Source organism: Hypanus sabinus, chromosome 1 (assembly GCF_030144855.1).
Source record: "Hypanus sabinus isolate sHypSab1 chromosome 1, sHypSab1.hap1, whole genome shotgun sequence".
Taxonomy (NCBI): domain Eukaryota; kingdom Metazoa; phylum Chordata; class Chondrichthyes; order Myliobatiformes; family Dasyatidae; genus Hypanus; species Hypanus sabinus.
The window spans coordinates 132,689,473-132,914,995 of NC_082706.1; the positions used below are offsets into that span (position 1 = coordinate 132,689,473).

General features: G+C 39.8%; 2 protein-coding genes across 8 annotated transcripts; both read right to left on the reverse strand.

Moving 5' to 3' along the window:
* Nucleotides 1-639: 639 nt before the first annotated feature.
* On the reverse strand, nucleotides 640-188,627 carry cep192 (centrosomal protein 192). 7 transcript variants are annotated; one of them, XM_059976688.1, is made up of 48 exons: nucleotides 188,492-188,627; nucleotides 175,961-176,149; nucleotides 171,915-172,037; nucleotides 164,336-164,502; nucleotides 157,062-157,117; nucleotides 152,028-152,175; nucleotides 150,448-150,578; nucleotides 142,726-142,797; nucleotides 141,494-141,643; nucleotides 137,812-137,959; nucleotides 136,609-136,883; nucleotides 133,748-134,132; nucleotides 131,607-131,756; nucleotides 131,460-131,524; nucleotides 123,175-123,375; nucleotides 122,436-122,562; nucleotides 120,822-120,940; nucleotides 119,309-120,452; nucleotides 116,221-116,302; nucleotides 113,294-113,402; nucleotides 110,729-111,605; nucleotides 109,467-109,496; nucleotides 107,915-108,069; nucleotides 87,721-87,951; nucleotides 85,987-86,112; nucleotides 84,192-84,329; nucleotides 82,792-82,855; nucleotides 73,738-73,877; nucleotides 72,270-72,362; nucleotides 71,435-71,550; nucleotides 68,866-69,048; nucleotides 68,331-68,421; nucleotides 62,929-63,108; nucleotides 54,548-54,808; nucleotides 51,746-51,867; nucleotides 48,239-48,348; nucleotides 47,383-47,545; nucleotides 46,990-47,168; nucleotides 42,205-42,328; nucleotides 38,969-39,074; nucleotides 37,581-37,779; nucleotides 34,798-34,877; nucleotides 31,584-31,679; nucleotides 25,272-25,391; nucleotides 17,026-17,138; nucleotides 7,370-7,493; nucleotides 3,088-3,146; nucleotides 640-1,164 (listed from the first exon to the last, which is right to left on the reverse strand). In XM_059976688.1, exons 2-48 carry the CDS (start codon nucleotides 176,122-176,124, stop codon nucleotides 1,026-1,028), a joined length of 8,235 nt encoding a protein of 2,744 aa, XP_059832671.1. In that variant the 5' UTR covers nucleotides 176,125-176,149; nucleotides 188,492-188,627; the 3' UTR covers nucleotides 640-1,025. The 7 variants fall into 7 exon arrangements, with proteins under 7 accessions (XP_059832671.1, XP_059832666.1, XP_059832656.1 ...); XM_059976683.1 differs by having other exon boundaries at nucleotides 113,294-113,405; XM_059976673.1 differs by having other exon boundaries at nucleotides 116,221-116,320.
* A 3,223-nt stretch (nucleotides 188,628-191,850) lies between these two features.
* seh1l (SEH1-like (S. cerevisiae)) lies at nucleotides 191,851-208,903 on the reverse strand. Its single transcript, XM_059976727.1, has 9 exons — nucleotides 208,676-208,903; nucleotides 204,253-204,303; nucleotides 201,493-201,639; nucleotides 200,697-200,908; nucleotides 199,379-199,477; nucleotides 197,905-198,045; nucleotides 197,536-197,693; nucleotides 196,294-196,456; nucleotides 191,851-194,370 (listed from the first exon to the last, which is right to left on the reverse strand). Exons 1-9 carry the CDS (start codon nucleotides 208,784-208,786, stop codon nucleotides 194,361-194,363), a joined length of 1,092 nt encoding a protein of 363 aa, XP_059832710.1. The 5' UTR covers nucleotides 208,787-208,903; the 3' UTR covers nucleotides 191,851-194,360.
* Between the last annotated feature and the right edge of the window lie 16,620 nt (nucleotides 208,904-225,523).

Consider the following 225,523-nt stretch of genomic DNA (forward strand, 5'->3'; position numbering starts at 1 on the left):
TAATTTGCAGAACAGCTAGTTTTGTAAATTATATCAAATATAGGGGCAACCACATGGACCCAGGTTGGTGGTTACCCTTCACGGAAGGAACTGAGCTTGTGTGCCCACTCTCCTCATATGTTGATGGAGAGATGTTCTCAATATTCTGAGATTTATGTGATTATTGGATTGTACTTTATATTGGTCTCCTTCAGCTTTTTGGTGTTTTCTTTCTTGTGGCTGATTGGTGGGTGGGTGATATGTTAATCTTTTGTATGTGAGAATTGGGTTGGGGGTTTTGATGCTACTATTTCTGTTCTTTTCTGCAAGTGAGGGGGTCATGGATTGTTATTGTTTTTTTTTCCTGCAGGGAAATGTTGGGGATTTATTGCTATTGTTACTTTTTTCTGTGGGGGTGGTGGGGAATTTTGGGGTTTGCAAGTTTTGTTTCTTTTTCTTTTTCATGCAGAGGGAAGGAGTTAATGCCTTTCCTTTCAACACTCCCATGGTCTTTCTGTATTTCCTGGCTATCTGGAGAAGACAAATATCAGAGTTGCATTGTACATGCACATTTTGACAATAAAATGAACCTTTGAAATATCAGTTCTATTGGATTTATGCTCTACTCAGTTTGAAACAAAAAAATCTCAAAAACCAAAATAAATATACATTAACTTTATTTCAAATATACATCAAAATATAAAAACAGCCAAAAAAAAAAAAGTTTGTGCAAATTAATTTGTTATGCAACACTGAAGGAAAGAGCAGAAACCTGCAGAATCCTGCCACACAATGCTGGGGTTTTTAATTTAGTATGGTATAAATATTTCCAAAATACTTTTGAAAAGTCACAGTGATGGTTTTAAATCAAAATAGCACCAGTGTATAAATAGCTTAAATTTACAAATTACAGTTTTATATTTTGTATACAAAAGGTGCTTTTTTTAATATTGTTACAAGATTTCTACACTATGTTAGAGTGTCAAATATTATCTCCAGGTTAGTTCTTCAGTCAGGTACTTCAAGTTGATAATGTAGTTCTATGTTCATTCTTTTGTAACAGATTCACCAACAAGTCGGATAGGGATACTTCCACATGTATCTGTTTGTACCACGAGCAGTGCTTCGAATTTTCCTTCTGACTGTGGTTTGAATTGGACAGGCAGATTGATGTAGTGTTGAGCACTAGACAAAATAGCACAGATGTTAAATGAAAACAACAAGAAGCAAAGTTTTCTTCCCCCAAAACTTTATGACTAATAAAATTTTCTTAAAAATTGGCTGGTCTGTGTATGTATTATCTATCCAACAGTGAAAAGCAGGAGAATAGTAACATACAAACTGTTAATTAACACCAAAACCCACTCTATGCCCCCTCAAATACTACAAGTCTTGAAATAGGGGCGAACATTTGGTTGAGAAGTACTATGTAATACTACTGTAAGAAATCCATTTTGTCTTGTTGTGGAGAGACACTAAACTGAGGTCCAAGCCTGGAAACAACTTAAAAAAGATGTGACACCACGAGTGAATCTGCAGATGCTGGAAATAAATAAAAACACAAAATGCTGGCAGAACTCAGCAGGCCCGACAGCATCTATGGGAGGAGATAGTGACAACGTTTCGGGTCGAAACCCTTCGTCAGGAGTCTTGGCCCGAAACGTCGTCACTACCTCCTCCCATAGATGCTGTCTGGCCTGCAGAGTTCTGCCAGCATTTTGTGTTTTTAAAAAAGATGTGAATGGAATTTTGACTTTAATTTCAATAAGCACTGAAATAAAGGGATAGATGAAGTTTGTTATACAAAGTTCAGGTTACACCCCATTCAGTTCAAGTATCTTTGCAGATTCACAATGTAAGTGAAGCTGGATGAATTAAATTAAATAGGTCTTGCATTTAACTTAAGTGTAGAAGATTAAGGGAAAATCAAATTGAAATGTTTATGAGGACCTATGTTCTGAGGGGATAGTTTACAAAAATGTGGGCAACAATCTTATTTTCTAGTTAAGAACCCAAGAAAATTGAACTTTAAAAGTATCTTGAGATTAGGCTAATTGAAAATTATCAGTTTTATTCTTCCAATTTCTCATCAATTGATAAATTTTATTTACAGATAAAGAATTATAGGGAGGAAATGCAGGGCAACATGATAGTCCGGTGGTTAGCCCTGTGTCTTCATAGCCCAGGGATCAGGCTTGACTCTGACCTTGAGTACTATTTGTGGGAGTTTGTAAAATTGCCCTGTGACTACATGGGCTTCTGGGTACTCCAGTTTCTACCCACATCCGAAGATGTACTGGCCAGTAGATCAAATAGATACTGTAAATTGTCACTAAAGTAGGCAAGAGAAATAATGGAAAGGCAGTTGAGGGGTATATTATTGAGAATGAGCTCCAAAGGAATGACAGGATAGCTCTGCTGGAAACTAGCATGTAGCTGATGGACAGAATCACTTCCACCTATTTTGTAATAAGGAGGAGAAAGGAATACGTTAGAATGTTTTTAGATCACAAAGGCCATATTAGGAAGTTAGTGAGAAACAAAAAAGGGAAAGACTGAAAGAAATCTACATGCTGGCACACTATAATAGAGAGCCTACTGAAGACCCAAATTTATCTTGCATTGACTTTCTGCAACTTCTGGGACATGGAGAGATCAAGAAGCAAACATGCTTTACAAATCCACTAGGTGTTCCAAATTACTTTGCAATTAAAGCCTTTGCGAGTGTAAAACTCATGGCAAACTCTCCTATCAGGAAGATAATAAATTCATCAATAAGTTATTTGGAAATCTCAGTCAGGGATTTGGTAAAACATGTTACTTCAGTAACCACATCCCAGGGAAGGGTAAAAGAAAATGTTTTATTTAATCAATTTCATTTTGGACTTTTTTTTTAAATTAAGGGTGCAGTCAAATTTGAAATACTATACACACACATGTTCTATCTTTTGTCCAACACACAGAAAGATGTATTCCCTTCTGCAATGAAAGCATGAAGCAAATAACTTAATATAAACACAAAGGTCAAGAAGAGAACCCAAATCTTCTGCGAAGCTTCGAGGTTCATACGAGGTTTGAAATTTAATCTGCTTCTTATCGGTCACTCACCGCAATGAATAATTGGAATGCTTGATATAAAATGGTTCTCTGGGATTTACAAACTTCAGCTGCAAGTCAATATCAAAAGCATTAGCATAGCCACAAGCAAATACAAACATGCTCATTCCAAACATTCGTTTTAAAATTACTGTTTCACCTAATAGCTTAAGTTATCAGCAATGGTGTCAAACTTCATATCTGAAAAGCTTTTGAACACCATTTTAGTTATTGGCATGAAGTAAGACTGCAAATCCAATTCACATGCATCACTCTATTACCAGCATTATCAGTTTTTCAGCTCATTTATTCCTCTTTCTTAGAAAACTTATGTGCAAATAAAAACTGGGCTAAATTAAAGATTTCACTGCCATTTGTAATTATTCCCAGTAGTAATTTGCACAATGCAAACTGATTAAGAATAGGACCAATAAACAACTTGCAAATAAAACCAGAAGTTTACATAATGGAATCAACCAATTAAGGGCCAAGAACCCTTGACCCCAGCACTTTTCCCAATGAAGCTACTGACAAGCTTCAGGTACACTGAATCTTATCTTTAAAAACTTGTTATTTCCTTTTTGCCTGAAATCATAAACACTTGCTTATCATCTTCCGTCAAACACTTATCTTTTTCCTCAAACTGACATGGTTCTTTCTAATTGCTGATTTAGAACATACAGTTCTTGTTTTTAAAAAACAGAGTTTGATTAGAATGAATGTTATAGCAAAAGCAGCTGGTGCTATCATCTGAGAAATAAATTAGACCATATTTCTTTAACAATCTTTTATTGCATGAAAACAAAACTTACTTGATCTATCAAAGTGTCGATTTAATACAAAATGTAATTTTCTCTCACGATTTAAAACATCATGGCACCTTTATCTTTTGGATATGTATAGTCAGTTAAGATTTCCTTTTTCCTGGCCTGTCTAGAATCACAGAAATGGTCTTCAATCTGAAATTCAGTTTCTCCAGAGACTGATGCTGCCTGAAAGTGTGAAGTGATAAATGCTGGACCGTTGAAGTTCATGACAGAGGACAAAGTTAATGGCAGGATTCTCAACAGCATGGAGCAACAGAGCGATCCTGGGATTGGAGTGTATTTCTATGTTACATTAACTGTTCTATTTATCATAAATTACTATGCTTGCACATTGCACATTTGGACTGAGACAAAACAAAGATTTTTACTCATGTATGTGAAGGATGTATAAAATGAAGTCAATTAATTTCAATTCCAAGTCCTCAGATCCTTCAAAGTTGCCATGCAAGTTGATAGGATGGTTAAGGCAGCATATGCTATGTTGGCTTTTATTAATTGCGGATTAAGTTCAAGAGCCATGAGCAAAAGTTCCAGCACTATAATACTCTGGCTAGACCACACTTGGGAGTATCCTGTTCAGTTCTAGTGGCCTCTTACATAAGTATGTGGAAAATTTCAAAAAGGTGCAGATGAGATTTCTAGGCTGGGGCCTGAGTTAAAGAGTATATTGGATGAAGAGAGCTAAGGCTAAGGATTTTCTCATTGGAACAAAGGAGAATGAGAGTAAATGTGATGGAGGCATAGATATAGTGGGTAGACATCTCCTTTTTCCCAGCATGGCATTGGCTAGTACAAGAAGACACAGTTTAAGGTGATGGCAGCAAAGTATAGGGGATGTCAGAGGTAGATTTTTAAAAAAAGAGCACGGTAAGGCACTTCGGGGATATAGTAGATGCTGATAAATTGAGGACATTAAGAGATTCTTTGATAATTACATGGATGAAAGCAAATGGAAGGCTATGTGGGAGGGAAGTGTTAGATTGATTTGGAGTAGGTTAAAAAGTCAGCACTACACTGTGGGCTGAAGAGCAGGTACTTGTGCTGTACTATACTATGCTTATTCTATAGCACAGGGTTATCTATTTATTACTGACTTGAGAAGTTATTTCTTTGCACAGAAAGTTAAAAGGAAGTTACAAATATCATGCCACTCTTCAAGAAGGGAGGAAGGCAGAAGAAAGGAAAAATATATGCCAGTTAGCCTGACCTCAGTAGTAGGAAAAATGTTACAGTCAATTGTTAAGGATGTTATTTCAGGGTACTCGGAGACACGTACTAAAATAAGCCTAGGTCAGCATGATTTCCTGAAGGAAAAACCTTGCCTGACAAATCTGTTGCATTATTTGAGGATATACTAGGCAGGATAGACAAAGGAGATTCAGAGGACGTTGTTCATTTGGATTTTCAGAAGGCCTTTGTCAAGATGCTGCATACACAAGACTGCTTAACAAGATAACAGCCCAGTATTACAGGCAAGATACTAATTTGGGTAGAAGATTGGCTGACTCGCAGGAGGCAAAGTGTGGTATATAGGAGGCCTTTTCTGGTTGTTGCCAGTGACTAGTGGTGTTCCACAGGGTTCAGTGTTGGGATTGCTTCTTTTTATGCTATATGTCAATGATTTGAATGGCCAAGTTTGCAGACATACAAAGACAGGTGGAGGGTAGGTAGTGCTGAGGAAGTAGGGAGTCTGCAGAAGGAGTTGGGTCAGATTGGAAGAATGGATAAAGAAACAGCAGATGGAATATAGTGCAGGGAAGTGTATGGTCATGCAGTTTGGTAGAAGGAATAAAGGCATAGATTGCTTTCTAAGTGGGGAGAAAATTAAAAAAAAAATCAGAGGTACAAAAGGGACTTGGGCAAGATACCCCAAAGGTTAACTTGCAGGTTGAATCGGTGGTAAGGAAGACAAATGCAATGTTAGCATTAATTTTGAGAGAACTTGAATACAAATGCAAGGGTGTAATGCTGAGGCTTTATAAGGTATTGGTTAGACCATACTTGGGAGTATTGTGAGCAGTTTTGGACCTCTTATCCAAGAAAAGATATGCTGGCATAGAAGGTTCAGAGGTGGTTAATGAAAATGATAGTGGCAATGACAGGGTTAATGTACACAGGGCATTCGAAAGCTCTGGGCTTGTATTGCTAGAATTTAGAAGAATTAAGGTGATCTCAGTGAAACCTAGTGAATATTGAAAGGCTAGATAGAGTGGATTTGGAGAGGATGTTTCCTATAGTGGTGAATCTAGGACCAGAGGGCACAGGCCCAGAATGGAGGGAACATCCAGTTAACGACAAGATGAAAAGTAATTTCTTTAGCCAGAGGTTAGTGAATCTGTGGAATTCATTGCCACAGAGAGCTGTGGAGGCCAGGTCATTGGGTATATTTAAAGTAGAGGCTGATAAGATTCTTGCTTGGTCAGGGTGTCAATGGTTACAGGGAAAAGGCAGGAGAATGTGGTTGAGAGGGATAATAAATCAAGCTTGTTGGAATGGCGGAGCAGCCTTGTTGATCTGAGTGGCCTAACTCAATGTCTTATGGTCTGATGGTCTTCGGAATTTTCTAAAGGTTTGAAACAGTTGAGTATGGTGAAGATCATCTTAATATCTAAATATTTAAAAAAACTAGTCAACGTTTAAAATTAATGAAGTCTGGTAACATTCTGGGTTAGCAATCCACTTGATTGTCACCTTACATCCTAAATGTAAATCCTTTCTACCACTTGGGTACTATGGTTGCAATGCAGTGCATTCCAAACCAATAACGTCTTCAACAATAATCCCAACCATTATGATCTTGATGAACAAAGGCTGCAGATGACTGGGAATGGTATCATCTACAAGACCCTCCAAGTTATCCACTAACTTAAATTAGAAATACAACATTGTCCCTTCAATGTGCCCAAGTTAAAATCTCAGATCTCCCCATTTATTATTTGGCAGACAGCACTAATTCAAAAGTTAAGATTTCCTTTCTAAGGGCAATTAGAAATTAGCTTTGCTAACAATAGTGATATTACATTAATTAATAATTTAAGCTGATCTACATCAGTAATTTCTGCATCAACAATACTATCTATACCTAGGATCCGCCGACAGATTCCAAATAAGCAGATGAGTAAATATTTGAAACTTTAAAACCAGTTTTATAAACACAACTTAAAAACAAAGCTCTCCATTCAACGATACAAACACAAATGGTATTGGACCTACAAAGTGTAGCAGGTCAACACAATCCACTGCCTGCGGGAAAATATCTGCGTGAGAAGAGTGGGAACTTCCAGGACTTTTTCTGTTCAGAGGATCATGTAATGAGTTTGTCATTCAATTGAAGAAACACATTTGCCTTTGTATATTGCAATACTATTGTTAAATAATTTAGCACAAGTATGCTGTTGACACAACTTAAAAATAATATCCTCATTTTAGACTATGCTTAAACTTACTTACAGGAAAGAGAAACTCACCGAATGTGCAACGGAGGAACTATTACGTAAATGAACCTTTAATGTGCTTGACTCCCGAACAGGTGTTATAGGGAATGAGTACGAATCATCTGGAGCATAGACACCTTTGAATGACACCTCTCGCCTACAAATACCAAAATTTAAATTATACTCACAAACTTTTGCAATACTTTCATGCCACAGAAACAGAACTTTCAAAGCAACAATCGAACAAAATAAACAATTCTGAACAAGCAACGCATTTTCTCCCTATTAAGTTTCAAAACAAAAGGATAATTTTGTTAGAATGAAAGCCAAGGATATATTTGGAAAATGATTAACTGCACAGGTATGCTATATATGGATTTCCACAGAAATGGATGATTTGCTAAACAGAAATTCAAGGAATAAAAACAGCACTGGTAAAGAAAAAACTGGCTCAGAAAAGCAGTGGGGGGGGGGGGGTGTTCAATGTCTAAATTATCAAAGAACATGTATATCACCATATACTACCCAGAGGTTCATTCACAATAGATGCAAAGAAACAATTAATGAAAAACTCAACACAAAGATGGACAAACAACCAAAGTACAAAAGACAAACTCTAAATACAAACATAATAATAATAATAATAATAATAATAATAATTAATAAGGAATAAGTAATATTGAGAACATAAATTGCAGAGAACTTGAAAGTGAGCCCATAGGTTGTGGAATTGGGTCAGTACCGAAGCTGGCTCAGGAGCGTGATGGTTGAAGAGTAATAACTGTTCCTTAACATGGTGGTGTGGGACCCAAGACACCTGTACCTCCTTCCTGATGGTAGTAGTAAGAAGAGCATGGCCTGGATGGTGGCGGTCCTTGATGCGATTTTTTTCCCCCAGCAGCTCTCTTTGTAGATGTGCTCAATGGTAGAGAAAGGTTTTTTCCCCCAATGATAGACTGGGCTGTACCCTCTGCATTTTGTAGACTTTTTCTTTTATGGACATTGGTGTTTCGAAACCAGGCTATGATGCAACGAGTCAGGATCACAAGAGGGTTGTGATTAACAGTAGCCTTTCCAGTTGGAATGAAGTAGGCATTGGCATTCTTCACTGTTTTGTACTGGGGCAAATGTTATTTTTGAAGTTAGACATGCGCCTGCAGGGCAAAGTTTCAACCTTCAATGATGGCACAAAGAATGAAAGTAAGTTAAAGTCCAAGGAGGGAAGGCAAATTCAAGAAGCTGATGGCAAGAGCAAATATTCAACAACTAGGAAACAATGCAGAAGTGCAAAATTATAACACTTTGACATAAATAATGCAAATTATACAGCATATAGTACTGTTCTAAAGGGGGAGCGTTAATAAACATCTGCATAAGAAAGCAATTACTTAAGTAAAGGAACTTTCAGCTGTGAGGTCAGACTACAGAAACTAATATTCTTCTTGGAGCAGAGAAGACTAAACTAATTGACAGAAGTGCACCAAATCCAGACCTAGTTAGATAACGTAAATAGCAAACTGTTCCCATTATAGCATGGTTTAAGGACTAAAGGATGCAGAATCAAATTAGAATAACTTCTAGAGGTTATGCAAGGGAAACCTTTGTGCAGTATATAGTTATGAGTTAAAATGTACTGCTTGAAAGTATGAATAATATAATTTTAATTTTGGCTTTTAAAAAACTTGATAAATATTTAAAATTTGAAAAGATTGATGGGAGAAACAGCATGGAAATGAACATAATTGAGAAATAACACACTTCTGTAGACATATTGTTAAAAGTATCCTGTTTGGCTGTATTATAGTCTTTTAAGGCAATCCGAACGTGTAGGAACACAAGGTGTTGCAGAATAGTGGACCCAGCCTAATGTATCCCCCCCACTACAAAAAGGCAAAGATCCCCACCAGCTATGCCATGCCATTTTATTGCAACTACTATTGGATCGGTGATACAGAACCTGAAGTCCAACACAGCCATGTTCAAGAACAACTATTTATCTTCAATCATTTGGCTCTTGAACCAACTGGCATAACTCTAAATGCTGCAGTATAGCAACACCATAACCACTTTGCATTAAAATTTGTGCAGTTTTGGGATTCTTTGAGCAGTTTGGACTAGACAACGGGGTGACCCTTTGAGAGAAGGGTAGTGCAATCTAATGTGACCAGAACGAACATTACATGTTCCTGACTTCTATTGGTATCGCTTTGCTTTGGAAATTGAAGAAAACCTCAGTTTTGTTAAAGAGTGACGTATAGCAAGGCAAATATAGCTCCACCTCGTTTAACTAATGACTCTTTGATGGTATCATTTCTGGTTGATCTGCCACCTTTGTGCATCTTGTTGTCATTCTGGAGACATGCAGTCCTTTCATCCGCCATCTCTTTCACTGTTTATTCATTGTCCCTGATCTTGGAGACGTGCATTTCTCCGCTCCTTTGACTCTTCCTCTCTCCTCCTCCTGTGTCTGTTTTTGTCATTCTGGAGTCGTGCAGCCCTATCTTTTCATCTCTTCTGCTGTTTGTTCCTTGTCTCTGATCTTGGAGACGTGCATTTCTCAGCTTTGTCTCTTCCTCTCTCCTCCTTCTGTGCCAGCTGTTGTCATTCTGGAGATGTGCATGCCTCTCCTCTTTGGTCTCTTCTTCTCTCATCTTTTTTGTCCTGACCCTTTGATCATGGAGTCGTGCGGCCTTGGCCTCATCCAATTCTTGTTCTCTCCCTCTCCTTGCCACTTCCTGACAACGTTTGGCGTCATCCCTTGACCATAATGTTCCCCTTCTCTTTCCACGCGGCATAATTAGGCTGACCATTTTTTTTTTACCCTAATGCTGGATAGAAGATATGAAGCAGTAATACCAAAGCCTCCAGGATGCTTATTATTCTTGATGATGTGATAGGTGCTCTCCTAAATGGACGTGATATAGTCACTGCTGTCCTTTGTCTGCAGCAAAGGGTTTGATGGGTGTTTCAAAGTATGTCATTACAATAAGATTTAATTTTCTCTTATTGATGGGTCGCAGCTTGATCTGTCCCAATCCTGCACATGCTGATGGAGATTAACAGAATGTGACCACTTGAAATAGAGGTGCCCTGCCCATTTGCTATGGTTGGTGTTGCTGCTGTGAACATCGTGAATCACTTCTAAGGCTGGCCATGCGCATGAACCTTGGTGTCAGGTCGTGGTTCCATCATGGCTGACATCGGTTCTCAGGTGAAAGCGGGGCTGTTGATTTTGGTGAGTGAGCAATTTTATACGAATATATATCCCTGAACTTTGCCTGCATTCTGTATGTTAGCACATTCAAGTTGATTTAGCCAAAAATAGTGCCGGTGTATTGCACCATTTGCGCTAATTGGAGGTCAGACAGACAACAGAGCATAAGAGTTTTAGTAGTATATAGATATACTGGCATTGGAGAGGATTCAGAGAAGATTCACAAGAATGATTCTAGGAATGAAAGGGAATGTCTAGCAGCTCTTGGGCTGTAACCCCTGGAGTTCAGGAGAATGGGGGTGGGGGGATCTCATAGAAACATTCCGAATGTTAGAAGGCCTGAACAGATTAGATATGGCAAAGTTATTTCCCATAGTAGGGGAGTCCAGGACAAGAGGGCACGACTTCAGGATTGAAGGACGTCCATTTAAAACAGAGATGTGGAAAATTACTTTAGTCAGTGGTAAATCTGTGGAATTTGTTGCCACAAGCGGCTGTGGAGGCCAAATCAGTGGATGGATTTAAGGCAGAGATAGGTAGGTTCTTGATTAGCCAGAGCATCAAAGGGTAAGGGGAGAAGGCAGGGGAGTGGGGATGACTGGAAGAATTGGATCAGCGCATGAGTGGCGGAGGAGACTTGATGGACCAAATGGCCTACTTCTGCTCCTGGATCTTATGGTCTTAAAACTGACTTTTTGTTGGGATTGTATTTTTCCTTGTAAAAATATTCTGCAAATATTTGATTACATCTGTATAAGCGTGAACTTATGCACTTGAAAATAAATTCAACTTTGAAAAAGTCAAGTTGCAACTACATAAAACTTTGGTTAGGCAGCACTTGGAGTTTTGTGAGTCACTCTATCACAGGAAGGATGTTGGAATTCTTTGAGGACGTGACATGCAGGGTAGTCAAAGGAGTCAGTGGATGTTGTTTACTTGGATTTTTAGAAACCCTTTGACAAATTGCTGCACTTCAGGTTGCTTAACAAGATAAGAGTCCATGGTATTACTACAGGTCATGGTGCGACTGTACAGGGTGCTGCTGAGTCCGCACTTTGAGTATTGTCTTTGGTTTCAGTTGCCCTATGAGAAAAATGTTATTAAACTGGAATCAGAGCAGAAAAGATTACAAGGATACTGTCAAGGCTTGAGGGACAGATGAAGGGTCTCAGCCTGAAACGTCGACTGTTTATTTCTTTCCATAGAGAGTGCCTGGCTTGCTGAGTTCCTCCAGCATTTTGTGTGTTGCCTTGAAGAAATGAGTTGTAGGAGGAGGTGATCTTACAGAGGTGTATAAAATCACGAGGGACATAGAGTTAAGGTAAGAGAAGAAAGATTTAAAAGGAACTTGTGGGGCAACTAAGTGGTTGAGGCAGGTACAATAACAATTTCAAAAAGACAGTTGGACAGTTGCATAGATTGTAAAGTTTTAGAAGATTATGAGCCAAATGCAAGCAAAAGGGACCAGCTTGGAAGAAGTATTGTGGACAAGTTGAGCCAAAAGTCATACATTTATGACTCTGACCATCAACAGCATCTCCATTGCAGGGTAGGTTAAAAAAAGGAGATATACTGCAAATACATTCAGGATAATAGGACTAAACAAAAGCAGAGAGAATAAGTGCAAAGTACTTGTGGTGAAACTTAATAAAACATTCATATAACTATTACAGCACGAAACAAGCCATCTCAGCCCTTCTAGTCCGTGCCAAACACTAACTCTCACCTAGTCCCACTGACCTGCACTCAGCCCATAACCCTCCATTCCTTTCCTGTCCATATACCTATAATACAATTTTACTTAAATGACAATATCCAACCTGCCTCTACCACTTCTACTGGAAACTCATTCCATACAGCTACCCCTCTCTGAGTAAAGAAATTCCCCCTCGTGTTACCCTTAAACTTTTGCCCCCTAACTCTCAACTCACGTCCTCTTGTTTGAATCTCCCCTACTCTCAATGGAAAAAGTCTATCCACGTCAACTCTATCTATCCCCCTCATAATTTTAAATACCTCTATCGAGTCCCCCCTCAACCTTCTATGCTCCAAAGAATAAAGACCTAACTTGTTCAACATTTCTCTGTAACTTAGATGCTGAAACCCAGGTAACTTTCTAGTAAATCTTCTCTGTACTCTCTCTATTTTGCTGATATCTTTCCTATAATTCGGTGACCAGAACTATACACAATACTCCAAATTCAGCCTTACCAATGCCTTGTACAATTTTAACATTACATCCCAACTCCTGAACTCAATGCTCTGATTTATAAAGGCCAACATACCTATCCACATGAGATTCCACCTTCAGGGAACTATGCACCATTATTCCTAAATCACTCTGTTCTACTGCATTCTTCAATGGCCTAAGAGAGAATTAGATAGAGCTCTTATAGATAGCAGGGACAAGGGATATGGGGAGAGGGCAGGAACAGGGTACTGATTGTGTATGATCAGCCATGATCACAGTGAATGGCGGTGCTGGCTAGAAGGGCCAAATGGCCTATTCCTGCACCTACTGTCTATTGTCTATTTATTCATTTGGCCAGAACTAGCAGAGTTTTGGTTTTAAGTGTTGAATGCTACAACAGAGAAAGAAGGTTTTAAGAAGGTTTGCAGATTTATCAGAATGATTCTAAGGATGAGGGACTTGAGTTGAACAGGTAACTGAAATTCAGTGGGAACTGGGCATATATGTACTATTCTTGCAAAAAGTGGTCATTCTGGCTTTCTTCAATATTAACCTGTGATTCATGAAACCTAAATACTCATGATTAGGAGATGGAGACTATGGTAAAGAGAAATGAATAATTAATTCATTTCAGGTTATGACAAAACCAAACAAACAGCAATGTTCACAATAAACAGGTGTTTAACATAGTGTCAACTACACTTAGGTGGCTTCTGCTATTAAAGATAACAAGTCGTCACTTTTTATTGTCATTTCGACCATAACTGCTGGTACAGTACACAGTAAAAACGAGACGTTTTTCAGGACCATGGTGCTACACTGAACTATGTAAACCAACACAAAAACTACACTAGACTACAGACCTACCCAGGACTGCATAAAGTACACAGAACAGTGCAGGCATTACAATAAATAATAAACAAGACAATAGGCACAGCAGAGGGCAGTAAGCTTTTAGTCCGATGGCTTGGGGGGGGGACCTGTTACATAAATAAACAGCTGAATGGAGGTCTCTGGGATTCCGTCCGTTTCTGTACTCCCGCTGAGTACTTTGTTGCCACAGATGTAGTCCAATTTAATGTCCATTGGAGAGCAGAATGGATGGGAGAGCCGGCCCGCTAGGGCTTGCTCTTTTCTTGGCACTGACTCCTGCCCACTCGCCTCGCTTCCGCTTCCTCACACATCGCTTATGATGTCCCCACCTCTGGCCACCGGCATCAGGCGACTCCAAGGACTGCAGGCCCGATTCCCTCAGCAAATCAAGGTCGCGCAATCTAACCAGCAGATTTTCATGAAGATTTGTTTTTGGGTGATCTCTGTATTATAGCAGTATCTGGCAATGGTAGATAGTTGTTCTGTTATCCATTGCCCTAAACCAGGGGTCGGCAACCTTTACCACTGAAAGAGCCATTTGGACCCATTTCCCACAGAAAACACTGGGAGCCACAAAACCCGTTTGACATTTAAAATGAAATAACACTGCATGCAACGTTTTTTTTTGCCTTTATGCTATGTATAAACAAACTATAATGTGTTGCATTTATGAAATCGATGAACTCCTGCAGAGAAAACGAAATTACATTTCTGCATGCAACAAAAACTTTCTGAACTCCGAGAAAAAGACGTTGGGTTGAAGGTTACTTTTAGGTACTCAATGTCTATCTGAGTCCTTCTTGTATTTATGAAAAACGCCGAACTTAAATTGTCCGCCAGCAGCAAACCAAAAATAACGTCAGCCAGCTGTCAACCTGAAAAATAAAAGGACTATTTCACTGAACAATGAAAAAATATGAATATACGTAAAATAATAGGCAATTAAAATATTTATCATACTTGGTTAATGGGATTTCTGCTGCTGGACCTCAGTGCACAGCATCTGCACATCAGGGCTGTATGACGTCACCTTCATCTCTACACAGGATCGCAAGCTGTCATCTGTGAGGCATGCGCGATGTTTGTTTTTAATAAAGTTCATGTTGGAGAACACCTGCTCACATACATATGTGGATCCAAAGATCGACAGGACTCCAAGCGCATACTTTTTAATGTTTACATAAATGTCGGGGATAGCATTCCATGTTTCGAACACAAGTTTGTCCAGTTTGGGGAGGTTTTCAATATCACTTCATTTGTGATTCTGAGCAAGAACGGCCTTCTGACGGGCAACATCTTCAGGGTCTGCTGTCAAGCGTCTAAACTTGGACATCCATATGTCTTTGTCGGCTATGTCGGCCAGTTCCATCTCAAGATCAGGTTGACTCACACCTGCCAATGCAGTCGTATTCAGTAGGGATGGATCGATGCTTAGGGGAGTGACCGGGAAGGATAATGCGTTTTTTTCCTCTCTGAACTCACAGAAGCGTTTCCCAAAGGATGTTTGCATTGCGATGATTGCAGAATGTAAATACTCCGAATTTATCATGTCGTGAGCTTGTTTGAACTCTCTCAAATTGGGGAAGTGAGACAATGTGCCTTTCTGTAAATCTCTGGCAAGCACTGTCAACTTGCGCTCGAATGCCAAAACATCCTCCAACATGTGCAGGGCTGTGAGTCCTTTCCCCTGAAGAGCTGTGATCAGTGTGTTCAGGTGCACTGTCATGTCTACCATGAAGTGTAGCTTTTCCAGCCACTCTGGCTGTTCCAGCTCAGGAAAGGTGAGCCCTTTGCTGCCCAGGAAAGTTTTCACTTCTTCCAGACACGCGACAAAGCGTTTCAGCACCTCCCCTCTTGACAGCCACCGGACTTTGTTGTGCAGCAGGAGATCAGAATATGCGCTTTCCAGCTCGTCCAGTAACAAACGGAATTGATGGCGATTTAAATTTTTTGCCATTATTTTATTGACAATCTGAATGAAAACATCCATTACTTCTGTGCATTCCGGAGGAAATGTTTGAGCGCACAGTGCCTCTTGGTGCAAGATGCAGTGAAAAGTCAGCAATTTTCTGTCCAGCGACTTCTGCAGTAAAGCCACAAATCCCTTGTGCGCTCCTGTCATACTTGGTGCCCCATCAGTAGCTACTGACAACAGGTGGGTGGTCTTTATTCCTTTGGCTCTTAAACAATTCAAGACAGCCTCACAGATGTCCTCCCCCCCGTGTTTGGCCTTTGAGAGGTATCAACTCAATCATTTCTTCCTGTGGCCCGGCAGAGTTTACATACTGGCAGAACAGCACTATTTGTTCAATATTACCTTTGTCTTTAGACTCGTCACAGGCAATCGAGTAGGCCACAGCTGAATTGATGTCTTTAATTTGCTGTCTTGTGATGTCTTCTACCATTTTTATGGTTCTGTCTTTGACAGTCTTTGCAGAGAGGGGCATATCCCTGATTTTCTGCACAATTTCACTCTTGTTTTTAAAGTCCGTGAATAGATGTTCTGAAATCTTAATGAAAGATTCTTTTATATATTCACCATCTGTAAACTGCTTCCCGTGCCTGACTATTTCCTGAGCGGCAACAAAACAAGCATATGAAGTTGATTTTCCAGACTTCATCCACTTCTTGAAATGATTTTTGCTCAGATCAACCTTCCGCATCAGTTCCGAAACGGCTTTTTTTCTCTCATCTCCATCCGGATATTTTTGAGCAAAGGCTGCGTGTTTATTCTGGAAATGTCTTGCGACTTTTGACTTTTTGTTGTTTGCTAGTTTCTCATTGCATATTAAGCATACCGGTAAACCAGTCTCGTCAGCAGTGAAAGCAAATGAATCTGCCCACGTATCATTAAACGTTCTGTTTTCTTCAGTCACTTTTCTTTTTTTTAGAATTCTCCATAGTTAGCCTACCTTGGATCAAAAAATTAAAGAAATCGCGCACTGGTGGGTGTCCGGCATTGGCGATGTATATTAATAGCGACAAAAAACACGTTTTATTTAGATTGTACAAGATCACCATAATCTTCAAATTTAGAATTACATTTCAAAAACTAACAAACTAACATAAAATACATTTTAATTAAATACTCATCATTTATCTTCCAAAACCACAGGGAGCCGCAGCACAAAGATGAAAGAGTCGCATGCAGCTCCAGAGCCACGGGTTGCCGACCCCTGCCCTAAACCCTAATTGTGCCTTAAAATTAAATTAAAAAAAACTAAATTAAAGTAGCACCAGATCCGAAAAGCCGCTGCTGCCGTGTGCCACGGTGCCTATCAAGTAAAATGCAAACAAAAATTGCAGCTAAGAATGCAAAACTTGTTATACTTCACTAGAGAAACGATAGATTGAATGAGACCAATATTGTACTCTAATTTAATGACTTGTAGCAAATATTTTCTTACTGACCCAGTTTTGGTTAATTTTTCTGACAAAGACTTCCTTGTTTTCACTGCCATTTCTGTTTTTACTAGTTGCGTGGCTGAATTGGTTTCCTTGGAGTTCATTTTGGGTTTTGTTCCCTGGAAAAGAAATTAGTTTATTGCACCATTTCTTTGCTACTAAATGGGAAAAAATGCATTCACAATTATATCAATATTTGAATTTGTGTAAATAAAAATAATTGCTGCATCCAAACAGCTTTTCCAACATTGTCTACAGAGATTTTAACAAGGATTTTCAGCAAATTTTCATGAGAGGCTAGTCGAGACGGTTAAGTTGCTTAACATTCAGGATGAAATAGTCAATTGAATTTAGCATTGGCTCAGTGGGAGAAGACAGAGTGGTAGTAGATGCTTCTCTCTCACTGGGAGTTTGTGACTAGTAGCATGCTGCAGGGATCTGTGCTGGGTTTGTTGTTATCATATTAATGATTTCAATGATAATATGATTAAAATGGATCAGCAAATTTGCAGATGACATCAAGATCGAAGGGATAGTGGACAGCGAGGAAGGCTATCAAAGCTTGTACTGGGATCTGGACCAGCTGGAAAATGGGAGATGGAATTAAATGCAGGTGAGGTATTGCACTTTGGGAAGACAAACCAGGTTACAACTTACATGGTGAGTGGTAAGGTGCTGAGGTATGTGGTAGAACAAGGGGATCTGGGAATACAGACATAATTCCTTGAAAGTGATATCACGGGTAGATAGGGTTGTACAGAGAGCATTTGGTACATTGGCCTCCCTGGAGCATGGGGAATGAGAGGAGATTTGATAGAGGTATACAAAATTATCAGGGGTATAGATAGGGTAAATACATGCAGTCTTTTCCCCCTTGAAGTTGGGTGAGTCTAGAACCAGAGGTCATAGATTTAAGGTAAAAGGTGAAATGTTTAGGGGGAACCTGAGGGGAAACCTCTTCACTCAGATGGTGGTGCAAGTAAGCAACTGCCAGCTGAAGTGGTGGATGCTGGCTGGCACATACTAGAGGGGCTGAAGGGCCTGTTTGCGCTGTAGTGATCTATGGCCCTTAAACACTCATAAATGTCACCCATCAGCCTCCTACATTACAGTGAAAATAAACATCAGTCTATCCAATCTCTCCTCATAACTTCAATCCTTCATTCCAGATATTAGCCTGGTGAATCACTTCCACATTCTCTCAATTGTTTTCCAAATCCTTCCAGTGCATGTGGGTACTAATGGCATGGGTAGGACGAGTGACAAGGTTCTGCATAGTGAGTTCAGGGAGTTAGGTGCTACGATAAGAGCAGGACTTCCAGAGTTGTGATCTCAGGATTGCTACCCGTGACACTTGCTGGTGAGGCCAGAACTAGGAAGATTATACAATTTAATATCTGGCTAAGGAGTTGGTGTAGGAGAGAGAACATAAGATTTTTGGATCATCAACTCTCTTCCAAGGAAGGTGAAACCTGCACAGAAGGGACAGTTAGGATATTAGGACTAATATCCTAGCAGGAAGGTTTGTTTGTGCTGCACAGTGCCCTGAGCTGCGATATTTTTCGATGCAAGAAGTATAGTGGAAAGGTGGATGAGCTCAGGGCATGGATCAACATCTGAAATTACGACACTGTAGCCATTGGTGAAACTTAGATGTAGGAATGGCAGCACAATATTCTGTGGTTCCATTCTTTTAGATGTGACAGAGTGGGAGGGATTAAAGTGATTTCATTCGTACGTAAAAGTCCCAATGGGAGAGCGTATGATACTGGGTCTGCTATTAGGGAATGAGACAGGGCAGGTGACAGAAGTTTTGTAGGAGAACACTCTGGATCCAGTGACCACAATACCATTAGTTTCCAAGTAAATATGCAAACAGATTGGTCTAGTCTGCGGGTTGAGATTCTAAATTGGAGAAGACTAATTTTGATGGTACCAGAAGTGATCTGCCAGTTGTGGATTGGGGCAGGCTGTTTTCTGGCAAAGGCGTACTTGGAATGTGAGAGACCTTCAAAAACAAAATTTCGAGAGTACAAAGCTTGTATGTGCCTGTCAGAAGGAAGAGTAAAGATAACAAGTGTAGGGAACTTTCAAGAGATATTGAGGCCCTAGTTCAGTGAAAAACAGGAGATGCATTACAGGTATAGGCAAGTAGGAACATATGACGTGCTCATGGAGTACAAGAAATGCAAGAGAAAGTTATAGGCCGGTGAGTCTGACATTAATTGTGGGAAAGTTATTCCAAGGGACCAGATATATAAGTATTTGAATAGACATGTGCTGATTAAGAATAATCAGTATGACTTTGTTAATGATAGGTCATATCTAACCAATCTTGTAGAGTTTTTCGAGGAAAGTGGATGAAGGCAAGGCAATGGATGCTGTCTACATGCACTTTGGTAAGGCATCTGACAAGGTTCTGCATGGGAGGCTGGTGAAGAAGGTTTAGTCGTTCAACTTTCAGAAAGAGGTAGTAAATTGGATTAAACATTGGCTTTGGGGGAGAAGCTAGAGAGTGGTGCCTCTCTGACTGGAGATCAGTGACTAGTTGTGTGTCGCAAGAATTGGTGCAGGGTCCTTTCTTGTTTGTCACCTATATCAATGATCTGGATGATAATATGGTTAACTGGATCAGCAAATCTGTAGATGACACTAAGATTGGGGGTGTAGTGAACAGAGAGGAAGGCTATCATAGCTTGCAGAGGGATTTGGATCAACTGGAAAAATGGGCTGAAAAATGGCAGATGGAATTTAATGCAGACAAGTGCAAGGTTTTGCACTTCAGTAGGACCAGCCATGGGTAAGGCACTAAGGAGTGTGGTAGAACAAAGTGATCTGGGATTACAGGTACATAATTCATTGAAAGTGGTGTCACAGGTAGATAGGGTTATTAAGAAAAGCTTTTGGCACATTGGCCTTTATAAATCAAAGTATTAAGTACAAAAGATGGGATGTTATGTTGAAGTTGTACAAGATGTTGGTTAGGCCTATTTTGGAGTACTGTATGCAGTTTTGGTCACCTACCGACATGAAAAATGTAAACAAGGTTGAAAATTTACAAGCATGTTACCTGGTCTGGAGGACTCCAGTTATAAGAAAAGATTGAAAAGGTTAGGACTGTATTCTTTAGAACCGAGAAAACCAAGAGGAGATTTGATAGAGGTATACAAAATCATGAGGGGTCCAGACAGGGTAAATGCAAGCAAACTTTTTCCACTGAGTTAAGTGCAACTACAGGTAGAGGTCATGGCTTAAAGGTGAAATGTGAGAAGTTCAAGGGGGATGTGGGGGAAACATCTTCAGTCAGAGGATCATGTGAGTGTGAAATGTACTGTCAACACAAGTGGTCCATGTGAGCTCGATTTCAGCATTTCAGAGAACTTTGGATAGGCACACAGACAATAGGGATATGGAAGGCTATGGCTCCATTGGAGGTTGTTGGGAGTAGACAGTTTAAATGGTTCAGCACAGATTAGATGGGCCAAAGGGCCTGTTTCTGTGATGCATTTTTCCAAGCCTATGACTCCCTCTTGCATGAAAGCTACCCCAGTCAATATTGGGAAAGTTAAAAGTCCTCTACTAGTATAACCATATTGCTTTTGAACCCTTCTGTAATCAGTCTCCATTTTTTCTTCTAATTTATAGGCCATTGAGAGGACTGTAGTATAACCCCATCAAAGTGACTGCCCCTTTCCTGTAGTTCTCCCCACAGAACCTAATTGGGTTGATCCCGACAGGATATATTCCCCAAGTATTTTCATAATGTTCTCCCTAATAGTGCCTCTCTCCTTCCCAGACACACATGGACTTTCTGTGTCTTTGAACATCAAACCACCAGTCCTGCCCTCAACCATGTGTATGTGATTTCAAAAATATCATCATCCCTTTAGCTGATCCATCTCTCAGGTCATCCACTTTACCTGCAGGGCTCTTGAGCCTAGATACACTAACGTGCTCCTTGCTTTTACCTACCCATCCCAGTGGACTTGACTATTTGTTATTCAATAGAAGACAGTGCAGCATGTGGACTGCTGTCATTTTGCATTGCACACCCATACCTCATTAGTTTAAATACTCCCAACCAGCAACAGCAAATATCCCCGTGAATGTACTGGTTCCTCTCCAGTTTAGGAACAACCTTACCTTCTTGTACAGGTCACCCATGACACAGAAGATCCCAACGATCCAAAAGCTGGAAGCGCTGCCTCCTACATTCATTCATCCTATCTTCCTGATTTATACTTACAAGCACATGGCACACAGAATATTTCTGACATTACAATCCTAGAGGTCCTGCCTCTTAATTTTCTACCTAGTAGGCCACACACATTAGTAAAGGTAAATAAAAACAAAGCAGGAACGAGCAGAGCTGCCATTGTATGAGTGTTAGAGTGAAAATAGGCTCTTGACAGGAGAAGGAAGGGAAATAGGTATCTAAATGCAAAGTACCTGTGTTGTGCGCCCATTCTCCTCAATAATAAATATACCTTTTTGGATACTGTGGACGGGGATGATTTTCCAGGGGTGGGGGGGAGCCACACTAACCAGGTCCCTGGCACTGACTCTGGGGCTGTGGCACAGAAGGGAAAGGGGAGAAGAGGACTGCAGAAGTGATAGAGGAGTAGACACGAGATCATGAGATTCTCTGAACTCGATACAGACACCTGGATGGTATGTTGCTTCCCAAGTACCAGGGTCAGGGACATTTTGGATTGCATTCATGACATTCTAAAGGGGGAGGGTGTGTAGCTAAAAGTCTTGATATATTCTGGCGACAATGACATAGGCAGGAAAAGTGAGAAGGTCCTCAAAAAAGAATTTAGTGAGATAGGTAGAAAGCTAAAAAGCAGGACATCTAGTGCCTGTGCCATGTGCCAGAGAGGGCAAGAATAAGGATGACTTGGCAGATTAATGTGTGGCTGAGAAGCTGGTGCAGGGTTTTAGATTCCTGGATCATTAAGACCTCTTCTGGGGATGGTACAACCTGCACAAAAGGGGCGGGTTACACCTGAACCCTTGCAGGCAAATTTGCGAAAGCTATTGTGGATAGTTTCAACTAATTTGGCAGTGGGATAGGAACCAGATTAACAGAGGAAAGGATAGGGCTGTTAGTTTACAAGCAGAGACAGTGTATCGTGAGACTGTCAGGAAGAAGTCAGATGGTAAGGCAAAATTGCCCTCAGTGGGATGAGTTGCAGTGTAGAAGGGGGACAAAATTGAAAAGGGTACTGGATACAGGATTAAAGGTTTTATATTGGAACGCACGCAATATATGGAAAAAAGTAGATGATCTTGTAGCGCAGTTTGAGATTGGCAGATATGACTTTGTGGGCATCACTGAATCATGGCTGAAAGCTGGGAGCTTAATCTCCAAGGATACACGTTGTATCAAAAGGACAGGCATGTTAGCAGAGGGGATGTGTGGCTCTGTTGGTTAAAAAAAAATCCCTAGAAAGGTGACATAAGATTGGAAGTTGTAGAATCCTGATGGGTAGAGTTAAGAAGTGAAATGATAAAAATACCCTGATACGAGTTATGTAAAGGCCTCTGACCAGTAGCCAGAATTACAGCGGGAGATAGAAAAGGCTTGTCAAAAGGGCAATATTACGATCGACATGAGGATTTCAATATGCTGGTAGACTGGGATTATCAGGTTGGTGTTGAAGCCCAAGAGAGAACTTGTAGAATGCCAACAAGATGGCTTTCCAGAGCAGCTTGCAGTTGAGTCCATTAGGGGATCAGCTATTCTGGATTAGGTGTTGTATAATGAACCAGATTTGATTAGGGAGCTTAAGGTAAAGGGACCCTTAGGAGCCAGTGATCATATGATAGAATGTACCCTGAGTTTGAGAGGAGTCAGATGTATCAGTACTACAGTGGATAAACTGAATTACAGAGGCATGGGAAAGGAACTGGCCAAAGTTGACCAGAAGGGGATACTAGCAGTGATGTTAGCAGAGTACCAATGGCTGTAGTTTTTGGGAGCAATTCCGAAGGCGCAGGATAGATACATTCCAAAGAAGAGCATGTGTTCTAAACACAAACAAGAGAAAATCTGGAAACGCTGGAAATCCAAGCAACACACACAAGATGAAGAGTCTCGGCACGAAACGTCAACTGTACACTGTTCTATAGATGGTGTCCGGCCTGCTGCGTTCCTCCAGCATTGTATGTGTGTTGTTAAGTATTCCTAAGACAGGATAATGCAATCATGGCTGACATGGGAAGTCAAAGCCAACATAAAAACAAATGAAAGGGCATATAATAGAGCACAAATTAGTGGGAAGTTAGAGGACTGGGAAAAGTAGAAACCAACAGAAAAAGAAAAAGTCGGGGGGGGGATGGGGATGGAGAGAGATGAAATATAAGCAGTTAAAGAAAGGTAACAGGAGACATTAGATTGATGAAACTTGGCACAGGAGAGGTGGTAATGGGGGGGAACAAAGAAATACAGATAAACTGAATAAGTATTTTTTATCAGTCTTCACTGTGGAAGACACTAGTGGTATGCTGGAGTGCCAGGGTGTAGAAATAAGTGTAATTGCTATTACTAGGGAGAAGGTGCTTTGGAAGCTGAATGGTCTGAAGGTAGATAAGTCACCTGGACCTGATGGAATACAACCCAAGGTTCTGAAGGAGGCAGCTGAAGAGATTATGGAGGCATTAGCAATGATCTTTCAAGAACCACTTGATCCCAGAATGGTTCTGGAAGAATGGAAATTTGCAGATGTTACTCCACTCTTCAAGGAGAGAGGAAGGCAGAAGAAAGGAAAATATATGCCAGTTAGCCTGACCTCAGTGGTTGGAAAGATGTTGGCAGTCAATTAAGGATGTATTTTCAGGATATTTGGAGGCACATGACAAAAAAGGCTAAAGTCAGCATCGTTTCCTTAAGGGAAAATGTTGCCCGACAAATCTGCTGGAACTCTGAGGAAATAACAAACAGGATAGACAAAGGAGAATCTGTCGATGCTGTATACTTGGATTTGCAGAAGGCCTTTAACACGATGGCACACTTAAGTCTGCTTAACAAGATAAGAGCCCATGGTATTAAAGAAAAGATACTAGTACTAGCACAGATAGAATATTGGTTGACTGGCATGAAGCTGAAGTGGGAAAAAAGGGAACCTTTTCTAATTGGCTGCCTCTGACTAACGGTGTTCTAGAGGGTCAGTGTTAGGATCACTTTTTTTTAAAAAATGATTTGGATGATGGATTTGTGGCCATGTTTGCAGACGATAGGAAGATAGGTGGGGGTGTAAGAGGTGTTGAGGGAGAATGGAGGCTGCAGAAGGTCTTGGATGGATTAGGAAAATGGACAAAGTAGTGGCTAATGGAATAGTATCGGAAGGTGCGTGGTCATGCACTTTGGTAGATGGATTAAAAGTGTAGACTATTTTCTTAATAGGGTGAAAATTCAAAAACCCAACATGCAAAATGACTTGGGAGTCATCGTGCAGGATTCCTTAAAGGTTAGTTTGCAGGTTGAGTCGGTGGTGAGGAAGACAAATCCATGTTAGCATTCATTTCAAGAGGATTGGAATGTAAAAGCAAGGATGTAATGCTAAGACTTTAAGGCACTGGTAACGCCTCATTTGGAGTGCTGTGAGCAATTTCTTACTTAAGAAAGGATGTGCTGACATTGGAGGGGTTTCAGAAAAGGACCACAAGAATGATTCTGGGAATGAAAGTCTTATAGTATGAAGAGCGATTGATGGCCTTTACTTACTGGAATTTAGAAGAATGAGGAGTGGGGAGGGCAAGAATCTCATTGAAACCTCTCGAATGGTAAAAGGCATAGATAGAGTGGAGAGGATATTTCCTATATTGCGAGAGTTTAGGACCAAATTATATTGCCTCATCAGAATAGATTATTTAGAATGGAGATAAGAAGGAATTTGTTTAGCCAGGGTGTGGTGAACCATGGAATTCATTGCCACAGGCAGCTGTGGAGGCCAGGTCACTGGGTGTATTTAAGGCCGAGGTTGATAGGTTCTTGATCAGTCAACGTGTGAAAGGTTACGGGGTGAAGGTTGAGAAGGAGGCGGTTGAGGGGAAAAATGGATCAGCCTTGATGGACCAAACAGCACAATTCAACTCCTCTGTCTTATGGTCAAAAACACTAAATTTCTTGTGCAAAACCACATCTCTCTTTTTGCCTAGGTTAAATTGCATGTCATGCAAAGTTATACACTCACATACCCAAATGGATCGCACTCACTTCAAAAACAGAAGCCTTCATTTTTACTTACCACACCACGAAGTTGAAACTGAATCTTGTTCTTTATATGTGGCTCTGCAACCAGACGATATTCCAGATCCCAAAATTGAGCATAATCCCCCTTATCTCGAGGCATGAAAGAGACAGGCAACTAGAAGAGATCACAAAGTAACTTCATTAATCACAATAATTAGTACTGCTTCTTTTGAGTTTGAGCAATTTCAAATTTTAGGAATACAATTAAAGTCCAAATATTTTCTGAATGCAGCTGGTCTCGTGCTCTGACCTTCAGGACCAGACTCTAAAGAGAACTTTGACAGAGGCCTTAAGGAAATCCACAGACGACATTAACCGCAATACCCTTCACTGATGAGAGCAGTGTAGATCTATGTAGAGTTAAGCAAGGCTTTTGACAAGGTCCCAGTGCAATTTGCCAACCATGTCTATCCAAATACTTGTGTATTTGGTCTCTTAGAATACCTTACAATAACTTTTCCACTACTGATGTCAGGCTCACGGGCCAAGAATTTCCTAGTTTATTTTTAGAGCCTTTCTTAAACATATTATTCAAGATGGCAGCACAACACAGCTTACAGTGGCCACTCCGGAACTGATTATTTGTTATTTGTGAAGTGGGGTGCCGTGCGCAATCATAATCGATTGAAAACGGACGTGGAAGCACGGAGAAACATTGAGAAATTCCAGGAAGACCTTCTTCGTTGCTGCTGCTGCGAGATCCGGGACTCTACTGGGAAGAACAGGCCCCCAGTCCTCGGGGTCGTGTTGCCGATGGCCATTGGCGGGGCCGTCTTAATATGCTCGGCAGAGGATGGTGCTCGGAGAAGCTGTGCCAGAGGGGATGGTCGTTGGCTCAGAGTTCTTTCGACGGACTCAGGTCGCTTTCGGTGTGTGCAGCGTCTGTGAGGCTGAGTCGGGCGGCGCCTTGGAAGTCCATAGCAGGGGTACTCCCTTCTGCCGCCGGCGTGGGATGGCGAGTCTGTTGGGACCCTGGGGACTTCTGGAAACTGTGGTGATTTCTTTTTAACTTACAGTCCTTTAACATCTTGGACTATTTTTACTGTACCCATAGTCTGTTTTTTTTATCAATTATGCTATTGTTTGCACTGTTGTAATTATGTGGTTTTGTGCAGGTCTTGTAGCTTCAGTTTTTGGTCTTGTTTTTGTCTGGTGGCTTTGGAGCTCCTTTCCGGGGAACGCGCTAGATGGTAGCGCGATATTAATATGCAGCAGCCTCTCTGGAATCTGGATTGGGGATTGCTAAACATTACGTGGATTTTCTGGTGAGTCTGTTTTGTCATATGCTTTTGTGATATCATTCTGGGGGAAACGTTGTCTCATTTTTTAACTGCATTGCATTTGTGGTTTTTAAATGACGAAAAACTGAATCTGAACATTAAACCTACAGCACAATACAGGCCCTTTGGCCCACAAAGTTGTGCCGAACATGTACTTTAGAAATTACCTAGGGTTACCCATAGCCCTCTATTTTTCTAAGCTCCTTGTACCTATCCAGGAGTCTCTTAAAAGGCCCTATTGTATCCACCTCCACCACCGTCGCTGGTAGACCATTCCATGCACTCTGTGTAAAAAAAAAACTTAACCCTGTCATCTCTTTTGTACCTACTTCCAAGCACCTTAAAACTGTGCCCTCTCATAACAGCCATTTCAGCCCTGGGAAAAAGCTTCTGACTATCCACATGATTAATGCCTTTCATCAAGTTATACACCTCTATCAGGTCACCTCTCATCCTCCGTCACTGCAGGGAGAAAAGGCAAAATTCACTCAACCTATTAGAAACATAGAAAACCTACATCACAATACAGGTCCTTTGGCCCACAAAATTGTCCTGAACACATCCCTACCTTAGAAATTACTAGGCTTACCTATAGCCTTCTATTTTACTGAGCTCCATATAGCTATCTAAAAGCCTCTGAAAGACCCTATCGTATCCGCCTCCACCACAGTTGCTGGCAGCCCATTCCACACACACACCACTGAGTAAAAAAAAACTTACCCAACATCTCCTCTGTACCTACTCCCTAGCACCTTAAACCTGTGTCTTCGTGGCAACCATTTCAGCCCTGGGAAAAATCCTCTGACGATCCACACGATCAATGCCTCTCACATATACACTGCTATCAGGTCACCTCTCATTCTCTGTCGCTCCAAAGAGAAACGGCCGAGTTCACTCAACCTATTCTCGTAAGGCATGCTCCCCAATTCAGGCAACATCCGTGTAAATCTCCTCTGCACCCTTTCTATAGTTTCCAAATCCTTCCTGTAGTGAGAGGACCAGAACTGAGCACTGTATTCCAAGTGTGGTCTGACTAGGGTCCTATATAGCTGTAACATTACCTCTTGGCTCTTAAACTTAATCCCACGGTTGATGAAGCACAATGCACCACATGCTTTCTTAACCAGAGTCAACCTGTGTAGCAGCTCTGAGTGTCCTGTAGACTCAGACCCCAAGATCCCTCTGATCCTCCACACTGCCAAGTGTCTTACCATTAATACTATATTCTGCCATCGTATTTGACATACAAAAATGAACCACCTCACACTTACCTGGGTTGAACTCCATCTGCAACTTCTCAGCCCAGTTTTGCATCCTATGAATGTCCCCGCTGTAACCTCTGGCAGCCCTCCACACTATCCACAACACCCCCAACCTTTGTGTCATCAGCAAATTTACGAACCCATCCCTCCACTTCCTCATCCAGGTCATTTATAAAAATCACAAAGAGAAGGGGTCCCAGAACAGATCTCGAGGCACACCTCCATGCAGAATATGATCCATCTACCACTCTTTGCCTTCTGTGGGCAAGCCAATTCTGGATCCACAAAGCAAGGTTCCCTTGGATCCCATGCCTCGTTACTTTCTCAATAAGCCTTGCATGGGGTACCTTATCAAACGTCTTGTTGAAATCCATATACACTACATCTACTGCTCTACCATCATCAATGTGTTTAGTCACATTCTCAAAAGATTTAATCAGGCTTGTAAGGCACGACCTGCCTTTGACAAAGCCATGCTGGCTATTCCTAATCATATTATGCCTCTCCAAATGTTCATAAATCCTGCCTCTCAGGATCTTCTCCATCAACTTACCAACCACTGAGGAAAGACTCGCTGGTTTATAATTTCCTGGCCTATCTCTACTCCCTTTCTTGAATAAGGGTACAACATCTGCAACCCTCCAATCCTCTGGAACCTCTTCCGTCCTTATTGATGATGCAAAGATCATTGCCAGAGGCTCAGCAATCTCCTCTCTCACCTCCCACTGTAGCCTGCGGTACATCTCATCCGGTCCCAGAGATTTATCTAACTTGATGCTTTCTAAAAGCTCCAGCACATCCTCTTTCTTAATGTCTATATGCTCAAGCTTTTCAATCTGGTGCAAGTCATCCCTACAATTGCCAAGATCCTTTACTGGAGCAAAGTATTCATTAAGTACCTCGGCTATCTCCTCCGGTTCCATATGTATTTTTCCACTATCACATTTGATTGGTCCTGTTCTCTCATGTCTTATCCTCTTGCTCTTCACATACTTGTAGAATGCCTTGGGGTTTTCCTTAATCCTGCTTGCCAAGGCCTTCTCAAGGCCCCTTCTGGCTCTCCTAATTTCATTCTTAAACTCCTTCCTGCTAGCCTTATAATCTTCTAGATCTCTGTCATTACCTAGTTTTTTTGAACATCTTGTAAGCTTTTCTTTTCTCCTTGAATAGATCTTTAACAGTCTTTGTACACCACAGTTCCTGTACCCTACCATCCTTTCCCTGACTCATTGGAACGTACCTATGCAAAATTCCATGCAAATATCCTCTGAACATTTGCCACATTTCTGCCGTACATTTCCCTGAAAACATCTGTTTACAATTTATCCTTTCAAGATCCCGCCTGATAGCTTCATATTTCTCCTTACTCCAGTTAAACGCTTTCCTAACTTATCTGTTCCTATCCCTCTACAATGCTATAGTAAAGGAAATAGAATTGTGATCACTATCTCCAAAATGCTCTCCCACTGAGAGCCCTAACACCTTACTAGGTTTATCTTCCAATACCAGATCAAGTACAGCCTCTCCTCTTGTAGACTTATCTACATAATGTGCCAGGAAAAGTTCCTGAACACACCTAACAAACAACACCTCACCTAAACCCCTCGCTCTAGGGAGATGGCAATCAATATTTGGGAAATTAAAATCTCCCATTACGATAACCCTATTATTATTACACCTTTCCAGAATCTGTCTCCCTATCTGCTCCTTGATGTCCCTGTTACTATTGGGTGGTCTATAAAAAAAACACCCAGTAGAGTTATTGACCCCTTCCTGTTTCTAACTTCCACCCACATAGACTCAGTAGACAATCCCTCCATGACTTCCTCCTTTTCTGCAGCTGTGACGCTATCTCTGATCAGCAATGCCACACCCTCATCTTTTTTGCCTCCCTCCCTGTCCGTTCTGAAACATCTAAAGCCTGGCACACTAAGTAACCATTCCTGCCCTAGCCATCCAAGTCTCTGTAATGGCCACAACATCATAGTTTCAAGTACTGATCCACGCTCTAAGCTTATCTGCTTTATTCATGATGCTTCTTGTGTTAAAATAGACACATCTTGAACTATTGGTCTGAGTGCATCCGTTCTCTATCACCTATCTTCCCTCTCGCACTGTCACCAAGCTTTCTCTATTTGTGAGCCAACCGCTCCTTCCTCTGTCTCTTCAGTTCGGTTCCCACCCCCCAGCAATTCTAGTTTAAACTCTCCCCAAGAGCCTTAACAAACCTCCCTGTCAGGATATTGTCCCCCCTCGGATTCAAGTGCAACCCGTCCTTTTTGTACAGGTCACGTCTGTCCCAAAAGAGATTGCAAAGATCCAGAAATCTGAATCCCTGCCCCCAACCCTCAGCCACAAATTTATCCTCCACCTCACTCTATTCCTATACTCACTGTCACGTGGCACAGGCAGTAATCCAGAGATTACTACCTTTGAGGTCCTGCTTCTCAACTTCCTTCTTAACGCCCTGTAGTCTGTTTTCAGGACCTCCTCCCTTCTCCTATGTCATTTGCACCAATATATACCATGACCTGTGGCTGTTCAACTTCCCATTTAAGGATATCATGGATGTGATCAGAAACAACAGAACAACATTGACTATCCTCCAATTCTGCAGCACCTCACCTGTTGCTAAGTATGATTTAAATATCTCAGCTAGAGCTCCATCAATTTCAGTACTCGCCTTCCGCAGTGTCCAAGGAACACCTTGTCAGGCCCTGGGGATTTATCCACCCTAATTTTCCTCAAGACAGCAAACACCTTCTCCTCTGTAATCGGTATACAGTTCATGAAGTTGACGTCATTTTGCCTTATTTTAATGGACTGTGTCCAGCTCCTGAGTAAATACAGATGTAAAGCAATATATTATGAGATCTTCATCATCTCTTTTGGTTCCAAACATGGATTGCCAGTCTGATCTTTCAGAGGATCAACTTTGTCCCTTGCAATCCCTTTGCTCTTAACATATCTGTAGATTTTCTGAGGATTCTCCTTCACCTTGTCTGCCAAGGCAATCTTGGGTCTTCTTTTAGCCCTCCTGATTTCTTTGTGTTCTCTTACATTTCCATAAACACCTCATTTGTTCCTACCTACCTATAGCTGCAATGCACTTTCTTTTAAATCAGTGCTGCTATCTCTCGAAAACCATGATAGCTGAACCTATTATCTTACCTTCTGACAGGAACATACAAGATATGTAATCTCAAAATTTCACCTTTGAAAGCCTCCCACTTACCAAGTACACCTTTACCAGTAAACAGCCCGTCCCAATCCATACTTGCCAGAGCCTTTCTGATACTATCAAAATTGGCCTTTCTCCAACTTAGAATCTCAACCTGTGGACCAGACCTTGTTTGTTGGGAAAAACCTATGTTTTGTGCCTTTGTCCTGGGAAGCTGGAGGTTGATACTGGGCCATGAGCTTTGACCATTGAACTTGTGTACTGAAAGCCCTCTTGCAATGATGGGAACAGGGACTTACAGAAGAATGGCCCAGCTCAAAGTATTATTAGGCAAAGCAACAATTTAAAGGCAACTTTAGCACTTTCCATTTGATAATAATATTTTTCCTATGAACCAATCACTGCATATTTTGAATTTATCATTGATAAGAGAGATGTTTTGTTTTTCACCTCATCAGCCTGAAATAAATTTTCATACATTATTTGTAAACAAAATTATACTTCTTCACTCATTTCAAAATTGCATGAATGCAATCAAAATCAAGTGTTTAGAGAAAAACTGTTGTATGAAAATGAGTTCTTACCTTTACTGTGCTGTGCCCCTGCAGTGTTCCAGACACTCTGGAGCATCGGAAGGCAGTATAGGTTGCCCTGTATATATCTCCACTGTCATCTACCCACTGTTGAATACAGCAAAAGTTTATACACAAGAAGTAACAAATACCCTACCAATAGAGGTATTAAAACAAGCCACTAACATATACACAAGAGATTCAGCAAATGCTGGAAACCTTGAGCAACACACAAAGTTCCAAAAGAACTCAGCAAGTCAGGCAGTACCTAAGGAGGGGAATAAACAATCAATATTTTGTGTCAAGCCCCTTCATCAGGACACTGATATCTGAGAGGGTCAGAGTAGGAAAATACATGTTTTATTATGCTATCACATACATTTCTATAGAAAAGAGCAAATATACATATTGGATTCAAGCTTGTTTAATGTCATTTCCTGGACACAAGTGCAAAGGAGACCGAAAGAATTGTTACTCCGGATCCAATGCAGCACAAAAACATGAAAGAACAAAATAATTGTAATAAATTTTTTAAATGGTAATAAAACAAAAGGTTGATAATACTCAAGGTATGGAACAAATATTAATGCAAAGTTGCTGAGCTTAAATATTAATGGTGATTCTCTTCACTGATGCTGCCTGATCCAATGAAATTTACAACTATTTGTGCTTTGTTTCATACTTCCAGCATTATTTTGTTTGTCTCTCTTTGAACTTAAGAGCATTTAAAAAGGTAGAATAATATACTTGAAAAAGATTTAACATACAGTAGTTTCCAACCAACGTTCTGTTTGTCTGTTCAAAGTACTGTACACTTCTTTCCTATTATACTTGCCAATTTGAAAATTATCTGGTTATTCCTGTTTTCTGTAAAGCACATTTTTGTTCAAACTGATACATTGTTCACAACTCCCTGCTGAAATGCAGTAACCTTTTTTGTGACATCACAGCAAAAGTTCTTTTAGAAATTCAAAAACCCTACATCCACTACATCCCCTTTGCTTTGCCTGCTAGTTAAATCCTTAGGGAATGTTGATATACACTAGATTCTGTTTAATTGGGCATCAGTTATTTGGGGCAGCTGCGTATTTGGGACAACTCAAAGGAAAAATACTAATCGAGAAAATAGCCGGGAATCCCTTTCTTTGTTTGGGACACTCTGCCACTTAACTGGAATAGGAGACTGTTGCCGAACAGTTTCTAGTTAGCATCAGTTGTGTGCATTTGTGTGGCTGTTTGACACTAAATCATGCTCAGAGTGAATAATTTTTAATCGTTAACTATTAGGAACTGATACATTTTTGTAGTACTATAATAGCATTCTAATTTGTTCTGTACTTTTTAAAAATACACAATTTGTTATTTAAAAAAATTTATTTCCATGAAACCTCGGCTCATTGGGCAGCCACTGAATTGGGCCAAAATGTATTGGTCCCCATGTCCCAATTAACCAGAATCCACTGTATTTGCTAAAATACAAAATTTATTTTTCCAAATTGGGTTCAACACTCCTTCAGGGCCAAGGTGCAAAACACATTGCCAACAGCACACAACACACAGACCAGGAATTCCCTTTAGAACCATACTGTTGAAGATCATCATTAAGGGATGAGAGATAGGAATGAATAAACACAAGGACACGGTTACAAAAAAACAAGGCTTGCAACATGAATCTGTAACAGGCTGTGTAGTTTAAAGCTACAAAACATGGGAAGATGAAGGAGTTTAAGTCCATTGTAGATCGGAAAAAATACATCACAACACTATTTGAATATAAGCACAAACCCTCTGATTGCTCTTTTTGGTTCCTTGGTTGAGACAGATATACATTTGAGTCCGACTAAGTGTCGAACATTATCTTTTGCTTCTCTTCCGGCTAGACATTTAATTCTTCTTAGGTGGAGAGATGTTGCCCCACCCACGCATGCTCAATGATAGTATGTCCTGTTTAGACCTTGAAAAAATTCACTACTCAACTTCTTAATTCGGACATAAATTTTTATAAGGAATTCTAGAATATTTTCGTAACTTTTCCTTAGATTAAGTTTTTTTCTCAGTCCCTTACTTTCAGCTTCTTTTTCTTGGTAGTAGGCATTATCTTTTGTTCTGATTTTCATGTACAGTTTTGGGGGTATGAATGTTCTGATTTATATTTCCTACATTTTGCTGTGGTTGGTCTGGAGTTTTTTTTCTCTTGCGGGGGGGTGGGTACTAACTTTACACGACTTTAGTTTGGGTGCTTTTTTTTAATCATTATTTTGAATCATATTGTCATTGTGTGGTTATCTTGCTCTGTATTAATCTCTTATTTTGGTTTTTTCTGTTGTAGTGCTGTAGAAATGCATGAAAACAATCAATAAAAAGAAATGTAAGCACAGAACCCCTTAGCCAATATTTTCATTATTTCTACCTATAGCTCTACATACAATAATCTACAGGGCTCGAGGCTTGGAAGAGAGATTAATCTGATTATTTATTTAGAGATACAGCATAGTACCAGGCCCTTCTGGCCCAACAAGCCCATGCCACCCAATTATGCCCATATGACAATTAACAAAAACCTAGACGCCATTGGAATATGTGAGGAAACCAAGAACTTGAGGAACACGATGTGATCACAGGAGAATGTACAAATTCCTTACATACAGATACAGAATTAGCCTGGGTCCCTGGCACCACTATTGCTCATCACTATGTTACTGTGCCACCCCAAAGAGCACCCTTTTTCCTAACATTCAAATGCCTTTCTGTATCATTAACAAGACTGCTGCAGTTCAATGGGCTTTCTAACTATCAGCATAAAGTTAATCTTTAATGCAGTGGCTAGTTTTACTTAGTTTGTGAAGGTATATACAATTGGCAATGAATTGGGTAGCAGCTAATCTTTAAATCACAATAGTTGCAAAAATCTTGGTGAACTAAACAAATTTACAAGCCTTATGATCATTAAAATACGATAAGATGAACTCTTGACCTCACAATTTACCATGTTATAGTCTTGTACCTTATTGTCTGGCAGCATTGCACATTCTCTGTAAGTGTTACACTATATTCTGTAATTGCTTTTCCCTTGTTCTAACTCGATGCACTATTGTAACAGAATGGATGATGTGCAAAAGTCTTCAGTGTACCTTGGTACATGTGACAATAACAAACTAATTTACAAATGTTCAACTGCAGAAAATCATAACTGGCAACAAATGTGAACGTTTAAGGGTCAATTTACCTTTACGTATGGAGGCGCAAATGATGATAAAAACCACTGTACAGTTTCTTCTCCATTATTTTCAATTTCCAATAATGATTCTGTTTGAGATTAAAAGATTTTTTTTGTGTAAGTCCTTTTTTAAAAAAATACAAGGACAAATCCTTTGTACTTTTATGCTGCACAACCTTCGATCAAGGGTAACTTTCTTGGGAGAGAAGGTTGCAGATTGAAACGTGACGAGCCTATAGCAAACAATTTAGGCTGACAAAAGTTTAATACTGAAAGAATAATACATTGCTGGAGGTCCTATCCTTTCATTCAGTTAATGGGAGCAATCATCATTCCTCCCAATTTTGGCCCTACTTAAACACAAGTAAGGGTATTCACTTGGCGTGCCTGCTGATATCTATCATTCATCCTGGATTATGACAAGGATACAGGTACAAATGGATATAGGTTTTGCCATTCATCATCAGACCTCAACCACAAAATGTTACTGCGTGTTGCACTCTTCAAATATAAGACACCAGGATTATCATGTATTGCAAAAGTAACCTTACTTCTTTTCTTTGGCACAGGGTTAAATAAGATCAGAGAACTGTATGCATAGTTCAAAGACTGGTCTGGGAGAAATGGGCATCAATAAAAACCAAAACAGAACCAGCGCTAGGAAAAGAGCTGTTTCATTGAGAGCCATCACACTTGCACATGGAATGGGCCAAGTTCATTGTTCCAGTCATGTGATTCCTCAGGGCTACAGTTAAGGCTTTAAATTAAATACTGAGGACAGATGGACATTCTGGAGAGATAAATTTTGAATATTAAGGGAAAAGGCAAAGCAACAGGACAGGGTAACAAAGTGGCTAATGATGAGAGCATGAGGAAGGGACAGTGCATACAAAATCAAGTAAAGCTCCAATTCCAGAGAGAGCAAAAAAAAATGCAGAGGCAGAACTGAAAGCTCTTCTCCGAATGCTGTAGCACTTGTAACAAGACTGAAGTAATAACAAAATACAATACCCAGTAAGGATATGATTGCAAATCTGTAAAGTACCACAGCAAAATTAGTTATTTAAAAATCAGACAAGCAAATTGAAAATAACATTGAAGACTAGGCTAAGGGCAGTAGAAAGAAAGGGTTTGTGCTCAGTAAAACCATATAGAATCTGTGCATGGATGGGAGGGAGGAGAAACAGCAAAGACACAAACATTAATGGGAGTTGTATATTGGGCCACAAGCAGTAATGAAAATTAAGGGCACAGAACATTATCAGTGAAATTAGAGATGTATGTAATAACCATAATAATTACAGCAGACTTAATTTTGCAAATAGACAAAGCAAACTAAATTTAGTTCCCACTCCCTCAGTACATTGGGTGGTAGGTGGCAGGATGAGAGAAAATTTTTTGAAGGGATAGGTATAGTACTTGCAAAAAGAACACAGACCATGCAGTACTAAAATAATTCTATACAGAAGTCAGCCCCTCTACTTGTACTCTACAGATGCTGCTCAACCTATAGAGTTCCTCCAGCAGATTGATTGTTGCTTCAGATTCCAGCAGACACAATACACTTGTACCTCACTATACTTGTACACGTGATAATAAACTTGACTTGGACCAACTATTTCTATTTCTTCCATTGCAAGCCATGACCTTAAATCCATCTCCTGTATCCTCCTTCACTTTCAGTCTGTCAAAAGTGCTCACGATCAAGACTGTAACCATCTAGTCAGCAACCTCTGCCATTCGCTCCCTTTTTCTCATCTTCCAAAGTGCCCACAACTCTTCCCATATTCTTTCCTAGTGAATCTTTTCTCCTCTCACTCTCTTCTGAATTCATGCTGTCCATGAAAGTTGCAGCCTAATCCACCAACATTACTTCTAAACACCTGATCATCCACTTCATGGACATCAGTCTTTCAACAAGTACAAACCCGCTCTCCTTCAAAATTTTCCTCTGTAATCCTACCACCTACAGAACTCAATTGTTGGTCAAAAAACTGGCTTACAACCTTTGCTGCTTTACAAAGCCTTCCAATATTTTAAAGTCTGACACATGCACACTGAACTTGCAAAAAGTTCTTGTTTGAATCTCTTCATTGGGAGAATAGAGGAGAGACTAAATGGACAGAACTTATCAAGTCAAGTCAACTTTTATTGTCATTTCGACCATAACTGCTGGTACTGTGCATAGTAAAAATAAGACAATGCTTTTCAGGACCATGGTGTTACATGACACAGTACAAAAAAACTAGACTGAACTACGTAATAAAAAAAAAGAGAAAGCTACACTAGACTGCATAAAGTGCACAAAAACAGTGCAAGCATTACAATAAATAATAAACAGAACAGTAGGGCAAGGTGTCAGTCCAGGCTTCGGGTATTGAGGAGTCTGATAGCTTGGGGGAAGAAACTGTTACATAGTCTGGTCGTGAGAGCCCGAATGCTTCGGTGCCTTTTCCCAGATGGCAGGAGGGAGAAGAGATTGTATGAGGGGTGCATGGGGTCCTTCATAATGCTGTTTCCTTTGCGGATGTAGCTTGTAGTGTAAATGTCCGTGATGGCAGGAAGAGAGACCCCAATGATCTTCTCAGCTGACCTCACTAACTTAGTTACTTCTAATTGACAGTTCTCATCAGTTGAACAAAATGGATATACACCAAAGTCAATCCTAAAGGATCAGGTGATGGAATAGTAATGGAAGTCTCCGCTAACTTTTTTAAACATGTAGTCTTTCCAATATTTATAAACAGAGTATTGAAAACTGACAAAAGTAATTAAAATGTTCATTAATTTACCTGAACTTGACTCAGCTACAGTATTAGGAAAATGTATAGTTCGATTTTTTATCTTTAACTTGCTCGGCAGAGATTTTGATGGAGTTTTTGATACATGTAGGTTAGGAGCCCAAGGCTCTGTGTCCAATACTACATTTGGACTTTGTGTAGCTGCAGAAGTATCCATTGTGACATCGTCCCGAATTTGTACTTTAATCAACTGAAAAGAAAAACACGTGTTACTTGTGAACACAGAATAAAACAGAAATAAAAGTACATTATAATTGCAAACACGAGGAAATCTGCAGATGCTGGAAATTCAAACAACAACACACACAAAATGCTGGTGGAATACAGCAGGTCAGGCAACATCTATAAGGAGAAGCGTCTCGGCCTGAAATGTCGACAGCGCTTCTCCCTATAGATGCTGCCTGGCCTGCTGTGTTCCACCAGCATTTTGTGTGTGTTGTTGTTTACATTATAATTGGGTGAGTTTGTTAATACTCAAATGGCCTAGCCTATTTTGGCAAGACTTAAGCTTCAATCTTTTAAAATGAGAACACAAATTTTAGTTAAAATAGAAGCGTATTGGTATACACTTAGATATGATGTATTTGTAGTGTCTGTTTAAGTTTCTCTTAAATGAGGTGACTGTGTCTGATACCCCCGCCATGGAAGAGGGTTTATGATAATCTACTCAAGTTATGTCAATTATAATCTTACATAACTCTATCAGGTCACCCTGCAGCCTCTTGTTTGAGAGTAAACAAGGCTTACAATCTAATCTCTTCCCATAACTAAAATATTCAATCCAGGCAACATTTTCTGTACTCTTCGCAGTGTGGTCAAACCAAGTATCTATAAAGTTACAGAACATTACATACCTATGAAGACAAGCACACTAAATCCCTTCTTTACCACCCAATTCATCTATGCTGCCATTTTCAGGGAACTATGGACTTGAACCCTCAAGTCCCTCTGGTTAAGATTCCTTCATGCTCCACTTTCTGCACATAATTGACTCTCATTTGACATTCCAACACGCATCAACTTGCATGTCAAAACTAATTTCAATCTGCCAATGCTCAACATTAATCTCCATCTGATCTATATCCTATTGCAGCCTCAGACCATACATTTTGATATCCCAATTGACTTGGCGGTTGGTCAGTCCATGGAAAACTAATGGTCAAATAACATTTATACCAACAGCAATCTTGTAAACAAATAAAGAAAACTCTTCTCCATGCATGCCAACTCTTCCAGCCCTACTTCATTTTGCTTGTCACATGCAGTAGTCACCAGAGTACAAATGTACTTTGATAATAAATTTACTTTGACTTTACTTTGAATAAAACAGGAAATCCCACATCAAAAAATAACCCAAAATGATATCATTTGTCTCCTACCTGCTGATAATTATCACAGTGCACATAAATCTGTCCACTCCATGGCACAGCAGAAGGTTTAGCAATGAGAGAAGGATTTGGACTCACAAGTATTAGTAAATGGCTCCTGATGGAAAACAGCAAAGCATTATGTAACTATGGATTTATCATTCTTTACCAGAAAAACTTCAATGCACTTGCAATCCTCATTTAGATATTAGAAGCAAATGTGCCCATGTTATGGCCAGTTTATGAAGCTTCCTATTTTGGAATTCAAAATCACTACCAAGAATTTGTGATGTGGAATAAAATATGCTCTAACGGAATTTGGGGGATAAAGTAAATTAAATGAACACAAAATGCAAAAGAAAAAATTCGGTCAAATTTAAAAATTTTAGTTACTCAATACATTGGGCCAATAACATTTGGATACAATGTCTCTTATTGAGTGGGTTTGCAGTCACAGCTGAGCCTCTCTTTTGCCATGCCCTCTCTAATCCAAGGACATGTGAACAGATGTCTAAGAATGCAACCCTACTGCACTCTTCACTTATCCTGCAGTTTTCTGTAATTCCAAATAAAGACATCAAACTCCGAGCCCAAAGCCGATTGCCTTTTTCCCCCAGATCTTCATTATATTACACAATGTAGCTAAAAGTCAGAGTAGGTAAAAGGAAGGGAAAAAGACTACAAAAACAAGTTCATGACCTTGTATTGTGCTAAGTTTTCCAGGCAACACTTTCGGTATTTCAATCCAGTTAGTTGCCTGGAGCTGCTCATGCTTAGATATTTGGTACCTAAAGTCCAGAATTATAAATCATGTGTGTGACTGTTTTAGGGGAAAAAAAAACACATCATGCTCTTCTAGTCAAATACTAATACTAGTCCAAACTTAAAAGGTTAAAAATAAGCAACTAAGTTTTGACTTGGATTTTACAAAAAGCTAATCAGTGTTCACTATTATGCTGAAATAAATTGTAATTTCCTGTATCTGCATATACAATATAAAATTCAAAAATTGGTACTCATGTTGACAAGCTCATAGACAAGCTTTACAACAGTGGTATTTTGTTATGTGATTTTGTATTTTTAAAAATGGCATTATAATAACATGTAAAATAGTAGAATTAATTCATGCATTTCAAACATTTTAGAACCTTTAACTCTGTTAAAGCTAACTAACTGCTGAACATAATTCAGCAAGTACTGAGTCTCTTTCAGTTAATTTTGTAGAAAATAAAAAATATCTGATACGGTTCAAAAATATTTTTATATATTAACATTATGCTTCAGAGGAAAACATTAATTGCCTACCCCTAACGACTAGCAGACAGTGGTAAACTACCTTTTTTCCAACTCTGCTATTCAGAATCAGGCCTATTATCACCAGCATGCATCATGAAATTTGTTAACTTAGCAGCAGTAGTTCGATACAATACATAATATAGAAGAAAAATATATAATAGCAAATCAATTACAGTATACATATATTACATGGATTAAAAATCATGCAAAAACAAGTAATATATATTCAAAAAGTAAGGTAGCATTCAGGGGCTCAATGTCCATTTAGGAATCGGATAGAAGAGGGGAAGAAGCTGTTCCTGAATCACTGAGTGTGTGCCTTCAGGCTTCTGTACCTCCTACCTGATGTAACAGTGAGAAAAGGGCATGCCCTGGGTGCTGGGGGTCCTTAATAATGGACGCTGCCTTTCTGAGACACTGCTCCTTGAAGATGTCCTGAGTACTTTGTAGGCTAGTACCCAAGATGGAGTCAACTAAGTTTACAATCCTCCTCAGCTTCTTTCGGTCCTGTGCAGTAGTACCAACTACCCCCCCAACCCCCAATACCAGACAGTGACGCAGCCTGTCAGAATGCTCTCCACGGTACATCTATAGAAGTTTTGCAGTGTATTTGTTGACATACCAAATCTCTTCAAACTCCAAACAAAGTTTAGTCGTTGTCTTGCCTTGTTTATAATGGCATCGATATGTTGGGACCAGGTTAGGTGTTCAGAGATCTTGACACCCAGGAACTTGAAATTGCTCACTCTCTCCACTTCTGATCCGAGAGGATTGGTAGGTGTTCCTTCGTCTTACCCTTCCTGAAGTCCACAATCGGCTCTTTCATCTTACTGATGTTGAATGCAAGGCTGTTGTTGCATCACCACTCCATTAGTTGGTATATCTTGATCCTGTGCGCCCTCTCATCTCCACTTGAGATTCTACCAACAATGGTTGTATCATCGCCAATTTTATAGATGGTATTTGAGCTATGCCTAGCCACAGTCATGGGTATAGAGAGAGTAGAGCAGTGGGCTCTACACCCCCAAGGTGCAGTGTTGATTATCAGTGAGGAGGAGATCCGCAGATTGTGGTCTTCCGGTTAGGAAGTTGAGGATCTAATTTCAGAGGGAGGTACAGAGGCCCAGGTTCTGTAACTTACCAATCAGGATTGTGGGAATTATAGTGTTAAATGCTGACCTCTAGTTGATAAACAGCATTCTGATATAGGTGTTTGTGTTGTCCAGGTGGTCTAAAGCTGTGTGAAGAGCCATTGAGAATGCATCTGCCGTTGACCTATTGTGGCCATTGGCAAATTGCAATGGGTCCAGGTCCTTGCTGAGGCAGGAGTTCAGTCTAGTCATGACTAACCTCTCAAAGCATTCACCACTGTAGATGTGAGTGCAATTGGGCAATAGTCATTAAGGTAGCTCACATTATTCTTCTCAGGCACTGGTATAATTGTTGCCTTTTTGAAGCAAGTGGAAATGTCCGCTTGTAGCAATGCTCCTGCCATTTGGTTGGCACAAGTTTTCAGAGCTTTCAAGGTTCTACCTAAAGGTTCTCTAATTATATTTGTTGGGAGTTCCAATCTTTTGAACAAGTGATTCTCTTTGTTTTTGCCTGATTTTATATAAAACGCATGATATTCCAATGTATTCTTCCCAGTTTTACATACAGATCTCTGTGGAATCTTTTGAGCTGGTTTGTTGAAGAGATGCATTTAGCATGTGCTGCTCAGAATGATCGCCTGTTAAAGATACAATGCCATGGAGATACCTTGCACTAGAAATGCTTCTTCCAGTTGTGAATGTAATACAATTTAATCACTGTTGGTTCCCAAAATCTTTATCTCAAATTTATTTTCAAACAAATAAAAATGAAAATAGAAGTTGGCAGCAATACAACTTACATTTCAATTTGTAATTTAAAAAATACCCTTGCATTTGAATGCTAAACAAGTTTATACATACTCTGGGTCAACAACTCCATGCTGGGGTGTCACTGTTAAAGTGTGCGCTGGCCAAGACAGCTCAAAAGACAAAGATCTAGTGGAATGGTTTATAATCTGTACCCGTCCAGTTGGTACTAATCCATCTATAAAAGGGGAAACAAATTTGATATATAAAATATATATATATATATATAAAACATGCAAATAGGCCAAGAATTCACCACTACCCTGTGGGACTTCAGTTGGTTTTTATCAAGTGCATAGATATTCAATACAACATGGCGAGCAAATCCACAGTAAAGGATAAATCACAGCTTCAGCAGCCCAGGTTCAATCATGACCTCTGATGCCATCTGTGCAGAGTCTTCACATGTCACCATATTGATTTCCTTTAGTTAAATGGATTCTTCTCACACTCCAAAGATCTGTTTGTAGATTAACTGGCTGTCCTAAAATGACTTCCAATGAAGATAGCAGTCAGAAAAATCATACAAGAGACAAAAAAATGGGCACATGTGGGAAAATATGTTGTACAAAAATAAGAGAAGACTTCTCTAAGAAATGGCATAAACTTGATGGGTCAAATAGATTTCCTTCTATATCATAATATGACGTGTACTATTTTCAATTTCCAACATTAGCCAAAATTCTCTAAAAACAGAAAATGCTGGAAAAACTCAGGAGGTAAGGGAACATATGTGGAAACAAAAAGTTAATAATTATGCCAGGAACTTTTAATACAGTACATGTTATCATAAATCTTAAAGACTATTCTTTTAGCTTCTGTTCAGCTTCATTAGAACAGTGAAAGATACAATGCAAAGAATAGGTGACCAGAAAGGCAGGGTTACAATTATAGACTGCATGAAAATAGTAATTTGGAAAAACAAAGTAATACCATGTCATGAGCACCAAAGTATATTAAATTTATACAATTAACTTGCCGTTCATTTGGAGGGAACGCTTACATGCACTGGTAGACCTAAAGCGAGAAGTAAGTTAATAGCTAAAAGCTATATGGGAGAGGTGACAGAGGTTGAAAAACAATGAAGCTGTTAAACCTTACTTCTAATTATTACCTGTTAACCCGATGCAAGAACACACAGTACTACGGAGGATAAAGCAAAAGCTTTTATTAGTAGCTCGCTAGAGAGAGCCCTCCTTAGGCACACACAGGCGGCCTGTACCAGAGGTCTCTCTCAAAGCACAGAGATACGGAGTTTTTAATACCGTTTTTGTCACATACGCAGGAGACAATTTTTTAGCTACTTCATTGTCACATGCCCAGCAGCAGTGGTACTTTGAGACAAAGATCACTTAATCACCTTAAAAGGCAGTCAAATTCAGACAACCAGGACAATGTGCACAATGAGGTAACTTCTCACTCTTTGACCGTCGTTTCTTATCTTTAGTCTTAGTTCAGTGCCTTCAGAGAGCAAAGTACAAGTAGACTACCACATCCTGACACCTAAAGGTGAGACAAGGATTGCGGGTCTGTATCGAATTGTCTAACTTAGACGTGTTACAATTTATAGAACTAGCTTACGAGACAAAGAGCACTTAGCTCAATTCTTGCAAAACCATGTAGCAGGAGGTGTGAGACAGATAAGTAGAACTCAATCCATAAAACATAATATCTGCAAGGTTGTCAGTCTGAAAGCAGCACAGGCGGATTACTCAGAACAGAACAGAAGTCTGCAGCAATTTTAACCCGTTATTCCCATTTCCCAACCCTTTAACATCTCAAAGCCAGATAGAAATACTGATTACACATTTTAAGTTCAAAGGCTTAAACACTGTTCAGAAGATAAAGAGAAAATGACGTTAAACCTCCTTCACTTTACGATCTTTGCAAGTTAGAAAACACTTTATTTTCTTGACAGTTTGAATTGGACCATTTGAAAGGAGAAACACAAGCTGCTTTGCAGTACCATTCTTGAACTAACTAATGAGAAGTTCTCTATTATACTATTCCTCACCACAAACAAGAGAAAATCTGCAGATGCTGGAAATTCAATCAACACACAAAAAATGCTGGAGGAACTGAGCGGCCAGGCAGCATCTACGAAAAAGAGTGCAGTTGATGTTTTGGGCCAAGACCCTTAATCAGGACTGGAGGAAGAAAAAGATGAGAAGTCAGAGTAAGGTGGTTGGGGGAGTGGGGGGGCAAAACACAAGGTGACAGGAGGGGGAAGGGATGAAATAAAGAGCTGTGAAATTGATAGGTGAATGAGATAATGGACTGGAAAAGGGGGAATTTGATAGGAGAGGACAGAGGGTCATGGAAGAAAACAAAGGGGGAGGAGCACCAGAGAGGGGTGATGGGCAGGTAAGGAGATAAGTTGAGATGGGGAAAATAGGAATGGTAGTAGTGGGGTGTGGGGCATTACCAAAAGTTTGAGATGTCGATGTTCATTTCATCAGGTTGGAGGCTACCCAGACGGAATACAAGCTGTTGCTCCTCCAACCTGAGTGTGACTTCATAGCTTCGCCTACTGTCATGACGGAATGGGAAGTGGAATTAAGATGAGTGGCCACTGGAAGATGCCACTTTTGCTGGCAGACGGAGCATAGATGTTCGGAAAAGCGGTCTCCCAATCTGCGTCAGGTCTCTCTGATATACAGGAGGCCACACTGGATCCAGTAGATGACACCAAAAGACTCACAGGTAAAGTGTTGCATTACCAAGAAGGACTGTTTGGGGCCTTGAATGGTAGTGAGGGAGGATATACAGGGGCAGATGTAGCACTTGTTCTGCTTGCGAGGATCAGTGCCAGGAGAGTGATCAATGGGGAGGGACGTATGGACAAGGGAGTTGCATAGGGGAGGTAATGATGTATGATGATGAGATCCCATGGGAGATGGCAGAAGTAATGGAGAATTACGGTCCGGACGTGGAAGCTGGTAGGGTGGTAGCTGAAGACAAGAGCAACCCTGTCCCTGGTAGGATGAGGGCAGACATGCGCTAAATGGAAGAAATGGGGTTGAGGACAGCATTGATAGGGGAGGAAGGGAAGCCCCTTTTTTGAAGGACATCTCCTTAGTTCTGGAATGAATTGAGAGAAAGGGATAGCGTTTTTACAAGTAACAGGGTGAGAAGAGGAAACTATGAAAGTCAGTTGGTTTATAATAGGCATCAGTAGATAAGATCAGAAATAGAGACAGAGAGGTTGGAAAAGGGGTGGGGGAGCGTCGGAAATGGACGAGGTAAATTTGAGGGCAGGGTGGAAGTTGGAGGCAAAGTTGATGAAGTTGACGAGCTCTGCACAAGTGCAGGAAGCAGCACTGATGCAGTCATCAATTTAGCATAGGAAAACTTGGGGAGTGATACCAGCGTAGGCTTGGAGCATAGACTTCCCACATAGCTGACAAAAAGGCAGGCATAAAGTAGCAGGGACTCATGCGAGCACCCATGGCTACACCTTTTTGTTTGAAGGAAGTGGGAGGAGCCAAAGCAGAAATTATTTAGAGTGAGGACAAGTTCCACCAGATGGAGGAGAGTTGTGGTGGAGGATAACTGGTTGGGTCTGGTGTCCAGAAAGAAACTGAGTTTTGAGGCCTTCTTGGTGGGGGATGGAGGTGTATAGGGACTGGACATCCAGAGTAAAAATAAGATAATCAGGGCCAGGGAACATAAAATAATTAAAAAAGATCAAGAGTGTGTTTAGTGACATGGATATGGGTAGAAATCCATGGGAGGTGGGGGGAAAACCGAGTCGAGTCAAGGTGAGTAGATACAAGTTCAGTGGGGCAGGAAAAAGCAGAAACAGTGAGTCTACCAAGACAGGCAGGTTTGTGGATCTTGAGTAGGAGACAGAAATGGCAGTGGATGGGAGATCTCCAGCATTAATAAGGTCAGTGAAAGTGTGGGGTCCTGTTTAACGGATGGTGTCTGACAGTTGTCACCAGGTCTCAGCAAGGTAGAGGTCAGTCTGCTAGATTACTACAGCATCGTCCTTAACTGCAGGTTTGATGGTGAGGTGAGGATTAGTGCAGAAAATATGGAGAGTAGTGCACTCAAAAGGAGCACCTTCCCTCCTCCAAGGACAGGATGTTCTGTCCCCAGTAAGGGCCTCACCTTTGTCCCCCTGCGCCCATGCCTCAGTGAGTTCTGCCCCCGCCATGATACTGAGCTCTTCTTCCGCTGATGTCTCTGGGCCTACTTCTTTGGCAAGGGCTCTCCACCCCACACCAATGACCCCATTTCCTGTCTTTAACCCTCCTCTTCCTGGTCACACCGCTTTGGTCTTCTGCCTGTTTTGGATCTTATCATTGCTAACTGCTGACAGGACATCAACCGTTTCGAATTCACCACTCCTCTCTCCTATTCCAAACTCACTTCTTCTGAATGCACTGTTCTCCACTCTCTCCATTTCTTGAACTTCCAGTTACCACCCTTCTCTTTCCCCATTCCTATCTCTGTCTCTCACCTTATCTCCTGACCTGCGCATCACCTCCCTCTGGTGCTCCTCTCCCTTTTCTTCCCTCCATGGCCTTCTGTCCTCTCCTAGCAGACCACCCCTCCTTCAGCCCTTTATCTTCTTCACCAATCAACTTACAGCTCTTTACTTCATCCCTCCCCCTCCCAGTTTCACCTTGTGTTTTTTTTCTTCCCCCCACCCCCTCCACCTTCTTACCCTGAATCATCTTTTTTTCTCCAGTCCTGATGAAGGGTCTCAGCCTGAAACGTCAACTGTACCCTTTTCCATTGATGCGGCCTAGCCTACTGAGTTCCTCCAGCATTTTGTGTATGATACTTTTCTTTACCTTAGCTACAAAGTAATTACACTGCCACATCACTTACCAGATGACAGAGTAAGAATTAAATGTTCAGGCCGCAATACCCATGATGATTTGGGCTTGGATGACTGGTTTGGCATTTGATTAGAATCATGTAAAAGCAATGGAGAGCCTTGAGGTCCTCTTACTGGAAGAACATCCAGTGATGCATTAGATGGATTTCTTTCTGAACTTCCAAGTACACTGTAATGAAAATTGCATCAGCATGATTGTCTACTTCTAAGCAGTTTTATTAGAATTACAATAAAAAGAACTTTCAAACTTCAATTTACTTCCAAATAAGCATTTTTTAATTACACACAGCAACAGAACACCGTTTGATCTTAAATATAGTTCAAAGTTAAAATACAAAACCATTAAATAACCCATGTAAAATAACAACTAAAACTTCAAATACCTTTCTGAACCAACACTCATCCCTTGAGAAGATGAAATTGAATCCAAGCCTTCTGAATGATCAGCCTCACGGAATGCAGAACTTGCAATTACAGAAAGCATCACCTTTTTCTGATTTCCATAGAAAATATGGACATCATTTGGTCTCTTTGGTATGTCATAGACTACACAAAAAAAACCCAAACAGTAACTTTAGTATCTCTGTTAGGAGTTACGTACTGTTGTCTAATTACTTTTATTACCTGTGTTTACTATTTTGAAAACTTTGACAAACAAATTTAACTTTCAAATACAGTGCAACCAGTGTAAAAATGAAAATTTGCCTTTGGAGTCTGCTCAACTTTCCAATATAGGAAATGCAATCAGGAGCAGAAACCATCTCTAAAATGCTAAAGCCACCCACAATGCTTACGTTAATAACTGAATGAAGCCCAATTCTGCTTGGTCTACATTGTTCAGGTTCTTGCAACCTTAGGACAAAATATTGTAAATGTAGCTTCAGCTTATCAGAAAATTACAGAAGAAACAAAAAAAGGTTCGATTTTCAGACCCCTGCTTAACTATGTCTGCACATTAACTCTAATAATAATAATTGACATAAAACCTACAACTAAAAGTTTGATGTCAATTTTTCATCACAAATACAAGACCTTGTCTACTTCCAAGTTCAAAACAAAGATTATAAGATAAAATCATTAATGTATTTCTAAATAGATATTAAGTGGCTGGTCAAATAGTTTTGAAAAACTTTGAACCTAATGGGTAGAAATTTAGCATCCAATGTCAGTAACTCAAAAACAATCATGAAAACTACTATGTGTGACTAATTAATCTGGAAAATAAGAAGAAAAAAATACCTTCTGATACCAATTCTTCACCAGGAAAATTCTGAATGAAGTCTATCTTTTGAAGTGGACTGTTTCCACAAATTATCTGCTTAAGTGCCTGATGATTGTGGGCAAGTGCTCTGTGAGAAATGTAAAGGTTAGGAGGCAAGAGAGAGGATAAGATTTATTGTACTCATACTTTAGGCAAAAAATAATCATTTCTCAAAGACAGTACTTATACTTAAAATGAAATTTTAAGATGAGTCTCAAGATAGACAAGTGAAAGGAATTCCCTTTGCTTAAATAAGTCAAATCACATTAAAGATATACAAGTGAGATCAGTTTAGAGTTGCTCTGCCACTGAGTAACGTCAAGGCTGATCATATGACTTCAGTCTATTGCACATTAGTATCTAATGACTAATTCACTCAACATCCTAAATTTCATCAGTATGATTTTGTCTATAGTCTCCTGAAGCAGAGAAAAAAGAATTCACAACATAAATGCAGAAAATTTTCATCTATCCTATACATTCAAGCATTATTCTTTGATTATGTAACCTTTTCACTGGCTCATACACAAACTTCATTCGTTAGCTAACTGTTAACAGCCACATGACTCAGCAGTGAGAAGGCCACCTTTCTTAAGCAATACATGTCTCGGGTCAGTATGATTTAGGATTCAACCAAACAAGAAAGTTGGTCTTCCGGTTGAGGAACACTGATTATAGCGAATGTTGTGTAAATACTGCCTCATACACAATTATTGATCACCAAGAAATGACAGATCTTACACCAGCCTAAAATTATAAAGTACAGTTACCAAATTTTCAACTTTATCAAACAGTTAGCAGGAAAAAATTAGTAAAAGAGCCCACTACAGTTAAACCAGTCCAACATGCGCATAAACGTTAAAGCTCATTTCTGGTGTAGTCAGGGGTAATGCTTTACTCACATGCTGAACCCACATACTACGTGAAAGACACCATGGCTCAAACTTCCCTCAAAGACAATCTTGAACGAATTGGCTAACTCAGGAATATTGGTGCTTCCTCCTTGGAACCATTTATCTGCATAAACAGTTTGTACAACAGTCTCTCCTTCGAATGGTATTTGGCATGCCCTGCACTGTAGCTCCCAACAAAAGAACCCAAACAAGACCACTGTCCTTCAGAAAACTAATCCTGCCCAGCCCTCTCAAATGCTCCATGGCACCCCACTGGGCAGAAAGTTACAACACATTTCAAGATACCCCCGATTGGCTGTCACAACATTGGACAACATGGCTCTTTATCGTTAGCCAAAGCCAAAACACGTTTATGAGCAAGATACACTGCTTTTGCAGAAAACTTTTAAAATAAAAAAAACTCACAACGTAACAGTAGAAATCTTAACCAGGACATTACACATATATACCCCATTTCCAGATTATCCAGGTATAAACTAATCAAGTCCTATCTTGTCAATTTCGCAGCATCAAAAGGTTCAATCAGATCTTAAGCTTTTGAAATAGAGTAGGACAAATTTTCTCAGCAAGTCCTCAAATGTGAAGAGAGTAACCTTTCAATCAAATAACAAATGTTTTATTAGGCAAGTGAACCTGTACAAAATTACTTACACTTAGAATATTTATATTGAACTGTAGTGAAAATTGCTAAATCTGTTAACTTTAACTGACTTTACAGACTGTACATCCAATCTCAATCATTTCACTCTCCAAATACCAGTCTATGACAGAAAAAAGGCATATTGCTCATTTGCTGTAAGCAGCCCTGGCCTTCACAAAATTCTATTCTTCAATCTCCTTTATAGATATAGGAGCAGAATTAGGCCATTTGGCTCATCAAGCCTGCCAGTCCATTTCATCATAGTCAGTGTGCACAGAAATCTTATGTTGTGCAAATTTTTTTCCTGTGACAAAAGTATGTGCGTACTAAATGCACACACGGCACAGTTTAAGTAGGTTTACAAAATATTTGACATAAAACTGCACAGAATAACAACAAAATAGCATACATATTTAACTCACTCAGTTATTTTTTCTCTCTCCTGTCTTTGGCGTTTAACCCATTCTTTGAAAACTCTATCTAGACTAATAGAACTTCCATCCAATTGATAGCTTTTGATTCCAAATGACATTCACCTAAACAGTTTCTCAGCTTGTTTTGAGTTGATTCATTAGGCTAAAACCTCGCTCACAGTCCGCACTAGACGCAAGAAAAGTTCCCCCAATGTCCATCAACTGCGCAAGGTTGCAAAACTGTTCATTTTGAAGTACAAATGCCACCATATGAGCAAAGTTTGAAATCAATTTGGATTTAATTTTTTCTTGCACGGAAAATTTGAAATCATTAAACCGTCTAGCTATTACAGTATTTTCAGCTAGAAAATCATGATATTTTAGGCATAAGGCATTAACTTGTTCATCACCAAAAGTGAAGTCACAATCTGCAATTGCAGAGAAATCAAAATCTGACCATCCTTGTACCTCATCTTCAGGAAACCTTTCTTCTAAATGAACACAACGACTATTTATAAAAGTCAACAATGAACTTGTATCTACTGTGACGTTTTCGGTGTAGCAGTTTCTACTATTTTGTTAAGCCATTCAACTTTAAACAAATTTGCAGTTCTTTAGCGCTTCACACCCTTCGGTTCTTTTGAATTCAACATAGTGAATCAATTTTTTTTCAATAAAAACTTAGTAAGTTATCTACAAGGTTTGAAACAGATCTTTGTAAACTTTTCGATATGAACACTGTCCGCCAAAGATGGCTGCTGCCGTGATGCAGCTGTACAAACCAGAGCAGGAAAGGTAAGGTGACGTAAGTTAGTGACATGCATTGTGGTATTTGAAAAACTGACTAACTAATTAACAGCAACATTTAGCTAAAGATTATTTTCAATTAGTATAATTATTAATTACTACATTATTTTAGGTAACTAACCTTTTGTGTGCACATTAATTTGCTTTGTGCGCTGGCTAAAAAACCTGTGCGCACAGCTTACAGAGAACGTAGAATGTAAGTAATAAAGCCAATTCAATTCACTGTATATCCAGGTATTTAACAATTCTTCATGACTTCTACTCTCTATAACCCAGATGTCCTGATAAACTACTGACATCAGCTATATGAAACTAGTCTCATCCTGTGCATGCCACGTCGGCTGAACAAAGTAGTAATACACTAAGAAAACTGTGCTGCTCCAAAGAGCGCTATATGAGGACATTCTTGCCCTCAGCCATAAGGCTTTATAGTCAATCTCTAGCCTGGAAAGTGATGATCCGCTCCTGTTCGACTGTTTAAGGTAACTTTTTTTCTTTCTTACCTCTTTAATATTTGTATATCTGTGCACTTGTAATACTACTGTGACAGTGTAATTTCCTTTGGGATCAATAAAGTATCTATATAGTCACCAGCATATCATAATGAATTAACAAATGAAACTCAATACCCTGAAGAAATTGCAAAATTACCAGCATTTTTGTAGACTCGTGAACAAAAAGGACAAAGGAAAAACAAGTCAAATCACATGCCTTCTGAGCTGCTGTCGTGCCACCTCATCTCCACAAAAGAAGCAAATAATGCCAAGTAGTGCTGAATCTCTTTCAGACTGAATGCAATCTCTTGGAGTGGCTTGGTAGGTTATTGTGATTGCCTGAGAGGGGGGAGAGGGGGAGAGAGAGCGGGGGGAGAGAGCGGGGAGAGAGAGCGGGGAGAGAGAGCGGGGAGAGAGAGCGGGGAGAGAGAGCGGGGAGAGAGAGCGGGGAGAGAGAGCGGGGAGAGAGAGCGGGGAGAGAGAGCGGGGAGAGAGAGCGGGGAGAGAGAGCGGGGAGAGAGAGCGGGGAGAGAGAGCGGGGAGAGAGAGCGGGGAGAGAGAGCGGGGAGAGAGAGCGGGGAGAGAGAGCGGGGAGAGAGAGCGGGGAGAGAGAGCGGGGAGAGAGAGCGGGGAGAGAGAGCGGGGAGAGAGAGCGGGGAGAGAGAGCGGGGAGAGAGAGCGGGGAGAGAGAGCGGGGAGAGAGAGCGGGGAGAGAGAGCGGGGAGAGAGAGCGGGGAGAGAGAGCGGGGAGAGAGAGCGGGAGAGAGAGCGGGAGAGAGAAAAAGAGGGGAAAGAGAGAAGAGAGATAAACTTTCAGTTAATTGAGACAAACATTATCTTCCATCAGTGATCTGAATTGAACAAAGACAAAAATGCCATTTAAATTTCAGAAAACATTTTGAAAGCATGGAGTAAAATACAAATCCAAATTTCATTCTCATATGTAACATCAGCAGAGTATATTTTTCCTTCCCATAACAGTTGAGTTTTGATATGCAAAATAGCATTTTGTGTTGGAAATCTCAGCATGCATTTTAAATGACCAGCAGCTGATTCAGAAAACTTCTACTCACAATATGGGCTCCCTTTCAGCAAATAGAGAACTCCTGGCTGAAGGTAGAAACAAGAATTCAAAAATAGAAAACTTTTTTTTTGGGGGGGGGGGCGGGAGGGAGAAGAGATTGTTCTAAAATGGAAGCAAATTAAGAGTGGTAGTTATCACAATAAAGTGGCTGATCTGAAAATCAATGGTAGCACTTAAATTCTGTGCTTTTTTTTAAAAATGTGAAAAAATTGCACATAAAGCCCCTACAATAGTCAGGTGACCATTTCTGTTGATCTATAAATTGATATAGAAGATGGAAATGAAGATTAGGAGAACATGTTTCACATCTAATATTGGACTGGGGGGGGGGGGCTTTTAAAAATCAAGGATTCTTAGATAAAGCAGCTTTTTTTTCCAATAACTGAGATCCCATCTAGTTCAAAGATAGGACCTCAGATAATTTAATAATCTGTATATATTCAGAATATCTGCCCCCATTAAGTCAGTAAAAAGGTGTATGATGTAAAATCTACAACACAGAAAGTAGACACTCCATACATTTTCTTGTCAAAAAAAGAGCTGGCCAGCCTAATCACAGTTCTGCAGTGTGTCAGATTACAATTGTCAAATACATATCCATCCACTGCTTAAATATGATGAGCATTCTGCTTCTAACATTACAGGCAGTGAACTTAAGACCTCTACATTCCTCTGGCTGAAGAAAAAAAATCCTCAGCCCTTCTAATTTTTCTACCCATTAGCTCAAAACTAAAACCCAGATTTTTGTTCTTCCTTCTGCTATGGGCCCACAAAATTTAAAACATCTCATTTATGTCTCTCTTTGCAGACAACAGCAGTTGCTGGAAATCTGAAATAAAACACAAATTGGAAAACCTGGTCATCTAATACTGCTGAATTCAGTACCAAAGGACTGCAATGCACCGACACAGAAAAAGGAACTATTGTTCCTTTACGTTAGACTTCATTGAAACAGCTTAGGAGACGAAAGATTAGGACTGCATTGTAAGTAGCTGATAAGTGGTATTGTTCCCTGCCCCCCCCCCCCAATATATTGGCAAGACAAAACAACCACCTCGCAAATGGATGGCCCAACATAGTAGGGCTAACACTTCAGTTCAAGAATCGACTGTATATCCACACCCAAAAGGGACACTGCTTTGATGATAACAATGTGCACAATTTGGACAGGAAGGACAGGTGGTTTGAAAGAGGGGTAAAAGAAGCCAACTTTATCAAACTTGTCCCGCTTGGTGGCGCAATAATATCTGTGCCGGACTCCAGAGTGAAGGTTCCCGAGTTCAAATCCAAGTTGGGTTAAGCGTTGAGCTAGCAACTCAGCCTTGTAAAAATAAGAATAGCTTGCCACGGAAACACAGTCATGACGGTGCCCTGATAACTCCACTGCTGAGTTAAGGGCTATTCTTTGCTTCTGGAAAACTGGAAAGCTGGGGTACGTCACTACTTAGAATGCAGTCCTAACATCTCTACTTGGTGTCTCCACAACAGGCAAAGAGAAAACAAATGACCCTCATTGATTCTATGACTGAATAACTCTCATGTGTTTGCTATATCTTTAAACGACATAGAACTTATAAGCTGGAAAATTACCCACCATGGATTAGAATTAAAGAAGCCCAAGGTGAGTGGTGAAACATTTTCTAGACAACACAGCAAGTCCAGTTGCCTTGATAGATTACTGATCGATATATATAATCTTTATTTGTTTGTTTTTTCAGTGCAGGGAAGACAATATTCTGACCACTATATGCAGTAGACTAAAAGTATCTGTGCTTTACTGTTTCAACTGAAAAAATGTTTAAAAAGGCAACTAAGTTTGCATGAAGAATTGCTCTGAGAAGGGGAGAACAGTATCTGTAAAAAACTGATCAGCAACATTAGAATAGATCCTACTACATCATAAATAAGCTGTGAATGTCAAGAAACCACTCTTACCTGTCGAGTCCGTTCCCTGAGTACAAATTGAGCTGGAGAAATTTGTATAACTTGGGTATTCATAATATTTTTTATCAGTGAATCTTTGAAACAAACTGCCTTGACATAGGCAGCTCGAGAACCTGTATTTCTCATATTGAAACTGATCTTGCTCACTTTGTCTGGTACCATATCATTTAAATTCAGCACATAACTGCCTGAAATTTTTTTGACATCTTCTAGTATAATGTTGCTTGTTCCTCCATAGCCTGAAAGTGGAATCTGGAAGAAAAAAAAGCTTTAACATTCGTGTAATTAAACTTCAATCTTCCTGTACCACACAAACTATCATGTTTTGCATTGATCACATGCTAGTCACCCTAGCCAAAGATCCCCTTACAGCTTCTCATACTTCACGGCCATTATGTGAGTAGGCCAATGTTGAGAGGTCAGGCCTTGGCTTAACAGGCTTCAGTAAATACAAGCACAGGCAAGAACTGAAGATTCAGAAGTTACAAGGACAACAAGTATAGGCAGGATGTTAATTCAGGCAGTAGAAATGCACCTCCTCTGAGATGTAGGAGCCTGAGGTAAAGGAACCCTTCACAGACATGATTATAATATGATAGCATGAATAGCAGCGATGCCTCACTACCAGCTGAACTCAAGGCCTTCTATGCACGCTTTGAAAAGGAGAACACAACTCCAGCTGTGAAGATCCCTGATGACCCTGTAATCACTGTCTCAAAGGCCGGTGTTAGGCTGTCTTTAAAGACAGCGAACCCTTGTAAGGTCCCAATGGAGGACCTGGCAGGGCTCTGAAAACCCGTGCCAACCAACTAGAAGGATTTTTCAAGTACATTTTCAGCCTCTCACTGCTAAGGGTGGAAGTTCCCACTTGCTTCAAAAAGGCAACAATTATATCAGTGCCTAGGAAGAATAATGTGGGCTATCTTAATGACCATTGCCCGGTAACATTCACATCTACAGTGATGAAATGCTTTGAGAGGTTGGTCATGACTAGACTAAACTCCTGCCTCAGCAAGGACCTAGGCCCATTGTAGTTTGCCTATCGCCTTAATAGGTCAACTGCAGATGCAATCTCAGTGGCTCTTCACACAGCTTTAGACCACCTGGACAACACAAACAACCTACGTGTCAGGATGCTGTTCATTGACTATAGGTCAGCATTCAATACCATTGTTCCCACAATCCTGATAGAGAAGTTGCAGAACCTGGGCCTCTGCACCTCCCTCTGCAAATGGATCTTCAACTTCCTAACTGGAAGACCACAATCTGTGTGGATTGGTGATAACATATCCTCCTTGCTGTTGATCAACACTGGGTGTGTGCTGAGCCCACTGCTCTACTTTCTCTTTCCTCATGACCGTATGGCAAGGCATAGCTCAAATACCATCTTATAAATTTGCTGACAATACAACCATTGTTGGTAGAATCCCAGGTGGTGACAAGAGGGTGTACAGGAGTGAGCTATGCCAACTAGTGAAGTGGTCCCACAACAACAACCTGGCACTCAACATCAGTAAGACGAAACAGTTGATTGTGGACTTCAGGAAGGGTAAGATGAAGGAACACATACCAATCCTCAGAGGGATCAGAAGTGGAGAGAGTGAGCAGTTTTAAGTTCCTGGGCGTCAAGATCTCTGAGGATCTAACCTGGTCCCAACATATCGATGTAGTTATAAAAAAGGCAAAACAGCGGCTATTCTTTATTAGGAGTTTGAAAACATTTGGCATGTCAATAAATACACTCAAAAACTTCTACAGTTGTACCGTGGAGAGCATTCTGACAGGCTACATCACTGTCTGGTATGGAGGGGCTACAGCACAGGACTGAAAGAAGCTGTAGAGGGTTGCAAATTTAGTCGGCTCTATCTTGGGCACTAGTCTACAAAGTACCCAGGACATCTTCAAGGAGTGGTGTCTCAGAAAGGCAGCATCCATTATTAAGGACCTCCAGCACCCAGGACATATCCTTTTCTCACTGTTACCATCAGGTAGGTGGTACAGAAGCATGAAGGCACACACTTAGCAATTCAGGAACAGCTTCTTTCCCTCTGCCATCCAATTCCTAAATGGACACTGCATTTTTGGACGCTACCTCACTTTTTAAAAAAAAGTGTATTTTTGTTTTTGCATGTTTTAAAAAAAATCTATTCAATATACATAATTGATTTACTTGCTTATTTATTATTATTTTTAATTTATTATTTTCTCTGCTAGATTGTGCTTTGTATTGAACTGCTGTTGCTAAGTTAACAAATGTCACGTCACATGCCCAAAGCTGCCAGACACTCATACGTTAACTCCTTCATTCCCAGAGTCATCCTTGTGAACCTCCTCTCCAATGACAATACATCTTTTCCGAGATATGGGGCCCAAAACTGTTGTCCAAGTGCAGCCTCACTAGCACCTTAAAGCTTCAGCATTTTCTCCTTTTATATATATACACACACACTATTCCCCTTGAAATAAATGCCAACACTGCATTTGACTTCTTTACTACAGACTTAACCTTCTGGGAGTCTTGCATGGGGACTTGCTGTGTCCCTTTGCAACTTTAATGCTTGAATTTTCTCTCCATTTAGATAATAGTCTACACTTTTGTTTCTTTTACAGAAATGCATTATCATACATTTCCCAACACTGTATTCCAACTGCCACTTCTTTGCCCATTTTTCCAATTTGTCTAAGTCCTGCTGCAATCACATTGCTTCCTCAGCACTGCATACCGCTCCACCTATCTTCGTATCATCCACAAACTTTTTCCACAAAGCCATCAATTTCATTATCCCTTTCATTGACAATGTGAAAAGTAGCAATCCCAATTCTGATCCCCGAGGAACACCTCAAGTCACTGGCAGCCAACCAGTAAAGGCCCCCTTTATTCCCAATCGTTGCCTCCTGTCTGTCAGCCATTCTTCTATCAATGCCAGTATCTTTCCTGTAATGCCATGGGATTTTATCTTGTTAAGCAGACTCATATGTGGCACCTCATTAAATGTCTTCTGAAAATCCAAGTAATGACATCCACTGCCTTTTCTTTGTCTACCCTGCTTGTTACTTCCTGGAAGAATTCTATTAGATTTATCAGGCAAGGTTTCCCTTTAAAGAAACCATGTTGACTTTGACTTATTTTATCATTAGTCTCCAAGTACCCCGAAACCACATCATTAACAATAGACTCCAACATTTTTCCAACCACTGAGTTAGGCTAACTGGCCTATAATTTCCTTTCTTTTGTTGTCCTCCCTTAAAGAGTGTAGGGACATTTCCAATTTTACAGTCCTCTGGGACCTAGCCAGAATCAAGTGATTTTTGAAAGATCACGACCAATGCATCCATTATCTGTTCAGCAACCTCCTTTAAGACTCTGGGATGTAGTCCTTCTGGTCCAGGTGACCATTCACTTTTTCCTTTGTAATAGCAATGGCACTCACTCCTGCTCCCTGTCACTCACTGACCTCTGGCATACAGCTAGCGTCTTCCATATGTTACGAATGTGCCACTGCTCTGAGGGGCCGAAGGGTGCGGGGTAGCCCCCTCCTTTGTGAGAATCACAAGATCACTGTTAAGTCAGTTCAGGAGACCCAGGAAATGAGAGAAAGACATGCAGAATCCACAAAGAGTTTGGAATGTGTCCTGGCCTCCGAAAAGCGGAGCCATTGATACCGGCTATTGTCTCTTGGAGACGGGATTGTGTATTGAATCCTGTACGATGCATCGAAGCCCCAGGCAATGAACCGAGGGGGAGGTTGGTGGAGGGATTGCATCATCCCAACCTGATTGACATCTGAGACCCTGTGAGTCAGGATAAAAAGAGGGTCTGTGGGAACAGCCCCTCAGACGCACCAGAAGAAACGCTAGCGATCCTGTAACAGCAAAAGCCGGTGGGAAGGCCACGTGTGTCCGTTTCCATTTGCCCCGGAATCGGTGAGCCTTTACCACAGAAGAACTGTCTTTAGCTAACAACCGGGAAATCAACTCCCAACGACTCTCGAAGGATTGACATCATAAAAGGAATGGGCGAGTTTTAACCCGTCTTTCTCTCCAACCCAAAAAACTGCAGCTTGAATGAACTAAAGTGACTTTTATATTTCCATCAGACAATATATTAGCCCCTAGACAACGATAGAGCTATTCCTTATCGACTATTATTATACCCGCGCTTTTAGATTTAGTATTGACGACGTATATTATCTGTATGTTTGCATTGACATTATTTTTGTGTATTTTTATCAATAAATACTGTTAAAAATAGTACCATCAGACTTCAACGGACCTCTCTATCTTTGCTGGTAAGTGACCCAGTTACAGGGTACGTAACACGTAGTAAATACTAAAGCAAAGTACTTATTAAGTTCATCTGCTATTTCTTTGTCCTCCATTTTAAAAACATCCCAGTCATTCAATTTCCCTCTCCCTTTTGCTGCCATATATGCCCTTTCTTTGGCTGTTATGCAGTCCTGAACTTTCCTTGTCAGCCAAGGCTGCCTAGTCCTGCCATTTGAAAACTACTACTTCCATAGGACATATGTATCCTGCGCCTTGTGAACTATCCCCAGAAACTTCAGCCACCTTTGTTCTGCCGCCATCACCACCAGTATCCCCCTCCAATCCACTTGGACAAGCTCCTCTCTCATGCCTCTCTAATTTCTGTTATTGTGATGTTGATATATGTGTTTGAGGCTTCTCCCCCTCAAATTGCAGTATGAATTCAATCATATTATGATCACTGCCTCCTTAGGGGTCCTTTATATTAAGCTGACTAATAAAATCTAAGTTATTACACAACACCCAATCTAATATAGCCTTTCCCCGAGTAGGCTCAAGTACAAGCTGATCAAAAAAGCCATCCCACAAGCATTCAACAAACTTTCTCTTGCAATCTAATACCAAGATGATTTTCCCAATCCCCTTGCATATGGAAATCCCCCATTACAAATGTGACATCAGTCTTTCCAGCTCCCTTTGCAATCTGAACCCCACATCTTGGCTACTATTTGGAGGCCTATATATGATTCCCATAATGTTTTTTTACCCTTGCACTTTTTTAACTCTACCCACATTCTCTGATCCTATGTCACCTCTTTCTAAAGATATAATTCCTTCTCTTACCAATAGAGCTATACCACCACCTATGACTTCCTTCCTGCTTGGACCAAATAGGACTAAATCCTAAGGTTCTGAATGAGGAAGCTGAAGAGATGTGGAGGCATTACTAGATTCTGGAATGATTCCAGAGGACTGAAAAATTGCAAATGTTACTCCACTCTTGAAGAAGGGAGGAAAGTAGAAGGAAGGAAATTTTAGGGTAAGTAGCCTGACTTCAGTGGTTGGGTAGAGGTTGGAGTCCACTATTACGGATTTGGTTTCAGATACTTGGAGTTGCATGATAAATGCAGGTTTCTTTCAGAGGAAATCTTGCCTGAAAAATCTGTTGGAATTCTTTGATGAAATAACAGGCAGGATAGACAAAGGAGGTTCAGTGGATGCTATTTACTTGGAATTTCAGAAGGCCTTTGACAAGTTGCTGCACATGAGGCTACTTAACAAGATAAGAACCTATGAAATTACAGGAAAGGTACTAATAGCATGGATAGAAGATTGGCTGACAGGCAAGAGGCAAAGAGTGGGAATAAAGGCAGCCTGTTCTGGTTGGCTGCCAGTGATGAGCGGTATCCTGCAGAGGTCAGGATTGGGATGACTTCTTTTCTCATTATATGTCAATGATTTGAATGACAAGAGTTGATGGCTTTGTGGTCAGATTTGAAGACGATACAAAGATAAGTGGAGGGCAGATAGAGCTGAGAAAGGAGGTCTGCAGAAGGACTTGGACAGATTGGGGGAATGGGCAGATGGAGTATAGAGTAGGGAAGCGAATGGTCAAGCTCTTTGACATAAGAAATAAAGGCCTAGACTATTTTCTGAATAGGGGGAGAAAATTCAAAAATCAGAGGTGCAAAGTGACTTGGGAGTTCTTGTACAGGTTATCTTGCAGATTGAGTCAGTGGTTAAGGAAGGCAAATCCAATGTTAGCATTCATTTGTGAGGACTCAAATATAAGAGCAACAATGTGATGCTGAGTCCTTATAAAACACTATATTGTGAGCAGTTTTGGGGCCCCTTATCTAAAAGATATAAAGGCACTGGAAAGTGTCCAGAGGAGGTCACGAAAATGATTGTGGGAAGGAAAGAGTTAATATATGACGAGCATTTGATGGCTCTGAGCCAGTAAATCCCAGGAGTTTAGTAGAATGAGGAAGGATCTCATTGAAACCGAGAGAATAATGTAAGGTCTTGATAGACTGAATGTGGAGAAGATGTTTCCTTTAGTGGGTGCATATAGGACCGGAGGGCACAGTTTTAGAATAGAGGGATGTCCATTTATAACAGTTAAGAAGGAATTTCTTTAGCCAGAGAGTGGTTAATGTGTGGAATTCATTGTCATGGACAGCTGTGGAAGTCAAGTCATTGAGCATATTTAAAGTGAAGTTTGATAGCTAATTAGTTGGTCAGGGCATGAACGGAGGAGGATGTGGTTGAGGGGGATAACCTATTAGCCATGAAGAAATGGCAGAGCAGACTCAGTGGGTGGAGTGGCCTAATTCCGCTTGTGTGTCTTCTGGTCTTCTCACTTGATTCCTGTCACTTCCTACATATCAAAGGTGCAGCCATGGACACTTGCACGTCCCCCAGCTATAACTGTCTTTTTGTTAGCTGTGTCAAAAACTCTGGCACCACTTCCCAACTTCTTCCCCCATTACACCAATGGCACAACTGGTGCTGCTTACACCCATGTGGAACTCACCTATTTTATCATCCTCATGATCAACCTCCAACCTGCTCTCACATTTACTTGGACCATTTTCAATACCCTCCTTTTTTCTGGATCTCCTTCTTTCTCAGTTCTACTCACTGACATTTACTGTAAACTCACCTACTCTTGCTGCTCTGTGAACTACACTCACTCCTCTCCTATAAAGATGTAACCCCTTGCAGTTTCTGTTTCCACCACATCTCCTCTCAAGATGAGGACTTCCACTCCAGGATACCTAAGTGTTCTCCTTCAGGAAACATGGCTTCCCTTCAACCAATCGAGACCTCTCTTAAGCTTCCTCCTAGATGTAGACTCTCACACCCCCCCCCCCCACCCCCCGGACGGAGAGATATGATTTCCCTTTGCCTTTCAGTGTACCAGCTTCAACATCATCCTTCATTTCCACCAGCTGATACAAGATCCCACAACCAGTACCAGTAAACTCATCCTCCCCAGTTCTTTCTGCTTTCTGTTGGGTCTACTCTCTTTAACACTCTTGTTTGCTCTTCCCTCTCCATTTACCCCACCCCCACCAACAACACTTTCCCCTGCAACTGTAGGAAGTGCAGCACTTGTTTCTACATCAACTCCCTCAGCACCATCCAGGAACCTAAACAGCTCTTCCAGGTGAGGCAAAGATACAATGCTCCTGCTCCAACCTCATCTACTACACCCATGCTCCCAATGTGGCCTACTCTACATTAGTGAGACCAAGTGTTTACAGCACCATGTCTCCAGACAACTAGTTCTAACTTGTAGGTTATCTGCAGAGTTTACCATTCTGGCACAACCACGTTGATTGTTAGGCAAAATTTTATGAGTCACACAATGTAGCTACATATGGATGACCTAATTGAAACCTATCAAATGATGAAAGACTCTGATAGAGTGGATGTGGAGAGTATGTTTCCTATGGTGGGAGAGTCTAAGACCAGAGGACATAGCCTCAAAATAGAGGGGCGTCCTTTTAGAACAGATGAAAAGGAATTTCTTTAGCCAGAGTGGAATTTGTTGCCACAGGCAGCCATGGAGGCCAAGGTTGATAAAATTCTGATTGGTCAGTGCATGAAGGGATACTGGGAGAAGGTAGGAGATTGGGGCTGAGAGGAAAAATGGATCAGCAATAATGAATGGCAGCGCAGACTCGATGGGCCAAATGGCCTAATTTTGCTCCTGCATCTTAATGGTCTTATAATACAGTAACAAGTTACAGGACATTAATTAACAATTTGTGTAAAAGGACATGAACTTAATGAGGCAGCAACTGTGGTTTCAGTCCTGTACATCTCTGAACTTGCTCATTCTCATATTAATTTGATTGGTTCTACATTTTTTCAGTCAGTGCAATCTAGGCATGGCACATTTAGTTTGTCTTTATATGGGGTTATCTTCTACCCTACATCTATCAGCAAAGTCTAGCAGTCTTGAGTTTTAGCACCCAAGGGGAAGCAATTTAGGATTATTAGTACCTTTAAGAAGAGAAAAGAACAAAATTATTAGAACAATCAATTTTCCAGCAATCGTTTCCTTCGTTATGCTTTATGTGGCACCAAATACATACTGTGAATTTTACTCCTGGTTGAGTTGACCGTATTCTCGATTGCTTTATTTCAAGTCTTGCCAACATACAAGCAACCCTTGTTGGTGCAAACAAAAGATGCACACAGACATCTTCTTTGGGACAAACCATCAATTCACAGTTGCCGATCAACCTTTCTTCAGGATCAAATGTGCTCTGTAACTACAAAGACAGACATTGAATCAAAACTCAATCTCATTCAAAAATGTCTTGACAAATATTCCTATAAATTCTTCATGAATATTGAGCAACACAACATAGGGACAGATTCTTTGGCCCACTGTCTGTGCTAACTACATTGTCAAAGAAACTTAATCTAATTTGGCTAAATATGGTTTATATTCCTTCCTTCTACTTGCTCATGTGCCCATCTATATACCTCAAACTTTGTGATTGTATCTGCTTCCACCATCTCCATTGGCTTTACACTTTGTGCTTTAAAAAAATTGTCTTATAAACTTACTTTAAACTTTGCCCTTCTTATCTTAAACCTGAGCCCTCCAGTATGTGGCACTTCTACTCCGGGAAGACTACCCTATTTGGGAAAGTGATCAAGAGCAACATCCTTCAGACGGTACACAATATTACTTCTCTCACTTCTTTTGTGTCATTTTCTTTAAAATATTGTCCTGCTACTGTTGAAGCCAGTGATCTACAGTTTGGTGGTGCTCTTGTGCCAATTGAGAGATCTGGCGCTTTGCTGTCTCAGGGGAGTTCAGAGAGGCTTTGAGCAAAGTGTGTGGCCTCAAGGTCAAGAAGCCTGGAAATGGGGCATGAGTCCATGATCAGCTCCATTTCTCACTGATTAAAGCATCAAGGAAGATTGAAAATTTTGAAGTACAAGAGTGGAAGGCAGGTGGGTGTTCAGCGTTATTAACCTGCGTTCAAATTGTCTCTCTCTCCTTCTCTGTGAGTGAGTACTTGAGTCCTGGGTCTTGGGCAAGGTTTAATCAACACAGATTTGTGGATTGGACTCTATAGATCATGTTATGAGGTGGATCTGCAGCTTGCGTCAATGAACAACACAGTGCTAGATTGAACTGAGCTGAGCTAAACTGAATATGCCTGGACTCTTTTGTTGACTTTGGGAGGTGGGATTCTGTGTTTTTAGCTTGTTTTTTTCCCACTTGCAATTTGTTCTTTTTTGTGCGTTGGGGGTTTGACTTTAAATGAGTTTCATGGTGTTTCTTTGTTTTGTGGCTTTCCATGGAAAGAATCGGACACTGTATAAGCAGAAGGGATTAATTTAGCTGGGCATCTGACGACAACATCATGGGCCAAAGAGCCTGTTCCTGGACTGTATGTCCTATGTTCTATAAATTGCTGGATTATCCCCACTGCCATTTTTAAACACATGAACAACACTGATTATTTTCCAATCCACTGAGAACTTGGCTGCAGTTAATGAGGATACAAAGATCTCCATTAAGGCCCCAGTCTCCTCTTGCCTCCCTCAATAACCTGGGATAGTTCCCATCAAGCTCCAGGGAGTTATCTAACTTCAAGCGACTCAATACCACCACCACCACCTCCTCCATTATATCAACATACCTTAGAATATCAACATACTCCTTCCTGACCTCTTTGGTCAACAGTGATGCGAAGTACTCATTTAGCTCGCTGTTCCCTTTGGCTCCAGGAATAAATTGCCTTGCCTTTGAGTGGAGCTCTACCATTCCCTTGCTCAGTTTTAAAAAAAGAAATAAAATGCATACTTGCCAATGGCAATTCATGGTCCCAGTTAGCCCTCCTGATGTCCCAATTTTTCTCCTGCTTCGTTTATGTTCCTCAAAGTCCCTGTTGATTTCAGCTTCCTAAACCTTACTTAAGCTTAGACCATAGTCTACAGCACAGTACAGGCCCTTCAACCCTCCACGTTGTGCCGACCCATATAATCCTTTAAAAAAGTACTAAACCCACACTACCCCATAACCCTCCATTTTTCTTTCATCCATGTGCCTGTCCAAGAGGTTCTTAAATATCCCTGATGTTTTAGCTTCCACCACCATTCTTGGTAAGTCATTCCAGGCACTCACAACCCTCTGTAAAAAAAACTTACCCTTGATGTCTCCCCTAAACTTCCCTCCCTTAATTTTGTATATATGCCCTCTGGTGTTTGCTATTGGTGCCCTGGGAAACAGGTACTGACTATCCACCCTATCTATGCCTCTCATAATCTTGCAGACCTCTATCAAGTCCCCCTCATTCTTCTACGCTCCAAAAAGTCCCAGCTCTTCTAGCCTTGCTTCATCTGACCTGTTCTCCAAACCAGGCAACATCCTGGTAAATCTCCTCTGCACCCTCTCCATAACTTTCACATCCTTCCTATAATGAGGTGACCAGAATTGAACACGATACTGTAAGTGCGGTCTCACCAGAGATTTGTAGAGTTGCAACACGACCTCTCTACTCTTGAACTCAATCCCCCTGTTAATGAAGTCTAGCATCCCAAGGCCTTCTTAACTACCCTCTCAACCTGCGCAGCGACCTTGAGGGATGTATGGATTTGAACCCAAGGTCCCTTTGTTCATCCACACTCTTAAGTAACTGTCCCCAGTCTTCTGGTTTGTCCTTCCAAAATGCATCACCTCACACTTATTCGGATTGAACTCCATCTACCATTTTTCTGCCCAATTCTGCAGCCTGTCTATATCCTCTTGTAACCTTCGACAACCGGTAGCTCCATCCACAACTCCTCCAATCTTCATGTCATCTGCAAACTTACTCACCCATCCTTCCACCTCTACATCCAGGTCATTAATAAAAATCACAAATAGCAGGGGTCCCAGGACAGGTCCCTGCGGCACTCCACTAGTCATTGACCTCCAGGCAGAATATTTTTCTTCTGCAACTACCCTCTGCTTTCTTCCTTTAAGCCAATTTTTTATCCAACCCAGCTCACTTATCCCATGCCTCATGACTTTCTGGATGAGTCTTTCGTGAGGGACCTTGTCAAATGCTTTGCTAAAGTCCATGTAGATCACATCCACTGCCCTACCCTCATCAATTTCTTTTGTTACCTCTTCAAAGAACTCAATCAGGCTCGTGAGGCACGATCTTCCCTTCACAAAGCCATGTTGACTATCCATGAGTAGACTGTACTTCTCCAAATGCTCATAGATCCTGTCCTTAAGAATCCTTACCAGTAGTTTGCAGACCACCGACATGACTCACCAGTCTATAGTTCCCAGGTTTCTCCTTATTACCTTTTTTAAAACAAGGGAACTACATTTGCCATTCTCCAATCCTCTGGCACTTCCCCTGCAGCCAAAGAGGATTCAAAGATCATAGCTAATGCTCCAGCGATCTCTTCTCTCAATTCCCACAACAATCTGGGGTGTATCATATCCGGCCCTGGGGATTTATCAATCTTAATGTTTTTAAGATGATCCAGCACTACTTCTTCTGTAATCTCCACATTGTCCAGCACACAGGCCTGTTCTATTTCGAGCTCACCCTGATCAAGATCCTTTTCACTAGTGAATACTAAAGCAAAGTATTCATTTAGAACCTCCCCAACATCCTCCGCCTCCAGGCACATGTTGCTCTCTTTATCCTTTAACCGGCCCCACCTTCGTTCTCGTCATCCTCCTGTTTTTCATATACACATAGAACACCTTGGGGTTCTCCTTAATCCTACATACCCAAGGCCTTCTCGTGCCCCCTTCGAGCTCTCCTAAATCCTTTCTTTAGCTCCTTCCTGGCTACCCTACATTTCTCATGAGCCTCTCCTACTTCTTATATCTAACATATGCTTCCTTTTTCCTCTTGACGAGCTGCCTCACGTGTTTCATCAGCCACGGTTCCCTTTTCCTACCATTTTTATCTTGCCTCAGTGGGACAAACCTATCCTGAACCCAGCTCAATCAGCCATAACGACTACCCTGTATTTTGTGCACCATTCTAAAATTTGCCTGCTTATCTGCTCCTCGGTGTCCCGAGGGCTATTTGGGGGCCTATAGACTACTCCCAGCACAGTGATTGATCCCTTCCTATTTCTGACTTCCATCCAGACTGACTCCATGGACACTCCCTCTGCAGCATCCTCCCTTTCTATAGCCGTGACACTATCCCTGACCAGCAATGCCACTCCCCCCCCCCCCCTTTTCTACCTCCCATCCTATTCCTTTTAAAACACCTGAACCCCGGGACCTGCATCATTCAATCCTGCCCTTCCTCCAACCAAGTTTCAATAACAGCCACAACATCGTAGTTCCACGTACTAATGCTCCAAGTTCATCCTCCTTGTTCCTAATATTCCTAGCATTGAAATGTACACACTTCAACACCTTTACCTGGCTACAATTATGTCCTCTGCCTGTCCTTCCTCATCAACTCAGAACTCTTAGCATCATGCCCTTTTCCTTCTACCTTAACCTCTGCACTCACATTCTGATTCCCACCTCCCTGCCAAACTAGTTTAAACCCTCCCCAACAGCTCTGTCAAACTTGCCCGCCAGGATATTGGTCCCCCTGGGATTCAAGAGCAACCCGTTCTTTTTGTACAGGTCACACCCGCCCCAAAAGAGGTCCCAATGATCCAGAAATCTGAATCCCTGCCTCCTGCTCCATTCCCTCAGCCACGCATTTATCCACTTCATTCTATTCCTATTCTCACTGTCGCATGGCACAGGCAGTAATCCTGAGATTACTACCTTTAAGGTCCTGCTTTTCAACTTCCTTCCTAACTCCCTGTAGTCTTCTTTCAGGACCTCTTCTCTTTTCCTATCTATGTCATTGGTACCAATATGTACCACGACCTCTGGCTGTTCTCCCTCCCACTGCAGGATACCTTGGACGCAATCAGAAACATCCCAGACCCTGGCACCTGGGAGGCAAACTACCATCTGTGTTCCTTTCCTGCGTCCACAGAATCGCCTGTCTGACCCCTGACTATAGAGTCCCCTATCACTACTGCCTTCCTCTTCCTTTCCTTACCCTTCTGAGCCACAGGGCCAGACTCTGTGCCAGAAGCACGGCCACTGTTGCTTCCCCCACCTAGGCTGGGGGAAGCTTCCATTTCATTTTTGACTAAAATTACATCTTTCATCATCTGAGGTACCTGAACCTGGTCATTCTGATCTTTCTTCCTCACCGGAACATTTTGCTCCTGAATTCTGACCAAATAAATTTGATAATCATGCTAATTTCCTCCCAAACTGCATCAATTTTCTAACAAGGAAGATTAAAAATACACTGCCTGAACTCACACAATTTAAGTATTTTAAAGTCACAAAGGCAAGAGGTTATCATCTATAATGACAATGAGAACAAAATATGACAGTTTGAAAATTGATCTCCTTGAAAACAGGATCTCTAGGGCATAGTAATTATTTTGTATTTCTATATGCAAATTACATTACAGAATTAGAAGTACCATTTACCTGAAAGCAGTCCTGATCTTGACCTTTGATCAACAGGCGCAACTGCTGTGCAACAGTTGAAGAATTATTTCTAAGTACAAGTTTCTGATGACTGTAAGTTGAAAAAGAACAGTGCACTGAGAAAATATGCAAACTGGTTAATTAGAAGAGGCATTTTTAAAAGCTATTTTACTGATAGTGGGATGACATACTGATTGGTAGGTTAATTGGTCACTTTTAGTGTAGTTGGGTGGCAGGAAGATCAAGGTGCAGTTAATGACAGAGACTATATTACAGGGAAGTAAGTGGAGGGAATGCAACTAGTAGCTCTCAAAATTTTCCCAACAGCTACATCTTATCTTATGAAAAATATTAACCATATAACAATTACAGCACGTTAACAGGCCATCTCTGCCCTTCTAGTCCATGCCGAACGCTATATTAAAAATATAAGAATTACCCCATCACCTTGATGTAGTTGGAAATAATGGTACAAACATTTATAACCATTATTTGGCAGCACCTTTCACCGGAGAAGTCAGAGAATGGAACTTACACTGTTCTTCCAAGGGAAACTCCTCCCCATGATATAAATTGCTTGTTGGACAGAATTGGAGGTATCTCCAATGAGGAGCTTGAGGATGAAGAGACGGATTGATAGGATTCAGGTTTCCAAAGCACTCCTTTTAAGCCAACTTCATACTGGGGACCAAAAGGCTGAACTAGAATAGCCAAATGGCTAAAAAGATAACAATTCTTAGCATTTCCAATGACTTTATCCTCAAAAATCATACACAATTTGTTCACTTATTTTAAAGACACAGCTGAGTTAAAAACATAACTAGTGGAATGAAAATAATTACAAATTCAAATTGTGAAATACTGTAGATAATATACATTTAAAACAGCTAATGTTTGTTACAAGCAATATAGAAGGAAAGTAAACTCTTAAAATCAGACACGAGGAAATCTGCAGATGCTGGAAGTTCAAGCAACACACACAAAATGCTGGTGGAACACAGCAGGCCTGGCACACATGCTGAGCTCATTGACTTCATTAACTTTGCCTCCAACTTTCACCCTGCCCTCAAATTTACCTGGTCTATTTCTGACACCTCCCTCCTCTTTCTTGATCTTTCTGTCTCCATCTCTGGAGATGGCCTATCTACTGATATCTACTATAATCCTACAGACTCTCACAGCTACCTGGACTATTCCTCTTCCCACCCTGTCTCTTGCAAAAATGATGCAATTCCTCCGTCTCCGCCGCATCTGCTCTCAGGAGGAGGCTTTTCATTCCAGGAAGAAGGAGATGTCTTCCCTTTTTAAACAAAGGGGTTTCCCTTTTTCCACCATCAACTCTGTTCTCAAACGCATCTCTCCCATTTCCTGCACATCTGCCCTCACCCCACTCAGGATAGGGTCCCCTTGTCCTCACCTACCACCCCACCAGTCTCCGGATCCAACGTATAATTCTCCGTAACTTCTGCCACCTCCAATGGGATCCCACTACCAAGCACATCTTTCCCTCCCCCGTTTCTGCTTTCTGCAGGGATTGCTCCCTACGCGGCTCCCTTGTCCATTCATTCCCCCCCCCCCCCCAATCGCTTCCCACCAATCTCCCTCCTGGCACTTATCCTTGTAAGTGGAACAAGTGCTACACCTGCCCTTACACTTCCTCCCTCACCACCATTCAGGGCCCCAGACAGTCCTTTCAGGTGAGGTGACACTTCACCTGTGAGTCGGCTGGTGTGAGTCCGGTACTCCCGGTGTGGCCTTTTATATATTGGTGAGACCTGACGCAGACTGGGAGACCATTTTGCTGAACACCTACACTCTGTCCACCAGAGAAAGCAGGATCTCCCCGTGGACACACATTGTAATTCCACGTCCTATTCCCATTCCGATATGTCAATCCATGGCCTCCTCTACTGTCAAGATGAAGCCACACTCAGGTTGGAGGAACAACACCTTATATACCAGCTGGGTAGCCTCCAACCTGATGGCATGAACATTGACTTCTCTAACTTCCGTTAATGCCCCTCCTCCCCTTCTTACCCCATCCCTGACATATTTAGTTGTTTGCCTGTTCTCCATCTCCCTCTGGTGCTCCCCTCCCCCTTTCTTTCTGCCTAGGTCTCCCGTCCCATGTCCCTTTCTGTTCCCTAGCTCTGTATACCTTTTGCCAATCACCTTTCTGGTTCTCAGCTTCACCCACCCCCTCCGGTCTTCTCCTATCATTTCGCATTTTCCCCTCCCCCTCCTACTTTCAAATCTCTTACTATCTTTCCTTTCAGTTAGTCCTGATGAAGGGTCTCGGCCCAAAACGTCGACAATGCTTCTCCCTACAGATGCTGCCTGGCCTGCCGCATTCCACAGCATTTTGTGTCTTAAAATCAAGAGTTAACTAGCAGAAAATTGAAACTACCCACCAGTTTTTATGTATTTCCCTTCTCATCTTAAAATTAGTTCCTCTAGTTTTAGACTTCCCTGCTCTGGAAAAATACTAGCCATCCATTGGGTCCTTCATGATATAAATATGTAAAGGTAACCCCTCAGCCTCCTTAAAAATGATCACTGAAATAAAGCAATATTTCTCTTCCCCCACTATATATAACTAAGCATTTTCATCTTTTACTCAAAAATACTGACAAATCAAAGAGAGAATCAATTACAAAGTTACTGGACTAGTGATGCATAATGGACATTTCTTGTCCCACAAACTCAAGCAAGTCTTCCTTTATGAGGACATTACTACCCAAGTTGGTGCATCAGAACCCAGGGTAATGCGAACTTTGTCACTGTAAATTCTTCTATATATTGTTTCATTGTGGAGATTATCAATATCCCTAGAGATAATAGGTTAATTTCATATAACAAGGAACATAAAAATTCTAAATACAAGGGATAAAGCACAAGAGAAAGCTCCATAAATAAAGGTAGACAAATTGATGGGGCCTTATGACATACATTCATTGATTTTAAAGGTGGTGGCTGCAGTGACATCTGACCCATTGGTTCAAGTCTACACAATTCAGAAGCTGTACTAAAGAAGTGTGGAAACAAAGTGAATTTGCAACTCAGCTTGAATGTCGGTGGTATCAAAAAAAGATTGAAAGTTGTACCTTTGCATTTCAGTCTGTGTATCCTTCGGAGTATATGAGACAACTATCTCAGATTCTTCTCCAGGGCAAATGAGGATATTTTCTGGCTGTGCCAGAAAAAAGCTAGGTTTGGCAGCCTAAAGGAAAAATTTATTTCACAGATCAAGTAAAAAAAGGATTATTTCAGGATCTTGATTTTCCACAATGGAATTCTTACAACATGGATCAATGCCAATAGGATTTCAGAAAAATAGAGAAACAATTTAACTTAAGACATTTAAGCCATGGACTTTGACAATAACCTGTTACTAGTGTGCACTTGGCCAACCAAGGTTAAAGTTCGTATCTGTAATTGATAATAAGGATTAGCATTCAAACAAAAGAATTAGCACAGCAAACTAAGTACTCTCTTCCAGTGTTTCAGAATTCTGTGATTACTTCCACTAGAATTACTTCCACAGAAAACAGATAGCAGTTATTTTACCAGTGGAAGGAAAAAATACACAAAACGGCAGTTAAATTGAAAGAAAAATTGGAATGGTTTTCAGAAGTGTATACAATAGTGTTCCCGTTCATAATACAATACATTTGACAGTCAATTCTGGACAAGAAACACACATGGAAATAAAGATAGCTGGATGCTAACATTTTGCAAATTTTGGCACAGAATTGGCATTGACATGACTAAAGGAGTGAACGTGAGATATTTCATTTACTCATGACACCTTGTTTTTCAGCAAAATGACTACTGAAGGCAAAAGAGCACCATGTTATTCCAAGAAAAAAAACTGAAGAAACTTAAGGTTATCTTTAATTACTCTCATAAAATTGGTTTGAAAAGAAATTGATAACTCACCTGAATCTTTAGCTGTGCACTGATATTTCCAGCATTTTTTAGAGGGAGGATTTGTTTAGCTGTCTTGCCTGGTTCGGCAGAAATGACAAGCGTCTAGATACAAAAGCATTGAAAATTTCAGTCTATGTAGCACTGATATACTCCAATGCAGGTTTCATCAGAAAGCAAGCAATTTAGTTTCAGAAGACCCAGAAACAAAGTAAGGTTTGATAACAAGGAACTAGCCCAAAAGAAGCCCTCAAATTAGCTTTGTCAAGCAAATAACTTTTCATAGAGAAAGGGCATAGTTACACTTGAGCGGGTGCAGAGGAGGTTCACTAGGATCTTGCTTGCAATTGAGCATTTAAGTTAGAAGAAAACACTGGTTGCTAGGTTTGCTTTTTTTGGAATGGAGAGAGGCTGAGGGAGAGCTTGAATGAAGTGTTCAAAATTATGATGATCCAAATCTCTCCTTATGCAGCAATGTCCCATTTTGTGTACCTTTCCGGAACTTAACCATATTTCTTCCATTAAAAATATGTTTCATTCCCCCAACCTCCCCCCCCAGGAAAAGAGGCTGCAGACAATACTCCAAGAGTGGTCTCCCCAAATTCCTGTAAAATTGCAGTAAGACCTCCTTGCTTTTGCACTCCAGTACCCTTTCCATGAACCACAAACCCCTAGCATTCTTACATACTTGCAGAAACCTTTACAGACCCATGTTATGGTCCTTGCAAGTTTACACTCACACTTCATCTAATCAGTTTTGCAACATATACATAGTTAATCACACTTCCATGTCCTACCACTTTCAATTTACAGTTCATATGGATATTTAGGTCTACAAAATGTACAGTACCCTAACCCACAACTGTAATTAAGCAATAATGCTGCACAACGAGAACACAGAACAGTACAACACAAGAACAAACCATACAGTCCAAATTAGTTAATGACACATAACCACAAAAATTCCTTCAGCTTGCCCATGGTTCATGCCCCACAATTCTTTGCATATTTATTTGCCTCTATTATGACTGCCTCCATCACACCTGGCACCAACTACTGTGCTGTTAAAAAAAAAGCCACACACCCTTTTTTAAATTTTCTCCTCTCTCACTTAAAATGTGTGCCTGCTCGTATTAGTAATTCTGAACCCAAGGAAAATGATACCAGCTGTCTATCTATAGCTCACAATTTTATAAAATTTATCAGGTCTCCTCTGTTTCCACTGGTCCACAGGAAACAACCCTAGTTTGTCCAACCTCTGAGCACTTGCAGTTTAATCCAGACAACATTGTGGCAAACATCTGCAGTATTGTCTGTTTAACAATGAATGCTAGTTGAACTTGATCTCTCCTTCCTTAAAGATCAATAGGGCTAGTGGAAGTGGAAAAGGTTATGAATGTTACTTTGGCAAAGCTCTGCACCCTACATTGTCATAAAACCCAAAGCAAAATATTTCCTTCAAGTATTAATGCCAGCATACTTGCAGGTGTTTGGGAGCATGTATTCTGACAATTCCAACTCTGGAACAGAGTGGTATGCTGTTAATAACATTGCTGGGGCCAGGAGTATCAACTTCGACATCGATCCTTGCCAAGTATTCCTCCGGTACACCGACAGGGTCTGAAACAAAAGTTACAATATTTACTGCTGTAAAATTCAATATTTCAGGGGTTGATTCAAAGCTGTTAAAATTTAATAAATGATGGAAGAAAACAATACTGCGCGTGTCTTTACTTAAGTTTTAGAAATGGATTGATTTTATTCTGTTGCACCAATATACCTGTTTAGCATCTGATAAAAAATAAAATCAATCTATATTCACTGTTATTAGAGTACATTCCCTTCTCTAAAAATCCTCCATATTAATATTAACTTTATCCTTTTAAAGAAATTCTCCAGAAAGAAACATTTCAGAAGTAAAATATTACAAAGCAGAAAGATTGAAACAGAATGTTGAAATAACAAATATGGAAAATATCAATCTGAACTATTTATCTTTCCACAAGAACAGTTACCTCAAATTTACCCTTAGGAAAATGTTTACACTTTCCCATTTGGCCGTCATTTAATCTACTCTTAACAAAAAGAGCCTCTATTTTTAATTCATGGCAAAACTAATATCCTTTTAAGAAATTTCTAATATAGCCTCTGCATGACTTCCATGCACTACCCAAGTAAAAGAAAATAGCTCAACTGTTGCACTACTGACAATATGGGGTCAATTATATGTTTAATTTCTATACTTACTTATAAACCTGATATACTATACTGATACAATATACTGATATAAATCTGATATACTAAGCATAAATGAAGAATGATCCATGTGTTTGTATCAAAACTGTCCATTTTAGTGCTTATGGAAAAAGGAAACCTGACATGATGTCAGATATGGATGATTCACAACAGCTTTACCTGCTAAAATTCCTACAGTTTACAGCTTTTACATTTATGTACTTTTCATTTCCAATTCCTTCATAGCTTTTATAATCCTTCATTCATGCTTTGAGCCCTCATTAACCTATTAATTAGAGAATTCTGTTACATCTATTCCTTCCCCATCCTTGCTGCAATATAAAATTAACTTGGTTTCTCCCTCTCAGTTCTGACAGAAGGTCTTTGTCTTGTTCATTAAAGGTTTATCTTCTAATTGTTCTGTCAGACCTCCAGAGTGTTTCTAACAGTTCCTGTTCTTATTTCTTTCATGTTGTGTTGGAAACCAAGATTTTTCATGTCAGCAAGACAGATTCACCACACCCAGACAGCTGAACACTGGCTTTGAGTGGTGTGGGTTGATATACTTGTAGGTAGTCTTTTGCCAGCAAAACACAGACCAGTAATTATCTCAACCAATTGTGCGACAAGGAATCTGATCAACACAATTGTTTTTCAAAGAATCAACAGAAATTACATTGGTAATTCTGGTTGCCTTAAATGACAAATATTTTCTCCCTGCAGTGATATGGTCCACTGTCCAAAGACAAAAAAAAGAGGCACCAGTAATTAACGATTAAAATGATTCACTTTTGTCTAAAACTAGGCAGTCACTGACATGGTAACGCGTTTTAATGAAGATGAGTAATCAATGAATATGTTTGGCTTGATTTTAAACAAAGGGCATCTACATCCAAGCCCGCCAGCACAATATTAAACTTTGGAGATAAGCTGATTATCAAAAAAGATGGTGACTTCAATTAGCTGTTAGAGGCAAGAAGGATGCAAGTCAAATATAGTAGCTTCTTCAATTCTTCATTGCTTGCAAGAAACTGCTGAGGCAGAGACAACTGCAAGATTTAAATTTATTTACTGTGCCTTGAAAAAGTATTCAGCCCCCAAAACTATTTTCACGTTTGTCTCATTTTCTAAATTTAAAATATATTGAAGTAGGATTTTTTGAACTAATCTATATATTGTGCATGTCAAATCAAAATAAAAATTCCAAAACCTGTCAACAATGAACTAAAACAAAAATCAAAATTGTGGGGCTGAAAAAGGATTCATCCCCTCTATAATTACTATGCATATTTTCCTTAAGAGCAATATACTGTACTACCTTACCAACTCATCCAATTTGTTGATGTAAAACAAATTGGAGGATCACCTGTTTTCAATGAATTCATAAGACTGAATCTCTCTCTCTCTCATAAAATGAAAGAAAATCTTGCCTTTGTCATTTGAGCATTAACAGTGGTAGTAGCAGAGAATGGTTTCCAATTAATCTGATCCCAGCAACAATCGGAATTAGTTTGAATCAGGAAATTATATGCCTACTGTGCAGCAACAAGTGTAGCAAGCGTAGGTCCCAGAGTGACCTGATGAGGGTACCATTACCTGGTACAAATCCACTCAACAATTACAGCAGGAGATCAAAATACGCGGTTCGTTAAAGTACTTGCCACTAGGCAAAAAAACTGTTCACACAGAACCAAACAAGTTAAGCTAAATGAAGAAAATAACATCTGAAGATGTAGAAGAGTGTCATACAACATTGTTTGCAAAAGGAATCACTTACTTATGCAGAGACATCTGATGCAGAGATTTTAATGACAGGATCTCTAGGATTTGCTACTATTGATACAACATGCATATGTAGTGTGTGGAGAAAAATGGCTTGAAAACTATGTAAGTGAACTAAACTAGAACGAAGCGCATAAAGTGAACACAGATACGCCACAGTTACAAAGCATTCAAATTTGGAGCTGAAAAGATTGTACATTCCACTAAAAGAGTGAAAATTCCCATTAAAAAAAATTAGGGCAGACAAAATCTTATATCAAAATGAAGGTAGTACCAGTGACTATTCCATTACGCAGAAGAAAGCAAGGGCAGTAATAGACTTGGGGTAAGATCAAGCAACAATATTTCAACAGTCAGTGTCTCTTGAGCTCACCAGCTCTGGGCATTACTGAGAATCAATGTGAGAATGAAGTACTAACTATCACAGAGAACATGAATGCTAGATGAGAAATGCAAAATGTTGCTCAAGCTTCTCAAGCAGTCTGGACATGCTTCAACTGATAGACGTTAAACTGCGCAGGAGTTCAGAAAACAGAGATACAGATTATTTTTCCTTTCTAAAGCAGATAATTGATAGCTGTGAGACATGCCTAAAGTTTGGAAAGCATAAGCCTAAACCTGCAGTTGGTCTGCCACTAGGATCTGAACAAAATGTAACAGCAGCCATAGACCCATATAAATCACAGCAAAGTATGTGGTTATTGATGTGGAGATACGAGTTCACACATCTCAGTCCTGATAGAATTGTAAGCACAAAGACCCCAGAGATAGTTTAAAAAATCTCCATCTATTCCTGGATAAGTGTGTATGGCCAATCTCGGAAAGAATTGAGTGATAATGATGGTGAACATAATAATAATTAATTCAGAGCTATGGCAGAGAACCTTAACATTGAAACAAAGACAGAAGTGGCACACAGTCCTTGGTGTAGTCGACTTCCGGAATGACACAATCAAACACTCACTGAAATAACGCTGAAGGTAAAGAAAAGCAATGGCTGTTATCAGAATACAGCACTTGACTGGGGCCTTATGGTGAAGAATACAATGTACATGGCTAAAGCTCGTATCAACTGGTGTTTGGCCAGAATCCAAACCTTCTCTCTGTACTCGTTGATAGACCACCTGCTCCAGAGAACACAACAAGGAGTTAATGGGTTGGGAAACACATTTTAGCACTGCAGGCATCAAGGAAAACTTTCACCGAAGCAGTGTTCAAAGAGCACTTAGGGCACAGCTCCATCCTGCAGATGAGAAATATGAGACGGGACAAAGTGCATTACAGATTGCTCAGAATGGAAAAAGTCCTGGAGTTGTCATTGTTCAGGATGGAGTTGCTGTCTTCATGAGGCATGGAAGAACATACAAGAGTGTACAAGAGTGACCATGTAAAATACAAATGGAAGGCAATCAGAATGCCATGGAGAATGACACAAAAAATGAAAAGCCCTTACCTGATATAGCGTCACATAGCAAGGCATTGCTACAGGAATTGCAGCTCAAAGATGCTCAACAATAGCACAGATAATGCTAAAGAAAATGCAGTTGGGGACTCAACAGACTTGCTTGAACAGAAATCATTATGTGCAAAGACAACATGGAAGTTTCTGTCTTAAAACAGGACAAACTCTAAGATTTGTAGACCAAGATACTAGTATCTCATACAAAGCTGAAGTCTTAGGATGAGTATGTAAAGCCACTGGGATACACAAAAGTTGGTACAACTTGAATTACTTAAAACCAGCCATGGTCACTGGCACTGCAGAGTCAGTCAACATCTCATGTTAGACAGACTTCATGTTGAACCAAGAATAGGTCAGGCTGGATCATCTGAGAAATGTAAAGATGAAGATGTCCTAGTAACTAAGGAGGTGTCATTTGAAACTGCAAAACAGGATGAAATCAGTAGCAATAATGGAATGTTTGAGGAAGTCAGAGACATTGGCCAAAATACAGTGTCGACAAGATGGGTGTGCTCCCAGAAAGAAATCCCAACAAGAATTACAACAAAAGCATGCCTGGTAGCTGGAGGCTTTGAGGAACTGAACATGAAAGAACTCCAGAAAGACTCACCAATGTGCACATTAGAGTGTCCCTGACTACTTCTCTCAATGATATATCAAAAGTATTGGCATTAGGGGGAGGAGCCAATATGGTGACTTCTGCAATCTCATCTGCAAAACACCTTAAATTCCTCTCTTTAATTTCTCTTTCTCCTTTCAAGGTGGCTGGGGCCCTGTTGGAGCCCATGATCTACAGGTGCACTCTAACTGCAGTTCTTCACAGCAATGAGTTTCTGCTCCTGAAGCTCACCGACCAGCTGTTTTTGATTATCTCCAGAAGCAGTCTGGAAGCCATGTACCTTCTGGGTGCAGCCCCTGTGGACCTGATTCTTCAATGGTGTTGTCAACTGCAGTGCTGTGGGAGATCGGAACATTGGAACAACTGTGGGAGTCTCTCACTCTGGAAACTCTGCTGGTTCTTGAGTCATGTGAGCTCAAGTGAACATTGCTTCAGACTATGAATCGAAACAGCGAACTGTTGGTCTCCCCTCTCGCTGTGGAAAGTGTAACACCTCCCTCTCCCTTGTTAGCAAGGAAAAGCACCTGTGGCATGTCAAATTGTTGGGTGAGCAATGGTTTTTTGTTGGACTGCAGATCATGGTCTCTCTTTGGGGGCTTTTTTATTGCTTGCTTGGTGGGTGGTGGGCACTGAAGCTTCCTGCTGGAATAAGTGAGGGGAAGGGAAGGGAAGGGGGAGTGTTGATGCTTTGCTGCTGCTTGTGCGTGGCAAGGGGGGGAGGGAGGCTTTGGGGTTCATTCATTCTTCGGGGTTCACGAAATTTTGCCACACAGTCACCTCTCAGCTAAACTGACAGTTCAGACTGAACTGAACTAACTTTATTTCTTGCATCCTTCACATACATGAGGAGTAAAAATCTAAATGTGCAACCATAGTAATTTATTATAATTCATAATAAATAGAACAGTCAATGAAACATAGAAATACACTCAAATCGATAGTTAAGTGAGTTAATCAGAATGATGGCCTGGTAGAAGAAGCTGTTCCGGATCCTGCTGGCCCTGGCTTTTACGCTGCTGTACCGTTTCCCGGATGGTAGCAGCTGGAATAGATTGTGGTTGGGATGACTTGGGTCTCCAATGATCCTTTGGGCCCTTTTTTCACAACTATCCTTGAAAACGTCGTGAATCATGGGAAGTTCCAACTACAGATGCTGACCGCACCACTCTCTGCAGAATCCTGGCATTAAGGGAGGCACAGTTCCCATACCAGGCAGTGATGCAGCCAGTCAGGATGTTCTCAATTGTGTCCCTGTAGAAAGTTCTTAGGATTTGGAGGCCCATACCAAACTTCCTCAGCCGTCTGAGGTGAAAGAGGCGCAGTTGTGCAGACCAAGCGAGGTCCTTGGTGATGGGGATACCAAGGAACTTAAAGCTGTTTATACCCTCTCAACCCCAGATCCATTGATGTCAATAGGGGTTAGCTGATAATCCATTCCTCCTGTAATCCACTACCAGCTCCTTTGTTTTTGCGACATTGAGGGAGAGGTTGTTTTCTTGACACCACTGTATCAGAGAGATAACTTCTTCCCTTCTTCTCATTATTGTTTGAGATTAGGCCAATCAATGTAGTGCAAATTTAATTAGCAGATTAGAGCTGTGGGTGGTGACACAGTCATGGGTATACAGGGAGTAAAGAAGGAGACTTAGTACACAGCCTAAAGGGGCTCCTATGTTGAGAGTCAAGAGGGGTGGAGGTGAAAGAGCCCACTTCTATCACCTGCTGGTGATCTGTCAGGGAGTCGAGGATCCAGCTGCACAAAACAGAATCAAGGCCGAGATCTCTGAGCTTCCTGTTGAGCCTGGATGGAATTATGTTGTTGAATGCTGAATTGAACTCCAAGAACAGCATTCTCATATAGGCAACCTTCTTCTCCAGATGTATAAGGAGGGTATGTAGAGCAGTGGCTATTGTGCCATCTGTTGATCAGTTGTGTTGGTAGGCAAACTGTAGGAGGTCCAGTTTGGGTGGTAGCATGCTGCAGATGTAGTCCTTGACCAGCCTCTCTGAACACGATGAACATGACAGGCTCTGCTGTGTAAGTGATAGACATCCTTGCTGTTGACAGAATAGTCCAACTGCATCACGAAAGCTATAGAGGGATCTTCAGACAATCCACATGGAATCCTCATGTGCCATACAGGGAGATCCACTCCTTAGGCTACGTCCACACTAGGTGTTTTTAAAAATATCTGTCCACATTAAAACAGATATTTGGGCGAATCCAGAAGTCAGTTACAAAGAGGCTTCATCAAGAGATAAGAAGCATCAAGGAGTTCGTCCAAACACAGAGAATTCATAATGAGCTGACTGTCTCACAAAGAAGAGAGCGCCAGCTCTTATGCTGCTGAAGACACTTTGTGAAGGCATTCAGTACTGTAAGAACTGTATGAATATCAAGGGTTAGAACTAATTCCCATATCCAAGTGGACATTTGAATTGATTTATTTTTTTTAATGTTTCTAATGTACATAAATGGATGGGAGATTATTCAGTTCTATTCATTTAGGCTATGTAAGTATTTAGTTGGCATGCGCACTCTTCCTGTTATGGGCACGTGTGCGAGGGTTGGAAGGGGAATTGTGGGCAAGAAGGTGGCATCCCTTATGTACTGAACGTGAACAAATAATAAGGTTGCTTAAACAAAAGGAAATTTTGTCTTTGTTGCTTAAACATCAACAATCACTCTGTGTGAGTTGCATAAGTCAGTGGCTGTAACTGGAGTTTAGGTTCATGTCTCCACAAGCTCTAAGGTCTTGCACAAAAAGAGTATTTTATGGAAGAGTGACAAAGTAGCAGCCCTGGTTAAGAAAAATATCCTTGCCCATTAAGACTTTGCAAAGATTCACTTAGAAGATACTGTAAAGATGTAGGAGGACTTGTTATCAAATGAGCCTAAACTGGAACTTTTTGGCCTCAACACTAAGCGATACATGTGGCTTTGGGAATGCTTTTCAGCAGCAGGGACTGGAAATCTGGTCAGGATTGATGGGAAAATGAATGCTTCTAAATAGAGAGATCCTGGATAAAAGCTGTCCAGCCTCTGGCAGAAAGTTTAAGCTGGGGAGGAAGTTTGTCTTTCAGCATAACAAAGACCAAAGGCACACTGCTAGAGCAACCATAGAGTGGCTTCAAACGAAGAAAAATTATGTTCTTGAGTGGCCCAGTCAGAGTCCTGACATTAACCTGATCACACATCTCTAGTGAGACTGCCGTCCAATGCCGCACCCCAACTAACTTGGCACAGCTTTAGCAATCTTGCAAGAAGGAATAGGCAAACCCTGCTCCATCACATTGTGCAAAGCTAACAGAGACTTATCCAAAAAGACCACTGGCTGTAATAGCTGCGTGTGGTAGTTCAATTAAGCACTGAGCAAAGAGGGGTGAATACTTTTCACTTTTGAAATTTTGGTTTTTCATGCTTTACTATTTTCCCTGTTTTTGGGGCTCTCCTATGAAAAAAAAGAGCATGTGATTCACAAATAAAAATTCTCAGTTAGATTGGTCAAAATCCCTGGTTATAATACTCACTTATGTGAGCAAAGGGTGGGAGGCTGAATACTTTTTCAAAACACTGTACCTGAGAGCATGCCATGTGAAGTGAAGCCTTTCCAAAAGAAAAAGTCGTATGTTTTTCTTTCATATCACCTGCATTATTTATTCTCAGTTCAAGTAATTAGACAGACAGACAGACATACTTTATTGATCCTGAGGGAAATTGGGTTTCGTTACAGCCGCACCAACCAAGAATAGTGAAGAAATATAACAATATAAAACAATAAATAATTAAATTATAAGTTAGTCATGCCAAGTGGAAATAAGTCCAGGACCAGCCTATTGGTACAGGGTGTCTGACACTCCAAGGGAGGAGTTGTAAAGTTTGATGGCCACAGGTGGGAATGATTTCCTATGACACTCAGTGTTACATCGCGGTGGAATGAGTCTCCGGCTGAATGTACTCCTGTGCCTAACCAGTACATTATGGAGTGGATAGGAGTCATTGTCCAAGATGGCATGCAACTTGGACAGCATCCTCTTTTCAGGCAGCACCATCAGAGTCCAGTTCCACCCCCACAACATCACTGGCCTTACGAACAAGTTTGTTGATAAAGTCACTAGAATCAACTTTGAATTGTGATGGGAAGAAGGAGAATGCCCAATCAACATCATTATTCAATAATCACTATTGCACAAATATATGCTGGTATAATGCTAGTCAAAAAGCCTACAGATATTTATCAGCTAACACTCTAATCTTTACCTATGTCCACAAGCAAAATAGCTGTATGAACCAGCAGATTTTAAATGCCCATCAGACAATTCTTCAATATGAGGAACAACCCACTCTGTACAGTACAAACAAACCATGCCTTTTTCTCCTGGAAGGAGATCTCCGTTACAGCTGGGGCAATACTTAAACATTAAGATATACATACCCGTATTATAGACGTATTTTTGCGGTGCTTGAAAATGAACCCACACAACAAGACTTTCAGGATCCTATATAATAAAAAGATCTATTAAAAATAAAAACTTGCAGCATCTCAGCACAACCCACATCTAAACATTCCAGAGAATAATTGATACTGCAGGGTATGTATTAGTCTGAGAGTTTCAGCTGGCAAAAAGGCAGCAGTAGGAGTAGTTACTCCCTCTAAAACACTTTTTTTAAAAAAGGTATTGGGGAAATGCAAGTTCTTTATTATGATCAATTAAAACTGGGTAAAATAGGGCATTCTATGATAGATAGGATTAAAAATTGCCTCTCTAACTAAACTGGAGAAGCTACTGCTATTGTTAATTCTACAATTAGATCATATCAAAACTAAAAATTGTAAAGTTAATGCACAATAATTATTGGTGACAATGCAAAAGAACATTTTTTTTTGTAATAAGAAAAACTATGACCCTTTTCAATGAGTGGAAACTCCCATACAACATCTAATTACTGTGAAATGTCGGTCAGCTAATAATAATGGACTCTATTAGGTAGAAATAATTGACTTATACATACCATCCATAAACAATGCTACAATTATGCTCAGACATTCATTGAGTTGTGAGTTAAGAACATAAAAAATAGAAGCTAGAAATGGTCATTTGGTTTCTTAGTGCATGTTTCATTATTTAAAAGCATGGCTTATCTTTACATCATGAATATATTCAGAGCCCAATAAGGTCTTGTTTATTTGTTGTTTTGTCTGTTAACCAATCCAAGCCATAACATTAAATTAAATTCTATGTGCTTCTGATCACCTGAAATACAATGTGGTCTTCCAGCTCCTTCAGATTAAAGTCACAGAACCCATACAGCCTTTTCAGTCTACTGTATTGGTCATCCAAGCACAGAGTTACACTAATCCCATTTCTTTCTCCCTCAACTCCCCCCACATTCTCTGCTTTATCAACACACTAGGGGCAATTTACAGTGGCCAAGTAACTTTCCAACTTGCTTGGATATTGGAAGGATATACTCATGCAGTTGCAAGGACAGCATGCAAACTACATGCAATTCAATTTGGAGAATGAAATTTAATTGATTCATTCACAACCATCATTCCCTGAATCAGTCTGGTGAAGCCTTGTTTCACTCTTTCCACAGTAAACACATTCTTGGGCAAGGAGACTAAAACTGCATACAATATTCCATCTACAAGTTCACGAAAATCCCATCTCAATGCAGAATAACATGCTTCTTTCTGTACACAAAATCTCTGTCACGAAAGGCAACCCATTTGGCTTTTTAATTGCTTGCTTTCAGTGAACAATGCACAATGACATCTTGAAAATTAACAGCGCAGAATACTTTAAGCTGAAGTATGGAATTTCTCATCACCTCTCCATCATAGCTTGCTCGCAGCACATGATTCATGACAGATGGACCCACCAATGGAGAGAGTCTTTCAGTCTGTAATGCTGCTTCTGTCACTGTGTCAGGTTTGGAAAATGTGAAACATCGCCATGCAGCAGGATTCTACACAGCACAGAAATAATTAGAATTATTACAAATAATTAACTTCCCATAAAGCCTCAAAGATCACATATATAGAAATTAGAAGTAGGAAAAAGCCACTCAGCCCTTTCAGTTTTGCCAAGACCTGATTGAACTTTAGCTGTGTATTCCCCTGATCTGTGGTATTCATTCACTCTCTTGTATAACAAGTACCTATTTACCTTTGCCTTAAAAACTCAGACTCTTGCAATTTCCCTTTGAAAAACAAATGCCATTAAGATTAAAATCTAAGATAATTCCATATTAAGATAAAACGGATTCCCATTGCCAAAGAAAGATGAAGTTACTTTGAGTTGAGTTTCACAGTTCAAGAGATTTGAAAGCATTCCTTGCTTATTAAAGTACTTCTTTTACTCAATCTTAAACCAGAACAGAATAAATTGGTCAATGTCAATTCAATGGAATATTAGTTACGTAGGTAATGAAATTAAAGTTTATATTTATAGCATTAAAGTTTCTCAAAAGAGCTTCCTACAAGTTATCTTTCCCTTTGTAGTCAAAAGGCAGATACTGCAGAGCAGATACTGTAGCTAAGCCAGATCAATCTGGGAATATCTACTCAGACCTGAATAGCTCAATAGAATCAGATTTATTATCACCAGCATGTGTCATGAAATTTGTTAACTTAGTAGCAGCAGTTTAATGCAATACATAATCTAGAAGAAAATAATAATAAATCAATTACAGTATATGTATATAAAGTAGATTAAAAATCATGCAAAAAATTTATATATTAAAAAAGTGAAGTAGTATCCAAGGGTTCAATGTCTATTTAGGAATGGCATGGCAGAGGGAAAGAAACTGTTCCTGAATAGCTGAGTGTGTGCCTTCAGGCTTCTGTACCTCCTACCTGATGGTAACAGTGAGAAAAGGACATGCCCTGGGTGTTGGAGATCCTTAATAATGGACGCTGCCTTTCTGAGACAGCGCTCCTTGAAGATGTCATGTGTACTTTGTAGGATAGTACCCAAGATGGAGCCAACTAAATTTACAACCCTCTGCAGCTTCTTTCAGTTCTGTGCAATAGCCCCCCCATCCCTCATACCGGACAGTGGTGCAGCATGTCAGAATGCTCTCCACAGTACATCTATAAAAGTTCTTGAGTGTATGTGGCATAATGCTTAAAGTCCATCTTATAAAATTATACTCATTGGTTTTGTGTGAAGAAATGGCTAAATTGATCAGGTAATAATCCAGAGGCACATTCTAACAATCCACAGATGCAGATTCAAATCCCACTGTGATAGTTGGAGACTTTAAAAGCTCAGTTAATTAAATAACATTGAATAATAATAAATAGGGTCATTAATAGTGACTGCACTACTAATGGATTATAAATGTCAATCTGATTCACTAATTTCTTTTAGGAAAAGAAATCCACTGCTCTTATTTAGTCTGGTCTTAATGTGACTGAGAACCAACAGCACTTGGTTCAATTTCTTCTGTAATATGTGTAAGACATTCAGTTGTTTCATAACACAACTGCAACATTTTAAGCATTTAAGGTCAGGCAAGAAAATGGGTAATGTTAGCAACATTTTGAAATTGTTCAAAGTTTGAATCCAAATGACTAGATTAATGCCAAAGCTGTTATTCTGCAGAGAGAAAAAAAACTTACAGCACTGATGACAAGCCGAAGGGGAATGGTGGCATGAGTCCTATTGACAAGTTTGAGAGAGAGTGTTTTACCACCACCAGGTAGTAAGTCACCAAAATCCAGGCATCCTCTTTTCTCTGCTACAACCTGGAATTAAATACATTATTGAATTGATCTGCATTTTATGTGCGCTTTGGAACTGCAGAGAATTCTTTGAAAGATTATGAATTCAATTATTTAATCTGTTAGTATTGTGACCTTTTAAGTATAGTTTCACTTTTAACAATGAATTATTAATGAGAAAAATAATGATAGGTTCAATGCAGGGTCTTTCCTTAACTATCTTTAATGCTCGCATATCTCAACCTTAAAAACAAGCAATCTGATCAATTTCATGTGAGCCGCAAACCATCATTAAACACCATCACTTTTCCTGCATCCAAAGAGCATTTCAATCATACTTTTAAATATTCCAGACAGAAGACACAACTTATACGGATCATCTGGCACCAACAGTACTTGTAGCTTATTCGAGCAGTTCCATTCACATAAACTACATACTTTAAGTTTCTACCAAATTCCAGCTGTACCCTTTGTATTTTACTCTCAGCCTCTCATTATGCTTATAATTGAAAAGAAATCATTTGTGTTTACTTTTTCAAAATCTTCCAGTATCTTAAATGTTTTATACACCCAAGTCTCACATGACTTCCTCTTTTCAGGTGAAAGGACATAGTTTTTATTCCTTCTCTATTGGTATAACCTTAGAACTCAGGTTTTACATTTATAAAGCCTAACACAATTTCTCCTGCGTCTTCACATATTTTCTAAAATATATAAGCAATAATTTTACTGGGAGAATCAAGTTGGTCAAGCCAAGGTTCAATATTTATCTGCTTTTCAATTTGTTTCCTTATCTGCAAACTCCTCCTAATCCTTAGTGCAAAGATCTCAGTAAATTAACATTTTTAGAACACATTCATGCTGTCAGGTACCAAAATACAATATTTCTTTTAAGCAGTTTCTTAGAGTTAAGTGCGATATGCCTCTCTCCCACTTCTATTGATTCTGAGGTGGATGAACAAATTCTATGTAGGCCACATAGTGACTGGTATGGCAGGTGGTTACTTAAGAAAGTTGATGTGTTGCTTCATTTAGCTCTTTGGCAATGATGGCTAAGTGACAGTGAAGTCTTCCACTGATTGGATCTTGATATTTTGGGTCCAAACCATTCAGTAGAAGATGTTTGATGTTTGTGGGTTGTTACTTTTAATACGCCTACCAGTACATCAATTACACACTCCTAAAAAAAATGCAAGATTTTGGTCAAAATGTTTGATCAAAGACAACTGAGGACATTGAACTTTGCAATCATCATCATAGCAATTCAATTCAACATACAATAATCTCTTTCAGTACAGAAAATATAAAACTTCAGTAACAAACAGATGATCAGATTTCACTCCATATATTGTAACATCTCAGCATGCCATGAAGTTAAATTTGATTTTGGACAAGATCAGCTGTTACACAGCAGAACCATTTCTTCTGAGCAATCTTGAAGGGAATTAGTAATACTAATAATCAAGTGAAGTGATAAGCCAGTGCACAAGACTTTCAGAAAAACATCTCAGGCAATCGAAACAATTCATTCTGCAAACCAGTAAAGGTGGAAAAGTTCAGAAGATCACAGAATTAAAGGATATTGCTCGTGGTGTGTGAAACATTGGACTGAATTAATTGAATGCACTTCACCTCAACGAATGGATTTTCTGCCACAGCTGTAACCACCACTCTGACTGCAAGTGCTTCTGCTCTGGCAATTGTATGGGCATCTGCTGAGACTGGATATGATGAAATCGATAGCACACACTGAAAAACACCAGCCTGGCGTGGAAGGAACATCAGTTTTAAATCTTCAGTAACATGAGGGCCAATTATTGTTTTGTTCTTAAATATCCAGCACTGGTGAGCAAATGTATCCATCTGGAAAGTATAAAATAGGTAAAAGTGAACTGAACAGTTAATTGATAGCTGATAAGCTACTGCATCAGACATCCAAACATATTAAAAGTACTGTACTGACTGAGTTCAACTTGAGTTCAGGCTGCTTACTTCGACTTAAAATTTTAATCAACTCTGGAAATAACCTCAGAAACAGCATGTTTAATGTAATTGTTAACTTGGTGTTAGGTACATTATTACTTTATTTACTTATAGGCAGTGTGTAGTTCCAGGTAGTACAAATTTCATTGGTAGCAGGGTAAGGTTTTGAGGTTTTTCCTACAATGTCGAAAAATATTTTTGCAAGTTGTTGACTAAAGGGGAAGTGCTTCATGAAATCAAACAGTTTTAAACGAGTTTATTCCCCCTCATCCAGAAAGCGAATATTACTTTTCATAGGACTAAAGTAGACATCTGAAATTAATTATGTGAAATCAGCCCTGAAGAAATGGAAATAGTCAAAAATGGGTAGGGAATAGTTAGTTTAGGGGGAAAGAATCAAATGCTATAGACTCTTCTTCCGAAGAGATGACTTGGAAAGTCTTAGGACATTGGAAAAAATGTAGGGGTCCCAAACTCTTATTAGGGAAGTAGGCTGGGCAGGTGGCAGAGGGTTTGTTAGAGCTGCTGGGGAGGGTTTAAACTAATTTGGCATGGGGTGGGTGGGAACCGGAGTGAAGGGACTCAGGATAGGATGCATAGTAAAAAATGAAAGATTGTGTGCAGTCAGACTGCCAGGAAGGGCAGGCAGGTGATAGGATTTAGTTGCAGCCATCAGGCTAAGTATCAAAATATTAGGGATGCAGATTCAGAAAGGACAGTAAATACAGTACTCAAGGTGTTCTATCTAAATGTGTGTAGTTTAAGAAATAAGGTGGATGATCTTGTTGCACTATTAAAGATTGCCAGGTATGACGTTGGGAAGGGGAAGGGGAAGGGGAAAACCGAAATAAATCAAAGATAGAGTTCAACAGAGATGATAGAAAGGACAGGCAGGAGACAAGGCACAATCACAGCCAGTGGGATGAGTTGCAGGGCAATAGAGGCATGGTGCAATTAAAACAGAAAGCAACAAATACTAGAGGTGTGGTACACTTAAAACAGTAAATACTGGACTGAAAGTGTTGCATTTGAATGCACGCAGCATAAGAAATAAAATGGACGATCTTGAAATTCAGCTACAGATTGCAAGTATGATGTTGTGGCCATCTCTGAAACTTGGCTAAAGGATGGCTGCCATTGGGAGTTGAACCCTCAAGGGTATATGGTGTATTAGAAAGATAGGTTAGTAGGTAGAGGGGGTGGTGTACCCTGTATATAAGAAATAATATTAAATCATTAGAAAGGGATGAAGTAGGATTGTTAGGTGTAGGGTATCTATCAATTGAATTAAGAAATGGAAAGGGTAAAAGCACTCTAATGGCAGTTGTATTCAGGCCTCCAAACAGCAGCCGGGATGTGGATTACAAATTACAGCAGGAGAGAGAAAAGGCCTGTCAGAAGGGCAAGTCATGGTAAGTGCTGGGGATTTTAACATGAAAGTGGATTGGGAAAACCAGGCCAGTACTGGACCTTACAATGGCATGAGAGGGGAAATTACAATGACATGAGAGGGGAACTGGCCAAGGTTGACTGGAAAGGACCACTAGCAGGAAGGACAACAGAGCAGCAGTGCTGGAGCTTCAGCAAAAAAATGAGAGGAGTGCAAGACAGATATATTCCAAATAAGAAGAAATTTTTGAATGGTAACAGGACACTACCATGGCTGACAAGTGAAGTGAAAACCAAATTAAAAGCAACAGAGAAGGCATACAAGGAAGCCAGAGCCAGTGGGAAGCTTTTAAAAACCTAAAGAAGGGAACTAAGGTGGTCAACAGGAAGGAAAAGATGAATTATGAAAGGAAACTGGTGACTAATATCAAAGAAGATACTAAAAGCTTTTTGAAGTATATAAGGGATAAAAGAGAGTTGAGGGTAGATATAGAATCAATAGAAAATGATGTTGGAGATGTTGTAATGAGTGATGCAGAAAATGGCAGAGGAACTGAATGCGTACTTTGCATCAGTGTTCACAGTGGAAGACATCTGCAGTACACCAGACATTCAAAAGTGTCAGGGAAAGTGAAGTATGTGCAGTGAAAATTACGAGTGAGAAGGTGCTCAGAAGCTTAATGGTCTGAGAGCAGATAAATCTCCTGGACCTGACTGAATGCACCCCCAGGTTCTGAAGGAAGTCGGTGCAAAGATTGTAGAGGCATTAACAATGATTTTTCAAGAATTGATAGATTCTGGCATTGTACCGGGTGAATGGAAAATTGCTAATATTTCTCCGCTGTTTTAAGAAGGGTGGGGGGGCAGTAGAAAGGAAACTATAGACCTGTTCGCCTGATATCAGTGGTTGGGAAATAGTTGGAATTGATTGTTAGGGATGAAATTACAGAATACCTGGAGGCACATGACAAGATAGGCCAAAGCCAGCATGGTTTCCTGAAAGGAAAATCCTGCCTGACTAACCTACTGCAATTCTTTGAGGAAATTACAAGCAAGGAAGACAAAGGAGATGCAGTAGATTTGCTGTACTTGAATTTTCACAAGGCCTTTGACAAGGTGCCAAACATGAGGCTGCTAAGCAAGATAAGAATTCATGGACTTACAGGTAAGTTACTTGTATGGGTGGAGCACTGGCTGATTGGCAGAAAACAGAGAGTGGGAATAAAGGGATCCTATTCTGGCTGACGGCCGGTACCAGCGGACTTCTATGGGGGTCAGTGTTGGGACCACTGCTTTTTCCGATGTATGTCAATGATTTGGACTGTGAGATTAATGGATTTGTGGCTAAATTTGCCAATGATACAAAGGTAAGTGGAGGAGCGAATAGTGTTGAGGAAACACAGAGCCTGCAGAGAGACTTAGATAGTTTAGGGGAATGGGCAAAGCGGCAAATGAAATACAATGTTGGAAAGTGTATGATCATGCACTTTGGTGGAAGAAGTAAACAGGCAGACTATTATTTAGATGGGGAGAGAATTCAAAATGCAGAAATGCAAAGGGACTTGGGAGTCTTTGTGCAGGATACCCTAAAGGTTAACCTCTAGGTTGAGTGAGTGGTGAAGGCGGCGAATGCAATATTGGCATTCATTTCTAGAGGTAAAGAATACAAGAACAGGGATATAATGTTGAGATTCTATAAGGCACTCGTGAGACCACTCTTGGAGTACAGGTTTCCCCTGCAATCCGAAAGTAGAGTGTTCCTATGAAATTGCTTGTAATCCGAAATGTTGTAAAGCGAAGTAACAATTACCATTAATTTATATGGGAACAAACTCAGGAAGGCAGCGAGCCAAAATCGATTTGGAGAAAAAAAATTGGCACATACACGCATACGTACGCACATACATGCATGCGCAAACAACTGCCCGAGGCTTCACGGTCATTGTAGTCTTTCTTGGGGTAAACACATGTATAAAGTAGGCGTCTTTTTTTCGTAAAAGCGAAAATCCTCTTTGGTTAGCAAAAACAGGTACTAATGTAAGTCTTTCGTAACAGCCAGTTGTCGTAAACTGAACGTTCGAAAAGCGGGGGCCACCTATATTGTGTGCAGTTCTGTGCTCCTTATTTTAGAAAGGATATACTGACATTGGAGAGGGTTCAGCGAAGATTCGTGTGAATGATTCCAGGAATTAAAGGGTTACCGTATGAGGAAAGTCTGGTAGCTCTTGGGCTGAATTTCCTGGAGTTCAGAATGACAGGAGATCTCATAGAAACATTTCATACGTTAGAAGGCCTGAACAGATTAGATATGTCAAAGTTACTTCCCATGGTAGGGGAGTCTAGGACAAGAGGGCACGACTTCAGGATTGAAGGGCGTCCACTTTGAACAGAGATGCAGAGAAATTATTTTAGTCAGAGGGTGGTAAATCTGTGGAACTTATTGCCACAAGCAGCTGTGGAGGCCAAGACATTGGGTGCATTTAAGGCAGAGATAGATAGGTTCTTGATTAGCCAGGGCATCAAAGGGAATGGGAAAAAGGCAGGGGAGTGAGGATGACTGGAAGTATTGGATCAGCTATAATTGAATGGCAAAGCAGACTCGATGGGCTGAATGGCCCGCTTCTGCTCCTGCATCTTATAGTCTTATGATGTTGTAGCCATCTCTGAATGGTGGCTGAAGGATGGATGAAGTTTGGAGCTGAATGTCCAAGGTTACATGTTATATCAAAGGGATAGGAAAGTAGGGAAAGGGGGCAGTGTGGCTCTACTGGCAAAAAAATGGCATCAAATCAGTACAAGCATGTGACATAGGATTGGAAGATGTAAAAGGATGTTAATGGTAGTTATACACAGGCCTCCAGACAGTATCTGTGATGTGGACCACAAATTACAACAGGAATTACAACAGAACATTAAGGTATTACAACAGGACATGATTTGAGAGTTAGGGGGCAGAAGTTTAAGGGAAACACGAGGGGTTATTTCTTTACTCAGAGAGTGATAGCTGTGTGGAATGAGCTTCCTGTAGAAGTAGTAGAGGCCAGTACAGTTGTGTCATTTAAGTTAAAATTGGATAGGTATATGGACAGGAAAGGAGTGGAGGGTTATGGGCTGAGTGTGGGTAGGTGGGACTAGGTGAGATTAAGAGTTCGGCACGGACTAGGAGGGCCGAGATGGCCTGTTTCCGTGCTGTGATTGTTATATGGTTATGGAAATAGAAAAGGTGTGTCAAAACAGCAATGTTATGGTAGTCATGGGAGATTTTAACATGCAGGTTGACTGGGAAAATCAGGTTGGTAATGGATCTCAAGAGACAGTGAGTTTGTTGAACACCTAACAGATGGCTTTTTAGAGCTGTTTGTAGTTGAGCCCATGAGGGGATCTGCTATACTGGATTGGATGTTAATGTAATGCAGTGGTCCCCAACCATCGGGCCACTGACTGGTGGTTGGGGACCACTGATGTAATGAACTGGAGGCAATTAGGGAGCTTCAGGTATAAGAACCCCTAGGGACCAGTGAGTTCAACTTGAAATTTCATAGGAAGGAAGTATGATGCAGCAGCTTTTCAGTAGCGTACAGGAAATTACTGTGTTATGAGAGAAGACTTGGACAAGGTAATTTGAAAAGAGCTGCTGGCAAGGATGTCAGCAGTGCAGCAATGGGGTGCGCTTCTGGGAAAAAGGAGGAATGTGCAGGATATATGAATTCCAAAAATGAATATTCAAATGCTAAAATAGTACAACCGTGGCTAACAAGGAAAGTCAAAGCTATTGTAAAGAGCAAAAGAAAGGGCATACAATATAGCAAAAACTAGTGGGAAGATAGAGATCTGGGAAGTTTTTAAAAACCTACAAAGAGAACTAAAAAAAATCATCAGAAGGGCAAAGATGAAATATGAAAGCAAGCTAGCAAATAATATCAAAGTGGATAGTAAAAGTTTTTTCAAATATGTTAAAAAATAAAAGAATAATGGGAGTGGGTATAGGACCGATAAAAAATGAGCCAGGAGAAACAATAACGGGGGACAAGGAGATAGCTGATGAACACAGCCTTCACTGTGGAAGACACTAGCAGTATGCCTAATGTTGCAGTGTGTGAAGGAGGAGAAGTGGGTGCAGTTACTATAACAAGAGAGAAGGTACTCAAGCAGTTGAAAGACCTAAAATACTCAACTCATTACGGACCAGATGAACTGCACCCTAACGTTCTGAAATCAGAATCAGGTTTATTATTACTGGCATATGTCATGAAGTTTGTTAACTTAGCACCAGCAGTTCAATACAATACACGATATAATAGAAAATAATAAATAAAATTACAGTGTATGTATATTGAATAGATTCAAAATCGTGTAAAAAAAAACACACATAAGTAATATATATTAAAAAAAGTAAGGTAGTATCCAAGGGTAAAATGCCCATTTAGAAATTAGATGGTAGAGGGCAAGAAGCTGTTCCTGAATTGCTGAGTGTGTGCTTTCAGGCTTCTGTACTTCCTACCTGATGGTAACAGTGAAGAAAAGGACATGCCCTGGGTGCTGGAGGCCCTTCATAATGGATGCTGCCTTTCTGAGTCACCACTCCTTGAAGATGTCCTGAATACTTTGTTGGCTAGTACCCAAGATATTGCCGACTAAATTTACAATCCTCTGCAGCAGCTGCCCAACCCTGCCCCCCCACCATACCAGACAGTGATGCAGCCTGTCAGAATGCTCTCCACGGTACATCTATAGAAGTTTTTGAGTGTATTTGTTGACATGCCTAATCACTTCAAGCTCCTAATGAAGTATAGCTGCTGTCTTGCCTTCTTTATAACTACATCGATATGTTGGGACCAGATTAAATCCTCAGAGATCTTGACACCCAGGAACTTGAAACTGTTCACTGTCTTCACTTCTGATCTCTCACTGAGGATTGGTATGTGTTCCTTCGTCTCACCCTTCCTGACGTCCACAATCAGTTTTCATCTTACTGACGTTGACTGCAAGGTTGTTGCTGCAACACCACTCCACTAGTTGGCATACCTCACACTTGCATGCCTCTCGTCACCACCCGCGATTCTACCAACAATGATTGTATCATGAGTATTTGAGCTATGCCTAGCCACGTAGTCATGGGTATAGTGAGAGTAGAGCAATGGGCTAAGCACACACCCGAGGTGCATCAGTGTTGATCGTCAAGGATGATGTTATCAACAATCTGCACAGATTGTGGCTTTCTGTTTATGAAGATGAGGATCCAACTGTAGGGGAGATACAGAGGCCCAGGTCCTGTAACTTCTCAATCAGGATTGGGGGAATATCAGTATTAAATGCTGAGCTATAGTCGATGAACTATAGCAGTGAGAGGTTGAAAATGTCCTTGAATACTCCCACCAGTTGGTTGGCACAAATTTTCAGAGCCTTACAAGGTACCCCCATTGGGACCTTCTGCCTTAAGAGGGTTCACTCTCTTTACAGGCAGCCTAACATCGGGCTCTGAAACAGAGGTAACAGGGTCATCAGGTACAGCAGGCATCTTCACAGATGTATTTATATTCTCCCTTTCAAAGGGGGCATAGAAGGTGTTGAGTTCATCTAGTAGTGAAGCATCGCTGCCACTGATGCTATTGGGTTTTGATTTGTAGGAAGCAATATCTTGCAAACCCTACCAGAGCTGTCATATATCCGATGTCGCCTCCAACCTCATTTGAAATTGTCTCTTCACCCTTGAAATAGCTCTTCACAAATCATAACTGGTTTTCTGGTACAGGCCTGGGTCATCAGACTTGAATGCCACAGATCAAGCCTTCAGCTGATGACGTACGCCCTGGCTCATCCACTGCTTTTGGTTTGGGAATGTACAGTAAGTCTTTGTAGGCACACACTCATCTACATAGGTAGTGTTAGGGATTGCTGTGGCATTAGAAATGATCTTTCAACAAAGTAAAATTAATTTCTTTTAATGTCAATGGGCTGTCAAGTCCAAATGCAGTAAAATTCTATCCAAACTGAAAAAAGAACAAGCCAATATAGTATATTTACAGGAAACTCACTTAAGTGATAATGAGCATGGAAAACTAAAGAGAATGGGTTTCACTGATTTGTTTTTCTCCTCATATAAATCAGGACATAGGAGAGGAGTTGCTATTCTTATCTCAGGCAAGCTAAATTTTGAAAAAGTATTCGAAATAGGAGATAAGGAGGACAGATATATTCTGTTAAGCGGGTATACAGGTGGAAATTTAGTTACTCTATTGAATATATACACACCCCCAAGGAAGTGATATCTTTTAGAAAATTACTGATATTATGTGTAACGGAAATAGAAGGTCTCCTGATATGTGGGGGAGACTTAAATTTAAAATTACAACCAAAGTTAGACTCTTCCAATTAAAAAACCTATGAAACAAAACCTTTACATAAGAAAGTTACACTTTTTGAGGATGTTGGTTTAATTGATATGTGGAGTGGACCTTTTCCCCAACAGAAGGGATTACACTCATTGTTCTGCCACCACCCCCCCATTCTGTATATACTAGAATAGACTATTTCATAACGTTCGTTAAAAACAAAGACAAAATAAACACCTGTGGAGTTGGGACAATAGATGTATGTGACCATGCACCTAAATATTTATCTGGGGATTTTGACCTACAACCAAAGAATACTATTTGGAAACTAAATTCAAGTCTACTCAATGATCCCTACTTTAAGGAACAAATTAAAAAAGAAATTGGTCTCTACTTAGAATTCAATGATAATGGAGGTTTCACCTCCCACTCTATGGGATACTCTGAAGGATCTTCATACAAGAAAAAAAATAAGTCAATAGAGGAATTACAAAATAGGCTGAAGGAACTAGAGAAAAAACACAAATTGAATTTGGCACAGGATACATTAGAAGAAATTTTTAAAATTAGGAATGAAATTAATAGTTTGGCTACGCAAGAAATCAGGAAAAATTTAATGCTTCTGAAACAGAGACATTATGAAAGTGGATCCAAGTCGATGAAAATACTGGCGTGGAAACTGAAAAGTAAAGATAGCAGAAAATACAATTCACAGAATTAGGGATCCAAGAACAGAAATAACCTAAGTGAAATCCAAGAAGCTTTTGAAGTGTGTTATAAAACTCAATATTCCAAAGTTCCAGGAGAAGCATAACCCAAATTGACACCTTCCTGAGTTCTCTAGTTACCCACTTTAAGCAAAGAACAATGACTGCTGACATAACTGAAGTTGAACTAAGAGCTGCAATTAGTAGGCTTAAATTAAGCAAGTCACCAGGATCAGATGGGTATATGGCAGAGTGGTACAAAGAATTTTTAAATGAGTTGATTCCTGTCTTACTCCCTACGCTGAACTGGGCTCTAAAGAAGGCACCCAGTTGGAAGGAAGTGATAATCTCAGCTATACCAAAAGGCAGGGATAAAATGGAATGTGGGTCATTTAGACCAATATCTGTTCTTAATGTAGATTATAGGTTATTTACCTCCATCATGGCCAAACGATTAGAAGAGTTTCTACCCATATTGATATATAACGATCAGACAGGTTTTATACAACGCCAAACACAAGACAATATGGAAAGAACACTTCACATTATGGATCATATTAAGCAATAGTAATAAGCATGGACACTGAAAAGACATTTGATTCAGTGAATTGGAGCTTTACGTAGATTTGGTTTCAATGATACAATTATTAAAACTATACAGGCACTATATGATAACCCTACTGCTAGGATTAAAATCAATGCATATTTATCAAATAGTTTAACCCTAGAAAGGGGCACGAGACAGGGTTTTGCATGGTCACCGCTACTCTTCGCATTATATCTGGAACCATTAGCTCAATACATCGGGCAAAATGAAGATATCAGGGGAATTACTATTAAAGGGACAGAGCATAAATTGACCTGTTACGCAATCCTTTGAACAATATGGTCAATTATCAGGATACAGGATCAATGTAGGTAAAACCCTATTACTTTCATATAACTATAGCTCACCAAGAGAAATTGAAAGTAGATATCCCTGGGCATGGCAAACACAGTCTTTCAAATATTTCGGCACCATTATGCTAAAAGACTTGGCAAAATTATCAGAATGCAATTATCAGGCTACATATAAAAAAATTAAGAAAGATATAACAAGATGGAAACTAATTACTTTTTTAGTCTCAGTTCAATGATTGTATCTATTAAAATGAATATACTGCCCAGACTATTATTGCTGAAGTTCCCCAACCATATCCCTGTGACCAGACATTGTCCTTGTGTCTAAGTCCACTAAGCAGGTGGTGATACTGGAGCTGACAGTCCCATGGGAAGATAGCTTGGAAGAGGTCTTTGAAAGGAAGCTCTCGAAGTACACAGGACTGGTCAGCAACTGCCAGCAGGCTGGCTGGATGGAGAGCGAGGTGTCTTCCAGTGGAGGTTGGTTGTAGGGGAAGTCAGCATGATTTTCTAAAGGGAAAATCCTACCTGACGAACCTGTTGGAATTCTTTGAGGAGATTACAAGTAGGATAGATAAAGGGGATTCAGTGGATGTTGTATATTTGGACTTACAGATGGCCTTTGACAAGGTGCACACATCAGGCTGCTTACCAAATTATGAGCACATGGTATTAGAGGAAAGTTACTAACATGGTTAGAACATTGTCCGATTGGTATCAAGCAGCTAGTGGGAATAAAAGGATCCTTTTCTGGTTGGCTGCCAGTGACTGGTGGTGTTCCACAGGGTTGAGTGTTAGGACCACTTTTTTTTGCTGTATATAAATGATTGAGATGATGGAATAGATGGCTTTGTTGGTAAGTTTGCAGGTGAAACAAAGATCGGTGGAGGGGCAGGTAGTGTTCAGGAGTCAGGTAGATGCAGAAAGGCTTAGATGGATAAGGAGAATGGGCAAGAAAGTGGCAAATACAATGTTGGAAAAGTGCACTTTGATAGTAGAAAAAAAACGTGTGGACTATTTTCTAAACGGGGAGTCAACTGGAATGCAAAGGGACTTGGGAGTCCTTGTGCAGAACACCCTAAAGATTAACATGCAGGTCGAGTCAGTGGTCAGGAAGGCAAATGCCTTGTTAGCATTCATTTCAAGAGGTCGAGAATACAAGAGCAAGGATGTGATGCTGAGGCTTTATAAGGCATTGGTGAAGCCTCACCTTGAGTATTATGAACAGTTTTGGGCCCCCTCATCTTAGAAAAATGATGCTAAAAAGTGGTGCTGGAATTGGAGAGGGTCAAGAGGAGGTTCACAATGCTGATTTCAGGAATGAAAGAGTTATCATACAAGGAACATTTGATGACTCTGGGCCTGTGCTTGCTGGAATTCGGAAGGATGAGCAGGGCGGTGGGGGGGGGGGGGGGGGGGGGTGAAATTTCATTGAAACCTTTTGAATGTTGGAAGGCCCAGACAGAGTAAATGTGGAAAGGATGTTTTCCATGGTGGGAGAATCTAGGACAAGAGGGCACAGCCTCAGGATGGGGTGGGGGGGGGGGGGGGGGTGCCCTTTCAAAACAGAGATGCGAAGAAATTTCTTTTGCCAAAAGGTGGTGAATTTGTTGCCATGTGCTGCTAGAGGTCACATTGTTGGGTGTGTTTAAGGTAGAGACTGATAGGTTCTTGGTTTGACATGGCATCAAAGGTTACGGAGAGAAGGCTGGGAACTCGGTTGAGAAGAAAAAAAAAGGATCAGTCATGATATAATGGTGGTGTATACCTGATGGGCCAGATGGCCTAATTCTGTTCCTATGTCTTATGGTACGTGTCGAGAAACTTCGGATTTAGTGATTATAATTTCAATGGTTTTAAGGTAATTATGGAGAAGAACAGGACAGGTTGTTGGGTTGAGAATCTATATTAGAGAATGACCATTTTTTATGGCAACAGAAAGGATCTGGTATGTGTGGTTTCAGATAGGTTCCTTTCTGGCAAAGGTGTGCTTGCTAAGTGTGAGGCCTTAAAAAAGTGAACTTTCAAGAGTACAGAGCTTGCATACTCCTGTTACAATAAAAGGCAAGTTAAGGGAACCTAAGTTTACTTGGAGTTTTAAAACCCTGGTCAAGAAGGAACTGGTGCATTGCATACAGTCAGGCAGGAACAAATGAGGTACTTGAGTATAAGAAATGCAAGAGAACATTCAAAAAGTAAATCAGCAGAGCTAAAAGAAGGCATGAAGTTGCTCTGGCACACAAGGTGAAGGAAAATCCCAAGCATTTCACCAAATATAAACAGTAAAAGGATAGTCATCATCATCATTATGTGCCATGTCATTTGACGTGAGTGATCATGGTCTATGATCACTTGTTCATGGCAAATTTTTTGACACAAGTGGTTTGCCATTGCTTTCTTCTGGGTAGTGTTTTTACAAGACAGGTGACCCCAGCTACCATCAACACTCTTCAGTGATTGTCTGCCTGCAGTGGTCACGTAACCAGAGCTTGTGATACACACCAACTCATATGACCATCCACCACCTGCTTCCATGGCATCACATGATTCTGATCAGGGAGCTACACAGGTGGCACACATTACCCAAGGGTGACCTGCAGGCTAGTGAAGGGAAGGAGTATCTCACACTTCCTTTTGTAGAGACAGATCCCCACCTTGCTACCCAAAAAAAAAGGATAGTAAAGGACAAACTTGGTCCACTTGAATATCAGCTTGGTCATCTATGCATGGAGCCGAAAGAAATAAGGGAGATCTTAAATGGATTTTTTTGCATCTGTATTTACTAGGGAGATGGATGCAGTCTAAAGAATTTGGGCAAAACAGTAGTGAGGTCATAGACCAGGGGTCGGCAACCCGCGGCTCCGGAGCCGCATGCAGCTCTTTCATCTCTGTGCTGTGGCTCCCTGTGGCTTTGGAAAATAAATGATGAGTACTTAATTAAAATGTATTTTATGTTAGTTTGTTGGTTTTTGAAATGTAATTCTAAATTTGAAGATTATAGTGATCTTGTACAATCTAAATAAAACGTGTTTTTTGTCGCTATTAATATACGTCACCACTGCCAATGCCTGACACCCGCCAGTGCGCGATTTCTTTAATTTTTCGATCCAAGGTAGGCTAACTATGGAGAATTCTAAAAAAAGAAAAGTGACTGAAGAAAACAGAACGTTTAATGATACGTGGGCAGATTCATTTGCTTTCACTGCTGACGAGACTGGTTTATCGGTATGCTTAATATGCAATGAGAAACTAGCAAACAACAAAAAGTCAAAAGTCGCAAGCCATTTCCAGAATAAACACGCAGCCTTTGCTCAAAAATATCCAGATGGAGATGAGAGAAAAAAAGCCGTTTCGCAACTGATGCGGAAGGTTGATCTGAGCAAAAATCATTTCAAGAAGTGGATGATGTCTGGAAAATCAACGACATATGCTAGTTTTGTTGCCGCTCAGGAAATAGTCAGGCACGGGAAGCAGTTTACAGATGGTGAATATATAAAAGAATCTTTCATTAAGATTTCAGAACATCTATTCACGGACTTTAAAAACAAGAGTGAAATTGTGCAGAAAATCAGGGATATGCCCCTCTCTGCAAAGACTGTCAAAGACAGAACCATAAAAATGGCAGAAGACATCACAAGACAGTAAATTAAAGACATCAATTCAGCTGTGGCCTACTCGATTGCCTGTGACGAGTCTAAAGACAAAGGTGATATTGAACAAATAGCGCTGTTCTGCTGGTATGTAAACTCTGCTTGGAGTCCTGTCGATCTTTGGATCCACATATGTATGTGAGCAGGTGTTCTCCAACATGAACTTTATTAAAATCAAACATCGCGCACGCCTCACAGATGACAGCTTGCGATCCTGTGTAAAGATGAAGGTGACGTCATATAGCCCTGATGTGCAGACGCTGTGCGCTGAGGTCCAGGAGCAGAAATCCCATTAACCAAGTATGATAAATATTTTAATTGCCTATTATTTTAAGTATATTCATATTTTTTTCATTGTTCAGTGAAATAGTCCTTTTATTTTTCAGGTTGACAGCTGGCTGACGTTATTTTTGGTTTGCTGCTGGCGGACAATTTAAGTTCGGCGTTTTTCATAAATACAAGAAGGACTCAGATAGACATTGAGTACCTAAAAGTAACCTTCAACCCAACGTCTTTTTCTCGGAGTTCAGAAAGTTTTTGTTGCATACAGAAATGTAATTTCGTTTTCTCTGCAGGAGTTCATCGATTTCATAAATGCAACACATTATAGTTTGTTTATACATAGCATAAACGCAAAAAAAAAATGTTGTATGCAGTGTTATTTCACTTTAAATGTCAAATGGGTTTTGTGGCTCCCAGTGTTTTCTTTTCTGTGGGAAACAGGTCCAAATGGCTCTTTCAGTGGTAAAGGTTGCCGATCCCTGTCATAGACCATATCCAGATTACAGAGGTGGTGATTGCTGTCCCGAGGCAAATTAGTGTGGATAAGTCCCAGGGCCTAACAAGATAATCCCTCGGACCTCATGGGAGGCTAATGCAAAAATTGCAGAGGCCCTGGCAGGCAAGGTGCCAGAGGACACGTGGATAGCTAATGCTGTTCCTTTGTTCAAGAAAGGCTCTAAAATAAGCTGGGAAATTATAAGCTAGAGACATCAGTAATCATTGAAACGTATTCCAAAGGAAAGAATATTCAAGTATTTGGACAGATGAAGCCGTTAAGGGATAGTCAACATTGTTTTGTGAGTGGTAAGTCATATTTAACCAATCTTATCGAGTTTTTCAAGGATTTAACTGAGAAAGCTGATGAACGCAAGGCAGTGGATGTTGTCTACATGGACTTTAGCAAGGCCTTTGACAAAGTCCTGCATGGGAGGCTGTTCCAGAAATTTCAGTAGATTGGCATTGAGGATGAAGTTGTAAACTGAATTCATCATTGGCTTTGTGGAAGAAGGTACAGTGGAAGCAGATAGTTACCTCTCTGACTGGAGGTCTGTGGTGTGCTGCAGGAATCAGTGCCAGATCTGACGTTGTTTTCATCTATATCAATGATCTGACATGTTGAACCTGATCAGCAAAATTCACAGATGACACCAAGACTGGGTGTGCAGTGGACAGCACGTAAGGCTACCATTGCTTGCAGCAGGATCTGACCCATTGGAAAAATGGGCTGAGAAGCGGCAGATGGAATTTAATGCAGACAAGTTTGAGGCATTGTATCTGGAGAGGATAGACCAGGGTAGGACAGACATAGTAAAAGCTAAGGCGCTGAGGAGTGCAGAAGAGAGGGGGGATCTGGGAATATATAAATTGGCATCACAGGTAGATATGGTCATAAAGAGAGCTTTTGACACACTGGCCTTCATACATCAGAGCACTGAGTACAAAGTTGGGATGTTATGTTAAGTTGTATAAGATGCTGGCATGGCTAAATTTGGAGAACTGTGTGCAGTTCTGGAAACCTGCCTACAGGAAAGGCATCAATAAGATTAAAAGAAAACAGAAAATTTACAAGTATGTTGACTTGAGTTGTAAGGAAAGGTTGAATAAAGGGGTTCTGTATTTACTGGAGCAAAGGAGAATGAGGGGACATTTGACAGAGATATACAAAATTATGAGGGGTATAGACAAGGTAAATGTAAGCAGGTTTTTTATTAAGATTAGATGAGACCAGAACTAAAGGCCATAAGTTAAAGGTGGAATAGGAAATATGAAATATTTAAGGGGAACTTTTCTTTTAATCAGAGGGTAGTTCAAGTGTGGAACTAGCTTCCATTGGAAGTAATCGATGCAAGTTCAACTGAAACATTTAAAAGTTGTTTGGATAGGTACATGGATATGATGGGTATGGCATGCTAAGGTCCAGGTGTGGCTCAGTGGCAGAATAACAGTTTGGCATGAACTAGATGGGCCAAAGCCCTGTTTCTATGCTGTTGTGCTCAATGATTCTATTTATCCAGTGATGAAATCTACCAAAGATCATGTACAAAACGCAAGGAATACTAATATTCTTTCCAGTGTTCCGAAGAACATTATTTTTAAAAAACCAAAGCAGTGGCAACAATCTACTATTTGCTAGACTGAAAAGTAGAGAATTATTTAAGGGGTAGAGTCCTGGTAAGTACGTAAAAGAGAAAAGGGCAGACAGCAACACTGATGTACTTGGACGAGGATAGAAGGGATGGAGAAGTTTAGAAAAGATCAGCAATGGATTGGTTGGGCTGAATAACCTTCCTGTCCCATCTATCAGCAAATAAACAGCACATCTCATACAACACTAATGCAGAAATCTCAAAAACAAATTATTAATCTTAGAATATTATTAACAAATGAATCCATATGGCTGGTGTAACTGAGAGGGATAAGAGCTACACTGCCTTATCTCACCTCCCAGTATCAAGTCTGAGTTCTTCAATATATGTGGGATCTTCAAGTAATTTTGCTAAAAGCTCTGTCCACGTCTGTGATGGAAAATAGCACTGAAAACGTGCACCTTCACACAAGACAATTAGAGAATGATGTCATGGGGACTAGTTGGGTTGAACAATGTGTTCAACTTCAGAAAAACAGATCTTCATCTTAAAACTAGCATCACTTGCATTCAGCGCTAGCATGTAATTTCCAAATCAGTGTAAAGTTTCAGATCAGCATCAGGTTTAATATCACCAGAAAATGTCGTGAAATTTGTTAATTTAGCAGCAGCAGTACAATGATAAGTATCAGAAAAATAAATCAAGTATGTATATGCATATTAAATAGTTAAATTTAAAATAGTGCAAAAACAGAAGGAAAAAAGTGAGTTAGTGTTCATGGGGGTTCAATGTCCATTTAGAAATCCAATAGCAGAGGGGAAGAAGCTGTTGCTGAATCACCATGCGTGTGCCCTCAGGCTTCTGTACCTTCTTACTGATGTCAACAATGTGAAGAAGGCATTCCTTGACTGGTGGTGGGGGGGGGGGGGGGGTCCTTAATAATGGATACTGCCTTTCTGAGGCACTACTCCTTGAAGATGTTTTAGATACTATAGAGGCTAGTATGTATGATGGAGCTGACTAATTTTACAACTTCCCGTAGCTTCTTATGATCCAGCGCAGTAGCCACCCCCCACCCCCATACCAGACAGGAATGCAGCCTCTCAGAATGTACTCCGTGTAATATCTGTAAAATTTTCCAAATGTTTTAGGTGACATACCAAATCTCCTCTAACTTTTAATGAAATTGTCTTGCTGTTGCCTTCTTTAATAGCTACATCAGTATGATGGGACCGGGTTAGATCCTCAGAGATATTGACACCCAGGAACTTGAAATTGCTCAACCTCTCCAATTCTGATCCCTCTAATGAGGATTAGTTCATGTTCCCTTGTCTTACCCTTCTGAAGTCACAATCAGCTCTTTGGTCTTACTGATATTGGGATATCGAGGAGCAGATAGGGAAACAGATTCTGGAAAGGTGTAATAACAACAACAGAGTAGTCATGATAGGAGATTTTAATTCCCCAAATATTGATTGGCATCTCCCTGGAGCAAAGGGTTTAGATGAGGTGGAGTTTGTTAGGTGTGTGCAGGAAGGTTTCTTGACATAATATATAGAGAAGAGAGACAGTACTTGATTTGGTATTGGGAAGTGAACCTAGACAGGTGTCAGATCTCTCAGTGAGAGAGCATTTTGGAGATAGTGATCATAATTCTATCTCCTTTACAATAGTATTGGAGGAACAGACAAATTAGAAAAGCATTTAGTTGGAGTAAGGGGAATTATGAGGTTATCAGGCAGGGAAATTGGAAGCTTAAATTGGAAACAGATGATCTCGGAAAAGTACAGAAGAAATGTGGCAAATGTTCAGGAGATATTTGTGTGGAGTTCTGCATAGGTACGTTCAAATGAGACAGGAAAGTTATGGTAGGGTAGAGGAACCGTGGTGTACAAAGGCTGTAATAAATCTAGTCAAGAAGAAAAGCTTACAAAAGGATCAGAGAGTTAGGTAATGTTAGAGATCGAGAAGATTATAAGGCTAATAGGAAGAAAGGGCCATGAGAAGGCCTTGGCGAGCAGGATTAAAGAAAACCCCAAGGCATTCTACAAGTATGTGAAGAGCAAGAGGCTAAGACATGAAAGAATAGAACATATCAGGTGTGACAGTGGGAAGGTGTGCATGGAACCGGAGGAAATAGCAGAGGTACTTAATGAATACTTTACTTCAGTATGGAAAAGGATCTTGGTGATTGTTCGGATGACTTGCAGCAGACTGAAAAGCCTGAGCATGTAGATATTAAGAAAAGGATGTGCTGGAGCTTTTGGAAATCATCAAGCTGGATAAGTCACTGGGACTTGATGAGATGTACCACAAGCTACCGTGGGAAGTGACAGAGGAGATTGCTGAGCCTCTGGCAATGATCTTTGCATCATCAATGGGAATGGGAGAGGTTCCAGTGGATTGGAGGGTTGCGGAAATTGTCCCTTTATTCAAGAAAGGGAGTAGAGATAGCCCAGGAAATTATAGACCAGTGAGTCTTACCACAGTGGTTGGTAAGTTGATGGAGAAGATCCTGCGTGGCAGGATTTATGAACATTTAGAGAGGTATAATATGATTAGGAATAGTCAGCATGGTTTTATCAAGGGCAGGTCATGCCTTACGAGCCTGATTGAATTTTGAGGATATGATTAAACACATTGATGAAGGAAGAGCAGTGGATGTAGTGTACATGGATTTCAGCAGGGCATTTGATAAGGTACCCATGCAAGGCTTATTGAGAAAGTAAGAAGGCATGGGATCCAAGTGGACATTGCTTTGTGGATTCAGAACAGGCTTGCCCACAGAAGGCAAAAAGTGGTTGTAGACGGGTCATATTCTGCATGGATGTTGGTCACCAGTGGAGTGCCTCAGGGATCTGTTCTGGGACCCTTACTCTTCAAGATTTTTATAAATAACCTGGATGAGGAAGTGGAAGGATGGGTTAGTAAGTTTGCTAATGACAGAATGGTTGGAGGTGTTGTGGATAGTGTGGAGGGCTGTCAGATGTTACAACAAGACATTGATAGGATGCAAAACTGTGCTGAGAAGTGACAGATGGAGTTCAACCCAGGTAAGTGTGAGGTGGTTCATTTTGGTAGGTCAAATATGATGGCAGAATATAGTATTAAAGGTAAGACTCTTGACAGTGTGGAGGAGCAGAGGGATCTTAGGGTCTGAGTCCACAGGATGCTCAAAGCAGCTGCGCAGGTTGACTCTGTGGTTCAGAAGGTGTAAGGTGTATTGGCCTTCATCAATCGTGGAATTGAATTTAGGAGCTGAGAGTTAATGTTGCAGCTATATAGGACCCTGGTCAGACCTCATTCGGAGTACTGTGCTCAGTTCTGGTTGCCTCACTACATAAAGGATGTGGAAGCCATAGAAACGGTGCAGAGGAGATTTTCAAGGATGTTGCCTGGATTGGGGAGCATGCCTGATGAGAGTAGGCTCAGTGAACTCAGCCTCTTTCCTTGGAGCGTTGGAGGATGAGAGGTGACCTGATACAGGTGTATAAGATGATGTGAGGCACTGATTGTGTGGATAGTCAGAGGCTTTTTCCCCAGGGCTGAAATGGTTGCCACAAGGGGACAAATGTTTAAGGTGCTGGGGAGTAGGTCCAGAGGAGATGTCAGTGATAAGTTTTTTTACTCAGAGGGTGGTGAGTGCGTGGAGTGGGCTGCTGGCAATGGTGGTGGAGGCAGATATGATAGCGTCTTTTAAGAGACTTTTGGATAGGTACATGAAGCTTAGAAATTACTAGATTACTAGCCTTACCTACAGCCCTCCATTTTTCTAAAGTAGGGACATGTTTGGCACAACTTTGTGGGTCGAAGGGCCTGTATTGTGCTGTAGGTTATCTATATTTGTATGATGTTCAGTGCCAGATTGTTGGAGTGACACCACTCAACTAGCTGGTATACTCCTGCGTGCCATTTTGTCTCAGTCTGAGATTCTACTAAGAATGGTTGTAGCAACAAATGTATACATGACATTTGAGCTATGGGGAGGGGGAGAGGGGGCAAGAGGGAGAGATGGAGAGTGGGAGGGGGAAGAGCAACGGGCTAAGCACACATTCTTAAGGTGTGCAAGTGTTGATCGTCTGTGAGGACATGTTATTACCACAGACTATGGTCTTTTGGTTAGGAAGTTGAGGATCCAATTGCAAAGGGAGATTCAGAGGCCAAGGTCCTGTAGCCTTTTGATCAGGACTATAAGAACTCTGGAGTTAAACGCTGCGCTATAGTCAATGAACAGCATCCTAACATGGGTGTTTGTATTGTCCAGGTGATCTAAGGCTGCATACTATACGGAACTGTACTTTTACAAAAATATGAAATATGTATCCAGGAATAAATAGTATACCAATACGACTCCAACCTTTGTCAGCCATAATACATTCAAGGCTAGTAATGGCAGAAAACAGAACAAAATCCTGGAAATTCTCCAAAGTGTAAGCATATATTAACCTTAACTAATTGTAAAGTTCTTCTGCTTACATGTTAAAAATAATACAAACCTTCTCTCCATTCAGTGAAACACTAACTATTCCAATTGATAGTTGCATCCACCGTTCAGTTGGATTGCACATGCGAAGTGATGCTTGAGATGCTATTCCAACACAGCAAGAATTTGGAATCCTCAGTTCCTCAGGGACCAACACATGACCTAATTCTAAAGTTAAAGTTCAAAGTAAATCTATTATTAAAGTACATTCATGTCACCATATACAACCCTGAGATCCATTTTCTGGAGAACATACACAGTAAATCTAAGAAACACAACAGAATCAATGAAAGACCCGTTGGAAACTACTGCCTTTAAAAGTTTTGTACTTTTTAAACGAACATGTATTTTTCACACTCACTGGCAGAAAGTGGTATAGCAGCTAAACTAACAGTTCACCACCTTTCTCATTTTTCATTGGTTAAGTTTTAGCACATTACCCACATGATGTAATTGTTTTAATTATGTAGCCTATGAACTAATTTAGCTCTCAGTAATTTCTCTTAGCTATATAAGTGATAGATTTTTTAGAAACACAATCTTTATTTGTTTGCCTTGCACTGCTTAGCATCATTTCCCAGCTCTTACTTTATTATTTGTATATTTGCTTGTACAGGTATCCCCACTTTTCAAAAGTTTGCTTTACGCCACTTCGCTTTTACGAAAGACCTACATTAGTACCTGTTTTCACTACTGAAAGAAATCTGAAGAGGATTTTCACTTTTATGAAAAAAGGCGAAAAACAAAAATACAGTTCAGCGTTTGTTCTGCAGCAAGCCATTACAGAGGCAGCGCGCCCCCCGAGCAGCGAGAGTGGTACCCCCAAGCTCCTTTCCTGGGAACTACACTCAGCATCAAACCGCCATAGCTTTGAACTGTGCCTGTGAGCATCTGTGCTTTATCTCCATTTATTTTGTGAACCCATTAGCAAGATGTGTTCTAAGGTATCAGAAAAGCCTAAGAGAGCTCATAAGGGTGCTACACTGTGTAAAACTGGACATAATTAAGCATTTCGATCTTGGTGAACGAAATAAGGACATTGCCCATGCATTGAACTTGCCTGCATCCACCATTCGTAGTATTGACACAGAGAGAAAGAAACTTGAAAGCTGCCGATGTTACTATTGGTTCTGCTAGTAGCAAAGTGGTCTCCTTTAGTCGGCATCATTCCTGCTTTTACTATATGTTTGTGTTATTTTAGGTTTTACGTGCTAGTTGGTAGGTTATTTTTTGGGTCTGGGAACGCTTAAAAATTTTTCCCATGTAAATTAGTGGGTAATTGCTTCTTCGCTTTATGCTATTTTGGCTTACGAAAGGTTTCATAGGAACGCTCTACTTTTGTAAGCCAAAATGGCGTCAAGCGAAGAAGCAATTACCATTAATTCATACGGGAAAAATTTTTGAGCATTCCCAGACCCAGAAAAATAACCTACTAAATCATACCAATTAGCACATAAAACCTAAAATAACACTTAACATATAGTAAAAGCAGGAATGATATGATAAATACACAGCTATATAAAGTAGAAATAATGTGCAGGTATGTACAGTGTAGTTTCACTTACCAGAATCAGGAAGATTGAGCCAAAACTGATCTGTAGAGGAAAAAAAAAATCGGCAAGTACACGCATGTGCACACATCTGCCTGCCCAAGGCTTCACAGTCATGGTAGTCTTTATCAGGTTTAAAATGGGCATCTCTTCTCGTAAAAGCGAAAATAGGTAGTAATGCAAGTCTTTAGTAAAAGCAAAGTTGTGTAAAGCCAACGTTCAGAAAGCGGGGGACACACCTGTACTCCAAAATAAATTTAAACCTTGGAATTAAGACTGCTTGCGTATTTGACTAGGAAAACCCATCGAAGCATCAGAAATTAAACAGAGATCCAGCAGACTATAAGCCACAAGATAGGAAAACAGCCAATATGCAAAAGACAATGAACTACAAACACAAAAAGAAAAAAATAAATACAAAATATATTTATTTTACCGTAGGTATATAAATGGATAACTGGGAAATGGACAGTTGATGTTTCAGGCTGATATTGCTCCGCTGGTTCAGATGAAACATCTTGACCTGAAATGTCAACTGTACTTACCATGTATAGATGCTGCATGATCTGCTGAGTTTCTCCAAAGTTTTGGATGCCTACTTTTACTCACTTCAAAGATTAGGTGTCTTATGAATGTAGTCAAATCCCATTTTGTCAAAGGTAGCGTACAAATTCATGTCAGTAGGCTGAAGAGCCAACAGATAACACATTGAGTTCCTCAAACTATCTTGATTAAAATTATTTGATTTAACTGACCATAGGTCTACTATTTTCCTTAATGAGGGCTTAAAACACAAAATCAAATTTTAGATTTGTAGCTATGCTTTTGTTGCAGGGGGTGGCTTCACAAGTTGGGAACACTACTTGTGGAGGGACAGGAAATGAAAAACGCTCGTACTATTTGGCTTGCAGACATCCTTCAGCAATCATTTTTCTACTGATCCTGAAATTTATAGATCTCTTCAAAACCAAAAAGGGCTCACTGCTAGTCTATTAATTACCTTCTTGAAGAGAACAGGTGAAATTGTCTTTGCTTATATATAGTACTTGACTAATTGATATCAATATATCTAGTCACCCATATTTTCTCAATGTATTTTGTACTAGTTTCAAATAAACAAAGGCTTTAATTATTTAATACTGGGACAATGCTATTCAAATATTTACATATTGCAATGTGCCCGACAAGTAATTTTAGATATCTGTTTACTGTAGATATAGTGATCGTTTAACAACATATCATTTTTTAAAAAGCAACATTATCTTTGAAATACTTACCAGCATCTCTCATCTGAAGTCCACCTGGCCAATGATCAAGCATGTCCGTTCTTGAGGAGTGATAACCAACAGGCTGTGTTTGAAAATTAGAATCCAGTGGCATAGCATGTGTATTGTACAAAAGAGCTGGGTTCTGCATCCTCATTTCTAATTTAGGATCATGATGAGTTCCAAAAGCTTGAATATTCCCCTTGAATATGTTAGCACCTGGCAAACCACCTGAAAGGCTACATATATTGGATGACAAAGTGCTCCCTAAGTAACATGAAGTTAAAGGTACGTTTAGGGAATTCGAACTGGTGGTCAAATTGCCCAGATATTGTTGGGCCAGTGGAGTTGTTAATAATGAATTTGCAGTAAGTAATGTTGGAACTCCAGGTATATCTGAAATAGCTTCATGACGTTTAAAACTTGAAATAGGCATATATTTGCTCGTCATTCCAATGGTATTCATGGAGGCTGCATTCAAGGATTCTACACAATGCCCTTCATTCATCTTGGTCTTGAGAGGTGCACCAACATTATCAGTTTGCTGGTGTGCAGGTGATCCTTTGTATATTACTGACTTGCCTGACACGGATGGAGATGCATCTAATTGCTGCAATTTGACATTCTCAGATTGTGGAGAAGGTAACTTGTTGGATTTTAATAAACTCTGTCTGTCTTCCTGTTTACCCACAGGACTTCTGCTTTCATTGCCTTCCTGCCTATCATAATATGATTTTCTTAGTTGTGGATTAGGATTCAAAGAACCATTTGTACATCCATCCAATGAAGTTCGGAAAGTCAGCTCGCTTGTATTAACTATACTTTGATCTGGTGTTGTAGAAGGACTTGCTCGAATAATTGTTGTGCTTAATTCAACAATTTTATCATTCTGTGGAAGAAAGTGGAATGTTTTTTTTAAAATTTAGGTACAGTGTGAGTTATATTAAATTGAAGGGCTGTCTAAATATTCAATAATAATAGCATGGAACAAAAATCACTGGGTGCTGATGACTTCATACACAGTTATGGGTTCTATACCATTATTTGGTTTTCTTGGTTTTGGTAAGTCAATACCCAATATCATTTAGTTTCAGAACTCTGGGTCACTGTGTGACCAGTCTATTATATCCACAAATACCATAGAGTACCAATGACAGATTTAAAGAAAACAATAGCACAGCCTCAGGATGGAGGGGCGACCATTTAAAACAGATGCGAAAAAATTTCTTTAGCCAGAGGGTGGTGAATTTGTAGAACTTATTACCACAGGCAGCTGTGCAGTCCGGGTCACTGGGTGTATTTAAGGCAGAGCTTGGTAGGTTTTGATAGGAAATGGCATCAGAGGTTATGGGGAGAAGGCTGGGAAGCAGGGGTGAGGAGGGGTTAAAAATAAAAGGATCAGCCATGATTAACTGGCGGAGTGGACTCAATGGGCCAAATAGCCTAACTCTACTCCTATGTCTTATGGTCTTAAATTCACAACGCAGTACTTTACAATGTTCTTCAGAATAATGAAGTCTTAGAAACAGTAACCCAAATGTGTCTTGCTCATTTTAGTTTAGGGATCAGGAGGATCTTACAATTCAGAAAAGAATGGCCAAATTATTATAATTAATAGTGAAAATGAAAAAGAAAGCAAGGAAGAGTATGCCAGCGTTAAGTCAGTAAAACTTCAAGCCATAATTGCGGATGCCACAAATTTGAAATAAAAACAAAAAATTTAAAACATTCAGTAAGTCAGGCATCATTGACAAAAACAGAAACCAAGCTGTAGTCTGAGAACAAAGAAAAATTTGAAATCTAACACATGTTCTAGCGTGAAAAGTAAATCAATGGGAATGCCTGTGGTTGGAGAACAACAGAAAGAATGACAAATAGTATTAGGACAGAGGCAGGGTGTCTTGCTAACTGCAAATGAAAATAAAATAACAAGTGAGATGGGTAAAAAATAGAAAGGCAATGTTGGAAATGCAAGCTACAAAATGGAAATCACAAAAGCAGCAGATGTGGAAATCTGACACCGAGTCACGGTTATACTGCATACTGCCCACATCAACCATGATGCCCTCTATACTAATACCCTGTGTCCAAATAGGTCCTTATCCTTGGGTGCCATGTTTATAGTAGACATTTGTATTGCTCTTAAACACTGTGACTAAAAAATGTCGGCAGACTCTTGAAATGTTTTCCTGAAAATATTGTGGATGCTTGGTGTTAGAGAGCATTTGAGTCAGAAATTGATAAGATTTTTGGATACTAAGGGATATAGGAATGCTCAATTCCAACTATTTGCCTGGTATCCTGTGTTTCATGACTGACTTCTGAAAAGTCAATGCAGAGTTATGTGTTTTTTTTAAATGTTCAACCTGGCTTTCAAACTGGTCTCTAAGTCTTGTGACCTCTCCCAATCTTTGAAACCTGAGGTTAATGCACACTTCCCTTGGCTTTTATTATTCATTTCTAATGCCACTACTTTCAACTTCTCTAATTAAAAATATTGGAATTGGAATTTAGTATTAGCACTAAAAGGGAACTGTTTCAGCTAAGAATCCATTATAAGTTTCAAAAATTTCTTACCTTAGCATTCACCAGACCACCGATGGCTGTGCTATTCTGCAGTGTTGTATCAATAGCAGAAATATAACTCAGTCGGCTCAGATTTGAGCTGGAGTACAAAGAACATGAACTGCTGGGAAAGAAGTACTATTTTCAGACAAAGAGCCGCACTGCCATTGACTATAATTCATAGGAAGATCAATGCAGCAATGCGCCAGTTATTTTCCTCTTGATTACTGTTCTGTGTCCCTAGATACTTTGACACTGATTGACCTCCAGTAGTCACTCAAATGCTCTCATCAGATTTCTTCTTCTCCAGCCCTTTACCTTTCCTACCAACAAGGTTTCACCTAGCACCTTCCAGCTTCCCCTCCCCCCACTTTTTTATTCTGGCATTGCCCCTGTCCTTTCCAGTCCTGAAGAAGAATCTTGGCCCAAAAAGTCAACTGTTTAGTCATTTCCATAGATGTGCCTGACTTGCTGAGTTCCTCCAGCATTTTGTGTGTGATGCACGAGACAAGGAATTTCAGCCAGCTACTGAACCATGCAGAGTACAGTGAACACCCTAACCTGATCCTCATACTTGGACACATGAAAGATTTTACATTGAGGTGATTGCCATCAGAGTGGATCCCAATTCATCTGTGATTATCAGACTCAACTTAAATTGTCAATTTGGGCTCTAATCAGTTTGGTTTAATTTTACACCAGGTAATAGTATTATCTAAGAAATCATTAATTGAATATAGATATTTTCCACAAAGAACTTTAAATCATAAATTAATTCGCTCACTACAAACCTCAATTTTAATTTTAAATGCCAGAATATTTCTAATTACATTGCTGTTCATACAGACTCAAGAAATGAGATGGTAACATGATCAGTTTTAACTCCATGTTAAAACTCCATGATCAGTTTTAACTCTTTTTAAGCTTTACATAGAAACTTGAAGGGCTTCAATAAACTGATGGTCCATTACTACCAGTCAAGATGGCACTGGCAAACATTGATTCCTCGGGCAATATCTTCCAGACAACTAATCTTTCCAATTATTTCACTTCCCTGCCTTCTGCTTGTTCTTCTCATCTCATTTGTGTTATGTAAACCGTTATAGCCTGTGATGTACAGTTTGGAACTTGATCACAGGATCCACCACAATACTGTGTCCGGAGAGCTGCCTCGTGGAGATCAGACTCAGGAGGTGAAAAGGATTGAGGACACAAGCTGACTCATGGAGTAGAGCAGAGACGAGCACGGGGTTATGAGGCATCAAGGAGAATGTGGCGGGGGTTCAGCAGCCTGACTGACATATTCGGCCCCGGATCAGCAGTGTTCGGACCCATGTTTTTACTGAAGGACTGAGTTTGTGTGGTTGCACTCATTGTACGCAGATGAAAAGTTTCTGATATTCTGAGATTTAAGTGATTATTGAACCTAACTTTTTATTGGTTTCCTTTAATTCTCTGTTTTCTTTCTTATGACTGATCTGTTTTTTTTGTGTGTAAAGGAGAGGTTAGGAGTTTGGTGCTACTGTTGCAAGGGACCGGGTCAGGGGACTGTTATTGTCACTGTGATTTTCTGTGAGTGATGGGGTTGGAGACTATTATCGTCACTGTTTTTTAAAGCAAGTTACAGGGTTGGGTACTATTATTGTTACTGTTTTTTTTCAGCGAGTAATGGAGTTGGGGACTGTTGCTCTTTTTTCCCCAGCGAGTGACTGGGTTGGGAACTGTTAAGTGTCGTTTTTTTATGTGAGCGATGGGATCAGGGATTATTGCTGTCCCTGACGTTTATTTTACTGTTGGGGGGAATTCTGGGGGTCAGCAAGTTTTGTTTCTTTTCTTTTTCGTGTGGGGGGGGGGGGGGAGGGTTGATGTCCTTTTTCTCCCCCCCCACAATCGACACCCATGGTTTTTCTGTATTTAATAGCTATCTGTAGTATATAAATATCGAGTTTTATTGTACATTCATACTTTGACAATAAACTGTACCTTTACTGACAAAATTACTGAAGCCTGACTGGATTGTTATGCTACTAAATATGATTTTTTTTGTTGGCCAAGGACTCGAAGTTTCAAAATAATAGCCAAGTGTGAACAATTGATGACAAGTTATACCAAATAGTTATTTAGGAGGCAGAACAAAGGGACAACAACTGAATAAGATTCCACCTTCAAATGAAAGAAGCGGAGTCACACTACTCAACTATGTAGCTAATGAGAAGCCCAAATAATTCAGAATCTGCCTGCAATTATGTGCATGATTCAGGGTTATGAGGAGCATTCAATTCATGAAACAAACCAAAGACTTTTGTCCTTAACTATAGTTCTTTGTAAATCATTCAGAGAACCACAAACAAGTGAAAATCTGCAGATGCTGGAAATCTAAAGCAATACACACAGAATGCTAGAGGAACTCAGGCCAGTCAGCATCTATGGAAAAGAGAAAACAGTCGATGTTTCAAGCCAAAAACCTTCATTAATACCGAGTCCAGATGAAAGACTGTATGAATATTATTGGATAGCAGCCTTTCTCATTCCATTAACTGATTTATGAAGTATCAAGTTATTAAAATCTAACCATCTAGATGAAATTAAAATATACTTAACGTTTATTTCAGACATTAAACTACAGTACGACATTTCTTCTTGTTACAATTACCAGCTGAGGATTAAAAAGGATCCCATGGTAATTCCTTAAATGGCTTCAAGGGCACAGTGGCTAGCAATCTCATTACTAGATTGCTGCCCCAGCATTCTGTTACCATAACAATTGACATAGCCAACAACTGACTTCAAGTGCTGTTCACAGCCACTTTGTTAAAACAAATATTTCTAATATACTATTCAATAGAACTGCACATCAGAAATGGGAAAATGAATCTAGTATTTATTTGATAGGAAAGTACATTTCTAAAATCAAATATAGAACAAGAGGATTTCTTTACCTGGTAGCAGTTGGTAGCTCTGTGACTTTGGTTGGTGAAGAATGAATCAATGGAGAAGTTGATGGCCTCAAATTTAGCTGATCTGTAACAGGTACACACTCTATATTGAAAGACATATGTGCTGAAAATTATACATATTAATGTTTCCAGTACAGCACTAAGCAGCATATGACACCAAGTGTGTCACAATCTTTTACATAGCTTTTTAAAGTTTTTTTTCCCTGATCATTAATGAATTACACCAGAATTAAAACAAATTATATTTAGCTAACTTCTGTCATAAAAAGGTCTTGAAAGTAAATTGGAAAATTAAAACAAACAGTAAGAGCTTCTACAAGTACAGTGCCTATAAAAAGTTACACCACCCCCCAACTAATCGATTGCATAAGTATTCACTCCATTTAATATGACACGCCAAATCATCACTGACACAGCCAACTGGTCTCAGGTCATATAATTAGTTAAATGGAGATCACCTGTGTGCAGTCAAGGTATTTTAATTGATAGTAGTAAAAATACACCTGTGTCTGGAAGGTCCAACTGCTGGTGAATCAATATCCTGGCAAAAACTACACCATGAAGACAAAAGAGCACTTCTGCAACTCAATAAGAAGGTTATTGAAAAGCACAAGTCAGGAGATGGATATGAGAAAATTTCCAAGTCCCTGAATATCCCTTGGAGTACTGTTAAGTCAATCATCGAGAAATGGAATGTTGTAGTTGTAGAAAGAATATGACACAGTTGTAGAGAAGACTGTTCTCAAAAACTGAGTGACTGCAAGAAGGGGACACTAAGGGAGGCTACCAAGAGACCTATGACAACTCTGGAGGAGTTACAAGCTTCAGTGGCTGAGATGGGCAAGACTGCATACAATGGCTGCCCAAGTGCTTCACCAGTTGCAGAGTGGCAAAGAGAAAACTACTGATTTAAAAAAAACATGAAATCTCAGCTAGAGTTTGCCAGAAGGTATTTGGGAGAGTCTGAAGTCAGCTGGAAGAAGATTCTGTGACCTGAAGAAACCAAAATTGAGCTTTTTGGCCATCAGACCAAACGCTATGTTTGGCATAAGCCAACAACACATGTCATCAGAAACACACCATCCCTACTGTGAAGCATGGTGGTGCTGCATCATGCTGTGGGATGCTTCACTGCAGTAGGCCCTGGAAGGCTTGTGAAGGTAGAGGGTAAAATGAATGCAGCACATTACAGAGAAATCCTGGAGGAAAATCTGATGCAGTCTGCAAGAGAATTGTGTCTTGGGAGATTTGTTTTCCAAGCATAAAGCTGAAGCTACACAGGAATGGCATAAAAATCAAAAAAGTTAATGTCCTGGAGTGGCCAAATCAGAGACTAGACTGCCATCTAATTAAGAATTTGTGGCTGGACTTGTTTACTCATGATCTCCATGCAATCTGACTGTAAAGAAGAATGGGGAAAAATTGCAGTGTCCAGATCTGCTGATAAAAGCCTATCCACACAGACACAAGGCTATATTTGCTGCCGAAGGTGCATCCACTAAATACTGGCTTGAAGGCGGTGAGTAATTATGCACTCAATTATTGTGTTTTAATAATTGTAATAAATTTAGACCAATTTGAAGGAACTTGTTTTTACTTTGACATATATAACCATATAACAATTCTATATTTCATTTAAATATATAATGTTACTCAATTTGGCTTTTTTATACCTTTTTAACCATTTTCATGAGACGTCCACTATTTGTACAGCTGCTTACTTGGGCTAAAATGTACTGGCAGTAATGTGTCCTGATTAACTGGAATCCACTATATTCAAGGCAGAGATGGAAATGAGAGAGGAGTCAAGGTATTAGATACAGAACATTCTGGAAAACCTCAGTAGATCTGGCAGCATATTTGGGCAAGAGGGGACAGATGGGAGAAAACAAATTGAATTTAAGTTTCAGAAGGTCAGGGAGAGACCAAAAGAATACCTCTGATAGGGCAAGGTATGGTTGCTGTAAGGTTAATTTGAGGAGGTCATCAAATCAATGGGTTAATTCTCTCTAGTTAGAGAGAATACTGAGAAAGAAACATGACAAATCTGAACTGCAGGACTGTACAACATGCCTTACTGGTCAGACTGTACTGATGGAGAAAGAAAGAAAATTTGTACCAAAATAAATTTAAGGAGAAGTGTCCAATGAAACACAGTCCGAAGTCATAGAATACAATATGGGGTCCAGGTGATTATAATTACTCTGATGGATGATGAGGTACTGTGCCTCAAGTTTACATTAGTTAGAGTTACAAACAGATGGATCAAAATGCGAGTGGAATGGAGAGCTAAAATAGCAGGGAAAAGGAAGTTAAAGGAAGCTGTGAAGACTGAATGTAATTGGGTCAACAAAGCAGTCAACCAATCTTTCTTTGATTTCTCCAATGGAAAACACAAGATTGGAAATTATGCACGTGATTCACTGCATCACAGGAAGTATTATTCGGCGACCTGGATGGTGAATAGAGATAAAAGGACAGATGTGGCACAAGCTACAATTGCAAGGGAAGTGCCTTAAGGAAAGCTGGTGGCAGCAAAACAAAAACAGAATGGAGTGATTCCTTTGAAATGCTGAAAGGGGTGATGTATTTGGTAGTGAGATTTTGTTAACATTGGCATAAATTCGGAAGTATAATACACTGATCTGTCTTCTTACAGGGATGCAATCCTGTCTGCTCAGTGCTTCCAGCATTTTCTGCTTTTATTACAGATTTATCGCAACTGTAGTCTTTCTTTGATTTTTCAAGGAAAATACAGGAATGGAAAAATTGAGAGTGAAAACAGGAAATCAGGATAGGGGCCAAATCTAGATCAACTATAATAATATTAAACATTGGTGCTGGTTTGAAAAACCATTACCTAATTCTCCATCCATTTCTAAAGCAAAAGTTGTCCCTCTAATTAAAAATCATGCATTCTGATTTCACACACTTCATTTGTGAAAAGTTATTGCAGTCCCTAAATAACCACATGACTTCACAGCAGGTTCCCTCCGACGTGGTTTCCAAATACATTGGTCATAATGGTCAATATCATAAATGAAGTTTAATGCACATATCAAAAGCTCACCAGATTTACAGATTTTTGGTGTAGCTGAAGTGCCGTTGGATTGCTCAGGGCTGATGCTCTTTTGTTGGTCGTGAAGATCTAGAATTTCTTGTACATCTCTCTCCAAGTGTGGCTTAAAAGTTTTAAGTACTGCTGTATTGTTTTCATATATTGTCTCACTTGTTGATTCCACAAAACTTTGCTCCACAGATTCATTTGGGTAATGCAAATGGGAACCACTTGTCAATACACCTTGAACAGCAGAGGGTTGAGAAGTAATAATCCCTTGAGTTACATTTTGTAATGTTCTGGACACTCTCCCAGATATACTTTCTGAGGTCTGCTCTTCAATGACATGCTTCATTTGTTCTCCATTTTCAGTTTTTGTTCTATGTGCAGTTTTATCCGAACTTAATTCATTTCCCCTTAAACAAATATTATTCTTTTTGACTTGTTTCACTGGATTTATGGCTGTGCCATTCATGGTTGGTATTTCATGGACTTCATCAAAACTTGAAAAAAGTGTGCTATCACATGATCTTCCACTTACCACTGAATGGCAAATCAACTTACTATTATGTATGGGCCCAGATGGTTTTTTAGTCTGAAGCACACAGGCTTCATTTTTGTGTTCATCCTGACCACACAACCCAACCTCATCTTCAATTGATCTCTCTGAATTACCCATTTCAACAATGTTTAGTTTCTGCATCTTGTCTTTTGAGTGTACTGTTTTCCCTTCCTGCTTTTTGGTGCTATTTTTGATGCATTCCACTGAAAATGAATTTGACATACTTTGAGGATTCCTCAAACTTTCAGATATATCAGTGGAACTTAAATTACAAACAGATTCAGACAAAGGCTTGAATTCAGATTTGAGAATCTCACTCGTACTGCCCTCTGAGTTTTCAGGCTTTTTCTCTACATTAATAACATTGCTTTTCTGGCTCTTCGCTTGTGCACTGAATTCTTTACCAGTTGCTGCAGGCTTATTTTTCTTCCTGTTTTTATTAGAAAGTTCCAAAATCATAGATGCCAACTGAGCAGGATCAGCAGTTACAGAAGCATCAGCTATAGCAGAAGCAATTGTACTTATGCTCAAGACTGAATCTGTGGTGTTCAATTTAGTTTCTTCAACCTTCTGATTCAAACTCAATTGTGTATTCTAAAGAAAGAAAGTAAACAGTTCTCAGATATGTTTTCAATGTAATTTGAACAAAATAATATTCTCTGTAAAGCTATACCACTGCACATTCTATCCACACTCTGCATCAAACACATCATAGCACACCTGTGACAGAACCTACAAGTTTTAAATTGGCCTCTGCACACCCCTTGGAACCCACAGACCAAAACATCAACAATTCCTTTCCCCCACACCTCCCCACAGATGCTGCTTGACCTGCTGAGTTTATCTAGCAGATTATTTGTGAACTGGTGGAACCAACTGATCCACAATCCCATGCAGATTAAAGTTTTCACTGGATTTAAACCGAGGTTAATTATTCAAGGCTCAAAAGCAAACGTCACTGACCATACTTTCAGTCTGTTGCATATTTAAACTTAGTCCTTTGTTAAAGCTGTGATTTTCTGTTTGCTTAAATGTAGTTGAAATCTCTGTCGGAGTTCCATGGAGCGTTTGATCCAGATTTTCTGCATGAAAATGAATACTTCAATGCATCACTACATGTCATGAAAAATGAGTAAACCACAGAATAATGAACAAGCAGCTACTTCAGTGCAATATGGTTTGTAGGTCATGTGTTTCAAACTATAAACAAGTGAAATATTTATCAGGCAATACAGAACTACTTAACACAATTAACTCAGTGAAAACAGATTTGACAATTTAAAACAAGTCAACAATTTTAAGTTTCCAAATTAAATTTAATAAAAATGTTTTAAAAACCATTTTAATGTTAATATCAAGTTTTGTTTAATTTTCCCACTAGTCAAATGGAGAATGCATTTAGCACTACAAAAACGTTCAGCCAGTTAAACATGTCTCAAGTAGATACATATGCAAATGAGGACAGCAGAATTTCCCTCAATATCCAGAAGTCCAATCTTCAGAGCTGCAGAAGTTCCCAAATCTGCCTGCTTTCTACATCTTGAAGGTCAGCTACTCATTGATGTTTCTTTGACCTTGTATTGGAATTTCTAATACTTATTCTAAGCAAGCATATTCATCTAGCAACAGCATCTATTTTGTAATAGCAAGGTGGTTAATTAATCCACCAAAAGAGCAACTGTAGAATGATGAAAGTTATTCAACTTGAGTATCAAGTGGTCTCAGGACAACTTGGCATGGATAATAAATGTTGCTCTGCCAGTACTACCTACCTTCCAAGAAGAAATTGAAAAGCTTAAGCCTCATCTCCTGAACATTTTTTATTGAAACAGGATTCAATTTCTCTGACCCAGAATCCTGTTCACCATTGAATTAAATCACAGCTAATCTCAAGATCAACTCTATCAAAGAAATATCAGTAACTGAATAAGCAACGGTTTTAAAATTACCAATCCATCTATTATTCCAAACAGTAGTATGGATGTGAGAACTCCATACTTTGTTTCTTTTTAAGTGTTTCTAAGTGTCACTCCTGAATAATTTTAGATAACATTTGTTATGAATAATCCTCCCAGAAGAAACTTTTTCTCTTTGCAAGACTTATTTCAATTGCTCAATTAGGTTACTTCTAAATCTTATACACAGACAGTCCCTGTTATGCCCTATTGGGCAATAGAAATCGCCATTACAGAATTCACAAATCACTGTTCAAAAAGTTGAGACTGGGAATAAAATTCGCTCACAGAATTTGTGGAGAAAAAGTACACTTTTTAAAATTCTATTCATGCACAGATGACGTGACTTTGCATTACAAAAAAATGTGATATTGACTGCTTTCTGAGAACCAAACCCCTCCACTGTAACCTCGGGTCATTTGTACAAAAATCTCACTGGTATTTTCTAGTGTAACTGCATGTGACCTTCCCAAGTGTGAAATGCATGCAACGCAGTCCAACCAGAACACAATGCACCTGGAACACAATTATTACCTATATGTACCAATTGTTAAAACTTTTTAATCACATGCATATTACAGTCTTTTTAAAATGTATAAAGAAAAACTTAGTTTTATTTTACCTGACTGAAGTGTGTCACCATTGCACAACTGTCTGCCTTCTTCCTGGATTTCTGACAAATCAGCAGGTTGAATTAAAGGTACTGGTGTTCCTTGTTTTGGTGATGTTATGGAGTATCCAAATGAAGGCTAGGAAATTTGGTAAATTGGTTTATTATTGTCACATGTATTATGGTACAGAGAAAAATATATTTTTGTAAGCCACCCATACAGATCATTGCATCACATCAATATAAAGGAAAAGCAACAACATAATGCAGAATAAGTGCTATAGTTACAAAAGAGCAGTGCAGACATACAAATAAGATGCAGGCTATGTCAAGCACATTGTGAGAACAGCCCAGTTTATTGTACAATGGAACCATTCATTATGACAGCAGGATAGAAGCTGTCCTTAAGACTGGTGGTAGATGCTTTCAAGTCTGCCCAATAGTAAGGAGGGAAAGTAAAGAATATTTAGGGTATTTGATTACTGAAGCAGTGAGAGCTGGTTCCATGATGTATTGAGCCATGTGCACAACCTAATGCAGCTGAATTTCATGAAATTTTACCAGAATAAATCTTTAGCAACATATATAAACAGGTGCTTAAATGTGTGCTTTTAATTTAAACAACACCCTCCCACTATTTCACAAGGATGTCTTGTTTACCTAAATTATCCAAGAAGTAATCAAAGTTCTACTTAAAACAGAAACAAAACCAGAATTAACGGTGATTGTAGCAGTTGAATCTGGAACTAACCCGTTTTATGTTACTGTTTTCTCCAAGACATCCGAGAGCCTCTGATCTTTCACTAAAGAACTCCCCCAGAGTGAGCTGAAGGCAACTCTGATCTTGCACAAAGTCAGATGTTGCTGGCGATACTTCCAATTTCACATTAGAAGGCATCTTCCATGAATCATTTCCAAATGACTCACCAGTAATCATATTCATTTTATCTTCCTGTAAACAAACACTTAAATTAATGAGATTATAATAAACTTAGATTAATGAAAAACTTCACATTTTGCACTTTGCCAAAAGTTGATCCAATTCTAACTTTGCTCAGATACTGAACAATAATGATTGTAGCTTTTACAATTAGGTAATTTTACCAGTGGATGGACTGATATACTTGCATTTACAGTGTTCAAAATATGCAGATATTTTGCTATATAAAAAAACAAAAACCTTCAGTCTTAGCAGTGGAAAGCTTTTAGAATTTGGTACACTTCTAATGCAACTAATAGAATAGAGAAGGCAAAACTAGTTAATATGGCGTATTTGGATTTTCAGAAGGCCTTTAATTTTACTCAATGTAAAAGGTTAACAAGCAAAATTAAAGCACATGGGATTGGGAGAAATATACTGGCATGGATTTAGAATTAGTTATAGGGCACTGCAGCACAGCAACAGACTGTTCAGTTCATCCAGTCCATGGCAATTTGTTTTTCTGCCTTGCCCCATCTACCTTCACCTGCAACATATCTCTCCATCCTACTCTCAGTCATATACCCATCCAAACATCTCTTAAAAATATGCAACTGGAGTTGCATCCACAACCTTGTCTGGCAGCTCATTCCACATTCACAGTGAAGAAGTTTCCCCTGAAGTTCCCATTAAATAGTTTATCTTTCAGCCTAAACTTTATGAGCTTTAGTTCCTGTGTAACACAACTTCAGGTGAAAAGCCTGCATCAATTTACCCCATTTGTAACCTTCTTAATTTTGCATATCTCTATAAGATAACCCCTCATTCTCTGTGCTCCAGAAAATGAAGTCCTAAGCTATGAAGTCACAAAGATCCTCGAGACCTGACAACACCCTTGTAAATTTTTTCTTCAAGCTTATTGGTATCTTTTCAGTAGGTAGGTGATCAGAACTGCACATAATACTCCAAATTCAATGTCATTATTGTCTTATACGACTTGAATATAACATCCTAACATGACCCTATCAACCTGTGATGTTGTTTTCAAGGATCCCTTTGTTTTATCATACACATCAGTCCCCCACCATTCACTGCATGGCCTACCCTGCTTCGTAATGTCAAGATGCAATGCCTCACACTTGCCTACATTAAATTCCATCTGTCACTTTACAGCCAATTTTCCCATCTCGTCCAAATTCCACTGTAGGCATTGATAGTCTCTCTTGCTGTCCTCAGTCTTGGTGTCACCCACAAATTTGCTGATCCAGTTTAGCATATTATTATCTAAATCAGGGGTTCTTAACCCCAGAGAGATTACGTGGGGGTCTGTGAACATGGATGGGAAAAAAATTTACATCTTCGTTTTCACTAACCTCTAACTGAAATTTAGCATTTCCTTCAATTACGAACGCAGGCAACAAACCAAAATAATATTAGCAGCACCAGTGAAACCACAGATATTTTCCTATCACAAGTTGTTACAAACATCTCAAAATATCATGCTCATCAACACTCATCAAAATATGGCAGTTATTAGACCTGCTTCCAGATCCAACATGATTACAATCTTTCTGTATGCAGACGCTCGTGTGATGTACCTGGCCAACTATTGGGCAGCCCTGCATGGTTGCATGTTCTCACATTTGTACCCAGACATCTACGTTACTCTGCATTATTCCCCATCTACAATTGGTTATTGAACAATGTGTCGAAGGAGGTAAGTCACTTGTATTGTTTGTAATAGTTTTGCAAAACTGGACAGTTGAAATGAGAATTATTAACTCTTCGTAAAGCCACTGGGTCTTATGTAATACCATGCGATTCCATGCGCAACAATAGTCAAATTCCGGGACTCCTGAGCTACAGCTGTAATCGTGCATCTTCCAGAGTATCTAAAAGCCAGTAAAAGTCTTAAAACTTGGTAAGACCTGTCTTATTTTACTATTTATATTTTTTGCAGACCCAATTTAAGTTGAAATGTCATAAAAAAGTCTGACAGTAACAAGTGGTTTCACTTGCATTAAGTGACAAAAGCCAGTTATTTATTGTGTGGAAAAATGCTTACAAATGGAAGAATGAACCCAGCAAAAGAGCACCTCACATCTGTCCCTCCTGAAAATGCATCTAAAGATGTGGGTTGTTTTTCATGTGAAGAAAACTCAATTTGAAAAAGTTGGAACACTTTTAAAACTTGGATTTGCCATTTTCACCAAAACCTTTTCTTGAAGCATCCTATTAAGGTGCTTACCGGATTTCCAAACAAAAGAAACTCTACACTATTGGAGAGACTTAAGTAAAACCATGTGCACTGTAAATTGTTCAACTGGTTTATGGACTGGAACAGGAATAAAATGGAAGCGATTCCATGATCAAATAATGTGATATGTTCTAGAATAGTTGATTATTTCATTTAACATTTTGAAACAGGTCATTGAGGAATTGGCAGCGTCACAATTCCCAGTCAGAATGCAACTGGATTTAACTACAGACATCTCTCAAAGCTCGTTCATTATGCGCGTGCTAAAGCCAAAGAATTTGAGAGTCTCTTTTGGAAAGTACAAAGGCCGTTTTCGAAAAGGTAAAAAGTATTTTTTTGCCAAATAAAAACTTGACTGAAAAGGAAAACATCATACTTTTAGCACAGATGGAGCTCCTGTGATCCTTGGTAATACATTTTTGCTAATTTAGTCATTACTCATTGTTTCTTCTCTCCCCCCCCCCCCCCACCCAAACACACACACACATGCACTGGCAACAAAAACTCTTCCAACAACCCTCAAAGAAGTTTTGTCAGCAGCCACAAAAGTCATTAATTTTATTAGAAGCAGATCTCTGAATAATCGTATTTTTATAAAGATTTTGTCAAGAAATAAGTGCAGAATATAAAGTGCTTCTCTACTACTCAGAAGATCAATGGCTTTAAGAGGGTAAGTCTTGAAGCGCTTGTTCAAACTAAGGACAGAAGCTTCACTTTTTCTGAAAGAACAAGAAAACCCACTCTTGGAACAATTTGGAAAAAAAAGGTATTGTATCAATGGCCTGGCTTCCCTAGCGCACACTTTCAGCCATATGAATGAAATAAATCTTTCAAGGTTCTTAAGTGATCACCATGAATACTAATGAAAAATTACAAGCATTCTTGGCTGAGCTGTCGAAATGGAAGAAGAAAGTAGAGGCTGACATCTTTGCAAGCTTTCAAATGCTGAAGGAAGTGCTTTACCAAGATGGAGTTGAGATAGAAAATCTTTTGTCAATTTCTTTGAAGAGACACTTCAGAACACTTTCAAAAGTTATTTCCATCTTGTTGGTATTAAAGTTGAACTATAAATCTGCAATCTTCTTTCTGATACAAATTGTATCAAAGATGTAGATCTAGCCCAAGTTGAACCCATTGTTCTTAGGACAAAAAATGTACTACAATTGGAATTTAACTCAAAAAGTCTTGGATAATTCTGGTGTTTCTTGAAAGAAGCCCATCCTCGCCTTGTAAAGCAAGTTATACAAGCTTTAATTCCATTTGCAACAACTTATATTTGTGAATCATGATTTTCAATATTTATAAGCATAGAAATAAAAATACTGAAATTGACTGGATGTCCAACCACTCCACAACTTGTCAAAGACCACTCCACAATTTAATGTTCTTATTCAAGTTAAGCAACAACAGCCCTTGACATGTCTTTTAAAAAAATAAAGTTTAATATTAACTTACCGATATTTTAAGTGCCAAGTATTGTTATTTAATAAAGGAGCATATGTATTACTACATCACAAATGTGTTTAAAAAAAATTTTGGATAAGTATTTCAAAATAACTGAAATCCTGCATATTTCATTTTATATATTTATATACATGTTTCTGAGATGGGGTCCATAGGCTTCACCAGACTGACAAAGGGATTCCATTAAAAAAAAGATCAAGAACCCCTGATATAAATCATTAATAGTTAAATAATGGACCCAGTGTAGATCCCTGTGGAACACTACTCGTCGCAGGCCTCCAGGCAGAGAGAGAATCATCTACGTCTGTCTCTGCTAAGCCCAATACCGAATCCGATTTACTACTTCATCTTGAATGCCAAGCAACTGAACCTCTGACTCACCTCCAATGTGGGCACTTCAAAGACCTTGCTGAAGTCCATACAGACAACATCCAGTCTTTCATCAACCTTCCTCATATCCTCCTCAAAAAATTCTATACAGTTGGTTAGACATGAACTATACCATGCACAAAACCATTATCCCTAATCAGCTCCCTAACATTGAATCACAGTGGATTTAATTTGGTGCTTTTTTTTAAAAAACACTGATCATCAGAAAAAGACTCTTCAGTGTCAAAGTGAAAACAAATCTCTACAAAGTGATCTACATTAATTACAAATATAAAACAAAATAATTCATTGCATATTCACCCCATTCAAGTCAGTATTTAGTAGATGCACCTTTGACAGCACTTATAGCCTTGAGTCTGTGTCAATAGATTTCTATCAGCTTTGCACATCTGGACACTGCAATTTTTCCCCATTCTTCTTTACAAAATTGCTCAGGCTCTGTCAGATTACACGGTGATCATGAATGAACAGCCCTTTCCAAGTCCACTCACATATTCTCAATTGGACTGAGGTCTGGACTGAGTTCGCTACTCCAGGACATTAACTTTGTTGTTGTTTAAAGCGTTCCTGTGTAGCTTCAGCTTTATGCTTGGGGTCATTGTCTTGCTCAAAAACAAATCTCCTCCGAAGTCGCAGTTCTCTTGCGGACTGCATCAGGTTTTCCCTAGGATTTTCCCGTACAGTAGAATGCAAAAATTTGGGCACTCCTGGTCAAAATTTCTGTTACTGTGAATAACTAAGCGAGAAAAAGATGACCTGATTTCCAAAAGGCATAAAGTTAAAGATGACACATTTCTTTAATATTTTTAAGCAAGATTACTTTTTTATTTCCATCTTTTAGTTTCAAAATAACAAGAAAGGAAAAGGGCCCGAAGCAAAAGCTTGGGCACCCTGCAAGGTCAGTACTTAGTAACACACCCTTGGCATGTGTCATAGCTTGTAAACGCTTTCTGTAGCCAGCTAAGAGTCTTTCAATTCTTGTTTGGGGGATTTTTGCCCATTCTTCCTTGCATTCTTCTGTGAGTTTCTTGACCCGCCTTGCATGCACAGCTCTTTTGAGGTCTATCCACAGATTTTTGATGATGTTCAGGTTGGGGGACTGAGGGCCATGGCAAAACCTTCAGCTTGCGCCTCTTGAGGTAGTCCATTGTGGATTTTGAGGTGTGTTCAGGATCATTATCCTGTTGTACAAGCCATCCTCTTCATCTTCAGCTTTTTGTTTTTACAGACAGTGTGATGTTTGCTTCCAGAATTTGCTGGTATTTAATTGAATTCATTCTTCCCTCTAGCAGTAAAATGTTCCCCATGCCACTGGCTGCAACACAAGCCTAAAGCATGATCAATCCACCCCTTTGCTTAACAGTTGGAGAGGTGTTCTTTTCATGAAATTCTGCACCCTTTTTGCTCCAAACATACCTTTGCTCATTGCAGCCAAAAAGTTCTATTTTAACTTCATCAGTCCACAGGACATGTTTTCAAAATGCATCAGGCTTGTTTAGATGTTCCTTTGCAAACTTCTGACGCTGAATTTTGTGGTGAGGACGCAGGGAAGGTTTTCTTCTGATGACTCTTCCATGAAGGTCATATTTGTGCAGGTGTTGCTGCACAGTAGAACAGTGCACCACCACTCCAGAGTCTGCTAAATCTTCCTGGAAGTATTTTGCAGTCAAACGGGGGGTTTTGATTTGCCTTTCTAGCAATCCTACGGGTTCTCTCGGAAAGTTTTCTTGGTCTTCCAGACCTCAACTTAACCTCCATCGTTCCTGTTCACTGCCATTTCTTAATTACATTACGAACTAAGGAAACGGCTACCTGGAACTTTCAGCGTGCTAGGCAGCTGCTTAGAGGAGCCCCTGGCAGCTGATTGTTGGGACGAGGTTTGAGCAGTCAGGGTATTCATAAAGCTTTGAAATTTGCATCATCTATCGATGTCTGTGAACAAGCTAGTGCCCTAACAAACTAATTAAGGTCTGAGACCTTGGTAAAAATTACCTGAGTGCTCAAATCTCTTGGGGTACCCAAACTTTTGCATGGTGCTCCTTTCATTTTTTTCCACTCTAACATTGTACAAAACAAAAATAATACACTAATCTTGCTTAAAATGTTGAAAATAATGTTGCATCTTTAACTTTATGACTTTTGGAGATCAGTTCATCATCTACTCACTTAACTATTCAAAGTAACAGAAATTTTGACCAGGAGTGCCCAAACTTTTGCACTGTATTTTGCTGCATTCATTTTATCCTCTACCTTCACAAGCCTTCCAGGGTCTGCTGCAGCATGATGCAGCCATTGCCATGCTTCATGGTAGGGGTAAGTGAGTTTTTGATGATGTGCGGTGTTTGGCTTATGCTAAACATAGTGTTTAGTCTGATGGCCAAAAAGCTCAATGGTTTCATCAAACCATAGAACCTCTTTTCAGCTGACTTCAGAATCTCCCACATGTCTTTGGGCAAACTCTAGCAGAAATTTCATGCCCCCCACCCCCCCAACAGTGGTTTTCTCTTTGCCACTCTCCCATAAAGCTGCAACCAGTGAAGCACCCCCAGGCAACAATTGTTGCATGCACAGTCTCTCCCATTTCCGCCATTGAAGCTTGCAACTCCTCCACAGTTGTCTTGGGTTTTTTGGTAGCTTCCCTCACTCATCCCTTTCTGGCATGGTCACTCAGTTTTGAGGACAGCCTGCTCTAGGCAGATTTACAGCTATTTCCTGATGATTGACTTAACCGTACTCCAAGGGATATTTAGTGACTTGGAAATTTTCTTGTATCCATCTCCTGACTTGTGCTTTTCAATACATTTTTTTGTGGAGTTGCTTGTTCTTTTGTCTTAGTGATACAGTTTTTGCCATGATACTGACTCACCAGCAGCTGGACCTTCTAGGTACAGTTGTACTACAATCAGTTGAAACAAGTTGACTGCACATCTCCAAAAACAGATTTCCATTTAACTAATTATGTCATTTCTAAAACCAATTAGCTGCACCAGTGATGACTTGGTGTGTCATATTAAAGGGGGCTAAATATGAATAGTCAATTGTTGTGTTTTATATTCTAGTTAATTTAGATCACTTTGTATATATCTGCTTTCACTTTGACACTAAAGAATTTCTTTCTGTTGATCAGTGTCAAAAAAAACCAAATTAAATGCACTGTGATTCAAAGTTGTAAAATAATAAAACAGGAAAACCTCCTGGGGGAGGGGGGATGAATACTTTTTATAGGCACTGAATCATGTCCCTTAGAATACTTTCCAATAAGTATAGGCTCACTGGCCTACAAATTTCCCGACTTATTTTTAGAGTTTTTCTTAAGCAGCAGAACAAAATCTACAATCCTCCAGTCTCTGCCACCTCACCTGTGACTAACTATGTTTAAATATCTCTGCCAGAGCCCCTGCAATTTCTGCACGAGCCTCCCACAATCAGAGGGGACACATCCAGATGTGGTCCACGTTGCCACTACTCTTACCTCAATTGTACAGATCCTGTGTCTGTCTTTCGAGTAAAAACAGATGTAAAAAATTTGTTTAAGATCTCCCAAATTGACTGGCAGGTAGGTAACTGCACTATGTGGGGCTCTCGAAATGGCAAGCAGTGACTAGCTGGGTAAGGAAGGAATTCAGGCTTGGGTACAGTGATTTACAACAACAGTTTGATGAGGAAAATTATATAATAGAGTGCAACCCTGATATCTTCATACTGTTCCTCTGAGTGGATATTGATGGGCTCTCTATCCATGAGAAGATCAGTTACATTCATATCACTGTGTAGGTTGGAGCTTTGGGCATTTCGACTGCAGGTGCCCTTGACAGCACTGAAAACCTCATGTACTCCATGGCTATCAACAGGTTAAGAGTTTTGCTTTCTTAGTACCAACTATCTGCTGTTCTGGTCACTTTTTTAATGTTAGCCCAAAGTCTTCAATTCCTAACTTGTTCTTAAAGGCATCAACAACTGAGTTTACATGAATGTGCTGCAAAAGAACAACAATCTTCTTGCAAACCTGAATAAACTTGTGCTCTTCCTCAAATTCTTCTTGATCTTCTTCAATTAATGCAGCAGCTTTGTCTGTAGAAAACACCAAAATTAAATCATGACAATCTTCTCAAAATTATTTCTTTAAAGGTATTTTAATTGACAGAAATCTTACCACCACTTATAAATTCTTCTTCTTTAATACTATTAGCCAGATCAGTCGGAAGATTGAACTGACTCTGTTCTTGATCCAGTGAACAATAATAAGCTAGATCAGTCATCCAGCACCCTCCTTCATTTTGTTCAACCACACCAGATTTTATTTCTATAAAAGAAAAAAGTACCCATTGTTTTTATTATTCTTTTTTGAATTTATATTACAACTTAATATTACAATTTTTGATAAGAACAACCTTCTTTGACCAACTCTTCAACCTCAATAATTGACAGAAATAAGTGGATTGGACACTCTCCTCACTTGATATGATCACACATGATAATTGGATCTCATCAGAAGCCATAGCCCTGATCTTCAGTTCCAGTTCTAAAAGACCTGTTCATGCTTTTACAACTTATTAAATTTAGTTCAAGTTGAACTATCATTCAACCACACATAAAAATCAATTAATATAATCAAATGAAACAGCATTCATCCAGGACCAAAGTACAAAACACATTATCAATAGTCATACATAGCCCATATAACAGTCACACAAAAAAAAAAGCCCGTCCCCAAGTGACATGTCCTGTAAACAGATGGTGCATGGGTGTTATCAGCAAGAACAAGCAGTTCTCAACAGTTCGCAGAAGAACGTACACACGCACACAATCCAGCTTGTCCTTCCACCGATCAAACACTGGATGGCAATACTGACAGGAGGGGCCACCCTCAACCCTGCATCAACACCACGCTACACTGCCTCCAGTGTTTCCTCTCCTGGACTGATATAACAGGCAAGCATGCAGCTTGAGGCCTAGTCTTGCTACAACCAAAGCCACACAGCTCCCCAGCATCTTCTCTCTCCAATAAGCAAAGGAAAAAGACTTTACATTACCAATGTCCAACAGGATCTTGCAATTGCAAAAGATATGTCCAAAACAATCACTCACTGTTAGACCGCCTTCTGCTTTTGCTATAACTCTGATGGATGCCTTGCTATAACAGGCAGTAAAGTTCCACATCAAGTCCAGCTCTTCCAGGTACTCTGCTAACAAGCAACTCACTGACAGATTAGACCTCCAGTACCTGATGTTCCTAATGTCCAGTATTTTCTTGCAATCATAAAAACATTAAAAAACAGACAATAAAACCTTTGCTTGGCCCCCAAGAGGCCACTGCACCTGAACAAACTACCATCATACTGAAGTATTATCTCTGATAGCATGAGTTTCAACTTTCCACAGTAATTTTTTATGCAGCACTTAACGTGCTTTTTGGAAATCTTTGGTCTTGCAAATCTTCACGACTTCAGGCTTGAAGGATGTCCATTTAGAACAGATGCGGAGAAACTACTTTAGTCAGAGGGTGGTAAACCTAAGGAATTTGCTGCCACAAGCGGCTGTGAAGGTTAAGTTATTGGGTGCATTTAAGGCAGAGGTAGATAGGTTCTTGATTAGCCAGGGTATCAAAGGGAATGGGGAGTAGGCAGGGGAGTGGGGATGACTGGAAGAATTAGATCAGCCAATGTTTCAATGTCAGAGCAGACTCGATGGACCAAATGGCCTACTTCTGTTCCTATATCTTATAGTCTTATCTCTTTTACTTTAAAGGGAGCTTGAAAGGAGCATGAACAGAGTTTTAAAAAAATCCTTTGATGCCAAGAGTAAATGAAGAGTCCTCTGGTTGAGTATGGCCTTTCTCAGTAATCTGTAATAGGACTTCTCCTTTGCATCCAATGTATAAAATTATTCCTTTGCGTAATATGTAAACGAACATTAACTGTCAGTATGCAATTAACAAATAGGAGCCATGAAGTTCAGAAGATGGAGCCAGAAAGCTACACATGAACACATACATGATATAACTAGGGCTAGAAGCCAAAGAGGTTCATATATAAAAATTATTAAAAGCTGGAGAACACTTATATGTGCCATTTAAAAACTGTGGCACCAGCTACAGGCAAAATGTATTTACTACATTATCCTCCAAATGCAACATTCACAGACCGAAAACTTTGAAGTGGTTACGGTAAATCTGACAGAATGCTGTCAGCTACAAACATAATTTTATCTATAGCAAAAAGCACAGAAGTAAACAAGCAACAGGTAGCTACAGTTGAGGCCACATTCTCTGGAAACAACAAATGCAATTAATACCTTTGCTATCATCTGTTTGGGAGCATTCAGTGTTGTACTCAGCTTTCTGCTGGTTGAGAAATAAATTACTTTTTGAGGAATCTTGCCACATCTCTTCTGTGCTTTCATCTGGATACACAGGGGATAAGTAAACAGCTGCCAGAGGTGGGCCTGAACCGCCATTCAAAGTCTGGTCAGCATCATCATTTTCTTTAACATTTGTCTGCTCTACTGCTGCGACCCCACAAGGTCCATCTCTAAGACCCAAGCTGTTGTCACAATTTGGTGAGCAGATGATCTGTGATACATGAAGTGACTGATCAGGTGCAGTAGTATTACCGCCGCCAGAACAAAAATATACAGAATCCAGTTTCATTCCATCATTCAAACCAGAATCAAGAGTATCCTGTAGAACAAAATAGATAGCTGTTATTGATACAAGACAAATATTTGATTCGTAATTAAATTATGAATTGCCAAATACCCCAGACCTTGCAGCAAATAAGACAATCAATTGGACACACTAAAGACTTCCCAACTCTAAAGAGCAAAATCAAGGTTACCACAATGTTACTTCAGTGATCAAAATCAGGTTTATCATCACTGGCATACATCATGAAATTTGTTATTTTTTGCACTAGAACTACAGTGCAAAACATAGAAAACTATAACATAAAAGTATTCACCCCCTTGAAAGTTTTCATGTTTTATCGTTTTAAAACATTGAATCATGGATTTAATTTGCTTTTTTTTCCATACTGATCAACAAAAAAATTTTTATGTCAAAGTGAAAACAGATCTCTACAAAGTGATCCAAATTAACTGCAAACATAAAAACACAAAATAATTCATTGCAGAAGTATTCACCCTCCTTAATACAACACACCAAATCATCACTGGTGCAGTTAATTGGTTTTAGAGGTCACATAATTAGTTAAAAGATCTGTTTTTGAAGACCTGTGCACAGTCATGGTGGTTCAAATGATTGTAGTAAAAGTACACCTCTATCTGGAAAGTCCAACTGCTGGTAAATCAGTGTCCGAGCAAGAACTGTACCATAAGGACAAAAGAACACAACAATATGCTTATTGAGAAGCATAGTCAGGAGATGGATACAAGAAAATATCCAAGTCACTGCAGAGAAAATGCAGTTGATCTTTTGGATCACTTCAATGGTGTAATGGTGTTATATTGTCTGACAAATTGAGGACTTCTAATAGGGAATTTGTGATTTGCTAATCAGAGGCTGGAAACAGAAATCTTCCAAAATTTATAAATATACATACAGGTTTCCTCCGTTATCCGAAGGTAGAGCATCCCATGAAACCATTTGTAAGCCGAAATGTCGTAAAGCGAAGAAGCAATTGCCATTAATTTATATGGGAAAAATTTTTAAGCATTCCCAGACCCAAAAGATAACCTACCAAATCATACCAATTAACACAAAACCTAAAATAACATGGACATATAGTAAAAGCAGGAATTATATGATAAATATGAAGCCTATATAAAGTAGAAATATTGTATGTACAGTGTAGTTTCATTTATCAGAATTGGGAAAACAGACAGCCAAAATCAATTTGGATAAAACAAAAATTGGCATGTACATGCATGCACATGCACACACCTACACATGTACACGCCTGCGCACACAACTGCCCACACAAAGCTTCACGGTCAGGGTAGTCTTTCTCGGGGTAAACACACGTATAAAGCGAGGGTCTTTCTTTCGTAAAAACGAAAATCCTCTTTGGTTAACAGATACTAATGTAGATCTTTCATAACAGCGAGCTGTCGTAAAGCGAACGTTTGAAAAACTGGGGCCACCTGTACATTTATATATACACACACACACACACACACAAATACTTCTCGCAATGCAGAATCTTGAAGGTAGCTTCAAGAAGAGAAGTGAGCAGTAAAATAAACGTTAAGTAAGCTTAAAAAAGAACACTACATACAATCAATTTAATAGGTACAACTGTTTATTCGTGCAAATATCTAATCAGCCAATCATGTGACAGTAGCTCAATGCATAAAACAATGTAGACACGGTCAAGAGGTTCAGTGGTTGTTCAAACCAAACATCAGAATAAGGAAGGAATGTGATCCAAGTGATTTTGACTGCGGAATGATTATTGGTGCCAAACAGGGTGATCAGAAACTGTTGGTCTTCTGAGATTTTCACATACAAGTCTCCAGAGAATAGTGAGAAAAAGAAAACACACTCAGTGAGTGGCAGTTCTGTGGGTGAAAACATCTTGTTGTTAATGAGAGGTCAGAGGAGAATGGCCTGACTGTTTCAAGCTGACAGGATGGTAACATGCATTATAACAGTGGTGTGCGTAAGTGCATCTTTGAACACACAACACATCAAACCTTGAAAAGGATGGGCTGCAGCAGCAGAAGCAACAAATGTACACTCAGTGGCCACTTTATTAGGTGCAGGAGGAAAAAAGATTTAGAGCACATTTGGATAACTTTCTGTAAATGTTTTAATTATCAGTGATAAACTGAAAACTGCAGCTCAAAAATTGTGTAACCAAAAACATAACCATAAAATATCACATAATGCCATGAGGATATTCAGTCTGAAAAAAAAAATGCATGCTCTTCCCTCAGTATGGTACCTTTGCAGTTGCTAAATTAAATTTCTCACTATTCTGCACGACTACTATTGGAGAAGCTGACTGCTACTCCAGGAAAACTGCCATGATTTCCATTGCCTATTTAACTTAAACTTAGGCATAAAAGTTAAAAGATGCAGGAAGGTATGGTTCAACAAACTGATGATTCCAAACCAACTGATCAACATAATTCAACTCATCAGATGCAGTATAAAGCTTTGCAAGTAAGGGACAATATTAACCTTATTTTCTTACCTCATTTTGGCCAGGGATACATTCTCTCTTTGCTTGCAAACGGAGTGCATTAAATGTTTGATCTTGCCCAGTTATATTCCTATCCACTATTCGAAGGTCTTGGAAATTATTAAATATCACTTTATTAGAAGATACATTTATCATATTATCATCCTCTTCTCCAGCTATATTCCTGTCGACTATTTCACTTTCCCAACGATTGGAGGCTGCAGATTGTCGAGCTGACACACCATTTCCATCTTCTTCATTCCCACTGCTACCATCTCCTCCATCACCTAAAACATCAGCGCACATTTTTAAAGTATAATCACAAGTTCATACTTTAAAATTAGCTTAACTGCATCTATCATTACTAAAATCCAATGTAGTAACTATCACAGATAAAGGGAAATTACTTTTAACACTTGAAGATAAGGTGGCAAGTTGAAGGAAAAAATACAATGGGTAAGTAGTCACGCTCAAGAGAGATTCATCCACAATATAGATGGCAGTCAACTTATTTAGGTCATGGTATTGGAGAAGGCAGCCAATAGAATTCACTTTAATCAAGATGCATTTAAATACAAGAGTGAATAGCAGCAAAATAAATTCTGACCATGGTCTCTAACAGGGAGGCAAATAGGACATGAATCTTTGAAGAGTGGTTTTCAAAATGTGTTGAGCAAATAAAAACAACCTGTATTATTCTTGGTAGTAAATCAGATCAATCACAGTCAAGGAAGTGTAACAATCTCCATTTCATCCATTCAAGCTGTGAAACCCAAGTGCAGTGAGAACAAATTGTAAGGGATACCAAGGCAACATACCTTGAACCCAAAACAGTATTGAACCATGCTTTCCATTAAACAAGACAGACAAATGTCATGTTATCTTGCATGCCCGAAGTGCTACAAATTAAAGCATGCTCCCCAGTTCAAATGGAAATTGAAATTTTTCTTTAATTATCTGCAATCTCAGGTTTTCAAATATAATTGACTTAATTAAATAAGCCAACTCCAAGACTGTAGTGCTGATCATATGTCAACTTTTTAATAAAAATCTCAAAATAGACATATGAAAAATCAGAAATCATTTCGATAATATTTTTAAAAAAGTTGGATAAACAAATTCAGAATAATCTTTCAATTTTAGCTATACCCAATTATTCTATCAAAATTAAATTTAAAGAACATTGTTTGCTGTAATATTTAATTTTGTGCTTACCGACAATTGGTGAGTTTATGACCCGACCCTCTACTGATCTTTTGAATTCAAATCCAACCTCACTTAGCTCATCAAGTGGTCCAATGGACTCATCAGAACTACCGCCTTCCAAACCCGGCCGGAAGATGGGTTGATTGCTCTCTCCTGGCTGAAACGGAAATTCATTCACAGCAGGTTCACGTTATATTTTCAATATTCCTAGACTTTTCTAATGAACAATGTTGGAGATTCAGGAATTATAGAATGATGTGAACTATAACAAGCATTAATTCAAACAAGAACAAGTCTTCAGTTCAAATGTAAATTGCAAGTAGTAAACTATTTGAAGTTGAAAAGACAGCTTTGTAAACAAACCACACTGCTTACAGAACATAGGCTACTGGCCCACAGAAAAGTTCAAAGTAAAATTATCAAAAGTAGGTTTTCGTCATCACACACTACCCTGAGATTCATTTTCTTGCAGGCATTCATGGAAGGAAAGTAGAATCAGTAAAAAAAAAACAATCTGCAAAAGACAAACTGCGCAAGTATAAAGAAAGGCAAATAAAAATAAATAAATAAATAGATAATTCAGAGAACATGAATTACAGAATCCTTGAAAGTGAGTCTTCAAAGTAGAATCAATTCAGTGATGAGTGAAGTTATCTACACTGGCTCAGGAGCCTGATGGTTGAAAAGGTAATAATTATTCCTGAACCTGGTGGTGTGGGACCCAAGGATCCCATACTTCTGTGATGACAACAATAAGAGACCATGACCTGGATGGTGGTGCTCCATGATGATAGATGCTGCCTTCTTGTGGCAACAATCCTTGTAGATGTCCTCAATGTGCTTCCTGCTATGGACGGGGCTGTAGCCACTATATTTTGTAGGCTTTTCCATTCTTAGGCATTTGTGTTTCCATCCCAGGCCATGATGCAACCAATCAGTATACTCGCCATTGTGCCTCCACAGAAGTTTTCAGGATTTTAGATGACATGCCAAATCTGCGTAAACTTCTTAAAAAAAAATAGAAGCACTGCCATGCCTTCTTTGTAATGGCACTTTACGTGCTGATCACAGGGCAGATCCTCCGAAATAAAAACATCAAGGAATTTAAAGTTACCCTCTCCACCTCTAATACCCTAACGAGAACTGGCTCGTGGACTTCCCAGTTCTTTTTCCTGTGGTCAATAATCAGCTCTCTGACATTGAGTGAGAGATTGTTGTGCCACCATTCGACCAGATTTTCAATTTCCCTCCTATATACTGATTCATCACCACCTTTAATTTGGGCAACAACAGTGGTGTCGTCAGCAAACTTAAACATGGCACTGGACCAATAGTTAGTCTTATGGTCCTAAGTATAAAACAAATAGAGCAGGGGCTAAGCACACAGCCTTGCAGCATTTGAAAACCATGAAGTTTTCAAATGCATCAGCCAAATGCAAGTAAAAAAAAAAGCATATTAAATAGCCTACATCAAACTAGGCAACAGTGGCCTAATTATTTTGCAACATTGTTACCAAGTTCAAGGAACTTGTAGACCAGACTGATGTTGTCACTTAACACAGCTAACAGTCACAAGCATATGCTTTTTCCACTAATTGGGGTATCCGTGCCCTCAAAGAATCAACACTTAACAATAGCTTTGGGTGTTCTGGGTTCTTTGTCCTCAAACATTTAAATCATACTCAAGGATTAGTTTGTCTCATTAAAGGTGTATGAACATTCAGAACTGTTTCCCCATTGTACATACACAAGTCATTGGAAGCACTGTCACTGCCAGATTCAAAATATTAAAGTAAATATTATCATTGACAGTATTGAATTTGTTCTTAGTGTATAAAAGCTTAAGAACAAATTTGTTCTTGAGAATTTGACACTCTGTACTGGGTCTCCAGGGGAATGCCTGCATGTCGTGATGAATAAAGGCCGTTTGTATTAACCAGTTTCAGTGTCTCTTAGGTGACTCAGTTCACAGACACAACAAACACTTAGGCTTCTGGTCACTTCTGTGTGACATCTTCTGTGTGAATTTATATCCATCTCACTTTATCACTAACCAGGATACAAGGAAACCAACCAAGAACATTACTATGCTCATATGTCATGAAATTAATCTTTCCTTTCTTAATATCAGTTGTCTAAAGCAGGATGACAGTATCAACTGTACTTTTACCCCAATCATTTTCAAGGGACATTGTTCCATGTGAGATAGATCACCTCTGACTAAGAGAATATTGTGTGCAAGAATGAACAGCTACAAAGGGCCTGGCAATGCTGTATCTAGAAAAGCAAATACATTTGATCACCCTTCTAAAAAGCAGAGAATTGAAATGGAAAGTATGCAGTGCAAGTTCAGATTCATGAGGTGCTGAGTTTACCATGATAATTTAAACAGTTTACAGTCATATCTAGTTTTAATTGAAAGAAGATCTCATTAAAATATTGAATTCCGGTTAATTGGGCCATCACTCAATCAGAGCAGCCACTTATTTTGGACAACTCCTAAAGAACAAAATCTAACCAAGTAAATAGCAACTATTCCATTCAATTGTTTGGGACATGAAGTCACTTAACTGGAACAAGAGCCTGTTAGCAAACAAATTCTAACTAGAGTCAGATGCTTGCACTTCGGTGGCTGTTAGACACTATACCCTGCTTAGAGTGAAGTTTTTAAATAGCATAGTTGCGCATATTTATGTTCAAAAAGCAATGATGTTTTTGTCACTGACAGCTGGCAGAAATAAACAATAAGACAGTTCAGAACTATTTTCTTCACTGCGGTTTCAAGTATTCAGGCTTGATTATGCCAGAGATGGCCAGGAGTGAAAAATCAAACAATATCACTACTTCAACAAGTTAAAAACTACAAAGAATTTGAGGTTTCTACCATCACCTTCAAGGTTACAATGAAAGTGAAGATCTAGAGGATACAATCATTGATAACATTGTATGAAGGTAGCCAATTATCTGCACTAGGTGTCTGCACTAACTTTATTTACAATCAACCAAAAGAACATGGCAGCGTATATTGGATCAATTCCTCTGTCAATAATGATTAAAAACTAATACAGTTTATAGCACTGTAGTGGTGTTGAGTGTTTTTTAATTTGTTCTGTATTTCATTTAAATACATAATCTGTTACTCTGTTAATTGGTAGTTTGTCTTTTTTTTAAAATACTTTTAAACTATTTCCATGAAATTTCAGCTAATTGGACAGTTGCTTAATTGGGCCAAAATGGACCGGACCTGATGTGTCCCAATTAACCGGAATCTACTGTTTACAAAATAATCACAGGTTTGAAAGGATAGATGTGAAGTTGATTTTTCCCTTGGGTATGACGTCTGAAATCAGCTGACACAGCCTCTATACAGAGGAGTGAAACAATCTTTTCAATCTTCTAAAAGAATTCTTAGAAATTCAGTATTCAGACTGGATTACATTCAGAGAATCAAGCTGCATAGAGTTACAGCCAGCAAGTGGCACTCAAGTAGGTCAACTGTGGTCTGAAAAATGCAGTGTAGGTATGAAGGGCTGACTACTGTACAGCTGCTATTTATTATGTTCTCACATAAAATGGGGTAACAATAAATCAATTCCTAATTGCTGTGGCTATATAGTTATATCATATATATTGAATGATACGTCTACCCCCACCCCTCCAACACTAAAAAGAAACCTAAGGAAAGCTATACCAACTCCCTTGCTGCACAGGACATTGACTGGCTTGGCAAAGTACTGCGTTGCTGATTAGTCTCCAGCTCATCGTCCGTATCCTCACCACTTGATGGTGCAGAATCCATTCCAGTTGCTGCTTGTCGAACAAGTGGGATCTGAAAGTTATCCTGTAACATGGCCAAATAATCCTTTAAAATGACCAAATATTTTAAAAACTCCTAATGCCAGAATTATACTAAAACAATATATAAAAAATAGTAAATCAGAAAACTTCAGAAACTGGAAATCAGAAATAAAGCTGGAAAATGTGGATTTACAGAAAGAAACAGTATTTCTGATGGTAAAACTGGGAAAATGATAAGACAAGTTATTTTCAGTTGCAGAGAGGGTTGTGGACAACAACATTTTGATTGGATGAAGCCAGAGTTATCTGGGTGATTCTGAAGTGTTTAAGAGCTATCTGGTTTGTCGATCAGAGTAATTGGGGACTAAAATAAATAAAAAGCTATGCTAAAGCTGTGAAATGCAGAGCTGGTGAGTATTAAAAATCCCAAGCATATCAGGCAGTGTCTGTGGACATGGGAAAACAGATATAACATTACATATAGATAATCAAATTGCTGAAGTTGACAAATTCTGAGGCAAAAAGTGAATTATTGAACTTGACATCAAGAACCCAAATTGGCACTGAAAATTGACCAGGGAGAAAATTATCCAAGTTCATGATTATTTAATATTTAAAATACTTTACATTATGTTATTTGCAGTAATTTGTATTAACAATGCTCATTAGCTTTAATAAAATTAATGAGTTCCCAGATGTTTTGCTCTGAGCCTTGACTCGTTTTTAGCCTACCTGAATGGGTTCAAATTAAAGATAATAGGCATGAGAACCACCACCTACATGGTTTTAAATGGATTGCCAGTTTACCATACACCAACAAGCAGGTTTGACATTGGCAACAAACTTCTTCAGGCAGCAAGTACAGATCTAACCATTACAGTGAAAATAATAGAATTAGATATTTATTGAGTACATGCTCATTTTTTGAATTACTTATGATCGTATAGGGAAATATACAATTTTGACATGCATGTCTGTCACTATTTGTACTGATGAGAGTTAAATTACTTTTCTTTCAAAATGTTATGGCCTTAGTTTAGCAGTTTAGTAAGTTCTTACAAATTTTTAAAAAATCAGCAATAGCTTGCAAAAAGAATTGAACTATTGAATTGCAGTATTCCCTACCTCATCACAATCTAACGGCTGCAAAGGATCTTGGTCTAATTTTCTCAAATAGGAATCCAATTCATGTTCAATCTAAAACAGCAAAGACAAAGGGAAAATTCTTAGTCCAACATCTTTTGTGCAATAGATAATCACAAATGTCCTCAAACACATCTATTTGCAGTGCAGGGCTAGATTAAATGAATAGCAAACAATACATTCCACACTTTTAAGTTTAGAAGACAGGGTAAATTTATCTGGAGTGCTTTGAAAAAAAGTAATGAAACAGCAAAATTGTCAGAGAAAACACAGTTATGTATCAACTAATACATGTCAGTAGAAATGCCAAATCAAAACATCAGAGCCTATTTGCAGTTACCTACGGCTGTCTGAATTAACCTTGAGCCACAAGGACGGAGTACTCGGGTGTCATTAGGTATTACAGGCCCTTCAATTCACCATGTCCATACCCACCACTGTACTTAGTTAGACTTGTCCCAATTACTTTCACAGTCCATAGCTTTCTATGCCTTGGAAATTCAAATGCTTCTCGAGATGCCTCTTGCATGTTGACAGAACCTGCATCCACCACCTCCTCAGGTAATGCAGTACAGGCTTCAACCACTTTCTTAGATCTGGTCTAAACATCTACAGGTGGCCCTCCTTATCAGCAAGGGATTGGTTCCGGGACCCCTCATGGATACCAAAAAACGCTACAATTATTACTAAGCAACGCAGTGGTTTAATTATTGAGTTTTGGGGTTTTGATCCTCCACATGAATCCGGCACAGATGGAGAGCGCACTCGGGAGCGGTCTGTCACTGGATTGAACTCGGGAACTTCTGTTCCCGAGCCTGGCACTGAAACATATGTTCTTAAGTGTTTTATATGCATAGAAAGGTAAAATATATACTATATACTAAGACAAATGTTTGACTAACTGACGCTAAATAATGCCAGGTGTACCTGTTCCGACTTACTTAATAAGAGAACTTCCGATTTTTTTCAATTCTGATCTACAATAACCCACGCAGATCCTTCCATATACTTTAAATCATCTCTAGATTACTTACAATACCTAATACAATGTAAATGCTATGTAAAATAATTGTTATACTGCATTGTTTAGGGAATAATGACAAGAAAAAAAAGTCCGTACACACTCGAACAACAAGTGCTGGAAGAGTACTTCCAGGTTTTCTCAATTCACGGTTGGTTGAATTTGCGCATGCAGAACTCATGGATAAGGAGGGCCAACTGTACTCTCACCATATATCTATGCTACATTTAACCCCCCCCCCCCCCCACTTCCCCCCATTGGAAAAAGATTCTATCAACCCATCTATCTCCTTCAATTTTGTATACTTTATCAAGTCGCTCCTCTGCTCCACGAAAAACAATTCAAGCCCATCCAAATCTCTCTTTATAATTGAAATCCCAATTCAGGTAACATCCTGTGGATATTCTTCATATCTTCCCCATACAGTGGCAACCAGCACAACATTATCAGGAATGGCCTAAACACGGCTTAAAAATTGTAACATGGCATCCATGTGTTTACATTCTATGCCACGGGTGATAAGGCAAACATCCAGTTTGCATTCTGCATTTTCCCCTTCTACTGTGCTGCTGCTTTCAGGCAGTTATGTACTTGTATGCCAAGGTACCTCTGTTTATCAACACTTTCTAAGATCCTGTACAGTTCATGTCTAACACTTGCATCACTTGGAATATGTCAGCATTAAATTTTCCTCTGTCATTAGTCTATCCAACTTTCTAACTGATGATAAACTCTTCTTCGGCTTTCAGCTGGGTACAGATATCGATTTTAACCAATGTTTTGTTGGTAAACTCTACCAACTTCATCAGGGATGATGCCTGGGCACGTCTAGTTCAGTGGTATTTATCCCCCATCATCCATCCTTCCTGATTGGTTAGTCCTCATCCAATCAGGTTTCCACTGTCCCACCTTGTTTACAAATCAGATTCCAGTTACTCACACATACTTCCTCTATAAGAGGAACCACTATGAACAAATGGACAAAGTTGCTATGGGATTGCCCTTGTTGCCAGCTATTGCTAATTTCTACATGAAGGACTTTGAGGAGAGGGCTCAGAGTTAATCGCCCTTACACTGCAAATGCTTCTTCAGATACATCAATGACTACATGTGTGGCTTAGTGTGGCTTCATGGACTCCAGGCATGAACAGTTCTACAATCATCTGAACAGCATACATCTAAACATTAAATTTGCGACAGAGATAGAAAAGAATGGTTGCTTCCCATTCCTGGACATTCTAATACAATGAAAACCAAATGATAGCCTTGGACATAGTGTCAATCGGAAACCCAATCACATGGACTTATGGACAACAACTAACATCACACCTCCCAAAGTAGAGCAGTCCTTTCTACATTGATTAACCTTGTAAAACTATTTCAGGCCCGGACAGTCTCCATGAGGAAATAAGATTATTACACATGATGTTCCTACAGAATAGCTACAAGGTTAAGCAAATCAATCGACCCTTAAAACAACGGAAAAGCCTAACCTAACAACCTAACAACGATGAGCCCAACGCTACCATCTGTCTTCCCTATATTTATATGGTTTCTGGAAGGATCGCAAGGATCCTGAAGAAATACCAGATTAATATTATTCACAAACCCACACGGAAGCTCAAAGATGACCTGGGATTCCCAGCAGATGGCACATACAGGATTCCTTGTAAATGTAGAGCAGTGTATAATCGGCCAGACAGGACACAATAGAAAATGGCATCAAGCAGCACAGGTGGTGTATTCATTTGGGTTACCCAGAGGAATCGGCAGTAGCAGAACACTGTATTTGCAATGGCCTTAGGATTGACTTCAACAATGCAAAACTACTGTGCTGTGCCAATGGCTTTTGGGGCCATTGAAATAAAACTAGAGGAAAAGAATTCTAACAAAGAAGGTCTTGTTCTACGTAACAATTGGATTTTTGATTGTAAACAAGGTGGGTCAGCAGATATCTGATTGGATGAGGAATAACCAATCAGGAGGGATGAAATACCACCGGATTAAACATGCCCAGGCATCATCCCTGATGAAGATGGCAAAGTTTGCTATCAAAGCATTGGTTAAAATCAATACCTGTACCCAACTGGAATGACAAAAAGAGTTTGTCATATACATCGGGAAAGCACTAGATTCTTTTTCTAACTAATTAATTCAACTGCAAAACTTAAAAGATGTTTGTATATCAACATAGTTGGGAGGGGTAGTTTTCAGTTGTGGGTCAATGGGACTAGACAGAATAACAGTTGGGCAAAGAATAAATGGGCTGGAGGGCCTGTTTATGCTGTAGTGCTCTACGACTAGAATCATGCTGGAGCTCAAGGCGATCTTTCTCACTATGAATGTCATCACAAACTTACTTCCTACATTTGCGTTCAAGTCTTAACATATATAAAAGAAACACCAAGGGTCCCAGAACCAAATTTTGCACTGCACTAGTGATTACAGATTTCTAAACAAAGAGCAACCCTCTGCAACTATTCTTCATCTCCTAGTATCATCTCTAGATCCCACTGCAACTTGTTTTGGATCTCACAAGCTCCAACATTGTGGATCAGTGCAAGAGCACTGAAATTGGAAACATTCATCACATTGCTCTTAATTTCATTCATCACACTGTTTAAAACTATTTTATCTAATTAAAGAGATGATTTCTCATGAATAAAACAATGCTGACTATCCTTAATCAATTCCTGTCTTTCCAAATCCAAATAAATCCTGTACACCTTGAGATTTTGTTTCAATCTTTCCTATGGCTAATGCAAGACTCACTGGCCTATTAGTTACCTGACATATCCCTGCTGATGTCCCTGAATAAAGGAACTAACATTTGCAACCGTCCTGCCAACTGGTATTTCATCCGTGTCAGTGAAGATGCAAAAATCAGATAATCTCAGTCATCTGCACCCTCAGCAGCCTGGCAATATCTCATCAGGCCCTGGGGAATTATCCACATTTATTGCTCCAAGACACCTTACACAACCTCTTCCTCCATGTACATGCTCTAGAACAAGGGCTCCCAACCATTTTTATGCCATAGGTCAATACCATTAAACAAGGAGTCCATGGGCCCAAGATTGGCAACCCCTGCTCCAAAATACCACTATCCCTTTCCCTGGGTGCAAATGCAGAAGTTTTTCTATGCTGTTGCTGGACTTGCTGTGAAACCCAGCAGCAGTTAAAATAGAAATTATTCAGCTGAAGTCATTGGAAGCTCAATGAACCTATTCAAATAAAGACTGACTGCAAGCATGAAAGCATTAGATTTTTTTAAAAACTTAATTTGGTTATGTGTTCAAATTTCTCCAATGTTTGCATTTTCATATTAAATCTTCAAAAAGAAAATGTTTTAAAAGAAAATACTTTTGATTTTTTGTGAATAGGACACATCTGAGCATTGAATCACCAATGTTTTAACACCTGGTAAACCCAGGATGTTGCTTAATCAGCTGTCATACATCGGCACTCATAAAAAAGCTGTAACAGGCAGGGAATCATTAACCAGCTTAGAACTGGTTTATATATAGTTTTTTTTCTGTAGAACCAAGCTAGAGTGTTTAACAGGCATAGAGCCTAAGAGCTCAAGCAGCTGTTGCTCAGTAGAAAACTGCCATTATATAAGGTTTGTTTATTTACATTAAATCTTTTAATCATACAGAAAGACTAAGCCTTTATCCATGAAGTGCTCTGCGACTTGAATGACAAAAAAAACCTTAGTGGTTCTGAAGCTCATGCACCGGTAAGAAATAATGCAACAAATTACATTATATGCTATATATAAAAAGGCGATGCTCACAGTATTAACAGCTATACCATCTGATGAATTGAAAACAGTTTTGACAACTAGTTGTATAATTGGCAGTTTACTCTATCAGTTGCAATTTGTACTGAGCACTTAAAAAGTTAAACCAAAAGGAAGGCTGAAGCATCCATAACCTTAGAGAGGTCAAGGGAAGTCACAGATTAGTCTTCATTGAGGGGTCAGCAGTGCAAAGGGTGAGAAGTTTTAAGTTCCTGGATGCAAACATTGCTGAAGATCCTGGGCCCAACATATTGATGCAATTATAAAGATGATATCAGCGACTATATTTCATTATGATTTTCAAGAATGTTACTAAAATTCTAGCAAATTTCTAAAGATGTACCATGGAGAGTATTCTAACTAGTTGTATCACCGTCGGGTATTGAGGGGCCATTTCACAGGATTGGATAAAATTGCAGACGGTTATCAACTTAGCCAGTTCCAGTTGTTACGAAGGATGAACAACTCTGATGAGCAGACGGGTGCAGAGTCGCCCATGCACCCCCCGCCTTTTGGAGAATCGCAAATCACTACTATTTCGATGCTGTTATCAAGGAAGTAAGAGAGACAAAGGAAATCTGCCAGGGCAGTTGTTATTGATAACAGCTTATGAAAGTTAATGAGAGAGAGACACAGCTAAGAGTTACCCAGGGTGGATCGTCTCCTAGTGACAAAAGAGGAGATTTACTGCTATTGTCTTTTGGAGAAGGATTGTTTACTTGGTACTGTTCTATTCATTGAAACCCCTCAGGGGACAACCAGAGTGGGCTGGTTTGATGGGTTACATCATCCCAACCTGATTGACACCTGAGACCCCGTGAGTGGGGATAGAAGTGAGGTCTGGGGTAACACCCCTCAGACTCACCAGGAGAAACACTAGTGAGCAGCAGAAACCCACAAGACAGTGTGGGACATCGGAGACTGAATGAAGGGTCGGTAAATTTTAACTCACAGTGTTTATAGCGAGACCGGTGGGGGCTTGTGTGTGTGTCCACCCTTGCCTGGGTGACGAGTCCACCACGGAAGAACGGTCTAGCTAAAGGACAGAGGGGTCACACTTGAATGGCCACAACAATGACACATTGACGGATCGAAATCGTAAAGGAAGGTTGGCAAAGACCATAGCTGTTACTGTTTGTGCGCTCTCTTTCTCTCGTCTCTCTCCCCAACAATTGCAACACATCGACTGACAACTACCACAGCCTGCATGAACCGAACTGAACTTTATATTTCCATCTGACAATTCATTATCCCCTAGACAACGATAGAGCTTGTTTTGTTATTATTATTATACCCGCGCTTTTAGGTTTAGTATTGCTAACGTATATTATCTGTATATTTGCATTGATACTGTTTTGTATATTTTTACAAATAAATACTGTTGAAAATAGCATCACCAGACTCCAACGGACACTTCTATCTTCTATCTTTGCTGGTAAGACACCCAGTTAAGGGATATGTAACACAGTATGGGTACTAGTCTCCCCAGCATCAAGGACATCTTCAAAAGGCGAGGCCTCAAAAAGGCAACATCCATCATTAAGGACCACACCCTCACCCCCCCCCCATCACCCAGAACATCATCTTTAATCCATTATTCCTACTGGGGCATAAGCCCAGCTTGCCTTCGTCCTCTACCTGTGGCCAAATTTTTAGTCTTTCAGGATGTAGTCCATCGAAAATTCCTCCTCTCCCAGTGAGTAGTTCTTTGGAGCTTCTGTTGGCGCTTTTTTGGTGTTGGGTTTTTAATAAGATGGGATAGTTAGCCCCATGCCCAACCCTCCTCCTCCTTTCGCAGCCAGGCTTGGGCCCATCCACGGCAAAGTTATCACCCAGGATATGCTTTTCTCTTAATATTACCATCAGAGAGGAGGTAAAGACACCTGTGAAACATACTCAACATTTTAGGAGCTCCTCTTCTCTGCCATCAGATTTCTTAATGGACAAAACCAACCCTTGAACAGTACCTAACTATTTTTGATTTTTTTGCAGTACTTTTTTTTAAAAAAAAATGTGTTGCACAGTGCTGCTACCTCTAGACAAATTTCACGGCATATTATCAGTGATATTAAACCTGATTCTGATCCTTCTTCAGTCAGAAATTACAGAAGGATGGCTCTTCTTGCTCTTGTCCAAGGCTATACTTAAGTCAATGATAAATTGTTTTCCACTTCCTGAACTCAATACATTTACCAAGGATTACCAGTGTGGGGAAAAAAGGTAGCATCTTAATCAAATAAATACTGATTGTAAAACTGTCAATATATTAAAGGAGACAGGCAGGAAAATGGGATAGTACAGATGTGGAAGATTCAGGCCAAATACAAGAAAATGGGACTAGCTTTAGATATTAACCTTGTTCAGCATGAATGAACCTGTCTGTAAAAGTCCCTGTGCTGCAAAACTCTGTAAAGGTATTTCTATTATTAGACATAATTAAATTAACCCCTAATTTAGGTCCAGCAATTAGAAGAAAAATGAGCAATAACTATTAACTTTTGTGACTTTTTTTTTAAAAAAAGAGAATATGATAAACAAATGAATTCCAAGGGAAATGTTTTCATTAGTGAAATCAGGATAGAAACTACTGGGAGTTTGTACATAATATAACCTAGAGAAATTTTAGGCCCATAATCATTCAAACTTTAAGCTGAGAGAAAGTAGTAAAATGAAACAAATCAGGAAAGAAAACTCCTTTTGGGACAAATGCTCATGATGCTGTGCAGAATAAGGTAGCTGTTCCATTACTTCAGAGTACATTAATAGCAAATTAAATTTTATTTGCCCTATTATTTTTGATGAAACATTTGGCACTGATGTGTGGTGTACATGTTTGACTACAGAGCTTTCCCCAGTGACCCCTTGTTGAAACACTGATTACCTGAACTGCAGAATGGGCTTCAGGAAGCTCTTGTCCTTCAGTGTGGCCCCTCTGCATTCCTGGTGGTACAAACTTCTTGAAATAAGCTTCCAGTCTATCATCCTGCAATGTATCTGCATCAAGTTCATCATCTGTTGGAATAATAATTGTGAGATCAATCACAATCAATTAAGACAACTGAATTCCGGTAGATTCTGGTTAATTGGGACACACCAAGACCAGTACATTTTGGCGCAATTAAGTGGCTGACCTAATTAGCCAAAGCTTCATGGAAATAGTTAAAAAGGTATTAAAAGACAAGCTACCATTTAACTGACTAACAAATTCCATATTTAAATAAAATACAGAACAAATTAGAACACTTTCAATAGCACTACAGTACTTCAAAACTGTTAAGTTTGTAATCATAATTGACAGAGGAATTTGTCTGGTGTACATAATAAACAAAATCAGCACAGACACCTAGTGCAGATAAAGGACTGCCTTCATCCAATGCTTTTGGTGATTGCATCATCCAGATCTTCATTTCCACTGCAACATTCAAGATGATAGGCATTACCTTCAACTTCTGTCTTTCCCAACTTGCTGAATTAGTGAAATCATTTCATTTTCACTCCCGGCATTTTTTTTTGCATCTCCAAGCCTGAATGCTTGAAACCACAGTGAGCAAAAGATTTCTGAATTGTCTTACTGCTCATACCACACTATCACTAACAAAAATTACTGCCTTTTGAATTCAAACACATGCAACTGATGCTGTTTAAAAATTGCTTGCTCTAAGTACGATGTAGCTTCTAACGGCTACACAAGTGCATGAGACTGACACTGGTTAGGATCTGATCAACAATAGTCTCCTGCCCCAATTGAGTGGCACTGTGCCCCAAATGAATTAAGGGAAACCTGGTAATATTTACAATTAGTTTTTGAACTGACCCAAATAAGTGGCTGACCTGATTAACCAATGACACAATTAACCAGAATCCACTGTATTTAAGGAAGGTGAAGATAACAGCCTTATTTTTTGAGTTATTAATCCAGAATGAACTAACCAAAATTTGTTAAAAAAACACAAAATAACAGACTAAAAACAAATTGCACTAACAAAAGCAGAAAAAAAGTCAAAAGGGAAAGAAAACAGTAAAACTCCAATAATCTAGTATTTGATTGTTCAGAGTGCCAGTGGTTTGGTATCTGGCATTGGGTTCTATTTCCTGCATTCTCTTTAAACTCACCAGACTCACTGTAAAGTTTATTATACTACTGTGCAAACTTAAGAAACAACACAAACTAAAACTGTGTTGGGGTATTAATACCCATCAAATCCAATCGTCTAGAAAATCTGCTCATCTGACATCGTCAAGACCCAAGTATGCCAGATTACCAGTTTTACTGTAAATGAAACACTAAAAATTGGATTCTTCTCAAATATGAAACATTTAAATTTATGCTGCAATGAAAAGTTTACCAAACCCACAATGACCAACCATCATTTTTAAAATTTATGATGCATATTTCACATATTACAGCTCAGTTACAGTACTGTTACTATAAGGCAAGGGTAACATCTTTATGCACTATACCTGTAGACTGTTCTTCCAAACTTGCCAGAGACAAGAGCTTTTCATCCTCTAACAAACTAGCAAGGCTGTCACTATGTCGCCTTGGGCCAAGTTCCTCCTCTGCTCCTCTTGAGGCAGGATAATTTTCAGAGTCCTTGATGGTAGAAATCTGGTGGTTTAAACAATATATTACATATTCAAATTTAAACCAACAACCTGGTATTGCTGGGACTTTGAAAATGCCACCAGTCTGGTAGTGCTGCACTATGATATTAGATTTACTAACACAACAGAAATTTCACTTCCATTTTTACACAATACACAAAAGTATTGTGCTTAAAAGGAATAGTTAAGTAAGTTTTGTTCATCACATGTACTTCAAAAAATACAGTGAATTGAGTTGTATGCATCAATTCAAATCAGTGAAGATTGTGTCGGGGCAGCCCACAAGCATTGTCACACTTCCATGCCAAGAGAGTGTGTCTACAACTTACTAACCCTAATACTTACATCTTTGGAATGCGAGAGAGAAAACTGGTGCACTCGGAGGAAACTCACACAGTCACAGGAGAATGTACAAGTTCCTTACAGATAGCAGCAGGAATTGAACCTGATCAGTGATCACTGGCACGGCAAAGAGATTGCACAAACTGCTACCATGCCGCAAGAATTAGTATGCATCTGATCACAACTACAATTATGTGTTTCCTCCTATCCCTGTTAGCATCTCTCTCAACTTTCTGTGGAACACTGAAAGCTCCAATAAATCGTTTACTTTCTTCACAACTTTGCATAAACAATTTTTGTTATGTTAAAGTATTTTGCAGGCCAAATACCCAAGACTCAAATAGCATGACATTTTAAATTTCATTTGTGGGTCAAACTGACTGCAAATCAAATGAAGGATAAATATAATATGCCTAGACAATCTCTGAACATTCCATTCTCCAAATAAGCAGTGAGTGCAACTACTTTCAATGCTAAATGTATGTCATAGGTGTGTTATTATTTTAATGCTAAGATAATTAAACAGTGACCATGTGCTGAATTATCTGTAATACAGAAGTGAGCAATCAAAAAGACATTATCAAACAAGCTGCAGGAAAAGCATCTCATTTTCCAACTTGTCATATCCTGGCCAGCAGGTTGGTTGATACTACTTTGTAGAGTTTAAACTAGTTTCGCAGGAGGCTGGGAACCAGAGCCATAATGAGGGAAGGATCGGACCAGGAGGTTGATGTTAGGGAAGGTATTGAAAGACACAATTGAAATAACAGGTATGATGGGCTAGCTAGTTTGCAGTGCCAATAAAAAGTATTTACCCCCCCTTGGAAGTTTTCATGTTTTATTGTTCTACAACATTGAATCAGTGGATTTAATTCGCCTTTTTTTGACACTGATCAACAGAAAAAGACTCTTGGGTGTAAAAGTGAAAACAGATCCCTACAAAGTGATCTTAATTAATTGCAAATATAAAACACAAAATAATTGATTGCATAAATATGACACACCTATTCACCACTGGTGCAGTCAACTGGTTTTAGAAGTCACATAATTAGTTAAATGGAGATTGTTTTTGGAGACCTGTGTGCAGTCACGGTGTTTCAATTGATGTAGTAAAAATACATCTGTATCTGGAAGGTTCAACTGCTTATGAATCAGTATCCTGGCAAAAACTACAACATGAAGACAAATAGAACACTCCAAACTCTGCGTAAAGGTTTTTGAGAAGCACAGTCAGAAGATGGATACAAGAAAATTTCCAAGTCACTGAATATTGCTTGGATAGTTCAGATTCAGTTTATTGTCATTTAGAAACCACAAATGCAGTTAAAAAATGAGACAACGTTCCTCCAGAATGATATCACAAAAGCATATGATAAAACAGACTACACCAGAAAATTCACATAACGTTTGGCAACCCCAATTCAGAGTCCGGAGAGGCTGGTGCGTATTAATATCGTGCTACCATCTCAGTGCATTCCCCAGAAAGGAGCTCCAAAGCCACCAGACAAAACAAAACCAAAAACTAAAGCTACAAGACCTGCACAAACCACATAGTTACAACAGTGCAAAACAATAGCACAATTGATAGAAAAAAAAAAGGATCATGGGCACAGTAAAAATAGTCCAAAGATGTTAAAAGACTATAAGTTCAAAAGAAACCACCACACAGTTTCCACAAGTCCTCAGGGTCCCAATTGACTCAGCATCCCACGCCGGCAGCAGAAGGGAATACCCCCGCTATGGACTTCCACAGTGCCGCCTGACTCAGCCTCGCAGACGCAGCACACAATGAAAGCTCCGTCGAAGCCAGCCTCGCAGACGCAGCACACAGTGAAAGCGACCTGACCACAGCGGACTCCGAGTCCGTCGAACTCCAACCATTCCCTCTGGCACAGCTTCTCCGAGCACCATCCTCCGCCGAGCGTATTAAGACACTCCCAATAACGGCCATTAGCAAAGCGACCCCAAGGACTGGGGGCCTGTTCTTCCCAGCAGAGTCCCCGACCTCACAGCAGCAACGAAGAAGGTCTTCCTGGAGATTTCCAGATGTTCCTCCGTGCTCCCACATCCATTTTCAACCGATTATGATTGCACACAGCACCCCGCTTCACAAATAACAGATAATCAGCTCCGGAGTGGCAGCTGCAAGCTGCGTCGTGCCGCCATCTTGGATTGTAAATCTAAGTTAAGTCAATCATCAAGAAATGGAAAGAATATGTAAAGCTGCAAATCTGCCTTGAGCAGGCTGTCTTCAAAAACTGAGTGACTATACAAAGAGGGTCTAGTGAGGGAGGCTACTAAGAGACCAATGACAACACTGGAGAAGTTACAAGCTTCAGTGGCTGAGATGGGAGACTGTGCATATAACTGTTGCCTGGGTCTTCACCGGTCGCAATTTTATGGGGAAGTGGCAAAGAGAAAGCCACTATTCAAAAGCCACATCTCAGCTTGAGTTTGCCAGAAGGCATGTGGGAGTCTTTAAAGTCAGCTGAAAGAAGGTTCTATGGTCTGATGAAATCAAAATTGAGCTTTTTAGCCGTCAGACTAAACGCTATGCTTGGTGCAAGCCAAACACTGCACATCATCAGAAACACCATCCCTACTGTGAAGGATGGTGGTGGCTGCATCACATTGTGGGATGCTTCACTGCAGTAGGCCCTGGAAGGCTTGTGAAGGTAGAGGGTAAAAAAAGAATGTAACAAAACACAGGGAAATCCTGGAGGAAAACCTGATGCAGTCTGCAAGACAACTGCAACTTGGGAGACTTGTTTTCCAGCAAGACAATGATGCCAAGCATAAAGCCAAAGCTACACAAGAATGGCTTAAAAACAGCAAAGTTAATGTCCTGGAGTGGCCAAGTCAGAGTCCAGATCTCAATCCAATTGAGAATTTTTGGTTGGACTTAAAGTGGTGTTCACTCACGATCCCCCTGTATTCTGACAGAGCTTGAGCAATTTTGTAAGGAAGAATTGGGGCAACATTGCAGTGTCCAGATGTGCAAAGCTGACCGATCCACACAGACTCAAGGCTATATTTGCCAAAGGTGCATCTACTAAATACTGACTTGAAGGGAGTATTTATGCAATCAATTATTTTTGTGTTTAGTAATTATTTGTTGATCAGTATCAAAACAGCCAAATTAAATCCACTGTGATTCAATGTTGTAAAACAATAAAACATGAAAACTTCCAAGAGGCTGAATACTTTTAATAGGCACTGTAGATCAGTTGCGCAGAGAAATGGTAGATGGAGTTTAACCCAGATAAATGTGAGGCGCTGCACTAAGGCAAGGCAAATGCAAGGAGACAGACAGTACACTGTTAAGGGCAAAAACCCTAATGGTGGTGCTGAGCAGAAAGGTCTTGGGATCCCAGCTCATAGCTCCTTAGAAGTGGCTACACAGATTGATAATGTGGTTAAGGCGGCTTATGGAATGCTTGCTTTTATTAGTCATTTTCAAAAGTCAAAAGATTATATTGCAACTTCATAAAACATTCGTTAGGAGCATTTCATACAGTTCTGGTTGCCTCACTATCAGAAGGATTTTGAGGCTCTGGAGGAGGTACAGGTTTACCAGGATGCTGCCTAGCTTGGAGAGCATGAGCTATCATGAGAGGATGGATAAATGGGTTGTTTTGTCCGGAGCACCAGAGGCTGAGGGGAGATCTGACAGAGGTTTAAGATTCAGAGGCATTGATAGAGCATACAGGGAGTATCTGTTTCCCAGGGTTGAAATGCCTAATACCAGAAAGTATGCATTGAAGGTGAGGAGTAGGTTCAAGGGGGATGTGAGAGGTAAGCTTTTTTTAAAAACTGAATTGTGTTTGCCTGGAATGTGTTACCTGGTATAGTAATAGAGGCAAATACTTTTTGACTTGCTTTTTAGCTGGTTCAGCACACACCACAGGCTAAATGGCCTCTTCTTGTGCTGTACTGTTCTATTACAATTCTGAGCTGAACAGCAATCTGACTTAACATTGAATCTAACAATTTCAAACATACAGCCTTCACAGTACACTTCACGAGTGGCTGATTCTGAATGAAGTCATCAATTACTAATATGAACTCTGTAATACTCTCCCCATGTCTGTTGAAAATTTTCATCAGATTTTGTTTCTGATTGTCAGTATGTGTTGTGATTTGCATCCAACAGTCCCAGAACTGCTAGTTTTATTTTGTTGTTGTTTTTTTTATTTACATCTATTTATACCTTATCTGAACAGGTCAGCTGCAAAGAGCAAGCTGCCACCACCCTCTCAACTGGAACTACCAGCTGGCATTGAGCCTCTCTTGTTATCTACCCTGTCACAGATTTTCCCTTTGATCTCTCCATTCCCTTGCAATTGAAAACCTGCTGTTTTTAAAACTTCACTCAGTGGATGAAAGGGCAGTGACCTGAAAGATAAATTGTTTCTCTCTCTCTCTTTCTCTGCACAGATGTAGCCTGATTGGCTCAGTATTTCCATTTATTTTAAAATAACAGTTGAATTTATAATAGACTATGATACATTTTCTGAAAGAAAGCAAAAAGACATTTTCTACAATTACCTCGTTTTTCTTATTGCTGGTATGGTCAGTCAAAGTACTTGACCCAGAAGAAATATCTGCAAAAACAAGCAGCTTCTTTTTAGTAAATATCATCTTTATGAATATACCAAGACCATAAGACACAACAGCAGAATTAGGCTATTTGGCTCCAAGCCTGCTCCACCATTTATTCATGGCTGATCCTTTACTCCTCTCCTCAGCCTGACTTCCTAGCCTTCTCCCATAACCTGTGATGCAGTGTTCAATCAAGAATCCATCAAGCTCCCACCGATCTGACCTCCTCAGATGCCTGTGGTAATAAATTCAACAAATTCACCACCCTCAGGCTAAAGAAATTTCTCCACATCTGTTTTAAATGGACACTCCTCTATCCTGAGGTTGTGCCCTCTTGTCCTAGACTCCCCCACTATGGGAAACATCCTTTCCACATCTACTTTGTGACGCCTATCAACATTCAAAAGGTTTCAATCCCATCCCCCCCCATCCTTTTAAATTTCAGTGAGTACAAACCAAGAGCGATTAAATGTTCCTCATATGATAACCCTTGCATTCATGGAATCATCCTTGTGAACGTCCTCTGGACCCTCTCCAATGTCAGCATATCTTTTCTAAGATGAGGGGCCCAAAATTGTTCACAATACTCAAGGTGAGGCCTCACCACTGCCTTATAAAGCCTCAGCATCACATCCTTGCTCTTAATATTCTAGACCTCTTGAAATGAATGCTCACATTGCATTTGCCTTCCTCACCACCGACACTACCTGCAAGTTAGCCTTTAGGGTGTTCTGCATGTAAAGGGGGTTTCTTCTTTTTTCTTTGTTACTGTGTATGTAATCAAAAGGGCTTCTTTTGTTTGGTTAACTAGCAGGGATGCTTCTTTGTTGCGAGAGAGTGCTGGGAGAATTGTATTCCTTTGTAAACCAAATGGGGATTAATGTTCTTTCTTCTGAGTCTGTAAGCTTTTGTTGACGGGCTTTTGGGCAGATCGGCGCGAGGGGGTCGAGAGAGAGGACGCAATGCTGTAAGCTGGGCGAGGAACGGACCCTAAGCGGGGGTCCGAGGCCCGGAGGTACTCCGAGGAGGGGGGGGGGGGATGAAGCTAGAAGTGCTTGGTTGACCACTTCGGAGGGTCCTGAACTGCGAGTTGAGGAGTTCGGAGGGGATCGAATGGTGGCCAGAAGACTTCAGTAATTGAGCTCCAACGGTTGTGCACAAAGTGGTTTGGACTTTGATAAGTTTGGTGCCTTTTCTTTATTTTTTCTCTTCATATATACTATATCGTTATTAATCACTTAGTTATAGTAACCTTTATAAATTGTACTCATTTAATTGCTTATGGTGTACTGTTTTTGGGCGAGGCAGGGACATCACACAGCATCCACACCAGCTGATTACCCTGTTTGGCGGGGCTGAAGGCTGCTCCCCCTAGACGAGGATGAGCTGAGCGAGCCTGAGGCGACCCAGGGGGTTACATGCACAAGGACTCCCAAGTCAGATTTTTGGATTTTCTCCCCATTTAGAAAATTGTCTACATTTTTACTTCTTCTAGAAGTGCATGACCATGTATTTTCCAACATTGTATTTCATTTGCCAGTCTCCTAATCTAAGTCCTTCTGCATCTTGTTTCCTCAACACTACCTGCCCCTCCACCTATCTTCATATCATCTGCAAGCTTGCTTACCAAGTTAAGAGCCATGGTATTGCAGGAAAGTTACTAACATGGTTAGAGCATTGGCTGATTGAAGGGAGGCAGTGAGTGAGAATAAAAGGATCCTTTTTGAGAGAAATGATTCTTAAGGAGTCCATTTAGAATGTGCTGACACAGAAAGAACGTGCAAAGCAACTTGCAGGGCAACGTATAAACCAATTTGCAAAATCAGGATGAAACAATAGCTTGCTGATTAAAGAAGCGATACAGGTAACGGGAAGACATGCTTAACGATTGAACAATAACGGTGTTAATGCGCTAAGGCTGATAAGTGGGCCAAAGGGTAGTCACATTTGTAATTTTGTAATGAGATTAAGGAAGAATGTCTGCACCTCACATGGGTGCAACTCACAAAATTGTAAACAAGTAGGGTATAAAAAACTGTGCAAAGTGTAATTTGGCACTCAATCTAGCAGGAGCTGGTTGGGTCCGACTCTGCAGACTCGAAAAATAAAGTTTACCGTTCTGCAAATTGCTGAGACTCAGTGTGTTTCTGACACTTTTCTAGTTGGCTGCCAGTGACTAGTGATGTTCCACAGGGTTTGCTGTTGAGACTGCTTTTTATGCTGTATATTCCATCATCTAAATTATTAATATACAGCATAAAAAGCAGTCTCAACTCTTAACTTGGTAAGCAGCCTCATGTGGTACCTTGTCAAAGGCCTTCTGAAAGTTCAAATATACAACATTCACTGCATCCCCTTTATCTAACCTTCTTGTAATCTCAAGGAATTCCAACAGATTTTCCCCGAAGGAAACCGTGCTGACTTTGTACTAGCTCGTCCTGTGTCACCAAGTACTCAATCACCTCATCCTTAACAATTGACTAACATCTTCCCAACCACTGAGGTCACACTAACTAGTCTATAATTTCCTTTCTGCTGCATTCCTCCTTTCTTAAAGAGTGGATTGACATTTGTAATTTTCTAGTCCTCTGGCACCATGCCACAGTCCAATGATTTTTGAAAGATCATTACTAATGCCTCCACAATCTCGACCACTACTTCTTTTAGAACTGCAGGGTGCAATTCCTCTGGCCCTGGTAACTTAGGTACCCTTAAGTCTTTCAGTTGTTTGAGCACCTTCTCCCTTGTAATAGCAACTGCACTCACTTCTCTTCCCTCACACCTTTCAATATCTGGCACACTGCTCATATCTTCCACAGTGAAGACTGATGCAAAATACTTATTTGGTTCATCAGCAGCTCCTTGTCCCCCGTTATTATTTCTCCAGCCTCATTTTCTAACGATCTTATATCCATTCTCAACTCTCTCAAATATTATTATTTGTTTATAATATACTTGAAAAAGTTTTTACTATCCACTTTGATATTGTTTGCTAGCTGGCTTTCATATTTTATCTTTTCTCCCTTAACGATTCTTCTGGTTGCTCTCTGTAGGGTTTTAAAAGCTTTTTCATCCTCGGTCTTCCCACTAATTTTTGCCTTGTTGTATGCCCTCTCTTTTGCATTTACATTAGCTTTGACTCCCCTTGTCAGCCATGGTTGTACTGTTTTGCCATTTGAGTATTTCTTTGTTTTTGGGAATACAACTATCCTGCACCTTCCCCATTTTTCCCCAGGAACTCACGTCATTGCTGCTCTGTTGACATTCCTATCAGCATCTCCTTCCAATTTAGTTTAGCCAACTCCTCTCTCATACCAATGTAATTTCCTTTCCCTCACTGAAATACTACTATGTCAGACCATATCAAATTTCAAGTTGAACTCAATCATATTGTGATCACTTCCTCCTAAGGGTTCTTTAAGTTAAGCTCCCTTACTACTTCCAAATCATTACATAACATTCAATCCAGTATAGCTAATCCACTGGTAGGCTCAATGACAAACTGCTCTAAAAAGCCATCTTGTAGGCATTCAAAATCTCACTTTCAAGATCCATTTCCAACCTATTTTTCCAAATTGACCTGCATGTTAAAATCTCCCATGACTATCTTAACATTGTCCTTTTGACATGCCTTTTCTATTTCCTATTGTAATCTGTGGTGCACATCCCAGCTACTGTTGGGAGGCCTGTATATAACTGTCATTTTACCTTTGCGGTTTCTTGACTCAGCCCACAAGGATTCACTATCTTCAAGATCCTATGTCACATCTTCCTACTGATTTGATGGCATTCTTTACTAGCAGACAGCAATGCCACCCTCTCTGCCTACCTTCCTCTTCCTCCGATACAACTACAACCATTCTTCAGCCATGATTCAGTACATCATCATACTGGACAATCTGTAATAGTGCAGCAAAATCAACCATCTTTATTTCTTGTACTCTGTGCACTGAGATCTATCACAGAGTACTGTATTTGCTATCCTTTTTGATTCTGCATCCCTCATGCACTGACACTCACCCTGCTGGATGCAATTATATCCTGTCATCTGCCTGCCATTCCTAACAGTCTGACCGCACACCATCTTTGCTTACCATCTGTCCTATCTGGAGTCCCTTCACTCCAGTTCCCAACCCCCTGCCAAATTAGTTTAAACCCTCCACAACAACTCTGAAGAAATCTGCCTGCGAGAATATTGGTTCCTTTTGCATTCAGGTGCAATGCACCACTTTTGAACAGGTCATACCTCCACCAGAAGAGTTCCCAATGATCCAAGAATCTGAAGCCCTGCCCCCTGCACCAGCTTCTCTGGCACACAATTTATTTGCCCAATCATCCTGTTTCTACCCTCACAGGCACATGGTACAGGTGGCAATCCAGAAATTACTACCCAGGAGGTCCTGCCTCTCAGCTTTCTACCTCGCTCTCTGAATTCTCTTTTCAGGACCCTTTTTGTTTCTGTATCCCCTGCTTTCTGCAACTATGTCCTACGATCTACCTGCCCTTCCTGACAGTCTGACTGCATGCTCTTTGCTTTTTTACCGTCTGTCCTATCCTGAGTCCCTTCATTCTGGTTCCTACCCCCTGCCAAATTAATTTAAACCCTCCCCAACTGCTCTAACAAACCTGCCCGCAAGAATATTGAAATATGAAATATTTCAATATATCAATTTGCTCACAGAATATGATGCAATCCAACAAGTCCTGGATTTATTTTTAGTCCAGTCTAACTTTAGGTAGTAGTTGCACATTTTCTTTAAGTGCTGTTGCTACACAATGCTATAAACACCCAGTGATTTGGTGGATTACTGAACCAACCATTTTAGTCAAGGACAGCAGTCACACTGGACAAGGTCATGTGACCCAATCTTCATTTCCTATTACTACTTTTATTAGCAGATATTTTTTCAAAGTATATTAATTATAAAAACACATATGTCACTATATACTACCCTGAGATTCATTTTCTCGTGGGCAAACAACCAGAGTACAAAAGACAACAAGTTGTGTAAATAAAAAGCAAATACCAGAATAATAATAAATATTAAGAACACGAGTTGTTGAGTCCTTGAAAGTGAGTCCATAGTTAACGGAATCAATTCAGTGTTGGGCGAGTCAAATTATCCTCTGTGGTTCGAGAGTCTGATGGTCAAGGGGTAATAACTGTTCCTGAACCTGCACCTGAAGCTCAGAAATCTCCTTCCTGATGGCAGCAATGAGAAGGAAGCATGGTCTAGATGGTTAGGGTCCCTGATGATGGATGCTTCTTTCTTGTGATAGTGCTTCTTGTAGATGTGCTCAATGGCAGGGAGTGTTTTACTTGTGATGGAATGGGTTTTATCCACAACCTTTTGTAGGCTTTTCTGTTCAAGGGCATTGGTGTTTCCATACCAGGCTATAATGCAAACAGTCAATATACTCTCCACCACACATCTATAGAAACTTGTCGAAGTTTTGGATGTCATGCCGAATCTTTGCAAACTTCTAAGGAAGTAAAGGTGCTGCTTGCTTTCTTCGTAATTACATGTGCTGGGACCAAAACAAGTCCTCTGAAATAACACTAAGGAATTTAAAGTTGCTAACCTTCTCCATCTTTGATTCCTCGATGAGGACTGGTTCATGGACTTCCCGTTTCTTCCTCCATTCTTTGGTCAAAGTTCAGCCTGATTTTCAATCTCTCTCCTTGATGCTGATTCATCATCCTCTTTGATTTGGCCAAAAGCGGTGTTGTCAGTAAACTTAACTATGGCATTTGAGATGTACTTTGCTAGATTTTCAGTCTCCCACCTATATACTGATTTGTCACCATCTTTTGTTCAGGCAATGACAGCAAACTTAAATATGGCATTGCAGCTGTGCTTGGCCACACAGTCATCAGTATAAACCAAGTAGAGCAGAAGGCTAACCACACAGCCTTGTAGTGCACCTGTACCAATAATGATTGTGGAGATATTGCTGCCAATCTGAACTGACTGGAGTCTGCAAGTGAGGAAACTGAGGATCAGGATGCAAAAGGAGGTATTGAGGTCTAGGACTTCGAGCTTATTGATTAGTTTTGAAGGGATGATGGTGTTGAATGTGGAGCTGTAGTCAATGAAGAGCAACCTAATATATGCACCTTCACTTTCCCAAATGTTGAAAGGTTAAATGAAGAGATGCCACTATCACTATTGAGTGATACTATGGCGACCCATTTCCTAGCGTATCCGAACCGACTCACAATTAGATAGCCTACGGGGGTTTGCGAGCACAGAGCTTTGGAGCCTTTGCGCCACTGGGGGGCCGGTTGACAGAGGCTTAAAAGTGAGGCTGAAGTTTTCGAATAAAGTTTTTTCCTTCGACTGCAGTTACCGACTCCGTGTCGTAATTTTAGCGCTGCGTGTAGCACACCGCTACAATACCTTTGGATTTTAAAACAATTTAGTAGCTCGGCAGTAATTGCACTTGAAGATGCATACCAAGTTTTGTAGACAGTAAAGTTTCAAGCTGGACTTCAAACCATCTAAGTTAGATGATCTTAAGTAGGAAGCACCAAGTGTGCTGATGGTGGGCAGCAATTGGATTCAAATGCAAGTGTAAATACAGGATGAAGACTTCAATCAATGACTGAACATTTAGAAGCTTACTATAATCAGATTTTCAATATCTGGTATTTCATCATTACCTCTGATGTAATGAATTATTTGCCATTAGCAGCATTGAAAGATAACAATGACATACCAAGAATATCATTCAAACAAGGAAGGAAACCATGTCAAATTAAGTCCTACAACATAGTTAAAACATTTCCTGCAACAAATGATTTTGTACAGAAAAATAGTATCCCAGGTCAAATCACTTAACTAGAATTGTGGGATCGTTCCCACACAAGAAGCTAAAATTTGGCTCACTAAGTTGGTGTAACAAAGAAAAAAGCAGTTCACTATAAATCTGACCTTCCCAACAGTATGGACCCACCCATGCAAAAAATTTTAAAAAATACATAACTTAATGTTCATTTGCAATTTTGTATTTAAATAAAATGGAATTTTTTTCCCCAATTAATCTTTCTCTCGCTGTTCAGAATTAATTTTGTTTACAATGCCTTCATTGATTTGTTAACTATGTTGAATGAATTTAAGTTTAATTTTTCACATATTCGCAAAGTTTCCTTTATGACACTTGCATTTATTACAAGTCATGTTTAAAAACAGTGTGTACACAGGGACTCTCAAACATACCATCTAGATTTTCAAGAGATATCCTGGATTTAGCATCACGACTGCAGCTTAACTGCCTTGACAATCCATATTGTCGATTTACTTCTGATGCAGAAGAATCAAATTCATTTGTATGCTTCTTCACATCTGAGATACGATGTGCATCAATGAAATCATCCACATTTTCCCTGTATAAAAAATAAATTAATGACAGAAAATGCAGTGATATCACAATATTTCCAAACTTCAGCAGATTTCTTGCGTTTGAGCAGTCAAAACACAATATTTTAAAAATTGCAAGGTTTATATTGTAAGAAGAACAAGTTATAGACTACCATCAACTCAATAATGTTTTATACCAGTGATTCCCAATGAGGGCAGTTACATGTCTTAAGGGGGCGTTAGGAAAAATAGACATCATGGGGGGGTGGAGAGGGGGCATTCAAGATTCTTCAGGGTGGGTGGTAGTAAGCAGTACCCTATCTTGAGGAAAGAAACCTGACCAATTATTAGTAGAGCAGGCACATCCAAAAAAAAAGGAAGAGGCACTGGAACACAGGAAGAACCATAGCTCTGCAGGTGGTGAGCATTCATCACAACATGGCTAAATCTCAGCAATCTCATCCGACCTTACTAACCAAACAGACATTTTTGGGGATGCACAGATTAGCAACCAGGGTGCCCAATAGTTCCCCTTGACTTGCAGCACAGAATGAACTCATGCAATTTAACCCTCTCAATTTTCTGTGCAGTTCTACAGAAAACTGATCATGCAATGATACAGAGCTGGCTGGAATCAAACAATGAAATAGATTCTATCAGTGAACCTGCCAACCCCGAGGATCCCTCGAGGTGTTCGAAGCAATCTCAGCTTCTTATATAAAGTCAAGAACATCTTTGGGGATTGAGACCTTACATAAATGGTTAATTGCTCTAACTGGAATAGTATGAAGCTAGCTTGCCGAACACCAGCTCTATCCCGTCAAATATTCAGATTCCAATCCTTGTCAACGTAATTTTCCCTGTTGATATCATCACTACCATAAATCTATTTGTGTCAACTTGTTGCTGTCATCAGCATCCAATAGGCATTCCCAGCTCCCACCCCAAGTGTTAATTTTTTATTTTACTTTAGCCCCGTTAATGACAGAGCTAAAGTAAAATACAATACAAACTTTACGAGTCCAAAGGCAACCAAGCCCTGAATTATCGTCCTGCTACGAAATAGAAACTACAGAAAATGCGTCAATACAATGTTACATGCCTGGAGTATGGTTCTATTCAATTCCCATCAGATCAACGACACTCCATGTGTCTTATTTGTAATACTGTGCTGTCTAGTGAAGCCATGAAACCATCAAGATTGCAGCAACATACCCATAAAAGACACCCTGAAAAGGCGACTTATGGTATTACTGTTTCAGAAGATGAAAGAAGCATTTGAAAAGTATTGCACACTCGAGTCATTTACCAAGAAAGCTAAAAATGACCTTGATCATGGTCTCACTGCTTCTTATAACATTTCCAAAATGATAGCAAAGTGTGGAAACTCTCAATTGGTGAAAGATTAATAATGCCTGCTGTATCAGAAGTGCTCACTACTGTTCTCAAAATAGATACCAGTATTTTAAAATCAATTCCTCTGAGCAGTAACTCTGTAGCTTGTTGCATTGATGAAATGAGTGAAGACACTGAACATCATCTATGCAGAGCGACAAAAACTAGAATTTGGGATTCAACTGGATGAATCAACTGTGCGAGACAACGAGGCACTGATAATGGCATATGTATAGTTTATCAAAAATGAAAATGTTTATGAAGAGATTCTTTTTTGTAAAAAGTTAAAAACAAGTATCAAGAGAACCAATCTACGAGCTCAAAATTATATTGAGAATGAAAGTATTCTGATTAGAAACACTATTTCTTGTGCAACAAATGGTGCACCATACATGACAGGACACCATGCTGATATAGTGGCATTTATGAAAAAGAAATTCCAAGTCTGTTTGCAATCCATTGTGTAATTCATCATCAACATTTAGCAACCAAAAACATCAGCTAACAACTTTTTTCAAATATGACTTCTGTAATATCTGCTTTCAACAAAATTAAAGCTCATCCATTAAATAGCAGAATATTTCTCCAGTTATGCCAAGATAATGAAGAGTTTGAATGCTTGCTTCTTCACACTGAAGTACATCAGCTGTCAAAAGGCTGTTCCTTAAAACATTTCTTCGACCTTTTTGACACACTGGTTGAATGTTTGCTCAGTCAACATGACCTTGGGAAACACATTCGAACTTCTATGTGGACATATGGCATACCACACCCATCTGTATGACAAAATGAACATTCTAAACTGCATGGTGAGAATTTCTATTTAATCCAGTCAAGAAGTGAAATGTCCACTTTCGCTGCATGCAAAGTATGGCACTCGCTTTCACGGACAGTGATTTGTAAGAGTATTGCTTACACCTGCAGTCACTGAAGAAGGATTTTCAGAATCAATTCAGGGATTTGAACGATCTGGAAATTCCAGACTGGATAATTAACCCATTTCTTTGCAAACATTTTTCTCATGTTTGCATATATTCGTCATGTTTTTACACTATAGGGATACTGGAAAGTACGTTGTGCCTAAGGGGGCACTGACAAGTATGAAGGTGCTTTATGGGGCGTTGTCTAGTATGAAAATTTCTGAGGGGGTGTTGGACTTTAAAAAGGTTGGGAAACACTGGTTTACACACTATCAAAGTTTTAAACACTTTCTCCAAAGTTTCATCCATATCTTGATATTGTCACATGCAGATAACACTTAACATGATAAACACTATAATACTTTTCAGATCAGGTTACATGACGTAACAGAAACTTCCAGAAGATTCTGACATTCCATGGTGAAGTGCATCAAGTTTGCAACTATACTAAGTTTAACACCAGAAATCATTTACTAAGAGTGCACTAATTAATATTTTTTGCTATTAATACACAGGAAGACAGTTTTTATATTTGCACACATTGAATCTGTAAATGGAGTCTATTCCTGTGCGCTGACCTTGAGAATGGTAAAATAGACAACTAAATTAAGCAAACAAGCTGGAAATTTTATTCTAAAGCTTCAGAAATAAGGTGCTTCCATTCATGTTCCAGAAAGACTGTCATTCAATACAGTACTGGCAAACTGAATTCAAGGAAATTGTCTGCATCTTATGCTGATATTCCACTCAATCTTCAAATACACTTATAAAAACCTCTATACCAAAGATTGCAGTGATAAAATGGGGTTGTAAATCAATATTCCAAACTGAGGAAATGATAGCAAATATATCCTTCCAATTGTTATGTAAGGTGGGACATGACCAAAACATGTGGGTCAATGAAGCAACTTCTGAGTGACAACTGTCACATTGAGGGTTAATATGGGAGTAGAATCGAGCAAGCTTATCTTTAGACATGTGGGCTCTATGTACCACCTTAAATTGTATTAAAGCATGTTTAGCACATATAGAAGAAGAGTTAACCATTTGTAAAAATTTTTCCCATTTTTCTGTTGATATAGTATATAGTATATCTTTGGTATACCAATTGAGGATGGTAGTCAATTCTCCCCTTCAATTAGACGAATGATCGCATTTGCAACTCTAATGGCTAGGTCTATATTACAAAATTGGAAAGAAGTAAACCCTCCTACCACGTTTCAGTGGTTCTCTCACACTATTTCTTGTTTGAGCTTAGAAAAAATTAGAAGTACTATTTTTGATCCATCAATTAAATTTGAAGAAACTTGGGGACCGTTTATTCGGCATTTTCATATGAGTTAATTTGACCTCTTCCGGATCTTTTCTCTTTTTATCCTTGTTCTGGTATGGAGTTCCGGAGTTCTTGACACTATCATGTATATATAAACGATTAATATTGCCCATGTTAGTTTAGGTTTATTACTTTATTTCAATATATATTTTTTCTTGTATTTTTTTTCTTTCTCTTTTTGTGATTATCCTTTTTCATATACAATTAATACAGGTTTGATTGATTATCTTATGATGTTTTTTGCTGATATCTCAATAAGATATTGATATCTTATTACTGATTTAACTTCAAGCCTAGTGTATTTATAACCTATTCAATATTATGTTATATTTTTTTTGTATATGAAACTCAATAAAAAGATTGAAAAAGAAAGAAAAACCTCTATATAGGTTGAAAAGAAGAGTCAAGACTTTTTATATACCAAAATAAAACTAAACTCATGGGGTTTAAAGAGGAAATCAAAATGCTGATCTGAAAAAAAAAATCAGAGCATAAATGCTATAATCACTTTTTAGACAGAAGGAAAGTAAACAGTGATGTAACCCAGGGGTCGCTTATTTTAAATTATCCACATTGCACTGGACTTTATTATGAGAAAACTTAAGAGTTTGTAATTGACAGGATCTTGAAGTACAGTATAGCAAAGTGAGGACAGCAGATTGCAGAAGGCACACAAAATGATGTAATGGACCAAAAGATGGACATGCAAATTTAACTCAAAAAGTCAGTGCTGTTAGTCATTGACTTAATTTGCCATTTTCCTTGAAACAGTTTTCTTTTAGCTTTATATACAAGTGTTAACACCAGCCAAAATCTGTCTGCATGTATCAAACAAAAGAAAATCTATTGATGCTGTAAAGCCAAGCAGTACACAAAATGCTGGAGGAACTCAGCAGGCCAGACAGTATCTATGGAAAAAGGGTACAGTCAACTTTTAAGGCCGAAACCCTTGATCGAGACTGGAGAAAGAAAGATGATCTGATCCCAGCTCTCATCCGTGCCAGGTCTTCACCATCCCCTCTGACCTTCAACTCTGAGGCAGAGCGCTCTGTCCTCACCTTTGTCCCCCTTTGCCCACACCTCAGCGAGTTCCGCATACGCCATGACACTGAACTCTTCTTCCGCCGGCTCAGTCCTCGAGCCTACTTCTTCAGCAAGGACTCTCCCACTCCCCCCAATGACCCCTTCTCCCATCTTCAACCCTCCTCCTCTTCATGGATGCCCTGCTCTGGATCTCTTTATTGCTAACTGCTGATGGGGTATCAACCATCTTGACTTCACCACACATTTTTCCAATTCCAACCTCACCCCTTCCGAATGTTCTGCTCTCCACTCCCTATGCACCAATCCCAACCTCACTATAAAACCCGCTGATAAGGGGGACGCTGTTGTAGTCTGGTGTACTGACCTCTACCTTGCCGAGGCACTGCAATAACTCACTGAAACCTCCTCTTATTTACCCTTTGATCATGACCCCAAGTAAGGAGCCCCAGGCCACTGTCTCCCACACCATCACCAACCTAATCAGCTCCGGAGAACTCCCATCCACTGCCACCAACCTCATAGTTCCCACACTCTGCGCTTCAAGTTTCTACATCCTACCCAAGATCCACAAACCTGCCTGTCCAGGTAGACCCATTGTCTCACCTTGCCCCTGCCCCATCAAGCTCATTTCTGCATACCTTGACACTGTTTTATGGCCTCCTTGTTCAATCCCTTGCCACCTATGTTCATGACACTTCTCACACTTTGAATTTTTTCAATGATTTTAAGTTCCTTGGCTCCCACTGCCTTATTTTCACCATGGGCATCCAGTCCCTATATACCTCCATCCCCCACCAGGAAGGTCTCAAAGCTCTCCGCTTCTGTTTGGATTCCAGACCAAACCAATTCCCCTCTAGCACCACTCTCTTCCGCCTAGCAAAATTAGTCCTTACTCTCAATAATTTCTCCTTTAGCTCCTCCCACTTCCTCCAAACCAAAGGTATAGCCGTGGGCACCCATATGGGTCCCAGCTATGCCTGCCTGTTTGTTGGCTTTGTGGAACAGTCCATGTTCCAAGCCTATATGGGTATCCGTCACCCTTTTCCTTCGCTACATCGACGACTGTGCTTCTTCCTACAGATGTTGCCTGGCCTGCTGTGTTCCACCAGCATTTTGTGTGTGTTGAGTCAGAATTAGAAGTGGGGGGAGGGGAGGAAGAAACACAAGATGATAGGTGAAACGGTGGGGGGGGGGGGGTGAAATGAAGAACTGTGGTTAATAAGTTAAAGAAATACAGGGCTAGAGAAGGGAGAATCTGACAGGAGAGGCAAGAGACCATGTAAGAAAAGGGGGAGGAGCACCAAAGAGAAGTGATGGGCAGGTAAGGAGATAATCTTTCCATCATCTCCAATGGGATTCCACCACAAAGAACATCTTTCCTTCCTCCCAACCCTTCCCCCTACTCCCAATTTTCTGCTTTCCATAGGGATCGTTCCCTTTGTGACTCCCTTGCCCATCTTTCCTCACTCATCTCCCTCCTGGCACTTATCCTTGCAACTGATATGTCAATCCATGACCTTCTCGACAGTCATGATGAGGCCACACTCAGGTTGGAGGAGTAACACCTTATGTTCTGTCTGGATAGCAACTAACTTGATGGCATGAATATTGATTTCTCAAACTTCCGATTACACTCACCCACCCCCCCCCCTTCATCATTTCCCATCCTCTTTCCCTCAATGTCACGAAAACAAAGGAGCTGGTTGTGGATTACAGGAGGAATGGAGACAGGCTAGCCCCTATTGATATCAATGGATCTGGGGTTGAGGGTGAACAGCTTTAAGTTCCTCAGTATCCACATCACTGAGGATCTCACGTGGTCTCTACATATCAGCTGTGTGGTGAAAAAAGCACAACAGCGCTTCTTTCACATCACAGACGGTTGAAGTAGTTTGGTGTGGGCCCCAAATCCTAAGAACTTTCTATAGGGGCACAACTGAGAGCATCCTGACTGGTTGCATCACTGGGAACTGTACTTCCCTCAATCACAGGACTCGACAGAGTGATGCAGACAGCCCAGCACATCTGTAGGTGTGAACTTCCCACTATTCAGGGCAGTTACAAAGACAGGTGTGTAAAAAGAGTCCGAAGGATCATTCTGAACCCAAGTCACCCCAGTCACAAACTGCTCTTTATGCTACCATCCGGTATGAAAGCTAGGACCAACAGGCTCCAGAACAGCTTCTTCCACCAGGCCATCAGACTGCTTAACTCATGCTGACACAACTGTATTTCTGTGTTATATTGACTATACTGTTGTACATACTCATATAAATTACTATAACTTGCACATTTAGACAGAGACACAACATAAAGATTTTTACTTCTCGTGTATATGAAGAATGTAAGTAATAAAGTCAATTCAATTCACCCTTGCTCACTTCATCTCCTTACCTGTCCATCACCTCCCTCTGGTGCTCATCCCCTTTGTCTTTCTTCCATGGCCTTCTGTCCTCTCCTGGCAGATTCCCCCTTCTCCAGGTCTGTATCTCTTTCATCTATCAACTTCTCAGCTTTTTACCTCATCCCTGCCCCCTCCCGGTTTCACCTCTCTCTTTGTTTCTTCCACACCTCCCCCCACCTTCTTACTATGACACCTCATCTTTTTTCTCCAGTCCTGATGAAGGGTCTCTGCCCGAAATGTCAACTATACTCTTCCATAGACGACACCTGGCCTGCTGAGTTCCTCCAGCATTTTGCATGAGTTGCCTGCATGCATCAAGTTCAGTAATGACCAGATACTTACAAGTCATCTTTAAAACTAAGGACAAATTTTTTACAGGTTTCAGAATATGAAACACTTGGTGGATGTATTTCCATGACAGAAGATCTTCCTTCTTCCAAGTATGAAGCTTGACTATCTGGAATTCTGCAGGAAAACACATAAATTCTCAAATAAATTGCATAATAATGCACATACATATTTGGAAACAATAATGCTGTTGTTTCAAAGATTTTCTGAAACTTTCTGAATTTGTCTCACACAAGGTTGTGGGGTTAACTGATTCATATGTAGAAAGTAGACATTTTTGGACAGAACTATCCAGGACCAGTTCTGCAAGGCTTTACAAGGTGATTGGGCATGATGTAATCAAATTACATGATTGGCCTAGAAGACAACCTACCAAAAAGAAACAGCTGCAAAAACAGACAGTCTGCAAATCTACCCTCACAGCTTTCCAACTCTGCCACCTGTTGAACTTGTCATTTACCTACTTCCCTACCCCCTCAATGGAGTTTTTAATATCCTTTATTCCTCAGCTTAAAAGTTCCAATAAAGAAAATTAGACCTCATGTTAGATCAACACTGAAGCAGTTTCTGAAGTCAAATTCCCCACCAACTTCGTGCTCTACTTTTGGGATTTTATACAGAGTCTCCTAGCACAGTGCAAGCAAGAAGCTGTGAAAGTAGCTCAGCATTTATGGACAAGTACAAGTTTCCTGGCATGTATGACTGCAATGCCAACTATTCTTTGCAGAACTGCTAAGTTTCCAAGAAAGTGCAGACCCAAATATCAAGAGGATAATATTAATACTTAATAACTTATGATCAAGACTGAATAATTACACACTTCATTTAACCTCAGTCCAAAAAAAGGGGACCTTTTTCAGCCAATATCAAATTTTCTTTCCAACAGGTCACAGGCTTACAATGTACAATGGCAACACAAGTTTGCTTGGATTACCACATTCTTTGCACAAGTACGTGTCAATCTATTGACCATTTTTTCTGGCCGATGAACATGCAAATAAAGTGGTATGGATCACATACGGTGGACAGTGAAGGTGGTTGTTAAGGACAGAACAGGATCTAAATCAACCAGGACAGTGGACAAAACTTCAAAGTAAAATTTATCATCAGAGTGCATACATGTCACCACAAAACCATGACATTCTTTTTCTTGCAGGGATACTTAGCAAGTCTATAGAACAGTAACAGTAAACAGGATCAATGAACAAAAAACTGACAATGCCAATATAAATACAGGCTCCCCCGCAATCCGAAGGTAGAACGTTCCTATGAAACAGTTTGTAATCCAAAATGTCTTAAATCGAAGAAGCAATTACCATTATTTTATATGGGAAAAATTCTTGAGCGTTCTCAGACCCAAAAAAAACATACCAAATCAAAGCAAATAAAACATAAAACCTAAAATAACACAAACATATAGTAACAGCAGGAATGATATGATAAATATACACCCTATATAAAGTAGAAATATTGTAGGTATGATGTAGTTTCACTTATCAAAATCGGGAAGACAGCGAGTCAAAATCGATTTGGAGAAAAAAATGGCACGTACACGCATATGCAAACAACTGCCCGCACAAGGCTTCATGGTCATTGTAGTCTTTCTCGGGGTAAACACACGTAAAAGTGAAAATCCTCTTTGGTCAGCGAAAACAGGTACTAATGTAAGTCTTTCATAACACCAATTTGTCGTAAAATGCACAGGGGCCACCTGTACATAGCAATAAATAACATGCATGAAGTTACAAGATTATGAGTCCTTAAAGGGAGACCATCGGATGTGTGAACACCAGAAATAGAATGAGTGTGGCAGATGGAATTTAACCCAGACAAATGTGAAATGATGCATTTTAGGAAGTTAATCTAGGCAAGACAAAGATGGTGAAAGGCACTTGGGGTCTAAGTATATAGTTCCCTGAAAATAACAACACAGGTAGGCAGGGTAATGAAGATATATTTCACATGTACTGGGATGGAGTGAAAAGCTTTGTTTAGCATGCCAGAAGGATCATTCCAAATGCAAGTATATCAAAAAGGAAAAGCAACATCAGAATGCAGAACATAGAAAAGTTCAGTGCAGGTAGATACAACAAAGACCATAAGTAGTTTCGAGTGAGAGTTCACGAGATCATCTTATTGTCTGTTTAAGAGTCTCAAACAGTGGGACTGAAGCTGTCCTTGAGCAATCCAAACAAAGTGCTAGAAGGAATCAGCAAATCAGGTAGCACCGACAGACGGGAGTAAATAGTTGACATTTCAGGCTGAGACCCTTCATCTGTTTCAGCTGTCTCTGAGCTTGGTGATAACTTGAGACAAGACGTTACACTTGTACGTAACACTGGTGAAGCCATACTTGGAATATTTTGTGCAATTCTTGACAACACACAAAGGGAAGGATGTGAGTAAGCTAGAAAGGATGCAGAAAAGATTCCCAATTGCCTTGTTTAGAGTGTTTGAGTTAGAAGTGATTGGGTCTATTTTTTCTGGAGTGAAGGAAGCCAACAGATGACAAGACAGATGTATACAAATTTATGGGAGGCATTGACAGGATTGTCAGTGTCTCATTACAATTTTTAGGTGAAGGGAGATGGTTTAAAAGAGAATCATAGAAGATATAGAAAACCTACAGTGCAATACAAGGCCCTCCGACCCACAATGCTGTGCAGAACATGTCCTTACCTTAGAAATTACCTAGGGTTACCCATAGACCTCTTTTTCTGAGATCCATATACCTGTCCAGGAGTCACTTAAAAAACCCTATCGTATCCACCTCCATTGCCGCCGGCAGCCCATTCCACGCACTCACCACTCGCTGCGCAAAAAAACTTACCCATGACATCTCCTCTGTACCTACTCCCCAGCACCTTAAAACTGTGCCCTCTTGTGCGAGTCATTTCAGCCCTGGGGAAAAGCCTCTGACTATCCACATAATCAATACCTCTCTTCATCTTGTACACCTATCAGGTCACCTCTCATCCTCCGTTGCTCCAAGGAAAAAAGGCCGAGTTCACTCAGCTTATTTATTCTCATAAGGAATGCTCCCCAATCCAGGCAACATCCTTGTGAGTCTCCTCTGCACCCTTTCTATGGCTTCCACATCCTTCCTGTAGTGAGGCGACCAGAACTGAGCACAATACTCCAACTGGGGTCTGACCAGGGTCCTACATAGCTGCAACATTACCTCTCGGCTCCTAAATTCAATCCCATGTTTGATGAAGGCCAATGCACCGTATGCCTTCTTAACCAGAGTCAACCTGCACAGCAGCCTTGAGTGTCCTATGGACTCAGAGCCCAAGATCCCTCCGATCCTTCACATTGTCAACAGTCTTACTATTAATACTATATTCTGTCATCATGTTTGATCGAAAGGAATTTTTCCACAAAGAGTATTGGTATCTGAAATGAACTGCCAGAATAGCAAAATTTCAGAGGCATTTGACCAAGTATTCAAATGAACTAACTATAGATGAATGGGAATTAAGCCAGGCAAATGGGCAATTTTTAAAAATATGCATAATGGTTGATATTGATGTGGTGGGTCAAATGACTTGTTTCTGTGGTGTACAGGTCTATAATTCTATATAAAATTATAAGATCCACAGATCTTTTTCCCCATAGTAGGGGCATCAAAAAATCAGAGGGCACAGATATTCGGTGAAAGGAAGAGGTTTTGAAGTGGATTTGAGTGGAAAACATTTTCTCCCCTTAGAATGGCTGATATCTGAAGTTCATTTACTGGGGAGATGGATTCAGATGCGATCATTGCCTGAACAAGGCATTTAAAGAGGCGAAGCATAAAAGGATACAGATCTAAGATGGGCAAATGGGGTTAGTGTAAATATTCAAAGACATCAACACAGACATGGTCGTTCAAAGGGCTTACTTCAATTCTGCACAGATCTATAATTCTGGATAAGGGGAAAAGAGGTTGACAGATAGAATCATAACTCCATTGAAGGGCAGAATAGATCCAATAGGGTAAATGGAGGATTCCTTTTCCTGTTTCCATATAAACATGCACATCAAACCAAAGACCTTACCTGCAACCCAAATCTGATTTTTTAGCAACTGTTGATGCAGCCACAGGTAGTCCAAAATTTGAAGTAACAGTAACATTTTCCAGTGTTTCATTGCTACTGCTCCTCACAGACTGCAATAAAAAACTAGGAAGTGTCTCATCCTCCAAATTCCTGATACTTTCCATTACGTTAGGGGTATTTGATCATAACCTGAAAACAAAAATAGAAATGATAAACATACTCACAAAAAGTTTGATTTATTTGAGACACCTCAGTTTAGTAGTAGCAGTTTTCACCAAGACAAAAATAACAAAAGCAACAGTAAACAAACAGCATTTGTTTCAAAATACCATCAAAAGTCCAGTTCTTTTTTTAAACCAGAAATTGCTCATGTAAAATAAATTTATCCCATTAAAAATAAAAACAAGAAATTATTTTCAGCATCTTTGAAGAGATAAAACATAACCTGCATTCAAAAATTAGAAAAATTACAGAAATTTTTTTGCACTACCTCAATGGTTACTGTAAGGGTTTTCTTTGGATAACGACTCCAAAAACTATACATGCTACTTCAAAAAGATTCAAGACTTTTTATTGTCATTTCCAGTGCACAAGTGTAAAGGAGAAAAAAATAATTTTTACTCAGACCCTGCTGCAGCACAAAAAACACAATAATTTTTTAAAAACCACAAGAAATTGGAGTATTGTGTACAGTTCTGGTCACCGAATTATAGGAAAGATATCAACAAAATAGAGAGAGTACAGAGAAGATTTACTAGAATGTTACCTGGGTTTCAGCGCCTAAGTTACAGGGAAAGGCTGAACATATTAGGTCTTTATTCTTTGGAGCGTAGAAGGTTGAAGGGGGACTTGATAGAGGTAATTAAAATAATGAGGGGGATAGATCTAGTTGACCTGGATAGGCTTTTTCCTTTTGTAATTTCTTTTAAGTTCATCAAACATTTCCATAAGATGTATTTCAGACACTGTACATACATATCATATAATCATATATATCACAAATCTCCACAAAGTATTTATCTGAGGTATACACTTATAGAAAACAGTGGAAAGAAAAAACAAGCAAAAGGAAAGAACTATGTACAAGTAGGGAGTGATCTTTTTTTTAAAAAAACATATTCATTGATTTGTGAGAATAAAATCAGGCCGATGAGGCATTATGTTGTTAAACCATTTTTCCCAGTATGAATCAAATTGTTCTAGCTTATGATTAACAGATGTTGTTATCTTCTCCATTTTGTAAATGTCCATTGTAATTTCCATCCATGTATTTAAAGTTGGTCTCTCCTGTGATAACCATTTCCTCGTAAGAGTCCTGAGAGGGTTTAATAAAATATCACGTTTTTCCATCCAAACTCCCTCCATTTCTGTGAACTGGTACACTTCCATTGATATCTCCATATTGTTGTCCATTTTTCCTCAGATATAATTATCCCTCCTTCCTTCTCCCATTTTGTTTTAATGCATGAAGTCAAAAGTGTTTTAAGATTTGACAATGCCTTATGCATGCTTGAAATGATTCCACTACCATTATCTGAATTATATGCTTTTCTAATTAGCTCTATCAAGCAAGTACTTGCCTTGGTTACATTTTTAAGCGTTTTAACATATTGCCACATCTGTAAATACTGTTAAAAATCTTGTTTTTCTCATAAGTGTTTCTCTTTAAGCATTTCAAAACTGAACAGTGTTCCTTCTTTCATTATGTTGCAAAGAACTGTTATTCCTTTAGCTGTCCAGTCCTTAAATCCAGCATCCAGCTTATTTGATGTAAAATCCAAGTCATATGCACACCATTTAAGAATTGCAATATCTCCCTCTAGATTATATTCTTTTATAGTAGTTTTCCATATTTTAAGAGTCAATTTCACCCATGGGTTATCAATAGTATTTATGTACCTTTGCAGGTTGTTATCAGCCAAAATTGCTTGTATGGGGATGGGAAGTACCCGCTCCTCAGTGTTTTTCCATTGAGTGTCATTTGATGGGTTGCACCATTACAGCTCTCAACTGTGCTGCAAAATAATAATCACTAAGAGAAGGCAAGCCCCATCCCACCTTTTCCTTTGCTAATTGCAAAGTTTTGAGACGAACTCTAGGCCTTTTTCCCTGCCAAATATACCTTCAGAGTATCTTGTTCCATTAATTGAATTGACTTTGATTAATCTCTATTGATAGGGTCTGAAAGAGAGAGAACAGTCTGGGCAGTATATTCATCTTAATAGACTCAATCCTTGAACTGAGACTGAAAAAGGAATCAGGTTCCATCTTCCCACATCTTCCTTAATTTTTTTTATATAAAGGCTAATAATTACATTCTGATAATTTTGCCAAATCTTTTGGCATAATGATGCCCAAATATTTGAAAGTCTCTGTATGCCATGCCCAGGGGTATCGACTTTCAATTTCTCTTAGTGGGCTATAGTAATATGAAAGTAATTGGGTTTTATCTATGTTGATCTTGTATCCTGATAATTGACCATATTGTTCAAAGGATTGCATCAAATTAGGTAAAGAGTATGTTGGCTGCCCTAGATAGATCAACATGTCATCCGCATAACAAGCCAATTTATGCTCTGTCCCTTTAATAATAATTCCCGATATCTTCATATTGTCTGATGGATTGAGCTAATGGTTCCAGATATAACGCGAAGAGTAGCAGTGACCACACACAACCCTGTCTCGTGCCCCTTTCTAGGGTAAGACTATTTGATAAATATCTATTGATTTTAATCCTAGCAGTAGGATTGTCATTAAGTGTCTGTATAGTTTTAATAATTGTGTCTTCAAAACCAAATCTATGTAAAACTCTGTAAAGAAAATTCCAATTAACCAAATCAAATGCTTTTTCAACGTCCACGCTTATCACTATTGCTTCGAGTTTATTTTTTTGTATATGATCCATAATGTGAAGTGTCCTTCGTATATTATCTTGTGTCTGGCGTTGTCGTATAAAACCTGTCTGATCATTACGTATCAGTATGGGTAGAAACTCCTCTAATTGCTTGGCCATGATGGAGGTAAATAACCTATAATCTACATGAAGAACGGATATTGGTCTAAATGACCCGCATTCCATTTTATCCTTGCCTTCTTTCGGTATACCTGAGCTTATCACTTCCTTCCAACTGGGTGGCATTTGTGCCTTCTTTTGAGCCCAGTTCAGTGTGGGGAGTAAAACTGGAATTAACTCATTTTTTAATTCTTTGTACCATTCTGTCGTATGCCCATCTGATCCTGGTGACTTGCTTAATTTAAGCCTACTAATTGCAGCTTTTAATTCAACTTCAGTTATGTCAGCAGTCATCGTTCTATTTTGTTCTTCACTTAAAGTGGGAAACTCTAGAGAATTCAAGGTGGTGTCAATTTGGGTTATGCTTCCCCCTGGAACTTTGGAATATAGAGTTTCGTAAAACACTTCAAAAGCTTCTTGAATTTCACTTAGCTTATTTTATCTTTTTCGTTCTTGGGTCCGTAATTCTATGAATAGTATTTTCTATCTTTTTTTTTTCAGTTTCCACGCCAGTATTTTCATAGATTTCGATCCACTTTCATAATGTCTCTGTTTCAGAAACATTAAATTTTTCCTGATTTCTTGCATTGCCAAACTATTAATTTCATTCCTAATTCTTTTAATTTCCCCTAATGTATCCTGTGCCAAATTCAATTTGTGTTTTTTCTCTAGTTCCTTCAGCCTATTTTGTAATCCCTCTAATGTTTTATTCCTTATATGAAGATATCGCTATAATTTTCCCATTTAAGACCGACTTCAGAGTATCCCATAAAATGGGAGGTGAAACCTCTCCATTATCATTAAATTCTATTTCTTTTTTAATTTGTTCCTTAAAGGTACGGATCATTGAGTAGACTTGAATTTAGTTTCCAAATAGTACTCTTTGGTTGTAGGTCAAAATCAACAGATAAGTATATAGGTGCCTGGTCACTTACATCTATTGTCCCAATTGCACAGGTGTTTATTTTGTTTTTGTCTTTTCCAAATGTTATGAAATAGTCTATTCTTGTATATATAGAATGGGGAGCAGAATAATGAGTATAATCCCTTCTGTTGGGGAAAAGATCCCTCCGTATACCAATTAAACCAACATCCTCAAAAAATGTATTAACTTTCTTATGTAAAGATTTTGTTTCATAGGTTTTTCTATTGGAAGAGTCTAACTTTGGTTGTAATTGTAAATTTAAGTCTCCCCCACATATCAGGAGACCTTCTGTTTCCGTTACCATAATATCAGTAATTTTCTGAAAGAAACCAATATCACTTCCCAGGGGTGCGTATATATTCAATAGAGTAACTGAATTTCCGTCTATATTCCCCCTTACCAGAATATATCTGCCCTCCTTATCTCCTATTTTGAATACTTTTTCAAAATTTAGCTCACTTGAGATAAGAATAGCAACTCCTCTCCTATGTCCTGATTTATATGAGGAGAAAAACAAATCAGTGAAGCCCATTCTCTTTAGTTTTTTTATGCTCATTATCACTTAAATGAGTTTTCTGTAAATATACTATATTGGCTTGTTCTTTTATCATTTTGGATAACATTCTATTACGTTTGATTGGATTTAATAGCCCATTGACATTAAAAGAAATGAATTTTACCTTGTCCTTAGCCATCTGTATTTATCTGTCAATGTATCATTGAAATTAGAATAAAACTTAAATCGATCTATTCCCTGAACAAATAAGAGCCAAGAAATGCAAATAATAACAAAAATGGCAATGACTGTGTGATTCCAAGGCTGAGGTCTCTAGTAGATGACCCTGCGTTGAGCTAGAGGAAATGTTAGCTGTGGGGGATAACCCCTCCCACTTGTGAGTTGAGGGCCCCCATTGCAGTAGTCCTAAAAGTCAGTGAACAAATCATTACACAGAAAAGATTTCCCTGTGTACTCCTATTTTCATATATTATATATATATACACACACACACACACACACACACACACACACAGAGATTCAAATAAGAGGACATGATTTGAGAGTTAGGGGTCACAAGTTTAACGGTAACATGAGGGGGAATTTTTCCTCAGAGTGGTAGCTGTGTGGAATGAGCTTCCAGTAGAAGTGGTAGAGGCAGGTTCGGTATTGTCATTTAAAATAAAATTGGATCGGTATATGGACAGGAAAGGAATGGAAGGTTATGAGCTGAGTGTGGGCCAGTGGGACTAGGTGAGTGTAAGCATCGGCATGGACTAGAAGGGCCGAGATGGCCTGTTTCCGTGCTGTAATTGTTATATGGTTATATAAATACATAAGATTGCTTAAACATAGAAAGTGAAAATAGGCAGAGGAGCGTTTGTACACATGGCAACTGACAGGAAATGATAGAGTAATGGTAGTTTGTGGTGGGAGGGGCAAGTTAGTGGATTGAGGTGCTGATCAGCCCTACTGCTTGGAGAAAAAGTAACTGTTTTTGAGTCTGGTGATCCTGGTGTGAATGCTTTGTAGCCTCCTCTCTGATGAGATTGGACAAACCATCCATGAGCAGGGTGAGTGGGATCCTTCAAAATATTTCTGACCTTTTTCCATCACCTTTCTCTATAGGTCTTTGATAGCAGGTAGGCTGGTGCTGGTGACATGTTCAGCAGTTTCTCCTGAGAGGCACTGGTGAGGTTTCCCGATTGAATGTGTAAAATCATGATTGTGACAGGTACAGATGGATTTTCTGGAGAATTTTATAAGGTTTTATCTTCATTAATTATACCGCAGTTATACTTAGTCTTCTTGGATTCTTTCAAATGGGTAGCTTGCCTCAATCTTTCTAGGAAGCCTCTATTTCACTTATCCTAAAGAAGAACAAGGACCCAAATGAATGCTCTTCATATAGGCCAATTTCATTACTCAATGTTGATACTAAAATCCTTTCTGAAGTTCTGGCTGATAGGATTGAAAATATTCTACCTTCTATTATTTCTGATGATCAGACTGGATTTATTAAAAACCGACATTCCCATTTTAATATATGCCGTGTATTAAATGTTATTTACTCTCCCTCCCAGGAGATATCGGAATGTGTGATATCCTTATATGCTGAGAAGGCCTTTGATCGAGTTGAATGGAGTTATTTATTTAAAACCTAAGAAAAATTTAATGTTGGACCAGATTTTATTCACTGGATTAAATTACTTTATCTATCTCCTTCTGCTCGGGTTCTTATTAATTTTCAAAATTCCAAACCATTTAAACTTCATCGCGGAACTAGATAAAGCTGTCCATTGAGCCCTTTGCTCTTTGATCTAGCTTTAGAACCCCTTGCCATTGCTTTTTGAGAATCTAATGATATCTGTGGTATTTTAAGGAGAGGTATTACTCACAAAATTTCATATTACACTGATGATATACTGCAGTTTATCTCTATTGTAGAGACCTCATTACCTTGCATACTATCTTTACTCTCCCATTTTAGCCAGTTTTCAGGATATAAATTGAACTTACGTAAGAGTGAATTATTTTCTTTAAATAATTTGGTATCAATTAATACTAATTTCCCTTTTTAAAGTTGTAAGGAATCAATTTACTTATTTGGGTGTAAGTCAATAAGAATTACAAACACCTGTTTAAAGAAAACTTTCCTACTTTATTGAATCATGCAAAAAGGATATCATTAAATTGGTCACCTCTTTCAACACAGGTGGGCCCCGCTTTTCGAATGTTCGATTTACTACAACTCACTGTTACAAAAGACTTACATCAGTACCTGCTTTCGCTGACCAAAGAGGATTTTTGCTTTTACGAAAAAAAGACGCCCACTTCATACGTGTGTTTACCCCGAGAAAAACTACAATGAAGCCTTGTGCGGGCAGCTGTTTGCACATGCGTGTACGTATACGCACGTGCATACGTATGCATGTATGTGCCGATTTTTTTCTCTCCAAATCAATTTTGGTTCACTGCCTTCCCAAGTTTGATAAGTGAAACTACAACGTACTTACAATATTTCTATTTTATATAGGGTGTAAATTTATTATATCATTCCTGCTTTTACTGTATGTTAGTGTTATTTTAAGTTTTATGTGTTATTTGCTTTGATTTGGTAGGGTTTTTTTGGGTCTGGGAACGCTCAAAAATTTTTCCCATATAAATTAATGGTAATTGCTTCTTCGCTTTACAACATTTCGGATTACAAACAGTTTCATAGGAACGCTCTACCTTTGGATTGTGGGGGAAACCTGTATCAAATTAATTCTATTAAAATGAATATTCTACCTAAATTTATATATCTTTTTCAGGCTTTACCCATTTTTATTCCTAAATCCTTTTTTGACTCTCTTGATTCTATTTTATCCTCTTATATGTGGAAAAATAAATGTCTGCGGTTAAATAAAGTTCATCTTCAAAAATCTAAAAAGTCTGGAGGTTTAGCCTTACCTAATTTTAGGTTTTATTATTGGGCAGTTAATATATGATATCTTATGTTTTGGCTATATTATGTTAATCGTGTAGACTATCCCGTATGGGTCTCTTTAGAAGCTAACTCTTAATAAATTTTCCATTATTTCTCTTCTTGGATCATCACTTCCTTTATTTGTAAGTAAACTAACTGATAATTTAGTAGTTAAACATACTCTGAGGATCTGGATACAATTTAGAAAATACTTTGGTTTATTGAGATTTTCCCTTTCAAGTCCCATTTATTCTAATTTTGTTAAAACCCCTCCATGAGTGATTTAGTTTTTAAAGAATGGGACAGGTTGAGTATTAAATGTTTTTGAGATCTGTTTGTTGGAGGAAACCTTTTTCCATTTGAGCAATTGTCAGCTAAATATAGCTTACCCAAAACTCACTTTTTTAGATATTTACAGATTTTTTAAGACCTCAATTATGCACATTTCCTATAAGCACAGATAAGAACTTACTAGACATAATTTTTAGTTTGACACCTTTTCATTATGGTTCAATATCTAATATTTATGATATGTTACTGGAGATGAGGAATATTCCTTTAGACAAAATTAAGAATCTCTGGGAACAAGATTTACAGACATCAATATCCAAGGAAACTTGGAATGAAATTTTTAAACTGGTTAATATTTCATTGCTATGTGCTCGTCATTCCCTCATACAATAAGGTGGTACATAGAGCTCATATGACTAAGGATCAGCTATCTCATTTTTATTCAGATATATCTCCCTACTGTGACATATGTAATAATGGAGAAGCTTCATTAACTCTCATGCTTTGGACTTGTCTGAATCTTGAAAAATATGCCAAGGAAGTTTTTCAAACTTTTTCCTTACTTTTTAAAGTCAATTTTAAGCTTAACCCTCTGACGGCCCTATTCGGTATTGTTGCAGGACAAGATATTAAGCTGAAGGCATCTGATTTACATATTTTGGCCTTTAGCTCTTTTATAGCTAGGAGGGCACTTTTGTTTAAATGGAAAGATGTTTTTCCTCCTACTCATGCTCAATGGTCATGCGACGTTATGTCATGTTCACATTTAGAGAAGATTCGTTGTTCAATTTCTGAATCTCGTCAAGACTTTCAAACCTGGTGGGGACCTTTTCTGAATTATTTTTAAAACCTTCACTCCGTTGTTTAAACTCATATGTTGGCTAATATTAATTTTTATTATGTGAGAAGGTATTTTACCTTCTTTTCTCCTTAATAAACAGCTTCAGTCTTGGTAGGGGTTAGATTCTTTTTTTTGTAATAAATTAGTATAGTTCAATATAACTATTGATTAACTTAGATGAATACAGGGTAATGAGATTGTTGTTATGAACAGATATAATGTAATTGGTAGCTTTTTAAAATATTTTGATCTTTTATATACACTTTCTTGTACCCTGTATTCTTCTATGTAGAAACTAACAAAAATATTGGAAAAGAAAAAAAGAATCATGATTGTGTAAAAACAGCCTCATGAAAGCCCAACATATAGATTCCCACATTATAGCAGTTCACGTAACAGAAGTTCAATCTCGTGAAATTTACACCACCAAAAAAATTCTCACCAAACTTAACCACCTGTTAAACTAAACACACTCTCGAACATGCATGTGCAATCAATAACAACATTTATGAACCAATGGTATTTTCTAAACTTGTAATGATCTTAGAAGCCTTAAGGCTATGAAATGTCTTAAGTTCAGTTCATTGAAGTTTCTCAGCTGGTGATAAAGGTTCAACAATTTGCAGTTTTGAACTAATTCATATTTTAATGAAAACATTCTTTACAATTTGAATGTGAAATGGTTTTAATTCTATTCAAGGCCAATAAAACATTTAGCAGGTTGTGGCAACCCACTTTCTGCGCAGGCGAACCGGCTCACAAATAGCCAGCGCGTGGGGAGAGACTTTGGTAATGCACCTCTGATGTAATTTCCGCCCGGAGAGAGCGGGCGCCGCAAATGCCAGCGCCGCAAAGTTTGAATAAACCAGTCTCGAAACGATTTACCGACTGAGTGTTGTTATTTTAGTGCTGTGTGTAGCACATTGGTGACCCCGACAGTCCAAACGGGATTTGGACCAAAGATGACCGACTCTTCATCTGTTCACGCAGTTTCGCTAAAACTGCCAACTTTCTGGACACTGCGACCATGTGTGTGGTTTAGCCAAGCAGAAGCCCAGTTCCAGATTCGGCAGATCTCTTCTGATTCTACGCGTTACTATCACGTGGTGAGCGCCCTTGACCAGGAGACGGCCGCCCAGGTTGCAGATTTCATACAGTCGCCCCCGGAAGAAGGCAAATATGAAGCATTCAAAATGCTGCTCATTGGGACCTTTAGCCTCTCACGGCGTGAGCGGGGTGCTCGCCTGCTTCACCTGGACTGTTTGGGAGACAGACTGCTGTCAGCATTGATAAAACAGATGATGGCCCTGGCTGACAGACACAAGCCCTGCCTCATGTTCGAGCAAGCGTTCCTAGAGCGACTGCCCGAGGACATACATCTGCTGCTGGCCGACACAGATTTCAGCGACCCCCGGAAGGTGGCGGCACGGGCAGACGTGCTGTGGAAAGCCAAGGGGGAGAGCGTGGCGTCCGTCGGTCAAATTACCAGGCCACCCCGCCCAACAGCTGACCAGACCAGGCCCGGCAGGGGAGCGGACACAACACAGAGGCAAGAGTGAGGAGGGCAGTGAACAGTGGTATTTCTACCACCAGCGGTGGGGCACAAAAGCCTGCTGTTGTCGCCCGCCATGCAAGGGTCAGCTGCCACTAATGACTATGGCGTCTGGCCACCAGGACAGACTCTTGTATGTCTGGGACAAACAGTCGGGACGCCGCTTCTTGGTCGACACCGGAGCGGAAATCAGAGTCTTGCCCCCGACGGGGTACGACACCCGCAACAGGAAGCCAGGACCCACCCTGAGGGCCACAAACGGCAGCACGATACAGACCTATGACACCCACACAGTGCAGCTCCAGTTCAGTGCCAGCCGGTTCATGTGGGATTTCACACTGGCCGGGGTGGCCCAACCACTCCTGGGGGCGGTCTTCTTGCGAGCTCACAGCCTGCTGGTTGACTTGCAAGAGAAAGGACTAATACATGCCGAGACTTTCCAGACGTTCTCCCTGGGTGAAGCCAAGTTGCCGGACCCACACCTGGACTCCATCACGCTGTCGGGCAACAAATTCACCAGAATCGTGGCCAACTTTCCATCGATTCTGGCACTGCAGTTCACGGCAGCCATGATGGTGTTAAGTGCTGAGCTATAATCAATAAACAGCATCCAGGTGGTACAAGGCCATATGAAGAGCCATTGAGATTGTGTCTGCTGTTTACCTATTGTGGCAATAGGCAAATTGCAGTGGGTCCAGGTCCTTGCTGAGGCAGGAGTTTAGTCTAGTCATGACCAACTTCTCAAAGTATTTCATCACTGCAGACGTGAAGAGTGCTACAGGGAGAATTGTTAAACCTTCTCTGAACCCTTTCATTCTATTGACTCTTCCCACTTGTGCATTCCCCCACGTCTTTTGTGTCATCGACTCTACCTTTGATCAGCTCAGCCATTTGTTCCTGAATTTTTTTTCCGGCCCAGTCCAATACATATAGTTTTAAAGAAAATCCAGTTATTCTGATGACACTACCTGAGCTTGCTGAGAACAAACTTTCTTGTGATGTGGGAAATGTCACAAAGTAACCGCAGTTTAAAAGTCGGAGAAAAAAAAAATCTAAAAGCCATATTCATGATTGTCTGGATGTATCAGATCCTTTACAACCAGCCAGGATGAACAGCAAGTCCTTACACAAACAATAATGAGATTTAGCTTACGAAAGAAAGAAAGGCAGGTGCTGAAATCAGAAAATTCTGGAAACATCCACAGTATTAAATGCTCGATAATGGTCATTTATAAAGCAGCATTCACTGAGCAATAAATATTAGCTGCAATCAAGGCACCATCGTTGTTTTCACAACAGTACTGAGATCTTTTACATTAATTGGAATCAGTTTCATCACCACTGCATTATAAAACAATTAATGCAAATAATGGAATAATGAGGGAGTGTTCACAAAACATTGAGAACTCTAATGGTGGCGGGGAAGAAGCTGTTCTTGAATTGTTGAGTGTGGATCAGGACCGTCACAGAGGCTGCTGAGTGTGCTTCCAGGCGGCTAAGGATCAAGAGGTATGGCCAATGCTTCTGGGACAGAAGCCAGGGCCAGGCTGGGTTATCTGGGTGAAGGGGGTCTGATGTTGAAACAGCCAATAACCCCAGGTTACATCATTCATCGATGATGTGTCCCAGTGCATCTGAGGATGTACCTCAGCACCTGGAGGTAACAAGAAGAACATGAAGTAGGCAGGACAGCTTCAAGTGGTATTACTCACTTCAGTATGCACTGGAATGTCTGTCAGTCTGGAGCTTTATACCTAAATGAGACTTGCACTCACAATTGACTCCACTGCGAACTGTATTGTAAACATTTAATGTTATAGCAATCACACTTCTTTCAAAAAAACAATCTCTCAACCGAAATCTTTCCAAATGTCTACCCAACAGGTTTGGCATCTAGGGTTACGCTTCTGAAGCAACTCGGGAAAATAGGCTAACTGCTGTTGCTATGTCAGCAGTATTAACTTTTATACTTGAATCCTTGCAACAATGTTTAACAATTCCGAAGTACTTCGTAAAATACAGAAAACATATAAAACATAAAATCAACCTTCATTAAATGTCCTTTAATTCCAATAGTAACAGGAGCACAAAATAATGCAGTAGAGGAGCACCTGGCTGTCTTAGTCCTGTTGATTCCCCACCCCACCCCTCCACCACCACCTTCCTTTTCTCTCGCATTCCTACAAGTTTCTGTTATCAAATGTTTACCCAATTCTCTTGAATGCTATTATCGAATCTACTCCTACCAACCTTTCATACAATTTTCTACATTGTAGCCACTTTATCCATACTATAAAGTGCATTGCGCTTCAATCTCTAATCGAATCCGTACACTTTACATAGTATACACAAAAGTTTTGAGCAGCGGAATAAAACACAGCGAACAATAAAAAGTCTGGAGAGATTCCTAACAAAAATACAACTTTTAACTCAGTGAGAACTTACATAAATTCATCAGATCAATAACTGTTCGTGATGCTATAAGCAAAGCGGCCAAATAGGCAGTTCGTGCGGGGGTAGGCCCCACACTCGCGGTGCTCTGGGCGCGCTGCTCAAACGGGGCGAGCTCCGTCGATGTAAGCATGCGCAACAATTCTAATCCCAAACGGTCGGGTGGACCACATGATCGCGCCAAATAGCGGGCGCGCGGCCCGTCGAGGTGACGTCATGGCGTTTGCCGCCGTAAAACAACCTCTTTCATGAGATAATATCGGTGACGGGTGTCGCCTGACCAGCTTAGCGTTTCCATATTTTAGTTATTATAGTAATAATTATTTTTTGTACTGAACCCCCTACTCCATTCCTAAAGATTCTCAATTGGAAGGTATTCATTTTGGGAGGGGGTGTCATTCTTCTCAGCATAATCCAAAGAATTAAAGAAAAATAGAGGGCTATGAGTAAACGTAGTAATTTCTAAGGTTGGGACATTTTGGGCCGAAGGGCCTATATTGTGCTGTAGGTTTTCTATGTTTCTATGAATCCTAAGACTTTGGCGATCCTGCTCGTTTGCCAGCACAACACAATGCCAAAAACAAACACAACATCAGGTGTTGTTTAATATATATATTTGACAACTTTCCTTTTTTTCTGTTTTGGGAACTGTGGGCCTGCCAGGTTGGAGAACATTGACAACCATTTGCTTGCATTGGAGCAAGTGGTTTGTCATGAATTTTTGGGTCCTTATGGTCAGTATGTCATTTGTTATGTATCATACAGCAAAGCCAGAGAAAATAATAGATAGCAAAGCACTGTCAAATAACCCTTTTTTGGCTGCCATGCCAATATCTTAAGACTTCACCACACAAGGAGCACTTTGAAGACTGTGCTGCATGCTTAACCAATATCTTGCTCTAAGCCTTTACCTCCCTTTTGTCCAATATTCAAACTAACGAAGTATTCTTAGTGTGTTTAATGCCAGATGGAGTTTAACCCAGATAAGTGTGAGGTGGTTCATTTTGGTAGGTCAAATATGATGGCAGAATATAGCATTTAACTGTCATGGGGCTGTTGTGTTTTACTATTTATTGTTACGTTTATTATTTAGTGTTGCATTTGTTATGTTATGATTGCACTGCTCCTGAGAAACGCTGTCTCATTCTGCCCTGCAGAGCTGATGTACGGTTAGAATGACAATAAAGTTTTTGAATCTTAATGGTAAAACTCTTGGCAGTATGGAGGATCAGAGGAATCTTGGGGTCTGAATCCATAGGACACTCAAAGCTGCTACACAGGTTGACTCTGGTTAAGAAGGCATACGGTGCATTGGCCTTCATCAATCATGGGATTGAGTTTAAGAGCCGAGAGGTAATGTTGCAGCTATATAGGACCCTGGTCAGACCCCACTTGTAGTGCTGTGCTCAGTTCTGGGTCTCTCATTACAGGAAGGATGTAGAAACCATAGAAAGGGTGTACAGGAGATTTACAAGGATGTTGCCTGGATCGGGGAGCATGCCTTATGAGAGTAGGTTGAGTGAACTCAGCCTTTTCTCCTTGGAGCGACAGAGGATGAGAGGTGACCTGATAGAGGTGTTCAAGATAATGAGAGGCATTGATCATGTGGATAGTCAAGAGACTTTTCCCCAGGGCTGAAATGACTCGCACAAGAGGGCATTGTTTTAAGATGCTTGGAGGTATAGAGATGTCAGGTGTCTCTGCTTTTTATGCAGAGTGGTGAGAGCGTGGAATGGGCTGCCAGCGGCAGTGGCAGACTCCTGGATGGCTACATGCAGCTTAGAAAAATAGAGGTCTATGGGTAAAGCCTAAGTAATTCTAAGGTAGAGACATGTTCGGTGAGGCTTTGTGGGCCGAACATGTACAACAAAGGGCCTATATTGTGCTGCAGGTTTTCTATGTTTCTTTGTTTGATCCAGAAACCAGTTTGAAACTCAGCATGTTAACTGAGTAATTCAATTTAAATTTGAGAGAAAATCTACATTCTGTGATACTGACATTGAAACTTTGGACTATCAAAGAACAATCTGGAAAGGCACTCTAACATAATGAGGCCAAATAAGTGAAATTTGACTCCAAACTAACCCCTGAAATTGTAATCAAAGCTCTCACTTCAGAGAATTAGATGCAAGCAATCAGTCGTCATCAAGCTCTTACCTCGAGTCATTTTCTCCTTGACTGTACCTACTGGATATCAAGAGGTAAGGGCTTAACAATGTCACTGAAAGGGTTGCAGAGGATATTAACTAGGATGTGGCCTGGCATGGTACATTTCAACCATGATGAGTGCCGTGTCCTTATGATTTCTTTTGCCAGCACAGAAAGTCAGGGGGAACTTGGTTTAGGTATACAAAATTTCAAGAGGCATACAAATAATCAATGAAAATCTCTTTTCCCTTTCTCATTAGGAACTGAAGAGCAGCAAGCCAAGTGTTAGGAAATGGGATTCATATAGATAAGTACTGGGTGGCTAGCATCGACACAATGGGAAGTGGTTGTTTTTCAAACCAGGGGAATGTGTTATTAGTGTGCCAGAATTGCTTGGTAGGTAACCTGTGTCCTCTATCCCTTCATCTCCTGTACATATGTATTGTGTTTTGTTACACTCCCATAAAGAACCTTAATTAAAGATATACTCAGTAGCCACTTTATTAGGTACACCTGCTCAATCAATAATGTGGCAGCAACTCAATGCATAAAGGCATGTAGAGATGGTCACAAAACCAAACATCAAAATGGGGAAGAAATATGATATAACTGACTTTGACCATTTGTATCAGATGGGTTGGTTTGGGCATCTCAGAAAATGCTCATCTCCTGGGATTTTCAGTGTTTACAGAGAATGGTGAGGAAAAACAAAACAGCGGTTCTCTGGGCAAAAATGCCTTGCTAATGAGAGGTCAGAGGGGAAAGGCCACACTGGTTCAAGCTGACGGTAATTCAAATAAGCGTGGGTTACAACAGGGGTATGCAGAGGAGCAACTTTGAATGCACAACACTTTGAACATTGAAATGGATGGGCAGAAGACCACTCCAGGTTTCACTCCTGTACCTAATAAAGCAGCCACTGAGTGTATTTCACAAACTAGCTTAATCTAGCTTTCATTCCTAATCTTTGAACTTTGTGACTTTCTTCACCAGTTCAAAAGGCTATGATGAACAAACTACCTTGCTTGGTCCTACGTCATCCATATCCCAGGTCTTATAGCATCTACCTTGACTTATTTCATATTGCTCTACTTCCTCCCTACAACTTTCTCCAATGCACCTTTTGCAGCATTTTCTGTCTCTCCCCCCCCCACCCCCCATTTGTATTATACAATATCTAATAGATACGCGACAAATAAAAGGTATCTGATCCATGTTTCAGGCAATCTTTATTTTCAATATTAAATAGGTAAAACATTGGACTTTGTAAGGCAATAGTTCAATACTTACACTGAAATACTACAATTTAACAAAGACAACTTTGTTTTTGTCAACTTCTTGCTCGACATGTGGGGATACTGAAATTAGTCTGTGATTCAATCAAATACATTCATTTACTGCTAACTTGCTAGTACATAAGAATAAGAACACTTTCTGGATTCAGTCTGATCCTTTCTTTCAGAGCAACTTCCCTGTCCTAACACCCGTATCGTTAATCTTTAATATCTGTGCAGGGAATTCCAAAGATTCAATATTTCCTACATTAAGAAATTACTTCTCAGCCTAGCCCTAAATGGCCCTCTTCACTCTCAGTATTGAAACGTTGATAATTCCTTCCCCCCTCCACCCCCACGAGATCCTCCAGCACTGTTCATTGCTCCTGAACGGGCACCCCAGATTTTGAGACATGGACCTCCTTCCGTCCTGACCCACAATGTCCAGATACACTATCCTAGGAGAAGCATAATTTCTGCCTCTACTCTGTCAAGTTCCATAAGGAATTTGCATATTTAATATTAGTCATTTTCAGTTAGGGAGTAAGAATAAGTATAATCTATTCCATGACAGAAAATAAATCAACTGCTTGATTATTGATGCAAAAAGTATAAACAAGTCAGGTTTTTTTGTATTCCCTTTATTATTTTATCAAAACTGTATAATAAATCTTACACTCAATCCATTTTCTGGTGTAACTCTATACCTGGTTAAATATGTCAAACCCCAGGCAACAGGGTGATGTATTTCAACTCAAGCTTATACAGAAATGTCAAATATGAGTACAGCTTATACAGTCATCCTGCAAACAGACACACTGCATGCATCACTCCTTGTGTGGTTTCAAACATATTTAAAACATAGATTTTTTTCTCAAAAAACACAAACTCTTACAAAAAAATTGTCAAATAATTTCAAAATGTTCATTTCTCCCAACATTCCCTTATAAAACAGAGCTATCCAAATTTTTAAAAAGTCATTTTACTCTAAGTATTGTTCTTAAGGCACATCTACAAGTTGGTCTACCAACCATCATTGAATACAGTCGTCAATTGCAGGCTAATAAACCTGACTCTGCTTCCGTCTTAAGTATTCCGATAGTATTAAATTAATAGGGTTTTCAACATCAGGTCATCTACATAGTTCTGTAATTCAAATATTGATCAAGCTAATAAACTATCCATTGAGAAACTTATTCTGTACATTAGAAGTGTGAGTAAAAATAAGTTAGCAGAAACATACACAATTATCACCTCTGCATAAGTAGACATTTTTATTGCACCCCCTCATTCTCAAGTAAGGAGTTAAGAGATCTGTTGGAGTAACGACTTTGAGAGTTACGATACTGAAGGTGGGTTGTGTCAGCATCACAAGACTGTTCTGCCACAGGAGGAAGAGGAGGAGGAAGAGGAGGAGGAGGAGGAGGTGGAAGCTGGGCATAACTGGACCATCTCGATCCAGCCCTAGCATGGTCCGAAGTGGGAAAGAAAGGCCTGAAACGACGTAGAGGAAGACAGGCGAGAGAGAAAAATGGGACAAACAAACAAAAGACAAAGAGAAATATGGTGAATATAAGAAAATGAAAGATACAAATGCCTAAAATAATAAAAGTAAAATACCGTGACTTGGTTAGGAAAGTAACCACGTAAGGCAATTTAATGTATCCATTCAATGATCTTTAACTACTTTTTACTTGTATTTTCAAATAGTTCATAAATTATGTAAACACAGTAATTATGAATCAATAAGTATTACCAATGTTTGGAGAAAGGAAAATAGAAAATTAGAAATATGACAATGGTCTAAAAAAACAAGTACACACAATACTGACAATGTGAACCTCAGTTTATTTAACCTGTTCCAATTGGAACACATAACTTTCTTGGTCCCACACTGGGAAGATGGCACATATCTGCTAAGGGTTATATATCCTCATCAGTACATTCAATTTGTAACACTTGAGTGGTCACTGCATCATATGTGTCGTCACTATTTAGAATGAAGAGTACCATAACACAAAATCAATTTAAATTCTATTCATTCACTTTGAAGAGTTTTCTGTAATCTTGGTCATTTGAATGTTTTTTAATATAAGAGCATCCAAAGCTGAAAATTAGGTTTCAAGGCTGCTTCTACAGTGCAAAGCTTTTTGCCTCTCCTTTGACCTGCCTGTACATTGGTGCCAACTGTTCAAAACAAAAACACTAAAAACAGGGAGAAAAAATATTTAATTTTATGAAGCCTTCCATCCAAGGTTATTAGCAAGCAGGTTGGTCTTTGGAGATATCAGTTGTCACTGGGGAAGGGTGAAGGGAGTTCACATTCCATTCCTGTGTGCATGCAACAAGCAGCAAAACAGCAAGGTTACTCCGGTTAGCTTGAGATCAGATGTGTTTTCTTTCTGCTGAAAAGGGCAATGTGAGTGTAGAGGTGAGATGTATCAGAGTTTCCTAAAAGAAAAAAAAAAGACGGACCTTTGCTTTAACCACATTTCAAATTTGCCAACAATTGATTCATTATTTTTGGATTGGGGAAACGAAGGTGTTTGAAATGTAACTTATTCTTTAATCTTTCATTTGTACAATTACGTAGAAGATCACAAATTATCTTCTGATAGTTCTGGAATCATTTTTTGGGAAAATTATTGTAAATATTGTTGGGATGCAAGTAATATTCACAACTACAAACTCAAAAAGCATTAAATCCAGGAGAATAAAGGTTGGGAAAATTAATGCCCTGAACAACTATGTTTACTCTTAATGTTTTCCCACATTGCCAAGATTCTAAGCTCAACCAAACTATGTAGATTTCCTCAAAAAGAAATCAAAAGCTACTTCTCAAATAAGTTGACTGAATACAGCACAACCAGGGATAGAAAAAAAAACCATTGATTTCTTCCCTGTGAATACAAAATAGCACTCAAACAGCAGCATATTAATCTGGGTCAACAACAAAGCATTCCTGATTGAGAAGCTACTTATTTTCAATGAAACCACTCCAATGTGGCCACAAGATATTCATGAAGAGCCTCCAGAAAATAACAGAAGAGATAAATAAACCTAGATAAATAAATTAAAAACATTTGACTGAGAAATTTGTTTCCTTGTTTATTTTATTTATATTGTTTTATGTCTAGATTTTCTCAAGAACATTACATGGATTTACGATAAATTTTACAGGACCTTGCACCCAAATTTCAAACATCTATTGGAAACAAAGAAGTCTCTCCGTATTTTAAGGAGAATTATTGCTAACTCAGTGTTTAAATATTGAGTGGCTAATCAAAGCTCTAGAAATCCCTTTAGCAAACTCACAGATTATAATTTTAATCCTGGAGAATAATGACCTCCTGGATTCACAAGGGGAATCTGGACAAGGCTCCCTGGCGCAGTAACTTCCTATTCATTTGCAAGCAAACTACTCCTGACAGTGGCCGAAAACAAATGTACTCCAAACATTTAACCCAAATCCAAAAAATATATACACTTCAATGTAAATTCCTAGACCACTGCTATCTATATCTTGGAGGTTTGATTTACCACTAGACAAATGATACTATAGTTTACTCTTTTAGGCACAAGCTCACAGTAATGCTGTAACTGTAATAGGACTTGAATTAAAAATGGACATTGTGTGCAATGAAAAATTTCCAGCTTTTGCAACAATGGTACATTGTTTGATATCTGTTATTTAATAGAATTGTATTCATTTATTATTTCAAATATGTTTTGTTATCTTGATGATACATACATCACTCATTCAAAATAACCCATGGACACCATGCTGTAAGTAAAGCACTCAATTTCTATTGATATATCTTCATCTTGAGAAGTCATGGTACTTAGTATGTGGTTATGGCTGTACTCATCATTGAAATGAACTTGTCAACATATTTGAAGAATTTAAGACCACAAATGTGCAATTTAGAGTCAGAGGTCTATTCATAAATTTCTCTCAATACTCATAGTAGCAGCAGCAGCATGATTACACAACTTCAAAAAAAATGTGTTCAAGTTCATAGTGCAGAAAATGGCCAGAGGCTCAAGCATGGCTAATAGCACTTAGCAGCTATTGTAAAAATGGACTCCCAAGTGCCCAAAATCCTGCTGACCACCCATCTTCTCCTCACATCATCACGCACATTGTATCTTAGAGAACTTCTTGCCTGAGATTAAAGATGTAAAGTTCAGTGAATCCAATGAGTATTTGTTGCAGGTTTTGGTGCATTGTACCTAGTATTCATGAGATTGCTGCACTCAGTTACTAGCTCACACTAGATAAACAACAGTTAAGTGAAATTTATTAGCCTCCAAAGTGCGATCTGGTGCCCACATTTCAGTTCAGGATCTGAACTGAAGGGACCATCAACCTACCTCCCTCCGGCAGATGATCCATTAAATGCATTCTGCAAGGATGAATTGCTTAACACTGCAGAAGGATTAAGAATTCCCATAGACTGTTGGTTTAAGGCACCATTTACAGGACTTCCATCTCCTTTCAATATGCCTGTACATTTCCAAGTATCCATATAGTTAGCTGCAAAATTAAAAGCACTGGAACTTCAGTCATTCATGTTTCAAACTTCAAAGATTCTAAATCCCTAGTAAAAACAAATGAACATTTCATGCAGCTCCCAGGGGAACTATGTGTTGTCAACCCTTCAGTAATACCACTGTTCTAAAATCTACCTTTACCACTGTAGTGACAATGAGCCACAAATCAGGACAAAACTCTATCCAAAGATTTCAGGAAGGAATTCCAGAGTACAGGACCAATGGAGAGGAAATCAAAATTGAGGATATCATACCAAGTTTTTTCAGAAAATTAAGAGATTACAGAAAGAAGGGAAGGAAAGGAGACACAATGATTTAACTACACAGAATCTTTTTTCCCAATTCATGGCACTGCTGGAATGATACCCAATAAAGATCAGCAAGTTGAGGGTGATGGGTGAACAGAACTCAAATATAGTAAATGGAAATGGGAAAGTGGCCATGAGAGCAATGGAATTGTAGGGTCAAGAGATAGCAAAACCTATAGATAGAGTAGCAGTGGGCTGAGGAAGCTGCTGCCTTTCTATAGTATAATTATTACTCTCTATTTGACTTCATTAATCTACGTTTATTTTGAGAATGATTCCAATCAAAGTAAAAAAAAAACTGGTGGGCTGGCCAGATATGTTTCACCGGTCTCAGTGTCCAAGTACTACTTTATTATCCAGGAGTTCTCCCTTTACCTTCATCCATTGCCTCTAATAGTTTTTTTGCTTCTTACTAATTCAACTTTATTTTCTTCCCTTGAGGACTTGGATCTTCATTATTTTGCAAGTGAACAAAGTGCAGATACTTTCTACATTGTGTTCAAGGCCATGTTTGAATCTGTCACTTGCTCAGATTTACCCCGAATAGCAATGTCGTCAGGAGTCACTTTTCCCTGGCATTAGCCCGAGCATCATGCTCATGTGTAATGTTTCTTCTGCTTTATCCTATAACTCTGAATTGCTTACCAGGAACGTCATGAGGAAACTGATAGAGGCCGAAGACAAATGTTAAATAAACAAGAGAAAATAAATCTGAATAGAATACTCCAACTGGACTTTGAAAATTAAAGATCACCTTTCCATAATCTGACACATCCATCATCTCCAGAGGATGCCAAGACTGTACCAGTGATGTTCCAGCTCACACGCCATACTTGAGAATTGTGATTATCAAACTGTGCCACTGTCTGAATTTCAAATTTTGCTGGGCCTCCAGAACTACTCAATTCTTTTCTGTGAGAAAAGATGAAGAACGTTTAATAGTATTCTTTATATTGTCTATGCAACTGGTTAGAAGTCAGAAGTACAGAAAGATCAGGATGACACAACATGCTGCAGTCTTGGGCATGAAATTACTTAACAAGATGACCTCAGTTTTGCTCACTCAAAGAAACATAAATTCAAAATAGTGCCATGATGAAATTAGAATGAAAGTAATTCCCACCTTAATGGTTTTAGTGTGAAAATTCGAACATCTTTATTTGCTACTGCAAGAATATGGAATGATCTTCCAAGGTTTGGAGCAAAAGCAATATCATGCACAGGATCGGTAACAGTAATTAAGGTTTCTGCTTTTGCATATTTCCTAAAATACAAACAAAATATCAAATTAGAATTCTTTTATTTATTCTTTGTTCTAATTTTCTTTTCAACTCAATCCTCAACTAATGGCCCAAATGCATAACTTTAAAATTATTTTACTCATTGGAGAATAAAAAAAAACAAAATGTGGCTCAAAATGCTTTAAATACACTTAAAACATACAAAACCTGCAGATTTAAAAACTTAGATGAACTGGAGTACCACTTTATTTTTAAATGCATTATCTACATTTTTGTTGGGGGAAGTGTCAACCATACCCACACAATAAGTTATAATTATTAATTACACAATGTTACTCAATTTATCAAATGTGCTCTGTTATAATCTTGCCAGTGTTCAGTAAGACAACAGGGCTAGGCAGAAACAACATTAAAAAAAATCATTGTTGAAATGAGGATAGATTCTGGGCTCTATGGTTGGAACACTTCATGAACATCCTTTGCTTTAAATTGGCACCAATTGGGACAAAAATAAAATAAAGCTACAATTGATTTCCAGAGGCCCGATTATTGAGAATCTTTGCTTGCTAGTGGGGGACAAAGTGGTTAGCTCTGCTGCCTCACAGCTCTAACGGCTCAGGGTTCAATCCTGACTTTGGGCTTTATTTCTATGAGATTGCACTTGTTTCTGTGATTCAATAGATTTACCTGGATGCTCTGCTTTCTTCCTTCATGCTAAGGGCATTAAGGTTAAGATTGGGTAGGGAAAGTTCATGGAAGCTCACTGCCTAGGCTCTTTGTGAACACCTGGCTGTTTAATACAGAATCTATTCACCAATCTTGCTTCCAGCATATGGAGGTACTACCTTTCCTTTCTCTTATTAATTCTTGGGAGATCATATTTCCAGGCAAAAACCTACAGTTGCTGCCCATTCCCAAATGATCTTATAAAAAGTGGTGGTGACCAAACAAAGTGTCACTGTACACTTGGTGAAGATGTTCCCATTGTACACAGTGATTTGCTCATCCATTTCAGAGAACAGTTGAGAGTAACTACATCACTATGGATGACTACACAACAGAAATATACTTACTATAGATTTCATTTGTTAAAGAGAATCAATGAACAATTCCAAATATCTAGTAGTTTTATGCTTATTCTTCATACTAGCTTTATTTATTCCACACGTTTGTTAACCGAGTTTAAATTCCACATCTAACATCGTGAGGTCCTAATTAAAAGTTTCTGGATTATTAAACTGCACTTGGTGATCACTAGCCCAACAAGATCATTATTATGTTGTCATTAAAAATAAGGAAAGAATGTTAGAAAAAACATCAAAAACTATTTCTATAATGCTCTGCATCATAGCATACCTGGTGTTTTCATTATATTCATAAATTTGAACCTTGCCACCAATGTTTGTGCTACTGTCATCACTTCCCACTGCTATCATAGGCGAATGAGAACGGGAACTGTAATGAGAAACAGAATTGCAGAAACGTTAAGCCTTATGTATGTATCTGTGTATATATACAGTACTGTGCTAAAGTCTTAGATGCATAGCTAGGGTGCCTAGGACCTTTACACAGTATTGCAGTAACTTTATGTGTTGCACTGCTGCAAAAAGAAACTAATCTCATGGCGTAGGTGAGTGATGATAAACCTGATTCTGATATGGGCCTCAGAAGGGAGAAGTGGGCAGCACCAGAGAGACATTCTGAAATGATTAATCAATTGTTTAGAATCAAGTGACCTTGCCTTGTATCTCAGGACTGGGAGTATCTGCACTTGCACTACACTCTCTGCCACCTGTCTCACACCCCTCCCACGGCATTCCACCCTCACTATTCCCTACAACCTCTGCTCCTGTCAGATTTACAAACTCGCTCGTTGCTCTATGTTGACAAGTACAGTGCCGTACAACTGTCTTAGGCACCCTAGCTATATATATATGACCAAGACTTTTACATAGTACAATAACGGGTGCTTTGGAATGTGAGCCATCCAATGAAGGGAGTGTGTTTTCACATTGTGTGCTTGACACGAGTGTGATTTGGGTCTTCTGTTGGGCCAGAGATGAAGGGGGAAGATGCCAAAGAGGTTGTAGGACTCAACCCAGAGTGGTGCCATGATTCAACGAAGCCCAGGGAGATCAAAGGAGATTCAGCAAAGTGGAAACGGTGAGCTCCAACTTGCACACATTAGACTGTTTCATTAAAGTAGGCCCTTTGTTGCTTTTTCTTTACTAACTTTTTAGTCAAATTAAGAATTATAAAGCTAAATTGTTTAATTGTAAGTGGTGTACTATCTGTTATTTCGTGGCACTGATTTGTAACGGTAATAAATCACACAGCATCCACACAAACGGGGTTTCACGGTGGGTTTGCACCTCAATCTCACATGTTTGGCGGGGCTGGAGATAGTCTTCCCTAGACTTACGTAGCTGACAGAACCAGTGTTTAATATAAACTATATATCTTTTCAAGAAAAGGTCCAGTCTGTGTGATAACTTGCACTGTATTTGAAGGCTGCACTTTGGTTTGTTAAAATAATTATTTTCAAATCAATGAGAGTATGGGTTGAAATCACTGCTGATTCTACACACCCAGACTGTCTGGTTCAGTTACTATGACGTGAATAACAGATCAGTGCTTTAGTGTAAATACCCAGTCAGCACATGCACTTTCTCACCTGGAAGGGTTCCAGGAAATACAGCTGCAACTCAATTTGCATGAGATCTCATGCTGCAGGGACCACTGACTCAGGTTCATGACATCTGGGGCCTCATATATCCGCACAACCCCATCTGCAGAGCAGGTGGCTAGAACCAAGCCCATGTGCTTTGGGGCAAATTTCACATCTGTCACTGAAGTTCTGCTATCCACCAGTGTAGTCCTCTTCACCTGTTTGGATGCAGGCATTTAATTCTATTAATATGCAAGTTGTTAATAACATTTTAATTGCAGTTTTCTACCTCGCAATGCTAAAAAAATTCATTATACACTTCTAATTGAACCTAAAGAAAAGGTTGGTTATTGGATCCTGAGGGAGAAACAAACACATTTCTGTAATATTGGAACATGAGAAATGAGTAAACCAAGTTGCTTTCAAAGAAGCACATTTTTGATTGCTGTGCTAGAACCTTCTTACAATACAGGGTTGAAAGTTCTGTGCAAAGGCAAACTCGAAAATGTTGCTAGAACAGCCTCATTCATTCACAGCTACATAAGCAGAGATGGAAACTGTTGGACAAATTTAAAATCAAAGTTGGTGTGGGTAGAAACCAACCTTGTGTGCCAGATAATTAATAATGCATTTTCTTGGAAATAAAGTACACTCAGTAAAGTGTCTACAATTGCTTCAAAAATTAACCCAAATGGTCAAAACCATTTGGCTCTAAATCTGAACAGGCAAGAATACTGTATATATGAGGCAAAAGTAATTTGATCACAAGATTTGATTTGGTGGTGAAAAGATCCAAACTCACCCAATGACTTTGTCCTCGCAGTTTGTCATTAGACTCTCCCACTATCTCCTCCCACACAGCTGCAGTCCGATCAAATGAACAAGAGGCCAGCACCTGGCCAAACTCTGGGTGAGCCCATGTTACTCGCCATACTGATCCACTGTGTGTCTGCAAAAGGAGTTTACATTAATAATCTCTATTAAGACCTGGAAAGCAGAGTGCTCCAACTATATGCATCCAAGTTAGAATGATGATCCAAGATAGAATAGTAAGATAGAAGTACCATTCAGTCCATGTAATCAGTACAGGTCCATGTTTACATTCCACACAAACCTCTTCCACCCCGTTTCATCCATTTGCTAGCATAACATAGTCTCATCAAGAAGATTGCAGCTTAGAAGGAGACAATGGCACCTAACGGCAACTACTTTGCTTGCACCTTCAGAAACAGCTCTATTTCCATCTTTACTATCTCTATTTTTCACTTTCAGTTCTTTGCAGGAATGGGACCAGCTCTCGGGGGTTTTACAACTAGCCATCATTTGATATGCCAAGGATGCGGCCGAAGAGATTAGCTCACCTTCAGAGTTCCAGGATCTCGGGGCTCTGGAGATGGGCAGACTGAAGGTCGGTGTCCCAACAGGAAATCAGTGTGTCATAGGAGATGGAAGATCTCTGGTTGTGTGCCCAGAGACCTGAGATCTTTGAGCACAGAGCTCGGAAAAAGTGACGCAATGGACTTCAACATCGTAAATCAGCGAGTTGTTTGTTACATCTCCCCTCTCACTGTGAAATGGGAGACAACTCTTTCTCCTTTATTAGGGAGAGAAAGAGAAGAGAGAGAGCCTGTGGTATGTCAAATACCAGATGAACGAGTAGTCTTTGTGGTACTGCAAGTCCGTGTCTTTACTGCTGTTTTGCTGCACGCTTGCGTGCTCGGTGGTGGGTGCTGATGCTTTTTTTTGCTGGTGGGGGGATTGTTGCTGCTTGTGTGGGGGGGACCTGTGCAGCTCGAACATCTGTCATTCATTCTTTGGGGACACTCCTCTGTTTTCGTGGATGGTTGTGAAGAAAAGGCATTTCAGAATGTATACTGTACACATTTCTTTGACATTAAATGTATCTTTGAACAGCTTGTCATATGAAGAGCATTTGATGGCTCTGGGACTGTATTCACTAGAAATCAAAATGAGGAATGACCTCATTGAAACCGATCAAATGGTGAAAGGCTTTATTAGAGTGGATATGGAGAGAAAGTTTCCTATGGTGGGAGAGTCTAAGATGAGAGGACACAGGCTCAGAATACAGGGCCATCCTTTTAGAATGGAGATGAGGAGAAATTTCTTTAGCCAGAGATGTGTGTGGAATTTGTTGTCACGGCCAGCTGTAGTGGCCAAGTCTTTATGGATTTTTAAGGCAGAGGTTGATAAGATTCTTGATTGGCCAGGGCATGAAGGGATACGGAGAGAAGATAGGTGATTGGGGCTGAGAGGAAAAATTGATCAACCATGATGAAATGGTGGAGCAGACTTGATGGGCCAAATGGCCTAATTCTGCTCCTATATCTTATGGTCTTATGTCTAAGATCTGAGTTGATTGGGCCTTAATTTTCTGAAGTTTTGAAGAATGAGAAGTTACTTCATTGAAATACATACAAGTGTACGTGAAACTGATGTTACAGTTCACGAACCAAGTCCTGGAAATGCAAAAGAAAAACAAAGAAAGACAGAAAATACTCAGCAGGTCAGGCCGCATCTATGGAGACAAAAACAATTTATGACTCTGGTCATCTGAAAGTTTATAAATGAAAAATAATGTAAAGAGGCTGCTTCCCTTGGCAAGAGAGTCTAAAATGAAGAGTCAGAATCTCAGGATACGGGCATGGCATTTTAGGCCTGAGATAAGGAGAAATTTCTTCATTGATGGTTGTGATTAATTGGGATTCTCTAATCCAGATGGCCAGGAATGACCAATCCTTCAGGGTGGCTGATAAACTGTTCAAAAGGAGTCAAGGCAATGGGCAGAAATACAAATCAGCAATACTCAAGCCATTCATATATGTGTCCTTTTTTTATTTGTTCCCTTCTCCCTTACAATTCTCCACCTTCCCATCGTCATCTCACTTTTTTTTAAATCAATTCAAGCTGCAGCCATTTTAGTTTTCAAGTTATTACAATAAAAAGTTTCTTCCTTCCCTTTCAGAAATGTGAGATATTCTTAAAACAAAGCAGCAGGCCAGCATTCTCACCACAATGTTAGTGTGCACACATCACCATCATTCACCCCACCCTCACTACAATCCAGATAACAATAGAGCCATTGTGTGTATGATTTTTACACGGAAGGCAAGCAAAAAGGGAGAAGAAAAAAATAGATTAAAGAGAGCATCAACACCTGCATCTTAGCTCCTGACATGAGAGACCTATTCCCTAGGAATTAATAATTTACCAGGATTATTTAAGTGAAAAATAGTGTCACACATATAGATGTCGACACAGCATTATAGAAAAGCTCAGTTATAGACTTATCCAAAGAACTACCATCAATTCAAAGAAAAGTGAAGTATTTATTTTTAAAGAACATTTACAAGTCAGTTAAAAGGATCACCAATTTAAAAAAATTAGAAGAGACCAACATTTAGCATTTTCTTCCATCTGTAAGCTCATTATGTGAATACTACTTAAAGGCATACATGTGTGGGTAATGCATACACATAGTAACATCTACAACTGGAGTACATGGCAATAGATGTGTCATAAACAACAGGAAGCATCCCATTACCTTCCAGCTAGCTGTGCAGTGCCATTCTTCAGTTTCACTTTTGTCCCACACCTGCCAAATGAATGCAGCACAGGTTAAAAGGACACATTCAATCGACTCACAGACAGCATTAGTCATTCCTAGTGTAAACTTGTGGTACTTTTATCCATAAGCAGCTCCTGAAATGGGATCTCACTGGTTGGTACACCACATAGATGTGTGCAACCTGTAAACATTGCAATTTGCTACTGGAGAAGCAAAGGATACTGTTGCAGCATATTTTCCTGATTTGTGGTCATTTATTTCTCCATCAGATAAGAAAAGGAAGGCATGCTCTTGCTCCTCGCTCCCAAATGCCAGGCAGCAGATTCAACCGTAACAGAATATAGAACAGTACAGTGCAGTATAGACCCTTTGGCCCACATGTTGTATTGGCCTTATAACCTACTTTAATATCAATCTAACCCTTCCATTCTACATATCCCTCCATTTTTCTATCAATCATGATATATCTAAGAGTTTCCCTAAAATATCCCTAATCTATCTGCTTCCACTACCATTCTTCGCATTATTCCATGCACCTACCACTCTCTACGTGAAGAACTTCTGACATCACCCCCGCAGTAACTTCCTCCAATCATCTTAAAATTATGCTTCCTTGTATTAACCATTTCCACCCTGGGAAAACATTTCTGGCCATCAACTCTATTCCTTATTTCTGTGTTCACCTCTGTCAAATCACCTCTCATCCTCCTTCACTCCTAAGAAAAAAACCTTAGCTCACTCAGCCTATCTTCAGAAGATCTGGTCCAGGCAGCATCTTAGTAAATCTCCTCTGCACCCTCTCTGAAGCTTCCACATCCTTCTTATAATGAGGCAACCAGAATGGAACACAATACTCTAACTGTAATCGTAACCAGGGTTTTATAGAGCTGCAGCATCACCTCACAGCTTTTGAATTCAATCCCCCCAACTAATGAAGGCCAACACATCATATGCAACCCTGTCAACTTATGCAGCAACTTTGAGGGGATCTATGGACATGGGCCCCAAGATCCCTTTGTACATTCACACTGCTTTAAATCCTGCCATTAACCTTGTATTCTGCCTTCAAATTCAATTTTCCAAAGTGAATCACTTCATATTTTTCTGGGTTCAGTGTCTACAAGAACTTTCAACACTCCTTCCACAATGAGCTCAAACACAGGTTGGAAGAGCAACACCTCATATTCATTCTATCTGGGTAGCCTCCAATCTGATGCATAAACATTGATTTCTCTAACTTCCAGTAATTGCCCCTCACCTCTCTCTTTTTCCCTATTTTGATTTCCCTCTTACTTCTTCTCTCTCCTCACCTGCCAATCACCCCTCTGATGCCCCTCCTCCTTCCCTTTATTCCATGGTCCACTCTTTTCTCCAATCAGATTCCTCCTTCTTCAGCTCTTTACCTCTTCCACCTATCACTTTCAAGCTTCTTACTTCATCCCTTTTCCTCATCTGCCTTCCACCTCACTTGATTTCACCTATCACCTGTCAGCTGGTACTCCTCCTGCTCTCCCACCTTCTGATTCCTCTCCATAGACGTTGCCTGACCTGCTGAGCTCCTCCAGCATTTTGTGTGTTACTCTGGATTTCCAGCAGCTGAAGAACCTCTTGTGTTGTGGAAAGGGTGAGCAGGGTACAGAGGATCTATCCTGGACCCAGCATATTGCTTCAAGCAAGAAGGCGGCATGCCAATGAGTCTAGCTCATCAAGAGTTTGAGGAGACTTAGTACGTCACCAAAGATTGTCGCAAACTTCTACAGGTGTATGATGTAGAGTTTCCTGACTGGCTGCATCATAGCCTGGCGTGGAGGTTCCGATGCACAGGATCATAAGATACTGCAGAGGATTGTAGATTCAGCCACCTCCATCATGGTTACAACCATCACCACATTGAAGATATCTTCAAGAGGTGATGCTTCAAGTTAGATTGCTTCCATCACTAAGGACCCTCACCATTTATGACATGCCCTCCTCTTGTTCGTACCATTAGGGAAGAGGAACAGGAGCCTAATGACCCACACTCAATGATTTGGAAGCAGCTTTTTCCCCTCCACTATCAGATTTATGAATGGTCCATGAACACTACCTCATTATTATTTTCATTTACACTATTTGTTAATTTAGAGCAATTTTATATATTTTCATTGTACTGTTGCCACAAGCAAACAGATTTCACAATTTTCTGTTTTAATAATTCTGGGGTACAGAACATTTTCCTTCTCATTTCCCTCTGAAATCCCTTATTCTGAAACTAGGCCCTCTAATTTTAATTTCACCAGCATGAAACAATCTCTCAGCATCCATCCTGCCAAACACTTGGAACCTTAAATATTTCAATAAAGTTATGTCTCATCCCTCTAAACTCAAGTAACTACCAGATCAATTTATTTTCAAATGTCAATCGCTCTCATCCCAGAAACCAACATCTTTAAGCCTTTACTGAATTACCAACAGTACAAATATACCACTCCTTTTCTCAGCAATGAGTGTAGTTCTGCTAAAAGCTCCCTACTTTTGTACTTGATACTCTTCTAATAAAGCATTCCTTGCTGTACTTGCATTTTTGATTCCCGCACAAGGTTTCCCATATCCTTTTTGTCTTGTAATCTCACTTTATTTAAATCCATTAGTTCTGTCATTCCTTTTTCCAATGTATATGGGGTGGCAGGGTGGAGATATGTTGCTACCAAAGGAGGGGGAAGGCACTCCTCCCTCCGCTAGCCTGCAAATTATTCTTGGTCAGGTGTAGTACCCACTTAGGGTCACGTGAAGCACTGGGAGCAGGTGGTAGATGGTCGTATGAGCAGCTGGTGCATATCACAACTCCAGGTTATATGACCATTGATGCCTGGCAGACAATCTCTGAAGGGTATTGAAAATGTCTTTTAAAGACAGTAAACACGAGGAAATTTGCAGATGCTGGAAATTCAAACAACACACACAAAATGCTGGTGGAATGCAGCAGGCCAGGCAGCATCTATAGGAAGAAGTACAGTTGACTTTTCAGGCCAAGACAAAGGGTCTTGGCCCAAAATGTTGACTGTACTTCTTCCTAATAGATGCTGCCAGGTCTGCTGCGTTCCACCAGCATTTTGTGTGTGTTGTAATAACAGTGCCCAGAAAAAAGGCAATGTTAAACTATTTCTGTAGAAAAACTTGCCAAGAACAATCAGTCATGGAAAGACATTGACTGCCCACGTCATATCACACAGCATATTAATGAACAAATGGTTACACCACATTTCCCCACACTATACTTCACCTGCTAACTTCCGTCCACTTATACTACCTCTCCGTATCCCATTTTTATTTCTTTCCTCCTAACAACATCAGAGACTGAACCATTCTGGCTTGAGGAGCAATTCCATTGATTCCGTACTAACATATTTTATTATGCATGACTTTAACATCAATGGACCTTTCACCTGACTGAAAAACACCAGTGTGCAGATGCTGCCCCATTATTTTTGTAATAAGACCAGGAACCAATGTAAAAGGTCATGGACCTTGCATGTTAGATACAAGGCAGATGTAACCTGGAACACAAAAAAAAACTGCTGGAGGGACCCAACAGGTCAGGAAAGTCAAAGTTTCTGGTTGAAACCTTCCACCTGGGCCTGATGCAATCTCTCAAGCTGAAAAGTCAGCTAGTCTTTGCCTCCACTGATGCTGCCTTACCTGCCAAATTCTTCCAGCAGTTTGTTTTATAACCTTGTGTCCCATATGACCATTATGACCCAAGTACCAACTTTTTTCTCTCTCCACAGACATTGCCTGAATGCTGAATAATTTCCCTCCGTGGAAGGGCTGTTTAGATGCTGGGATAATGAGGGGGTAGGGGGTGGGAGGGGGCACAGGACAAGCATTGCATCTTCTACAGTTCCAAGCCATGGGGAGCGGTTTACATTCGGGACGGGCAGGTCAGGGAGTCAAAAAGAATGGTTGGTCCTTGCAAAACGGAGAGTGAGAAGATGAGACTGCTGAGATGAGATCGCATTCATGAAGAGGCCCGTGGGGTGAAATGCGAAGGTAAACTCTGTTGGGTCTTAAGATAGGTGTTTTAGGAAGAGGACGGTAGAAGCTGCTACACGTGGGGTGGGGTAAGTGGAGCAGATGACAGTACATTTCTATCGCTATAGGCTGGTATACAATAGGGTTTTAACAGGATCAGTCTTCATGCTCATCGGCCTTGGCCTGCTTTGGAGTCGAGAGTCACGTGAATACACCCCATACCCGGCAGTTCTCGGCACATCTCATTGCCCGACTCCCGGAGAGTAGTTTTTCTGCAAGGTCTTTGCCTTGCAGCCGTGGCCCAAGCCCAGTCAGCGACCGGGAACATGTCCGGGCAAGGCTCGGGAATCATGGACCAGGCCCTAACACCGCCCACAGCTTCCCCCACCTTCACGCTCTGGTCACTGGAGCAGGTCGCCATCCGTCGCCCGTGGAAATCGAAGGAGACATCGTGAATTAGGTCTTTATGATCAGCCGCGATGCTTCGAGCCACGAACATCGCTCTCGACCGGCTTTAAAACACGGTGGGACGATGCACGACCCCAGCAAGGTCAAAGCTTTAGAGCCGCGCTCGCCAGCCGCAATGACAGCAAGACCCTGGCAGGGGGCGTCACATCCGGTGTGGTAGCAGCCATTGGACGGCAGGTGGCGCTATATCTAATATTTGGCGTTGGAACCAGACGGTTCATTTTTGTCATTTGTACTGAGTTTCAGTGAAAAAAATTGTCTTACATATTGTTCATACGCGTCGTTAATGAGTTAAAAGAAGATAAAACAATGCAGATAAGATGAAACAGCTACATAGAAATTGCAGTGCAGGTAAAACATAAGGTGCAAGATAATAACAAGGTCAAGAGTCCAATTTATCACATTAGAGAACCATTTAATAGTTAAATTATATCAGGATAGCAGCTGTACCTGAGCCTGATGGTACCGGTTGTCAGGCTTTCACATCTTCTACCTGATGACAGGGGATAGAAGAGAGAATGGCTGGGGTGGGTGAGGTCTTTAACATAAGACCACAAAACTATGAGACGTAGGAGCAGACTTAGGCCATTTGGCCCACTGAGTCTGCTAAGCCCTTTCATCATAGCTGATCCAATTTTCCCTCAGTCCCAATCTCCTGTCTCGCCCCACCCCTGTATCCCTTCATGCCCTGACCAATCGAGAATCTATCATCCTCTGCCTTAATTATACATAAAGACATGGTCTTCATAGCTACCTGAGACATCAGATTCTACAGATTTACTACGCTCTGGCTTAAGAAATTCTTCCTCACCTTCATTCTAAAAGGACACCCCTCCATTCTGTGGCTATGTCCCACCATCAAAAACATCCACTCTATCAAGGCCTTTCACCATTCAATAGGTTTCACTTAGGTCACCCCTCATTCTTCTGAATTCCAGTTAATATAGACCTAGAGCCATCAAATGTTCTTCACGTGACAAGCCATTTAATTCTGGAATCATTTTCATGAACATCCCTTGAACCTTCTCCAGGTTCAACACATACTTTCAAAGATAAGGGGCCCAAAACTGCTCACAATATTCCAAGTGAGGTCTCACCAGTGCTTTATAAAGTTTAAACATTATATCCTTGTTTTTATACACCAGTCTTCTTGAAATGAATGCTGACACATTTGTCTTCCTCACCACAGACTTGGCCAGCAAATTAATCTTTAGGGAATCCTGCACAAGGACTCCCAAATCCCTTTGCACCTCAAATTTTTGTAATTTCTCTCCATTTAAAAATATAGTCAACCCTCTCATTTCTTCTACAAAATTGCATGCCTATACACTTCTCAACAGTGTAATCCATCTGCCACTTCTTTGCCCATTCTCCTAATCTGTCTAAGTCCCTATGTAACCTCTCTATTTCCTCCAAACCACCTGCCTCTCTACCTTTCTTCATATTGTCTGCAATTTTTGCAACAAAGCCATCAACACCATGATCCAAATCATTGATATATATAATGTAAAAAGAATCAGTCTGAACACAGACCCCTGTGGAATACCATTAGTTACCAGTAAACAAACAGAAAAGGTTCCCTTTCTTATCATTCTTTGCCTTTTGCCAATCAGCCAATGCTTTATCCATGCTAGAATCTTTCCTATAAAACCATGGGTTCTTAACTTGTTAAGCAGCCTCATGTGTGGCACCTTGTCAAAGGCCTTCTGAAAATTCAAGTACACAACATCAACCAATTGCCCTTTGTCTATCCTGCTTGTTATTTCTTCAAAGAATTCTAACAGATTTGTTGTGGAAACCATGCTGACTATCGTCTATTTTATCATGTGCCACCAAGTACCCTGAAACCGCATCCTTAACAATGGACTCTAAAATCTTTCCAACCACTGAGGTCAGACTAACTGGCCTATAGTTATTTTTCTTCTGCCTCTCTCCCCTCTTGAAAAGTGGAGTGACATTTGCATTTTCAAACCTTCCAGAACCATTCCAGAATCTAGTGATTCTTGAAGTATCATTATTAATGCCTCCCCAATCTTCAGCCAGCTCTTTCAAATGGAGTGTACACCATTTGGTCCATGTGACTTATCTAACTTCTGACCTTTCAGTTTCCCAAGAACTTTCTCGCTAGTAATGGTAACTTCACACACTTCATGACCCCTGAGTCCAGCAACTTCCACTATACTGCTAGTTTCTTCCACAGTGAAGACTGATTCAAAATACTTATTCGATTCACCTGCCATTTCATTGCCCCCAGTACTACCTCTCCAACATCATTTTCCAGTGGTCCTTTATACATTCTCACCTCTCTTTTACACTTTATGTATCTGAAGAAACGTTTGGTATTCTCTTTAATATTATTCACTAGCTTACATTCATATTCCATCTTTACCTTCTTAACGATGTTTTTTAGTTACCTTCTGTTGGTTTTAGAAGCTTCCCAATCCTCTAACTTCCCACTAATTTGTGCTCTATTATATGCCCTCTCTTTGGCTTTTATGTTGGCTTTGACTCCTCTTGTTAGCCATGGTTGTGTCATCTTGCCTTTAGAATACTTATTCCTCTTTGGGATACATACATCCTGTACCTTCCAAATTGCTTCCAGAAATTCCAGCCATTGATGCTCTGCCATCATCCCTGCTAGTGTTTTTTTTCCAATCAATTCTGGACAACTCTTCTCTCATGCCTCTGTAATTTCCTTCACTTCACTGTAAAACTGATACATCAGACCTTAGCTTCTCCTTCTCAAATTTTAGGGTGAATTTTATTGTATTATGATCACTTGCCCCTATGGGTTCTTTTACCTTAAGGTCTCTAATCAATTCTGGTTCATTGCACAACACACAATCCGGAATAGCTGATCCCCTAGTGGGCTCAACTACAAGCTGCTCTAAAAAGCCATCTTGTAGGCATTCTAGAAATTTCTCCTCTTAGAATTCAACAGCCAATCTACCTGCATATTGAAATCCCCCATAACTATTGCAACATTGCCCTTTTGGCATGTATTTTCCATCTCCTGTCATAACTTGTAGACCACATCCTTACTACTGTTTGGGGATCTGTACATAACTCCCTTCAGGGTGTGTTTACCCTTGCATTTCCTTAGCTCTATCAACAACGATTCAACACCTTTCAACCTTATGCCACTTCTTTCTACTGATTAAATTTCATTTTTTTTTTACCAACAGAGCCACGACAACTCCTTAGACATTAAGCTCCCAGCTATACTTTCCTTTCAGCCATGATTTGGTGATGCCTACAACATCTTACTTGCCAATCTGTAACTGTGCTACATCTATCTTATTTCTGTATACTGCGTGTATTCAGACATTACATCTTTAGTATTGTATTCACCCTATTTGATTCTGTTCACCTTTTACGTTCCAACTCAACCTGTTGTCTACACTTTTGCCCTATCATTAGCCTCTCCTTGCTAGGATGCTCAGAACACATTTCCTCTATTTGTAAATGAACTATCTTAACTTCAGCACGATCACCCTGGTTCCCGTTCCCCCGCCAAATTTGCTTAAACCACCTGAACAACTCCAGCCAACCTGCCTACGAGATATTGGACCTTCTCCGGTTCAGGTGTAGGCTGTCCCTTTTGTATAGGTCATACCTGCTCCAGAAGAGACCCCAATGACCTATAAATTTAAAGCCCTGCCCCCTGCTCCCATTCCTCAGCCACGCAATCATCTGCCAAATCATCCTATTCTTACCCTCACTGGCACATGGCACAGGCAGTAATCCAGAGATTACTACTCTGGAAGGCCTGTTTCTATCTAGCTCCCTAAAATCTCTATTCAGAACCTCCTCACCTTGTCTACCTATGTCATTGGTGCCAATGTGTACCAAGACTTCTGGCTGCTCACCCTTGCTCTTGAGAATGCCATGGACCTGATTCGGGACATCCCTGATCCAGGCAGCAGGGAAGCAACATGTCTCTGTCACACCCACAGAAACTTGTCTCTGTTCCTTTTACTGGAGAATCTCCTATCAACACTACAGTCATCTTTTAGCTGTTTTGCTGAGGCACCAAGAAGTATAGAGATAGTGAGAAGTTTCTGAAGGGTTTCCAAGAAGTAGTAAACTGTGTCCAGAATTCTTTGCAGTTTCATGTGGTCAGTTGTTATACCAAGCCATGAAGCATCTGGACAGGATGCTTTCTTTGGTGCATCAATTAAAAATTGGTAAGGTCAACAAGGACTTGCCAAATTTCTTCAGCCTCCCAAGGAAGAAGAGGCGTTAGTTATCTTTCTTGGCTGTGGCATCGATGTGCTTGGACCAGGACGGGCAATTGGTATGTTTGCTCCTAGGAACTTGTATCTCTCAATTCTCAACCATTAATGTGGATAGGAGCATGTGCACTGCCTACTTCCTGAAATCAATGGCCAACTCTTTTGGTTTGCTGACATTGAAGGAAAAATTGTTGTCATGACACCATGTTATTAAGGCCTCTTGCACCTTCCTGTACTCAACTCATCATTATTTGAGATGCTGCTTGCTATGGTGATATCATCTGCAAACATGTATGTAGTGTTAGAACAGATCTGGCCACACAGTGTAGTACCTTGGGTAAATTTGCTGTCACTCCATTTCTGGGGTGACTGCAGAGTCTGCGGCATTTATAACAATACAGCATGGTATAGGCCATTCAGACTATGAAGTTGTGCAAATCATGATGCCAGTTTGAATTAAATGTCCTCCTCTTGTGCATCATCTATATCTCTCCTTTCCCTTCATAATTGTGTATCTATCTAAAAGCTTCTTAAACTCTCCCAGACCACCTGCTCCACTCCTACTCTGGTAACCCGTTCCAGGCATCTAACCCTCTATGTATAATAAACATGTCCCTCACGTCACCTTTGAACTTACCCTCTCTAACTTTAAAAGTATATCCTCTGGTGTTTGACCTTTCTACCCTGGGGAAAAAATTCTGACTGTTCACCCTATCTACACTTACCATCATTTTAAAAACTTCTATCAGGTTTCCCCTCAGTCTCCAACACTCTCGAGAGAACAACCCAAGTTTGCCCAACTTTTCATTATAGCTCATACCTTCTAATTCAGGAAACATGCTGGGAAACCTCTTCTGCACCTCTCTGTGGTCTCCATGGGGTGACAGGAACTGCACACAATGCTCCAAGTATGGGCAGATTGGTTTCATATATTGTAGCTGCTTTGCCTTCTCTTGTAATCGAAATGAAAGGAAGCATGGCCATATGCCTTCTAAGCAGATGCAGCGGACGGGGCAGACTGGCAGGTGGCACTTCCTGCCATTAGCATGTTCTCCCTGTTTCATGGAGTTGAGTTTTGCCACATATTTCAGAACGTTCTGTAGTCATAGTCCAGAGATACCCAGCAGCCGCAGGGATATTACACATTTTAATGGAAGCTTTAAGGGCATCCATGAATCTTTTTCATTCATCTGCCTGTCAATCTTTTGGAGTTTCTAGTTTGGGAATTGAGTGTAAGGAAGCAAACAACATGACTCAACGCCAAAGTTGTTGGCCTGGTTTGCATATCTGCCAGGGAATTTGGGAGATTCTGAACAGATAATGTTGGTGGAATCTCTCCTGTGCTTTGAGGTACTTGGTGCAAGAGGTTCAAGTCTCAGAAGAGGAGGGCTTGGATCACAATCGCTCAGAAGAGCTTTGTCAGGAATTTTGAGATCTAGACTTCCAAAAACCTTCAAGCACTCTTTTCATTAGAGCCAAAGGATGTGCTGGTACATAAAAGGCAGTGATGATTTCTGTCATCAATGGCTGTCTCCATTGAGAGGAGGCTCCTGAGAAATAAGGAGTGGGCCATATTTGCCAGGGTCCTGTTGCAAACCTTAAGAGATGGTGGTCCTGAACCATGAGGATAGGCTTGTAGAAGATTTGCAAATGGTCCATCCTTTCAGTGAACAAGTGGTTGATGGCTTGGAGCTTGGGTTTTGAATGCATCCATTATGGACATTAGCTGCAGCAAGCACCATGTAACGCTGTGTACCATATTAGTCAAGACATGACACTATGTCCATCTCTTGTAGCTTATTTTGACAGACAGGTAATGGCTATACCCAGCTGTTAAAGTGGATAATCCAACAAAGAGCCCAAGTCCTTGAACTTGGAAAAGAATGCAGAGGACAAAGTCTCTGGCCCAGAAGCTCAATACAGTATCCTCCTATCATGTGATACAAAGGATCTCTTGATGAGACAGAAAAGGACAGGATCTCTTTCTATCTCTTCTTTCAGTTAGTCCTGACGAAGGGTCTCGGCTCGAAACGTCAACTGTACTTCCTATAGATGCTGCCTGGCCTGCTGCGTTCCATCAGCATTTAGTGTGTGTTGCATGATTTTAACTGTATGTCAAATCTAACAAAAAAACATTGGGAGCAGCACCTTACATGGTTTTTTTCAATCTCCTAAAAGCTTTTGACTGTCAATCATGAGGTATTATGGAGAATCTTTCACCATTAACAATCTGCATATAACCTGTGCTCCAGACAGGTTTACAACAGACATAATCCCAGCACGGCCTGTGTTAAGTGTACCAGAATCATTGCTCCAACCCTCTTCTTAATCTTCCCATTTGCAATATTTTGTATTGGTTCCATTAGTAGTTGAAATAGAGTTAATCTGTAAGGTAGATGCGAAACTGCTCAACTATTACCATCTCCACTTTAGAACAAAGCTAAATATAATGTTTAGGCAATGTTTGAGTATGTGCACACTCAGAGACTGCGATCCAATTCACTGTTGATTCTTCACTGAAGTATGTGAGAAAATGGTCCTGGAAAATGTGGATAATCTTCCTTATCTTGGGAGCCTCTTCTGAGCAAAGGATGTTAAAGTCGATCACTTTTCCAGCATTTAGTATAGCCATGGTGCTTTTATATCTTATACTTATAATGACACAGGAGACCTTTTTCTCACCAGGTCCACACCCGCTTCCAGAGGAGATTCTTATTAATTCTATTCCCTGAATCCCAGCAATTTATTTTCTCAGGCACCCTTGATTATTTTCGCCAGAATTTACACTGACTATAAGGAGATGTTGGTCAGATCTCAGCTGTGTTTTCTGGAATGTTGGATACTGAGAGGCAACTTGATAGAAGTATTTAAAATTAAAAGAAGCATAAAGAGTGTGAGTTTTTCTCCCAGGTTGGAAAATCAGAATCAGAATTAGGTTTATTACCACAGACATTTATCATGAATGTAGTTGTTTTTGTGGAGGAAATAAGCTGAAATGTCTGCTTTCATGCTGTATATTTATGACTCTATGACTGCAAGTGACTCCCAAGGAGAACAGCAGATTGGCTGGTAATTGAATCAATTGTTGTAGCGGGACACAGCCAGCAGAGGGAGGATCTAGCTTTTACTGGTGGGAGGGGCGAGGGCCCAAAGAGTCAGGTGAAGAGGCTATTCTGTCATATGTTGATAGGCTGACGTGTGGTTGGCTCAATAGTTGGCAGGGATGTCGCCGAGCAACCAACAAAAAACAAAGTAGTAGAAAGTCCCAAGTAGTCCATGCACCTAGTTATACACCATCTTCCCCAACTGCGGCAGGATTTGCAAATCCCACATCAATCAGCTCAGAACAGGAAAAGAATCAAATATTCTTTGACCTCAAGAAGGGAATAGGGTGGTCTGTGGCTCAACAGGCAGCAAGATAAAGAAACACTTGTCCACATTACAAGTGTTGCAACTGATTACATAAGCTACTGAACACAATTTAATCAACTATTGATGTTTAATAGGGGCATAATTAAAGGTGAATTATTTTAAATGTGTAGCTCTTCCTGTCTAGTGCATAGCATTTGTGTTCATAATGAGGCCTCTTCTACAGTGAAAGCTTTGTAGGTCACTTGCCTTCAGTCCACAGGCCCCAAGCTTCTGGTTCCCAGTCTCTCTCATTCAGCATCACAAGCTATTCTCGTCTCACTTACACCCTGAGTTCAATGCAATCATGAGGAACAGCGCCTCATCTTACAACCGGCATCACGGACTCAGTACAGAATTCTCATTCTTTAGATAAATCACTCTTCCTTCCAGTCTGTATTAGAACCAGGCATTTCTTCCTGGCATCATTTTGGCTCAGTTTCTTTGTGTTCTTTATATCACCTGGTCTGCTGAGCATACATTACACTGATAAGGAAGCATAGTCTGATCGTAATTCTTGTTCCAGCTACTACAAGAACTCATATGGTCTCACTCTATTAGAGACCATCTCTTTGTTCTAACCATGTTTCCTCCACCTTCTCTGTTCATATAAACTAATGCCTTTTCCCTCTTTTCTAGCTCTGACGAATGGTCTCAGACTTGTAACATTAACACACTTTTTAAAACTGCTATGTGGCTTTCTGAGAATTTCCAACATTCTCTGTTTTTATTCACTTGTTAGAACAACGACTAGATGGGAAACAAAAGTAGGAGAAGAAATGGGAAGAATTTGAAGAAAGAATATGGAGCTTCTTATGGTCCTGTGTGTTGGAGGCTCCATACTGGCCTATGATGCAACCAGTCAGAATGTTCTCCAATATACTTATGTAGAAATATGCAAGTCCTCGGTGACATTTTTGTCAAGCTCCTAATGAAGTTGAGCCGCTGGTGCACCTTCTTGGTAATTGCATCAACCCATTGGACTCAGGTACCTGGAGGAGCATTTGAAGGGATGTTAAATGCAAAGCTCTACACAAAGAGCTGGGAAGTAGATCTAGTTTTTTTTTACCAGCATGGGTGCAATGGCCATTATCTGTGCAGTAAATTTCCATGCTTCTTGATGATGATACTGATTTTGTTATGAGCAGTAAATTTTGAGAAATTTGATTATGATTGAGGAAATTTACTGCACATATTGAAATCAGTAACATTCTGAATTGCTAAAAGCAAAATCAAATCCAAAACTGGACTTAAAGAGAAAATGTCAGAAAAACGTTGGTTGTTACTAACTGAACAATCTGGAGAATGAAACAAATGACACAGAGATATTCCACGGTGATAGCAGAGGAACTGTAGTTGAATAAATGCTGAAATAGTAAGCTAATGCTAGTAATGGTTACTAAATGATTAGCATTTTGTTGTGCAAAATTCAACCGGATGTAGAAGGAAATGTGCTTTTCTACTTGATGTGACTAACTTGTGATTGTAGATCAATGTGGTTAACTCTTAAATGACCTCTGAAATGGCTCATTTTGAGAGTAATCAAGGTCATTGAATGCTGACCTTTCCAGAAATGCCCACATCCCATGAATGAATTATAAAAATGGGCTTAGATGTTTGGTATGAGTGAAATGTTGGTATTTCTGACTGTAATCTTTCCACTGACACAGCCTACATAATGATAATGCTCTATCATGGTGCAAAAACTATTTTCAATTCATGTTTTTATTTTTAATCAGAGGTAATGATTTGAAAATCTTCTTTTCTGGATGTTCATAGCTGGGTGAAAATTCTAGAAACCCTTGTCTAGCAGGACTCCAGGGGCATCTTAACCAGAAGGCTGGCAGCAATTCAAGCAGATGAGCAAAAAGATCAGCATGGCCTAATGGGGGTGAAGGGCCTATTTCTGTGCCATGTGAGGATGAGTCTGAGACAGTGGTTACTGGTGACGGACAAAAAAATGCTGCTCAGAACTCAAAAATTAATAAAAATATACTGATGATGAGTAAGACATATTTTAAGCAATTATTACCTTCTTACATGTCACGTCTCTCAGGACCAGCAGCTTCTGGGTTACAAAAGCCCATACTTATTTTTGACTTCATGAAAATTTCCAGAAGAATTTTTAAACAATTTTTTATAACAAGCTTCCATAACTTTACAGCAGAGCTTCACTGGTGAGTGTGAGATGAATCAGGTGATACAGAATTGGATCCTGACTGTGATGCAGTGGCAATATTTTCAGTGGGAGTTTATTGGTCCAATCACAAACATAAGAAAGTCTGCACGTGCTGGAAATCCAAGCAACGCACACAAAATGTCGGCGGAATTCAGCAGGCCAGACAGCATCTATGGAAAAGAGCACAACTGACGTTTTAGGTTGAGACCCTTCAGCAAGACTGGAGGAAAAAAGTGAGGAGTAGATTTAAAAGGTGGGGAAGGGGTGAGAGAAACACAAGGTGATTGGTGAAACCTGAAGGGGGAGGGATGAAGTAAAGAGCTGGGAATTGGTGAAAGAGATACAGGGCTGGAGGAAGGGGAATCTGATAGGAGAGATCAGAAGGCCATGGATGAAAGAAAAAGGGGAAGGAGCACTGGAGGGAGGCGATCAGCAGATAAGGACAGAGAAGGAAATGGGAATGGGGAATGAAGAAGTTGGCAGAAGGGGCATTACTGGAAGTTCAAGAGATCTATGTTTATGCCATCAGGTTGCAGTCTACCTAGACAGAATATGCAGACAACCCTGAGTGAGGCCTCATCATGACAGTAGAGGAGGCCATGGATTGACATATTGGAATGGGAATGGGAAGTGGAATTAAAATGGGTGGCCACTGGGAGATCTTGCTTCTCCTGAAGGACAGAGCATATGTGCTCTGCGAAGCAATCTCCCAATCTACGTTGGGTCTCACTGATGTACAGGAGGCCATAGTGAGAACCCCAAACACAGTATATGACCCCAACAGACTCGAAGGTACCTCACCTGGAAGGACTGTTTAGGGCTCTGAATGGTAGTGAGGGAGGTCGTGTAGGGGCAGGTGTAGCACTTGTTCCGCTTGAAAGGATAAGTGCCATGAGGGAGATCAGTGGGAGGGATGATTGGACGAAGTTGTTGCATAGAGAATGATCCCTGCGGAAATCAGAAAGTGGGGGAAGGAAAGATGTGCTTGGTGGTGGGATCCCGTTGGAGATGGCAAAAGTTGCAGAGAATTATGTGCTGCATAAGGAAGCTGGTGGAGTGGTAAGTGAGGACAAGAGGAACCCTATCCTTGGTAGGGTGGTGGGAGGATGGGGTGAGAGCAGACATGTGTGAAATGGAAGGGATGCAGTTGAGGGCGGCATTGATGGTGAAGGAAGAGAAGCACCTTTCTTTGAAAAAGGAGGATATCTCCTTCGTTCTGCAATGAGAAACCTCATCCTGAGAGCAGATGCGGCGGAGACCGAGGAATTGAGAGATGGAGATGTCCTTTTTACAAGTAACAGGATGGGAAGAGGTATAATTTAGGTAGCTGTGAGAGTCCATGGTTTTTAAAATGGACATTAGTAGATTGGCTGTCTCCAGAGATAGAGACAGAGAAATCGAGAAAGTGGAGGCAGGTATCAGAAATGGGCCAGGTAAATTTGAGGGCAGGGTGGAAGTTGAAGGCAAAGTGGATGAAGTCAATGAGTTCCACATGGGTGCAGGAAGCAGCACCAATGCAGCCACCAATGTAGTGTCAGAAAAGAGAGGAATGTCCACCAGTGTATGCTTGGAACATAGACTGTTGGACTTAGCCGACAAACAGGCAGGCATAGCTGGGACCCATGTGAGTACCCATGGCTATACCTTTTGTTTGAAGGAAGTGGCAGGAGCCATAGGAGAAATGAATAAGAGTGAGGACAAATTCTGCCAGACAGAGGAGAATGGTGGTGGAGGGGAACTGCTTGGGTCTGGTGTGCAGAAAGAAACAGAGAGTTTTGAGGCCTTGCTGGTGAGGGATGGAAGTGTAAAGGGACTGGACACCCATAGTAAAATTAAGATGATGGGGACCAGGGAACATGAAATCATTGAAAAGATCCGGAGCGTGTGAAGTGTCATGGATGTAGGTAGGAAGGGATTGAACCAGGGGGGATAAAACATACTTGAGGTTAGCCTGGCTGTTTAGAGGCCTGTATAGGGATGGATTTAACAGAAGCTGTGGAATTGCGGGCAGATTTCTTTCGGTTTCAGTGGATTATTTTCCTTGTGCATTTGTAAGACCAGTAGGATGGATTTGTCAGCTGCTGCAGGGCTGCAGCCACCTTCTACTGGGTGGGAATGGGGCATTTCCATGTGCATTCTCTCCGCACGACCTCCCCCTGATCCAAGCAGAGCTGGGAGCATCGGGCAGACTCACTCACTGCGTCAGTGAGGCTGGCTGGTGGACAATCTACTCACATATGCCTGCTTGACGGTCAAAGCTGTTTCTGTGACACTTCATTTCTGACTTACAAAAAATTCAGGTAACAAAAGTTAAATTCAGATTGCTGAAAGTGTTATATATAAATACACACTGCTTACAAAATAAGACAGATGATCTTCTTGCACAGTTTGAAGTTGGCAAGGATGATGTTGTGGGGAAAACAGAGTAGTGGGTGAAAGAAGATCACAGCTAGAAGCTTAACATCCAAGGATACACATTGTATTGAAAGGACAGCCAGGCAGGCAAGGGAGGCTCTGTTAGTCAAATCCTGAGCAAGAGGTGACAAAGGACTGCAACGTGTAGAATCCTTGTGGGTAGTGTTGAAAAACTGCAGATTTGTTTTCTTGCGGGCAGACTCAATAAATCCATAGAATAATAACAATAGCCGAATCAGTGAAAGACCGCACCCTGCTGGGAGCTATATACTGTACAGGCCTTAGAACAGTAGCCAGAATGTGGGGTACAAATTACAAAGGGAGATAGAAAAGTCTTCTGAAAAGGACAATGTTATGATGGCCAGTGGGGATTTCAAAATGCAGGTAGATTGGGAAAATTGAGTTGGTGCCGAATCCTAAGAGAAAGAATTTATAGAATTCTTGTGTGATGGCTTTTTAGAGCAGCTTGTCGTTGAACCCATGAGGGAAATGCGGGTATTGTGTAGAAACCTGGATTTTATTCTTAGGGATATTAAAATAAAGGAACTCTTAAGAGGCAGTGATCAGAATATGATAGAAATCACCGTAAAGTTTGAGAGGGAGAAGTTAAAATCAGATGTATCAGCGTTATAGTTGAGTAACCTAATCAAAAGAAAAAGTGTGTTTAACACTACCAATACCAATCGTTCCTTGGCAATAATATTTAAATTGATGGTAAAATTGAGAAAGTTGTCATCTTAAGAGCTACTTTGGATATGATGGCCTAAATTTCCTGATCTTTTAGAAATGATCATCTTCTTTCAATAACACTGATTGATAAACATATAAGTGCTAAGTTTGTTTTGTCATTCAAAAAAGCGTGCACAATATTAGGGAGACTTAAGAGATTACCGATACTGGAATCTGGAACAACACAAAGGTTGCTGAAGGAGCTCAGCGTCTACTGACCCTTTCCTTCCACAATTGCAGCTTGAACCACCGAGTTCCTCCAGCATTTAGAAATGCATCACATTAACTGGTATCAAGAGTTTACATTTCTCATGTCTTTGAATCATCAAGTAGGAGAATGAGAGGTGACCTCCTAGATGTTTATAAAATTAAGCTGGGGGGGGGGGGGGAGGGAAGCGGGATAAACAATCAGGACACAAGAGCCAGGATGTGGGATATAAATTACAATGGGAGATAGAAAAGTCATGTCAAAAAGGCAATGTTACAATAGTCATGAAGTATTTCAATATGCAGATTGGGAACGTCAGGTTGATACTGGATCCCAAGACAGGGTATTTGTAGAATACCTACAAGATGGCATTTTAGAGCAGCTTGTGATTGAGCCCACGAGGGGAAAGGCAATTCTGGATTTGGTGTTGTGTAATGAACCAGATTTGATTAGGGTGCTTAAGGTAAAGGAAACTTCAGGAGGCAGTGATCATACTATGATAGAATTCATTCTACAATTTGATAGAGACAAAATAAAGTCAGATATATCTGTATTACAGTGGAGTAAAGGTAATTACAGAGGCATGAGTGAGGAGCTGGCCAAAGTTCATTGTTAGGGGACAGTATCAGGGATGATGATAGAACAGAAATGGCTGTAGCTTCTGTGAGTAATTCAGAAAGCGCAGGATAGATACATCCCAAATAAAAAGTAATGAATGAGGCATCTGTGGCTGATAAGAGAAGTCAATGACAGCATAAAAGCAAAAGAGCATATAAGATAGCAAAAATTAGACGGAGTTCAGAGGATTCAGAAGCTTTTAAAAACCAACAGAAGGCAACTAAAAAACTATGAGAGAAAAGGTTAAATATGAAGATAGGTTAGCCAATAATATAAAAGAGGATACCAAAGGTTTTTTAAGATATATAAAAGAGAGGTGAGAATGGATATCGGACTGCTGGAAAATGATGTTGGAGACTTAGTAAAGGGGGGCAAAGAAATAGCAGATGAACTTCATAAGTAATTTGTGCCAGTATTCACTGTGGAAGACACGAGCAGTATGCCAGAAATTGAGAATGTCAAGATGCAAAAGTGAGCGTTCTTACTAAAGAGAAATTGCTTGGGAAGCTGAAAGGTCTTTAGGTAGATGAATCACCTGAACCAGACAACAGCCCAGGGTTCTGAAAGAAGTAGCTGAAGAGATTGTAGAGGCATTAGTAATGGTCTTTCAAGTAAGATTCGGAAATGGTTCCAAAGGACTGAAAAATAGCAAATATCCCTCCACACTTCAAGAAAGGAGGGAGCCAGAAGAAAGGAAATTATAGGCTAGTTAGCATAAATTTAGTGGTTGGGAAGTTGTTGGTGTCCATTATAAAGGATGAGGTTTCAAGGTATTTAAATGCACATGAGAAGGTAAGCCAAAGTCAGCATGGTTTCCTTAAGGGGAAATCCTGGCAAATTTGTTGGAATTCTTTGAAGAAATAACAGGCAGGATAGACAAAGGAGAATCAGTTGATGTTGTTTACTTGGATTTTCAGAAGACCTTTGACAAGGTGCTGAACATGAAGCTGCTGAACAAAATAAGAACCAATGGAATTGCAGACAAGATACTAGCATGGGCTACGGTCTCAAAATGGGCAACTGGGATGAGCAAGGTGATTGCTGTGGTCCACATGGACCAGTTGGGCCAAAGGGCCTATGTCCGTGTTGTAATACTCTTTGACCCTATGACTCCAGCTCTCTTTTCAGTAAATATAAGTTCAAAGTAAATTTATTATCAAAGTACATATTGTATATATCACTATATACAACCCTGAGATTCATTTTCTTGCAGGCATACTCAATAAATCTCATAAATATAATAAAATTATTGAAGGACCACACCAAAAGGGTGGACAACTAGTACCTGTGAACAGTTTTTCCTTTGGCTGCTTCCACTTTCTCCAAACTCAAGGGGTAGCCACAGGCACTTGCAAGGACCCAGCTATGCCTGACTCTTCGCCGGCTATGTGGAACAGTCTATGTTCAAAGCCTTCCCTTGTTAGACTCCCCAACTCTTCCTTTCCTACATTGATGTCTTGGAATGGAAAGCCATACTCTGGAAATAGATGTAGTGGAGGCGAATAAACAGAAAAGGGAGTAACATTTTTAAAGGAGATAGGGTGGGAAGGGGTATAGCCAAATTAGTAGGTTTAAAAAAGATGTCATTTGACAGTTTGTCTCGAGAGATGGAGACAGAGAAATCAAGAAAGAGGAGGAAGATGTCAGAGATGGACCATGAATTTAAGGGCAGGGTGGAAGTTAGAGGCAAAATTGATAAAATTGACAAGCTCACCAGGGGTGCATGAAGCAATGCCAATGAAGTCATCAAAGTGATCCTACCACTAAACATATCTACCACCTCCCCACACAGGGATTGCTACCCCCACGATTCCCTTGTCCATTCATCTCTTCCCACTAATCTCCCTCCGCGCACTTAAATCTGCAAGCAGCCTTAGTGCTGTACCTCCTCCCTCACCTCCAATAAAGTCCCCAAACACTTCACAAGCAAATCTGCTAAGGTCATCTATTGTATCCAATGCTCCCAATGCAGTCTCCTCTACATTGATGAGATCCACTGTAAATGGGGGACCACTTCGTCGAGCACCTCCGCACCATCCACCACAAGCATGACTTCCTGGTGGCCAAACTTTTTAATTCCAATTCCCTTTCCCATTTTGATGTGTCGATCCATGGCCTCCTCTTATGCCAAGCTGAGGCCACCCTCAGGGTGAAGGAGCAACACCTACTATTCTGCCTGGGTAACCCCCAACCTGATGGCAAGATTTCCCCTTTTGGAGAACATATTTCCCCTCCCCCTTTTCTGCGCTCAGAACTTTCACTTCTTCTCACCTGTCTATTACTTCCTCCTCCTTCCTTTTCACCTATTGTCCACTTTCCTCTCCTTTCAGATTCTTTCTTCTCCTGTCCTTGACCTTTCCTGTTGGGGTGAAGAGGCTTACACGCAGTTGCAAAGCAAGGAACCCAAAAGAACCCTAAAAAAAAGACCAATCCCCATTGCCCACAGAAAAAACAAACAAATCATGCAAACAATAGAAGCGAGCAACAACAACAGCATTCCAAACCAAATTGAGTCCTTAGATCCAAATCCCCAGAGCATGCTGGAGTAGGCCTGAAGCCTCCAGGCAATTGCTTCAAAGTTTGCAGACATGAAACACAGCAGCTGGGGCAATCTCACAGCCTTAGTGTCGCAGAGAGAGGAGCCTCCATACTATCTGGGCCAGTGTTTAAATTGTCCAAACCATGTACTAGGACCTAGCTCCTCAGTGACAAATCACTCCAGGTCTAGATTTCACTGCTGGAGAAGCTATTCTTGACCTCTCCAAATCAGCTTGGTACCCTGCCTACAACGTCTGTCTGGGCTGGCATTTAGATTGTCCAAGCAGCCGATTCTACTTTGCACTAGGACCTGGGCCTCGCCTTGAAATTGCTCCATGCCTTGAACACACACCCCAGGAATTCATTTCAACCTGGATTTCACTGCCAAAAAAAGCCATTCTTGACCTCTCCAAATCGGTTCAGCGCTGATTCTTTGGA

Coding starts and splice junctions, on each gene's coding strand:
- cep192 (XM_059976663.1), bottom strand. CDS start 176,124: ATGGAAAGTATCAGGAATTTGGAGGATGAGACACTTCCTAGTTTTTTA. Junction 123,376..131,459: donor AAGAGCACAAGTTTATTCAG/GTTTGCAAGAAG, acceptor GTTTGTTTACAG/GAAGATAAAATGAATATGAT. Junction 3,147..7,369: donor GTTCCTCCGTTGCACATTCG/GTGAGTTTCTCT, acceptor ATTGACTTGCAG/CTGAAGTTTGTAAATCCCAG.
- seh1l (XM_059976727.1), bottom strand. CDS start 208,786: ATGTTCGTGGCTCGAAGCATCGCGGCTGATCATAAAGACCTAATTCAC. Junction 201,640..204,252: donor ACTGCACAGCTAGCTGGAAG/GTAATGGGATGC, acceptor CTCCTTTTGCAG/ACACACAGTGGATCAGTATG. Junction 197,694..197,904: donor TTCACACTAAAACCATTAAG/GTGGGAATTACT, acceptor CTTTTCTCACAG/AAAAGAATTGAGTAGTTCTG.